Source organism: Pseudopipra pipra, chromosome 26 (genome assembly GCF_036250125.1).
Source record: "Pseudopipra pipra isolate bDixPip1 chromosome 26, bDixPip1.hap1, whole genome shotgun sequence".
Taxonomy (NCBI): Eukaryota; Metazoa; Chordata; class Aves; order Passeriformes; family Pipridae; genus Pseudopipra; species Pseudopipra pipra.
The window spans coordinates 5919691-6177978 of record NC_087574.1 but is presented as its reverse complement, the minus strand read 5'-3'; the positions used below and the strand labels follow the sequence as shown (position 1 = coordinate 6177978).

Below are 258288 nucleotides of genomic sequence, written 5' to 3'. Positions count from 1 at the left end.
TGGCTCTCCCTGTCAGCGAGGCCCATCTGGCTCCCAGACGTCAGAGCAGGAGCACCCAGCTCAGGAGCACCCAGCTCAGGAGCACCCAGCTCAGGAGCACCCTGCTCAGGAGCACCCAGCTCAGGAGCCACCCAGCTCAGGAGCACCCAGCTCAGGAGCACCCAGCTCAGGAGCACCCAGCTCAGGAGCACCCTGCTCAGGAGGCACCCAGCTCAGGAGCACCCAGCTCAGGAGCACCCAGCTCAGGAGCACCCAGCTCAGGAGCACCCTGCTCAGGAGGCACCCAGCTCAGGAGCACCCTGCTCCCCACAGCCGTGCCATGCAGTCCCAGTGCTCCCAGGCTGTGGGCTCTGGGAACAAGGAGCACATTCTCCCTGGATCCCTGACCCCGTTCTCCCTGGATCCCTGACCCCGTTCTCCCTGGATCCCTGACCCCATTCTCCCTGGATCCCTGACCCCGTTCTCCCTGGATCCCTGACCCCATGGATCCCTGACCCCATTCTCCCTGGATCCCTGACCCCGTTCTCCCTGGATCCCTGACCCCGTTCTCCCTGGATCCCTGACCCCATTCTCCCTGGATCCCTGACCCCGTTCTCCCTGGATCCCTGACCCCGTGGATCCCTGACCCCGTGGATCCCTGACCCCGTGGATCCCTGACCCCATGGATCCCTGACCCCGTTCTCCCTGGATCCCTGACCCCGTGGATCCCTGACCCCGTGGATCCCTGACCCCGTTCTCCCTGGATCCCTGCCCCCGTGGATCCCCTGCCCCGCTCCCAGGGTGACCCAGCTCGCTCCTGCCATCCAAACATTTCCTTTCCGGCCAAAAGCTTTGCTCCTGCCTGTCCCTTGGGCTTTGTTATCCCAGGCTGGGGTTCTTTTCTGGGGGATTTTCTTGCTGTGGGAGTTTTGCAGATGAAAGGAGGCGGCTTGTCTGCTCCTGGCGAGCGAGCGGCGCGTGGGGAGCAGCTGCCGGAGCCGCTGCTGCCTTTGTTCTGCCTCTGAGCTGTGCTCAGGACACAGACCAGCTCTCCTCTTGCTTTGTGATTTGCTCTCCTCCCCACACACACACACACACTCACTTCCTTGAAGGAGCCCAAGATTTTTTCATTATTTTATTTTTTCCCCCACTTCTCTTCAGGAGGTTTCTCGACTTCCTGCCATCTATTTTTTTGCTGAAATAATTCTCCTGCTCACCCAGGCGGTTTTTCCTCCTCTCCTGCCTCTCACTGGTGTCACAGAATCACTTAACTCATTAATTTCTAATGATATATTTTTTTTTTAGTTAATCTAATCTGAGGACATTTAATTACAGAGGGTGGTTTTTTGTTGGGGCTGGTTTTTTGTTCTGTTTCCTGACCTGCTGCCCACTTGGCTCCTTGGCTGCCGTTCCAAGCACACGCTGCAGGAAATTTGGCCGTGGCAATTCCACCTTCTCGTGTGGGTTATATTTAAATTTGATTTAAAACCACGCTGGATGCACAGAAAAGGGACAGGAAGACAACAGGCAAAAGAAAGTGGGAGAGGGCAGGGAAAAATAAGAAAAAAGCACATTAAATCGGGCAAATAAATTGCAGTGGCATGGAAAGCTTTTGGAAAATAAATATGATAAATAAGGCAGGAGTGGTTCAGTAGGATTTAGCCTTTTTGAAGTTGTTGGGCGAAGCGTGGGCAGGAAAATTCAGCTGAGTTTTGGGTTGGTTTGAATTTGGATTTTGCATCTCGTTCCTGCTCGACACATTAGACTTTGTCTCTGGGACTGAATTATTAAAATCACTTGAGGAAATGTGTTAATTGACGGGGTAGATTGGGAAGGGATGGGAGAGAGGATTGCAATTATTCCATCAAATTATGAAGAATCACAGGCGGGAGAGGGATGAAATGCAGGGCCCCTCTTTGAATAATTGAAAGCCGTCGATGGCAGAGAGGGGAAGCCGAGGGTTTGACGGAGCCAGTGCAGGATGAGCGGGGTGGGAGCTGGAGCTGCTCCCCCTGGAGCAGGAACAGGGGCCTGGAGCTGCTCCCCCTGGAGCAGGAACAGGAGCCTGGAGCTGCTCCCTCTGGAGCAGGAACAGGGGCCTGGAGCTGCTCCCCCTGGAGCAGGAACAGGGGCCTGGAGCTGCTCCCCCTGGAGCAGGAACAGGGGCCTGGAGCTGCTCCCTCTGGAGCAGGAACAGGGGCCTGGAGCTGCTCCCCCTGGAGCAGGAACAGGGGCCTGGAGCTGCTCCCCCTGGAGCAGGAACAGGGGTCTGGAGCTGCTCCCCCTGGAGCAGGAACAGGGGCCTGGAGCTGCTCCCTCTGGAGCAGGAACAGGGGCCTGGAGCTGCTCCCTCTGGAGCAGGAACAGGGGCCTGGAGCTGCTCCCCCTGGAGCAGGAACAGGGGCCTGGAGCTGCTCCCCCTGGAGCAGGAACAGGGGCCTGGAGCTGCTCCCTCTGGAGCAGGAACAGGGGCCTGGAGCTGCTCCCTCTGGAGCAGGAACAGGGGCCTGGCTTCCCCTGCAGTGCCCAGTCCCGGGGCAGGGATGGGACTCGGGCTCTGCCACCGGGAAACCGGGCAGGGATGGAGGGAAACCCGTTGGATGTGCCCTGGGAGCGGAGCTGAGGCCCAGAACCTCCGGGGTTTGTCCCCAGCTGAGCCTGGAAGGGGCCGAGGCTGCAGGGGCAGGAGGAGAGAATGAGAAAGAATGGAATAGAATTAGGATGGGATAGAACAGAACTAAAGTGGATTAAAGAGAATGGAGGTGGAAGAGAACAGGATAGAATAAGAGGGAACAGGATAGAAAAGAATAAAACAGAATAGAATTAGAATAGAATAGAATTAAGATAATTCTATTCTATTCTACCTTAATTCTATTCCATTCTAAGATAGAAAAGAGTAGAATTAAGATGGAATAGAACAGTGGAAGGTGTTTCTAAGGGTGACACTGGATGGGATTCTGGGGTTCCAGGGACAGATAATACAGACAGTAACACTTGATTTTTCCAGGGCTCTGTGTTTATTTCCAAACCCCCACAAATCAGCCCAAATCCCAACCCTCTCCCAGCTCTCGGTGTCTCGCCAGGAATCCTGCTCAGAGGTTTCCTGGGGACAGGGGGGTTGGAGCAGTTTGGCTGCTCACAGGTCCCATGGAAGCCATTCCCAGGCTGGGGCTTCATTTTCATTCCCAGTTTGTTATCGTGGGATGTTTGGGGACATTTGCTCTGCCACTCCCTCTGCTCCTGCTGTTCTTGGCACGGAGCAGGGCGGGGGAACTGCCAAGAGGAAATTGGGCCAGGACCTTGTTTGCAGAGGCTCGTTGGACACTGCGGAGTCACATCTTGTGGTCAGAGTCCTGAGCCACTCCAAGAGCTGCTTCCACCTCTTTTCCAAGCTTCATTCCCAAAATAGGAATAAAATCTAAAAGAAAAAATAATCCCAGGAATGCCAAACCCACCCTTTTGCTCGTAAAAGTGGGGAGCTGCTCCTGAGACCTGTGGTGCCCTGGGGCTGGAAGAGCCCTCTCCCAACGGGATGGAGAGGGATGTTTGTCCCAAATTCCCTTCCCTGGACACAAACAGCCCCGTGGGACACGAGCAGAGCTCAGAAGGGAGGAGTTTGCACCCCGGGGTGGCCGTGGGGACGTTTGTGCCATCGGCACCTTCCCCACGAGGGTGTCCTTGTGGGCTCAGGGATGGACCCAAACTCGGGTTTATTGGGGTAGGGCTTGTCTTGGACCCCAACTCTGGTTTAAATAGGGCTTGTCTTGGACCCCAGTTCTGATTTACTTGCCTGGGGCTTGTCTCAGCCCCCAGCTCTGGTTTATTTGTGTAGGGTTTCTCTCAGCCCCCAGCCCTGGTTTATTTAAGCCCTGTCTTGGAGCAGGAATTTGAGAGGGAGCAGGAGAAACAACCTGGCAAATCCTCGTGTCCCAGACAGGCTCATTTTTACAGGGGGTCAGAGCTCTTTGCTGGCCTGACCTGGCAGGTTTCCTCTCTAAAGCTACAAAAATGTGGCTGCTCTTCCAAGATCTCCCTCCAGGATCAGCAGTGAGCACTCGCTGTGGTTGGGCTGCTGGGGGTGGGAGTTCACAGCTTTCCAGCTGATCTCTTTGGGACCTTGCTGCTGCCTTTCAAGACCTATTTGAGGAGATCGTGGAAAATTTAAAGGCAGATAAAATGTATAAAAACAAATAGACTATGAAAATAGATACAATGTAAAAATAATGTCAAAATAAATAAATTGTAAAAATAAATATAATATAAAAATAGATATAATAAACTAAATATAGTGTAAAAGTAAATATAATTTTAAAAGAAATATAATATAAAATAGTGTAAAAATAAATATAATATTAAAAGAAATAATATAAAATAAATATAGTGTAAAAATAAATATAACTGCTCCGGGAGAGGGGAGGGATCCCGGGATCTGAGAAACCCAGGAACAGCTCCGGGAGAGGGATCCCGGGGGCCAAACACTGGGAACACTCGGAGGCCCACAGAGAACTGGGAATCCTGGGCTGGGGATCCCGTGAGACGGGGGGTGATACTGGGGGCAAGGACCATGGGATCATAGGATCACAGGATAATAGGATCATAGGATCACGGGATCATAGGATCATGGAATCACAGAATCCTGGGATTTTCCTTGCTGGAGGGTTTGGGAGGCAGAGCAGGGACTGTGGGAGCGTGGGGAGCTCCCAGGAGGAGCTGCTGGGACACACCCCGAGCTCTTCCCAGTGCCCTGGGGGGCACCAGGGTGGGATGTTGGTCCTCCAGAAGGATTGGCCGGGATAAAGTCCAGGATAAAATCCAGGCTAAAGTCCCCCAGACGTGTGTCCTTGGCACTGGGATGCTCTGAGGTGAGTGCAGGAGGGAATTTTATTCCTCTTGTGGGAAAGCTTCCCAGGGAGGATTGTGGCTGAGCGTGGATCTCCTTGGTGCCAGCTGGAAGCAGGGACACACAGTCCAGGAATCCAGGGACACACGGACACACCTGCTCAGGAATCCAGGGACACACGGACACACCTGCTCAAGAATCCAGGGACACACGGACACACCTGCTCAGGAATCCAGGGACACACGGACACACCTGCTCCAGCTCGGGAATCCGGCCCTGGAAGCACAGCAGCCCTCCCTCCCTCCTCCTGCTCCTGCCTCACCCTCTGCAGCTCCCGGCTCCCAGGCCGGGATGGGGACCCTCAATCCCGCCGGGATTGTCCCTTCCCCCAAACCCCCCCAGCTCCCGGCTCCCAGGCCGGGATGGGGACCCTCGATCCCGCCGGGATCGTCCCTCCCCTCAAACCCCCCAGCTCCGGAGCCGGGAGGATTGTGCAGCTCCCGAGCACGGAGGGGAACTGAATAATTCAGGAGGTTTTTCAGCGTGAGCAGCTGTGGGGGGCGAGCTGGGAATTCTCTGCAGAGGAGCCGGGCTCTGCTGGGCTTTCAGCTGGACAAGTTTTCCGCTCCCGTCGTTCTCCAGCTGCCTCCTGCCAGCTCCGCCTGGTTTTTCCAGGAACCCTCGTTCCCTGCGCTTCCCCCCGCTGTGAGACCCCCCCGTCCCCTCGTCCTTTCCCTGGGTGCTCCCCCTGTCCCTGGGGGCCGAGGGGGCCCTGGAGCGCGGGCAGGATGCTCCGGGCAGGGACCAGCGGGATGTGCTCCCGCATCCCGGGGACCGGGAAAAATCCCGCCCGCACTGACAGGGAGCGCAGCCCCTCCCGAGGAACCAGCTGCCACTTCAGCTGGAAAGGAGAAAGCTTGGCAGGAGGGAGGGCGGGCTGTGGAGGGGGCTGGATGTGGGCGGGGGGGCTGCTTTGTGCTGTGGTCTGTCTATTTTTATTTTATTTTACTTTGTTTTGTGTTACTTTATTTTATTTTATTTTATTTGTATTTTATTTTTAATTTTATTTCATTTTACTTTATTTTATTTTATTTGTATTTTATTTTACTTTATTTTATTTATTTTTATTTTATTTTTTATTTATTTTATTTTCTTATTAATTTTATTTTTATTTTTATCATATTTAATTTTTACTTTTAATTTTAGGTTTTTTTTTTCATTTCACTTCAATATATTTTTAATTTTTTATTTTTTTAATTTTAAATTTTAATTTTCAATTTTTTTAATTTCATGTTAAATTTTATTAATTTTTAATTTTGGTGTGGTTTTTTTTTCAAAAGCGTTTATTCCTTTATTATTTTATTTTATCTTTTATTTTAATGGAACATTATCCAGTGGGAGGTGTCTCTGCCCGTGGCAGGGGGGTTGGAACTAAAGGGTCTTTAATGTCCCTTTCAACCCAAACCATCCTGTGGTTCCATGAGATTCCATGGTTTGCTTTGATTTGATCTCGTTTTATTTTAATGGATCATTATCCAGTGGAAGGGGGTTGGAAGGAGATGATCTTCAAGGTCCTTCCCAAACGTTCCAACCCAACCATTCCATGTGATTCCATGTGGTTCCGTGTTGGATTTGATTTGTTTTCCCGTTTGTAGGAGCTGGGGGTGTTTCCCAAAGCCCTCTGAGGATTTTGGTGCTGGGGGTTAATCCCGGCTCCAGCCGGCCCAGCCTGCCCGGGACAGCGGGAGGGGCAATAAACACCGAGGAACAGCGATTTCACACTAATTTCACACTAATTAACAGAGCTGGAGCTCCTGGAGGAGTCTGGGAGTGAGTTATCCCTGCAGAGCTTAAACGGGAACATTCCTGTTTTTAACAAAAATCGCTATTCCTGGTTCTTTTCGTGTCCATCTGTGACCCAGTGAGGGGACCCTTCCCCAGATCCACGAGGGGACCCTTCCCCAGATCCAGGTGGGAACAGCGGGAAGGAGTCACGGCATCCTCCCTCCTCCTCTTCCTCCTCCTCGTCCTCGGCAGGAGTCCGGAGGAGCAGCAGCCCTTTGGGAGCAGAGGGGGCTCTGGGAGCTCTGGGAAGCTCCTGAGGCAGAAGGAAATCCTTCCTTCCCCCGGCAGGGTCGGGCCCTGCTCCTGCAGCGCTCCCGGGGGAGCGACCGCCCGGTCCCTGCGCTGGGCTATCCATGGAAAACCAGCCCTGGAAAACCAGCCCTGGAAAACCAGCCCTGGAAAACCAGCCTGGCTGCTCAGCCCCGAGCCCAGCGCTCCAGAAACACCCAGGCCTGGAGGCGGGGGAGCCCTGCAGAGGTGCCAAGGGGGGGCTTTTCCTCACCCACCCCCTGCTCCTTCCCGGGGCAGGGAAGGCGGGCGGGGGTCGGGGGGGACAATTCCAGGGTGACAATTCCAGGCTGAGGCTCCTTCCCTGGGAGAGCCTCCCACTGCTGTTAACTGGGGGGAAACAGTCCCAGACCTGCTGCTGGAGTTGGTGGAAAGGCAGAAGAAGAGGGGGAATGCTGGTGTTTGAGGAGCAGCAGCTGCCGCTCGGCTCCGGAGGGAGGAGGAGGAGGAGGAGGAGGGAAGGGCTCGTGTTTGGGTTCTGGGTCTAATTGGCAAAGCTGTAATAATTCTTCCCTCAAATGCGTGGTGCATCCAGCCCGCTTGCATTTCCAGCCCAGGGGGTGCAATAACAGGCCATAACACCGGGAATTTCGGGGATAATCATTCCTGCTTCCCTCCCCTCAGCCCAGGGCTTCCATCCCCGGGAGGCAAAGGAGCAGGAGCTCCACGAGGAGAGAGAAGGCAGCCCAGACAAAGGCCTGGAGTAACTCGGTTAAGTTTGTCAGAAAAGCCAATAACATGATCAGGATTTATGCCCAGGAATTGAGATTCTGGGAGCGCCTGGAGAAGGAGATGTGAGTGCAATGGCCTGCGAGGAGGAGGAGGAGGAGGAACTCTTCCCTCAGCAGGGGAAGGGATGACACAGGAGAAAGGTGGCACAGGAGAAAGGTGACACAGGAGAAAGATGACACAGACTCTAAGAGGATTGAAGGGTTCCCTGGAATTCGGGGGGCTGTGGGCTGGAGAGGGACCCCCACATCCTCACTGGATCCATCCCAGGATCTCAGCCCAGCCCAGGGTGGGCCTGGCAGGAGCCACAAGAGCACAGTCAGATCCAAAGGGCCTTTTGTGCCCCCAGAACCAGCAGTGCTGGTGCATCCAGGAGCCACCTGTGGCTCCTGGAATGGGGGATTGCAGGGACAAAGGCTTGGATGACTCACCACAGCTCCTCCAAGCCCAAGGATCTCCGTGGAGCTGCAGCATCTCAGCAGCTCTGCTCCACAAAGGCCCTGTTGGCCATTTGGTAATTTGGGCACGGAGCCACAAAACGGGTTTGTTTGTGTTGGGAAAGGTCAGATCCAGGCTCAGCCTCGCCAGCTGAAAAGGGCAGGATTGTCCTGGCGAGGAATATTCCAGGAGCTGTGACGTCACTGGAGATTTGGGGGGGATTCAAGAGCCAGGAGGGACAAAAAACTTAAATTATTTGAGCTTCCAGAGCTTCCACAGCCACCCAGCCACGGGAACTTCAGCACCACCAGCCTGGAAACCCCATCAGAGCAAAGCTGGGAGGGAGCAGGGGGTGAGTGAGGAGGAAAAATGAAATCCAGCACAAACGGAGGTTTTTAGTTGTGCACCGACATCTAAACCTCCAAAAATCCCATTTCCTTGGGCTTTCCTGGGACTGAGCCAGTTGTTTTTCTGGAAGCTGAGAGTCCAAGCAACTGGGATTGATCCAGCTCCAGGAGCTCCTCCAAACCTGCCAAACTCTGCTGGAAACCTCCGGGATTGGCACCTGCAGCCGGTGATGCCTCGGAAACCCTCTCCCTGCTGAGGCCCCTCCTGACAACCCCCTGTCGTTCCCATTGCTTTCTCCAGGGGTTTTCCATGGCCAGACCTGTCCAAGATCTCGATGCCTGGCTGGAACCTGCTGAAAATATTCGTGTTTGGGGGAAAAAAACCAACAAACCTGGGGGAAATGGCTGCCTTGAAGGTTTTGGAGCAGTGAGGAGGGTCCAGCTGGGCCATCCCTGTGGTGATTGGACCCTCCTGGGAGGTCTGTGCTCTCCAAACCTGGAGCTGGGCACGGGGCTCGTGGGGGTGAGGGAAAGGCTGGGCTTTTGGATACAGGAGATGGGAAAAGTGAAAAACCAGAGTCTGCCTGCCTGGAATGTTGCAGAGGGAGGTGAGGCCCCAGAAACCCACAGAGAGTCGGGTTTGGGTTGAGCTGGGGCTGCTCAGTCCTAATTATTTTTTAGGATATTGGGCAAAATTAATAAAGGAGCCCATGGACTGGGAAATGAAGCTTTGCAGGAGGATGGCACTGGCATTAGACAGCATTTTATGGACTCATGGAATCATTTAGGTTGGAAAAGACCTTTAAGGTCAGCAGCACTCCCGAGTCAAAGCAGATGTGACACCCCTGTGACCCTCAGACCTGGAAGGGGGCAGGAGAGGAGGGATCCAGCGCCCTGGGGAGGTGTTGGGGTGGTTGTATCCCTGCAGCAAGCCCATCCTGACTTTTCCCTGACTCATCCCAGAGCTGGGAATCCTGGTCAGGCTGGTCCCCGGCTCTAATGAGCACAATTAGTGTCCGGGCTGCTGATGGGCTCTGATGGAGGGCGGGGTGGGAACCAGGCCCGAAATGTGCAGCAGCCCAGGTCGGCTGGGCTGGAGCCTCATGAAATTTAAATCAGGAAGGGCTTTGTGGGGAAGAGGGAGGAGTATTAACGAACTAGAGAGAGCTAATTAGTGCAGAGGAGCCCGTGGTGGGTGGCAGGGTGAGCAGGTCCCACCAGGGCCGTGGAGACAAAGGGAGCAGCATCCAGAGAGCTGTCAGAGGGAGAAGGAGCTGAGTTTTGGACAGGGAGAGAGGCTCTAATTCCCAAATGCCTGGGAATCCTCCCGTGGCTGAACCCGGAGCCGTGGGGGGTGGGATCTGCCTCCCAGCTCATCAGACACCTCCTCATCTGGGGGGACATTTCAGCTCCTGGAGCTTCACTGGGGGGACTCCGAGCCCCTCCCACCCCAAATCCATTCTCTGTCCATCTGCTGATGGGGAGAGCAGCCAAGGCTCAGAGCCTGCTGTGCTCCTGCAGCAGGGGCAGGGAAGGGATTGAATTCCACTGGGGAAGCAGAACCAGCTCCTTGGACACCTCCCAGCACAGCCTGGGAACAGCCCAGAGAAAAAACAGGCACCAGGTACAGCCCAAACCACTCCAACACACCTCGGCCTCCCCTCCAACAAGGGAATGTTCCCAACAGTTGGTGCAACCCCTTTCCCTCGAGGTCAGGGCAAGGGGGAGGATGAAGGTTCAGCAGATTCCAGGGGGAGGATTTTTCCCTCTTCTCATCTGTCCTCCAGCTCGGTGAAATCCTGCTTTTCTGAGCATGGGTTGTGACTCTTTTAGCAGGAATCCTCTTCTCCCAAGCCCGAATAATGGCCCGTCCTGGTCTCCTTAGTAACTGCAGCTGCCACATCACTTTTGACAGCAGAGCATCCTTTGTATCCTGGTTCCCGCCGCTCCCGTTCCTTCCACTGGCAATTGTCTGGAATTTCTCCAAACGAGCAACTCTTGTGTGTGTGTGTGGGGGGGGGTGGTTTTGTTTGTGCTGCCAGAAAGGGATTTTTTGTGTTCCCTTCCTGAAAGCCAAGTCTGAACCTTTGGGGGTTTGGGATCGTATTTCCTGAGGTGCCTCCTGGGGGTCCCCCCCCAACCCCCCAATCCAAACATTGCTCCTGTTATTCCTGCAAACACCTTCCCAAGGCTTTTTTAAACTTCTGCAGGAAAATCCTCCCGTTGACTCTGGCACTGAGAGGCTCTGTGGGTTCTGGAAGCAGCTCCTGTCTTGCTGGAGAAGCTGCACATCCTGAAGCTCTGCCAACAGCCAGGAAACCTCTCCGAGGTGTGGAGAAGGAATTTAATTTGGGAAGGCTGGAGCATAAAACCTGTTCTTGGGGTAACACCTGTCCTGGAATTCTGTGAGGGTGTCCAGGGGGATTTTTGGGTTGGCCCCCTGCTCCTGGCTGTGGGGAGTTTGGGGGGAAAGGGAAAGGGGAGGAGAAGCAGCTTTTTTTTTGGTCTTTTCTGTAGGAGGGGATGTGCCAAAAAAAGTGGGAGACTGAGGTTTGGATGTCTGGGGAAGGAGAAGAGGTTGGGAACAGCCATCAGTTGGGAATATCCATCAGCTGGGGATACCCACCTGGGTGGGAGCCTGGAGCTTGGATGCCTGGGAGGGGGAGGAGGTTGGGAACACCCCTCAGAGGTGCAGAACGAGCTCTGCACAAGCAGCAGCAGCCAAATATCCAGGTGAAGGTCCAGGTCCTGGCGGCCCCCAAAGCTGGACCCAACTCCCAGTTCCTGGAAGGCCCAGGATGGAGCTGGACTTGGACAGGGACCACGGCACTGCCTCCTTCCCAACCCACAGGTTTGTCCTCCTGCCCCCTGAGGACACGGAGCATTCCCAGGAAAAACACTTGGCCTGCCCTGGTGCCACCAGGAAGATTTTATTCCCTCTCTCCAGGTCAGCAGGGGGGGAGTTTCTTTTCCTGCCCAGTGAATTCCATCCTGCTCCCAGAGCTCCCCCTGCTCGTGGGCTCAGATCCGGGTGGGGGAGCCGGGCAGGGATCAGGATCAGCAGCAGGTGAGGTGGAGGAAAACACATGAATCAGAGCAGCAGGGGAGCCACATGAATCACACCCTGTGCCTGCAGCCCCGCCAGGGCTCCTCTGCCCAGGGAGCCAATTCCAGGTCCCTGGAACCCCCCGGGGTGAGCGGGGCTGGGGTGGCACCCTGGCATGGTCCCGGCTCCCCGTGTCCATCCCAACAGCCCCTGGCACCCCAAGGTGCTGGGAAAACCACCAAGGTGGTGGGAAAACTCATCCCCAGCTCCTGGGGGGAGATGAGGGGGCTGCCCATGGTTCCTTCCTCCCCCCCTTGAGGTCCCTCTTCCCTCTGCTCCAGGTGTGACCCTCCCTCTGGAGCCCCCTTGGCCTGGGGTCACGACCTTTTGGGACCACGCTGGCCCAGACCCAGGCAAACCACCCCTTATTGCACCGAGGAACTCGAGTCTGCTCGTGGCTTTCCGTCCCACTCCCCACCTCCTGAATTCAGCCCTCGCCTCCTCTCCACAGACCAGGGATCCAGGCCGGGCTCAGCCTGACACCCTCCTCTTTGACATGGGGAAAGAGGGAAAATCCTCCTCTTCCTTCCTCGCTCCTGCTTTCTGGGGCCCATCCCTAAACCCCACAAACCACCCCATCCCTCCCCCAGCCCCGCCTGCCCCGGGGTCACCCCGAGGGGAAGTAGGGCACGTCGCTGTGGTAGTTGTAGTCGGGACACACCTTCTGCACCAGCCTGTAGTCCGTGCTGTAGAAGGTGATGTAGATGCAGATGACCTTGAAGGGCTTGGAGCAGGCCCAGGCCACGTGGCTGCGCGTGTGCTCCTGCGAGCAGGTCTTGGCGGGGTCGAAGGTGCACAGCGACGTCTTCCTGGCGCGATCCACGCGCTCGCGCTCCACGCGGCAGTTGAAGATCTTGGACTCCTTGGCCTCGATGAAGATCTGCTGCTCCAGGTCGAACTCCACGGCCTTGGTGGGCGGCACGAGGCTGACGGAGATGTTGCCCTGCCCGGTGGAGTTGTGCTGGAAGAAGACGTTGACGGTGCCGTTGCCGTGATCCACCACCTTGCCCGTGATCAGCAGGTTCAGCTTCACCGTCTTGATGTTGGAGTAGAAATCCCCCCAGCCGAAAATCTTCTTCAGCTTGCCCGGGGCCGGCCCCGAGTCCCTGCGTGCCCGGGGCTGGGGGGGCTGCTCCCGCCCCGACAGGTTCTCCAGGATGTCCCACAGCTGCCGGGAGCCGCTCCCCAGCTCCACGAGGGTCGTGTTCTGCAGGAGGGTCGGGGCCAGGAGGGGCTCTGGGGAGAGCAGCTCCCTCATCTTCTGCGCTGGGGCTCTCTCCTGGCTCTGGGCTTCCCGCTGCTCCGCACCTTTCCCTGGATCCTCTGGAGCACAGAGCACCTGGAACAGCCACGGTGGAGCGGGAGAGAAGGGGAGGTCACCGGGTCACCACCCCCTTCCCCATCCCCTTCCTCACCCGGGCTTTCCTGCCTTCCCTTCCCTCTCCATTCTCTCCCGTTCCATATTTCCCTTCTGGCAGCAGCTCTTCCCTCCCCTCGTTCTCCCAGGGATGCTCAGGGACGGGTGGAAGGAGCTGGAACGGGTCCAGTTTGCTCGGGGCTGGTGCAGCCCGGCCGTGGCTCCTCAGGGATCCCTGGGGACCCCGGGGAGAGGGGGCTCGGGGGGTGCCAAGGGGAGGGTGCCCACCCTGTGACCTTCACACCCAGGACAGCCGGAGCCGGAGGGTGGGACAGGGCAGGGGCCAGCAGAGCCCTCCCCGGGGAGGTGCCCTTTGCCTCCGAGGGCTCCTCTGCAAACTCCGCTCCCGCCGCCGGCCGGGACCCCAAAATAACCCCAACCGGGGGGGGGGCCTGGGCAGGAGGGAGGTGCTGCACCCCTTGGGCTCGGTGCTGGGGGGCCGAGCAGACCCCCGGGGTGATTCCCCCGGGCCGAGCCGGCAGAGGAGGCAGCGGGAAGCGGGGGAAGCTGCGGGAAGCAGAGGAAGCTGCGGGAAGCAGAGGAAGCTGCGGGAAGCAGGGGTCGGAGCCGGCCTGTGCCCCCGCTCTGCCCCAGCCCAGACCCCCTCGGGGTGGTCGAGCTGCCCCCCAGCAGCGGTGCCAGGACTGCCGGGCCGGGGTGCGGGTTTTTAGGGTGATCAGGAGGTTCCTTCTCGCCAGCCCTGCCCGGCACCCGCTGCCAAACAGCAGAACTTTTGGGACCCCTGTTTTTTCCAGGGGGTGGGGAGGGATGGACGAATGGATTTGGGAATTGGTGCCGGCTGTCAGCGACCCCCGTCCCTTTGGCAGCGCGACCCCCCGGCCCCTGCAGCCCCCTTTTCCCTTCCCTTCCCCTCCCCAGCGCTCACCAGCAGCGAGATGCTCCCCTGGATGAGGAGGAGGACGCAGCTCCGAGGAAGATGCATTTTCCAGCCGGTGCCGCCGCCTTCTCCCTGGCTCCGAATTCGCGGAGGGTTCGGGTGCGTTTTTCGGCTTTTATTTTTTTTTTTTCCCTCCCTTTTTTAAGCGAGGGACGTGAGCGAGGGGCGGGGGGTGTCCCCCTGTGCCAGCGGCTTCCTACGGCCCCCCCCGGCCCATGGTGGCTCCGGCAGCTCCCGCCCCGTTGTGCCGGGTCCGGGCGGCGGGAGGCGGCTTCGCCCGCTGCCGCTGCCGCCCCTGCTCGTCCTTCTGCCTCCTCGCCCCCCTTCCGACCCCTCTGCCTGCCCCTCTGCCCGCTCCCCTCTTCCCCTGCCTGCTCCCCTGTTCCTCTTCCTGCCCCTCTGCCTGCCCCCCGACTGTTGCTCCCCTGTCTGTTCCCCGATTGCTCCTCTGCCTTCTTACCCTCCTTTCCTGCCCCTCTGCCTCCTTGACCCCCTTGACCCTCCTTGACCCCCCTGTCCCTGCCTCTCTGCCCCTCTGCCTGCTCCTCTGTTCCCCTGCCTGCTCCTCTGTTCCCCTGCCTGCTCCCCTGCCCCCTTTCCCGCCCCTCTGTCCCCCCCCGTCTGCCCCCGATTGTTGCTCCCCTTCCCGTCCCCCTGACCGCCCCCCTGCCCCTCTTTTTGCCCCCTCCGTGCCCCTCTCTGTGCCCCCCCCGCCCCTCTGCTCCTCCGCCTGCTCCTCGCAGCCCCGCTGGAGTCTCAGTGAAACTCCGCTCGGTCCCCTCCTCGCTCGGTCCCCTCCTCGTTCCCTCCCTCCCCTCCCAGGTGCCGGGAGCACCTCCGGGATAACCCTTTGCTGCCCGCGGCCCAGGAAATGCCCCGGGGAGGGTCCCGGGGGCTCAGCGGGCTCTGGGATGGGCTCCCTGGAGAGGAGCGTCCCGGGCTGGGGGACCCCGTCACGGAGGGACCGGGACGGGGGGACAGGGGGGACCCCGCGGGGACTCTGCCCTGCGGAGCTGCCGCTGCTCCCACCGGGACTGCGGCACCACCCTCTGCCCGGGGATCAGCTCTTCCCATCCCATTCCCTCTAGTTTATCCCAGAATTAAAGGGATGTCAGGGAGCACTGCCCTTAAAAAGGAAATAAGAGGGACAATTCCTCTTCTTCACATCCCTTTTCCTTCTTCTCCGCATCCTTTTCGTGCCCCCCCTTTTCCTGAGCTCCTTTGGAAATGCCAATCCCGCCGTGATGCTGAAGATGGGACAAAATCCAGGGAAAGGGCCCGTTGGGTGGTGCAGGATCCTCTCCCCCCAGCACTGGGCAAACCGGGCCAGATTCCCTCTGGGACTGTGGGGCTGGACAGGGGAGGAAAGGTGGGTGTCTCCCGGGTTTGTGGGAAAGCTGGATCGGGCTGGAATGGACCTCTTGGCCAGGGGCCACTGGAATCACCTGGGGGTTAAATCGGGATTTCCTCCCTGCTGAGCTCGGCTGGAACGGTGGCACTGGGGGACACAGGAGGACAAGTGGACACGGCCCTTCACGATGTGGTTTAGTGGGAATGGTGTTACTGGGTCTGGAGCTTGGGATCTTTTCCCACCTTTATGATCCCCCAGCTCTGACACCAGCGCGGGGCCGGGGGAGCCGCGTTCCCTCCCCCGAGGGGAGCAGAGGAGTGATGGATCCCCCAAAAACGAGCTTCCCGGTAGCCAGGGCTGTTAAACTGCAGGATATTCATCCAAGAGCGGCGCTGGAAGGGCCCTGGAGCCTCCTAAAAGCCGCGGGAACGCGGCGCTGGAGGATATATGGAGGCACTAACGCCGGGCTGGCCCCGGCGGCGCCGGGAGCCTTTAACGGGCTGCACGTCCCCAACTCCCGTGATTTCCATAAAAGATCCTCATAAAACTCCCAAATGCCTCTGCCATCACCTGCTTTTCAGTCATTCCCGGCTCTGATCTCCTTAAAAGCCCTCCCAGAGCCGCGTGTCCGGGTCCGCACCCCCCTCCCAGCGCCGGGTGCATCCCGCCTGTTCCCAGGCCGGCTCCGGGAGGGGAAATATTTTAGGGAGCGGCTCCGCGGCTCCCATTTGGCTCCCCGTGAGTCCGGGGCTGAGCTGAGGTCAGCACGGCTCGGCACGAGGAGGGAGAACGAGGGATAAAACTGATTTAACGCGACTGCCCGGCTCTCCCGCCGCCGGGAGGGAGCGGGGCTGGAGCGGCGTAAAAAAAGGGCTGATTTAGGAGCTGCTGCTGCCGCGGCTCCCCCCGGAGCTCCCGGAACAGCCCGTGCGCGGGGAGAGCGGGGCTGGCGCTTCCCACTCCCGGGATGGAGGTGGGATAATCCCCCGGGCTCCTCCGGTCCCGGCCCGGGCCGTGTCCCAGTCCCAGGGCCCATCCCGGGCTCTGCTCGGGCCGAGCTCCCAAATAAACCCATCCCAGCGTTCGGGGACAGGTTTCCTCTGAAACCCTGGGAATTGGATCCCGGTGCTGTGCAGCCGGGTGGGATTGGGGCGGGAGGGGCCATGGAATGTCCGGGCGCTGCTTCCCACACATCCAAAAACTCCTTCCCCTGCGGGGTGTGCCCGGGCTGGGATGGAGGTGGCACTGGAAGGGCCATCCTGGTCTTCCTCCGGGTGGCTGTTGAGGGTGGCATTACCTTTGCCTCTGGCTTTGCTCATCCACCTGTTTTATGGAGCTTTGGGAAAGCTCTTTTTTCGCCCCAGATCCAGGGAATTGGGCCCTCTGGGAGGGATGTTCCTGCCAGGGCAGCGAGCAGGGGCTGGTTTTCATGGAATCCTGGAGTGGTTTGGGACCTTGAAGCTCATCCCATTCCACGGGCAGGGACACGTCCCCCGGCCCAGGTTGTTTTTGGGGTGAGGGCTCAGCCCCGCTCCCGGGGCAGACACAGATCCCACCCCGGGACACCGGGAAGCACCGGAGCCAGTTTTTTCAGGAGTCATTTCTCTGAAGCTGAACCGAAAGGAGCCTCGGTGGTGCTGCCAGGCCCTTTCCCAGCCTTTCTTTCCTGGTTTTCTGTTGCCCTCTAGTGGGACCCTGCGCTGGGAAGACGGGCCGAGGCCGGGGGTCCTGGTGGCTCCTGTGGGATGCCCGGCAGGTCCCTTGGAGGGTCATCACCACAAGGATGATCCCCTGGTGCCGTGGAGGAGGAGAAAAGCAGCCTGGAGGAGGCACCTGAGGCCCCACAAACCCCCTCGGCTCCAGGGAAAGCAGGCTCTGAATGCCCAAATCCCCCCAAAAACCCCGAAATCCCAAAAAACCCTCATCATCCCTGAGAGTGACGGTGCTCTGGGAGAGAAGCCGAGCTGGGGAGGGCAGGGAGAGGCTCGGGCAGAGGTTTAGGGGCAGAGGGGGAAGCCCAGCCCTCACCTCTGCCAGCTGGAAGGGCAGGCAGGGAGGGAATTCTGGGGTTGATTCAGAGGGATATCCAGCCCCAGCTGCCCTGTGAAGCCGCAGCAGGAGGAGGAGGAGGAGGAGGAGGAGGAGGCTTCGATCCTTATTTGCATTTCGCAGCCCAAGGGCCCAAGGTGATTCTGTCCCCGGCTCCACTGAGCTGCAGTTCCCTGCTTTGGCTCCTGCCTCTTTCCCAGGAGCTGCTGGATGTGCTCGGCCTTCAGGGCTGGGCTGGAGGGACACAGCACACGGGGGCTGGAGCTCCCGGCACACGGGGAGCAGGTGGGAGCTGTCGGCCCCCAGGAACACGGGAAAACACGGATAACTCAGCCCGGGCTCTCCCAGGGCCTTTCCTTGGGCAGCAAAAGGGGTTTTTTTGGGCTGATTTGAGTTCAGGGGCTCAGGAGCAAAGCTGGGGGGGAGAGGCAGGTTCCTGGGGGTGCCAGGCAGCAAAACAAAGGGATTTCATCCCAAAATATCCCTGCGTGTGCCTGTGCATCTCCTGCTGCTCCTGCACATAAAGCAGCTCCAGATTTTGTGTTCATTTGCACAGAAGGGATGTTGTCCTAAAATCCTGGTTCATACTGAGCTGCCAGATGGGAGGTTTGGAGCTGAAGGACCCACCCCTGGCTGTGCTCAGCCCTCCCCTGGATCCAGCTGGATCCAGCCAGGTCAGATCCCCCTTCCTGGGAGTCACAAACCAGGGGCCTCCAAAGACCAGTTTGGTTTTGCCTTTGGAACCCACTGGGAGAATTGCCCCTAAATCCCTCCTCTTGCACAGTCCCAGCTCCCTGCCCTGCTCCCACCGTGCCCGGGGTTCTCTCCCTTCCCTTTTCCAGGAATGGGGAATGATCATTTCCCAGAGTGACCCCTCCCTGCAGCCCCGAGCGCTGAGGCCTCTCAGCCAAAGCCTGTTTGGATTTTTAGGGGGGAAAACAAATCCAAAGGTTCCTCCCTGTTCCCCTTTCCTCTCATGGGCACCCCCAGGTGATGGGATTTTCCTGGAGAACTGGGAGGGAGACTGAAAATAGGGTGGATTTGGGGGTCCGGGGGGAGCTGGAGAGCCATGGGTGTGGTTTGGGAAGTGCTGCGGGATGTGGGGCCGGAGGGGTTTGGGATGTGGGGCTGGAGGGGTTTGGGATGTGCTGTGGGATGTGGGGCTGGAGGGGTTCGGGATGTGGGGCTGGAGGGGTTTGGGATGTTGGGCTGGAGGGGTTTGGGATGTGCTGTGGGATGTGGGGCCGGAGGGGTTTGGGATGTGGGGCCGGAGGGGTTTGGGATGTGGGGCCGGAGGGGTTTGGGATGTGCTGTGGGATGTGGGGCTGGAGGGATGCGGGAGGTGGAGCAGGAGGGGGGGCTGGGGAAGGACCGGGAGCGAATCCTGACCCGGGAAGAGGCCGATCCCAGGGAGCCCCTTCTGCCGAACGGCTGCAGAGGGAGGCAGGGAGCTGCTCTGGGTGCAGGCAGGAGCTGCTCTGGGTGCAGGCAGGAGCTGCTCTGGGTACAGGCAGGAGCTGCTCTGGGCACAGGCAGGGAGCTGCTCTGGGTGCAGGCAGGAGCTGCTGTGGGCATCCCCGGCCGGGGCTGGGCAGGAAAATCCCCCAATCCCGGGCCGGGAGCCCCAAACCCGCCCTGCAGCCCCTTGTTCCTGGCCCAGAGAGGCAGAGCCGTGTTTGTCCCGGGAAAGCTCGGGAGGACACAACGCTCCCCTCCAGGAGAGCGGGTTTGGATCAGGGATTTGCAGCCGGGTTGTCCCAGAGCCACCCCAGACTCCTTGGAAAGGCAGGAATTCCCACTGGAATCCCCCCCAGCCCGGGCTCCCCGGGAGGAGAAAAGCCGAGGAAAAGCTTCCCAAGGCTGGGCAGGGACGGGGAGAAGGAACATCTCCAAACCCTTGACCTCCCATATTCCATCCCTGGGATTCATTACCCGGCTCAATCACAGCTGGAATAATTGCCTTAGTCAGCAGCAGGAAAATTTTACCTGGAAAAGCCATCCCTGGCTTCTCCCAGCAGGACTGGAAATTTCCTGCCTTCCTGCAAGGCTTTTTTTTTTTTTTTTTTCTTTTTAAGCCAGGAGTGGAAAAAAAAAATCTATTTTTTTCCAAAACCTGTTTTTTTCAGGGAATTGCAAATCTATCTTTTTTTCCAGGGAATCTATTTTTTTTTCAGGAAACTGTAAATCTATTTTTTTCTAAATCTGTTTGTTTTTTTTTTTTCCAGGGAATTGTAAATCTATTTTTTTTTTTCCCCAGGAAATCTATTTTTTTCAGGGAATTGTGGCTTTTTTTCCTGCCACTGCTGATGACAGGGAGGCCCCTGGGATGTCCCCTCACTCCTGGCATCCCTCCCCTGAAGGGATTTAGAGGGATCACCACTATTTTGGTGGAACTGCTGGTTTTTCCCGGATTTGTTAACCCCAGAAATCACCCAAATTTCCCACCCCAGGCCCGGCCAACCCCCTGACAGATGTTTTCTATAAATAACAAACTCAGGAGCACAAAAAAGCTGCGGGAACAGGGAAAGCAAAATCCAATTAGGCTGGAGCGATTCTTGCCCGGGTCTGGGGTTAATCATCTCGCAGGGCACATTCACAGCCAAATAATGGAGGGTTTTGGGCCCTGATTCAGCTTTTCTTTGGGCAAACCCTGCCCGGGAAGGGCCCTGGAGGCGCAGCCTCATCCCTGCCTCCTGAATCCTCGTCCCATCCCCACTTTGAAAAACCAGGATGGGAAAATCTGAGCCAGAGAACCACAATAAAAACAAAACCCAAACCCGAAGGGAGCTGCCAGGAGGAGGGGAGAGCTCTGGAGTGAGCTTGGCTTTCTCCAATAATAATAATAATTGATTTTGCTGCTGCTGCTCTCCCGGATCCTGGCCCGGGATGTCCCCTGGGAAGGGGCAGAGCAGCTTCCACTTAAACGCACAATTTGTTGCCTTAACTCGCTGAAACCTCAGAAGCCACCCCAAGGCTGAGGGAGCTGCTGCTCTCCTGCCCTCCAGGGACCCCCGGAATTCCGGGGGAAGAACCTCCCAGTCCCTTCCCTGGTGCTGGAGCTTTGGATCCTCTGGGAGTGGGATGGGCAGGGAAGCAGATCCAGCCCCCGGACAGGGGGGGTTTGTCCCTAAATCAGAGCAAAACCAAAAATAAACGAGGCAGCAACTGGTTGGGATGGAATAAAACGGTAAGGATAGTAAAGTAATAGTTAAAAATGAAAAGACAGGGAAATCTTCCGTGGAGGAGAGGCTGGAAATGTCCTGGGGGGGGGAGCAGAGCTCTGTCCCTGCTCCAGGGGCTCCTGATGGAATCTGCATCAGGCAGGAACGGATAAAACACAGGAACAGGCACTGGCAGGGCAGGAGGGGGCACTGGGGGGGGCACTGGGGGGCACTGGGGGTCACTGGGGGGGTCACTGGGAGTCACTGGGAGTCACTGGGGGTCACTGGGGGGTCCCTGGGGGGTCACTGGGGTCACTGGGAGTCACTGGGGGGTCACTGGGAGTCACTGGGAGTCACTGGGGGTCTCTGGGGGGTCACTGGGGGTCACTGGGGGTCACTGGGGGGTCTCTGGGGGGTCACTGGGGGTCACTGGGAGTCACTGGGAGTCACTGGGGGTCGCTGGGGGGTCTCTGGGGGGTCCTTGGGGGTCACTGGGAGTCACTGGGGGTCACTGGGGGGTCACCCCGACCCCCAGACACCGAGGGGGAAGGACACCCAGCATGGAGGGGGAGTGGGATGTGACCCCCCCCCCAGCCTGGAGAAGGATAAACCAACCCCAGAGGCAATTCCCGGAGGAATCCTGGAATCCCTGGAGCTGGGAGGGATCCACGGGATCATCCAGCCCAACCCCCCCCCTTTGGACACCCCAAAACCCCCCCACGGGCCTGGGCCAGGCTGGGGGGGCACAGGAAGGGTTGGGACCCCCACGGCTCCTCCTCGTGGCTCCCAAACTACCCGGGATCAGGAATGTCCTGGGCTGGGAGGGATCCAAGGATCTCCCCCGCCCGGGATGAGGCCACCGGAGCAACCAGGAGGAGCCCCATCGTTCTCCAGGAGCAAATCCATCGGGGGGCCCTGGGGAGCTGAGCCTGTCAGCTCTCCACGCTCTGCCTCCTCCTGACAGGGCTGCCGGGAGGGAAAGGGGCTGGAGGCACAGAATCCGCTCGCTTCCAGGGAAAATGGGAATTATCCACCGGGAAAAGAGCAGCCCGGCAGCTCCTGGAGCTGCTTCCCTCCCACCGACCCTCCCGGTGCTGGGGCAGAGCAGGGGGGGAAAACCCAGCCCAGGGAAAGGCAGAGCCTCGGGAACGGCAGGAATTGCCCCAAAACCCTGGAAGGAGCAAAGCTGGGATGCGGCAACCCCGGAGCTGCTCCTGAGCCCTGAGCACCCAGGAGCTGCTGCAGGGCTGGGATTTGGGATTTGGGGCTCTGGGGCTCTGGGGCTTTGGGGCTGCATTTGGTGCTTTTTGTCTGGATTTGGTGGGTTTTGGCTGGATTTGGTGCTTTTTGGCAGGGCTGAGGCAGCTGGGGGGTCAGGGGTGAGCAGAGCCAGGGGGTGTTGGGGCACCTGCAAGCGCTGCAGGATTATTCCCTCCTTCCTTTTTTTCCTTTCTTTTATTTTCCCTTCCTCCTTTTCCCTTCCTTTTTTCCTCACCTTTTTTTTTGCCTTCCTTTTTTTTCCCCTCTTCCTTTTCTCCCCCCTTCCCTTCCCCCTCCCTTTTATTTTCCTTTCCTTTTCTTTCCTTCCTTCTCCCTCCCTTCCTTTTTTCTCTCTTCCTGTTTCCCTTTCCTTTTTCCCCCTCTTTCTTTCCCCCCTCTCCCTTTTTTTCCCCCGTTGCTCCAGAGCAGCTCCAAAGCCAAGCCCAGCCCCGGGTGACCCCTCGGGACGTGGATCCAGGTGGGACACACGGATCCAACCCCCCCTGGCTGCCCCCCCTTCATCCTGTGCATCCCCCCTCCCCTCCAGCCCAGATCCCCCAAACAAGCCCAAACCAGGTGGTTTTTCCGGGAGAATCCGATCCCTGGGACGGAAGCGGCTCCGCTCCCTCGGCCGCCCCCGGCTTGGAGCCTTCCCAGGCTGATGGAGTGTGAGCCCTGGAATACTGTGGGAACGGCCTGGAATACCTGCCCTGCCCCCTCTGGATCATGGCCATGCTCCCCTCCTGCTGCAAACATTCCGGGGGCAGGGATTACAGGGAATTTGGGGCTCGGGGGTCGTTATCCCGGAGGGTTCGTCCGTCCCCCCGGAGCAAGGGGGGAAGTTTGGGATGAGGTTGGAAAAGCCCTGAGGGTTTCTGGCAGTGGGGGAGTGTAAGGGGGAATAATGGGGCCAGGGGTTGTTTGTCGGGCTGGGCAGGGGGAGCAGGGGAATGTCCTGGAAAAGGGGGAAAAGGAAGGGGGAAAAAGGGAGAGCTCCCCAAAGCCTTTTACCCTGGTGGGTTTGGGTGGAAATAAACACTCTGAATCAACCCAAAATGTGACATTTAATCCGGTTTTGGAGCCCTGGTGGCTTTTCAGAGGGAGACTCTTCCCCCTCGGGCCGGGGGGACACGAGGGGCCGGCACAGGGGGGTTCCATGGGCATCAGGAGGCTCCAGAGGCAAAAGGAGCTCTTGAGTTGGGAAGAGGGGGTTGGACAGAGCCGGAGGGATGATTGACCAGGAGGCTCAGGCGGCTCCAGGAGCCTTTCCTGGGCTGCCCCACCGGGATGAATTTGGCTGGAATTCACTGTAATGCCCTTAATCCTGCCAGGCTGGGGGGATTCCAGGCAAACATTTTAAGTGCTTCTGGGGGACTTTTCCTTGCCCTGGATTGGAGTGTTCAGCTGCTCACTCCACACGTGAGCAGGAGCTCCTGTTTCCGTGGGAATTCCCATGGATTTCCCCCCGGGTGTAACTCAGCCCCTTCCCTGTCCTGGATCCACATCCCCTCTGCCCTCGGGTTCCAATTCCCTCTGCATCCATATCCCCTCTGCCCTGAGGTTCCAAATCCCTCTTTTCCAGCCCTGGACACCTTCCCCCTCCCCTTGCTGGGACATCTCCACGTCCCCACCCGGCGCTGGCTCTTCCCAACCCTCTCCCGTGGGTCATTCCGGTCATTTGTCCCTCCCTTTGATCCCCCTGACATCCCTCTCGGGTTCCTTGGGGCTGCATCCATGTGGTTCTGGTTAGGTGGCCCCGACAGATCGAGTTTTCCAGCCTTTCTTGGTGGGAACCAGGGCTCCAAGAGCCTGGAAATGTGTGGAGGCTGCAACCCGAGCCGGCTGCTGCCCCGGCTCCCCCTCCCTGTTGGGAGAGCACAGCTGATGCCAGAGCCGTGGAGAACAGGGGGGAAACAACCCCAAACCTCCCAGGGAAAGTGGAAATATCTGCAGGAATTCATCCAAGGACTGATTCTGTAAATCCCAGGCTGTGGGAGCAGAGCAGAGGGTTCCTTTGCAGGGATCGGATCCCAAATCCGGGGCTGGGCTCAGCCTGGGGGGGGTCTGGGCTGCACAGGCAGCACCCCAAAAACCCCTGCTGTCAGCTCAGTCCTGGGAGAATTCCTGGGAAGAGACTTTGTTCTCCCCTGCCCAGGGAATGGAGCCCTGGATGCAGCTCATTCCAGAGGGATTCCAGCTGAGCTGCCCTGGGCCTTCCCCACCCCCTGGAAAGGGACCAGCAGAGCACCCCTGGGTGCTCAGAGCACCCTTGGATCCTTCCCTGGGCTCCCAGAACTCCCAGTGCCTCTCCCTGCTCCTTCCCTGGGCTCCCAGAATTCCCAGTGCCTCTCCCTGCTCCTTCCCTGGGCTCCCAGAACTCCCAGTGCCTCTCCCTGCTCCCGGCTGTGGGAGACAAAGAGCCCCTGGAGGGCTCTGGGGATGAGTCCAGGGCTGGGAATGGGGGCGAGGGTTGGGATGAGCCCTGCACCTCAATCCAGGGCTTCACCCTTTCCTTGGAGTCTCTGCTCCGAGGTTCCTGCTGGCATCGTGGGACAGGGGAGGTGTCCAGGAACGGCCCTGCCCCTTTGCTGAATGATTCCTGGTGGGACTGAGTGTTTTCCAGGAAAAGGGTGGATGGAGAGGACGCTCATCCCAGTTCATTCCCGGCAGTGCCTGTTGGGAGAGCGATGGGAGAGGGAGAACTGGGCTGCATCGTGCTGAGCTGATCCATGGGATGTGGGAATCACAGCCAGGGAGAAGGGAGAGGCAGGAGGGGTCTGGAGCAGGGAAGGAGCTGCAGGAACACTCCGGTGCTCCGGGCTGGCTCTGGGCCACCGTGCCCGGGTGGCTGCGGCTGCTCCCGGCCAGATCCTCTGGAATTTCAGCCTCCCTGGTTCCCAGAACCTGCCCCTGCCATCAGCCAGGCCCCCAGACTCGCTCTCCATGGGTGGCAGATCCCCCTCCTGCCTTTTCCAGAGGGACCAAGAACAACCCCCAGAGGTGGGAAGTGCCCAGGGCTGCTCCGGACCCCCCGGATCCCCCAGCTCGGGATGGGGGAGGACGGAGCCCCAGGGCCTTTGGGAGGGCAGGAGTGGGAAGGAGCAGCAGCCAGTGAGGCAGGCAGGAGGCAGGGATGCTGGGAAGAGGCAGCAAGGGGGTTGGGAACAATCCAGGGCATTCCCAGGATTCCCAGCCCACACAGGGACCTGGGAGTCCAACACCCCGGGTTCATTCCAGGGTCTCCAAGAGAAAACCAGGGTCCCATCCAAAGGGGGATCTGCTGTGCCAGGGAGGGAGGAACGGCCTCACAGAACCAAACAGGGAGCATCCCATGGGCCAGGGGCTGCAGAACCAAACAGGGAGCATCCCATGGGCCAGGGGCTGCAGAAACAAACAGGGAGCATCCCATGGGCCAGGGGCTGCTCCGGAGGGTTCACGGAGCTCTCGGAGCCTTGGCTGCGCTTCCCGCCCCGGGAAGGCTCCTGGAGGAGGGGCTGGGCCCGGGGGATGAGGATTAGGATGTCTGGGAGGCCTGGCTTTCCTTAGTTTTCCTTGGCTTCCCTTGGCTCTGGGGTGGGATGTTCCCCCCACACACTCTGGTTGTTGTCAGAGCAGGCTCAGACCCAGCTGCTCCAGGGGGACCTCATCCCATTCCTTGGATGGTCTCCGCTTCCAGACGCCCCGTGGGAGCTGCTGGTGCTTGGCTCTGGCTGGGAAGTCGTTCCTGGAGGCCGTCTGGGCACCCCCAGGGAGGTGGGACTGGGTGGTCCTCGCCAGGAGCTGCTGTGGGGGGAGCTCAGCCCCCAGCCCACAGCTCGGGTGGCCGGGAGCGCTGCCAGCATCCCAGAATTAGCAGCATTATCCACAGGCTCGGGCATCCCTGGAGCTGGGAGAAGGTGCCAGTTGTTCCTCCTGCTGATCCTTCCTTTTGAAGTGGGAATCCCCCCGCTCTGCCCTCCCGGGCCCAGGGCGGGTAATTCCGATGCCACGGGGCAGGTGGGAGCAGCTCCCGGCTGGAGCAGCCCCTGGATCCCAGCCAGGATCCCAGCCCCGTCCAGCTGTCCCAAATCCAGCTGTCCCCGTGCTGGGGGGGGATACAGGGACAGGATCCCGTGGGCTCCACCTGGGACAGCCCGGGAAGAGCAGCCCCTCCTCCAGCCCCTCCTCCTCCTCCGGGAATTCCCCACGGGAATTAAAACCGCTGGAAAACAGGTGCTGGGAGCTGCTCTCTCCCTGCGGGTGAGCCTTCCTTTCCTGGGATCTGGAGCAGGGATCTGCTGGATGCTGGGAGGTGCTGCCCTCCCAGCACAGACTGGTCCTGCCGGGGCTGAGCTCGGCTCCTTCAGTGCTCCCTAAAGTGCCCTGGGAAATCCACTTCTGCTCCACGGAAGCTTTCGGGATCCGGGTGCCAAAAACCCCTTTAACATCCCTGGATTTATCCAGGGTAGGATGTGAAAGGTCCCACCCTGATCCGGGTCATGTTTGCCTTGTTTAATTAAATTATCTCTCGTTAAACTCTTCTCAGTCAGTTTTTATCCCTTTTTATCCCCTTTGATCCCCTCTTAGAACAAACTTCGTGCGTTCCAAGGTTTATCCCAAGGTTTATTCCCACCCCTTGCAGCTCCAAGGAGACACTGGATCTGTGGAGGGGCTGGTTTTCACACCCCTTTCCCCACACAGGGATCTTTATCCAGCACAACAAACAAACAAACAAACGGAGGAACCAGATCCCAGCGGGCAGAGAGGGAAGGGGGGCAGGATATGGATTTATTCCTCACATCTCCCAAGGATTTTCGGATGGCTGGAGGCAGCCGATGATCCCACAGGGACTCTCGTTTTCCAGGGGCTGTGTGGGATGCAGGGATGCTGCTGGTTGCTGTAGCCCAACAAGGGGCACGTCCCAGGCACGTGTGGCCTCCTCCCCTCGGGCCCTTTGCCCTTTTCCAAGCTCGTCCCGGAGCCGTTTTCCCGCTGTTTTCCTGCCCATGGATGGGGGCAGAGCTCTGGGGCACTTCCTTCGACCCTTCCCACTGCTCTGCTCCCCCCAGGCAGGGGGATTGACTGCAGCTCCTGCTCCTGCCTCCTGACATCCCTGTTACCCCTGCCCTGGGAACGGCGGGAGCTCATCCCACCTGGATGGAGCTCAGGGGCTTGGACTGAGGGTTCTCCCACCCCCTGGTGCCAGGTGGGGTGTCCATGGCCTGGCAGGAGGGATGGGATGGGGTGTCCATGGCCTGGCAGGAGGGGTGGGATGGGGTGTCCCTGTCCTGGCAGGAGGGATGGGATGGAATGTCTGTCCCTGGCAGGAGGGATGGGATGGGGTGTCCCTGTCCTGGCAGGAGGGATGGGATGGGGTGTCCCTGTCCTGGCAGGAGGGGTGGGATGGAATGTCTGTCCCTGGCAGGAGGGACTGGAATTCCATGTCCTGGCAGGAGGGATGTTCTCCTCCTCCTCCTCCTCCTCGGACCTACAGCAGGCAGGGGTTGTGCTTTACCCATCAGCCATTCCCAGCCTGCTCCCTGGATTTCCCTGCCACCCCCGGGCTGAGACCCCTTCCAGGAGGGAAGGGGATATCCGTGGGTGCTGCTCCAGGGGCGCAGATGGAAGGAGCAGATCAGCTCCGGGCTGTTCTCCGGGAGCCGCTGGAGCTGCTGGGGCCAAACGTGGGGTCGGCACCTCCTCGGGGAGATCCCGGGATCATGGAATGGTTTGGGTGGGAAGGGACACTAAAAACCATCCCATTCCACTGCCCCAGGGTGCTCCGAGCCCTGTCCAACACTCCCAGGGATGGGGCAGCCACAGCTCCTGCTGCTCCTCCCCTGGGCCTCCCTGGAACAGGCAGGGATCCCATTCTGCTCCCAAAATCCCACTCCACTCCATCCAGGTCATTTCCCAGGGGGGCCGAGCTGGGGAGGGGTCAGGGCACCCCTGTCCCATCCCTGGAACAGGCAGTGATCCCGTTCTGCTCCCAAAATCCCACTCCACACTATCCAGGTCATTTCCCAGGGGGGCCGAGCTGGGGAGGGGTCAGGGCACCCCTGTCCCATCCCTGCACTCCCAGCCTGTGTGAGGGATCCCAGGGAGCACAACCTCCCCACCCATGCAGGGGAGCCCCCCCAAAGCAGGGAATTGCCCTGAATCCCAGACTGGCAGCACCATTCGTCCCCAGCTCGGTTTTCCCCCATCCCTCGCTCCGATTTTCCCTCTCTGGGCAGGCAGAGGAGTTTGGGAAGCCCAAATCCAAGGCCAAGGGTGCCAAGGGAAGGGTTGGAGGATGGTCTGGCTCGAAGGCCATCAAAACCATCCCCTCCCTCATCTATTTTTTGGGTAAACAGGATGCTGGGATCCCGTTTCACCCGGATCTGCTCCCAGCGGGGCCGGGTTTGGAGCAGCTTTTATTTGTTTGTTTCTTCCTCTCGTTGGGAATCGGGGAGTTTGGAGGGGGCAGGAAGCAGGGGAAGTGTCAGCTGCTAAAATCTGCAATTAGGAGAATTTGCAGGGACTTTCACTGAAAAGCTAAAACCTCCTCCCGGGGGAAGCGGGGATGGGAAGCGGGATAAGGTTTCCTCCCGCTCCCGGGAGCTGGACTTTGTTTGGGAAGAGGTGATGATTTACCCGGGGTGATCCCTGGGCCAGGGGATTTATGGAGCACTAAAACTGAGCAGCCTCCTCTTCACCACCACTCGGGGTCTTTTCCTGCAGGAAAGCTCGGAGACATCTCCTTCCTTCCGGGAAAAATCCCAGCCCGGCAGCAGAGCCCCCCCGGCTCCTCACAGCCCCTCCTTTCCCAAAAAACCCCTGCTGAGCCCGGATTCCCACAGTCTGACCCCACACAGGCCCAGCCAGGGGGGGTTCTGCAGTTCCCTGAGGATTCCGTGGGAATTGGGTGCTCTGGCACCGTCCCTGCACCATTGGAAGGTCCAGGGATCCCGATCCCAATCCCACTCTCCTGCATCCTTCCCGGAGTTCCCCCCTCCCCCCGGGGCTGCAGGTGGAGTTGGAGCTTCCTTTGGTTCAAACTGATTTGGGGGGGGGAGAAGATGGGATTTGTAGGGAATTGTTCCTGGGAAAAACGACCTTTGTGGTTGCTCCGGGAAGCTCCCGGGATTCCTGAGGATCCCACAGCTCTTCCCAGCAGCATCCCACGGCCCCTGGGCAGGGACAGAGGGCTGGGAATGGGGGCTGGAGGAGAAGGAGAAGCTCGGGGGTGGCACAGGACGGGCAGAGCAGGGCTCTGGAGCAGAATTCCATGTGGGAATTCCGGCTGCGTCCCGCCTGTTCCGTGCCCTCCTCGCTCCCTCCCATCCCCTGGGACGAGTCAGAGGGGCCTGGTTGGATCCCCCAACCCAGAGAAAAACCTCCAGGGTCATTTTTCCAGCTTTTGTGGCCGAGGCAGAAACCCAACCCCTGTGAGAGTCTGGTTTGGGATTGTTGGGAGCAACACTCGGAGCAGATTCCGACGGGGCCGACGGCGCCCTGGCAGGAGCCAGACCCCAAAAGTGCCTTCTCTATTTATTGCCTCTTTGAATGCTTCCATTTTTGGGGCCTTTCATCAGCCCAAGAGCAGAACTGAGTCACCTGATGGATGAAATATTTCCCTGATAAGACACTTTTTTCCCCTTGTTTTGCTCCCGGAGGCTCCCAGGGCCGGTCTGTCCCGGCCAGCTGCTGCTCCTCACGGAAACTCTCCCTCTCCACAGCTGTTTCTCACTAGGACATTCCTCAGAGGTGGATTATTTGTCATTCCCCTGCCTAATAATAATAATCCTTTAATGCATTTCTCGTCCCCAGTGAAGGAACAAAAGGCTCCCACGTGTTCCCGGGGTGACGGTGCCTTTCCTCACACACAGACGGGGTTTGGGCTCTGCCTAAACCCCAAATAAACCCCTAAATCCCAAACCCTGAATCCCAGCCCCGAGTCTGAGGGTTCCTAACGTGCCAGGAGTGTTTCACACCCGCTGGCTCTCAGGGAACAGCTGGGACAGGGAAGGGAGAGGGAACGTTTCCGACATTCCCGTGGCCGGGGGGGATCCCCCCCTCCCCCCCTCCCCTCCTGCCTGGGAATCCTGTGGAAATGTTGGCTGTTAATCCCGTGCTGGATCAGAGGCACTTCCCAAAGGGGAGGGGTTGTGGGTCCCTGGAACAGCTCCATGGGGAGCAGGACAGATGTTTGGCCACGGCCAGATGTGCTGCCCGGGGTTCCTGCCCCCCCCCCGCTCCAGGGCTCGGTGGGAGCATCCCTTGGGAACACCCCGAGTGTCCCTGGGGCACAGAGCCGTCCCCTCAGTGGGTTCTGGGGTCTCTGGGGGGGAGGGACCACCCTGCCAGGGTCCCTCCTCCTCCTCACCCCCTGGGGGGGTCCCAGCCCAGTGCCAGCTCCTGGCAGCACAAACTGGGAATTCCATCCCTTGTTCCTGTTTTTTCCTGCTGTTTCCAGCTGAGGTTCCATCCGGGATGAGGCTCCATCCCATGCCTTGGCACAGGGATGCCCCTCCAGCTGCCCCCACCCCCGGCCTGCCACAACTGCGGCTCCGTGTCCCATGTCCCGGCCAAAATCCCACCTGGATTTCGGAGCTGGAGCAGCTCCCCAGCCAGCCCTGCCAGGCAGAGCCCTGCCCAGCCCAGGGCCATCCCAGGGGCCATGGAGCACAGGGACAGCCCTGCCAGGCACAGCCCTGCCCAGCCCAGGGCCATCCCAGGGGCCATGGAGCACAGGGACAGCCCTGCCAGGGGCACGGGGGGAGTGGGAACGGCAGGATTCCCTGGGAATGGCAGGATCCCTTGGGAATGGCAGGATTCCCTGGGAATGGCAGGATCCCTTGGGAATGGCAGGATTCCCTGGGAATGGCAGGATTCCCTGGGAATGGCAGGATTCCTCAGGAATGGCAGGATTCCTCAGGAATGGTAGGATTCCCTGGGGATGGCAAGATTCCTCAGGAATGGCAGGATTCCTCAGGAATGGCAGGATTCCTCAGGAATGGCAGGATTCCTTGGGAGTGGCAGGATTCCTTGGGAATGGCAGGATTTCCTGGGAATGGCAGGATTCCCTGGGAATGGCAGGATTCCTCGGGAATGGCAGGATTCCCTGGGGATGGCAGGATTCCCTGGGGATGGCAGGATTCCCAGGGCTGTTGGCTCCTCGGCTGTGTCCCTTCCCAGCCAGCCCCTCCGAGCCAAAGTGTGGTGGTTTCCTGCCATTCCCGGGCCAGCAGCTCTGCCAGGACACAGCACCAGGAGCTGGGGAGGGATTTGGGAGCCCCACCTTGAGTTCTCGCCCTGCTGGACACGTGGGAGCCACTCCCACACCCTGGGGGGATACAAATCCACTCCCACATCCTGGGGGGATACAAATCCACTCCCACATCATGGGGGGATACAAATCCACTCCCACACCCTGGGGGGATACAAATCCACTCCCACACCCTGGGGGGATGCAAATCCACTCCCACACCCTGGGGGGATACAAATCCACTCCCACACCCTGGGGGGATGCAAATCCAGGCGTTGGAGTTTTTGGGATATGGCGGGTGGTGAGGGAGGTCTGGGAATCACGGCAGCACCTTGGGGGGTGGAGGCTGAACCATCCCTGCCAGGAAAACCTCCAAAGGAGGGGTCACAGCCCCGACACGGAGCCCGTGGGAGCCACGTGTGGGTCGGTGCCAAAACTGGGGCGACTCGGGAAATTCAAAAGCACTTTCTCCTGCTCTTGTTTGTCCAAAGGCTCCCAGACTCAGCTGGAAGCTGAGGAATCAGTGTTTGGAGCAGTTCGGGCTTTGATTTGCTTCTCGTGGCTCCCTGTCCCGATGGGAAGGGAGGGGATGTTTTGGGAACACCGGGAGGTGACGGGAGCCAGACACAACACTGCTCCTGCCTGCAGGAGATGCTCCCGAGGCCGTTTGCCTTTGATTCCTCCTCCTGGAGAGCGACTGTCCTGCCCACAGAAGCCTCCCTATTTCAGGGGACTTCAAAGGAGCTGCAGGTTCCTCGGGAACAAAGTCCCGGTGTGGGGTCAGGGCTGGGCCCCTCTGCCCCCTCTGCCCCCCAGCCCCTGGAGCTCTTCAAAGCCCTCAGCCCTGCAAAAAGATGCTTTCCAGGCACTGATCCCACGCTCAGGGCTCCAGCTCCAGCCGGGATGGGACTGGGAGAGCCCAAACCCACCTCATCTGGAGCGATGGAGGTGCTGCCCACGCAGGGACCCCCACACCTCCCACTCCTCTGCTGCTCAGGGAAGCACTGGAATTCCCAGCTTTCCAGTTCCCTCATCCCAAGCAAGTTCTGCTTCTCCTCCTGAGGAAGAGGCAGCGTTCCCAGGGCTGGGTTTGGACGGGGTTTGGGATCAGAGCTCGGCCACTGCTCCCGTTCCCTCCCGGCCCCTGCTCTGAGCCTCCAACTGTGCAAAGGAATCCCATTCCCGACAGCCAAGGAGCACTGTCCTGGCCAGGGAATGCTCCTCATTCCGCCCTGGCAGAGCACTGACCCCGGGCTGCCTCTGCAAGGGCCGGGAGGCACTTTGGGGCTCCTTCCTGCAGTCGAGGGGACACGGGAAGGACTGAGATGGGGCTGGAGGGCCCTGGAGAGACACCACGGGCATCAACCTGTGTTCAACCACCCCAGGGAGCTCTCTGGGACGGTGTCTGGATTCCCAGGGTGTTCCCAGTGCCAGGGTCCCCCAGGTTTGAGCTCCTTGGCAAAAGCACTGAGCTCCCAGTGGGATGTAACCAAAGGAGTTCCCATTTCACCCTCACATCCACGGGAAACACAGGAGAGCAGGACAAGGGGAATGGCTTCCCACTGCCAGAGGGCAGGGTTGGGTGGGATATTGGAAGGAATCCTTCCCTGGGAAGGTGGGGAGGGGCTGGGATGGATTTCCCAGAGGAGCTGTGGCTGCCCCATCCTTGGGAGTGTCCAGGGCCAGGCTGGAGCACCCTGGGCCAGTGGAAGGTGTCCCTGCGTGGAACTGGATGGGCTTTAAGGTCCCTTCCAGCCCCAACCATCCTGGAATTCTCTGGAAAGCTGTGCAAGGACCAGGCAAAGGGAACAGCTGGAGCTGGAGCCCCCCGGGCTGTTGTACCCCTGGCAGGGGGTGGGTTGGGCTGCAGAGAGGCCGAAGGGAACATTCCAAGGGCTGGGCCGTGTTTACCTGCCGGCTCTGATCTTATCTCTCGGGGGCAGGGATTATCTGTGCTCGGGCCGGGGGTGATCTGTGCTCCGAGGGAGGGCAAAGCCCCCCGGGCTGGGCTCTGTCCCCTCTGGGGACCCCCAGCCCGCCGCCAGCCCCTTTGTCCGGGGTAACTGTAGCCGGTGCAAGGCCAGCCGGGGAGGGACGGGGAGCTGGGATGGGGTCATTTGGTTCCCTGGTAACCCAATCGGCCCCTTTTCATCCGGACAAAGGGGCGATCACAGCCGGGATTGCAGCGGGGAGGTGTGGAAAGGCCGGTGACCCCCCTTGGCTCCCTTTCCCATCCTCCCCCGAGTCCCCCTTGGGGTCCCAAACCCCTCAGCTCCGCCCGCGGATCCCGGGATATCGGATCCCGGGATATCTGTGTGAGGCGGGGGGTGAAACGGGGGCTCCCCTGGGTTCGAGCTGATGCTCTGCAGCTCCAACCCACGGGCTCCTCTGAGCCAGAATTCCTGGCCCTGCACTCAGCCCTGGCTACTCCCCCACATCCCGAGCTCACTCTCCATCCCCGGAGCCCAGAGCGACCCCCGGGGCTGCCGGGCCGGGCAGAGGCCGGGGGGGAACGGGGAGGAAAAGGGGCTGGGAGGAGGGCGGCAGGTCAGGAACCGCTTGCTGGAGGGGATTAAAGGCTCAGTCTTGACTCAAGAGAAGGAAATTGGAATCAAATCGGCTCCCAACGCCTGCTGGAAACGGGGGCAGGATTTATGGCTGGGGCAGAGCCGGGGTGGGGCATCCCGGGGCTCCCCCCGAGGGTCCCTGCGGGGGATAAAGGAGGTCGCTCCAAATCACCCCATAATCATCCAAAACAGCCCCAAATCAGCCCCAAATCCTCCCCTCGCAGCCCTGACAGCCGGAGACGCCGCAGTGCTGTCCCTGGGAACACCCAAAAGCGGCAGAAATCGGCCCAAAAATCAGCTTTGAACAGGCACAATTAACCAGCTCAGCATCCCGGGTTTGTCCCGTGTCCCGGCGGGATCAGAGCGTGGCTGTGCCCCAGTTCCAGCCCCCCGGGGTGTCCCGTGGCTCTGTCCCCCCCGGTATTGTCACCCCCAGCCCACAGCGGGACCCGGCAGGAGCCGCCCGTAAAACGAAGCGAGTTAATCACGGGGATAATTGGAACCAGCGGCGGCGGCTGGAAAAGCAGGAGCAGGGAAGGGGGTGGGAAGCTGGGGTTGGGGGGGGGGGGGCCTTCAGGGTTTTGTGTTCGTGTTTTCCAAGGCAGGGAACAAATCCCTCTGGTTGCACGGGCAATTCCCAGCGACTCTGAGCGCGGGCTCGAGTCGGAAACGGTTCAATCCTCTCACTCCGAGTGTAAAACTGAGGCTCTGGGGAAGGAAAGGGGGGGTTGGGGGCTCTTCCCTGGGCTGTGGGGGCAGCCCTGAGTGTGGCTGTGCCCAAACCCCCCTGGGCAGCAGCTGAGGGGGTCAAATCCTTGTCCCCCAGCCCTGGAGAGCAGGACTGTGCTGCTCTCCCAGCCCCACGTCCCACATCCCGCCCTGTGCCCTCACCCCGGGCTCCCTCAGGAGAACGGGGTCCTCCCGTGGGACTTCTGTGCCACCCACGGAACTCTCCTGGCTTTTTACTGCCCTTCCAGCTCTTCTGGGAGCAGCAAAGCAGGGGGAAGGGGGGGCAACATCTGTCAGGACCCCTGAGCCCAGGGCTTGGCTTTGGGGGGCACAGGGGGGGCCCCTCTCCCCAGCCCGGCATGGGTGACACCACCAGGCCCCGATGGCTTTGTTCCCCTCCTCACTGACCTTCCCACAGCCTCACTCCTTAAACTGCCCTATCCAGCCTGTCCCCCCCAAAAAAAAAAATCCAGCCACAGGTCCTTGAGTTTATCCCAAGTTTTAGCCCAAAATGCCCCTGTGGTGCCTCTGGCCCGGGGCTGGGGACACACGTGCCCCGGAGGACACACGTGCCCCGGAGGACACACGTGCCCCGGAGGACACACGTGCCCTGCCTGCTCTGGGCATGTGCAGGGGCAGTGCTGCTTCCCCGGGGCTGTTTTGGAACAGCCCAGCCCTGGCCCAGGCTCAGCCTGGCCCTGGTTTATCCCCCCCCTCCCAAGATCTGCATTTTCGCCTCCGATCCCCTGACCCTGCGGTGTCTGAGTGGCCTTGGGGCTCTTCCAGGGCTCAGCCGACGCATCCCTCCAGAAAGGGCTGATTATTCCGGGCTGGAAAGCGAGGCCGAGGCAATTAGAGATGGAACAAAACCCTCCCAGCGCCGGAGCCACGCAAGGGGAACAGGGGAGAGTCTGTGTGGGATGGATCCGAGCTCAAAGCCAGGCTGGGGCTGCTGGGGATGAGACTCTGCTGCTGCTCGGGAGCAGAACCTCGCTGGCCTCACTTGTGCCTTTGTCACTCCTCAAGCTCGAGGAGCAGCACTGGAAACGGGGGCTCCTCCTGGTGCTGACCCCTGAACCCAAAATTTGGCCCCTGAACCCAAAATTTGCCTTATTTTCGGAGGCCAGGCTGCAGAACCAGGTGCCTCCCAGCATCCCAGGTGGGGCTGAGGACGTGCCCAGGGATGGGCAGGAGGTCCTGGGATGGGAAGGAGGTCCCAGGGATGGGCAGGAGGTCCCAGGGATGGGCAGGAGGTCCCAGGATGGGCAGGGGGTCCCAGGGATGGGCAGGAGGTCCCAGGGATGGGCAGGAGGTCCCGGGATGGGCAGGAGGTCCCGGGATGGGCAGGGAGTCCTGGGGATGGGCAGGAGGTGCCAGGGATGGGCAGGGGGTCCCAGGGATGGGCAGGAGGTCCTGGGGATGGGAAGGGGGTCCCAGGGATGGGCAGGAGGTCCCGGGGAAGGGGGTCCCAGGGATGGGCAGGAGGTCCCAGGGATGGGCAGGAGGTCCTGGGGATGGGCAGGAGGTCCCAGGGATGGGCAGGGGGTCCTGGGGATGGGCAGGAGGTCCCAGGGATGGGCAGGAGGTCCTGGGATGGTCCGTGTGGGTGCTCTGGAACTGGAGGATGTTTTCTGCCTTCCCACGGCTCTCCTGGCCCCCAGCCCGGCCTCCCTAGTCGGAAAAGCAGAAATCTCTATTCCTGAGGACTAAACCTGGCAGTTTTGCAAAGCAAAGAGAGCAGCCCCCGGTCCTGGCCGAGGGTCACCAGAGTTTTGTATCCCAGGGTCCAGGAGCAGAGGCTGCACTCCCCTCACTCTGTTGGGAACAGTCTCACTCTGCAGCTCATGAAAATTTTATTCTGAATTTTTTTATTTTTTTTTTTTGTCCCTTTGTTCCTAAAACAAAGAGGTTTCCAATGCCCAGCAGCCAGAGATGAAAAATAAACTGAAATATTTATTTTAAAACGAGTAACAAATGAACCCCAGGGCTCGGGTCCGAGGGGGATTCACCTTCCTTTTGTTTCTCAGGTGGGGAAAGTGAGTCACCAGCTCAGGGGATGAAAAAGGGGATTAAAACCTCTTTATGTCCTCTCAGGTTGGGTCTCGAGCTCATTTTGCACCCAAGTTTTTCCCAGGGAAGGGGAAGGCACAGAACCCTGGGAGCCTCTTGTGAACCATCCCCGTCCTGGCTGAGGCTCATCTTCGGTCTGTCTGGACACTGAAACCTCCCTCATCTTCCCCAGCCTCCCTTGGAAACAGGAGAAAGTCGATTCCTCCAGACCCCTCCGAGGCTTTTTCCTGCTCCAAGTGATTTTTGTCTTCAGCTGCCTTTGGAAGGAAACCAGTAAATCATCCCCCACCTTCCCCTTTCGCACTCAAATAAAGGAAATAATTAAAAGAGCAGGAAAATGAGTCCTTGGCGGGTTTCCTTAGGTGATTTTTCAGCCCTGGGTGCTGTGTGGAGCTCGGAGCCTTTCACAGGACCCTCCAGGGAGCTGCCTCAGCCAGAGGGATCCCGACACTCCTGGGGCTCCCTGCTCCCTTCCCCGTGTTCCAGGATGGCACTTGGCTGTCCCCGTGCCAGAAGAAAAGCTCTGTTCAATCCCAGGCAGCTTTTCCCAGCTCCAAGTGAAGCCAGGCTTTGCCTCAGTGTCCCTGGAGCTCCCAGCCAGCAGCAGTTTGCAGCCCAGGGGGATGTTCTGACAGAAAGCAGAGTGTTTTCCCCCATTAGCCCTCAGCTTGCCTGGCTGGAGGGTTATTTTGGGCTTCCCTGGGCGGCCCATTATCCCCTCCATCTGCACTGCGAGGCTGGAGATGGGTTTTATCAGGATATTTTGGGTAAAATCCCTCGTGCCAGACCCTCTGTGCTGGGTCCCACCGAGCTGATCCAAGAGCAGCCACGGGAATTGCACGTTCCTGGTGGGAACCACGGCCCTGCCTGGCCCCTGCAGCCCCTCTGACCCCGAATCCCCTCCCAGCTCCCCCCAGAGACGCCCGTCTGGGGCTGTTTAACCTCTCCTGCTCCTCCAGGGACTCGTCCATCACAGCCAGGCCCCCTCAGCAGCTCTCCTGCCTCACCCCGGCTGCAGCAGGGCTGGAGCACCTGGGGGAAGGGGAGGAGCAGGACAGAGCTCCCCCTTCCCTCTCCTTCTCCTCTCCCAGCGTCCCTGCTGTGGGAGCAGAGCTGTCCCATCCACACCCCGAATCAGGGGGGCTCTGGAGTGAGGGGGCTCCAGGGGTTGGTCACTGCTCAGACACCCCCATCCCATAAAACCCTGCCAGGACATTCACACCCCATCCCTCTGTCCCAGCTGGGCTCCTGGGGACACCCTGGGATGAGGGACAGTCCCACCTCCCTCCTGGGGACACCCTGGGATGAGGGACAGTCCCAGCTCCCTCCTGGGGACACCCTGGGATGAGGGACAGTCCCACCTCCCTCCCGGGGACACCCTGGGATGAGGGACAGTCCCACCTCCCTCCCGGGGACACCCTGGGATGAGGGACAGTCCCACCTCCCTCCTGGGGACACCCTGGGATGAGGGACAGACCCACCTCCCTCCCGGGGACACCCTGGGATGAGGGACAGACCCACCTCCCTCCCGGGGACACCCTGGGATGAGGGACAGTCCCACCTCCCTCCTGGGGACACCCTGGGATGAGGGACAGTCCCACCTCCCTCCCGGGGACACCCTGGGATGAGGGACAGTCCCACCTCCCTCCTGCCCTGCCCGGTACCTGCGGGAGCTGCTTCTTTTCACTCCCTGGAGTGTTTGGGGCCAGGTTTATCCTGGGCCAGGCTTATCCTGCCCCTATCCTGTCCCAGGTTTATCCTGCCTCTGTCCTGGCCCAGGTTTACTGTTCCCTGGCCACAGTCCCAGTGGCTGGAGCCCCCGGATGCTTCAGCAGCATCCCCAAACCCTCGGGGTTTGGACCACGCCCGTTTCCCGAGCCTTGTCCTGCCGGCTAATCCCTGTTTTCCTGCTCATCCCCGTTTTCCTCGGGTGAGGAGCTCGGAGCAGGAGCAGTCAGGAGAGCCGCCCCTCTGCCCCCCCGGTCCCGGGGCTCGGGAGCATCCCCCGATCCCGCGGCAGCCCCGGGACGAGCCGTGCCCGCTCCTGGCCCTGGGCCACTCCCGGCCCCGCCGCCAACCTGCTTCCCATTATTTGGGAATGCGGCTCCGGCATCTGGGCGGCAGATTTCGCCCGGGGGAGCTCGGGGGGCGATGCCGGGGTCGATGACACGCGTGTCCTGCCCGGGGCAGCTCCATCTGCGGGTCGGGGCCGTCCCGGGATCGGGAGCACCTCCAACCTTCCCTCTCCCCGTGGCTGCTCCCCCAAATCTGTGCCGGCTCCCCAAGAGGTTTTGCTGGGCTGCTCCTGGCGGCAGACAGACAGACGGACGGACGGACGGACGGACGGACGGGGAGGAATCTCGGTGTTTTAGCGCTGGGCAGCTGCAGCCGCTCCCGGAGCCGCCGTCTCGCTCCCAAAGCCCCGCTGGGAGCTGCGAGCTCAGCTTCCCTTTCCCAGCTTTGTCCCGCGGCGCAGGGAAGGTCCCGGGAGCTGAGTGACAAACTTCTCTCGGTGCCTCGGGGGATCTGAATTCGGGGAGCCCCCCCCTTTTTCTCAGTGACCGGGGGGTTCCCGATGCCCGAGGATGCAGAGTGGGGATTTTCCCGGTGGGTGTGTGGATCCAGCGTGGGGCTGTCCCTGTCCCTGTCCCTGTCCCTGTCCCTGTCCCTGTCCCTGTCCCTGTCCCCCCTCAGCCCCCCCAGCAGATGTGAGATGTGAGCTGGAGCCCCGGGCTGCTCCCTCCCTCCCCAGGCACCCACAAAGGAGGGGAAGGAAGTTTTCCAGGGCCTTTTCCCTTCTCACCAGCCCATCAGGCTCCTTTCCAGATCTTACTGTTCTTCCCCCCCCTTTTTTCCCCTTCGCTCCCCATAAATCAGGTTGTTCTCCCCGGGGACCAGCAGATCCCACACAGCTGATCCCACACATGAAGACCACCTTGCAAAGCTCCTTCCCTCCCTTTCCTGCTCCATCCAGGGATGCAGGGAAGGTGATGGAGGGAGAGGATGCTCACGATCCTCCCCCCCTGCAGCTCCAGGCTCCCTCCCCAGGCAGAAACCCTTCACCCCCCGCTCCCAGCTCTGCTCCTTTCTCCATTCCAGCCTCCTTCCCAAGGGAGGGTGGGGATTAAGAGGAAGCAGATTAAGCCCTAATGGCTTGATTGCAATTATTTTCCCTTGTTTATCTGCAGGACCGTGTGGGAGCCCGAAGAAAGGAAAGGGAATGTTCTTTCTGCTCCTCATTAGGGCTCCTGCTGGAGAGCAACCCAGGGCAGCCCGAGATAAAAGCAGCTACATCTGAGCCCTCGATTTCAGGGTCTTGGAGAGCGGGATGTGTAAATATTGTGTGTAAATATTGTGTGTAAATATTGTGTGTAAGTACTGTGTGTAAACACCGTGTGTAAATAATGTGTATAAACACTGGCTAAGCCCTTCTGTCTGCAGACCCACACCAGTCCTGGGCAGAGCAGCTCCAACAGCAGCCCTGGCAGGTCCCAGCTCCCTTCCCCCCCGTGTCCCACGTTCCCCAGGGACACCCCCCCTGCCAGGAGCTGCTGGAAGTGCTTTGGGATGAAATCCAACCTCCTGTCTGGGGGGTTCCCTCCAGATTTGCCCCGTGAGTATTTAGCATCCGAAAATCCCCCCTGTGCCCCTTGTCCTACCCGGAGCTGAGCCCTCCAAGCCCTTCCTGGGCTCCTAAAAACTTGTTCCCAGTTAAATAAATCTCCTGGGACTGAGATTTTCATGTGGGATCCCAGGAGGCTGATCCTGCACTTTGGGTGCAAAGATGACAAAATGAGTGGATTTGAGCCTTTTAATGCTCTTTTACAGCAGGTGAAGAGCCTCAGAGGGGCCAGAGGAGGAAGCTGCCCTCTTTTTCCCATGGTTTTTCCCGGGATGCTGCTGTGCAGAGCTGGATCAGCCTCAGGAAGCTCCCACCACGTTCCTGCAAAACCCTCCTGCACCAGACAACACCAGCCTTGACAATCCCGCTGCTGACAAGGTTCAAACAGGAGGATGGGGAGGGAAAGAAGGAAAAAGGCCCGTCCAGAAGGCTCTGAGGGCCTATTCCCTATCAGGGATTCCCAGGTTTTTGGGAGAGGAGGAAGAACTGAGGACACACCAAGGTAGGGATGCTCTTTATTGGCATCTGACGGATACACAAGGACACCTCCCCCCACCCCGTGCATCACCCCCCTCCTCATGCTGCTCACCCCCACCCACACCCCCCAAAATCCTCCTACAACGGCTACTCTGCACCAGGACACTTCCTAAGGGACCAGCACTGGGACCAGGGGAGGAGAAACACTCTTTGCACTCCGGGAAAGGACACGGGAGGGACCCCCAGCACTGACTTTGGCTTGGCTTTCCCTCCTCGCTTGGTTCTGTCTCGTCTGGTTTATTTTTATTTATTTCCCGCCCCCGGGGCTTCCCCCCGCCCCGGCTGCTCTTTGGATGCTGAGGGGGTTTTTGTCTCCCGTTTCCTCAGCCCTGAGGAAATCCCTCTGCATTAAAACCTGAGAGCACGTCCTGAAGAGGAGCAATTCCCGGCTGGAGAGGGATTCCCAGCCGGGCTGGGCTGTCAGGATGACCCAGGCAGTCTGTTCTGTGTCGATGTGGGCGCTTCATCCCGCTCGCCCTCAGTTTGTGTCCGAGTCACTTGGCCCAAAAAGGGACCAGTGGAAACAACCTGACGATAAAAATTCCTCCCCGAGCATCCCTGGGGCTGGATGGGGCTGGAGGGGGCTGGATGGGGCTGGAAGGGGCTGGATGGGGCTGGATGGGGCTGGAGGAGGCTGGATGGGGCTGGAAGGGGCTGGATGGGGCTGGAGGGGGCTGGAGGGGGCTGGAGGGGGCTGGAGGAGGCTGGAGGAAGCTGGATGGGGCTGGAAGCAGCCAGAGCCCCAGCTGGGGGGCTGCAAACCAGAGTCGCCCCCCGCGAGCAGGGCTGCAAATCTGGGGCAGTTTTCTTGGATTTCAGCGCTGGGGGAGGTTTGGGACTCGGGGGGGAGTCCCACAGCCCTGCCAGGCCCGCAGGGGCTGCTCCTCCGGAGGGATCTTCGCTCCTCTGCTGCCCCAGGGCAGGAAGTGTGGAATGTCCTGGAATATCCCATCCTGCAGACCCGGATCCAGCCTCTGAAGAGCTCCCACAAAGCTTTTTGAAGGACCTGGGGGCTCGAGTCCCCTCCATGCAGGCCCCAGCCCTTCAGAAGACACCGAGCTCTCCCTCCCTTCCCGGCGGCTCCAAATCCTTCCACATTCCCAGGTCTGTCACGGACCTGCTGCGGTGACTTTTGGGGTGTTTTGCTGATCCCCGTTGAGTCTTTAAGGCCAGAAACAAGGTGGGACCGAAGGCTCGGGCTGGGAATGCTCCCCTGGGAGGCGGACAGGCTGAGGAAGAGGGAAGGGCTGGGTGGGATCGTCACCCCGTGTCACACGTGGGAACATCGAGCAGGGAGGAAAACAACACCACAGTATTTACAAGTCTCGCTTATCTCCTTGAGGAGAGGAGGAAAATCACCTTCTGCCTTCAGGAAGGAGTCTCTGGATGAACCCAGAGGCGAAGGAGGGGCTGCTCCCCTGGCAGTCCTTCCTCCGTGGGAACCTCCTGGTGCTCCGGGCAGGCAGGAGGTCACGGCTCTGTTGGGATCATCTCCCGGGACCTCGGGGGCAGCTCCGGGGGAAGAGGTTCTCCAGCATCCCCCAGGGGTGGGCTGGGAGCTGATATGCCAAAAAAAACCACCCCCCCAGCTCCAGAGAGGTGAGGGAGGTGAGGGAGGTGAGCGCTGTCCCCTCCCCGGGGCACAGGGAGGGGCTGGGGTCACCCAGGGGGGCAGGAGGGTGGGCAGTGCCTGCTGAAGGACCCCAGGGGCAGTTCTGAGCCCCCTGCACAGTGCTGGAGGAGGAGGAGCCCTTACAAGCGGGTCCCTGGGCCGGGAGGGCCAGTGCAATGGTGCCAGGGTGGCTTTGCCAGGGACACTGGGATGGGGGAAGGATGAGCACAGCCCTTTTATCACGGCCCTGCAGCAGGCAGGCACTTTTTCCAGCCCTTTAGACCTTCAGTGTCCCCCCTGGAGTGTGTCCATGGGAGCTCCAGCGTCCCCTGCAGCCCCCCCGGGGCTCCCCCCAAAACCTGCTCCGGGTGCTCCTCACCGGGACCAAACACCCCTGGAGCCTGGGGGGGCTGCACCCCCCAAATTTCACAGTGTAGCCCGGGCTGCTGGTCCCCCCTGGTAGGACCAGCCCCCAAATGCTGCTACAGCAGCCCCAGTTCCCTCCATCCCTGCCCTTCGCCCGCGGTTTGGGGGGGAGGCAGCTGGATTTTGGGGGAGCAGGAAAGAGAGGCTGGGCCAAGGAGGAAGAGGAGAACTTGGAGCCCCGAGGAGAACTTGGAGCCCCAAGAACTTGGAGCCCCAAGGAGAAAGGGCTGGAAGGGGGCAGAGAGGAGAGGGCTGGGAGCCTGCTGCTCCCTCCTGTGTCCGTCTGTCCATCCAGCCAGCCTCCATCCAGCCTCAGGGGGCTGCAGACGGGATTTGGGCGTGGAGAGGGGCTGAGCCCCCCCAAAAAAACCCCCTCAGGGGCTGCCAGGGGATGGCAGTGGCGGGAGGGGCCGGTACCGAGCCCGGGAGCTCCGAGCTCCCAGTGCCCTCAGTGCCCTCAGTGCCCTCAGAGCTGCCAACCGGGGGGGCCCGGGGCGGCCCCGCTGCCCCCCTGCCCTCCCCCCCAGGGCCGGGGAGGGCTGGAGGGGCCCGGGGGGGGGAGGGCTCCCCGCGGGGCCGCCCCGGGCCACCCTTCAGACGGGCGAGGTGGCCGTGGACTCGCTGGCCAGGCTGTCGGCGATGTCCCCGCGCTGGATCCTGCGCAGGGCGGCCAGCAGGGCCTCCAGGGTGGCCGAGTCCTTGGAGGACCAGTGGGCCAGCAGGGCCCGGGCCGGCGATTCCTCGCGGGTGAAGGAGTCGATGAGCTCGTCCTTGTAGCCCAGCTCCCCCGCCAGCTGCCTCCAGGGCTCCTCGGCAGAGCTGCCCAGCAGCTTCTCCACCTCCTCCTGCTTGCCGGGGGGCAGGCTGGCGTACAGGGTCCCGTCTGCCTTGGGCGCTGCGGAGGGGGAGAGGCGTTAAACCCACCCCGGGGTGCCCCTGCCCGCCCCAGGGCTGCCCCTGCCCACCCCAAGGGTGCCCCTGCCCACCCCGGGGTGCCCCTGCCCTGCAGCTCCAGCTCTTCTGAGGGCAGGGAACACTTAGAACAAAGGAGAACTTCCCACGTCCTTTTAAAGGCAAAGAACATTGATACTAAAGGGAAACTTTCCACCTTCTTTTAAGGGTGAAGAATATTGGTAATAAAGGAGAACTCTCCAAGGCTGATTGCACTTGACTGGTTTTCATCTGACTGACTGGGCCGGTGCCCCTGCCCTGCATGACAAGTCCTTTTAAGGCTAAAGAATATTGATAATAAAGGAAAACTTTCCAAGTTCTTTTAAGGTCAAAGAACAGTGATAACAAAGGAAAACTTCCCATCCAATTTCTGAATGCCACAGAGGGGATTTTCTCCCCCTTCCTCTCCTCCCGTCACCTCGTTCTTCCTTTCCCTCCCCTCCCCTCGCCTCTGGCGAGCAGTGCAGTGCCTGGTGGGTTTAAATCCCCAGCAATCCCCAGCCCTACCTGGCCCCTGGGTGCCCTGGCCGGGGGGCTGCTGGTCGTGCAGGCTCTGGCTGTCCACGGAGATGCCGCTGTCGCTGTGCAGCTTCTCCCCCTCCGGGGAGGGGGTTTGGTTCACGGGCCGGTTGTTGGCCCCCTGCTTGTTCTGTTTGCAGTTGTTCCACCTGGGGGGGACAGGGGCAGGGAGGTGACATCCCCTGGGATCGTCCCCCTTCCCCAGGAGCAGCGATTCCCCTGCAGCCTCTGGCTCAGTGAAATCAGGATTTACGGGTGCTGAGTGGACATGGAGCTCTTGGGGAGCCTCATGATTCCTGTTTCATCTACAATTCCACAGAGCACAGCGACTGATGGGGCGGGAAAGGCTCCACACCATCGAGTGCAGCCTCAGAACAGACCCAACCTCGTCCCTCGGGGCCACCTCTGCTGGTTTTTGGACACTTCCAGGGAGACGACTCCACCTCCCTGGGGGAAAGTCCCTTGGCAGGGTCTGGTCCTTTCCACGGGGATCCACTGAGAAAACCCACCCTGGGGGTGCCCCCAGCCCGGGATGCCCAGGGAGCCACTGAGCCAGCCCCGGCTTGCCCTGCCCCAGGGCTGAGCTGCTGAGTGAGATGGGCCCTGACACTGCCAGGGGAGCAGGGGCAGGGAGGGGGGCAGGGAGGGCTCCTCCACCCCCCCCTGCTGCCATCGGCCTCTCTCCTCCCTCAGCTGCTGTTTCCTCCTGGATTTTCGTGACTCCACCTCTATCCCCAGCCCGGTGCCCCCCTCCCTCCCTCCAGCCACGGGACATCCCCCGGGGGGTCACAGTGCCCGTTCCCCCCCCCCCAAGCCCTGCTGTACCTCTTGAAGGCGATGTAGGCCACCAGCCCCACCACCACGGCGGCCAGGATGGAGCAGTAGACGGGGATGAGGTTGTCGGCGGTGCCGCGGCTCACGACGGGCTGGGAGCTGCCCACCACGGTGGTGCCCGTGTCTGCCGGGGTGCTGGGCACCCCCTCGGGGCTCAGGGGCTCCCTGGTGCTGGGCTCGGGGCTCTCAAAGCCCACCAGGGACGGGGGGGGGGTTGTCCAGCGAGGGTGGAGACCTGGCAGGGGACAGATGAGGACAGGGACAATCTGAGCAGGGTTCCCTTCCAGAGGCTGGTGGAGGTGACACCTCCCCCGTCCCCGTGCCCAGGACAGGCCAGAGCTGTCCCCTGCCCTGAGGGTGCCTGGGTGATGCCTGTCCTGATGGCTGGAGTGGCCATGGCTGTGCAAGCCCTTTCCCAGCACGGGCTTTGCTCAAGTCCTGCAGCTCTTCCCCCCATGGAGCCCCAGGGCTCCCACTGCTGCTCCCAAAATCCAGGGAAGCAGGCCCAGCTGCCTCCCATCCTTGCACATCTGCACCAGGTCCATCCCCTCCCAAAACCCGGCTCTGCCCCTTTCCTGGCCCCTGCCTGCACCCACACCCTGCCAGGGAGTGACCCCGTTCCTGCCACACCCGGGTGTGTCCCATGGGGAGAGGGATCCGTCCTGGCTTGTCCCAGGGAAACACCCTCACCTGTGGCTGCCCCAACCCAGCCCTGCCCCAGGTGTCAGCTCCATCCCAAACCCCTGTTCATCCCAAACTCCTGTTCATCCCAGCTCCATCCCAAACCCCTGTTCATCCCAAACCCCTGTTCATCCCAGCTCCATCCCAAACCCCTGTTCATCCCAAACTCCCATTTATCCCAAACCCCCGTTCATCAATGGGGGCTCATCCTGTGCCCACAGGCAGCAGGTCCTGTGGGGCTGAGCCAGCCTGGCACTGAGGGAGCTGGATGTGGCTGGAATCACGGTGGGCACACGGCACTTGGCCCTGTGATCCCCCTGCCACCCCTGCCAGCCCAGCAGGACGGAGAGGGTGTCACAGCAGGGAGCTGGCATCCTGCCCTCCACCATGGCCCCTGTCCCAGTGAGGACTGCCCTGCTGCCCCAGCAGGCGCTGGCATCCCCTCCCATGCCCTCTGGCATCCTGCCCTTGTGCCCTCTGGCATCCTGCCCCTGTGCCCTCTGGCATCCCGCCCTTGTGCCCTCTGGCATCCCGCCCCAGCCAGCCCCCTGTGCCCCCTGGCATCCCTCCCCATCCAGCCCCCTGTGCCCGGGGCCGTGCCAGGGTGACAAAGCTGCCCCTGTGCTCCTTGACTTGTGGCTCCATTTACTCGACCCCTCCCGGGGAGCAGCCCCGGCCGCCCTGTGCTGTGACCCAGCAGTGCCCGGGACAAAGCCCTTTTCTCCCTGGCAGGGCTGGGGCAGGTGACCCAGCAGTGCCCGGGACAAAGCCCTTTTCTCCCTGGCAGGGCTGGGGCAGGGGATCGGCGGCTGCTGCCCAGGAGCCGCTGGCATCCCGCTGGCATTCCGCTGGCATTCCCGGCTGGAGCAGCCCTGGGGCTCCCTGTGCTGCTCGGGGCTGGCACGGCGGGGGCTGCTGCTGGATGGTGCCCTCCCTTTCTCCTTGGCACCGAACCCTCCTGGGCTGTGGGGCTGGATTCCCCAGTGAATTCCCATGGGAAGCCCACCAGTGCCAAGGTCCCTCCCTGCTGGAGGCTCGGGCAGCAGCGGGCACAGCACCTGAGGCTGGGGAAACTCTCACTGTTCCTGGACACCAAAAGCCCCCCCAGATCCACACAGCAACGTCCTGCCGGGAGCTCAGTCCCTGGGAAGGGCCGGACAGACCCTGGGGTGGGTTCTGGGAGGGACAGGAGGGCTCATGGAGAGGGTTGGGAGCTGCAATTCCCGAGGGATGGAGCTCTCAGCTGGACACCGGGGTCCCCCTGTCTGAGCCACGGACATGCCCCACCTCCCGAAGGGAAACTGAGGCAGGGAGCACTACAATGACCCCCCCATCCCCCCTGCTCCCCTGGCACAGGCTCCTCACCCCTGCACTCGGCGTCCGACACGGGCGTGCACTCCTTCACCAGCACCTCGTTGTCCTCGCAGGTGGTGCAGGGCAGGCAGGGGTCCACGAAGTTGGCCTCGCTGGAGAAGGTGCCCTCGGGGCACTCCTCGCACACGGTGTCCTGCGAGTCCTTGCAGGGGAACATGAGCCCGAAGCCCACCCCGCAGACGCGGCACTCCCGGCAGGCCCCGCTGGCCTCGTCCTGGAAGTAGCCGTAGGAGCAGCGGCAGACGGCGTCGTCCGACTCGACGCAGGGCGCGGACATGCTCTGCAGCCCCAGGCACTGCGTGCAGGGCTTGCAGGGCTCCGTGGCGCTCACCGTGTCCGAGAAGGTGACACCTGCGGGGAACGGGGCTGGGCAGGGCGGGCACGGCGCAGGCACCTCGCCCCCGGAGCCGGCTCTGCCCGGCACCCACCGCGGCTGGGGTGGTACCCCCACCTCCCCTCTGCCCGGCACCCACCGCGGCTGGGGTCATACCCCCACCTCCCCTCTGCCCGGCACCCACCGCGGCTGGGATCCTACCCCCACCTCCCCTCTGCCCGGCACCCACCGCGGCTGGGGTGGTACCCCCACCTCCCCTCTGCCCGGCACCCACCGCGGCTGGGATCCTACCCCCACCTCCCCTCTGCCCGGCACCCACCGCGGCTGGGATCCTATCCCCACCTCCCCTCTGCCCGGCACCCACCGCGGCTGGGGTCGTACCCCCACCTCCCCTCTGCCCCTGTTCCCTCCCGTGTCCCCCTCTGCAGCTCCCCCAGCACCTCCAAGCGTCCCCCAGGCTCCGCTGCCCGTTCCCATTGACCATTCCCGCAGCAATTCCCAGCCCTGGGGGGATCCAGGACTGGATGTTCCCCTACACGTGCCCACAGGGATCCAGCCCGGGCACAGCTGGATGCTGCCCTCGACTGTTCCACACCAAACCAGTGTAAAGGAGGTTTATTTAATTCTATATTGCCTCTCTAGGATGTGCTGTTCATCTGCTTTGTTGTATATGTGGCATTAATTTAACACACAGGCCTGTGAACCAACCCTTGGTGTTCCCTCTTAGGGGCTGGGTTTGGGGTTACGAGGAAACAGGAGCCCTAAATATCTCGTTTGCCTGTCCAGGGGTGCCCCTCCCAGTCCTCAGTGTCCCCAGGCGGGTTCCCTGCCCCCAGCCTGAGCTCCATCCCTATATCTGACCTCCTGATGGTCCCTGTGGGCCTCCCACAGCCACCCCTATATCTGACCTCCTGATGGTCCCCACAGCCACCCCTATATCTGACCTCCTGATGGTCCCCACGGCATCCCACAGCCATCCCACAGCCATCCCAGAGCCATCCCAGAGCCATCCCAGAACCATCCCAGAGCCATCCCACAGCCATCCCACAGCCATCCCAGAGCCATCCCAGAGCCATCCCAGAACCATCCCAGAGCCATCCCAGAGCCACAGCTGCTCCTCAGCATCCCATCACCTTCTCCTCCACATCCTGCCCGGGGGTCCCTCAGGACATCACACCCCCGTTGTTCCCCCCTGGCCACGTGTCCCCGGGCCGGGGTGTGATGTGACAGGAGGTGACAACACTAATTGCTGACTCTCCCTGACCCCGGGGCTTCTCGCTCTCCGGTTTCATCCTGTAGGACTGACTGCCGGGGAAATCAATCCCCCTCCCTCCCTCTCCCGTCCCCAAAGGTGTTGGAGGATATTTTTAGCCCAGGAAGCCGGGTCAGCTCCGTCCTGGAGGGCACAGCTGCTGTCCCTGCCTTGGCTGCTCCCATCGATCCCCATCTTCCCTCAGCCACAATGCCAAGGGGAAAGTCCAGCCTCCGGGATGGAGAAGGTGCAGGGGAGCTCAGCCTCAATCCCTCTGCTTCCCTGCTCCTGGGAAAACGATCCAGCCACTGCCTGGATCCCTAATGACCTGTTCATCTCCCAGGGATGATCGTAGACACGGCAATTCCCACCCTCAGAGCTCAGGGCAGAGCTGGCCCGGGCTGTTCCGAGATAGAAATGGGACTGAAGCTCCCTGATCCCCGGTGCTGGGCGGGATCAGAGGGATGGAAGTGCCATCCCAGCCCTGCAGCTGCTGTTTTCTTGGCGTGACTCAGCTGCACAAACCCCGTCACAGCCGCGACATTCCCGCTCCCAACACCCAGGGCCTGTGCTGGGGTGTCCTGCTCCTGAGGTACCCCTGGAACTGCAGGGATCGTAATTCCCTGGAATTGCAGGGCAACAGGGAGCACAGAATCACAGAATCGTGGAACGGGCTGGGTTGGAAAGGACCCTAAACCCAGCTCATCCCACCCCCTGCCGCGGGCAGGGACACCTTCCACTGGATGAGGTTGCTCCAAGCCTGGATTTGGACACTTCCAGGGATGGGGAAGCCACAGATTCACCAGGAAACTTGTTTTTGGTGCTGTTGGCCCTGTTCCCACCCCAGGGGGGAGTGTGAGCAGCCCCCGTGCCCCCTGCCCCTGTGCCCACCCGGGCGAGCGGAGCCGGAGCAGCGCCGGGAGCGCCAGCGGCACACGCGGCTCCCATTAACCTGGGGCTCATCCCTCCCATTATCCTGAATTATTGATGGGCACCATTAGAGCGGGGAAGTGGCCAGGAAAGGCTTTCGGCTGAGTGGGCACATTTGCAGTGGCAGGGAAGGGATCTGAGCTGAGCAATTACAGCCCAGATTCAAACTGGGCCCCCCCCGCCGGGGAGGGATAAATAAATCATGAGGCAGCAACGGGGCTGGAGAGGCTGGGGGCAGAAAATCGGGATAAAACGAGCCAGTGGCCACGGGGCTGACCCAGGGGTTGTCTCTCCCCTCCAGCCCCTGCAGGCTCTGGCGGGCCGATGCTTTGGTTGGAGCGGATTTATCCCAAACAACCCGGCTGGTGAGTCGGGAACGCATCCAAGGGAGGCAGCCCGGGGTGGAGGTGGGGATCCCACAGCCCTGGGCCGTGCCCACATTCCTCCAGCTCAGGCTGGATGCTGTGCCAGCACCGGGGCTGCCTCCACCTGCCCGGCCCTGCAGCGGGATCCGGGATGCAGAGGGAAGGGGAATGGGGCATCCTGAGGCCTGGAGAGCGGGACAGAGAGCCAGGAATGCCAAGTCACCCTCTGGGTTTACATCCCCTGGAGTCTGACACCCCGGGCAGCTTCCCTGGGGGAAGGGTTTGTCTCTCCATAACCTCCACGTCCTCCAGGAAGGGTGGAAATTCCCTTTATCCCAAAAGCTCCCAGAAAGAAATCAGGGAGACAAGCCTGGAAGTGCAGGTAGTGGGAAAAGGGTGGGAAAAGGACCCATCTGAGCATCCCCAGGAGTGCAAAGCCCCCCTCTGGGCTGGCAGCCCTGCAGCTGGGGCCTGACATCCAGGATTCCCTGACATCCAGGATCCCCTGACATCCAGGATTCCTGTGGGAAGGGCTGGGGGGGAGGGATGGCACAGTGGGTGCCCTGGCACCCCACAGCAGGATGGGCCTGAATTCCCAGGGTTATCCTGCCCAGCAGCCCTGAAACTGCAGCCGGGTGGGATCGAGTCCCCAAGGCCAGCGGGATCCAGGGGGGATCCAGCCCTGGGTGGGATCCAGCCCTGCATCCAGGGGGGATCCAGCCCCCCCAGCCAGTCTCAGGGAGGGCGAGTGCCGTGCATCGATTTTGCAGGAGAGCTGAGGTATTTTTAGCCCTGCCCTGTCCCTGCCCCGTCCCTGCCCTGTCCCTGTCCCGTCCCTGCCCTGTCCCTGCCCTGTCCCTACCCTGTGCTGCTGCTGCTGCTGCTGCTCTCCTTACCCAGCTTCTCCCTCCTCCCAGCCTTTGCCCCCTCTCAGCTCCCCCAGCCCTGCCCTGTCCCTTGTCCCTCCCCAGTCGCATCCTTGGAGCAACCCGGGCTCGGCTGGCACAGCTTTTCCCCGAATCCTCGTCCTTGGGCCTTCCCAGGGTTTGCAGCAGTGACTGGGGAGGGCAGGTCGGGTTTGCAGCAGTGACTGGGGAGGGCAGGTCAGGTTTGCAGCAGTGACTGGGGAGGGCAGGTAGGGTTTGCAGCAGTAACTGGGGAGGGCAGGTTGGGTTTGCAGCACTGACTGGGAGGGCAGGTCAGGTTTGCAGCAGTGACTGGGGAGGGCAGGTCGGGTTTGCAGCAGTAACTGGGAGGGCAGGTTGGGTTTGCAGCAGTGACTGGGGAGGGCAGGTCGGGTTTGCAGCAGTAACTGGGAGGGCAGGTCGGGTTTGCAGCAGTAACTGGGAGGGCAGGTCAGGTTTGCAGCAGTAACTGGGAGGGCAGGTCTCCTCTGTGGCGCTGTTTGAGCTGGGCCTGTTCATCTGCAAACACTCCCCCCGGTCCGAGCACGCGGCTCCCTCTGACATTTATGGAGCTCTGACACAGGCCCCGTGCCTGGGCTGGCTGGGAGAGCCCCGGGCCCCCCTCTCTCTCCTGGGGACTGCTGGGATTTGCTTCTCCCCTCCCAGACTAGCTTTGGTTCTGTGGCCCTTTATAAGGTTCCAAAAAAATCCTGCAGGAGCCCCCCCCCCGTGGCTGGAGCTGAGAGCAGCACACACAGTGGGGAGGGGGGTTCTGGAGGTAAATATTGGCATGAGCTGGGAGCTGGGGACATCGAGGGGGAAACAGGGCTGGGAGGGCTCTGCAAAGGTGCCTGGGATCAGTGGGCTCCAAAACAGGGAGAGGTGGGATTGGCAGGAGGGGGGATTGGCAGGAGGGGGGATTGGCAGGAGGGGGGATTTTCAGGGCAGGTCTTTGGGGAAAGGCTCTCTGTGACCCTCCTGCCAGTGCAGAGGCCATGGAATCCTGGAATATCCTGAGCTGGAAGGAACCCCCAGGGACCATCGAGTCCAACTCTGCACACAACCATCCCAAAATCCCACCCTGCCCCTCAGAGAGTTGTCCAAACACTCCTCGAGCTCTGGGACCACAGCCTGGGGAGCTGTTCCAGTGCCCAACCACCCTCTGGGGGAAGAACAGGATTTTTAAAATTCATTCTTTTCCTAAACCCCCCCGACACAGCAGATGGGAGGCCTGGGAAGGCTCCCAGGAGGGAAAGAGGGTGCACTTGAGGAGGATCAAGTACCTGCTGATGCTCCTGCCCCCCCAGTGCCCCCCAGCCCCCGTGGCAGCCCCTGGGGGCTCTGTGGGTACTCCCAGTGCCCCCCAGCCCCCGTGGCAGCCCCTGGGGGCTCTGTGGGTACTCACTGTCCAGGCAGGGCTCACACACGGTCTGGTTGACCCCGCAGGGCTGCACCACCCCCTCGCCCAGGTTGCAGGCTCGGCAGCACTCCCCGCTCGTCGTGTACATCTTGGTGGAGCACTTGTCCTTGGAGCCCCAGGAGGGATCCTGGCAGAGAGAACAGAGCCAGGACACGGCTCCTGTTATAACAGGGCAGGTGGGGAAGGGACAGCCAGGCAGAGCCCCGCTCTGGGTGACATCCCACACCACACACATATGCAGAGAACCGACTTCCCTGTGCCAAACCCACTCACCAGGAAAGGCCCTGCTGGATTCTGCAGCTGGAAGGAGGCAGGAAGCCCCCAGGAGGGTATTTTGGGGGGTGATGGGGGCTTTTCCCCGGTTACAGCACTGTTTGTTCTTGTCTCTCACCTGAGCCGTGTCCCCCAAGGACACTTTGCCATCCTGAGGGGCTCAGCCCTTCCCAGCCCGGGGAAAGGGGGAGGGGAGGAGACCTTCCTGCCACAGAGGAGGGTTTGGAGAGCTTGGGTGGCAGCTCTGCAGCCCAAGATCCCGTGGGGACCAGAAACCAGGAAGGAAAGGAAGGCTCGAAGGGAGCACCAGGAGCTGCAGCGACATTCCCACCTCATGGAAGTGTCTCTGCTTATAAAACCTGCCAGCACAGATGGAAGCCACAGACGTGCCACGAGCCACCCTGCAGAGGCACTTTGCAGCCCAGGGAGTGGGGACCCGATCCCCAGAAACACCTCTCGGGGTGCAGGAAGCGTCTCTGCCCGGCAGAAACACCTCTCGGGGTGCAGGAAGCGTCTCTGCCCGGCCGCCGCCGAGATGCTCGCGGGGGTTTGAGCTCTCCCAGGGCCCCTTTTTCTCCCTGTGCTCACGAGCAGGTGCGTTCCAGGGCTGGCCCGTCCCTCTGCCAGCCGGCTAAGGCCGATTCTGGGGGGGAAGCGGCTCGGCTGAAGGCTCGGAGGAGCTCCCCTCCCCGCGCATCTGGATGCCTCGTCAGCCCGTTGGCCGCCTCTCCCCGCACAATGCGGCGTTCTGAACCCGCGGCGCATCAGCCGCCAGCATCCGGCCGGGCCGAGACAATGGAGCGCCAATTATAGGCATCTGAATGACAAACTGCTCCAATTACCCCGCGCCGGAGAGCCCGCGCTCCCCTCCCCGCCGCCGCTCCGGCCCGGCAGCCCCGCTCCAGCCCCGCTCCGGCCCCGCTCCGGCCCCGCTCCAGCCCCGCTCCGGCCCCGCTCCAGCCCCGCTCCAGCCGGGCAGGCAGGAGGGATGTGCTGAGCAGGGGGGCTCCCCAGCACCCCCAAATTTCAGCCGGGATGTCAGTCCGGTGTGAGGAGGGGGTTGTTTTGCAGCGGGGGGGCCACACGCGTGTCCGGGGGGGCAGATTCGGCTCCTGGGGCTTCGGGACCGACCCGGCTGGAGCCCATCCCGCTGCCGGGGGGGTGTCCCCGCCCTGGGGGGGGGGTTGCCCGCTCCCACCTCCTCAGGGATGATTTTCCAGCATCCCGGCGGGGCCGGGGGAGCAGCCGAACGTGCCTGGCTATAAATAGTGCCGGGACGGCGCGGGCAGTGCAGCTGGGCCGGCAGATCCAGCTCTCCCACGCCGCAGGCAGCTGCGAGCTGTGCCCGCGGGGACGGACCTGGCCACGCTCCTTCCTCTGGGCGACACCCAGAGACCCCCCGGCCACACGTGCCCTTCCCGGGAGCGGTCAGTGCCACCCCCCTGTCCCTGCCCCCCCATCCACGCTCCCAAATGCTGCGGGAAATGCCGCTTCCAGCCCCAGGTGCTGCTCCCCCCTCTCGCTCTCCGCCTTTCCCTTTCACTTCTGAACCCCCCAAAGATTAACGCGCTCCGAAAGGGCACCTGGACCGCGTTAGCTCGCCGAAATGTGTCTGTTATTAACACAACTCCTGTTGACAAAGCCGCAGGTATTAACACCATAAAGCATTTTGACAGCTGGGCCGGGGAGGGGGCGCGGGCGGAGGGCGCAGGCGACACCTCTGTGAGCCCTTAATTGCTTTCGAAGCCGTGTCGGGGGGGCAGTTGTGTCCTGGCAGGCACAGCTGGAGGAGAGGGACGTGGAGGGAACAGCTCGAAGCGGGATTTGGGCACAGCCCCGGAGCCCTGGCACCACAAACCGCCCCGGGGCGGGGAAGGGAGGGGATGCTCCAGCTGGAGGGGAGCCCGGCGGCGAGCCTGGATCCGAGCTGCCCCCGAGCCTGACAGACGGGCTCTGCCGCTCCTGGCGAAGCATCCCGTCTGGGAAAGGCCAAACCCCGGCCCCGAGCAACCCCCGAGGGTTGGGCAGCCGAGGAAGCCACGTGTGAGCTCGGCGGGACCGGGAGGGCTCTGCCCCCTCCCCTGCAGGTACCGAGCCCCGCACAGGGGCTGCCCGGGCTTTGGGCGGTCCCGGCGCCGCGGGCACAGCTCTGGGGGCACATCTGGACGTGGCCGGGTGAGGGATCGCGGGGTCTCAGCAGGTGTAATGCCGGGGGCGATGGCCGAGCTCAGCCCTGAGCCAGGGGAGGTTTGGGGGACACAAAACCCGGCCCTGCAGCAGCTGATGGGGGGGGCTGCGAGGCGGGTCATTCCCTGGGGGCAAATCCTTTGACTCCATATGGCTGGACAAGAATCCCTCCTTGTCTTTCCTGCCACGAGCGTCCCGGGGGAAGGAGACCCTCTGGCCAAGCTCTCTCCCCTCCTCAGTCTCCGCGTGAAGCCGCCAAAGCTCCGGCTTTAATATCCTGCCCGAGGGGTGTCCGGCTGCCGAACGAACCCCCCGGGACCCCCCTCAAACCCTCCCCCAACAAAAGCCCCGTTCCTGCCCCAGAAGGGGGGTCCAGCCCCCCGTGCCCACCCGGCCGCCCCACTCTGGGCACTCCCCTCTCTCCGGGCCCCCCCCGTGCCCCGAAGTTTTCTGCCTGCGGCACACGCCGAGGCTGTGCCCATCGCAGGGCTCCGGCGGGAGGAAGGGGGTCTCAGCCTTTGCTCTGGGAGAGTTCGGAGCCGGGAAAGTCTAGGACAGATCTGGGGGGCCGTGGGATGGCGGGACATGAAGGCACTGGGGGGTGGGTGGCTTCTCCCCCGCTGACCGAGGGCTCTGCCTTCCTTTTCTCCCCGGGTAAAAGGGCTGGCAGAGCCCTGTGCAGCGGGGTCCGAGGGGCTGTGGGACCCCCGTCACCAGCCACCTCCCCGCGCCCCCTCCCTCCTCATCCCAAGAACTCCGCCTGGCACTGCCGCTGCCTTCCCGCTGCCCCCGGCACCTCCCGCCCCGTACCCCCGGGGCTTCCCATCCCGGTGGGACCCCCGGGACCCTTCATCCCAGCCCCGCCTGGTGCCTCCGGGACCCTCCGCGCTGTCCCCGAGATGCTGCTCCCGGTACCTCCGGGACCCTCCAATCCACCCCCGCCTGATGCCTCGGGGACCCTCCATCCCGGTACCCCGGGACCCTCCATCCCACCCCCGCCTGATGCCTCGGGGACCCCCCATCCCGGTACCGCCGGGACCCTCCATCCCACCCCCAATGGTGCCTCCGGGACCCTCCATCCCACCCCCAGTGGTGCCTCCGGGACCCTCCATCCCGGTACCCCGGGACCCTCCATCCCACCCCCGCGGGTGCCTGCGGGGACTGTGGGCGCTCCCCCCGGGACGCCGCTCCCGCACTCACCGCCGGCAGCAGGAGCAGCAGCAGCGGCAGGAGCCCGGCCATGGTGCGCGGGGGCAGCGGGGACCCCCCACCCGAGAGCGGCTGCGGGGCCGCGACCTCCCCCCAAAAGCCGGTGCGCGGCCGGGCTGCCCCTGCCCTCCCTCTGCCGCCGCCGCCTCGGCGGCAGCGAGAAAAGGCTGCAAGTCCCTCCTCCTCCTCCTCCTCCTCCTCCTCTCCGCCCCCGGAGCATCACGGCGAGCGGCCGAGCCCGCACCTCCTCCGCTGCCACACAAAGCAGAGCCCCCCCGAGCCCCCCCGGCCCCGCCGCCCCCCCACAAAGCGCTCTCGGGCGCGCTCGGCTCTGTCCGGCCGCGGCTCCTCAGCCCCTCGGCTCTTCAGGTTGTTCACGCCCTTCCCTCTGTCTCCATCCACCCTCCCCTGCTGTCCGTCCGTCCGTCCGTCCGTCCATCCAGCTCTCCGTCCCCCCCCAACGCCCACGTCCGTCCGTCTGTCCCTGTCCGCCGCTCCCCGTCCCCGCGGTGGGTTCTTTGGTGACAGTGGAGCCCCGGGGAGATGCTCCGTGCCTGGGAGGGGGTGTCCAGCTGCTGGGACAAGGAATAACATCCCCCTGGATTGGGAACATCCCCCTGGATTGGGAACATCCCCAGGACTCAGATCCCAAGGTCTGTCCCAGCCATCCAGGTGACACAGAGAAGCTCCCAACGGGATCCAAAGTTCCCCTTTGGACCAAAAAAAAAAATAAAAATCCATATTGACGTCCTTTGGCTCCTAAAACTCTCCCTGTGTGCCCTCTCCTTTGTCCTGGAGCTTCCAGCTTCCCTGGGATGGCTCTGCCCGCTGTCCCTGCCATCCCAGACCCCACGGGGATGGAAGCTGGAGATGTCAGGGCTCGTCCCTCGTCCTGCCTTGCTGTGTCAGCACCAGGAGTGCTCCTTGTGGGGCTCCCTGGAACAGTGCAGGGGGTTTGCTGGTGGCCCTGGCCGAGGAGGGTGGCTGGGGTTGGCCCTGTCACAGTCACTGCTCCCGGGGAGGCTCCGGGGGGGGACAGAGGAGAGACCTTCCCTGTCTGACTCTGGGTTTGGCCTCGTGTCCCTCTAACGCAGGTGCTTCCTCACCCCCCAGGCTCTGCAGGTGCTTTTGGGGTCCCCAGAGCGAGGTTCAGCTCCAGCATTCCCAGCACTGCAGCCACGGGAGCCCCCCCAGCTCCCCGTGACCCCCCGGGATCCTCCCCTGGGTCACAGCTCCCCGTCCAGGCAGCAAAGCACCCGGGGCTCATCCCAGCTCAGCTGGATTTCCTCTGGAAAAGCCACTTACTGACTCTCCAAGGTGCAGGGGGTTGGCTGCCCCCCCCCAGCCCGTGCTGCCCTGTCAGGGAAGGGCTTCAAGGAGTTCCCTGAGCTTTTCCATGAGACTGAACCGGAGCCAAAGCTGCCGTTTGTTCTCCAGCACGGACAGGCAGGAGCACATGTGGGAGCCACATGGGGAAGGGATTCCCGGCCAAAAAGCCACGCTGGGGCCGGGGGGGACGGGGCAGGATGTGCCGGGGGGGTTGGGGGGTCGGGATGCCCACCCTGGGGTCGGGATGGGCAGCAAGAGGCCGAGCATCCCACTCCTGGATGAGCATCCCACCCCTGGCTGGGCGGGAATGGGACACAGGGCAGGGCTGGCCCAGCGGGGGAGCAGCCGAGGGGTCCCACAGTTCCTTTGCCACAGCGAGTGGCAAATCCAGCTGTTTTCCTTGGACAAATCCCTTCCCTCCTCCCCCCTCCCTCCCGCAGGGTTGGGGGCTGTGGATCCACGGGCAGAGCACGTGCTGGGGACACTTCCCTGGGGGAGCAGCCCCCGAGCCCCCTCCCCAAGCCCGGTGCCAGCGTGGGAATCATCCCTGGCAAAAGCCGGTCCCGGAGCTCAGCTGTGCTCCACGTGCCGGGCCGGCAGCCAGCCAAGGTAAGTGAAAACTTCTGCTCCCACCCCCGGCCCCCCCGCGGCTCCTTTGCTGAGGGGGCTCCCGTCAAATCACACCCGGCACTTCCCCCCTTCCCAAAAAAGGCTGTGGCCCTTCCCCGGCTCCACGAGGCGACAAAGAGCCCATGAAAAGTCTGCTTGGAATTCAGACCAAAGGCTCCGGGGGTTCATTTGCTGGGGGAGCATCCTCTGGGCTGCTGGGGGGGGATGAAGCTCTCGGAGTGCTGCAGTTCCTCGGATCCACCAAAAACTGCCTCCACCTGCCCTTGGCTCCGAGCGGGGCCGCTCACGCCCCAGGGAAGCTCGTGGCCATCAAGGGGGCCCAAAACTGGGTCCCAGTGATGCTGCCATTGGCACTGTGCCACGGTGGGACGATGCCACAGGCACTGGCAGAGCCGAGAGCGGGGCAGGGAGCGGGTTTGTGCTCGTAAGAACAAAAAGAAGCTTCCATTGATTTTGTTTTGTTGTTGTTGGCTCCCTCTGGGCTGGGGGGGTCGTGCATGGAGGGTTCCCCCACTGGAGAGGCTCCCACCTGCTGGGCTGCCTGGGATGGGGCCGGGTGTGCCCTGAACAGGGCAGGTTTAATGAGCAAAACCCCGTTTGCAGCTCGGTGACATCCTGGGCCACGTCCCCCTCCAGAGCAGCATCCTCAGGATGACTCCCAGCCCCTCGTTATCCTCCTCCAGGCTCAGCCAGGCCTTCCCACAACCACTTCCAGAGGTGTCCAGGCAAAGCCAGGTGATGCCTCTCCCCGCTCCTGCCACCCCCAGACAGAGCAGGAGTTAAACACTCGGTGCCAGCTCCAAGTTTTTACTGCTTTTACTCCAAAGCAGAGGTAATTACCTTCCCGACAGAGAGACAGACCAGTAATGGGAAGTTATAAATAACGATGAATAAATAATACACGGTGGGAAATTGTCCTCCTGCTCTTCACAGCCAGGGCTGGGAGCACAGAGAGGGGCCCAGGGGGAGCAGAAGGGCCCTGGGAGCAGGGGATGGGTCCTGATCCCCGTCTGCTCCAGGGGAAGGGGACCCTGCACTGCCCAGGTCTTGGGGGGAAAAATCCCTTCTGAGGGGGAAAGGGAGGAAATTCGGGGTGGAAATCAGGCTCTGGGTTATCTCACTTCCCTGGGAGCCATCGGAGGGTGGGACAGTCTCTGTGGGATGCAGAGGGATTCGTGGCAAGGAGGCACCTTTTGGATAATCCATAATATCTTTTCAAGGGGGGGGGGGGGGGGAAAGGAAGAGGAAAAATCATTTGGTTTGAACTCTCCAGCCCAGCTTGGCTGGGAAATCTGCACCTTGGGCCACTGGGCAAGAGCCCAGCCCGTGTCTGGAGAGCAGGAATTGAGGGTTCCCGTGGTCCCCAATCCTCTGGTTCTCCTTGGGATCGATGGGATTCGGGCCCTTAAAGCCTGTCAGGCTGGAGGGCGAGGCCAGGCAAGGGGCACGTCCTGTGCTCCCACCCCTGCTCCTGTGTCTGCCAGCTCCAAACCCGGGAGGGAGGGATGGGAAGATCAGCTGCTCCTGGAGCTGCAGTTCCAGAGGGATGGGAAGATCAGCTGCTCTTGGAGCTGCAGTTCCAGAGCTGCTGGAAATCCTCCCCGGCTGGAGGGGAACCAACGCCGGCAGAGTCCGGCCCGGCCGCCCACGGAGGAGTTTTACCATTCAGGGAAAACTGTTCCCTGGATTCCCGCAGGGAGGGACCGTCCCTGACCCCTCCCACTCCTCCCTTCCCCCTGTGCCTGCTCATCCCGGCTGGGCCTGGGATGCAGCCCGAGGGAAACGGGGGTGCTGGGGAAAATCGGGGGGTTATTCCTGCAGGGATGGGGCTCAGTTATTCCCATGGGAATGGGGCTCAGCTGGAGCACGGCATCCAAACCAGGTGGTTCAGGTGTTTCCCTCCAGGCTCGGGGTGGGAGATGCCCCCATTCCCACACTGGCATCTCCAGCCCTTTGGACACACCCGGATGGACACAACGGCCGGTGCTGGCACTGCAGGTGGATCAGGGCAGGATGAATCCCAGTGGGGGGGACTGCAGGGCTCAGGTTCACGTGGGACACGTGGGACACGTGGGTTGGGGCCACCCCGGTGCTGTCTGGGGGCTCCTGAGCACAGATGTCACTCGGCCGTGGCCCGAAATCGCTGCTGGGGGAGACTCAAAGCTCCCCAAAGCACAGCTCCGGGGTAGGAAGGAGCCAGCACTCCCCAACCTCACCAAAACCCCCTGATTTCCACTCCTACCAGAGCGTCCTGATCTGCTTTGGGTTACACTCCTTGATTTCCACGCCTGATTCCTCCCGATGCCTCCCTCCATCCCCCTCCCCTTCCCCTGCTGAGCCCCAGCCCGACAGCCCCCGGCGGCCCTCCCTTCCCTCTTCCCTTCCCTCTTCCCTTCCCTCTTCCCTTCCCTCTTCCCTCTCTCCCCAGCTCCATCTCCCTGCCGTCCCTCCCTTCCCTCTTCCCTTCCCTCTTCCCTTCCCTCCTCCCTCTCCCCCCAGCTCCATCTCCCTGCCTGCTCCGGGGGGATTCACGGACCGAGCCCCGGGTCCTTATAAGGGCCGAGCGAAGGAATCTCCGGCGCTGCCCGGGAAACTCGATCCCTCCTCGGGATGGAGGCGGCAGAACCACCCCCGCTGTCCCCCCCGAGAGAGGAGCCAGGTTTTGAACAGTCTGAAACAACCCTGGCAGGGCCAGGCAGGGGAAGGGGGGAGAGAAAACCCCCTCCTCGTGGCCCAGACCATAAAGGACATAAATATGTCGGCGGCAGCAACATTATCAATATTTTCCTGCTTGAGGTATCGATTGATTCCACACGCCAGGGGCAGGGCCGGCTTTCTTCTCACCAGCCTGGCTTTTGGGAAGTGATTGATTCAGTTTTGTTGCTGATGGATCAAGAATTCTGCTGCTGGGAGGAAATGAATGTCAAACCTGCCGTGGCAGGAGCAGGGCAGGGGCTGGGGGGGAAGCAGCGCTGGGGGAGGAGAGGATTCTTTTCCCTTGGCTTTTTGCTGGGTTTTGTTTTTAATTCGGGGGTGGAGATTTATTTTAATTGCTCCAGTGCTTAGGCAGGATAAAATAAGATAAAAGAAGCTGATAGAATAAGACGGGGATAAACAGAATACAATAGAATTGAGATAAATAGAACAGAATAAGACAGAATGTAATAGAGACAAATAGAAAATAACAGACTCGTTCCGTTGGAAGGGACATAAAACAACCATCTAATCCCACTGTGGGATATTTTTCCAGCAGGTTTGGAGTGTGTGCAGCCCAGACAGGATCCAATGGGATTGTTTGGCTCCTTTTTCCCTTTTCCCAGCAACTGGGCCACACCAAGCAGGGACGTTGTCGGGGGCTGTGCTGGAAATTCCACCTGCTGGGCCTCAGTTTCCCCCCCGTGTGAGCAGGGCAGCTGATCCCTGTAACGCCTGGAAATAATTCCCCAGTACCTGGGAAAACAAGGTGTTTATTCGCTGAGTGCTCGGAGACACTGGGACACAGTTTATGGATAAATCAGGAATATCCTGAGCTGGGAGGGTCCCCCAGGGATCGGGGGGGGAAGTTCTCTTGGCTCCCAAAGCCCCCCAGGGTCAGGAGCATCGGCTGCTGCCCCACCTGCCCTTTGCACCGGCTGCTTCCCAGGGCCCGGCCCCATCCCGGCCCTTTTCCGACAGCAAGATCCATGGCTGTGACCTCCCCCATGGGTGTGACCTCCCCCATGGATGTGACCTCCCCCACCTCCCCCCGAGGCTCGGGGGGCTTTAAATCACCCTCATTTCCCCTTCCCGGCAGCGCTGGCAGGGGTGGGAGGGGGGGCCCGGCCCCTTCCTGGAGCGTGCCGGGATTTCTGGGAGGCTGATCCAGGCGGGAGCAGCTCCAGCAGCGCCGGGGGGATGGTTGGAAGCTGCTGGGATGTGCCGGGCGGGATGTGCCGGGCGGGATGTGCCGGGCGGGATGTGCAGGGTGAGATGTGCCAGGTGGGATGTGCCAGGTGGGATGTGCTGGGTGGGATGTGCCAGGTGGGATGTGCCAGGTGGGATGGGATGTGCAGGGTGGGATGTGCAGGGTGGGATGTGCAGGGTGGGATGTGCAGGGTGGGATGTGCCAGGTGGGATGTGCAGGGTGGGATGTGCCGGGCGGGATGTGCCGGGCGGCTGCTCCAGCCCCTTTAATTCCCGCCTCCCCAGGCAGCCCCCACGTGCTCCGTTCCATTTGCTCCCAGGAAATCTTCCCCTGAGGGGGCTCAGGGAGGATGAAACGGCCCATCCATTCCATCCCATCCCATCCCATCCCATCCCATCCCATCCCATCCCATCCCATCCCATCCCATCCCATCCCATCCCATCCCATCCCATCCCATCCCATCCCATCCCATCCATCCCATCCCATTCCATCCATCCCATCCCATTCCATCCATCCCATCCATCCCATCCCATTCCATCCATCCCATCCATCCCATCCCATCCATCCCATCCCATCCCATCCCATCCCATCCCATCCCATCCCATCCCATCCCATCCCATCCCATCCCATCCCATCCCATCCCATCCCATCCCATCCATCCCATCCCATCCCATCCCTCTGGGAGGGCACCCCAGAGGAACCCCAGAGCTGTTCCGGGTCCAGAGACCCCCGAGGCTCCTGACTCTGCCCTGGGGAAGGTGGGAAGGAGGAGCTCAGAGCCTGGTGGGGCCTTCCCGGAGCTCAGCGGGGTGGATGTGGTTGGGAGAAGTGCATTTCCATCCATCACCCCACAGCGGGGTCAGGCTCCCGGGAATAACGGCAGAGGGGCTTCTCCCTGCCCTCCAGGCTCGTTAATATTCCTGCAGGGAATAAATCCTCCAGGAGAATCGCTGCTCCCTGCCCAGGCAGGGGGGAGCTGCGGGCAAACCCTTGTGCTGGTCCCGGGCAGCGGGAGCTTCGATCCCGGGAAGGGCCGGGGGCTGCCACCGGGAAAGAGGGGCTTGAGGCCTCCTGTACCTCGGCCACGTGGGATGGGCAAGGAATGAGCCTGGAATGGGGCTCTGCTGCAGCAGGGGACAGCGGGGCACTGGTGTGGACTGGGCGGACTGGGATGGTGCCTCTGGAGCGGGGCCGTGGGATTTTCACCTCCCCTGGGTGGGATTTTTCACCTCCCCCGGGTGGGATTTTTCACCTCCCCCGGGTGGGATTTTTCACCTCCCCTGGGTGGGATTTTTCACCTCCCCTGGGTGGGATTTTCACCTGCCCCGGGTGGGATTTTTCACCTCCCCCGGGTGGGATTTTTCACCTCCCCCGGGTGGGATTTTCACCTCCCCTGGGTGGGATTTTTCACCTCCCCGGGTGGGATTTTTCACCTCCCCTGGGTGGGATTTTCACCTCCCCTGGGTGGGATTTTTCACCTCCCCTGGGTGGGATTTTTCACCTCCCCCCGTGTCTCCAGAGCCTCTTCCCAGCCCCCGTGCCTGGCTCGGGAGGGAGCTCATTTCCCAGCGCGCTGAGATGATGAGGGAACTAATTACTGCCTTCGTTCCTTATGCAAATCAGCCACCGGCCCTCGGAACAAAGCCCGGAGCATCTGCAGGAAGGGGCTGGGAGCGGGGCTGGGAGCTGCCCTGCCCTCCCATTCCCGGTGGGAGCTGCTGGGATCATTCCCTGGCTGGTGCATCCATACGACATCCACAGGTATCCGTGTGTGTGACTCCCACACTCCTTCCCTGGCTGATCCAACCCAGCTCCTGCCCCTGCACTTCAATCAAACCATTACCATAATGAATCAAATTACAGTTAATAAATCCAATTATAGTTATTTTTATAATTACATTACCGTCTTTTACAAAGATAGTGTTTTATTTATATTTATTTATATTCTTTTCCATAGCTTATATTTATTTATAATTATACTGCCTTATTCAATTATATCTATTTATACTTATGGGGAGGGGGGTAAATGAACTGTTTCCCAGTGGGAAACACGGCGGGAAATGGGAGGTTTGGTGGGTTTTTTGGGAAGTCACCTGCCCATATAGAGCAGAGCTAAGGCTGGGGAGGGTTCACTGCAAACCCTCTGCTTTGAAAATCAGGTGAGAGTTTCACAAGGGAGAGGAAGATCAATTGGATCAGGATAATCAGATCGGGAGGAGCAGCTGTCCCTGCGCCTCCCAGACCTGCTGGAATTCTCCCCTCAGTCAGTAAACAAGGACAAGGACGGGGAGGAAATTGGGAAAAGCAATTTTATTCTGCCTTCCAGAAGGGTTTGTAACGAGGTCCAGAACACGCCAGGGATGTGGAAAGGCAGCTGCAGGAGAGGGGGAGCAGCAAATCCAGCTGGGAGGGCTCTGGGATCAGCATCTCCTGGGCTCAGGGATGAGTTAAAAAGGGATGGACACAGCTCAGGATGGACCTGGGGGGGATCCTTCCAACCCCTCAAGGTGTGCACACAGGGCTGCTGACCTGGAGAGTCCTGGGATCTCACAGGTTTGGTGACCTGGAGAGTCCAGGGATGATTCAGAGGGGTCACAGCTCCAGATGGACGTGCAGATGGATCCCCAAGGTCTGCTGAATTGGAGGGGTCCCACGCTGGGCTGGGGAGCTCTGCCAGCCCCAGGGGATGTGGAAATGCGGGTGCAGGAGGCTTTAAGGAGTTTATAATCCACAGGAGCTTTGCTCCAAGGTCTCCAAGAGCTGCAGAGCCCCGTCGGAGGAGCAGGGGCGGGATGCAGGAGCGGGAGCAGGAGCAGGAGCGGGAGCAGGAGTAGGGGCCGAGCCCTCAGACTCCCCGGGGACACCCGGGACGAGCTGAAAGCAAACAAACCTGAAAGCAAACAAACCTGAAAGCAAACAAACCATTATCGGGCCGTTCGTGTCGCCGGGGGCGAGGGGAAGGGCCGGGGGGGCCACTGCCCCCTCACTGGATTTCTGCTGGAATTGGCCGAGTGGAGGGTGGGAAAACAGGGAGGTTTGGGGAGATGCCCTGAAAGCCGGCGGGATGGAGAGGAGCAGGAGGAGGAGGAGGAGGAGGGTGTGATGGCAGCTCCCAGGGCAGGGATGAGCCCAGGGACGGGGATTTTGGCTGAGATGGGTGGGAGTTGGGAGCTGAACTCCCAATTCCCCTCTTGTGCTGATCAGAGGGTGGAAAGAGCAGCTCGTGGGGGCTTTTCCCTCACCCACCCCCCTCCCCCGGGATGTGAAGGACAGACCCACTGCCACTGTCCTGGGGTGCTGAGCCCCAAATCACCTCCACCCCACCCCCAGCCACAAACCAGGCCCGACCCCAGGCTGCAAACCCCTGACTGTGCCCTCTGGGTCCTCCTGGGAGCCCCGGCTGGGGAAGGGATGGATTTGGAGCCCCAGCTGGGGAAGGGATGGATTTGGAGCCCCAGTTGGGATAGGGATGGATCCAGCAGCCCCAGATGAGGAAGGGATGGATCCAGCAGCCCCAGTTGGGATAGGGATGGATCCAGCAGCCCCAGTTGGGATAGGGATGGATCCAGCAGCCCCAGTTGGGATAGGGATGGATCCAGCAGCCCCAGTTGGGATAGGGATGGATCCAGCAGCCCCAGCTGAGGAAGGGATGGATCCAGCAGCCCCAGTTGGGGAAGGGATGGATCCAGCAGCCCCAGTTGGGGAAGGGATGGATCCAGCAGCCCCAGTTGGGATAGGGATGGATCCAGCAGCCCCAGTTGGGGAAGGGATGGATCCAGCAGCCCCAGTCGGGGAAGGGATGGATCCAGCAGCCCCAGTCGGGGAAGGGATGGATCCAGCAGCCCCAGCTGGATGTGCAGCCCTGCTGAAAGCCGAGCCGTGGCCCTGGCAGTGACTGATGGCTGGGGGTGGCTCCTGCTCCTGCAGAGCTGCTGCTTTAAAAGCATTCCAGCTCCCTGGCCAATAACGGGAGGGATTTGCTGAAGCCGCTTGAGGTCCCATTTTCTCTGGAACCCATTTCCATGGCATGAATCACCGAGTGGAATGAACTCAATTAGTTCAGACAGAGGCAGGAGATAAATCAGGGTCCCATTAGGAAACCTTGAGGGTAATTTATGGCCTGGAGCAGTGCTGCCTGTCTCCCTTCTCCCTTCTCCCTTCTCTCTCCATGTGCAACCTGCTCCAGAGGCAGCTGGGGAGCAGGGTGGGATCACTGTCCTCTCTCCAGTGCTGGGAGATGCTCTGCAGTCATTCAACAAGCCCTGACCAGCAGAGCCAGGGCTGGAGACAGGGAGCAGCTCCTCTGCCAGGAGCCTCATTCACCCTCTGCTCATTCATCCATCCTGTGTCTCCTGCCAAGGGAGGCTTTGGGAGAGACCTGGAGCCTTCCAGGAAATTTGGGACGGAGTTTTCCTCGCATGTCCTGGTTGCTGGAGCCTTCCCCTGTTCAGTCAGTGTGCAGGGGATGAGCTCCTGGGGGCACCCCCCGATCCCACTGCCTGCAGTCCCAGGGGCTGTGGGGGGACTGGATCCCCAGAGGGGTTGGGAATGCAGGGAGGGGCTGGGAATGCAGGGAGGGGCCGGGAAGGACCTGATCCAGGTGGTGCAGGGAGGTGGACCTGGATTTGGTGTCTCTGGGTGGCCTTTCAGGGCTGGAAGCTGCAGTGAGGGTGCTCTGTGTGAGCTCTGTGTGAGCTCTGTGTGAGCTGAGGGTGCTCCCTGTGAGCTGCAGCCGAGCCCGGGGCAGCCTGAGATGCTTTTATGAATAATGGAGCTGCTCTGCTCTCCTTCCAGTCAATGCAGAGGGACAGGAACCTTCTGGGGACAATTTATGCCTCAGAAGGGCTGAATCACTGCCCAGGGACAGAGTGGCATCTCCAGCCCTTCCCAGGGATCCAAAGGCGGACGAGTGCTCCGGGCACTCAAGGGGAGGATGTGGCTGTGCCCTCCCCCACCTTCCCTCCCCTGCCTGAGCCGGGTTTTCCAGGGCACAGAGGTGCCCAAACCCTGCCCTTTGCTGCCCAACCCACAGCAAACCCCTCGGGGAGCTGCTGCCCCACACTGAGCTCTTCCATGAGTGGTTTCCCCAAGGACAAAGGAAGGATCCCGGGGAAAAGCAGCTCCTCCCACACTTGTTTTGCCTGGGGAAGGTTCCCGGGTGTCCTGCTGGGGGTGCAGGGCATTCCCAGCCCCTGGAGGCTGCAGCATTCCCAGCCCCTGGAGGCTCCAGCATTCCCAGCCCCTGGAGGCTGCAGCATTCCCAGCCCCTGGAGGCTGCAGCTGGGTGCTCCCAGAGGGAGCAGCTCTCCAGGTCGAGCTCCGGGGGTGGTTTTTGCCCTGGAGGTCCCTCAGTGCTGACATTTGGCTCCGAAAAGAAACCCCAGGGAGCTCTTTGGGGCTGCTCCTCCCGGGAATGGGGTGGGCCGGGTGCCAGCCTGCCCAGCTCCGAGTGGGCACCGTAAAAAATACACGGATGGGGCACTTGGAGTGCCAGGGATCTAATTACAGAGCATCCCACTTCCTTCCTCTGCCCATCCCACGGGCCATCAGCTGCAGCCACATGGCTCCAGGGAGATGTTGGCAGGGGAGATGGGATGGTGTTGGGATGGTGTTGGGATGGCTGGGGCCTGGCATGGGGCTCCCCAGGCTCCTCCACCCCCAATCCCTGGGATCCCATGGGATAACAGGGTGCTCTGCTGGGAAACAGCTTTTCCCATGGCATCCTCTCCCTTTGCAGGAGATGTATTAAACAAAATAATAATAAGCAAAACTAAAGCCCTGCCCTCTGCTTGACCCCACAGCCCAGGGGCAGCTCGGGCCAGAGGGCTCGGAATGGGATCCCGAGTGTGGGGTCCTGTCCCTGCAGGAATGGGCTGGATTGTTCCACACTGTCCACTGCTGTCCCTGGGCCAGGGCTCTGGCTGTCCCTGGGCTGGGTCTGTCTGTCCCCTGGGCAGGATCTGTCTGTCCCCTGGGCCGGGTCTGTCTGTCCCCTGGGCTGGGTCTGTCTGTCCCCTGCCCTGGCTCTGTCTGTCCCTGTGTTTGGCAGCCCTGGGAGGTTTGTGGGGATGGTTCCGTGGGTTCTCCCGGGTTATCCCGAGGCTGCAGCTCAGCAGAGCTTTCCTTGGGACACTCGGAGCAGGGGAACGGTGCCGAGGGGGCTGGAAGGGTTGCTGTCTGTCCGTCTGTCTGTCTGTCTGTCTGTGTGCTCCTGTGCCCCCCAGACATCCCCTCATGGATTCACCGAGGCACACACGACCCTCGGAGGCCCCGTAGGGACCCCAAACCCCCTCCCCAGGCGGCCCCACCGCCCCCAGGAGGCGCTGGCGGGCGGCAAATGGAGCAGCCCCACCCTCCGCGTTCATTATCCCTCCTGAAAGCTCCATTCCAGGGCCCCGGGGAGCAAACCCGGAGCAGCTCAGACCTCCGAGGCATCATCCAGGGAAACGACCCCCCGGCAGGGAGGCTCGGGAGAAGGTTGGGGGGGAGCTGGGGGAGGGAGGGGGAAGGTCCTGTGAGGGCAGAAATTCCCTGCAGTGGTTTTTTTGGGGGGGGTTATTGGTTATTTAGCAGCTTTTGTTGGAATCCTGTCACTGTGTGAGGAGGGACAGGGCTCCCTCGGCTCCGGGGGCTGTGGGTGCTCCCACGTGGATCAGCCCCTGGATGTGGGTCAGCCCCTGGATGTGGGTGTTCCCACCTGGATCAGTCCCTGGATGTGGGTCAGCCCCTGGATGTGGGTGTTCCCACCTGGATCAGCCCCTGGATGTGGCTGTTCCCTCGTGGATCAGCCCCTGGATGAGGGTGTTCCCTCGTGGATCAGCCCCTGGATGAGGGTGTTCCCTCGTGGATCAGCCCCTGGCTGTGGGTGTTCCCTCGTGGATCAGCCCCTGGATGAGGGTGTTCCCACCTGGATCAGCCCCTGGATGAGGGTGTTCCCTCGGGGATCAGCCCCTGGATGAGGGTGTTCCCTCGTGGATCAGCCCCCGGAGCAGCCCCTCCTGGAGCAGTGGGGTTGGAGCAGGGAGGGCTCAGCCCTGGTCTCTCCCCACCCTCTGCACGATCCCAGATCCCGTAGGAAAGGTCTCCCCTGACTCCCCCACGGCTGCTGGAGCAGCTCAGGCACGTTCCCCTCCAGGGAATCCTTCCCTGGGCATCTCCTCCAGCCGCTCCATCCCGGCTGGAATGGAATCCTGCTGCTCCATCCCGGCTGGAATGGAATCCTGCTGCTCCCAGGCCGCATCCCTGGGAGTGATGGGCTGGGAAGAGCTGGAGGGTGTAAGGATGGAGGGAAGGTCCCCCCTGGGTGCTGCTGAGCCCCGGAGGTGCCCCAGGGGACCCCCCCAAGCCCCCAGCCCCCAGAGTGGCTCCCTCAGCACCTTCCCCTCCGTTCTCCGTGCCCTGAGTTCAGGATGGATCCCTCCTGCCTCCTTCCCACTCCCCCCAAACCGAACCCTCCAGTGCCAGCTGGGAATTCAGCTGGGAATTCGGGCAGTTAAAGTGCTCTGAAATTGGGGGGAGGGAGAAGGAGGCAGCAGAAAGGTTTAAACCCGGAATGGTCCCGGTGCCAGGGAATGAGAACTCTGGGAGGGAGCCATGAGGGAAGTGGTGCCTGGGGAGCCCTGGAGATGCATTTGGCACAGGCAGCCCCCGGCCTTTCAGACTCTGCACGAGTTAAAGGGGAGGGCTGGGGGCCATGGGGCGATCAGACAGGATGGGGGGGCTCCTAAACCCCCCTGAGGGACAACCAACCCTCCCCCCCCGGGCCACCAACCCTCCCCCCCCGGGCCACCTGGACGGGCTCTTAAAGCCAGAGGGGGGACAGGTTGTGCTGGAGGGCAAAAAGAAAGGGCTGGGTACCCCCCCGTGATCCTGAGAACCCCTCTGTGCTTGGGAACCCCCCCAATTCCTGGGATACCCCCAATGTCTGTGAACTCCCCCAATACCTGTGAGCCCCCCCATGCCTGGGAATCCCCCAATTCCTGGGAACCCCCCAATGTCAGTGACCCCCTCCCAGTGCCTGGGAATCCCCCAATTCCTGGGATACCCCCAATGTCTGTGAACTCCCCCAGTCCCTCTGACCCCCCCAGCCCTGTGACCCCCCCTATTCCTGTGCCCCCTCCTCCCCCCGTCCCTGCTCCCCCCGTTCCCTCCTCCAGCTGCCGATTCCCGCCGCCGTTCCCAGCGCAGGGACCCTCAGTCCGTGTCCCCCCCGAGGGCTCTGCCCGGGGACAAAAGGCAGCAGGGCCTGACCCCGCCGCCGTTCGGGACGGTCCCTTCCCACAAAGCCCTGGATTGTTCCCCCCGGCTCCGGCCGCGCTCCTGCCTCCTCCCCTGCCCCCTCTCCTGCCTCCTCCCAGACCCTGGGAAGCGGGGGGAGGCTTTTCCAGGGACAGCATCGCTCAGCCTGGGCTGTCCCTGGGTTTGGGATGAGGATGGTTCTGCTCCTCTGAGGGGCCGCATTTCGGGGCCCCCACCCCATCCCGTGTTCGGGATGAGCCGAGCTGGGCAGGGACAGGAACGGGGCCAAGGTCAAGGGCGAGGGATGGGAACGTGCCCAGCGCCGGAGGGGACTCGGTGCTTCGCCAGGAGCCGATATCGATCCCACGGCTTGGAACGGGCGGGGGGGGGACCCGCCGGGGTCACCCAGACGTGAACGAGCACCTGGGACTAATTGCACGAAATAAATGAGCAATTACGGCCCTTACAGGAAGGCTAAAACATCCCAGACCTCTCCCTGACCCGCTCGCGGTTCCCCTGGAAACGGGGATGCTCCCGGCTGTTCCCGGCGGGATGGGGGGACAGCGGAGCCCCCCCGGGGGCGGAAGGGCCGCGGGGCCTCGGGCTGTGGCCACTGGGGCAGCTGCTGGCGGCGAGGGGACACTGAGGTGCCATTGTCCGGGGCCGGGAGCGGGCAGGATTTATCCCGGGAGCGGGCAGGATTTATCCCGGGAGCGGGCAGGATTTATCCCGGGAGAGGACAGGATTTATCCCGGGAGAGGACAGGATTTATCTCGGGAGAGGACAGGATTTCTCCCGGGAGAGGACAGGATTTCTCCCGGGAGAGGACAGGATTTCTCCCGGGAGAGGACAGGATTTATCCCGGGAGAGGACAGGATTTCTCCCAGGAGTGGGATGCAGTGCACACAGAGCCAGGAACATTCCCCTGGGCTGATCCCAGCTCGGGGCTGGGGGGCTGTGGTGGTCTTGGCTGGTGCACCCCCCAGACCCACCCCCAAGAGGGCTCTTCCCCCCTGTGGGACCCCCGGCAGCGAAGAGCTCCCCTGGAATCCCGGCCACATCACCCCAGAATTTTGCCCTTTTTTCCCCCTGCAGACGAGCAGAGGCTGTTCCTGCCCTTCCAGCAGGTGCAGTGGCACAGAAATCTGCAGCTGCCCCCACGGCGGTCCCAGCGCTTCCCGGCCCCCCAAACTCCACCATTCCAGGGTGAATTCCCCCTTCCCAGGCCGTGCCACCGTTCCGGCACAGGCTGGGCTCCTTCCAGAGCTTCCTGGAACGCAGCCGCCGCATGGAAATGCTTTTAGAGCCCCCCGGGCACGGGGGGAGCGGGGCTGGAGCAGCCAGACATGAATCCAACGTCACCAGCACATGGAGACATCGATCCCGGCTCAGCGCCCACCCCGGAGCACCCACCGCCCTCGGGGGGGCTGGGGAGCCGAGGGAAGGGGGGCCCGGGCCGGGAACGGGGGAGGGGGAACGGCCGGGGAAGGGCAGGGTGGGATTTTGGGGACGGCAGGACCCCCCCAGAGCCGGGGGGTGAGGAGGGGCTCGGCAGAGAATTCAGCCACGGGGGTCCCCGGGTGGGCACGGCGGGGGCGTGGGGCAGGGAGAGCCCACGAGGGGCAGTTAATGAGCGTTAATGAGTTAATGAGGGGACAGTCCGGCCCCATCAGCCCCCCCGGACGCTCGCGGGGGTTCTGGGACGGGCGGGGGGCGATGGAGGTGCAGCACCAGCGCACAAACCTCGGGCACGTGCTCAGCTCTCGGCGCCCCGAAAAACCGTAATTTAATTTGTCGTAAATTAATTTAAGGCTGAATTTTGTGCAGCGCTGCAGATCCTCGGCCGAGGAGGAGCTGACGGGGCAGTTTCTGGCCGTGCCGGGCTCGGGCTGCGGGTCAGGCTGGGGGGAGGAGGGGGGGATTGGGGGGGTCACCCCCTCCGGGCGGGGCTTTTCCTGCCCTGCGGCCCCCCCTTTTCTCCTCCCCCCCGCCCTCCTACAGACACCAAATGAGCGGCCAATTTGCCGGAGGGAAATGAAAGGATCCGCAATTCCAGAGGCGGTGGCCGCAACCAGAGCGGGTCAGCGGGTCGCGTGTTAATTTGTGATGATTCATTAAGTCATTAACTCCCTTTTAATTGCAGCCCCGTTATGGCGATGCCGTTTTACCTGTGCGGAGAAAACGGGAGCGTTGGGAGGGTGGGAGAGACCCCCCCCCCCCTTGGAGGTGTCCCCAGATCCCCCCGGGGGTCGTGTTTTGATGCCCAGACCCCCCCCAGCCCCTTCCCTCTGCAAATTTGGGATGGGCAAAAGGGAACAGGGGAGGAAATGGGAAAAAGGGAACTGGGAAGAGGATGGGGAGCAGCCGGAGGGTGCGTGGGACATAAAGGGGCAGCGGGTTTTGGGGGGACTGAGGTTTTCCCTGGCCCAGCCTTGGAGCTGCTGGATGACAATTCCCAGCCCTCCCGGGCCTCAATGCAGCCGGTTCCAGCTGCCCGCTCGCTTCCACGGAGGGAGGGAACGTTGTTAAGGGGCGATAACCACCGAGGAGAAGCGGGAAACCCCCGCCCTGGAGCCCGTGGAGCCGCTGGAACGCGGGGAAGCAGCGGGGAAGCAGCCGGGAAGCAGCCGGGAAGCAGCCGGGATGCTCCAATTCCAGCTCCGCGGGCACTGGGGAGCCCCAGAGCCGGAGCTGCAGCTCGGGGCTCCACCCCAGGTTATTCCCTGATGGGATTAGGGATAATCCTGGTTTTCTCTAGACCCTCCAGGACTTTCCATCCCCAAATCTGAACCCAGGGGTCCCAGCCCTCCTTGCCGGCGGGTTTTTGCTCCTCGGGGGTGAGTCAGGTGAAGCCAGAATGAAAGACAGGCTCAATTTTAAAGCAGATTAATTAAGCTGCATTACTGGCCTGTGTGGACAGAGTTCAGAATGAAAACAGCCCCTAATTCGATTTCTCTGACTTGCAAATCGCGGCAGGGAACTGGGCTGAAATCACATTAGGGCCGTTTCCACTCTGAACCGTGTCCTCGCAGGGCTTTAATGCAGTTTAACTAATTCAATTGGGACGCTCGTTGAGGCTTAACCGGGTTTGGGGCCGGGGGCAGGGCCGGGACCCCCGGGCAGGGCCGGCTGGGTGGGAACGGGGAACGCACTCACGGCGTTTTGGGTTGGGAAAACCTCCTTCCCAGCGCGGGCTGGGGCCGGGCGGGCTCGGCTGCTCCGCACTGGGCGATTCGGGGCCGGGATTGTCCGGGGGCAGCGCTGGCGGGGCCGGGGAGGGAGAAGAGGAGGGTTTTTGTTCGGCCGGGCAGGGCTGGCCGAGCACAATGAGCCGCTTCTTGCTGCGGTTCCTGGGCCCCGGGCAGGAATGTCCCCCAAAACGTCCCCCAAAAACGGGGGGCAGCCTCGGGGAGAGAGGCAAGGGAGGGGTCCAACTCCTGCCACTGCCAGCAGTGGGGTCCCAGTGCTGGTTTGGGGGTCACCTTCACTACCCTCACCAAAAATGGGGTCCCAGTGCTGGTTTGGGGGTCACCTTCACTACCCTCACCAAAAATGGGGTCCCAGTGCTATTTTGGGGTGCAGCTCCACAGCCACCACTGACAGGGGGTCCCAGCACTATTTCAGGGTTCAGTCCCTGCCATAACCAGGAGTGGGGGCTCAGCCCTGTTTTGGGGTCCACCCTCACTGACAGTGGGGTCCCAGCCCAGCCCTGTTTTGGGGTGCCCCTCCATGGCCCCCCTCAGCCCCTTCCCAAGGGCCCAGGACACTCCTGGCTGCTCCAGCCCCTCGTCTCCATCCCAAACCCCGCAGGCCACGAGCCCTTGTGCCACATCCCCCAGCCCACAAGGCCCGGGAGGGGCTCTCTGGGTGTCGGGGGGCCACAGTGGGACCCCCCAGGCCCCCCCAGGCCGTGTCAGCGGCGTCACCCCGGGCTGAATCACCCTCCAGACATTCCCAGCACAAAGGGCCCATTTTCCTCCCTCTCCCTGGGGAGGGTGGCACCGGCTCCGACCCGGCGGCTCCCACAGCTCCCATCCCAAAACCTGGCCCTGGACCAAAAATCCCCATTGCCACGAGCCTTTTTCCCTGTTCTGCATGAATGGGAACCTCTCATTTTCCATGGAAAGGGGAAGGGAAGGGGCTGCACAGACCTGGCAGTGAGGGAGATGCAGAAGCTCAGAGTGGTGCCGGGCAAGTCCCTGTCCCCCAGCTCCCTAAATCCCAAATTTAACAGCTGAGTCGGGTGTCAGAAAGGGAATAAATCCCTGGGCATCCGTGGCTGTGGCTTTGTCACCAATTAGGATGTTTTTATTGGATCAGAGGCAAGGAGATAAAAACCTCCCGGGGCAAAGTCATCCCGGGGGGGAAAAGCCCTGGAGGGGATCCACGGGGATGGGGGTGGGATGTGGGCTGGTCCTGCCAGCTGGGCCGGGGCAGAGCTGGATGCTCCCTGGGGTGTCCCTAGAGGGAGGCACGTGGGTGTGGGAGCACCCAAAATCCAGCTGCACCCTTCCCACCTCCCAGGTCTCCAGGATTTGGCTCCCAAACCCCTCGGGGTGTTGGAGTGATGATCCCAGGCAGGGTCAGGATCTGCTTAGGGCAGCTCTTAGGGCTGGGCTGTGGCTCCCCGGGCCCCCCCATTCCAGCTGGGCTTTGGGGGGTCCCTGGCAGCTCCAGCCACATCCCAACCCCTTCCCCTCAGCCCCATCCTCCTCAGCAGCCGCTTCCCAGCACAGAAGAGTTTTGGGGGCCTCACAAGGAGGGTTGCAAAGCACAGGCCAGGGCTTCCAGTGCACATCTGTCTGCACAGCTGGGCTGGGGGCCCGGGGGGACCCCCAAGTGCCAGAGGGGACCCGGGAGGGGGTGACATTCCCAGGCAGGAGCCACCCCGGGGTTGGAGGCATGGGGGGCATCAGCAGGGACCTGCCCTCGCTTTTGGGGTCCCCACCCATCACCCCAGTGCCAGGGCAGCACAGGAGCCTCCGGCCCTGGAGTGCTGAGCCTCAGCCTGTGAACTCTCTGAGCTCCCAGGAGGGACAGGGTGAGAATCCCTGACAATTCCTGGGATCCTCTGGGCCCCAAAGGAGGGGGTTCAGCTCTGTTGTCATCCCAAAATGCTGCCGGGGGTGGGTAACAAAGTCCCCCGTGCCCAGCGGTGTCGCATCCGAGGGAATCGCTCTCCGGGCAGAGGGTTGGTGGCTCTTTTCCTTCCCTCTCTTTTTTCCCTTTTCCTCCGAAGGGAGAGCGCTGCTTCCCTCTAGCGGCACCGGGGGGCACCGATTCCCAGGGAGAGGGAATGAGGGGCCTTTGTCTGCAGGGGCGAGATGATTGAGATGATTTGGGGTGTGGAGCATCTCTCTGATGAAGAGAGACTGCGGGAGCCGAGCCTGGTTAGTCTGGAGCGGAGAAGGCTGAGAGGGATCTCATCAATCCATAGAATTATCTCCCAAGGGGGTGCCAGGGTGGTGCCAGACTCTGCCCAGTGGTGCCCAGGGACAGGACAAGCACAAACTAAAACACCACAAGGGCCACCTCAACTTGAGGAAGAACTTTCTCCATGGAGGTGGCAGAGCACAGGGACGGGGAGGCTCTGCAGTCTCCCTCTCTGCAGACATCCCAAACACACTTGGATGAGCTCCTGTGTCACCTGCTCCAGGTCACCCTGTCCTGGGGGATCTCCACAGGCCCCTCCAGCCCCAGCTCTTCTTGATTCTGGGATTTACGGGACCAAAGGAAGAGCCCTTTGACCTGTTCTTCAGTTAAAGAGTCACATCAGACCAGTCCCGACTGTGCCAACCCGGGACAGGGGGGGTCTGCACAGAATCCCAGAACAGCTGGGGTTGGAAGGAACCTCTGGAGGTATCCAGGGCAGGGTCACCTGGAGATGATACAGGTGTGTTTGGGATGTCTCCCTGTCTGGAGAGACCGCCCACCTTCCCTGCTCCTTGCGGCCGCTCCCCCGTCCCCTCACCCTTGTCCCCCTCACCCCTGTCCCCCTCGCCCCTGTCCCCCTCGCCCCTGTCCCCCTCACCCCTGTCCCCCTCGCCCCTGTCCCCCTCACCCCTGTCCCCCTCGCCCCTGTCCCCCTCACCCCTGTCCCCCTCACCCCTGTCCCCCTCACCCCTGTCCCCGTACTCCTGTCCCCCTCACCCCTGTCCCCCTCACCCCTGTCCCCCTCAGCCCTGTCCCACTCACTCCTGTCCCCTTCACCCTTGTCCCCCTCACCCCTGTCCCCGTACCCCCCTGTCCCCGGTGCGGTCCCCACGTGCCCTCCCGCCTCGGGACTACACCTCCCAAGAGCCCTTGCGCGCAGCTCCAGCCCATAACGCGCGGCCTTGCTCAGCCGGCGGGGCGCCGCGGTGCACGCCGGGAGCTGTAGGCACTCCAGGCCGCCAGCGCTGCCTCGAGCTACACATCCCAGAATGCCCCGGGAGGCGCGAGCCAATGAGCAGCGGGCGTGTTGGCGCGGAGCGCAGGCGCGCTGGGGGCGGGGGCCGCGGCCTCATGTGGAGGTCAGGGGAGCGGCGGGGCGGGAGGGCGGCGGTGGGTCCGGGGGGCTCGCGGGGTCCTGGGGGTTGCCGGGGCCGGGGGGAAGCCCAGAGCGAGCCGAGCCGCGCCCTGAGGGCGGGAGGGAGCGAGAGAGCGAGGCTTTGACTCACGGGGTGCTCGTCCTGGGGGCGAACGGCCTAGGAGGGAACGGGGAGGGGGGTCCGGGGTGCGGGAGGGGGGTCGGGGTGGGAGTGGGGGGTAAGGAGGGGATGGGGGGAGCGAGGGGTGGGCTTTGGGGGGTGCCCGGGGTGCTGCGGGGTCCGAGCCCAGGAGGGGTCGCGGGGGGAGGAGACCCCCGGGGCTGGGGGGACCCCAAGGGTTGAGGTGTCTGGGGGGGGAGAAGGAGCTGCTGGGGTTTTGGGAAGGGGTCGATCCCCAGCTCCATGGACACCCCCCCCGACCTGGCTGGGCGAGGTTTTGACGGTCCCGGGGGTGTTTGCAGGAGGGAATTCCAACGGGGGCTGGAGCTGCAGGGGTGAAATGGCTGCGAAGGTGTTTGAGAGCATCGGGAAGCTCGGCCTGGGCTTGGCTGTTGCAGGTGGAGTCGTGAATTCTGCTCTGTACAACGGTGAGTGGGACGAGCTGGGCGCTTCAGGCCACTTTATTTTATGGTTTTGTCAATGTTTTGGCTTCTTTGGGCTTTTATTGCCAAATAAAAAGAGCCCCCAGGCCTTGCTGGGCTGGTTTATACCTGGAGCATTGCACAGTCAGGAGGGCTGGGAGGTCCTTTCTCCAGGAGCTGCTCCGTGGGGAGCCCAGCCCGTTCCCAGGGGTGGTTTTTGGGATTCCCTGACGTGCTGTTTCCCTCCCCAGTGGATGCAGGACACAGGGCCGTGATCTTCGACCGGTTCCGAGGGGTGCAGGACGTGGTGGTGGGGGGAAGGGACCCACTTCCTGATCCCCTGGGTGCAGAAGCCCATCATCTTCGACTGCCGCTCCCGCCCCCGCAACATCCCCGTCATCACCGGCAGCAAAGGTGAGCCCTGGGATGAGCCCCGGGCTGGGGAACGTGGCACTGGGGCTTCCCTGGCTCTGATCCCTCCTGCTGGGAGTGGAGATGGGGCCCTAAAGCAACGGCCATAAACTGAGCCACAGGTTCCACCTCAGTGTGAGGGAGAAATTATTTCCACGGCGGTGGCAGAGCACTGGAGAGGGGAGCAGGGAGGCTCAGCTCAGGGATCTCCCTCTCTGGAGACATCCCAAACACACCCGTGCCACCTGCTCCAGCTGCCCCTGGGGTGGCACTGGGTGATCTCCAGAGGGCCCTTCCAACCCCAGCTGTTCTGGGATTCTGTGCAGACCCCACCTGTCCCAGGTTGGCACAGTCGGGACTGGTTTGATGTGAGTCTTTAACTGAAGAACAGGTCAAAGGGCTCTTCCTTTGGTCCTGTAAATCCCAGAATCCCAGAAGAGCTGGGGCTGGAGGGGCCTGTGGAGATCCCCCAGGACAGGGTGAGCTGGAGCAGGTGACACAGGAGCTCATCCAAGTGTGTTTGGGATGTCTGCAGAGAGGGAGACTGCAGAGCCTCCCCCGTCCCTGTGCTCTGCCACCTCCATGGAGAAAGTTCTTCCTCAAGTTGAGGTGTTTTAGTTTGTGCTTGTCCTGTCCCTGGGCACTGCTGGGCAGAGTCTGGCACCACCCTGGCACCCCTTGGGGACATTTGTATGTTTATCATCTGCATGGAAACGATCCCTGTGCACAGAAAGCCTGTCCTTGGGGCAGGGCAGGAATTCCCTGCACCACAAACAAACAGGCTCACAGCTTCCCGGGAGGGGGGCTGGGATCCTGGGCTGAGAGGGGCAGGAAAACCAGCTCATTTTGTGGCACAAAGCCAAGAGGGCTGGGGAGGGCAGCCCAGTCAGGGGTGGCTGCTGTCCCCAGACCTGCAGAACGTGAACATCACGCTGCGGATCCTGTTCCGGCCCGTGACGGCGCAGCTGCCGCGCATCTTCACCTCCATCGGCGAGGACTACGACGAGCGGGTCCTGCCCTCCATCACCACCGAGATCCTCAAGTCTGTCGTGGTAAGGGCGGCCCGGGAGCTGCTGGGCTCTCTCTTCCCTCTCCTGCCAACAAGGACCCGCTGGAGCGTGGAATGTGTCGTGCCTTGGAGGAGTAGAATCCCAGAACGGTTTGGGTTGGAGGAGAGCTCTGGGTGCAAAGACAGGCAGGGCACAGAGAATCTCCTGCTTCTGGGAGCTTTCACAGAATCCCAGAATCCTTGAGGTTGGAAAAAACCTCCAAGAGCATCGAGTCCACCCACCTTGTCCCCCAGGCCAGAGCTCTGAGTGCCACATCCAGTCCTCCCTTGGACACCTTTGGGCTGTGCCTCCACCCCCTCCCTGGGCAGCCCCTGCCAGTGCCTGGCCCCCTTTCCATGGAGGAATTCCCTGTTCCAGGCTCGCTTTGATGCTGGGGAGCTGATCACCCAGAGGGAGCTGGTCTCCAGGCAGGTGAGCGAGGACCTCACGGAGAGAGCGGCGACCTTCGGGCTCATCCTGGACGACGTGTCCTTGGTAGGAGTTCTCCCTGTGCCCTTTCCCCCTCTGCAGTCAGTGGGGTGTGGGGGGGTTGGATGTGTGGCCTGGGTGTGTGTCTGTGCCTCTGGAAGGGTGTTGTGCTCCCAGCTCCTGTCAGCTCCTCTGACCTTGGGCAGCCCTTGGTGTGTCCACAGCCCTCTCTGTGCAGGGCTTTTGTAGCTCCAGTGAGGAGCAGATCCTTCCCTGGGGGATGGATTGGGCTGCACCTGGCTCTGCTTTTGGCAGCTGTTCCACAGGCACCCCAAGGAAGCACCAGGGATGAGGAGGGGTGAAAATACCCACTGTGAGAGCAGCTTTTTCTGCAAAGCATTAAGTGTTCTCCTGGTTCTCCTCTTCCAGGCCTATCCAGGGAGGGAGCTCTGCCCTCCCATCTGCCTCCACAAGTTCAGTTTCTCCCTCTGTAAATGAAATGTGTTGTAGTCTGGCCTGTGCATCCCCCTGGGGCTTCCCTCAGAACACAGGGGAAGGGTTTGCAGGGAGGTGACTTTGTTTCTGCAAAATGTCATTTTTGACACTTTGTTTCTGGGCTTTTCCCCTGAGCACACTCCTGAGGGAAGCTGAGCTTTCCCCTGTCCCATCCCAGGAGCTCTCAGCTGTCCAGGCAGCCCGGGCTGAGGGTGGGGATGGCTGTGGGATGGGGAGGTCCCCTTGTCCCAGCTGCTGTTCTTTTTGGGATCCTGGCTTTCCCCCCCATTCCAGTGTCCCTGGGCCAGGCAGGGTCACAGCAGAGCTGCTGAGAGCTGTCAGTGTTGTGGACTTGGCTTGGTTTGTGCCCTCCAGACCCACCTGACCTTCGGCAAGGAGTTCACAGAGGCGGTGGAAATGAAGCAGGTGGCCCAGCAGGAAGCAGAGAGAGCCAGATTCATTGTGGAAAAGGTAACTTGGCCTTCTCAGAAACTTGGAATTGGTTCTTGGTGTCTCCAATCCCTCCTAGACAATTTTCCACCCTCAGGTGGATTAATGTTTCCTGAGGTTGAAAATCATCTTGGAATTGTCTTTTTCCCCCCACAGTAGGCAGAAAAACAGTAAAAAGTGAACTTACCTTGCCTTTCTGCCTGAGGGAGAGAACAGGAGGGCAGGGAGGTGGGACTGGGGTTTCCAACACAGGAACAGCACCGGCCTTTGGTTTGCTCTTTGGTTTGCTCGTTTCCTCGCAGGAAATCACCCCTTCACCCTCTCCCTTCGCTTGCAGGCCGAGCAGCAGAAGAAGGCAGCAGTGATCTCTGCTGAGGGGGACTCCAAGGCAGCAGAGCTCATTGCCAACTCCCTGGCCACGGCCGGGGACGGGCTGATCGAGCTGCGCAAGCTGGAGGCGGCCGAGGACATCGCGTACCAGCTCTCGCGCTCCCGCAACATCACCTACCTGCCCTCCGGACAGTCCGTGCTCCTGCAGCTGCCTCAGTGAGCCCGGCGGCCCCTGCCCCGCCGGCTCAGCCCTCTCCAGAACCAAATCATCGCGGTTTCCTCGTCGGTAAAAGCAGAGGAAACGGAAATCAGCCCCTCTCTCCAATTGGTAACCCAATAAAAGCGAACGCGCGTTGACACCAGAGCTGCGTCTCCTCCCACGGGCGGCAGAGCTGTGGCTCCACCGACCACTCGAGGTTTGAGAATTGCCCCTTTCCAGGCAGTCTGAGCACCGGGAGCAGAGTTTCCCGTCTCCTCCCCCCTGGGATGAGCAGGTGGCCCGGGTGACTCCCTGTGCCGGATCCATCAGGGCTCTCGGCTGCCTCAGTGCCTTCAGGCCGCTACGGCAGGGCCTGGACTGTGGGACAGGGCTCCAGCCAGCCAGTCCTTCTCCAGGGTCACCTGAGAGCAAAAGGACTCCTCAGCTTGGGGCAGTGGCTCTGCTGTGCCTGTGGGGAGCACAGCCCTGGCAGCTGGGGGCACAGCTCCGTGCTGGGTGAGGAGGTTCCCCTGTGCAGTGCATGGATTCCAGGCACGGAGGGGAAGGTGGCTCCTCTGCAGGGAATCCTGCTGCAGTCAGGACCTCTCTTCCCCCTGCTGCTGCCCCCTGCTCTGTTCCTCCTGCCCATGGGGTGCTCTCCCAGGCCAGCCCTGGCACAGGGAGGGGCACTCGGTGCTCTGGCTCAGGCAGTCGGGGGTGGGCAGAATTCTCTGTTACATCCACGCTCTTTTTTACTTCGGGAGGCCGAGTTGTGAGGAGATGTGATGGGGGAGATTGTGTAACCAGCCTTCAATAAATGTCACAGGCCCGAGGGGGGCAGTGTGGGTCGTTGCTTTATTCTCTGCTGTCTCAGAAGAATGAAGGTTGGGTCAGTGGGGCAAGACACGTCCTGCTCGTGCTGGATTATCGGGATGAGAGTCACCTGGCACAGGTAAACGGGGCTTGATCCTGAGGAATTAGAAGCTTGGAACATGAGTCTGAATTCCTGCACCAAGGTAATACCTTTAACAAGAGTGTCTTGTTTCTGTGAGGGCTTTTGCTGCTCTCCCTGCACAGTTCCAGCCTGTTGATCCTGCAGGGATCTGTTATCCCTCAGCAACAGCCTGGGGTGGGTGTCACTGCTGCCCTGGGGGTTCCTGTGGAACCTGCTGGGGATGGTGGGCTCCTTTCAGCCCCTTGCACTTGTTGCCCTCACTTCTGGTGACATGGAAAGCCTTTCCTGCCTTTTCTGCTGGGCAGGGAATGCTCCTGCAGTGATGAGGTGCCTGAGCTTGCAAAGTGTTTCAGGCAGCCGAGGAACTCCCAAATAACTTCCAGATCTCTTCCCCCTCCGGTGCTCTTGTTCTTTATTCTTCTGCTTTACTGCTTCAGACACTTCTGGGGAAGCTTCCACTGCTCTCCCAAGGCTCCTTTTAAAGTGTTTCCTGCTTTAGTTTCACACTCCAGGTGTTGGGCTCCGAGCAGTGGGGCTGAAATCCCTGCTCAGCTCCCGGGGCTCTGCGTTCCCTCTCCCTCCAGTTCAGAGTTCCAGGGGAGTGTGGAGTGTTTCCTGCTGTTGCCTCTCTGGAGGAGGTGTCTGAGGCTCTGTCGGTGTCCCCTGGGTCTGATTAATCACTCTTTCCTTTGCTTTTGGGTGTAATTCCTTCTGCAAACGTTCCCCAAGCTGCTCCTTGCCCCTGTCCCTGCCTCCCTGAATGCCTAAAGGTGCCACGAACTCATCCCACTCCAAAGCTGCTCCTGAACTGGGGCTGTTTGGGGTGTGTTAGGCCTGGTTTGGAGTGTGTTCAATGAACCCCTTGTTTCTATTGTTTATTGGTCCTCAGAGGCCTGGCTCCAGATGGGAATCGTGGAATATCCTGAGCTGGGAGAGACTCATGAGGATCAGAGTCCAACTCCTGGCCCTGCACAGGACACCGGGACAGAGTGTTGTCCCAAATGGTGCCCCCTGAGGGAAGGTGGAGAAACCTGTGACCAGAAAAGCCAGTGGCCCCTGGCCTGGCTGTCCCAGCTGGATTCCCACTGTCTGCATGGAAGAATTTCGTGTTTTGGGCAGTTTTACCAGTTCTCTGCTGTGTGGGGGCTCCTCAGGGACTGCAGGTTTTGCTCTGGGGAGGGCAATGTTTTCTCTGCTCAGTGTTTCTTCATTTTTGTCACCTGTTTGCACAAAACACTTTGAATTTAGTGTATTTGACAGCTTTTAATCCCTCCCCCAGGTACTCCTGGATCCTCCCCTTTCCCACCTGGTTTGTAGGTGACCCTGCCTGGATATCTCCAGAGGTTCCTTCCAGCCTGAACTTTCCTGGGATTCCGTGATTTTCCAACAGATTGTCACATTGAGCACCAGGCTCTCGGGGCTGGGGGGTGTTGTGTGGCTGAGTGATGGAGGCTGGGGCTGTGCTGCTCACGGGGGCAGGAGGAAGGGCAGGAAAGGTCCCCTTTTGCAGAGGTCCCTTTTTCCAGAGGTCCCCTTTCCCGAGGTCACCCAAGCAGAGGAGCAGCAGGGCCTTTCCCTGCTGGTTCCCACCAGGTGGCAGCAGCAAATCTGCCTGGGGAGGGTCACGGGGACCAAAAGTGTCCCTCGGGCTCCCCTGGGGACAGCAGAGCTGGAGGTCACCCGGGCAGGGCAGAGGACAGGGACAAGGACATGGACAAGGGCAAACACAGGCTGCAGGTGAGGGAGGAAGAGCCCAGGCTGGCACAAGAGCTGCCTGGCAGTGTCACTGGGGGTTCAGTCCCTGTGCCAGCCTGGCCAGTAACCCTCTGGTGCCCTTTCCACTCTCCAGCTCCAGGTTTTAGCCCCTCCAGCCCAAGGCAGCACATGGGAAGGTGCCTGTCCCTCCCTACCCCTGCTCCAGGGTGGCTCAGCTGTGCAGCCCCCAGAGCATTCACTCCTCCTTTCCCACCATCCCTGTGTTTATGGTACTGCTCCAGGGGGCACAGGAACAGCGGGAATGGGTGGGAATGGCCTCAGAGGTGTGAATTGGTTTAGCTTGGTGTTAAGTCAGCCCTGAATTTTTGGGTCCAGGACATTACTGTGATAAATCTATGCTGGAGGGCCCAGTGTTGGTAAAAGCCTGGCAGTTTTTAACCTAAAGCCCTGGAGCCTTGTGGCTTCAGAGTGATTGATGGCAGCACTGACTGGTTTTTTACTTCCTGGGAGACTTTTCCTTCCTTCTTCTTTTCACACCAGTGGCAGAGAGAGCTCTGCAGCATCTGGGCCAGAGCAGCCCAACAGGCTTTTGGTCAGGATAAACAAAGAGGAAACTGCCTCATTTCCTCTGTGTTCCCCCTCTCCTGAGCCTGCTCTTTCCCTGTCTAACAGATAACCAGCCTACCTGCCTCGGGAAGGGACGTGGAAAGCCCCCCCAGGGATGGAGCAGTCAGGATGTGCAGCTGGGCTCTGGAACAGGCACCTGGCACTCCTGCAGCCCCTGGGCAGAGCCCTCCCAGGTAAGGGAGGTCCCCAGGCTGGGGTAGCTCGTGCCCTGCAGCAAACTGGCAGCAAACTGGCAGCGGGTCTGAAGTGGGCAGAGCAGGAGGTGGGGAGGAGTTCCCTCATTGCTTCCGTGGTGCTGCTCATATCCGAGGGGATCCAGCAGAAAATGCCTGTCCTGAAAAACAGAGGGGGTGTGGGGAGGAAGCACCTGGAGAAGCGAGGAGGAAATAATGTCCCCAGCCAGGCTGGAGCTCAGCTCAGCTGGAGAAGGGCAGCAATCCTCAGGGCCAAATTTGGTTTCACTGTTCCTCGCCTGGCACTGGGGCTGGGCCGTTCCTCGTGTGCCTGTTTTCCATCAGGCTGAGCTGACTCCAGTCCTGCCTGAGCCACTGGGAGGCTCAGAGGCAGCTGGAAGCCCAGGTGTGCAGGGAAGGGCTCCAGTCAAACCAGTTTGTTCCTCCCCAGCAAAGGTACAGGGACCCTTCTTGCACTGCTTTGCCAGGGTGATGGTGAGGGGAGCAGAGGTGTCTTTAACCCAGGAACAGAAATGTCCAACAGCCTCCTCTGGGGACATCTCCAGGGAATAATGACTCCAGCACAAACTCGAGAACTTCCTTTATGTGACACCTGAGAGATTACAGCACACCACCAAAGCTGATTAAACAAACAACCAAGAGTAAAATCCCCTGGTTCTCTGAGCCTCCCTCCCTCCCATCCCGCTCCTGGCCAACTGCTGGATCCCACAGTCTGTATCTTCCTTTTTAAAAAACCAAAAAGCACAAAACCAAGGCCACCCAAAGAGAAGTTTTGTGTTTTTTGGTGGCATGGTTTTTGTGCAGAGGCTGATGGTTCTCACAGCACAGTCATGCTACCCCAGGACCCCAAAGGCAGCTAATGACCCCCACAGGGAGCTGCTCCAGAGGTCTGATCTGGGGCACAAGGAGATGCTGGTGGGTGTGAGCTCTGCTATGTTACTTGGGGGCAATTAATCTTTAATTGTGGCTTTACACTGAACTAAGAAAGGAGGAGAATGGGAATGGGAATTTCCTCTGCCTGAACTTCTGCTTTGCTCTGAGCCGGCCTCAGAGCCCAGCGCCTCAGCTCTGGGGGCTGGTGGTTCCCTCACACAGCACAGGGCTTCCTGTGACCAAAGCCAGCAGGAAAACCCCTTTGTTTTCCTTTTGCTTCCTTTCCCATTGCTTCAGAGGATCCTGAACCCTGCAGGACAGAGCAGGATATCTAAAAGATAAAGTGTTAGGGTCCAGCCCCAGCAGGGAGGTGTCAGGGAGGTGTCAGCACCCCGGCTGTGCCTCGCTTCCTCTGCCACCCTTGGATTGTTTTCCCAGCAGGGCAGGGCCTGCTCTCTCCAGGGCCCCTGAGCAGCACCCCGAGCTCCCTTGGGGAAGAAGAAATTGTCCCAGCTGCGTTTCCACAAGTGCCAAGCCTGGCTCAGGCTGTCCCTAAAGCACAAGTGTCACGAGGTGGAGGCCTCAGCACAGCCCCAGGCACGGGGGGAAGGGTGAGTGCTGCTCCCCAGGGCCCTGCCCAGGGCAGCCCTGGCACACCACAGTCACCTCCCAGCACAGAGCAGGCAGGTGGGACAGCAGGAGGGCAGCCCTGTCTCCCTGTGGCTGTGGGAAGACAGAGGGCTGGGAGGGCTGAGGAGCTTCCCAGGAATCCTCCCAGCAGGAGTCCGGATGAAGCACATCCATCAGTGCCTGGGCAAAGAGCTCTGTAACCCGGGCCCCATCCCAGCAGCACAGCTCCCGGGGGGCTGCAGGGCTGGGCAGGGTCTGTCCCACCAGAGGACTCCAGCCCTGAGAGCCGTGTAAGTGTAACACAACCAGGGCAGATGGCCCAGGAACACCCAGCTGGGAAAGCCCGAGGAGCCTGCCCACAGCACAAAGGCAGGAGTTCACCTCTGGTTGGTTTTCTCCTCCCCACCATCCTGCAGCTGGTGCAGAGGTGACCCCCGGGACAGAGCTCGCTGCATCTCAACAATACTCTTGTTACATTTGCTCCCTCAGCAGGTCCAGAACATCCAGTGCTCTCCAACCCCCACAGGTGGGTGACACCGTGTTCTGCTGCGTCTGCTGCCCTGGCCCAGCACATTCTCCCACTTTTGTTGTGCTTTTCACCCTCAAAGCTCCTCAGCTGCTCAGCCAAAAACCCCTGGTTCTGAGGGAGGGACCCTGTCACCCACTGCTGCTGCTCCTGCAAACAGCTGGGAGGAACTGCAGCTCTGCATCCCCTGTCCTCGGGGCACAGGAGGGCATCTCCCACCCTGGTTGTGCCTGGAGAGAAGGGAAATGCCAGGGAGAGGGGCACGGCAGCACAGCACGTGGCTGAGCAGGGCAGGAGCTGCAGAGCTGCCTCGAGAAGCTCCAGAGCAGCTCCAGAGCAGCGTGGAGAGAAAGGAAATGGGGGCTGATAAGGATCTGTGGCTGGAGGCAGGTGTGTGCTCAGAGCCCTGCTCAGAGCTCCTGTGCCAGCTTTGTGTTTGCTTCCCTCTACCTGCCCGACATGTCTCCTCACGTCAGACCCAGATCAAAGGGAGGGCTGGAAGGAGCTGGAACAGGCTTCCCTGGGAACAGGGCTGAGCAGCACAGCTGGATCCTCCCTGGGAACAGCACGAGGAGCTGTCACCCCCATCAGCACCCCAGCCAGGGGGGACAGGGTGCCCTGCTGGGGGCCCTGCTGGGGCCCGGGGCAGCCAAACCAGTCCCCTCTCCCTCCAGCTGTCCCTCCCCTGGGCCACCACGGACACTGCTGGGACACAGGCAGGGATGGGAGGACCAGTTTGGTTTCCTCATGCCAGGAGTGCAAGGATATTTGTCTGTGGCTGCCTTTGTGGCTGTTGAACAGTTTATTCCTCATCTGTGCTCCTCTGGACACGAGCACCTGCTGCTTCCCAGGTCCCTCTGCTGGAACCCCACGTTTGGAAGAGGGGTCTGTCACTGCTGACTTGTACATTCACCTTCCAAGAAAAAGGTCCCCCTCACTCTTCTTCCTTTTCTTTCCAAGGCAGGAAATTGTACTGCACAGCATCCTTCACATCCACAGCAGCACCACATCTCCTGAAATTCCCTGCCTGTTTTTCCTGAAGAAGCTGCACTGCTCGAAGGTGTTGGGTAAGGATGGAGCAGTGTCCATGCACTCCAAGCCCAAGCTCTTCCCAGGTCCCAGCAGAGACTGGGACAGCCTGGGGCCTGCTCTGAGCCAGGTCAGGCAGTAACAGCTCCCATGGGAGCTCAAATCTGAGCTTTATGCTCAATAATCCAGAGTAAATAAAGCACTCTGGTGTGTAATGTTGAACTGCAGGGGAGTGAGGGCACAGAGATTTTTTGGCAGAACCTCAAATCAAGTGCCCTACACTGGTGGGGAGGGAGGGCATTTGCAGCAGGCAAGGAAGCAAACCACATGTAGAGAAGAGATTGTGGACTAAAGGGTTTAGAAAAGGAGACTGGAGCAGGAACACAAACCTGAGCGGCCAGAGGGATCCCTAAGTCCCTGGGAAACAGCAACACAGCCAAAGGGGCAGGTGCCCTTCCCCCTCTCCCCATTCGTGCTGCTCTCACTAATTCCTTTTACCGCTGCCAAACCCAAACCACAGCAGCGCTGTCCCCTCCTACACAGCGGTTTGGGGGCTGGGGACGGGGCTCTGCAGCCTCCCGGGACAGGTGGCACGGCTGGGAAAGGAGAGGTGGCATGGCTGGGAGAGGAGAGGTGGCACGGCTGGGAAAGGAGAGGTGGCACGGCTGGGAAAGGAGAGGTGGCACGGCTGGGAAGGGAGAGGTGGCACGGCTGGGAAGGGAGAGGTGGCACGGCTGGGAAAGGAGAGGTGGCACGGCTGGGAAGGGAGAGGTGGCAAGGCTGGGAGAGGAGAGGTGGCACGGCTGGGAGAGGAGAGGTAGCACGGCTGGGAAGGGAGAGGTGGCACGGCTGGCAAGGGAGAGGTGGCACGGCTGGGAAGAGCTGTGCCAGCCCGGGGAGCAGCGGCCCCGAATCCCCCACAGCCCGAGCCCCACAGCGGTCACGGGCCGGCTGCAGGGAGTGTTCCCTCTTGTCACATCTCCCTCATCCATCAGGGTGCAATCACGAAACCACAGGCTGGAGTTAGTTATTGGTGTTTTGGAGGCGAGAGGGAGGTTTGAAGGAGCGGGAGCTGGGGTTTGGCACGAGAACAGCTGGGACAGACTCCCGTGGCTGCCGTGGGTCAGGCGGGGCTCGGCAGGAGGCTTTGGGGTCTGACCCGGCTCCCGAGGGGCAGCGCTGGGACCCCACAGGGCCCCCCGAGCCAAGGGCCGTCCCTGAGGGCACCGGCCCGGCCCCTCCCGGAGCCCGGCGAGGCGTGGGCCGGGGTTACCGCAGCGCGGCCGCAGCCTGCCCGCCTCACCTGACTCAGGTAATTAGGCGGGCTCGCTAATTACCTGCGCGGAGTAACGGGCAGGCGGCCGCGCTGAGGGGAGTCGGCGCCCCCCCCGCCACCTCAGACACCCCCTTACACCTCACTCTCCCCTCACCTCACACCCCCCGGCTCACCTGAGCGCCATAATTAGGGTGCGCTCGCTAATTACTCGCGCGGGGTAAGGGCCCCCTCTCGCCCCCCTCACGCCCCTGCGCACGCGCACTGCGCACCCCCCCTCACCTGCGCCCCGCAGGTGAAGCCGGGCGGGAAAAGGGGCGGGAGCGCCGTAACGGCCCCGGCGGCGCATGCGCACAGCGCCGCCCCCCCGGCTCCCGTGCGTGTGACCCCCCCTCGCCGTGCGCGCTCCCGCTGCCCTCAGCCCGCGGCCGGCCCGCGCGCGTGTCCCCCGCGTCCCCGCCCGGGGACACTCACCCTCGCGCCACGCCGCCACGGGCGCCCGCCCGCTGCCCTCAGCCCTCGGAGGGGGGTGTCACGAGTGTCTGTCTGTCTGTCTCGTCCTTTCCCCCGCGTCCCCCCCCCCGGCTCGCTCCGTCTCTCCCCGCCCCGCGCGCGCTCCCGCACACGCGCACTCGCAGATTTCCCCCTTCACCGGCCCCCTCGGCCCCGCCGGCCCCGCGCGCGCGCGTGTCCCCGCACGGGCGCGCGCCCGCCTCCCCCCCCCCGTGGCAACCGCCTCCCCGCGCGCGCTCCCGCCGCGCTTCCCCCCTCGCCCCCCCCGGAAAAACACCGGTACGAGCGAGCGAGCGCGTCCCCGCCACCGGGAGCGAGCGCGCGCGCGCGCCCCCGCGAGACCGGCGGCGGCGGCGGCCACGTAGCGCTGCGGCGGCGGCGGCCCCGGCCGGGGAGGAGGAGGAGGGGGGAGCTCGGGGGCCGCGGCGGCGGCGGCAGCGCCTGGGCCCGAGCGCCGGGCCCCGGCCCCCGAGGCGGCCGCTCGGAGCGCGGGGGCCGAGCGGGAGCGGAGCGGAGCGGGGGAGGGAGCGAGGGAGGGAGGGCCCCCCGGCCGCCCTGCCCTCCGCCCTCCGCCGCGCCCGCGCCCCCTCCCCGCGGCCGCCCGGCATGGACGGCGGCGGGGGCGGCCCCGGGGGCACCGGCCTGGGTGAGTGCGGGCCGGGGGCGTGCGGGGTGTGCGGGGCGGGGAGGGCAGAGCCCGCGGCCGTTCCTCCGTCCTGGCCGGGCCTGGCGGCGGGGCCGAGCCGCGCTAGGCCCGGCCTGGGGGTGGGCGGCGGAGGGACGGCGGGGCCCGGCCGGGAGGGGCCGGGGGGGCGGGCAGGGCACCCCCGGGTGCGGGGACACGCGGGGGGACCCCCCTGCGGGAGGAGGGGCGGGGATGGCGCGGGGGCTCCCCCCGAGCGGGGGCTGCCCCCGGTCCAGGCTCTGCCCCCGGTCCAGGCTCTGCCCCCGGTCCAGGCTCTGCCCCCGGTCCAGGCTCTGCCCCGGGCTCGGGGGCTGCCCCGGCACCGGCGCGATGCCCCGAGGGCCGCGGGGTCCCTGCCCGTCCCCCGGCGCGGTGCCACCTGCCCGGGGAGGGCAGGGCACGGAACACGCTCCCGTTCCTAAAGGATTCCCCGTGCCGGACCCTCCGCCCCCCTGCTCCGCCGTGCCCGGGGGTCCCGGGGGCACCGCCGGCCCTGTCACCCCGCCGGCTCTTTGGGACGGGGGCTGTGGGTGAAGGGACTGAAATGTGTCACCTGGCGCGGCCGCGGCTTCGGGTGGAACATCAGGTGTCTTCTCTCATCCCCGGCCCTTTCCCTGGGGGTGTTTCCCCCTTCCCTTCGCTCCCGGGACGGGCCGTGCTGCCTGTTCGCCCCGGGGGGGTTCGGTTTTTTTGGTGTTCCAGTCGGGGGGGTCCCGGCGCGGGTATTGTTGGGAGAGGAACCGGCGAGGAGGAGGAGGAGGAACCGGGCATCTCCCCGGGCTTACAGCGTTACATAAGGACCTTTAATCACAGCTGAGTTCTGGCACCTCGCGCGTGGAAGTGGCTTTGGGGCAGAGCCGTGGAAGGAGCGAGGGATGCGAGGAATGCGCCTTTCTGAGGAATGTGCGTTTCTGGGGCGCTCTCGGGGGCTGCCCCGGCCCGGGTTGGTGTGGGGGTGGCAGCGGGGGCTCGGGAGGGGCCGGAGGGGATGTGCGAGCCCTGCTTTGGGCAGGACCCGGGATCGTTCCCCTTTGGATCCGGGATCGTTCCCCTTTGGGGTTGTGTTCGCTGTCTCTCTGCTGTGTGGGAACAACGCGCCTTTTCCGGGGGTGTTAAAGGGCTGTGGAGTCGCAAAATGTCAATTTAAAAGGGGCTGGTGTTTGTGGTGGCTGATAATTTACTTTCCTCTGCTGTTTGAAACCCCTTTATCTCTTCCTACCTGTGTGCAAGGTGCATTTCCCCCCTCCCCTGCTTTGTAGAGGTCGATCAGGCACTTGCAGTCTGGTGGTGGTGGATGAATGAAGAGCCCCATCCCTACCCCTTAAATTCAGGTGTGATGATAAAGTTGTGATCCAAACTCGCCGTGGAAATGTGCAGTGGAGGGACAGAAATTCTGAGGGCTCTGCCAGAGGAGGGTGTGTTTGAAAGAAAAGTGCAAAATCATGAAGGCTTTTTATTTTTCTGACTAAGCAGTTGCATTTAATAGGCTGCCAGAGAGTTAAGGTTTTATTTATAATTTTATCTGCTGTGTGGTGACACGTATCTGTAGTTGCAGTAATTGAGGTTTGGGACCATCACTAAATGATCTGTGGCTTATATTGAGTATTTGTAAAAATGCCTTTCAAATACCTGTATGATCAAAAGGGACTTTGGCATTTTAAACTACTGTGAGTTTGTTTTAAAGGACTTCATTGGCTATGTCACTGTTTCTCGTTTAGTAGTGGTGCAGGAAGCCTTTCACTGATGGTTTCTGGAGAGTTAATTCTTCAGCAATTCTGGATGAAGGGTCAGGGGTTAGTCCACAGAGGGGCTAAATTATAAATTCTAAAAATAAATTATAAAAGTAGTTTGTCAGGGGGTTTTTATAAGTGCAGACTATTGGGATGTTCTGATTTTATTCCCTCTGGCAGAACCTTGGAAGGTGGAAGTTTCAGGCTGAGAGGAGCAGTTTCATCCAAAGGTTGGAAGTCTCTCTGTGTACAAGGAATTGCTGGTGGGTCAGAGCACCTGGAGCGTGAGATGTCCGTGCAGGACTGGCTTGGGAAAACTCCTCTGAGCTGCCACAGCTGCATGGAACAGACCTTTTCAGTAAACAAGATGCCATCAGTGCCTGCTGGAGGAGGGATGTGCCAATCTCTGAGAGAGGCACAGGTATATTTAAGGTGGTTACAAAACTCCCGTGTCACCAGTGCCCTATTTCTGTGTCACAAAATGTGCCCGAGCGCAGGAGAAAGTTATTTCTGACCCCACCAAAAAAAAAAGAGAGAGATATAATTGGAAGGAAGCACCAACCAATTAAGGAGATTGATATGTTCTCTGACCACCTGATTCCGTGGGTAATTATTGCATTAAAATATTTTCTGCCCATGCCCTGGGTGCAGTTCCTCCAGCACAGAGCAGCTCAGTGTGTTCAGCTGGGATCAGTTCCCTCCCTGCAGGATCCAGCCCTTGGCTTCTCAATGGGAGGTGAAGGAAGCTTTAAAGAAGGTGATTTTACTTTCTCAAACAATTCTAGTTTACATTTTGCTAAATGTGTGCTACTTGTCTTTTCAGAATCTCATCATTCCAAAAGTTGGGGTTTTTTCCCCCCCCCCCCAAACTTAGGAAAAAATACAGATACTGGGATATTCTGTTTTTATTCTCTTTGCCAGAATCTTGGAATGTAAAAATACAATTTTTTTTATGCAGAGGGCATTTTATTCTCCTGAAATTGTGCCCTTTAAATATTAATGCAGCCCACGAGCAGGTAGTGGTTCCAGTTGACTTCCCCCTCTTCTGTCTTGAGCTTCCTCCAGCCAAGAAGATTATTCCAGGCAGTGTTTCCCATCAGGAATGTGGTGTTTTGAACCTGTCCTTTCTGTGCATACAACTTCCCAACTTCCAGCTGCTCCCACTGTAAATCCAAGGCCAACTTACCTTGGATTTGTGACTCCTGGAACCACCCAAATTGTCCTGGAATCATCCAAACCGCGGCAGAACTGAAGTAACCTGCTGATAAAAAGGGACACAAAGGCACTGCCTGTGTGGAAATGATGGGGTTTGTGCCTTTAAAGAACATTTTCCTGAAGAGATAATTCCTCCCTCAAGTTGCCAACTGTTCAAACCCAGAGAGGAGTTCAGTCAGTCCCACCCTGGTGCTCTGCAGGACCCTCATTTTTGGGAGCCGGGATGGAATTCCCTCCTCACCCAGACTCCAGCTGCCAAACCACCTGGATTTTTCCAAGCCATCTCAAACTGGAGATTGATTTTTTATTTTTTTTTCGGTTTTTAGGTGGCTCCTCCCTCCTGCCAAACAATTGCCCAGGGAGTGAAGCTCTGGGTGCCAGCAGCTCACACTCATGAGCACGAGGAGCTCTCCTGGCCCTGCCCGACACCCTTCCCCCAGGAGGTTTCAGATGAGGAGTTTTCTCTCCACAGGGGCTGTTCAGCCCTGCTGAAAACAACTGCCAGCACCTTCTGCTGGCCTGCTCTGCCCTCTGTGTGTGAGCTTCGGGAGCTTGGATTCAGTGGGAAGGGGGTTTTTGTTTTGAGGAGTGTCGTGGGAAGGGCAGTGAGGGTGCTGAGCTGGGATCCTGCTCAGTCTGAGGCAAAACCCAGGGCTTTGCTTTCCAGCTCAGCCTGCCCCAGGTAGTGAATGTAAATACAAGTGAGCAGGAGGTTTCCAGCTGGAATTTTGGAGGGATGTGGGATTGGAGAGCAGCCTGGATGGGAAGGGACCATAAAGCTTTTCCATGGGACACCTTCCACTATCCCAGGCTGCTCCAATCCAACCTGACCTTGAGCGCTTCCAGGGATTCCAGGACATCCCTCCCCTCCCAAGGAGCAATATTGAGGGATTTATGGGGGTGTTCAAGTCACTGTGACACCTGAAAATACTGATTATTTCAGGAAGCAACACCTTGTACTGGTCAGATGAAGCTGCACATTGGGCTGGTCCAGAGGACTGATCCAGAGGCTGGAAATTCATCCCAGGGAATGGTTCTTTTCCAGGCAGCCCCATTTCCCAAGGCATCTCACCTTGCCACCAGAAGAATGCCAGTGTTGGCATATAAATAGGGAAGGAATGCCTTGCCTCCTTTTGGCAGCCAAACCCACTTAGATCAGATTAAAACAAACAAGTAACTTTGGCTTTAACTGATAATTGTCCCCAGGAGGAAATTTAAATACAAAGTAGGATAAGTTGTCTGTGGCTCCATAAGGAATTAAAGGGGGGGGAGGAAGGGGAATAAAACAAATAAGAATACACTAAGTAAAATCCTATTTTCCCAGTGTATCAGTGGGAAGAGGATTCATGCTGGAGGAGGTGAAGCCTGGGCAGGTTGGTTTTGGTCACTCATGGACCTGCCAGAGAGTTTTGTGTCCCCATGTCCAGCTCCAGGGAGAGCAGGAATGTGGCTCCTACTCTCCGAGGTCAGACGTGTGCAGAGAGGAGTTTTGTTGAGGGATCATCCCCTGGCTGGCTGATAAGAGTGTGTGGGTGGTGTTCCTCGGGCCGGGCTAAATTATGTCAATATTTGGAAGCCAGGCGGGCTGTTTTCCCCACAGTTTACGTTGTGCACCCAAAACAAAGGGGGTGGAGGTGGCTCAGGAGATGCAGTGCCCCAAAAGCAGGCAGGGGCTGGGGGAGATGCCCAGCCCAGAGGGTTCTGCAGGGCCCACAGGGCACAGAGAGCTGGGTTGGGGCTGGCACAGGGGGTCTGTCAGCACCACACTGAGGTGGTGCCATGGTGGGGACACCAAACCATCCCTGTGTGACCCACGGGGGGTTTGGGGCTCCAGCAGCTCAAATGCCACTGGGATTTATAACAAATAACAAATCAAATGGGATTTATAACAAATAACAAATCAAATGGGATTTATAACAAATAACAAATCAAATGGGATTTATAACAAATAACAAATCAAATGGGATTTATAACAAATAACAAATCAAATGGGATTTATAACACTGCAGCTCTGCAGGTGGGTTTGGGGGGGTTGAAGGAGATCCCAAGAGAAGCCCAGCTCAGGAAAGGAGGGAAAGCTCCTGGTGCTAATTCTCCATCAGCACTGAGGAGTGTTTGGGGACCCAGCAGTTCCAGCACAGTCAGTTGTGAAACTGCAGCTCTGCAGGTGGGGTTTGGGGGTGGTTTAAAGGGGGAGATGGTGAGAGAAGTCCAGGTAAGGAGGAGAAGGGAGATGTGAGCTCTGGTGCTCACTGTCAGCACCGGGGGGTGTTGGGGACCCAGCAGCTAAAACACCACTTTGGGTATAAAACTGAACCCCTGCAGGTGTTTCTGTGGGAAAGGGGGAGGTGGGAAGAGAAGCCCAGGTGAGGGAGAAGAAGGGGAGGCTGAACTGTGGTGCTCATTCTTTCCCCCAGCATTTTCCAGGAGTGGTGAGTCACTCCCAACAGGAGCATCTGCCACTGCCCAGGGCAGCTGCCTCCAGCCTCTGTGTTGCTATGGAGGCTTTGACAAACTCCAAAATCAAAATTATTTAGTGTGTAAAGAGCTCTGGGTGAAAAATGGAGAGGATTTCAAACTCATCCCCTAAGCACATTCCAATGATGTGAGAAGAACAAACTTTATTTTGGAGGGCTCGAATTCACACTTTGGTGAAGCCAAAGAAGATTTTGCTGTTTAAATCTTCTTTTTTTTTTTTTTTTCCCTGCTACATACCACTCTCAGCAACGTTCCAAAACATTCAGCAGGGGTTTAAGATAAACTGGTAGACTGGAAATGAGTCCAAACGGTTTTTAGAAACTCCATTAGACTGACTGAGAGCCTCCCAAGTGTGTGTGGAAGGTGCTGTCAGCCCGGCTGGGGTTGTTTGAAACGTTTGTTGTTGGAAAGCAGAAGTGGTGCAGGGGCATGGGAGGTGTGGAGCACAGGCTGGGCAAAAAGCTGAACCAAATCAGTGTGAAAACCACGGAATTTGGTCCCTGTGTCCATCCTGCAGGTTTCCAAGGTGTCCTTCAGGAGGCAGGTTTATCCCGGGGGTTCGAGTTTATTGTTTCTTGCCAAGTCAGTGCTGTCAGCAGGGAGGCAGGACACCTTTCCCGGGAATAAATGTCCAGGTAGGATTTGTACCTGGGGCCTTCCCCTGGGACAGACCCATTTACACCCAATTTACACCTCCCAGCTCCCAGCTGCATATTCAGAGGCACAGATCCACATCCAGGGCCTCTGGGCCGCCCTGGGAGGGGGAAATGCTAATTTTGGGAAGCAGGTCTTGATGACAGATTTCCTTTTGGTGTTCCTGTGCCTTTGTGAGTGACTTAAAGCCACCACTGGGGAGCTCAGAGTGAGTTGTGGGGCTCCATAGGTGTCATCACTGGGGTGTGAGAAAACAAAGGGGGGTTAAAATCCCTAAAAGTGCAGTTTGGAAGATGTGTGATGAAGAGTTTTGAAGGCAAAAAGGAATCTTAGCAGTGAAGCAGAGGACAGCCAGGCACTCCAGAGGGATTTGGAACAAAGAATTGGGCTCTGGTGGGTGACACAGTCGCCTTTAGGGTGGGAGGTTTGGGTTTTTGGCAGCTCTTCTGAAGAGTTTACAGGTTGCAAGGGTCAGGTACCTGTTCATGTGGTCATATAAAGCTTGTCTTGGCTTCATTTGTGTCTCCAAGTCGTCAAACAACGGCAGAAAAGTTATAAAAGTAGAAGGTGAATGACAGAGGTGCTGCTGTGGGGTGGGAAACACCTGGTTGGGTTTTAATCTGCTCGTGGAAAGGTGTAAATGAGACCCAGAGAGGGATCTGGATGTGAGGAAGTTCCTAATTCACTCTCAGGTGCTTCAGTTTGATTATTGGAGGCAGCAGGGAGGGTGTGGGTTTAATCTGAGTGTGTGTCCTGGTGCATTAGAACTTGGTTCCAGGTGGTTTTGCCTGCTCAGAGAAGAATGTTGAGGTTTGTGGCTGTTGGATCCAAAATTCCTTCCCGGGCAGTGGAAACCCTTGGGCCCGTTGCAAAAGCTGAGGGATTCCAATGCTGTGGAATTCCGAACTGGCAACCTCTGGAGCTGTTTTCTGGGGAGATAATGCTTGAGCACAGTCCAGATTCCCAGCGCTGGAAATCACTGGTTTGACACAGGCTTTGTGTCCCAGCCTGGATTTCTGGATCCAGCCGGGATGGTTCGGCTGGAGAGGGAAAAGGCCCGAAGGTTTGGGATGGGGGTGGTGTCGGGGGCAGGGTGGTGCAGAAGGGGTTTTCTGGAACTGGGAGTAGGTTCTGCCTCGTGTTCCACCAGCCTGTTCCACAGTCACAGGCAAGTGGCCAAGTCCAGGGAAAATGTGTCACTGCTGAGTCAGCAAAATCCCAGCTGATTCCAGGAATGGTCCCAAAAACCCTGGATAGGGACGGGCTGGTGCAGTGCTGCCCCTCGGGGCTGCCCTGGGCCACCCCAGCGCTGGAATCCCGGAGTGGGACAGGATTTATCCCTTCTCCAGGCTCCTGGGGACAGGATTTATCCCTTCTCCAGGCTCCTGGGGCCTGCTCAGGCTCCTCCGCCCCACTCTGGGGTCCCTGCCAGCCAGGCTGCATTTGGGATGTGCTGCATTTGGGATGTGCTGCATTTGGGATGTGCTGCATTTGGGATGTGCTGGATTTTGGGACGTGCTGGATTTTGGGATGTGCTGCATTTGGGATGTGCTGGATTTTGGGATGTGCTGCATTTGGGATGTGCTGCATTTGGGATGTGCTGCATTTTGGGATGTGCTGGATTTTGGGATGTGCTGCATTTTGGGACGTGCTGGGTTTGTTTGGTTGTCCCCAGACTAATCCTGAGACAGAGGTGCCCAAATGTGTGGCTTTAATTACCCTAGAACTTGAACCCCACACCATTCCCACACCATTCCCAGCTGAGCCCTGGAGGGGAGAAGCTGCTCCTGGGAATTCACCGGGAATCCGGAGCTCGCAGGGTCCTGGTTTCTTCCCTTTTCCTGAGAACTGGGAATGTTGTTCCTGAACATCCTCTTTGCTGCCTCACCCCGTGTCCCCCAGACTGGGTCAGCAGCAAAACTGAGGCAGAAAATGGGATTATTGCTCCCTCTGGGGCTGTGCTGAGGGAACCCTCCGGCTCTCGGTGGATGTTTGGGAATGGGTGGGTGTTTGGGAATGGCTGGATGTTTGGGAACAGGTCGTTAGCAGCACTCAGGCTCTTCAGTTTGCATTTCCATGGGCACAGGCAGCTTGAGCACTTCCACAGGAAGTCCCAGGTTTGGTGGAATATTGGAATTCTGTTTGTCTGGTGGAGTGTTGGAGGAGTTTTAATGAATCCCCCAACCAGTGCCTGACTCCTTCAGCAGCCACTCAGCTGGTTTGAAATCGGTGCATTATCTTCACTAATAATGCAGATTATTTATTTATGCTCTGTGGTTGTTTCACCACTGGCTGCAAACCTGGTTGCCCCAGGACTTACTGGAGCCGCTGGATCGGTGCTCCCAACCCCCTTCAAAGCCTCAGGTCCTTAACGAGGGTGCAGAATGGCTTTGCCTTTAATTGTAACACGGGTAGAATTGTTTGGGGGTTGGGGTTTTTTTTCTGAGCTGTGTTTTGAGAAAAGTCTTGTTAAAAAAAAAAAAAATCATTTTTCAGGGTGCTGAGACTTTCTCCTGGCCCTGGGTCTGTGTGCAGGGGTCATCATCCCTGCTGAGCCTGAGATCCATATTGATTTATCCCTGAATAAACCTGCTCCTTCCTTGCAGTGCCTCTTGATTGCAGCCATTGGAAAGCTGCTGCTAAGCTGAGATTTGCTGAGAAAATGAAGTTTTGGGGGTTGACTGGGGGAAGTGACAGGTCCTGTGTCGTAAAGGGAACGTGGAAATCCTGGCTGGGCTCTGGCTGTTTGGGATCCCAGGAGGTTCAGGATCCCAGGAAGTTTGGGGTGAAGTCTGTGCTGCCTTCCTGGATGGGCTCTGGGTTGTTTGGGATCCCAGGAGGTTCAGGATCCAGGGAAGTTGGGGTGCAGGCTGTGCTGCCTTCCTGGCTGGGCTCTGGCTGTTTGGGATCCCAGGAGGATCCAGGGAAGTTGGGGTGCAGGCTGTGCTGCCTTCCTGGATGGGCTCTGGGTTGTTTGGGATCCCAGGAGGTTCAGGATCCCAGGAAGTTTGGGGTGCAGGCTGTGCTGCCTTCCCCTGGCACAGAGCTGGCAGCAGCCCTGTCGTCCCTGCCAGCAGTGTTTGCTGCTGCTGGATCCCTGCCAGGAGCCAGAGCCCATTCCCTGCACCAGCAGGAGGTGCCAGGCTGGTCCCTCTGGGGGCAAACCCGGGGCAGGTCGGTGGCAGCACCCCCTGAGCCCCTGGGATCCCAAATCTCTCTGTTTTGGTGGAGAAAGGGCAGGAATGTGGGTTTGCTTCCCAAGCAGTGAAAGCCCCGGTGAGGGGGTGAGGGGTTGCTTCCTCCACCCACACCTTGGGCTGCCAGGTGCCCTTTCCTTTTCTGGGTTTGAGCTTTTTAATGTCTGCAGACTTGCAAACCTCGCCTGATGTTTGGTTACCCTGGTGCAGGCACCTCGTGGCTTTGCTCTGTGTCCTGATAAGCATCTTCAAAAACTGCTTTGAAACCCCCGTTTCCTCTTTACTCCTTAATCAGAGCCCGGATCTGCGACTCATTCTGTGAAAAGCTTGGGGTTCTTTTGATAAAAGTGAACTCACCTTTCAAGAGGGACGGAGCTCAAACCACCCCGCTGCTGCCTCGGTACGTTTGGGGTTAGGAAACTTCGAGGGGGCAATGCAAACGTTCTCTGAGCGTGTTTGGGGCTCTGAAATCAGCAGTTTGGTGGTGGTGAAGGTCCGAGGGGACCTTGGGCAGCTCTTTGGCTGCTCAGTGACGTTGTTCCAGAGCTGGGGGTCCCTGGAGTGCCAGGGGTGGGTTCAGAGGGAAAGCAGGCTGCTGAGGCTGCAGAGTGAGGGGGTTTTAACACCAGCTGACTCCTGATAACTCAGAATAACCCCCCTTCTGTTGTGTGGGTTTGAGGTGGCTCCGTGGGGATGTGAAGGGGTTTGTTGGGCAGAGTGTCCCCTCAGTGATGGCACCAGTGTTTGGATGCTCAGTAAAATGGGAGGGGGGGAAGGTGAACCTCCCTTTTCCTGACCAGTTTTGTGCTTTCCTGGCTCTCCAGCAGCAACATTCCAGTGGCCTTCCTGGTTCCCTCCTGCTGGAGATGCTTGATGCTGCCTTGGAAATAGTCAGGGATGGTTTTATACCTGACACAGGGGGTTTTCTGAGCTTCTGAATATTCACTGAACTGAGGGAAAGGAAAAGCCAAACTGGGTTCCATCCTTCCCAGGGCTTTCCAAGGGCCTTCCTGGGTGTAGGGATGTTAATTTTGGCTTGCAGTCCCAACCAGTTTATGCTGTAGTGTACTGGCTTTTCCATCTGGGCGTGGGTTGTGACCCCAGGCCAGTGCTCACAGCCCCTCTCCAGGGGTTTCCTGGTGCTCTCCTCCCTGATTTCCTTTGGAGCTGGGAAGGCAGAGCAGCAGGAATGGCCCCTGCTGTGGTGGTGCTGAGTCTGCAGGGCACTGCCAGGCACCTTGGGGGCCTCTTGGAGCCGTTTGGAAATCCTGGAGAAGCGTTCAGGGGTCTGTTTGAATTAAACTGATGCTCAGGCTCATCAGTGGCCTGGCCTGGCCCCAGGGTGGCACTTCCCCAGCACGAGAGGGCACTTCAGTCTTTGGGATTCAGGCATTGGGGGGTTCCTCTCCTGTTCAATTAAACTCACTCCAGAGGGGGAGAAACTGCTGGTGGGAGCAGTTCCCTCCAGGGAATTCTCACATTCCAAGAGTGGAGATCCCGTTTTCTTCACATTTAACTGCTCAGTCCATCCCTTCTGTTGGGTCCTTCTCTGTCCTCTCATCCTGGGATGTCTCAGTCCTGAATTCTCCTTTCCTGCCCTCTCTGGTCCCAGATGTAGCTCCAGGAACTCCCTTTGCTCGGGGCTTCCAGAGTCTTTCCCATTCCATCTGTGCAGCCAAAAATCCTGGCCTGCTGCTGCAGCCCTGTGCTACCCAAATGTTGATTGTCCTGCTGAGAGAGAGAGGGGAGGGATTGATTACTTGTATTCAGGAGGGATCACGTGGCTTTTTATTTATTTATTTATTTTTTGCAAGAGGAAGTAGCAGTGTCCTGGTCAAATTCCAACTTGGAATGACTGCAGGGAAATGTGGATGGGCAAATGTGATATTGTTTGGCTTCTGCTTTGAGGATTAAATAGCTGGGGGGAAGGGAGAGTGAGACAAAGGAGTAGTTGCCTTAAATCAAGGGGCTGTGGGAGGGATGTGTGAGGTGGAACAAGCAGGGCCTGGGGTGTTCTCAGGCTGGTTTGGGGCTGCAGGTCGGAAATGCCTCCCTTGGAATTCGTCATCCACGTCTCCATTAGTGTGGGTCTGTGTGAAACGTCCCCTGGATGAGGATGGGCTCCCTTGGGGAGGTACAGGAGAGGCAGAGGGATTTTTGGGTAGGGGTGTGGGGGCAGAGCAGTGTTTTGGGGCCATCAGTGCTCCCCAAAGTCCAGGAGAGACACAGCTCTGCGTCCCTGGAGCTGATCTTTGGTGGCTGGGGAATATTCATTGCCTTGATTTCCATATCTTAGGGATCTCCTGCCCCCCAGAGGGTGTTTGTAACTCCCTGTGGTTTTCCTTGGGACACCCCCAGCAGCCCAGAGCTGACCAGCCCTGTGCTCCCCTCCAGCTGGACAAACCCAGAGGAATTTGGATTTTACTGATTCGAGGTGGTTTGCTGTTCTTTTAATTGACTTTGTTCTCTCTGTTGTCTCTTCTAGATAAAATGCTCAAGGCTTCGTTGGCACCTTTCCCCAGAAGAACAATCCCAGCCCTGCTCTTGCCATAGCCCTGGAATCCCGAGCCCTCCCCTCAGCCCCGTTTGTCCCCCGTGTCCATGGACCAGGCGCCGGGCTGGAGGACCCCCCCCACCTCAAGCTGCTGCTGCTGCCTCGGTTTCTGTGGGATTGAAGGTGCTCCATGACCCAGGGCCCCCCAGATGAGTCAAACGGCCAATTCCTGCCAGCAGCTGGTTGAGAACTGCCCGGCGCCCGTGGCGGGGATGGCACAGGAGGACGGTCGCCGCGGGCAAGTGCCACCCTCCTTCTACCACGGGGCCAGCCAGGAGCTCGACCTGTCCACCAAGGTGTACAAGAGGGAGTCAGGGAGCCCCTACTCTGTGCTGGTGGACAGCAAAATGAGCAAGCCCCACCTCCACGAGAGAGAGGAGCAGCCCTATTTCAGGGAGAACAGAGCGGTAGGAGAGGTCCGGGCTGTGAAAGAAGACAGAGAAAACTCTGACGACTCTGAGGAGGAAGAGGAGGAGGAAGATGAAGTGACTTACAAAAGGGAGCAGATTATAGTAGAGGTAAACCTTAACAACCAAACCTTAAATGTATCAAAAGGGGAGAAGGGTGTCCCCTCCCAGTCCAAAGAGACTGCTGTTCTTAAGACCAGCAGTGAGGAAGAGGAGGGTGACAGTGGGGAAGAGGCCACTGAAGACAGTAATGATTATGAGGAAAATGAGAGGCAGAAGAAAAAAGAGAAAAGAGTGGAAAAAGTTAGTGTTGCACAAAGGAGAACGAGGAGAGCTGCCTCTGCTGCAGCAGCCACCACCTCCCCACCACCCAGAACTACAAGGGGTCGTAGAAAGAGTGTGGAGCCCCCCAAGCGTAAGAAGAAAACTGCAAAGGAGCCCAAGGCACCTGTGCAGAAATCAAAGTGTGAAGAGAAGGAGACTTTAACCTGTGAGAAGTGCCCCAGGGTGTTTAACACACGCTGGTACCTGGAGAAGCACATGAACGTCACTCACAGGCGAATGCAGATCTGCGACAAATGTGGGAAGAAATTTGTGCTAGAAAGTGAGCTGTCCCTTCACCAGCAAACTGACTGTGAAAAAAATATCCAGGTAGGTTTGCTCACCTGCTTGCCAGATTTCCACACCTTCTGTCGTGCCCTGGACACAGTGGTGGACACTTCAGAGGGGGAAATCTTTTGCACAGCCCAGGTTCTGACCGAGCCTTGTCTCTGCGCAGCGACACTTCGGTGCCTTCCAGGAGTGCTGGGAGTGTCCAGCTGCTCTGGCAGCTACTCTGGTAGTAAACCACGAGTTGGGGAGCACACAGAGCCACTCTAACAGTGTCAGACTGGGCTGAGAACAGTTTGCAGTGAAGCTCTTGGACGGGAGGAGCCCTCCTCCCTCGGTGCTGAGCCCGGCAGCTCTCGCTGGTGTTCGGTGTCCGGACGGGCACAGAGTGGTCCCAGGGGAGGTCTCACTGCAGGACTTGGCTGGGACTGGAATCAGAAATTTGGGCAATCCCAGAGAGGCAAGCAGGTGAGAAAGACACCAGTGGAGTCAGGATTTGAACTTGGGTTAAAGCGGAGTTTAAAAGTCCTGCTGGGATGATGATCCAGATTTACAGTAAGTGCTCCCAGATGGGGTAAAAGTGTCATGAATTCAGTGCCTAGACCATGAACCTGCCCTTTTCCCAGTGCCAAAAGCCCAGTAAATCCCCCTGATGACACAGAAACCTCTGCTCTTTCTCACCAGCAGCTGTGCAGCTCTGCTCTGTCCCCAGCAGTGGGAGGCTGTGCTGGAACAGAACCCTTTGCAAGCTCGAGGTGGTGGAAGGAGCTCCAGAGTTTGTGATTCACGTGTGGTTTGGGCTCTGCTCGTGGGCACCTCTGTTCCCATGGAGTTGGTTTATGTGGCAGCTCAGCCCTGCCTTTCCTGCTCAGTGTTGCCCCCTCCCTGGGCAGTGACCCCACTGAGCAGCTCGGTCCGGGGCAGCTGAAGGGTTTGGGGTCTGTGGGGCAGCTGAAGGGTTTGGGGTCTGTGGGGCAGCTGAAGGGTTTGGGGTTTGTGGGGCAGCTGAAGGGTTTGGGGTCTGTGGGGCAGCTGAAGGGTTTGGGGTCTGTGGGGCAGCTGAAGGGTTTGGGGTTTGTGGGGCAGCTGAAGGGTTTGGGGTCTGTGGGGCAGCTGAAGGGTTTGGGGTTTGTGGGGCAGCTGAAGGGTTTGGGGTTTGGAGGGCAGCAGGTTTCCTGTCTGCCCAGCCAGGGTTTCACCAGGATGATTTAATGGCTTTTTGTTTGTTTGTTTTCTTGCTTAAATGCTGAACTGAGTTGGAATTCAGTCCCCACTGTGTGGGAGACATGGAATAATTCATTGCAGTTTCTCTTTCCCAAACCTGACATGCAGCTCTGGGTAACTCTGTGCTGTTTTTCCTCGTGTTTCAGCTCATAGGAGGAAGACTGAAGGAAGGACTATAAAATAAGATAATGAGTCTTGAGCATAGTTAATAAAATACAGAAACATTTCAGTGTGTCCTTGCAGCTTTTGAAAGAAATACTTCAAAAGTTCAGTGCAGCAGAGAACATTGAAATGTAAATTTAAGGAATGTCCCAGCATCCAGGTGGCTCTTTCACAGCATTAAACCTTTTCACTTTAAACAGGAATTCATGAATAGTTTAAACACATGGTATAGAATAAGGAAGTGTGTGTTCTGAGGGGATAAATTCCTATGTCCAAAAAGGGGGTAGGAAAAGAAATAAAAATTGTCCAGATTATGTTTTATATCCAGAAACTCCCCCAGATATTTCCAGTGCCAGAAGCACTGCAAGTCATCTTCAAATTCTCAATATCTGAGCGTACATCCAACAGTTATTCCTCTGTGCTGACCCTTGGAATGTGTTTTACAGCTTCCTGCTAATGTGTTTTTATTCCTCCTGGCAAAAATTGTGCTTCAGGGTTGGATGTGTCAGGGGGGATATGGAGCTTTGTGTAGGAAAAGGGATGGTTTAATGTGTGAGTGGTAATTGAACTGATAAAACACGGTGGGCTCCTCTCTATTTTTCATCCAAGTGATGGGATATGTCTGTTTTTCCAGGTGATTTCTGATTTTCCTCCTCTCCAGATCAGCAGTTCCTGAAGCTCTGGGTAGTCACTCTTCAGTGTTCTAATCTAATTAAGTTGTAGTCTGACCTCTTCAAGGCCTGGCTTAACTTTATATCACAGTATTTATGATCATTTCCCATCACTGCTTTGCTCTTTAGGGTGGTTTTTTCCCCTCAGGGGCTGCAGTTTGTTCCCCACGTGCCTCCAGGGAGGTGTTTTGGAGGTGTTTGCTCAGGGAATGGACCAGAATTCCCAAGCCTGCAGAGATCCAAACGCTGTGGGAGCAGCAGAACTTGTCTGTGCAGAGAAGAACTGCTCCAGCCTGGCAGAGTTCATCAATATTTGCTGATTGAGCAGCACCCAGCCCTTCTCACTGGGAGGGAAGGGGGTGATTGAGAGGCAGAAAATGGGGATGCCCCAAAAACCCCAACAACCACCAGAAATGAGCCACAGTTCCCTCCTCCTCACTCCAGAGATGTCTTGGTTTCCTCACCTGTCTGCCAGCAAGTTTTACAAATATTCTGGAATGTTCAAAATTCTACAAGGATCTTTTGGTCAAGTCTTTAGGAAGAACTAACTTGGGAAAAGACAGAGGTGTTTGAAAGCCCAGGAGTGTCCTGCCTGTCACTGATTTCATGGACATTTCCCAGGAACTCACACATTTCTTGCCTGTTGTCACTTCTGGGACCTGCAGAGCTGCTGAGACCTTCAACAAATGAAGAACCAGAACACAGGGGATGGAGGGGACACCTTGCTTTGCTCTCTGAGTCCCAGAATCCACGTCCAGAGCTGCAGGATGGGAGCTGCTTTCCCTGGAGAACCAGAAGGATCAGAGAGTTTTGGCTAATTAAACCTGGGATTTGGGTGGGGTCACAGTGCTGCTTCCAAAGGGCTGGATGTGCACATGGATTCAAGGCAACTTGGTGGGATTGGTCTCTTCCACCTCTGTTGGATTCTCCCATCAAGGGTTTGGATTCTCCCATCAAGGGTTTGGATTCTCCCCACACCAGGGGTTTGGATTCTCCTCTCACACCAAGGGTTTGGATTCTCCTCTCACACCAAGGGTTTGGATTCTCCTCTCACACCAAGGGTTTGGATTCTCCTCTCACACCAAGGGTTTGGATTCTCCTCTCACACCAAGGGTTTGGATTCTCCTCTCACACCAAGGGTTTGGATTCTCCCCTCACCAGGGGTTTGGATTCTCCCCTCACCAGGGGTTTGGATTCTCCCCTCACCAGGGGTTTGGATTCTCCCCTCACTGAGGGTTTGGATTCTCCTCTCACACCGAGGGTTTGGATTCTCCTCTCACACCAAGAGTTTGGATTCTCCTCTCACACCGAGGGTTTGGATTCTCCCCACACCAAGAGTTTGGATTCTCCCCTCACCAAGGGTTTGGATTCTCCCCTCACCAGCAGCATCAGTGCCTGTGAAGTTGTCTCTGGTTTAGCTCCTGAGTTGAGTTTTGGAATTCTAAGTTCTCTTCAGGTGGCACCAAAGTGCTTGTTTTAACATCCTCTCTCCTCCTGCTTGATCTGGCTTTTCTTAGAGTAGTTGTTTCAGGTGTTAACCCAAGAAATGTGCAGTCTGAGGCAGCATTTTGACTTGTTCTGGGCTTCTTTTTGTGGCTTAACTGCACCGGCTGGAATCACTGAACCTCCCTAATCCCCACTCCCTTCTCTGTCCCACCCCAGTGTGTTTCCTGTAACAAATCCTTCAAGAAGCTCTGGTCCCTCCATGAACACATCAAGATTGTCCATGGATATGCAGAGAAGAAGTTCTCCTGTGAGATCTGTGAGAAGAAGTTCTACACCATGGCCCACGTGCGGAAACACATGGTTGGTGAGTTGGTGGTGGAGCCTCCAGGGGGTCCTGGGGGGTCTCCTCGTGGGTCTTGGCTCGTTCTGGAAAGAAAAATAATAAGGCAAAAGAAAAATAATAAGGTTGGGAGAGCTGGGGGGTGATCACCTGGAGAAGAGAAGCTCCAGGGGGACCTGAGAGCCCCTTCCAGAGCCTGAAGGGGCTCCAGGAGAGCTGGAGAGGGACTGGGGACAAGGGATGGAGGGACCGGACACAGGGAATGGCTTCCCACTGCCAGAGGGCAGGGATAGATGGGATATTGGGAAGGAATCCCTCCCTGTGAGGGTGGGGAGGGGCTGGGATGGATTTCCCAGAGAAGCTGTGGCTGCCCCTGGATCCCTGGGAGTGTCCAAGGCCAGGCTGGAACTTGGAGCAGCCTGGGCTGGTGGAAGGTGTCCCTGCCCGTGGCACAGGGGGTGGAACTGGATGAGTTTTCAGGTCCTTCCACCCCAAACCAGCCTGTGATTCCATGAAAACAAGACAAACCGAGTTGTCTGAGCTTTGTGCTCAGCACAGAGATGAGTCCTGTGGGGCTGGGCAGCAGGAGGGTGGGAGTGTTTGCACGGAGTGTCTGGGAGCTGCCAGCTGGGCTCACCTTCCCAGAATGGGAGGGAAACCCTTCAGGAGCTGTTTGTGCTCCCCTGCCCCCTCTAACGGCCTGTTGTGTTGCAGCACACACCAAGGACATGCCATTCACATGTGAAACCTGTGGAAAGTCCTTCAAGCGCAGCATGTCCCTCAAGGTCCACTCCCTGCAGCACTCGGGGGAGAAACCCTTCCGCTGTGAGGTGAGAGAGCTCCTGCCCAGGGGCAGAGAGCAGGGCATGGCAGTGCCAGGGGCAGTGCCCGGGGAGCTGAGTTCACCTAGAAACGAGGGGCAGGTTCATGAAAGTTTTGGGGAAGTCCTTCTCCCCGTGGGGAACGTGGCAGGAGCACCTGGGGGGGACCCAGAGCTGGGTGTGGTTGGCTGTGGTTTTCCTCTCACTGGAGCAGGATTTGAATCCCAGTTTTCCCTTCATAGCAAAGCCTAATTCAAACTCCAGGAATCCTCCCTGTCTTACCCAGTAACTTGGAGCAGATAGAAGTGGCCACAGTGGAAATAATCAAATTCCTGCTTGATTTTCACGTGTGGGATAAATGATTGTGCTCCAAACGGTTCCTCCTGGAGATCTGAGCCCGTGCTCTGAGTTTGGGTTCATTAACCAGTGTGTGTGTGGTGGGATGGGGCAGAGGGTCTCCCTGCCACACTCCCAGGAGTTTGGGGTTGGTACTTCCTGCCTGCCTCGGGAAGGGGATGGCGTGGGACAGACTGACAGTGGGGTGTGTGGAGCAGGGAACCTCAGTCACTGGTGGGGATGTTTGGGGGGGTCACAGGATGGGGACAGAGGGGATGCAGAGCCCTTCCTGTTCCCACAGGGGACATGGAGTAGGAATGGTGGTAGAACAGCTCGGGGATAGGACTTGTAGGGCAATAAATCACCTCATACCAATAAAAAGCAGCTGGAAAACAGGCTGGGACAGGCCGGTGTGGAGCTGTGCTGTTTGCTGTGGAGCAGAGTCCTCTAGTGGCTGCAAACCCTCCCTGGATGCCTGGAGCCACCAGCAGTGCTGGAATAACCATCTCTGCCAGGACTGCAGTGCCAGCTGAACGTTCTGACCCTTCCAAAGCTCCTGTGCCAGCAGGCCTTTAGTACAGCCCAAATCCTGCTCAGTGAATTCCCACTAAATCATTCAAATTCTGCAGTTTGTGTGTCCTGGCCCAGGTGTCCTTCACTCCTCCCCACAGTCCCTGCAGTGTCTCCTGTGCCTGGATCCCACTGCTGCTGTTGTTTCTCTTGCAGAACTGTGATGAGAGGTTCCAGTACAAGTACCAGCTGCGCTCCCACATGAGCATCCACATCGGGCACAAGCAGTTCATGTGCCAGTGGTGTGGCAAAGACTTCAACATGAAGCAGTACTTTGATGAGCACATGAAAACACACACTGGTAAGAGCCTGTCGAAGGAGAAGCCACGAGTGCCTTGGCAGAACACTTCCCTTCCTTGGGATTTGGGGTTATCCGACTGGAAAATCAGGCAGGAGAGGTTAATGCACCCCCTTAAAGGGTAAATCTGTAGGGCTGGGACTCACTGGGAGGAGAGGGAGAGGTCAGACCTGGGATTTTGGCCTGAAGGAGCCCCTTGCCAACGCCCTTACAAAGGATTGTTTCAGGCATCAAAATCCCAAGGTGAGGGAGGAATTCCCACAGTCTGAGGAATTCCCAAAGTCTGAGGAATTCCCAAAGTCTGAGGAATTCCCAAAGTCTGCAGCTCCTGTGGAGCATTTGCAGATGTGAGAGAGGAATTCCCAAAGTCTGAGGCTTCTGTGGAGCCCCTTCATTTGCAGAAGTGAGGGGGGAATTCCCAAAGTCAGAGGAATTCCTTCAGTCTGCAGCTCCTGTGGAGCATTTGCCACGGGTGGAGCAGCCCCGTTCAGTCAGTTTGGGGGGTGTGCAGTGATTTTGGGGGTGTCCAGGCCGGGTGTGCAGTGATTTGGGGCTGTCCAGGCCGGGTGTGCAGTGACTCTGGGGGTGTGCAGTGACTCTGGGGGGTGTGCAGTGATTTTGGGGGGTGTGCAGTGATTTTGGGGGTGTGCAGTGATTTGGGGGTGTCCAGGCCGGGTGTGCAGTGATTTGGGGGGTGTGCAGTGATTTTGGGGGGTGTGCAGTGATTTTGGGGGGTGTGCCGTGATTTTGGGGGTGTGCAGTGATTTTGGGGGGTGTGCAGTGATTTTGGGGGTGTGCAGTGCCTCTGGGGCTGTCCAGGCCGGGTGTGCAGTGATTTTGGGGGGTGTGCAGTGATTTTGGGGGTGTGCAGTGATTTTGGGGGTGTGCAGTGATTTTGGGGGTGTGCAGTGATTTTGGGGGTGTGCAGTGACTCTGGGGGGTGTGCAGTGATTTTGGGGTGTGCAGTGATTTTGGGGGGTGTGCAGTGATTTTGGGGGGTGTGCAGTGCCTCTGGAGGGTGCCCAGGCCGTGTCTGAGCCGCGTGTGTGTGTGTGGGGCAGGAGAGAAGCCCTTCATCTGCGAGATCTGCGGGAAGAGCTTCACCAGCCGGCCCAACATGAAGCGGCACCGGCGGACGCACACGGGGGAGAAGCCGTACCCGTGCGACGTGTGCGGGCAGCGCTTCCGCTTCTCCAACATGCTCAAGGCGCACAAGGAGAAGTGTTTCCGCGTCACCAGCCCCGTCACCGTGCCCGCCGCCGTGCCCATCCTGCTCTCCTCCTCCTCCTCCCCCGCCGTGCCCGCCGTGCCCGGGCCCCCCTCGGCCCCCGCCCCGCCCGTGCCCCTGAGCCCCGTGGGCGCCGCTCCCCCCCGGCCCGTCCCGCACCCCTACTCGCACCTCCACCTGCACCCCCACGCCCACCACCCCCACCACCTGCCCGTGCCCCCCGTGCCACACCTGCCTCCCCCCCCGGCCCTGTTCAAGAGCGAGCCCCTGAACCACCGCGGGCAGGGCGAGGAGCCCTTCCTGCGCCACCTGGAGAAGAACAGCCCGGCCCAGCACCACTGACGGCCCCGGGGGCACGGGGGGTCTCTGGCTCGGCTCCCACCTTCCCCGGAACCACTGATGGCCCCGGGGGCACGGGGGGGTCTCTGGCTCAGCTCCCACCTTCCCCGGAACCACTGACGGCCCCGGGGGCACGGGGGGGTCTCTGGCTCGGCTCCCACCTTCCCCAGCACCACTGACGGCCCCGGGGGCACGGGGGGGTCTCTGGCTCAGCTCCCACCTTCCCCGGAACCACTGACGGCCCCCGGGGGCACGGGGGGCACGGGGGGGCACTGGCTCAGCTCCCACCTTCCCCGGAATCACTCAACAAGGAAAAGCAAAACACCCCGACTCCGAACCCGGGGACCGACAGGACCGAGGAAAAAACCCCCCCTTGGGTCGTGGTTTCTTTTTCCCCCCCCTCCTCCCGGTGACTTTTATGAATTTCAGACACTGAGACTCGTGGAATTTTATAATTTCATATCAGCTGATGAGGTATGCTTGCTTTTATATCCCGGACTTCTCCTCAAAGAGGAGACAGGCCTGGTTTTCTTTGTACTAATCGGAAAGGCTGTGAGATTAATACAGAGCATTAATTGTATCACTGTGTATGTAACGGATTCCTTTCAGCTTCTGGTATCACGGTATATTGGAGCATTATAAAGAAAGGCAAAAAAAACCCCCTCCTTGTTTTGTGTAGCTCTCCTAACACACTCTTTATTTTACTACAGAAATTATTTTAGAGTTTTTTGTATAGACCTATTTAGTAGTCTGTTTCTAAAAACGAAAATTGTATTTCAATAAGCGGTGTAATTTTTTCAGTGTAGCTGGACCTATGTTGTATAATAGATAAATTTTTATAATCATCGAAAAATGTGATTCTTAAAAAAAAAAAAAAAGATGCTTATAGCTTCTATAGTTAAAGTTATTCTTACAACCACACGACTTAAAGGTGCTTCAGAGAAGAAAGGAAACCAAGAGGTCTCTGGAAAAGTTGCCTCGAAAAATGATGTTTGATTTCAGAACTTTACGTAATTTATTTTGACAGGGCTTTTTTTTTTTTTTGTCGTTGTTGTCGTTGGGGTTTTTTTAACCTTGTTTCCCTTCTCACGGTTTCCCTCGAGCTGCTGGGATGAGGATGTTGGGGTACAACATTCCTGCTCCACAGGTTTGCTTTAGCTGGGTTGGAGTGGGGTGTGTGAGGTGGGTTGGGAAGGGGGATCCTGGCACTGGGGACCTGTTAATTTGGGAATAGGAAGTCACCAAAGTGAGGATGTGACAGCAGGGAGGAGATGGAGTCTCTCAGGTGAGCCAAGGATCCGCTGGGAGAGCTGAGTCAGGGGCTTTCCATGGGCTGAGTCAAGCTGGGGATCACATCAAATGCTGCTCTGCAGACAAGGGGCTTGTGGAATTCCTGGAGTGCCAGGAGAGGGGAGCAGGTGGGATCACAGGCTGGGATCACAGCCCTGTTCCTGCCGGGCTGGGGGGACAGGGAACAGGAGTTGGGAGGAGAGCACGGGGCTCCTCCCGAGCTCCATCCCATCCTCCCTCCATCCTCCCTCCCACCTTCCATCCCATCCTCCCTCCCACCCTCCCTCCCCTCCTCCCTCCCATCCTCCCTCCATCCTCCCTCCCATCCTCCCTCCCATCTTCCATCCCGTCCTCCCTCCCACCCTCCCTCCCATCCTCCCCTGCAGGAAAACTGGGACAGTCCCTGAGGGTCAGAGGCACGTTTTTGGCAAATGTTGAGTTTTAGGGTTGGGAACTGGATCCCTGTTTGATAATCCTGGGAGGACAGGAGTGGGAGGGGTGCCAGGCCCAGGGCAGGCCCAGGGGGCAGCTGCTGCTCCCCAGCTCTGGGTTCCTCCCCAGCCAGACCCAAGTGTAGCTCATCCCTGCAATCCAGGAGCTCATCCTGCAATCCAGGGAGCTCATCCTACAATCCAGGGAGTTCATCCCTGCCATCCAGGGAGCTCATCCCTGCCATCCAGGGAGCTCATCCCTGCCATCCAGGAGCTCATTTCTCCATCCAGGGAGCTCATCCCTGCCATCCAGGAGCTCATTTCTCCATCCAGGAGTTCATCCCTGCAGTCCAGGGGCTGCTCCCTCTCCAGGAAGGCAGAGGCCCAAGCACTGTGCTGTGAGTCCCCTTTTCCTTGAACTTCCCCCTCTTTGTGCTGCTTTTCCCATCCAGTCCCACCCCACTCCACACCCAGAGACCCTCTTGGGCAGAGGGGGAGGGATGACCTCGGGGTTGTGCCTGAGGGGATTGTTCTCCAGGAGAGCAGGGATGCTGGAATTCTTCCCCAGGGACTTGTTTGAGACACCCAATCCTCTGCTGAGAAACAGCTCCTCAGCTGATGGGTTTCCACCATTTTCCACCACTCACGTTGGGTTTTCCATGACATAGAAACTTCAGGACCCAGGAAGGGCAGTTTTGGCCCAACCAACTCATTTTTGACTGAGCTGAAACCCCTCCCAGCATTTCTGAAAGGAAAAGAATAATGAAACAATGCTTTTTAAACGTTTTCTCTATAATATTTATACCCACCCCTCTTACCTTCTAGAAGAAAAAGCCAATTATGAGAGTGAGTTTTGAATTTCCACTGCTGATTTAAACTGTTGTGTTTCCTGTGCCTGGTCCACCCTGGGGGTTCTGTGCATTCCACACCACATTTGCAACCTGCATTTCTGTTGTGCCACTGTTTTATGGTCAGGCCTGTTATTAAATGATTTTTAAATGCTTAAAAAAAAAAAAAACAAAACAAACAAACAAACAAACAAAATCTTGGTAAATCAATTGTATTCCAGTTTTGCAAAATGATTTTCTTCTCAATAAATTTACAGTATTAGGCTGCTATTCAGAATTCTAACATCTGGGACAGTTTGTTTTCTATTCTTCAGTCCATGGTCATGATATAACTCGGGTTTTGTTGGTTTTTTTTTCCTTCTGAGAATTATGAACTTCTTTTCTGTGGCAGAAGATTAAACTGTCCAAGCCTCCTCCCAGTCTGGCAGGATGTGACACGGTGGCAGCAGCTCCTCCTGGTCCTCTGGGACACCCCTGGAAGTTGGGACTGTGCAGTGTGGTCTCTCCTGAGGGACATTTTCCAGCAAGGAAAGGAAAATGGGTGCCAGGAAAGGCAGGGAATTCCAGGCTGGGATTTGCTGTGGCTTCTTCACTCCCAGATTTGCATCCTTGCACACCTTGGGCACCGCCAAGGAACGTGCTCAGGAACGTGTTCCCTCCTCCCTGCCCGGGCTGGCAAACCAAAGGGGAGGGTTTGGGGCAGCTTTGCAGGATTCAGTGACTTAAAGGGTTGGGTTTTGTCACTGAAACGCTGCTTTGGAGAAGAGCACAGAGAAACCCCACCAGTTTTGGGGTTGGGTTGGATGTTCTGGGAAGTGGGACCGAATTGCCCCTGGATTTTTCACTCCTAAAAATCATCCTGCAGGCAAAGTGGGGCTGGATTTTCATCAGGAGAAGGGGGAAGGGTGGGCAGTGGGGGGGCAGCTCACGTTTTCCCACTTTCTGCTTTTTTAAATTCCTTTCTCCTGAGGGCTGGTGCAGCCAGAAATCCAAGGAATGGACAGAGGGACCCCCCCAGCAGCCAAACTGTGCCAACCCCCCGTGACCCTGAGCTGGGACCCGGGAGGAGCTGCAGCCGTGGCTTTTGTGGGACTTTCTGCTGGTTTGACCTGGACAAAAGTGGGGTTTGCTGCTGTTCACTGCCTAATTTTGCAATTTTCCCTTCAGGTTGCCCGGGAAGGGCCGTCCAGGGGCAGCTCCTGGAGGTCACTTTGTCCTCGTTTGTCCTGCAGGTTCCAGGGAAACTGGGAGTTAAAAACTCTGGGATGTGTTTGTGCCTTGCAGAACAGTCCCAGGGCTGGGCACTGGCACAGCTCAGGGCTTGCAAAACCAGAGGCTGAGACAACAGATTGCAAAACACTTCCCAAGTTTTTGCTTTTCCAGAGGAAAAGCTCAACTCAAAGGAGCCTTTTCCCCGAGCGACCCGAAGCAGGGCCGTGAATCGAAGTGTTTGTGGACTTTCCCTATAAAGGAGAACACTGGAATGTTTTCATCTCCCTGTTTAAACCTCTCCTGCAGCCTGGGAGAATTATTTCATGCCTTAATTACCAGGTAAACAACTGGGATAGAGCAGGAAATTCGTTAGAAAAGGGCTGTTGTGAAGGAGAACTCGCTGTTTAAAGGCTTTCCAGTGGTGGTTCCTTGAGCTGCCCTGTGATTAAATTCAGTGTATTATGGTCAGATCAGTAAATATCCTTGTTCTGCAGGTGTGGAACTGAGAGCCCTGCCTGGAATTGTGGAAGGGAGCTCTGGATCATTCCCGATCCAGGATCATCAATTCCCTTTTCACCTCCTTTTACATTTTCTGCCCAATTTCCTCCCCGAGGTTTTTCAGTCAGTGGATGGCAAATATTCCAATAAAGGAGAGGAGAATCAGGCACCTCCTTGTGGTTCAGCTGAAGCTACAAAAAGCAGGAATTCCACAACTATCCCTTGGGAAATCTTCCACAACTATCCCTTGGGAAATCTTCCACAACTATCCCTTGGGAAATCTTCCCTCCTGTCCCGGCGCGTTCCCGGCGGTTTCGGCCGCGCAGGGAAGGGCGTGGGCAGAGTTCCCCTGGAGATATCCCGGGATCCTGAGACATAAAATTAGTTCAGCCTGAAAAAGGACTCCCCCCGAGGCAGCCCAGGCACGGAGGGGTCAGATTTCTCCTGAGCCTTGGATGTCATTTAGTGCAAAGGTCCCAAACCTGGATCTTGTGTCCCTGGGACTCCTCGGGGGAAGTTCCCTCTGTGCCCTTTCCCGCAGCACCTGGAGGGAGGAAAACGCTCCAAGGCAGCCCAGGGAGGCCGGATTTGGGATGAGCTGCACCCTGACCCCGTTCCCAAGGGCCAGGGGAGGGGAGATCCCGAGCCTTGGGAAGAGGGAGCGCCCGGGAAGCGCGTTGGGGGTGTGGAACTGCCCCTTCCAGGCGCAGGTTTGTGCTGGGAAACGATTCCCAAAGGAAACCTGGGAGTGTGGCAGAACACACCAGGGCACCCTGAGTGCCCCTTGCTCTTAGGAAGCAAATGTTTGGGAATGTAAGAGTTGCTAATCCATAGGAAAATTCCCACTTGGCCCGAAAGCTTGTGTCGTGCGCCGTGAAAACTGAAGCCCTTTGTTACTCCCAGAAAACAACAGGATTTTATGATGCTCGTGGATTTTAATTGACTCACTTGAAGCATGTTCCATAATCCATCCACTGCCTGCTGTTCAGGGAAAAAAAACCTCCAGGAATACCGTGGGATTGTCCCAGCAGATGAGCCGGTGGTTTGAGTGAATTCCAGCAGATGGGACCCGGGATCTGGGGCTGTCACAGCTCGTGGCTTTTCCCACCCTGCAGAGAAATCCTTCCCCGGGGGCTGGGACTCAGCCCGGGGAGGGTTTGGGGAGGCTGAGCCAGGAGGTGGCAGTGGAGCTCGTCCTGCGGGGATGGAGGGGATGGAGGGAGGCGGCTCCGACGGGATCCCTGTTGGAACCTGTTCCTCATTAATCGCTAATTACAGACCCCCGGGATGGGTTGGGCGGGAAGGGACCTTAAAGCCCTTCCAGTGCCACCCCCAGGGAAATTTGAGGGACTGGGGAGAAATTCCTCCCTTCGAGGGTGGGGAGGGGCTGGGATGGATTTCCCAGAGGAGCTGTGGCTGCCCCATCCCTGGGAGTGTCCAGGGCCAGGCTGGAGCACCCTGGGACAGTGGAAGGTGTCCCTGCGTGGAACTGGATGGGCTTTAAGGTCCCTTCCAGCCCAAACCATTCCAGGATTCTGGCTGATCCCATGACTCCTGATGGGCTGTGATTTCCCCTCCCCTCTTGTTCCTTCCTTGATGCCTTTTGGCATCAAAGCCAAACTGAACCCCGTGTCCAGGGGGAAATGTGGGGAGGACTCAGCTGCCCCTTTGCCACGTCCCTGCTGCTGCCCTGGGGGAGATTCCCGGGATAAACACCTGGGAACTTCATCCCACAGGGAAGATGCAGCAGTGGGGTTTGCTCTCTTGTTGTTTGTTACTTTTTGAGGGGGTTTTCCCTGATTTGACCATCTAAATATTATTCAGCCCCCAAAATTGTCTTGCTGTGAAGGAAATCCTGTTTGCTGGAGCTGCTGCTTGTGTGGAGGCAGGAGATGAGCGGCTGCAGTTGGAGTTCCCTCATCCATGTGCCTGGAAAACTGAGCTGGAGGGAGGGATCAGCTCCCCTGGGCAGGAAAGGGAAGCCTCACTTTTACTCAAGAACTCCCCCAAAATACAGGCTGAGTTCCCGGGGGCTGCTGAGCTGGTCTTACCCAAACTTTGGGATTGTTTGGGATGGAAAAGCGGCGAGGGAGGGACAGGCAGAGGCGGCGACGTGGCCACCGAGGCCTTGGGGCTGCTCTGGGCTGATGCAATTCCCCTCTTGGTGAAAAACCAGGACAAACTTGGACAGGAACATGGAGCACGAGGATGTTCCACCCATTGTGGGGAATCCATGTGAATCCATGTGTTGGGAAGAGGTTGCCTTGGCTATTCAGGGGCTGCCAGGACTGTCAGCCCAGGGCACTGTCCTCACTTGCTCCCCGGGGTTTTCCAGCAGTGGAAAATCACTGGGATCCAGGATCACCCCCTGCCAAAGTCCTCCGGCCGGGATGTTTCTGGAATGATCTTTGCCCCACTGCCTTGCAGAGGGAAGGAGGCACAATTTGCCCTTTGGAGTCTCCCACTTGTCCCCACGGCCTGAGGGGGAGCTGGTGCAGCTCCAAAGGGGGGGGAAATGCCAGAGCAGGGACAGCAAAGGCCGGGCTGTGCCAAGGAAACAGGGTGTGCCCTGCAGCAAAGAGCCCAGAGGGCTCGGACTGAAGAGCTGATAAAAACATACCCAACGTTTCCCTGACCCTGAGGCTCTTCCCAGGTGGCTCCGGGGGATGGGTCAGTTCCTTTGGCTCTGGGGAACAAGGGCTGCTCAGGAAGGTCTCAGCAATACCCTGAGCTCTGCTCTGGGACACAACTGTGCCAAAAGAAGGACAGTTTAGAGCACCAGGACAACGTGGCATTGCCGGGGCAGCCGCCCTGGCCCAGCCCAGCACAAACTGTGGGTTTTGCAGAGCTTCTGAGCTCTGTTTGTGCCCTTCCACTCTTGGACACTTTTAATTAAAGAGCAGGACGGAACAGCCTCCGATGGGCTCCCGATGTGCTTTCAGGGCCGAGCCGCTCCCTTTGGACAAGCTGCCCTTGTATTTTTATCGCCGGCGCCTCCAGGGCTCCTGCAGAGCCAGAGATACCGCGGGAGCCCCGCCCTGGAGCCCGGGCGGGTATTTTGGGGTGCGGGCACAGCCCTGGCAGGGTCACCCTGCAATTGGGGCTGCGGGGCTGCGCCAGCTCCCAAAATTAACCCGGGGACCTCAAAATTAGCCGGGGACCGCCCTCCCCCCGGGGCGGGGTGGGCACGGTGGCCCCGCAGTGCGGGAGGTCCCGACTCCCCCCCCCGGGTGTATTTTGGGGACAATTCCTACGTTTTCCTCAGCCAGTGCCTTCCTGAGCTTTGCGGGTTGTTCTGGGGCAAAATCCTCCCCGAACGGCTCAATCCCAACGAGGCCCGGTGGGTTATTACCGAGGGGCGTGGGAGGGAAAGGGGGATTTGTTGGTTTTTTTCCCGATTTGGCAACTTTGGGGCTCGGCGCGGGGGCGGGCGGGCGGCGGGACCTGCGCGGCGCCTCCTCCCCCCTCCCCTCGGGAAAGGGGCGTGGTCAGGGATGGCCCCGCCCCTCCGCGGCGCCCAGGCGGCGGCGCCATTGGCTGCGCGGGCGGTGACGTCAGCGCACTGCGGCGGCTCCGCGCGGCCCCGGTGGCGTCGCCTTAAAGGGGCCGCGCTCGCGGCGGCCGCGGCACCGGCCCCGCCACCGACTCGGACACCGGCTCGGGCTCCGGCACCGGCACCGGCGGCGCTCCCGGCACGGCCCCGCCCGGTAAGGACGCGTCCGGCGGCCGCCGCAGGGAGGTGTCGGTCCCGGGGGTGCGGAGCCGCCGGGACCCCGCGGGGAGCGGGGCGGGTGGTGCCGGTACCGGAGGTTCTGATCCGCCGCGGCTGCAGCCGGTATCGGGGATGCTGATCCCGTAGGACCCTGCCGGGAGCGATGGTTCCGGGAGGATGGTGCCGGTACCGGAGGGTCTCCGGACCCCGCTGATACCGGCGGGGACGCTGCCGGTACCGGGGACGCCGATCCCGGAGGGTCCCGCAGGTGCCGGGGCGGATGCTGCCGGTACCGGGGGGTCCCCACCGGGAGGGACCCCTGGAGGTGCCGGAACGCTCCGGGCATGAGTCAGCCCCGCTGCGGCCCCGGCGGGACCCGCCACGGGCTGTGCCGGGACCGGCTGCGGAGCCGTCCCGGTGCCGCCGCTCTGGATCCAGCTCTGGATGCGGGACCCGCGTCTGGGTCCCCCAAACCGCGTCTGGGTCCCCCAAACCGCGTCTGGGTCCCCCAAACCGCCCCCGCCCGGTTCCTGTCCCGACACTCGGGCTGGGCATTCCTGGGGGCCGGGGACGCTTTGCTTTGCTTTGCCTGGTGAGGGAGCCCCTTTTTTGGGGCAAGTGGACGGACAGACTCCATTCCCTGCTGGATTTGCTGGGATCCCGCTGGGATTTCAGCTCTCGCTGCCCCACACGGGTCCATCCCACCCCCCAGTGATGTGTCCGTGGGCACCCCCAGCTCCTGCCCGGGTTTAACGGGGTGGTTCAGGGCTGGGACACTTCCGAGGTATTTTTTCCCATCCCTCCCCTCCTGTGGGAGCAGGATCAGGGTTGGAGGAGGGAACTCCAGACCCCACAGCTCGGCCCCTCCTCAGCTGGGCTGGTTCAGCTCTGCATTACCGAGCCATTCCTGCACTGGGATCTCCCACTGCTGTATCCCAAGGGGAAAACAGCACTCGATGTGGATTTTGTTGGATGTGCTTTGCCCCAGAGCCCTCAGAGGTCGGCAGTAGGAAATCCCATCCAGGACCTTTGTTCCCTAAATAACGCTGGCTCGGATTTTAATGTGCATTTTGACACAATTAATCTCGGGTTTGGGGCCGCCTGGGAGCAGAAGCAGGTCCTGCAGCAGCATCCCAGGGATTCTCCAGTCCCCGGGGGGCAGATGGGGCTGGAATTGTCCCAGCTGACTTCAGGGATTGTCATTTTCCTCAGAAATTCCACAGAAAACAGCCCAGTGACCTCTCTCCCCCCCTGAGCAGGGGGAGCTCAGGGACACGGGGACAGGGAGACTCAGACAGCAACAGGTTTTGTTTTCCAGCACTTTGGAGCAGCTGGATTTGTCCCAAGTGTCCAGGGAGGTGGGAAGAGCTGCAGGGAGCTGCTGAGGGGAATAATGTGAGATCCAGGTGGATGGTGCTGCTCCCAACCTTCCCCAGCCATTCCAGGGCTCTTTCCCTGGGCACCACAAAGCCTCCTTAAGGCTTAGCCCCAAATTATTTTGTCACTGCTGGCAGCTCTTTAGAACACAGGGGCTAAAATTACAATTCCTCTTTCAGGTTTAATCCCTTTTTTTTTTTTTTCCCTCTCTGTCTTGGTTTGGACCTGAAAACCACAGTGGCTGCTCCCACTGCCAGCCTGGCTCTGGCATTACTGGGCTTCAAACCATGAAGTTTTGATTCCTGCAAAGAAACAACCAGGGTTTGGTCCAAGGTGCCACCAAAAAAAAAAAAAAAAAGTGGCTTTTACAAGATTCCAAGCCAAGGTTTCGTTTTTGGGCACCAGCACCGAGGTGCAGCCGTGGTTTATTATTTCAGCAGAGTCATGAATCGTGTTTGTGCCCAAAATAGTTGGATGCTGGGCTTCAATCCAGCCAAATCCCCCACAAATCACCTTCAGCTGCAAAACTCTTCCGTTGTCGTGCCGATGACAAATCGCTGGGATCCTCCCTGCCCCGGCTCAGCCGAGCTCCCGGTGCCCGGTTAAAACAACCCGCTGGGTCATCCCCGAATTTGCAGCCGGGGTTTGGCCGATTTTTGGAGGTTTCCCACCGCTTCGGACCACAAGAGGTCGGCAGAATTCCGGGGCTGGGAGGGACGGGAGCCGGGCTCTGCCTTGGCGCGTCCCGCCGAGGAACACCCGAGCTAATTAATTACGCGGCAGAAAATCAGGGTAATTGGGGAGCAGGGCACGCGCTGCCGGGGGGCTCCGGCTGCTCCGCCGGCGCCTTCACGTGCGCCCGGCGGGAATTAAGAGGGATCAGAGGCATTAAACCCGCTCCGGCTGCTCTCCCCTAATTCCCCCCCCGGTACAAAAGGTCCCGGGCTCGGGGGTCGCGGCGGGACACGAGCCCGGCCGTGCCCAGCGGGGCCTGAAGGTGGCGGCCGGCGGAGCCCGAATTGTTCACCGGGCTCCTGTTTTCTGTGCTTTGCAGCCCCCGCCGGCGCCCCGGGATGGTCCCACCATGAGAAGGTGCTGCCAGGGCGTGGGGCTGCCATGCCTGTTTAAGGTCAGTGCCGCTGTCACCTGCCCGCTCCCTCCTTGGCTCGGGGAGAGCAGGAACTGGGTCCCCACCCTGCAAACCCCCACCCCGGAGAGCCAAGGGGAGGGGGGGACTGGGGAGGCCGGGCTGGGGGGCACCAGCTCTGCCCCGGGTGGGCAGAGGGGGTTAATTTTGGGTTTAGAGCAGGGCAGGAGGCAGCTCTGAGTTCATGGAATAGCCTGAGTTGGGAGGGACACACCAGGACCATCCAGCCCAACCCCTGGCCCTGCACAGACACCCCAACAATCCCCCCCTGTCCCTCAGAGCGTTTTCCAAACCCTCCTGGAGCTCTGGCAGCCTTGGGGCCGTGCCCACTGCCCTGGGGAGCCTGGGCAGTGCCAACCACCCTCTGGGGGAAGAGCCTTTCCCAAAATCCAGCCTAACCCTCCCCTGGCACAGCTCCAGCCATTCCCTGGGTGCTGTCCCTGCTCTTCTGGGGTGGCTGCAGAGCCCAATCTGGGAGGGGAACTACGAGGGGTGATGGAGCAAAACCCAACCTGCAGGATGTTGGGAAGAGCCAGACCCCTCCTGGCCATCTGCAGGGACACAAGTCCCTGTGCCAGGGGTGGGACAGGAGCAGGTTGGGGAGTGACCCCCCAGCCCAGGGCCCTCCCTGCATGGGGCCAAGCTGTGCTGGGTCAGGGGCTGGGCTCGACCACCTCAGAGACCTTTTCCAGCCCTGATAATTCCCTGATCCAGCGACACACCCCGAGGTGTCCTGGGTTAGAGGTGTCCTGGGTTAATGGGCAGCGCTCTCAGAGACTTTTTCCAGCCCTATTAACTCCCTGATCTAATGAGACCCCCCCGGGGGGGCCAGGGTGCGACACAGTGACCTCCTTGAGGGCAGGAACAGCGGGATTGGCAGGAACAGCGGGATTAGTGGTGACAGAATGATCCCTTCAGGGGCAGGATAACCCCCTCAGGGATGTCAGAGGGGGTGTCAGCGGGGATTAACCCCCGAGGTGGCCCAGGGGAGGCGGCCCAGGGGAGGTGGCCCAGGGGAGGTGGCCCAGGGGAGGTGGTTCAGGGGTGTTGGTTCAGGGGAGGTGGCCCAGGGGAGGTGGTTCAGGGGAGGTGGCCCAGGGGAGGTGGCCCAGGGGAGGTGGCCCAGGGGTGCCGGCCCAGGGGTGCCGCACGGTTGCCCGGTGCCGTGCTCGGCGCTGCCGCTGCCACACCCCGGGCGTTGTGCTCGTTGTGCTCGTTGCAGGGCGTGGGCATGGCCACCCCCCGGCCCCCCCGGTTCCTGCTGGTGTTCGACTTCGACGAGACCATCGTGGCCGAGAACAGCGACGACTCGGTGCTGCGCCTGGCGCCGGGGCAGGCGCTGCCGGAGCCGCTGCGGCAGAGCCAGCGCCAGGGCTCCTACAACGAGTACATGCGGCGCGTCCTCGCCTTCCTGGGCGACCAGGGCGTGCGCCCCGCGGACTTCAAGGCCCTCTACGAGAACATCCCGCTGAGCCCGGGCATGCCGGAGCTCTTCCAGTTCCTCTCCAAGAACCACGAGCTCTTCGAGCTCATCCTCATCTCCGACGCCAACATGTTCGGCATCGAGGCCAAGCTGAGGGCGGCCGGCGTCCACTCGCTCTTCAGGAAGATCTTCAGCAACCCGTCCAGCTTCGACAAGAGGGGCTACCTCACCCTGGGGCCCTACCACAGCCACAAGTGCCTTGACTGCCCGGCCAACATGTGCAAGAGGAAGATCCTGACGGAATACCTGGCGGAGAGGGCGCAGGAGGAGGTGGAGTTCGAGCGGGTCTTCTACGTGGGAGACGGCGCCAACGATTTCTGCCCTTCCGTGGCTTTGACTTCGGCGGACGTGGCTTTCCCACGGAAGGGCTTCCCCATGCACAGGCTGACCCAGGAGATGGAGCAGAAGCAGCCCGGGGCCTTCCAGGCCACCGTTGTCCCGTGGGAATCGGCCGCGGAGGTCGCCCGGTACCTCCAGGAGCTCCTCAAGAGGAAATGCTGAGGGAGGCTCCGGAGTGTCCCGCAAGCGGCCGGGAAAAAGAGAAGCCTGGGGTGGTCACGCCCTGTGCCCCTGCCTGTCCCCGCTCCCGGGGGGTTTTCCTGCCTTCCCGAGCTCCCTCCCCGGTGAATAAAGCACTTTCTCCAGGCCCCTGTCCCGCCCCTGCCATGGTGAGATGGAGCCGTCCCTGCAGCTCGGACTCCTGGGCCCCCCGGGGGCCTTTGCCAACGTTGTTGGGGATTGGTTTGGGTCGTGTTGGTTTTTTTTCTTTTCCCTTTTGGCTTCACGAGGGAATTCCTGAAAATCCAGAAGCCAGTTCCCTGCGGGCTGGGAACATCCTTCCTCCTGCCATCCTCCCCCTCCCGGCCACACGAGGAGCTGCCTGCTCCTGCTCGAGGGCTCCTTCCCTCTTTGTGAGCCCGCCGGGAATGTAATCCAGGAAATCCATGCTCCCTGGCTCCTCCACATCCCACCCAGGCAGGGCAGCTCCAGGCCCAGCTGCTGAGCCTCGGGATGGGGTTAATTGTCCCTCGGGACTTTATTCTCTGAGAAAAACATGACGTGAGGACCAGGAAAGCTTTTGGAGAGGTGGCAGCTTGGAACGAACCTCCCCAGCCCGGCCCCGCTCCCTGCCCAGGGAGGAGGAGCTGTCCTTGCCTTCCACCTCCATCCTCTGCTCCTGCTCCCGGGGTGGAGTGTCCCTGTGTCCCTGACAGGTTCCTCCTTGCCCTGAGCCATTTCCAGTCGTGTCCCTGTGCTTGCTGGATCGTGTGACTCCCCTCTTCCCCCAGGGAGGGGCCAGTTCCCCTCCTGACCTGGTGGAGAGGTGCCCAACCTCCCCAGGGGAGGTTTCGTGGTGCTGTGGCACTTCTGGCACCGGGTCCCCAGAGGCCAAACCCCCCCCTTTCCTGTGTCCCCCCCCCACTGCAGTATTAATTACCCCTTCTAATTGCACTCTGCAGGGGGGACCTCCAGGATCCGCTGCTCTCCGGTGTTGGCTTCTCCTGGATTTATCCACAGCCTTACCGGCCCCCGAGGGTGGCTCGTGACTCCTCCAAACCCTGGGATCCCTGACAGCAAACCCCAGCAGTAAGGAAATAACCAAAGCAGCCCTGAGTTGTTCCTCCTCTTATTTCACCCCCTCCTCTTTGTTCTTCCTGCTCCGGACCCCGTTCGACTGTGTGGAACTCAAAGCCATGGAATTAAAGCTACGTGTATATGTACAGAGACAGAGCTCTATATTGCAGACACAAAGTTGGTTGTGTCCAGGACATAAACCTGGGTGTGAAACAGCTCTGAGTTGCACCGAAATGTTGTTTCTCTTCCTTGGGCTGGTGGAAGTCAGGGAATGGGAATACCAGCAGGGAATCCCTCTGGATTGGGGTCTGGATTGGGGTCTGGGTGGGGGTCTGGGTCCTGTGGCTCAAGCCAAAGGGGCAGCAGGCAGGTTTCCTGGAGCCGCTCTCCTCCTCATCCTTGGGGGTGCTCAGCCCAGTCTCCCATTCCTGGGATCTGATCCTGTGCTGGCCTCGCTCTTCCCAGGGGTCAGGAGCAGCTCCGGGATCAGCCCCGGGACCTGCTGTGCTTCCAGGTGGGACAGCTCAGTGTCCCGGTGCCAAACATTCCCAAGGGATGGGGGAGAGGGGCTGCAGCCCTGCCAGGGCTCAGCAGTGCCAGCGGTGCCACCCTCTGCTCCCCGAGCCCCTTCCCAGCCGGGCAAAGCCGGAATTCCAGGGAGAAGCAGGGCGGGATGGGGCCGGGCCGGGGAGGGGGTGCAGGGGGCTGGGGTGCAGGGGTGCAGGGGCTGCCTGGCCGGGGGCTCAGCAGGGTCAGGGGAGGGGGTGCAGGGGCTGCCTGGCCGGGGGCTCAGCAGGGCTCCACGTAATTCCCGGGGAAGAATCCCTGCTCCTGCCCCAGCACACCCTCGCACCAGCCGTCAGAGTAGCGGCGCCTGACGAAGAGGAGGGCGCCCGGCTGGAGGGACAGCTCGTTGTCCTTCTGCCGAGTGTAGGGATACAGGGCCACCACTGCGGGGAGAGAGGGCACCTGGAGCCTGGCAAGGGCACCACGGGGACAGGGCACGGCTGGGAAGGGCAGGATGGGGGATACAAGGGATAGGGCACGGCTGGGAAGGGTGGGATGGGGGATATGAGGGATAGGGCACAGCTGGGAAGGGTGGGATTGGGAAGGGCAGGATGGGGGATATGAGGGACAGGGCATGGCTGGGAAGGGCAGGATGGGGGATATGAGGGACAGGGCATGGCTGGGAAGGGCAGGATGGGGGATACGAGGGACAGGGCAGGATTGGGAAGGGCAGGATGGGGGATATGAGGGACAGGGCATGGCTGGGAAGGGCAGGATGGGGGATATGAGGGATAGGGCAGGATTGGGAAGGGCAGGATGGGGGATATGAGGGACAGGGCACAGCTGGGAAGGGCAGGATGGGGGATATGAGGGATAGGGCAGGATTGGGAAGGGCAGGATGGGGGATATGAGGGACAGGGCACGGCTGGGAAGGGTGGGATGGGGGATGTGAACAGCCAGGGCATCACGGGTGGGGCAGGGCTGTGCCCTCAGGGCTGTGCCCGTGGAAGAGGAATCAGCCCCAGTCGATCCAGGGGATCTGGGGGCCCACAGTACCTTTCTCCAGGTAGTTCTCTGGGACCCAGGAAGGCTCCTCTGAGGGGGGGGGTGGCAGTGGTGGGGCCAAGTCCTCCAAGTCGGGCAGAGCCGATGGGGGGGGCAGCGGCTCCAGGTCCTCAGGGGCTGCAAAACCCCCCAGAGGGACAAGGGGTGAAGGGCTCGGGGGGGGCAGGGGTCACATGCAGCCCCCCTGAGCCCCCTGAGCCCCGAGCACTCACCTGGGGGCGGCAGGTCCGGGGGGGGCACGGCCGAGTCCTCGGGGGGGGGCGGCGGGAGCGGAGCCCCGGGGAGAGGGGGCGGCGGGGGGATGGCAGCGCCAGGGAGGGGGGGGTGGTCCCGGGGGGGGTGGTCCCGGAGCGGGTGGTCCCGGCAGGGAGGGCAGTGGTGGCGGGGCCGGGATTCCTTCAGCAGGAGCTGCCGGGGTCCCGCTGGAGCTGGGGATGGAGGAACAGCGGGGGGAGGGTGGGGAGCCGGCTCTGCCCCCACTCTGGGCACCAACATTTCACCCCAGGCCAGGGCAAGGCGCCCCTGGCTGTGGGTGCCAACCCTTTCCCCACCCACCCCGTGCCTCAGTTTCCCCAGCAGGGACCCTCTCCAGGAGAGGGTATTTTCGCCCTAGAGACAAAGCCCTGCCAGGGGAGCGAATCTCCCAAGCCCCCGATTTCACCTCGAGGCAGAGCCTCCCCCAGCAGCAGCAGGACAAGGGGCTGCCCCGGGGCTCTCCCGAGCTCCCAGCCCTTCCCAGACACTCCGGTACCTGACGGAGGCCAGCGAGGAGCTGGAGGAGGCCGCCGAGAGCTTCCCCTCGGGCACCACGGGCGGCTGGACGGGCTCGGGCACGCGGGCGCTCCTCCTGCGGGCACAGCGTGGGCTGGCACAGCGTGGGCTGGCACAGCGTGGGCTGGCACAGCGTGGGCTGGCACAGCGTGGGCTGGCACAGCGTGGGCTGGCACAGCGTCCGGCTGGCACAGCGTGGGCTGGCACAGCGCCCGGCCGGCAGCTCGGCACGGGGTCCTGGCCGTGCCACACCGCTCAGGGGACACAGGCAGGCCGAGCCCACCCCCCAGTCCCACACCCATCCTCACCCCAGGGTGCCCACGGCCTGCGCCGAGGACTTGGTGCCCTTCCTTGCCAGGGTGCCGGTGCGGGAGAGCTGCGTGCTGAGGTCCTGTGGGGACACGAGGAGATGTGACAGGGGATGGCAGCCCCCCCCTAGGTCCCTGCTGGCCCCCCAGGTCCCTGCTGGCCCCCCCAGGTCCCTGCTGGCCCCCCTAAGCCCCTGCTGGACCCCCAGGTCCCTGCTGGCCCCCCCAGGTCCCTGCTGGTCCCCCGAGCCCCTGCTGGCCCCCCAGGTCCCTGCTGGCCCCCCCAGGTCCCTGCTGGTCCCCCGAGCCCCTGCTGGCCCCCCCAGGTCCCTGCTGGCCCCCCGTGGGAGCGGCCCCGCGGAAGGAGCCGGCGCTGCGGGGGCGGCCCCGCGGCACCAGCCACCGTGGGAACGGCGGGCCCGGTGTCACCACTTCCCTTCGTGCCTCAGAGGCCTCTGAACACCCTCCCGTGGGCGCCTTCCGGGGCTGGGGAAGGGTCCGTGGGGGTTGGAGGGCTCCAAACCCCCTCCTGGGTTGGGAAAGGACTGTCCCCAGGTGGGCTTTGCTGAGCACTGTGTGCCCCAGGGTCCCTCTGTGTGTCCCTCTGTGTGCCCCAGGGTCCCTCTGTGTGTCCCTCTGTGTGCCCCAGGGTCCCTCTGTGTGCCCCAGTGTGTCCCTCTGTGTGCCCCAGTGTGTCCCTCTGTGTGCCCTAGGGTCCTTTGTGCATGGCCTGTGTCCCCTCCCCAGGCTGGGAGCACCGAGTCCCAGCAGGATGAGTCCCCAGGGGGGCTGCAGGGCATGGCCAGACCCCAGTTCTTCCCCAAGGAGGGCTCTGAGCCCACCCTTGCCCCCATCAGTGCAGCACTGGGGACATCAGGGCCCCCCACCCAAGTCCTCCCCCCAGCCCTGTGGGCCCCCCGTGCCCCCCTCCTGCCCCAGCTGACCTTTATGCCGTGGCCGATGTCGTCCAGGACGCTGAAGTTGAGGGGTTTCCTGTAGTAGGGCTCCAGGCTGGGGGGGCTGGGGGGGGCCACGATCTTCTGGTAGGGCGGGAACCTCTTGGTGACGGTCAGCGAGCCGATCTCCCGGCGGGACACCTTCTCCTTGTGGATGTCCACCCTCTGCGGGGGTGACACCGTGCCCACCGTCCATCCCGGCCTCTCCCACCCCCCGCTGCCCCCTCCGAGTCCCAGCACCCTTCCCACCCCGTGTCCCTGCCTGGGAGGGAGGGGATGCCTCAGAGGGCCAGGACTGAGCCCGAGCCCTGCAGGGCCAGCGGGGCTTCAACCCCCGGGAGCTGCCTGGACCCCCCTTCCCAGAGCCCACCCCAGAGCCCTCGGGGGGGACGGTCCCACCTGGGCCACGCAGGTGACATCGGCCTCCACCTGGCGCAGCTGGGCCGCCTGCAGGTCCAGCAGCCTCAGGAAGGCGGTGGCCAGGCTGCTGACCTGGTAGGTGACACTGGCCAGGGACTGGGTGCTCAGGGCCATCGTCTCCTCCAGCGCCTTCCGCTTGTCGCTGGCCTGGAAGGGGGGAAACCAGCCTGGAGGGGGGGAAACCAGCCTGGAGGGGGGGAAACCAGCCTGGAGGGGGGGAAACCAGCCTGGAGGGGGGAAACCAGCCTGGAGCCCACCCCACATGGCACTGCCACCCTCCACGCTGGAGTCACACGTTGGCAGAGGTGCCTCTTCTGCTTTCCAAATGCATCAAACTTCCTCCGGCTCCACCGGCCGGACACAGGGACACGCGGCAGGGGGGTGGATCCCGGCACTGGGGATCCGCCGGGAATCCTCCCCGGGATGTTTTTGGCAGGTGCTGGAGCCGAGTGCCCGGCTCAGCCTCCTGCCACCCCTGGGGACAGCTGGCCATGCCACCAGGAGGCCACACGTGGGACACCTGGCCGGGCCCCAGCTGTGCCAGGACGGTCTCTCAGTTCTCTAAACAGTTCCTCACATTTCCCCTTCAGTTCTGCTCCGGCGGCTCCAGCCCCCTGGGAGCAGCCTCGGGGTCTGGCTCCAGCCAGCAAGGCCACAGCCAGGTTTGGCAAAGATCCCTCCAGCAGAGACCCCTCCCTCCCGCAGCAAAGAGGACCAGAAGAAGCCTTTTTATCCCTATTTCATCCCAAAAGCTCCTGTCCCCTTCCCTCAGGGAGGGCCGGGCAGGGAGGACGAGGAGGAGGAGGAGGAGGAGGATGGCAGCAGAGCTTCAGCTTCACTCTTTCTCTGCAGGCACCCAGCTCTGCCCTCCAGGAGACACCTCGGACACCCTGGGGACAGCCTGGTGTCCCTGGTCCTCTCCCAGAGGCACCAAACCCCTGGGGAACTCTCCCTTCATCCCAAACCCACCGCGGGAGCAGCTGTGGAGCAAGAGGGGAAACTGAGGCAGGGGGAAAAGGAGCCCGAGGCAGGAGATGCTCGGGTGGAAGCCTGAACTGGTGAGTGGAGGCTCCCGAGTGGAGGGTCCCGGCTCTGAGGGCACAGCCCTCACCACCACCCTCCACCCCCCCTCCAGGACCCCCATCCCACCGCCCCGGGGCTCCCGGTGGTCGCAGCATCCCCGGCATCCCCCCGTGCCCCACCTGCAGGTAGTTGCTCTCGCAGTACTCGGCCACCCTGTGCAGGTTGCCGTGCTGCTCCCGCAGGCCCTGCCGGCCCGCGGGGATGTCCCGCTGCCGCAGCCGCTCCAGCTCCGACATCGCTGCCGGGCTGCGCTCGCACTTCCTCCGCCGCCGCTTTTGGGAGCCGCCGGCGGTGCTGACGCAGGGCCCGCGGGCGCCGCCGTGTCCCCGTCCCCCCGAGGGACACCCCGTCGGGGGGGGAGGAAGCCGGCGTGGCTCCGGCCCCACGAGGGACGCGTCTGGGGGCTGCCCTGCCCGGGGCAGGGGTGGGAGTGGGGAAGGATGTGAGTCACGGGGGGAACCTGCAGGGTGGGGGGAGTGACCCAAAATGATCCCCAAAATGATCCCCAAAATGATCCCAACCCCCATCTCTGCCACCTGTGCCCGCCGTCCTCGAGCCACTGCTGCCCTCCTGGCTGGGGCTGAGCCAGGCACAAGCACATCCAGGGATCCAAGGCACATCAGGAACATTTCCTTCCCTTCGCCTTTACGGGCCAGGCGTGGGGTCCAGCCAAGGGCAGCGATTCCACTGCCAGGCCCCCCTCCCTGGAAAAGCCCCTGTGCATCCCACACAGGTCACCCGGGCCTGGCTGTGCTCGGGGCACAGCGGGATGTGCCAAGTGACCCCACGAGGCGCCCGTCCTTTCCCTGCCCGGGACAGCGTGTCCTGCTCAGTGCTCTGCTGAGGACGTTTCACATCCCCATGGGGTGAGGCTGCAGGAAATTCCCACTTCCCCGTGCTTGGAAATCCCCCTCCACCCTCCTCCTCCACCCCACAGGTCCTTCACTGGGGCCTCTCGGGTTCCTCCTCCTCCACCCCACAGGTCCTTCCTTGGGGCCTCTCGGGTTCCTCCTCCTCCTCCTCCACCCGCAGGTGCTTCCTTGGGGCCGCCCGGGCCCATCCTCAGCCCCAGTGACTCTGCACCAGCCAGGCAGGAGAGACACCCCTCGTTAGGGCCTGGCCCTTCCTGAGCCCGCGGCTCCTCCGGCACAAGGACGAGGGAAATGATGGATTTCCTCCGGCACCGGCCCAGCTCTTCACACCCTGAAGGACCAAGAGCCTCCCGAGCCGCTCCCGGCCCCGACGAGGCCCTGATCCCCCTAAGGGTCAGTCCTGCCACCCCAAATCAGGATCTGGACACTCCACAGGCTCAGACACCCATGGCAGCGACTCAAGGACTTCCCGGGTGTCCCAGTCACCCACCCACCCTTCCTGCCCATCCTCACCCTCCCCACAGCCCCGCTGCTTACCCCGGACTTTGAGGCTAATTCCCAACACCTGACCAGCTTATTCTCCTGAGTCCATTATCAGCTTAAGGGCCAAAGACATCTGCTTCCCACTGCCCTCCCAGAGAGCTGGAGGAGTCTTCCAGCTCCGAGCAGGAGAGCAGCATCTCCCCTCGGATGGGGCTCTGAGCGTCTCCACCGCGCCGCGGGGCAGCCCCCCTGCCCCCCCAGGTAAGTGCCTCTGCTGCTCCAGGTGGGTCCCACCCGCTTTGGGAGCCACCTTCCCCGTGGGCTGTGCCCCTCTGGGCTCCTGGTGCAGCTCCCGGGGCCGGCTGTGTCCCGAGGGATGGGTGGGAAGAGGGACACGGGGGGCACTTGCCACGGGAGCGGCTGCACAGCAACGCTCGGGCTCGACACCCTCCGAGCAGGGCCAGGGCACAGCTCAGCTTCAGCTCCTCTGTGTTGACTGAAAAGGTTCTGCCCAGGCTTTAAAACCCAAGTCTGGACACGGAAATAGATCTCACAGTGCAGGTCAGCTCTGGGGGTGTCTCACATAACCCCTGGATGGGCTTTTGTGGGAAAAGGGTTGGGCTTCTCCAACCCACACAACCCCCAAAAACTTGCAGGGGCAGCAAGTGCATAAAAACAGCCAAGTTCAGAGCAATGAAGGAGCCACAACCCAGGTTATAGATCCCTGGGGGAAAGGCACAGGGAGGAAACAAAAAGTGAAATCCATTTAGTTCCTTAGGAAACCCCCAAAGATGATGTTGCCCGGGCACAGGACACCCCTCAGGGAGGTGCAGTTGGCAGACCTGGGCATCCAGGTTCTCCCACAGCCCCGAGGCAGAGGTTCCTCTCCAGGACCATCCAGGCTCACTCTCTCCTCCACCCGGTTTCTTGGGGAAACAGCCTCTGTGGTGGCAAAGAGCTCCTTAAAAACCAGGCTGGATCCTCCTCCCCTGCCCTCAGGCTGCACCTCTCGCTCCACGTGCCTGCTGGGAAGGAGCAAAGGAAAATCTGGGAACAGCAGATGTGGCAGGAAGGGGATTGAGAGGTGGCTCCTGCCTCGGTTTCCTTTTGCAGTGGGACACTGGGGGGGTTGCAATACTGTGGGGACAAAGCAATAATCCCAATAACGAGCCATTTCCCTGCAGTTCCAGGGCAAAATGGCTCAGGACATGACAGAGAAGGAGCTGCTGAAGATGGAGCTGGATCAGCTGAAGAAGGAGGTGAAGAACGAGAGGCAAATGGTGAGTTTCCCACCCAAAATGCTCTGACCTGCTGGTGACTTCCTTTCCTGCTGCAAGGACCACAAGCCCTAAAATTAACCCCCAAACACAGCAGAAGCACCTGCACTCCACCTCTCCCCTCCAGGAGAACATTCCCTCTTAGCCCCACACCCCAGATCCTACCCCACACCTGGCAAGGTGTCCACAACACCCTGGGAGTGCTCCTGGGACACTCTCACATTGTGTGGGATGTCCTTGGCCACAATTCCCTTCTCCTACTGCACCTGGCAAGTGCACCCTGGGGATGCTTTTGGAACACTCACATTTTGTGGGATGTTTGGCCATGGTCCCCTTCTCCCACCTCACAAGGTGTCCATACCACCCTGGGAATCCTTCTGGGGACACCCCGTGCCGGGTGGGACATTCCTGGCCACAGTCCCCTTTTCCCACTGCACGAACGGGTCCGTGGGCGGCTCCGCAGGGAGGATCCCATCCCCTCCCATCCCATCCCATCCCATCCCATCCCCTCCCATCCCATCCCATCCCATCCCATCCCCTCCCATCCCATCCCATCCCATCCCATCCCATCCCCTCCCATCCCATCCCATCCCATCCCCCCCCCATCCCATCCCATCCCATCCCATCCCCTCCCAGACACGGAACATCTCCTTCCCTGGCAGGTCTCCAAGACCGGCAAAGAGCTCAAGGAGTACATCGAGTCCATGGCGGGCGAGGACCCGCTGCTGAAAGGGGTCCCCGAGGACAAGAACCCCTTCAAGGAGAAGGGAGGCTGTACAATAAGCTGACCCCCCCCGGCCCCGCTGGCACCGCCGGGCACGGGGGTGTTCCCGTGTGCCACCCAGGACTGTCAGAAACCTGCTTTCCCCGTAGTCCGCCCTCGGCACCGAGGAGGAGCCCAGAGCCACAGCGTAGTGCAGCTAAAGGACAGCAAGAGGAAAAAAAAGAAGATAAAAAAAGAGACAAAAACCCCCAAAAAAACCCTCCCCCCTCACCCCCCCCGCTGCCGCCGGGGCTGAGGTTCGGCACCGTCCGCGCTCCCACAGCTGAGCTCTGCTCTCCCACGAGCACAACTTCTGCATTTCCAGAGCAAAGGTGGAACCACCGAGCTGGGGCTGCTCTCACACGGTTCCAACCCCCCCGAGCCCGGAGCTGAGCCCCGCTGGCTCCAGAGGAGCCTCCCGGCTGCCTCAGCCCATCCCGCTGCACCGAGGCTTCCAGGGGCCTGGAGCTCTATCCTGTTTATCCCTCAGGATCCCCCAGCCGGTCCCACCCCTCCTCAGCCCCCTTCCATCGAGAGCCGGGGGCTGGGGATCCCTGGGGGATCGGGCACGGGAAGGAGTGAGGTGCCACCTCCACCTCCCAGTCTCGCTTCCTCCTCTGGAAAACCCCCCTGGCAGTTTGTGACCCTGGGGGCTCCGAGCGCTGCCCGGTGTCACCGTGTCACCTCCACCCCCCTCCCGGGTCTCATCCCACCGTGTCCCATCAGCGGCTGGGATTGGCTTGGAGCCGGCAGGACTGCCTGGAGCAAGGCAGGATTGATTCTCCAGCCCTGAGACAGCAATGCCAGGCCTGGACCCTCCTGCTCCCAAATTTTTACAGGACAAATTTCACCCCCTGCTCGACAGGAAAACGCTGGGGCACAGCTGAGCCCTTCGGCGGGGAAGGTTTGTGGGATTTGTTGTTCGGGATTGGTTTGGGGTTGTTTTATTTATTTTTTTTTTAAATCCATTACAGCTACATTTAATCTTTGGGGAAAACTCTCCAAACCTTCCCCAGACCCTCAACCCCAGAACAGAAGCAGCAGCTCTTTCAGTCTCCGAGTCCCTCAGCTCCTGTACCTGCCGGGGTCGTCCCCATCCCGCTCCTGCTTCGTGCTGCCCGTTCCTGCCAGAGGAGCAAACCTCTCCTCTTCCTTGGGAAGGGCTGACGGTGCAGGAGTCACTGCTGCCTGTTTGGGAGGCTGTGGCTCTGCTGGAACGTGGGACCTGCTGCTGGGGCTCCAGGAGAGTGTGGAGATGGACCCGGGACTGGTTCTCTTGCGAGGAAATTCCTCTGGATCCCTCTTGGAGCAGCATCTTCCTGCCTTCCGGGGCTGGGAATGAGGCACAGGGGGTCCCTCAGCACTTCAGCCACCCCAAAAGGGGGGGCCCTGCAGAGAACAGACACAAGGAAGCGGATTTTCCTCAGGCAGGGGGTTCCCCCTCTCCCCTGCAGCCAGAACAGCCCCCCCCGCCCCTCCCCAGCCGAAATCCCACCGAAACCAAGGTGGGTTCCTTCTCCTGCAGGCGCTCAATAAACCCTCCAGCTCGAGCACAGCCTCCGTCTCTTCTTGCAGCACCGAGGAGCAGCAAACACTCCGTACAAAGAGAATTTATGGGCTTTCTTTTCCCTTTAAATCGGGACCCAGATGTTGGGTTGTGGCTGATGAGTCGTGTTTTTTAATGCTCCATCTTCCATGGCTTTTTTTTTTCCCCTTCAGAACCTGGATATTTCCTTCTTCCCTCAGCATTCCACCTCCATCCTCCTCACCTCCCTGATGCAGCGGGGTGGAATCCCGAGTTTTGATGGATTTGATGGTTCTCTTGGAGTTTTTTGGGGGGGTGGCAGAATCCTGTTTTTTGATGGTTTTACTGAGTTTTGGGGGGTCTGGCAGAATCCTGGGTTTTGACAATTTTTATTGAGTTTTTTGGGGTCTGACAGAATCCTGTTTTTTGATGGGTTTACTGAGTTTTTTGGGGTCTGGTAGAATCCTGGGTTTTGACAATTTTTATTGAGTTTTTTTGGGGGATGTAGAATCCTGCTTTTAGATGGCATTGATGGTTTTATTGGGGGGTGTGTGTGAAAGAATCCTGGATTTTATTACGTTTGTTGATTATTTTTTTTTTTTATTGGAGGGGTGGAAAAATCACATTTTTTGATTTTTTTTTTTTTTGCATTTTTTTTTTGAGGTGGCAGAATTCTATTTTTTGGTGGCTTTGTTGGGGTTTTTTGGGGGGGCGGTAGAATTCTGTTTTTTGATGGAGTTTATGGGTTTATTGGGTATTTTTTTTTTTTTTTTGAGAGTTGGAAGAATCCTGTTTTTTTGATGGAGTTGATGGTTTTATTTTTTGGAGGGGGTGGGTAGGGATGGCAGAATCCTGGTTTTTGATGGTTTCCTTGGGGTTTTCTCGGGGGTGGCAGAACCTGTTCATTGATGGAATTAATGCTTCTGTCGGGTTTTTTGGGGGCTGGCAGGACAGCTAAATTTGGGGTGCTGCATCATTAACTTGGGGAGCACCCTTGGGTGCTGCTTCCCCCAACCGCAGCTCCAAGACAATTTCAGTCCATTTAGGTACGAAAATGGCACTTTCCTGTCACGGCCCTGAGGTGGCCGGATCCACCGGGGCCTGAGCTGCCCCTAATCCAGGGCGATAATGGGGCCGCGGCCGGAGGGGATTGACCCGTTAATCGACGCTAAACGGCTGGAAACCTGCGTCAGAGCCGGCTAAGCCGCTGCTGAAGGGATTCGGGACGCTACTGGAGCAGCAGCGGCTTAAAGGACGAGCAGGAGGGGCCTCTCGGCGCCCACGAGCGATCGCGACGCGCCCTGAGGACTCGAACCAGCCACGAGGGCTCGGGGGTGCTGACGGGGGAAGGCGGGGCGAAGCGCGCTCCCTGCCAATAGGAACGCAAGATTTTCAGAGTGACAGCCCGCATAGCCAATCAGCGATAAAAAAGGTGCGACAGCCCCACCCCGTGAGGTCTCGAGCCGTCATGAGAGCTACGGGCGACTGAAGTGGGAGGCGGGGCGAAGGGCGCTCTCAGCCAATAGCAGCACGGGATTGCGAGAGTGACAGCTCGTTCAGCCAGAGATGAAAAAGGAAGAGTGCGACTCCCCCCGTGACGGCTCGAACCCCCCACAAAGGCTCCGAGCCGCTGAGGGGAGGCGGGGTGAGGCGCGCTCTCAGCCAATAAAAACACAGGATTACTAGAGTGACATCCGTATCAGCCAATCAGCGATAGGAAAACAAGAGCGCGCTGAAGGCTCGAAACCACCAAGGGGGCTGCTGGGGGAGAGGAGGGGCGAGGCGCGCTCCCAAACTCGTAATTACTAGAGTGACATCTCTCTTAGCCAATCAGCGACAAGAAACGGAGGGCACGAACTCCCCAGAAGGCTCCTGGCTGCCGAGGTGGGAGGCGGGGCGAAGCGCTCATCAACCAATAGAAACGCGGGGTCTACATGAGTGACAGCCAACGCAGCCAATCAGAGGCGGGAAACTGCGGAGCTCCTGCGCAATGCACTGCGCAAGGAAGCGCCGGGCGCGCAGGAACAAAATGGAGCGCGGCGGAGCCCGTGCGGGAGCTGCGCTCCCGGTGCCGCCCCCGCCGCCCCTCCGGCACCGCTCCCGCCGCGCCAGCGGGAGGGGAGAAAAGAGAAGGAAAGGATCCCCCCCCGAAAAAAAAAAAAAAAAAAACAAAATAAAAAAAATTAAGCGAGGTCCCACCGAGATTTGAACTCGGATCGCTGGATTCAAAGTCCAGAGTGCTAACCATTACACCATGGGACCGCTGGGTGTACCGGGAGGCTCCGCGCGCCCTCTCCATCGCTCCGCCCGGGCCCGGAGGGGTCCCGGACACCCCAAAATCCGGGGGTGTCCCGGGGGTGTCCCGGGGGTGTCCCGGGGGTGTCCCCGAGCCGCCGCCCGCGCCCCTCGGCCCCAGCGCTCGGAGCCCATTTCTGTCTTTATTTCTTCCCACCTCATTTCCTGCTTCGCTCCTCTCTTTTTTTTCCTTATTTTCCCTCCTTGTGTCTCTATTTTCCTCTGTTTCCCCCTTTATTTATTTTCCACTCTATTTTTCCACATATTTATCCATTTTTCCTCTATTTCCCCCTTATTTCTCTTTTCCCCTCTATTTCTCCTCTATTTTCCCTTTCTCTATGCACCCGTTTATTTCTCCTTTTCCCTATTTTCCTCTTATTTCCTACCTTATTTTCCACTCTATTTTCCATTTATTTATCCATTTTTCTCTATTGCCCCTTTATTTCTTTCCCCCTTCTATTTCTTCTCTATTTCCCCCTTTAGTTCACCTTTTCTTCTCTATTTCCCCCTTTAGTTCACCTTTTCCTTCTATTTCCCCTTTATCTATTTTTTTCTGCTTATTTCCCCCTTGGTCTATTTTTCCTCTATTTCCTCTTTATTTCTCTATTTTCCCCTCTATTCGATTTAACTCCCCTACCTCCCCCTTTTTATTCATTTCCCCCTCTATTCCTCCTACTCTCCCCTTTACTTTTTCTCCTCTAGTTCCCCTTTATTTCTCCATTTGTCCTCTATTTCTCCCTTTTCCTGCTCAACCCCTTTATTTCTTTTTCCCCCGCTACTCCCCAGTTTTCTATTTCACCGATTTTTCCTCCCCCATTTGTTTTTTCCCCTTCCCCCCATTTTTTTTCTCTCCAATTTCCCCCCTTATTTTCCTCTATTTCCCCTCTGTATTTCTTTCCCCCCTTTATTCCCTATTCCCCTTTTTAATCAGCTTTCCCTCTATTATCTCCATTATTTCTTTTCCCCTTTATTTTTCCCTCTATTTCCCCACTTTATTTCCCCCTCCAGTTCCCTTTATTTATTCCTTTTTCCTTTATTCCCCCATTTCCTTCCCCTCTATTCACCTCTCTTCCCCTTTTTCCCTATTTTTCCTTTATTCCCTTTATTTCTTTCCCCCTTGATTTATTTTCCCTCCATTTGCCCTTTATTTCCCTGCTTCTCCATCAATTCACCCCTTTATTTCCCCCTCTATCATTTTTTTCTCTATTCCCCTTTCCCTTTTTTCCCCTCTATTACCCTTCCCCCTTTATTTCTCTTTCCCCCTCAATTTTTCCTCAGTTCCACCCTTTGTTTTCCCTTTAATTTCTCCATTTTCCTCTATTCCCCCCCTTTCTTTTTCTCCTTTTTCCTCCCCCCAGGCCCCATAAAACCACACAAACACTTCATTTTTTTTGCTTGTTTCTCTGTCTGTTTTTTCTCTTTATTTTTAAAAAGGAAACAGTGGAAATAAAGCGGTTTGTGGCAAAAAAAAAAAAAAAAAGAAAAAAAAAGAAAAAAAAAGAAATTAAAACCCAAACCCATCCTCGTTGGAAAAGAAACAGAGCCCAGATCTACCCACAGTCCCAACTCCACATCCCTCCTGCCAGGGGAACACGGAAAGAACATGGACTAGAAGAGGCAAGAGGAGAGGGAGGGGGGAAAAGGCAAAATTCGGTGGAAAAGAGGAAAAACAATATCACAGAAAGTACAATTTCATTTTATTTTTTTTTTACCTAAACAGCCTGGAATTGTCTTGGAGAAGCAGCACCTTTGGGTGCACCCACGTGGTGCTGGGTGTCCCCAAGCTGATGATGCAGCACCCCAAATTCAGCTCCATCACCCCCCACGCCCTCCCATCACCCCAAAAAAAAACCCCCTCACCCCCCCAAAAAAAAAATAAAACCCCACTGGAAAAATAAAACCTCGACAAAATGATCAACCACAGTTCCCCCCCCAGCCCAGAGCAGGGAGGGGGGAAAAGCGAGGAGGATGGAGGTGGATTGGAGAGGGAAGAAGGAAATCTCCAAGTTCTAAAGGACAACGACAAAAAAAACCCAAAAAAAATATCATGGAAGATCGAGTATTAAAAAAAAAAATAAAAATACAGATCAGAAAATCAGTCACAACCCAAAAATTTTGGGACTGGTGAGGTCTGGAGCTTTACCAACTAACGGCCACTTTAAAGTGAAAAGAAAGCCCATAAATTCTATTTTTAAAGAACATTTTTCTTTGGAAAAAGAGAGTAATTTTTCTTTTCTTTTTTTTTTTTTTTTTTTTTTTTTTTAGTTTTTTTGTTTTTTTTTTTTTAATTTTCCCCTAAACTACAGCCCGTGGAGTCGCCACTACCTAGAGTTCCCCTATTGGCTAAGAGGTAGATAAACAAAACTGACTTGGTTATACAGAAGGTGGTGGCCCAGGATGGAGCCCGAGGGCATCCCGGGCCCTGGGAACACCCCGGCATTCCCGGCGGGTTTCCCTCCTCTGGAGCCACAGGGAGGGGTCGTGGTTTAAGGCCAGATTCCTCCTGGAGCCCAGGAATTCCATCCCGAGGTGGATCCGGAGGTGCTTCCACCGCCCCGAGCCGGGAGCGGGCGCTCAGCCAGGGGTGGACATTTTAGGGATTCCTTCCTGCCCTGCTTCCAGTCCATCCCAACGATTTCCCGGGATGAGGCACCGAGTGATGGGAGCGCTGGGCCGTGCTCCAGGTCAGCCCTTCCCTGCCCCAGAACAGCGGGAATCTCCTCCCTGCCGGACCCGGTGTCGAGTCACAGAGACCATTTCCCAAACTGCTCCAAAAAAATGCCTCAGCTGTCGCACATCCCGACTGCCAGGGCTCAGGCTAATTCTGTAATTAGTTAATTCTGTAATTCATTCCGGTTTTAAGGAAAATATCCCTTGGGGAGCTGGCTCCTGCTGATCCACAGCACCCAAATCCTGCCCGTGGTTCGTGACCGGAGGGGACGGGATGTGCCGGGGGCCAGGGGAGCATCCCAGTGCCGTGGTCTGCCAGAACATCCCATGGATGGAACCTCCCACCAGAGGAGCATCCCAGTGCCACGGTCTGCCAGAACATCCCATGGATGGAACCTCCCACCAGAGGAGAATCCCAGTGCCACGGTCTACCAGAACATCCCATGGATGGAACCTCCCACCAGAGGAGAATCCCAGTGCCACGGTCTGCCAGAACATCCCATGGATGGAACCTCCCACCAGAGGAGAATCCCAGTGCCATGGTCTGCCAGAACATCCCATGGATGGAACATCCCACCAGCCGAGAATCCCAGTGCCACGGTCTGCCAGAACATCCCATGGATGGAACATCCCATGGATGGAACATCCCACCAGAGGAGAATCCCAGTGCCACGGTCTGCCAGAACATCCCATGGATGGAACATCCCATGGATGGAACATCCCACCAGCCGAGAATCCCAGTGCCACGGTCTGGACGAGCATTCCAGGATGGAATGGCAGAGCTTCCCACCACCACCAGCCCGCGGAACAGCCCGCCAGTCTGGCAGAGGATGGCACAGCATCCCACCATCGTCGTGATCCAATGGAATATCCCACCACCACAGTCTGGTGGAATATCTCACCACCATGGTCTGAGGGAATATCCCACCACCACGGTCTGAGGGAATATCCCACCACCATGGTCCAGTGGAATATCCCACCACCACGGTCCACCGACGCATCCCACTGCCATGACTTTGGCAGAACATCCTGCCATGGTCCAGCAGAGCATCCCAGCACTGTCTGGAGGAGGATCCCACTGCCACACCCTGCTCCTCCTCCGAGGAATTCCACCTTCCAACAACAAACTGCAGGGATTCCGCCACGCCCGGGAAGCTGGGATCAAACACACTCCGGGGCCAGCCCCGCGCTGACTTTCCCAGGGGTCCAGCTCGGGCACTGTCCCACCCTGGTGCCCTCCTGGCATCCTGCAGAGCCTTCCTCAGCTCTGCTCCTCCTCCTCTCCCAGCAGCAGGCAGCGGTTCCCAAAGCCGGGATGCCGGAATTCCTGCCCCCTGCCCGGGAAGGATCCCTGCGGAGCGGGGGGTGAGGAGGGACCCCCGGCCATCCCCGGCCCCCCGGCAGCTCTGAGGTAGTTTGAGGTTTGCACGGGTGTGTGTCCAGCTGGCGGCACCTGCGCGGTCTCCAGGAGAAAATTCCCGATTTAAGAGCCTCCAGCCGGTCTCGCTCCGCTCTGGAATCTCCTCCACGGTCCCCGAGCAGTGAAACACGGGATAAATTAAAACCAAAACGTGAGGAAAGGCTGACTGGACGAAAGGGGGAGGATCCCTCCTCCCCACGGTGATGTGGAGCCACTGATGGTCATTCCAAGATAATTCCAGCCTCACCCAGCGATTCCCAAGCGCTGCTCCGAGGCCAATTCCAGGCTCCGGCTCCAACCAACCAACACCCGAAGCCTCCCAGGCTCAAGCACCGCTGGTTCCTGCTGCCCCATCGCTGCTCCCAGAGCAAATCCACGGCCAAATCCCGGCTGAAACCCCGGGAAAAATCCCAGCTGTGCTCAGGGCACAGCCCCAGGAGGCTCAAATCCCTCCGTGCCCTCTGGGGAGGAACCGCCTTTCACAGGATCACACCCAGTCCAGCCAAACAGAAACCAAAAACAGCTACGGCGGGAAAAAAAAGGAATTAAAAAAACCTGAAGAAAATAAATCAGACCCCCTCCCCAGAAAAAAAAACAAAAATCCACAACCTCCTCTGAAAATGAGAAAATTCCAAAAATATCCAAAAGCCTGCGTTGTGTGGAGCAGCAGGGACAGGGAGGGGAGACCGAAAGGAATTAAATTAAGGAAATGTCTTCAACTGTCTCAGAGCAAGTCTGCGTTTCTGATGGATCCTCTCGGAGTCTAAAAACAAAAACTCTCAAAGTTGGAGCTAGAAATTAAAAAAAAAAAATAAAAAGAGGTTTTTTCCCTGGCACTGATTAACTACTTTTACTGCTTTTCTTTTTTTTTTGCCTTTTTTCTTTTTGTCCTTTTTGGGTTTTTTTTAAGCGCTAAAAAAAAAATAAAAAATAAAGCCAAACCCAAACCCGAGTAATGCCCAGGAAACACCAGCTGTGACTCGGAGCCAGTTCTCTTTGCAGTATTTACAAGGGGTTTCCCTCTGGTTTGATTCCAGAAAACCATTCCACGCTTCTCGGCCGGGATCCGGGGAGGGGAGGGAGCAGGATCCCGCTGCTGAATCCAGGGATGTTCTCAGGGCCCGGGAAAGTGGCAGAGCTCGGAAGAGAAGAAACGGCAGCTGGGATTTGGGATCCTTTCCTTTCCTTGTTCTGCAGCTGGATGGCACGAGGAGACTCCGAGGTGGACCCCAAATCCGAGGCTCTCCCGGGATACGGCACCGAGCGCTTCCAAGGGGGGAATTTCTTCATCCTCATCCCTGGGAATCAGGAGAGCAGCGTCCTTCCCAGAAAAGGGGGAAACCGAGGCCCGAAGTGCTTTGCTTTCCTTCCTGCCCCGTGGCAGGAGCGCCGGCTCTGCCTCCGGCTCCTCCAGCATCCAGCAGGAATTCCGGGCGCTGTTCCCGCTCCTGCCCGGAGCCTCCTCCCAACACCTGCCCCAAACTGAGAGCTCCGCGTCCTTCCTCACCCCACGGACCCCCCGGGATGGGGCAGGGCTGGGGCTGCTCCTGGTTCACGGGGGGGAAAAACTCCAAGGAAAAAAATAAACCCGAATTATTCCTGCCGGGAGAAAAACACGGAGCCGGCGGCGCCGCTCATCCCTCAATTCTGGGCTCCCCTAAATGACCTTCTGTTGGCACAAAGAGAGGACAAAGGAGCTGCTGCAGGGCTGGGGATCCTTCCTGCTGCTTTTGGGGCTCCCTAGGGAATTTTCCCCCGCTCGTTCATTCCAGGCTGGATCCATCTCGCTCCCACCCGGGATCCCACTTCATCCCTCCTCTCGCTCTTCCCAGCTCACTGTGGCTCCAGAGAAAGACGGGAGATGCTCGGGGGCTTCTTCCTTACTGCAAATCACTTTACAGATAAACAACTTCCCTCGGGAAAACAACGGGATTCCCCCTAAAAAAACCCAAACAGCACCGGCCGCTCGCTCCCGAATTCCAGCGGCAGGGACCGGATCGAGGGTGGGGGAAAAGCACCAAGGATTTCCCTGAACCGCCAGATTTCGGGTCCCTGCAGCGACCAGATCTTGGGAGCTGGTGGGACTTTTGTTTCCTTGTGTTTTGTCCCTCGGTTCCCAAAAAAAAGCCGCTTTCTGTGGGAAAAGCCCCGAATTCCCAACTCGCCGCTGTCCGAACGCGAGGCTGGAACAGAACGAGGGGAGAGCCAGAGGGGTCAAGTGTTACACCATTTGTTTGTTGGTTTGTTTTTTCCCTAGGACAAATGCCAGTCTCCCTAAAATAAAAATAAAATCCAAGGAAATGGAGGAAAAGCCATGGAAGCCCCTGTCCCACCGGCCCGAGGGGCGGGAGCTGCCAGGCCCCAATTCCCGCTCCTTTCACCCCAAACTGAGGGGAATAAAGGGACTGATGGGAATAAAGGGACTGATGGGAATAAAGGGTCGGGGCCTCCCCTGGGGGGATCCCACGCTCCTCCCATCCCAAACATTCCGGAGGGGAGGAGCTGAGGGGCGGTGGGACGGGAACAGCAGCACCAAATTCCCTTTGTCACCACGGAATTTTGGATTTTTTTTTCTTTTCCCCCCCCCCAGCACTGGAGCAATTGAATTTTCCTGCAGGTACAGCAAAAAAAAAAAAAAAAAAAAATAGCAAATGGGATGATTTTTACAAAAAAAACCCAAAAAACACCCTGTGAACATTTGGGAGCAGGGAGAGGCTCATCCCCCTCCATCCTCAGGGTGGGATTTGTCCTCTCTCTCTCTCTCCCTCCCCTCGATGTGCGTTTATATAAAAAAAAAATTGGCTCCCACTAATGCACTAATTTCTCTCTCTCTCTCTCTCCTTCTCACTTTTTTCTTTTTTTTTTTAAAGGTTTTTTTCTTTTTTTTTTAAATTATTTAAATTGCCTTTTTTTTCTTTTTGTTTTTCTTTTTGTGTTTTTTTTTAATTTTTTTTCTTTTTGTTTGGTTTTTTTTAAATTTTTTTTTTCTTTCTTCCCTCGGTAAAACGGAGGCAAAAAAATCTCTTTGTAAAATATTTTCACAGCATCATAGTGGAGAAGATGGTTCGACGCCGCCCCCGTGGCAGCCACGGGAGGTCGGATCGTTTGGGTTCTGGGATACATATAAATATAGAAATATATATATATATATAAATACATATATATATATATGGCTTCCGAGTAGCTTGAAAATAAATCGCCTGAGCTGGTGTGGTTTAAATACCAGCAAACCCCTGTAACCCCACTTTGCATAGTCAATGCTGCCCTCACAGCCCGGGAGTGGAAGATTTCTGGTTCCCAGAGCTCTGGAATCCGTGGATTTCTCGCTGGAGATGGATTTGAGAAAAGCCTTTCAGCCAGCGGCAGGATTTGGTTCGGTGGGTTTTGGTTTTTTTTGTGTGGTTTTTTTTGTTTTTTTGTTTTTTTTCTCTTCCCCCCCCCCCTCAACTCCGATTTAAATTACACCAAAAAAAAAAAAAAAAAGAAAAAAAAAGGAAAAAAAAAATGAGGAAAAAAAAAAAAAAAAGGAAAGAAATTAAGTTTTTCCAACTGGTGGGTTCTCCAATTTGCCCGAGGTCTCGAAGAGTCGCGACATCTGACAGCTCTTGTGGTGTGGTGGAATTCATCAGCTGGCTTGAAAAGGCCAAAACCAAAAAATATCCAAATATAGAAGCTGCTGCCATCTTTTCCACTATGTCTGGAATTCCTGTCGTTCTCCATAGAGAGCTCATAACACCTGGTTACCTGCACATAACTCCTGGCTCACAAGAAATTATGAAACTTAACTTCTCTTTTCATTAAAAAAATAAAATATTCAAGACTATCAGCTTTTATATAAAATATCAGCAAGCCCCCCGAAAAAAAAAACCAAAACGAAACAAAACAAAAGAAAAATAAAAAAACAAAAACAAAACCAAACCAAAACAAAACAAAAAAATAATCAATTGCTGAGGTAACTTCATACCTTGAGGTAGCTTTTTTTTTTTTCTTTTCTCCTCTTTTTTTTGTGGTTTTTTTTTTCCTTTCTTTGTTTTTTTATGGTTTTTTTCTCTCTCTCTCTCTCTCATCTCTCACAGCACAGCAATCCCCGGCTCTGCCCCCCTCCCCTGGGATCCCGGGACAGGACCTGCTGCCCCCTCTCCTTCCCCACCCCTGCTCTCCTGATTTTGTGGTTTTTTAGGGATGCTCCCGGGGACTCTGCTGGGAAGGGCTGGTCTCCTCTGAGCCAACAGCAAAAGCATCAGTGCCAGTTTGGTTCCAAATTCCAAATTTTCAGCCTGGAGTTGGCTCCCCCCCGCCCAGGGGGGTTGATCCCACGGATCCAGCGTCGCCCCCTCCTTCAAAATCATCCCGAATATTTTCTTTTTGCTTTCCCACCCTCCTGCTCTGATCTGGGGGGGAAAGAAAATCCCTGTTTTTGGCTGGATTTGCCGCAGAAAAGCCGGAGCTGGAGCTGGAGACGAGACCTTCCCTGCCCGGGGGAGGCAGCAGCAGCTCCTGACCCTTCCCAAACTGCTCCACATCCAAACCAGACCCTTAAAAACCTCCCTCAGGTGTGAAATCCGTTAAGAGTGACGGGAATCAGTGACCATCTCACAGCCCTTTTGTTTTTGGGGTTGTCTCGGGAATCAGTGACCATCTCACAGCCCTTTTGTTTTTGGGGTTGTCTCGTGGGAACAGCTTTTCCTGCAGAAGGGAGGGGGGTGTGTCTGGGGGGGGATTCACCATCATTAAATAGTGAAAAAAAATATATCTCTTTATCAGCTCATAAGAAAAATGTGCCCAATTTCAGGAAGAGGGTTTTTTTTCCACCCCACCTGGAGAGATTTGGAGGGGGGGGGAGACATAAATGGCCCCAGGGACGTTCAGGTGAGTTGCTCCTTAAACATTCCCTGGGGAATTCTGCACCCCTCGGCCCCCCAGACCCTTCTGCACGGAGTTCCCATTGATTACTCAGGAGATGAGCATTAATCCCGGGTTTCCTACCAAAAAGGGACTTTTTTTGCCTTTTTTTTCTCTTTTTTTTTTTTTTCTTTTTTTTTTGGTGGTGGTTTCTTCCCGTTCCTGAAGGGAGGAGGGAAAAGCCAAAGCCACTCCCTCAGCCCTTCCCTTCCCGGCCTTGTCCCCAGGACAGGTTCTCACCTCCCCAGGGAAAAAAAGGAGGAAAAGGAGGAAAACTGTCCCGTGTCCCATTTCTGCCATTATTTCATAGGCTTCGAAAAAACTCCAAAAATTCAAAAAAAAAAAAAAAATCCTTTCAACTAACCTAAACTGAAAAGAAACATTCAGGAAAAAAACCAAAATCCCAGGAAATGGAGGTGTTCTCCTGGCTTGGGAGGCTTCCCAAGGCACTCCAGGGAGGGAGGAATAATCCACTGATCCTGCCAATCCCACTGGAATGAGGCTGGAGAGGTGCAGAGGTCCCAGGGATCACAGGCCTTTTGGGGCTGGTTTGGTGAAAAATAGGGAATAAAAATAAAAAATAGGGAATAAAAATAAAAAAATAGGGAATAAAAATTAAAAAAATAGAGAATTAAAAAATAGGGAATTAAAATTAAAAATAGAGAATAAAAATAAAAAATAGGGAGTAAAAATAAAAATAGAGAATTAAAAAATAGGGAATTAAAATTAAAAATAGAAAATAAAAATAAAAAATAGGGATTAAAAATAAAAAATAAAAATAGAGAATTAAAAAATAGGGAATAAAAATTAAAAATAGAGAATAAAAATAAAAAATAGGAATAAAAATTAAAAAAATGAAAAATAAGGAATAAAAATAAAAAATAGGGAATAAAAAATAAAAAATTCAAAAATAGGGAATAAAAAAATAGGGAATAAAAATAAAAAATTCAAAAATAGGGAATAAAAAATAGGGAATAAAAATAAAAAATTCAAAAATAGGGAATAAAAAAATAGGGAATAAAAATAAAAAATTCAAAAATAGGGAATAAAAAAATAGAGAATAAAAATAAAAAATAGGGAACTAAAAAAAGGGAATAAAAATTTTAAAAAAAAATAGAGGGGGAAAAAAAAACCAAAATAAGAAAATGACCAAAAATAGGCCAAAAAATAAGCCAGGAAAAAAAAAAACAACCCTAATCCAAAAGAAATGCTCCAAAGGGTCTCTGCTGCTCGGGGAACATCCACCAGCCCCGGGGAAGGAGGGAGGGAGGGCTCGGCTGGGACGGGACCTCCAGAGGCTACTTAAATGAGGGGGCAAGTGCTGCTCCCACCACAGGGGACATGGTGGCCCACGGGGGGACGTGGTGGCCCACAGGGGGACGTGGTGGCCCAGAAGGGGACCTGGTGGCCACACTGACCACCACTGTGTCCCCAGCACGGCCCCTCTGTGTCCCCTCAGCCCCTCGTGCCCATTTAAGTAGCTGTGGAGCTCCGAAGGGCTCCGATGGTCCCTTCCCTGCCCCTCTGCCTTGGAAGCCAATCAATCAATCAATCAATCAATCAATCAAACTGCCTTTAGTGCTGCAGATTAGTGAAAAGGTCCCGTCCGTGCTCGGTCACTGATCCCAGCCCCTCTCAGCCCCGGCCCCGCTCCTGCCGCGGTCCCGCCGCCGTGGCCGCCGCTCCTATTTCCTGCGTGCCTGCGTCTGCCCGCTCTGCCCCTTCTGGTGCTGCTGCTTCACCTGCGCCAGGATGTCCCGGATCTTGCGCTGAGCCATCTGGGAATGACACCGTGGGGATCACAGGGTCAGCTGGGCTGGAAGGGACCTCCGGGATCATCCAGTCCAACCCTCGATCCAACCCCGCCGTGGTTCCCAGCCCATGGCACTGATGCCACATCCAGTCTGTCCTTAAACACCTCCAGGGATGGAGCATCCCCCACTTCCCTGGGCTGGGCGACAGCTCCTGGAAATGGCTCCTGGAAATCCATTCCTGTCCTATTTTTAGGGGGTTTTTTCCCCTCCAGAATTCGGGTTTGGGAGGTCACACTCTGTGTGTGCTCCCACTCCCACAGCTCTCCCTGCTCCCCCACCATCCCACAAACCCCCCCACAAACACCCCCGGCCAGGCATGGAGAGAACTCCCACGGGAGGATACCCTGGGATGGACACGCTGGAGAACCCCCCAGGGCAGAGCAGGAGCTCTGGGGCCGTGGCCGTGGCTCTGGGGCCGTGGTCGGGGCTCTGGGGCCGTGGTCGGGGCTCTGGGGCCGTGGCCAGGGCTCTGGGGCCGTGGCCAGGGCTCTGGGGCTGTGGCTCTGGGGCTCTGGGGCCGTGGCCGTGGCTCTGGGGCCGTGGCTGGGGCTCTGGGGCCGTGGCTCTGGGGCTCTGGGGCCGTGGCTCTGGGGCCGTGGCCGTGGCTCTGGGGCCGTGGTCGTGGCTCTGGGGCCGTGGTCGTGGCTCTGGGGCCGTGGTTGGGGCTCTGGGGCCGGGGCTCTGGGGCCATGGTTGGGGCTCTGGGGCCGGGGCTCTGGGGCCGTACCTGGCTGGCGTAGAAGTGCCCGATGATCTTGACGATGACCTGCTCGTTCTCGTCAGGGGTCTGGTCCCGCGGCACCACCACCTCGGCTGCCGTCAGGTTCTGCAGCTCGTTGACCTTCGGGGAAGGGGTAAAAGAAAAGGGATGAGTCCTTCCGTGAAACCCCAGCCGTCCCCCCAGGAATTCCGTCCCGGGCTGTCCCGTCCCCCGGCCCAGCTCACGGTCTTGCCGCCTTTGCCGATGACCCTTCCCGCGGCCGAGGCGGGCACGCGGATGTGCGTCTCCAGCTTCACCTCCTCCTTCGGCCCGAAGAAGTTCTCCTCCTTCAGCTTCCCATAAATCCTGCCCTGTGCCTGTGGAAGGGGTGGAGCACGGTGTCAGGCACCACCCAAAAATGTCCCACCCCTGCTTGTCCCCCCCAGCTCAGTGAGCTCCATCCCCGGGACCCGGGCTGGGACAGCATCCCACAAAATCCCAGGTCCTTGGAGTTTCCAGCCAGCTCAGCCCCCGGGAGAGCTGATCCCGGGTTTACCCGGCTGCACACTGGGGGGGCTCAACATCGGGGTCCCCACCCCGCTCCTCCCTTCCCAGCTGCCCAGGGCAGCACAGAGGGACCCCCCAAGCCCCCCGGGGTGTTGGCAGCACGGGGAGAACCTTGAACTGGGCTTCTGGAGGGCCCGTGATGACGACCATGCGCACTTTGGAGTCCGGCGTCTCCGGAGGGGCGATCTGCAGAGGGACAGACACGGGGTGACATCGCAGCGTCGGCCCCGGCCCCACCGAGGTGGTTTGGGTGGGTTTTGGGTGGGTTTCCCGGGAGAAACGCTCCCTCTCTTGGGGAGGTGGTGGCGGAGGGCGGGTCCCCCCCAGGGCAGCCCTACCTTGATGGAGGCACTTGCGAACCGGGAGAGCTGCTTGATGTGCTGGCCCTTCTTGCCGATGATGGCCCCGACCGCCTGGGCGGGGATGAACACGTGCACTGTCTCCTGCTCCGGGGGCTGCAGGGATGGCAGGGAGAGCTCAGTGTCACCACCCAGGGCTCAGTGTCACCACTCAGGGCTCACCATCACCACCCTGGGCTCAGTGTCACCACCCAGGGCTCAGTGTCACCACCCAGGGCTCAGTGTCACCACTCAGGGCTCGATGTCACCCTTCGAGCCCCACTGACACCCACAGCGCTCCCAAGGGCGCAGGGCTGGCTGAGCCACCAGCAGACCCCGTGGGGGCCAAGCACCTTCTCAAGGGATTAAGGACCCAGACCCCGCTCCCATGCTGGAGCTGCCGGCAGCAGGGAGTGCTGGAGGCTCACTGGCCATCCCACAGCTCCTCTCCCTGCGGGAGACAGCCCTGAGCTGGAGGCAGGAGCGGCTGGAGCTGCCCAGGGGTCACCTACCATGAAGGAGCTGTACGGGGCGGCCCCCGAGACGCTGCTGGGTGGTGGAGGCACCGCGTTGGAGGAGGCAGGGAAGAGGCCAACAGCAGCCAGGTTAAGGCCAGGGATGAGGTGGGATTGTAACTGAGGAGAGAAGAGGGTGTTGCTTTTGTCAGGGCACCAGCCCAGAGGGCTCCTGGCAGCCGGGGCAGGAGGGACCCCACTCACACTCATGGCAGCCACGTCGTTCTCGTAGGCTTCCCTCACTTTCTTCATGATCTCCTGCTCTGCCTTGCAGCAGTTCTCGATGGAGCCCTTCACCGTGATGGTCCTCTCGGGGTTGTACAGGGTCAGGTCCTGCAAGCTGGTGGGAAGGAGTGTCAGCACCGAGCCCCTGCTCCATCAGGACCTCCAGCCCTTCCAAGGGGTCCCACTGAGGTGCTGAGGACATGGGGTGCCACTGCCACGCTCAGGGCAGGGCCCAGCACCGTGGTTTGCACTGGGAAGGCCACTCTACCTTCCCCAAAAGCGGGATTTAAGAGCAAAACTCCAGTCCTGGCCATCAAACCAGCCTGGGCTGAGCTCTACAGCCCTGAAGGGGTGGGAGGAGACACTGAAGGGATGGAGAGGGGACACTGAAGGGATGGAGAGGGGACACTGAAGGGATGGAGAGGGGACACCAGAGGGATGGGGAGGGGAATACAGAAAATATAACACCAAGGTCTTTCCAGAGAGCTCTGGGCACTAAAGCATCTCTGCCCACTCATCCCCCGCCTCCTCCTCGTCCTCCCCATCCTGCCCCGGGCTGTGGAAGTTCTGCCCTGGTTCCCCCCTCGAAGGGAACAGGAGCCTTACGACGAGATGGTGATTTTGGTCTCCGTGTCCTGCTCCACCTTCTTCAGGTTCCGCCCCTCTTTGCCGATCAGGCGCCCCACGAAGTTGTTGTGGGCCAGGATTTTCAGAGGCACTTCGTCGGCCCTTGGGAGAGGAACAGGGGGAAAACCCAACGTGAAGGACCAGGGCAGCCAGAGGAGGAGGGGTTTGTTTGGTGCAGAGGGATGAGGGGAGCTGGAATCCCGCTGCCTGGAGTCCCCCAGGACAAAGCTCCTGCCCCTGTGGGAGCAGCACAGAGCCCAGGGAAGGGACACCCGTGGGACATCCTTACGTCTTGGTGTCCTTCGCCTCCTTCTGCATGATCTCCAGGATCATCTTGCAGGCAGCAGAGCAGCCCTCGGGGGTGGAGTGGATGCTGATGGCTTTTTCTGCGGCCCCCGCGTTTTCTTTCCGGTGCACGTCGATCCTGGGAGGGCGGGATGGGAGCTGGGAAGCGGCTCCGTGGCTCCCCAAGGCCAGGAGCACCGGCTGCTCCGCTCCCCCTGCGAGCCCGGAGCTCACACCCCGCTCTGGGCTTACATCTGCACCCAGGGAGGGCAGGAGGGGCAAATCCTGGCTCGACATTCCCCGTGGGTGCAGAGCTCAGGGGCTCCAATCCCCCCATTCCAAATAAGGCACCAGCATCTATTTATTTTAAGCCACAGGAGCGATTAAGGGGTGGAACAGACACGTGCCTGGGGACAGGGTGGGCTGTCCATCACCCCACATCCCAGATAAGGCCTTCCTTGGGGGACCAGAGCCGTGGCCAACATGAGCTCAGGGGCCAAACCCTCGAGCACAGGGGGGGAGTTCAACAAATCCCATTAAAGGAGCCTGGCTGGGCCCCATCCCAGCCCTGGCAGAGGGAGATTCCGAGGGAAGAGCAGCCAGAGAGCCTGGCTGGGGCAGAGAGCAGGGGGGTGGCTCCTGGACACACAGCCCTGGGCCCTGAACAACCCATTTCCCAAAAAAACCCCAAGCCAGCATCTTAATCCCTGTGAGAGCAACGAGGGTGGGAGAAGGGACTCACTTGGACTGGGTCTGCTTGGTGATGTTCCTGATGGTGGCCCCTTCCTTGCCAATGATGGCCCCCACGTACTGGGTGGGCACCAGCAGCCGCAGGGGGATGTCCACGGGCTGCTGCTTCACCGGGGCCCCCGCGGAGACGGGGGAGCCCTGTCGGGGGGCCCCTCGGGCCCCAAAGCCCCCCCGGCGCCCGTTCTCCGGCCCCGGCACCGACTGCTCGTCCGGGATGTAGGAGACCTTGAGCGCGTGGTTCTCCAGCTGGTGCCCGTTCAGCTTCATGATGGCTCTGGGGAGGGAGGAAGGGTTGGGCTGCAGGTCCCCCCTGGGCTGCAGGTCCCCCCTGGGCTGCAGGTCCCCCCCGGGCTGCGGGTCCCTCCCGGGATGAGCTCAACCCCAAACCAAACCTTCCCTGGTGCAGGAACACCCCCAGCGCTGGGAGGACCTGGCACCCAGAGGGACTTTGGGTGAGCCCAAATATCCCGAGGGAAACCCCCCCCAGGTGAAGGAGGCAAGAACGGGACTGTGCAAGGAGCGATTCCCACGTCCCCTGCACGTTGTGGGTTCTGCCCGGTGCCTCGAATCCCTCTCCCGGCAGGAATTCGGGGGTGCAGGGGCCGAGAGCTGTCGGTAGATGGGGCTGGCAGCAAGAGCAAGGCCGGGGGTTGGTTTGGTCACGGCTCTCCCGCAGCTCCGGGAAACCTCCCCGGCTCCACAGCGCGGTCGGGGACTCACAACTCTTGCAAAAAACACCCCAAATTACCCGAAAAAAAAAAACCGAAACAAAACTAAAGCTTGCTGAACTGAGATTTTTCCCTGCAGGGCATGAAGGAACCAGGGAAAGCCGCTGGATGAAGCCCGTGCATCCCTGGGGGAGGAAAAAGCAGGGAAGGGAGCTGCGAGCCTCCCTTTGACAGAGAGAACACACGTGCTGCCGGGTCTCTGGTCTGATGTTTGGTCCCCCCTTTTCTGGGGACACAACTCCCGAAATCACTGAAGCCCAAGGAAATCTCCGCTTTTGCTCGAGCAAAAAGTTACAGTTTTACACTCTGAACCCCCAAGAGAAGCCCAAAAACTTGGAAATCCATCTGAAGGTGAAGGAAAACAAACCAGAGCACGGGGGTGTCCGCAAAGATTTGCCTCATTTTTAGCCAGAATTTAGGAATCTGGGGGTAATCTGGCTCACAGCACGGGAAGTCCTGTTTTCTGCAGGCAGGGAAGGGGCCAGAGCTGTGGCAGGGAGGGCAGAATTCCCGAGGGATGGGGGCACTCACTGCCTGGTCTGCTCCCGGTTGGCGTAGGTGACGTTGACCACGGCGGTCTCACTGTCCGTGTTCACTGCGGGAGACAGGGGCAGGAGCTGGAGAGGCAGCACAAAACCAAGGACCAGAGCCCTCCCAAAAAAGCCCAGAGACCCCTCAGACGAGCCCCTGCTTGGATAAATCCCCTCTGGGGGACTTGCCAACAGCTTTTTCCCTGGGGGGAGAGGAGGAGAGGAGCATCCCGAGGCTCAGACCCACCCTGGGCACTGCAGACCCTCCTGGTTGTTGTATCCAGAGGCTCAGCCCCACCCTGGGCACTGCAGACCCTCCTGGTTGTTGTATCCAGAGGCTCAGACCCACCCTGGGCACCGCAGACCCTCCTGGTTGATCAGAGGATACTGATCCACCCTGGGCACTGCAGACCCTCCTGGTTGTTGTATCCAGAGGCTCAGACCCACCCTGGGCACCGCAGACCCTCCTGGTTGTTTTATCCAGAGGCTCAGACCCACCCTGGGCACCGCAGACCCTCCTGGTTGTTCAGAAGGTGCTGATCCACCCTGGGCACTGCAGACCCTCCTGGTTGTTCAGAGGATGCTGACCCACCCCTGTGCTCTGTGGCAAAGCCACCAAACCAACCCCAGCCCAGCCCTCTCTGGAGCCCGGGGACGATCCCAGGAGCTCCTCCGAGCCCCCCTTTCCGTTTCCAAGCGGGTTGTGGTAACTCTATTCCCATTAAACATCCCGGGGGCGACATTAAACCTCTCCCCTGGAGTGCTCAGCGGCAGAGGCTGAGATAAAATCTGCTGAGCAGAGCCAGAGAGCCCCCGGTGCCTCGGGAGAGCATCCGGCACCTTCCCAGAGCGCCGGGAATGATGCTGACCCAGCGCCCGGGGTGGGAACAGCCACTTGTGCTGCCCCCAAACCCACCCCACGGACTCATCTTTGGGAAAACAGGGAACACACACACACACACACACACAGAAAAATGCCTCAGCCACCAGGCTGAGACCTCTTGACATCCTCAGCCTGCTGACAAAGGGAAAACCACGTGTCCATCCTCCCCCTCCCCAAAAAAAAAAAAGAAAAAGATCCGGGGTAAAAAAATTAACCCCCCAGACTCAGCTTTTCCTCCTGCAGCCTCACCTTGCTCGCAGCTCTCCACGGTGCCGTACTGGGCCAGCAAACCATCCAAAACCTGCGGGAGGCAGAGGGGGGAAAACAGACCCGCTTTACCCCGGGATTGTCAGGGCTGATCAGGGGGACGCAGCCCATCCCTGCGAGGCAGCTGTCTGGTCATTAAGATTTCACAAGCAATTAGATGAGGGAAGCTCCTGCCTGCCCCGGGATGCTGGACCAAGGGGCCTCGGAGCCAGCGGGGGGGGAAGAGAGAGTCAGGGAAAAGTCCCAGCAGGCAGCGGGAAGAAAGGATCCATTTTGTTCCCTGTACAATAGATAAATCATAAAACCCGGGTATTAATGGGGATTTTTGGTGGTGTCGCTTACGTCGCCTCTATCCCTCGATTTTACCCCTGTAATGGGAGAGAAACAAGCAACGGGCTTGTATAATTAGACCCAATTAATGACAAAGGAAAGGGAACACTGACTTTAATCCCAAGTACAGAAACCTGGAGGGGGGGAATTAGGCCCTAAATCTGATCCGGTCCTGCCCGCTCGCCCCTCTTACCTCCCATCGCAGCTGGGGGGGGATGTTCCGGATCTGGATTTTCCGGCTCCTGGAATGAAGGAGAAGTGATTAAAAAGTGGATTTAGGGGCCCAAGTGTGTCCATCCTGGTGGATCTGACCAAGCTTTGTGTCTCCCTGCATTCCCAGGGGTTCTGGTGGCTCTGGGCTGGTCACACCCAGCCCAGCCAGGGATGGGTTTGTGCTGCAGGTTCTCCCAGAAGAAAATTCCCAACTATCCCCCCCCAGACCTTTGGCACTGGGAAGAGCCCCAGTGGCTGGAAAGGCAGAGGCTGTTCCCAGATTGAACAGAAAGATTAGAAAGCAAACAGGGAGCTGTGCCTTCCCTCAGCAGAGGGATGAGCCCTGGGACAACGGGAGCATCCCTCCCACATCCCAAAACCCAGCTGAGGGGCTGGATGGGCTCCGGGGGGAACCAAGGCATGGACAACCCGGCTCCTTCCCCCGGGGTGGGCTCAGGTTGCTCCTCCACTCACACTTTCGGCTCTTCCCAACCTCGCTTTTCCCAAAATAGAAACTCTCTTTATAATCCCGGTGCCAGGTTTGCCCCGGGGGTGTCGTTTCCCCCCTGACCCCCCACGGAGCAGCTGCTGGAGACAGCTGAGAGCAGCCCTGGGATCATCCCGTGGGATCATCCCGTGGGATCATCCCGTGGCACCCGCACCCGCCGTGCCGCTGGACACCCCAAATCCCCCCCAAAATCCCCCCTTTGGGTGCCCACAGATGCAGCTTTGTGCTGCCAACAGTGCCAGCCCCCCAGGGATGGCTGCTACCCCTCCCTGGCCTCTTTTTTTTGGGGGAATAGCCAAAACTCCTGGTTTTTCAGATGCCTAAAGAAAAGGAAGGTAAATGTCACAGCCACGGCAGGCAGCTCCATGTGGGGTGAACACCCTCAGACCCCAACACAGACCCAGCTTTGAATCCAAAGGGTGAATAAACACGGGAAATAATCCAAAGAAAAGGGATAAAATGAGGTTCTGGGTCATTATTTTCTAATCACACAACTTCAGCTCTCCTGTCCACGAGGAGGAATCATCCAGCATGGAAGGGCCCAAAGCCATCCCTGTGATTGAGGATAAGGATTGCTCCTCATCCCCCTCACCCTCTGAGGTGAAAGCAGCTGCCTCGAGCACCCCCTCACACATCCAAACCCCAAAAAAGGCCTGGCCAGTTGGCTTCCAACAAAACCAGAGGTGACATTTCCCCAGGACACCGAAGATTTCCCGGAGGTTCAGACCGGAGGGAGGGAAGGGCTGGATTTGGGGGGGTTCTCCCCTCTAAAATTCAAAACAAAGCTCAAAAAAAAAAAATGAGATTTTCCAGCTCAGCCACAGGGGAGGCTCTGAAACACCAACTTTGTCGTTGCTACAGATGCAAACCAGGTGGATGAGGAAAAAGAAACCAACCCAACCCTCCAAATCCCAGCATGTCCGGGGGTGGGGGGAGGGAACTGCAGGAAGGAAAGGGGGAATAGGAGGCTCTGAAACCAGATCCCTCCTTTCCAGGCTAATCCCCATCCCAAACCCCACCAGAGAGAGAGAGATCAAGAAATTCAGAATGCGAGGAATGTGGGAGCCCAGGGAGGGTCAAAGGGATTGGAAGTGACAGAGGAAGCCCCGGAGGTCTCCCCACCGCCCACCCCTGCCACGGAAACTTCTCCGGATTGCCGGGAGCATCTGCCCGGGCAGCGCACGTGCTCGGCACGGACGTGACCGGAATCCAGCGTGCCATGGAGAGAAAAGAGCCATTTATGGCCTCGCCAATCCCCCCTCCCCGATTCTGCCGGTGGCGGCTCCCCCCCGAAAAATCAAATTAATTAAGGGGAGCGGCGGAATTCCCTCTCCGAGAGGAATGGGTGTGGGAAGAGCATCACCTGGGTCCGGGGGCGCCTCGCCGGGGCCGCGGCGCTGTCACTAATATGTTAATTAACCAGAATTCCTCCCATCAGGGCCGTTCCACCGGGGTTATTTGCCTCCGTGGCTGATGGATGTTAAATCCCCGCGGAGGGAGAGCCGGGTCTGTCGAGGTGAGCGGGGCGGGATCCCACGGAATCCCGGGATGAGACAACGCTCCCGACCCGGCTCCAGCGGCGCCCATCGTGCCACGGGGAAGCGGGATTGGGGCCACGTCCAGGACCCTTTGGGGAGCTCTGGAGTTGCCCCACAGAGGGTGGGAAGCTCCCTCTCCGCCGAGCTGGGATCCGGAGCTGGGATCCGGCTCCACCGGAGCGGCCGTGGTGGGAATGACAGAGGAAGTCATGAATAAATAAACTCCGCTCTCTCTCTGCCAGGAGTGGGTCCTGCCGGCTTGGAACGCCGTCGGATCCGCCCGCTCTCCGAGTAAATAACTCCGTGCCACGGCGATTCCCTGGGTTTTTATTCCCTGGGTTTCTATTCACGAGGTGCCAAAGGCGGGAGCTCCTCCCTCCCGCTGAACTCCGCTCGCCCGACCTCGGCTGCCAGCCAGGGCTGGCGCCCGTGCCCTTCCCACGGGCAGCGGCTCCGGAGCAGCCCCAGCTCGTGGGAGAAGGTGGGAGCTCTGCTGGGTGCTGCTCTGCTGGGTGCTGCTCACCTCACACCAAAGGCGGGAGTCTCCCAGATCCTCGGGATGAGCCGGAACGGACGGATCGACCCGGTACAAAAATTGCCTGTTTGCCAGTGTGGGCAGTTCCTGCACGTGCCGGCGACTCTTTGAGTAAAAACACCAAAGGGGGAGGAAAGGGGAGGGTGAAGAGCTGGAGGAACGTACAGGGGGAGGAATTGTGTGTCCCGGGGATGGATCCCGGTGTCACCATCTTCCTGCTCCGCACTGGCGGTGCCCTTTGGGATAACAGCCCTTCAACAGCCCTTCAACAGCCCTTCAACAGCCCTTCAACAGCCCACTGCCTCCATCCCTCAGCCTGGAAAACCTGCCAGCACACCCAGCGGCCCCGAGCGGATCTCCCGCAGGACCGGGAGGCAAAGTGAGACCTTTGGAATCTCCTGGAACTCCATAAACCCTCCCTGGCCCTGGGCTGGGCTCTCTGAGGGGGAAAACCCCCCCATCCTGCTGCACCCGGAGAACAGGAGGCTGCAACAGGTTCCCTGTCATGGAGCTGCACACGGACGAGCCTTCGGGTCAGTCCCTCGTTATCCCCGGGCTCTGGGAGCAGCAGGATGTGCTCCATCCAAGGCTTTCCTCGGATTTCCCTCCAGCCAGCTCTTCAAAGAGCTCGACACACCCCCGGGTTAAACCTCCCTGTGGGGAAAGCCAAGAGAGAGGGAGGGAAGTGACTTGGAGCAACAGGGAGAACCCAGGAGAGCAGCCAGGGATCCTGCAGATCCCGGGAACTGCGGAGATTCCCCTCCCTCCAGGCTGTGCCTGTTGGTGCCATGTGGATCAAACCCAGGGAGGATCAGGAAGAGCCCCCTTTCCAGAAGGGAGACACTGAGGTGCAACGGGAAGAGACAGCAAAGGAGAGGTTTGTGGGTTCAGGGAATTCCCACTGCTGGTGTCTGACAGCCCTGGAGCAGCTGGAATGTCCCTGAGGCTCCCAGAGCCCTCCCAGCCCTCATCCCTGGAGCTGAGCACCCTCCTCACATCAGGACCAACAAACAGGAACCTCCAGGGAAACCCCGATCACCAGGGAGGCAGAACCACCAGGAACACCCCAATTCGGGTCTGGGGGTTCCTTTTGGTTCAGATTTTGATTTTTCAGTCCCTCTGGGAATCATCCAAGCCTGGATTCAGCCCTCGGGATCCCCCCTTCCCTCTGCCCTGGACGCATCCGCAGGGATCACCTTCCAGAGGGTGGTCGGAGCCTCCCACTTCATTAGGAATCCGCTGGTGATTCCCTGGAGTGGCCTGGCACGGCGGTGGTGGTGGCAGGGACCCAAGAAAGGGGCACCAGCCCGCCAGGAGCAGGAGCCTGGCCGGGATCCAGCGGGAGGCCGGGATCGGCGCCGGGAGCCGACGGAAAAGCGGCACCGGCACATCCCGAACCCACAGGAGGGTTCCCTTCCCTCTGCTCCAGCCCCACGGGGCCTTCTCGGGGTGACACTTTGTGGGGACAGAGCCCACCCTCCTCCATCCCACATCCCTGGCTCCGGTGAGGAGCTCCAGGGGAATTCCCATCATCTCTTCCCAACAAAGCTTTGGCCGCACGTCCCGGACGAGGCAGGAGCTGCTCTGCCCAGCCTGGAAAGCTGGAGAGAGGAGCTGGATGCCACTGGCAGGGTCAGGATAAAACCTGTGCCTCTCCATCACACCCTGTGGATGTGCCTCAGGGAGCAGGCAGGGGATCCCTGAGGGATTGGGGTTGTTTTCCCTGTGGGATTTGACCCGGAGCATCACCAGCACCAGCACCACAGAGGCAGCTGAAGGACCAGGGTGGAGGAGGATCAGGGTGGAGGAGGATCAGGGTGGAGGAGGATCAGGGTGGAGGAGGATCAGGGTGCAGGGTTTGGGGTGCTCAGGTCACCCCAACTATTGCCTTTGGAGCTTTTAGCCCCAGACAAAATTCCCTGTGATCCACAGGGAATATCCACCCCCCCTGCACTCCCCACACACGGGGCTCCACAAGGCCCATATTTAGGGAGCAACAACAACCCCCAACTGACCCCAGAAGCCCAACCCCCCGTGGGTGGCTGTCCCAGCAGGTATCCCTCCAGGTTGCCTTCCTCTTCCCACACCAGCCCCAGTTTTACTGGGATAACTGGACTTTTCTTCAGCCAGGAGCTGATTTAGGGAATGTCCGACAGGGAAAGAACCACAGAGGGAGGGAGCTGCTGGTTCTCTGCCCCCCGTGGCTCTGCACTGGGGTGTCAGAACAGCTCCAGAGCCTCACCCCCCCCAGCACAGCCCGGGGGATGTTGGATCTGGCATTTCCCATTTATCCAGCACCTCCTGGACCTTCTCCACCCTCTCCACGTGCTCAGAGGTGACCAAAGGCACCCAGGTGCTGAGGGACCAAGCAGAGCCAAGCCCTGGGCTCCCCCCAAACTCATCCCCCAACCCCATGGCAGGGGGAGGACACCCAAAACCAGGGACAGGGGGGGACCTTCCCCCGCTGAACATCAAGGATGGCTCTGCAATCACATGCAAATGGGATGCAAATTGGGGGGCTGGAAACACAGAGCATCCCTGATTCAATTAACAGCATTTCATTTATCTAGTTAGGCTTTGATTCAGGAAAGGCACTTAATCCTGTGCTTAATGCCTTGTTGTTGTTGTTTTGTTGTTGTTTTTTAATGTTTCAAACATTTTTAAATGGGAAAGGGCTGTTGCTAAGACACAAACGTTGCCAGGGGGACTCGCAGGAAACTTGTAGCAGGAATTACTTGCTTTTCCCTTATCATTTCATAGGCTTTCCATTTGCTGGTGGGAATATTATCCCTGAACTCCCTTCACTGACAAGGAAACAACAGCACAAGGGAGGAGGTGCCTGCTGGGATGTCACCAGATCCCAGGACGGGATCCCCACTCGGATGGGATCTGCTCTGCCACTTCACCCATGACTTGCCACCTTTTCCTTGCCCTCTGAGCCAACACATCCCTTGGCTTCCCCCCCTGCCATCACTTTTGTGCTGTTAAATCCCCCAACACACGGAACTCCCAACAAGGTCCTTGCTGGAAACACTCACACAACATCAAGGCAGGAAAAAACCCCCCATATTCCAAATCCACCAGACGATGCTCGAGCAAGGATCCGAATTCCCTCCTCAAATTACTGAATTCCCTCCTGGTTACCAAAGTTTGAGTCACACCAAAGCAGAGAGAAACACTTAAATATCTGATTTTTTTCCCCCTGAATCCAGAGCTCCTGGCTCAGCTCCTCACGAGCTCCAGGCTGAACTTCCAGAGCCTTCGTGGTCTGGAAGAAAAACCTCCATGAGGGAATGGGGAGAAATCCTGGAAAAGTCTTCCCCTGAGCTTGCAAAGGGCTCGAAAGCAGAGCTCTGAGATTTGGAGCTGTCTTGTCTCGAGCTTTAACACCTCAAGGACGAGCACCAGGAATATTCAGTTTAAACACACAAGTTAAAAAATGCAGACCTGGCCTTAAATTTTCTCCAGGTCAGGGCCTGAGCCCTAAATTAAGGGCATTTTCAGAGCACTGGATTTTCTGGCAGGTCACTGCTGCCTTCTCCTGGCCATGCTCCCCATCACCAGTCCGATCACCTCAGCTCCCACGTCCCTCTGGTCCCCCTGTTTTCACCCCTGAAGCTGCTGATTGAGGTAATTTGGGCTAAAAACTGGGCTGTGACACGGGGGGCAGGTCCAAGGGAGCAAGAAAAAAATGAAAAAAACCACACCAAAAAGCCCCCAAATATGCCACAGTTGAGAAGGATCCGGGAGGGATGGAACGGGAAAAAAGAGAGGATCATCCCTTTTTTCTTGTCCTGAAAACGGAGCCAGCTCAGGAAACACCAGTTAAACCCCGAGTTTTCCTTATCTCCCACAAAGGAAAAGCAAAGGTCTCCCAGAAAATCATCTCCCTGCCTCCAAAACACCTTTTGGCACCAGAGCCCAACGTCACCAGTGCCACAAGCTCCTGGAAAAGCATCCTGGGTTATCCTGAGCTGCCAAACTCCTTCCTTCCATCCCCAGAGACCTGCTGGAAACATCCCGTGGTCCCACCCCTGGGATTGCCCAAGGACAAACAGGAGGAGCCTTGGAGCAGCCTGGGCTGGTGGAAGGTGTGAGGTGGAACGAGAGGAGCTTTGAGGTCCCTCCCGATCCAAACCATCCCGGGAATTCCACGGTATCCCAAAGCTTCCCAAAGAAACAGCTCCACGGCCACGGCACCGGTGGTTGGGGGTCACTGGGGGGGTCTGGAGGGTCCCAGTGCCCCCGTGACAGCAAAGGCAGAGCTGCAGGGTGGCTGATGGGAGAGAGGGAGAGAGGGTTGGGCGTGGAAGGAAGGGAAGAGGAGGCTGAGAAAAGAATATGCAAATGAGTGTAATGATGAGATTAAAGCAGCAGCAGCAGAAAGGAGAGCTCATGTCTGGGGAGAAAGGAGCCAGGAGGCCCCTCCTGAGGGCCACAAGCCAACAAAGACTTGGGATTCTTGCAGTTGGAGGGACACAGGGGCGAAGTGGCCACGGGATTTTGGAGAAGCCCCATCCCAGGGGGGCTCAGACAGAGCAGCTCCCCCGGGCTGGGGCGTCCCTGGCAAAGCAGCAGGAGGTGATTGATCCTTCCCACCCATCAGCTCAGCAACCAGAACCTGATGGGGGGCAACCAGAACCTGATTGGGGCAACCAGAACCTGATGGGGGCAACCAGAACCTGATGGGGGCAACCAGAACCTGATCGGGGGCAACCAGGACCTGATCGGGGGCAACCAGGACCTGATCGGGGGCAACCAGGACCTGATCGGGGGCTAATCAATCTGGCTGATTGGTTTCTCTCCATTAGCTCGCTCTCAGAACTGCTCTGCACACTGAGCAGCACCTCTGAGAGCTGAGGAGGGCTCGTGCAGGACTCACAAGAAGGACTCGCCCGTGAACATCCCCTGGAAAGCCCTGGGGAGCTCAGTCCTGCTCTCAGAGGAGCTGCTGCATCCCAGGGGCAGAGGGAAGGGTCAGGCTGATGCCCAAAGCCAGGAAAACGTTCTGCCTCACATTCCCTCCTTCCTTTAAACTGCTGTGCCCTTTCCATTCCTGATTTTCCCCACTGATCCCGAGGAGATGGAGCTGGCACGGAGCACACACAACATCCACCCAAAGTGCCAGCCTGAGAGAAGCCAACACCTTGGTGATTATCACAGAAACCTCACAGAAACCTCACAGAAACCTCACAGAAACCTCACAGAAACCTCACAGAAACCTCACAGAAACCTCCCAAACAACCTTTCTCCTCCCCTTGCCCAGAGGATGACTCCAGCCACCCCCCAGACCCCTGCTCCTTCCTCAGGGTGAGGGGGACGAGGTGCCACCCCTGAACCCCTCACCCCCTTCTCTCTGCCATGGGGGCACCTCCACCCTCCCCCAGTGCCCAGGGCACGTTTCTAACTGGTTTCCAGCAGCTCTGGTGGCTTTGAGACAAGCCCAGGCTTTGCCAGTGGAGCTTCAGGCAGCTCCCAGAGAGCTGGTGGAGCCCCAGCCCCCATCAGCACACGCCTTTGGGTGGGTCCTACAGCCCTGATTTCCCAAGAATTAAACACCACTATCAGGGTGACTGGCAGGTGTCACTCAGAGATACTTCATGTGATTCTGCAGGCAGAAAGTGGGCAGAGACTCCTCTTTATCCTGTATTTCCAGCCCCCTGGGCAGGGGGGTCCCTCACAAACCCCGTGGGTTTGGAGCACTGGGAGCAGGGAAATTCAGGGGGAATCGTTAAATCCAAGGGAAGCTGCCAGGATAAAGTCCCCAGACAGCTTCCCACGCACAAGGTGCCAGCACAAGGAACAGGAAACAAAACTGGTTGTGACTTTGGAGGGTTCTGATGGAGCTCTGTGCTGGGAGGAGGAGGAGGGGGATGCACAAGGACCAGCGGCACCAAGTCTGTTTTAAGGCAGATCAGGTTGAACCAGTGCAGTGATCACAGGCAGACAAACCCTCCCGGATCAAAAGCAGACTCATAAAGGGAGAACCCAGAAGTTACAACACTGATTATGCTCCTTCTGAACTTAATTCCAGGGTGGAGACCCTTTTCCCGAAGCTCAAGTCAGAACCCGTGGTGCCACTGCCGGTCCTCCCCGGGGGGCTGGGGAGGTGGCAGGGTGGGGATCAGACCCCCCAGCAGCTCAGGCTGGGAGCAGGATGCTTGTCCCCATCACCTCAGGCACCAACCCCAGCCCAGATCCCAGCCAGGAGCTCCCAAATCCCTTTCCATCCCTGCAGTGGGCACGGACTGGCAGCGGGTTTGGTGTCGCAGGCGACACCAGCACAGATTTTAAACAGCAAAACCAAGTTCTTCACCAAAATCTGGTGGAAGCCAAACTTGTTTTCTCCTTCACTTCCCCTCCGGGAGGAGACGAGGGCAAAGCAAAACTCTTCCAAGGTGACACAACTGAGCGTTTTCACGGAAAAACGAGAAATTCAAGTTTCTCCCGCTGAGCCCACAAAAATCACCCCTGGGGGGCAGGAGGGAAGATGCCAATGAACCCCCCCTGGACAGCCTGGCCAAGGACACCCACAGCTCCTCCTTCAGCTTTGGGAGGGGGTCAAACCCCCTTCACCCCACAGCAACTGGAGCAGCAGCAGAGGAGGTGCAAAGTCTCCCAAAAGCCCCGTTTGGTAGTTTGGGGTCTGTTAGTTTGGGGTGGGGCTGTTCAGCAAAGGGCTCAGGAATGAGGGAAGAAAAGGCTGAGGCTCGGGTAGGACAGGGAAGGAGCTGCAAAACAGCAAAACCGGGGCTTTTCTACTCCACTGCCAGTGACCAGTGGGGATGAAGCAAAGGCATTTAAAGCCACCACTGCTCTGACCCGGGGAACACGGAAAACCAACCCCAACACCCCCCAAATAAATTCAACTCGGCATTAGGGAAATCCAGCCCAAAGCTGCCCGAATATCCCAATTTTTTTCCATCCTCAGGGAATTCCCCTCAGCCGTGCCTGTGCCCTCCCTCCCCTGTGCCTTCCCTGGACCCTCCCAGTGCCAAGTTTTCCTGGCACAGACGGAGGGCAGAGAAAGGAGCTTCCAAAGGAGCTCCCGAAGCATCGGAGGAAACCAAACACGAAATTCCCACCAGGCAAACACTCCTGGCTGGGGGTGCACAGGAGTGACACAGGAGTGACAAGGGGGAAGCCCTTCAGCCCAGGCAGAGCTTTTAAAGGGTCACAAACCTCCTCCCTCCCTCCACAAGTGTCACCCACAAACGTCGGAGCCCCGAGCGGGAGAGGAGAGGAGGCTGCAGGATGTCAGGGGGACGTGGTGCATTATTGGCTCAGCTGTAACCGAGCACCAAACAAGGACTATATAAAGTTCACATAAAGTTGTGTATTTAGGCTGCAGTTCAGCACATGCCTCACTTCAGCAGCCAGGCAGCCCCGCTCGCCCCAGGCGGACGGTCCCGGTGCCGCCAGCACATCCCTGGGAATCCTTGGGAATCCTCGGGAATCCCAGCCCCAAAGCACAACATTTATGGGAGATTCTTGGCTCCTCCTGAAATTACACCCCGAACAGCCCTGTAAAAACCTGCAGCAGCCACGGGCTCTTCCCCCTCGGAGGGATCAGGGCTCCCTTGCAGTGATTTAGTGCTGCTTTGATCCGTCTGGGAGACGATTTTATCTGCCCAAAAGGAGATCCCAAAACACACCTGAATGTCTTCAGAGTAACCATACACACTCATATCTATCTATATATCTATATCTATATCTATATCTATCTATCTATCTATCTATATATATATATACACACAAATGACCACCCACTCAGGTGACTGAGTCTGCTTGGCTGTGACCAGTAATGACCACGGAATAATTGGGATAAGATTGACAGTCCTGGAACCACAAAGTTCATCCCACCCCAGTCCCGTTCCCCAGCCCCTCGCAGGTAAGTGCTGCCCCAGTCTGTGATACCTCAGCACAGGTGTTTAACTGCAGGGAGTTCCCTGCACCAACACAGCCAGAAGCTCTGATCCCACACCTTCGGATCGTGCGGGAGCTGAAGCAAAGCCAGAGCTCTGCAGGTGATAAACTCCAGAGAAAACGTGGAGCCTGAAGGGAGAACGGAGCATTTGGGGCTTCACTGAGTGCCCCCCTCACCGACCTGCCCCTCATTCTGCCCCTCACCCACAGCTCCCAACCCTGAGCACTCCAGAAATCCCCAAACAGTCGGACAAACCCGTCACAAGCTCCAAACACGACTCCCGGTGCAGCAAAGGGGAAAAGTGGGGGACAAGTGACTGCCCTGGACCCCCCGGGCTGTGCCCCCCTGGCATCTCCCCCTCCCTGGGGCAGCAGGACCAGGAAACCTCCCTGTGTGAGCTGCCAGATCCAAACCTCCAGGACCCAGCAGGGATCCCGACAGTCGGAGTTTTCCAGGAGCGCTGAGTGGGAATCGGAGCTTTGACTTGGACGCTTCGATCCGAGTCGGGAAGAACCGGCTCCAACTGGGGGTGAAAATCTGGCCCTGGGAGCCTTTTTGGTTGGTTTTTTTCATGCTGCTCCCTTTGATTTGGCTCTGGCTCACAATTCCCCGGCTCCTCCGCGCTCCGATCCGGGAAGCTGCTCCCCCAGGATCTCCCTCAGCCTTGGAAAAAATGAAGGGAACTGCGGCGGGACCTTCGTGCTCGGAGTCAAAACTTCCCCCTTTTTGTGCCAACCCGTCTCCCTGGAATCTCAAGTGCCGTTCACACACGGCCGTGCCCCCGGACCGTGCGGGATGGATCCCAGTGTGCCCGTGGAGCTGTGCCAGCTCCCGGCGCCGCTCCCGCCCGGATGGCAGGTGGAGCGTGTCGGAGCATCCCAAACCCAACCCGGCGCCGCAGCCCGAAAAACAACGCGTGGAGCGAGTCCTGCCGGGACACCCACGGGCTGGGGGGTGTTTTCCCAAACTCCCAACGGACCAGATCATTCCAGTAGCCGGGAAAGTGTGAAATTTCAGCCCTGCCCATGTCAGGGCTCCCGAGTGTCGGTTACAATAAAATAAATGACCCATTTCCTGACAGATCGAGGGCTCCTCTGAGACCCACGGAGTTTTTGGCTTTGTTTAGCTTCTCCTATTTTTTTTCCCTCCCCAGGAGGAAGGCTGGGCTCTCCTGCTCACTCCCGTGCTCTCCTGCTCTCTCCTGCCCGCTCCTGTGCCCTCCTGTGCCCTCCCGCTCGCTCCTGTGCCCTCCTGCTCGCTCCTGTGCCCTCCTGCTCGCTCCTGTGCCCTCCTGCTCGCTCCTGTGCCCTCCTGCCCGCTCCTGTGCCCTCCTGCCCGCTCCTGTGCCCTCCTGCCCGCTCCTGTGCCCTCCCGCCCGCTCCTGTGCCCTCCCGCTCGCTCCTGTGCCCTCCTGCCCGCTCCTGTGCCCTCCTGCTCTCTCCTGCTCTCTCCTGCTCGCTCCTGTGCCCTCCTGTGCCCTCCTGCCCGCTCCTGTGCCCTCCTGCCCGCTCCTGTGCCCTCCTGCCCGCTCCTGTGCCCTCCTGCTCTCTCACACCGGGAGCTGAGAATGCAGGAGGGATGCTCTCGCTCCGCTGTTGCTCCCATCCCATCCCCATGGACGTTCCCTGCTCCCTCCCCACTGAGCTCCCAGCTCCTGACCCCTCATCTCCCAACAAAGTGTCTCCCTGCCCCGCAGGTTTTATGGGTTTCCTTAGGGAAGGTCCCAAGCAGGGGCTGTAAAGGCAGCTGGAGCCAGACTGGACTCAGCCCAGGGATGAGGAAGGGTTTCCCAAAACCACTTCCCAACGCACACAGACCACCCGGGTACCCCAAAGCTGCCCCTTGGAACAGGAACCAGCACCCAGAACACAGCTTGGCTCACTCCAGAGGCTGCCAAAACAAAGCCAAACCCCAAAGGAAGGGGACACAGGACAGGCACTGCTCCCTGTGGGATGGGACACGGGACAGGCACTGCTCCCTGTGGGATGGGACACGGGACAGGCACTGCTCCCTGTGGGATGGGACACGGGACAGGCACTGCTCCCTATGGGATGGGGATATGGGACAGGCACTGCTCCCTGTGGGATGGGAGATGGGACAGGCACTGCTCCCTGTGGGATGGGGACATGGGACAGGCACTGCTCCCTGTGGGATGGGGACATGGGACAGGCACTGCTCCCTGTGGGATGGGAGATGGGACAGGCACTGCTCCCTGTGGGAAGAGCTGGCAGGATCCAGCAATGGGCTGCAGGACCCCAACCCTCCCAAGACCCTTCCCAGAAAGCCCCATCCACTGCCCAGAGGAGAAAACCAAGTGGGTTCCAGTGAAACCTCCATTTTCGAGTTAAACCTCCAGACAAACCCACAGGGATTTTCCAGCCCCCTCTGGAGCAGCTCCAACCCTGGATGTGAACCAGTGTGGGACCGGTTCCCACCCCACTCCAGTGGGTTATCCCATCAAAACCAGGGAACACACACCGGCTTTAAGGAAACCAGCTTAAAACAACATCTCAAATTCCCTTTCCCAGAACTTCCCAGGGAACCCCAGCGGAGGAGCCGAGGGAAGAGAAACCTCCTGCTCTGCCCCCGACACCTGCCCTGGGCTGGGAAGGGACTGGGCTGGGAAGGGACTGGGCTGGGAAGGGACTGGGCTGGGAAGGGACTGGGCTGGGAAGGGACTTCCCGAGGTCACCTCGGCCAACCCCAGTGCTCCCCCAGCCCCTTCCCACCCCAGGGACACGGATCTGGGAGAACCAGGACACACGCAGGGATGAGGAGACGGACGGACACACGGACGGAGCCACGGACGGAGCCACGGACGGAGCCACGGACGGAGCCACGGACGGAGCCACGGACACCCCCCAGAGCTGCCACAGAACCAAGGAAAACCTTCCAGCCAAGCCCCCTGCAGCCCCCCAGCTCCAAAACCTCCGGGATAAACTGGGGGCAAACCCCAGCAAGGTTTCTGAGCTGAATTCCCTGAAGGATCCACCTGGAAATGAGGAGCTGGGAGGGCGCTGGGATAACATTCCCAGGGACTGGGCTTCTCCTGTCCTCAAACACAGCTTTTCCTCTGGAAAGAAACCTTCCTGGAGAGCAGATTGTTCCCCAGATCCTCCCTGTGCTCGTCCCTGGAGCAGCCCGAAGCCACCCCGGGGGCAGCAGGACGGGGCAGAACCCCCTCCCCTCACTGGGGCTTTTCCTCCCGGGCCCCCCGTTTTCCCAGAGTTTTTGAACTTGGCTGGGAATTGTGTTTCCCCCTCCTGCAGCTCCTCAGTGCTGAACCCTTTCCACCTTTCCAAGTGGGCAGGAGGAGAATTCCCAGGTGCCCAAGGACTCAGGGAAGGGAGAACGGGCAGACCTTGGGGACTCCTTCTCCTCCCAGTCCCTTCCCAACACCCCCAGTTTTTCGGGATCTCTCCCAGCTGGGAACCCCCAAACCTGCCCAGGAGTGGGGGGTTTAGGAGCACACGGCCTCATCTGAGCTTTTAAATCCCAGAGAATTTTCACCCAAAACTCTCCAAAAGCTCCCCTTGGGTGCAAAAAAAAATCAACATAAAAAAACCCCCAAACCAGAAAATCTCTGTAAACATCTTTAAAAGGTTTTTTTTTCCCCAACAGAAACCTGCAACCTCCAGGTTCCAGCTCCTGGATTCTTTGTTTTCTCCGACTCCCCTGCTCAGTTTTTGGGAAGGGTTTCCCCCCACCTTGGGCTTTAAGGTAAAATCTGCCAAATTCTGCCATTTCTCCCCATAAAAACCCTTCCATAAAACCAGTGGCATCGTTAAAAGAAACAGAAATAAACCCCCATTTTCTGCTGCATCAGAGGCACCTCCTGTCCCCAAATCCAGCAATCCCAGGGGGCAGCAGAAAGGTGGGAACTGGTGACCCCAGCAGGGCAAAAGAGCTGGAAAAGGAGCTGCAAACCCCTCGTCCAACCTTGGCCTGAACCCTCCCAAAAAAAAAAAAAAAATAAAACCCCTCCCAAAAACTCTGGAAAACATTAACAGAGTTGGGGGTTTGAGCTGGAGGGGGCAGAAATCTCCTTTTTGTTTTATTTTTATTTTTTTTTTATTTAAATTCTGGCAGGTCTCAATTTTCAAAGTGAGAACTTTAACCCCAACTCCCCCCAGGTCTCTGTTTGCTCATTTTTTAACCTAAAAAGGCAAATATCGGAACAAATTCAACTGGGGAAGTGGGTCCAGTCCTTGCAGCTGCCACTGAGGTTCGATAAATTAAATTATTTATCCTTTTCTGCGTTTAAAAATCAAATTCCTCCTCCTGTGGCTTCAAAACTACAAAGTTTTTGGTGAAATTGGGCTTTTTTTCTACCTATTTTCCATCTTTCCCACACGGAAAAAAGGGAAATAAAGGCATTTTCTCACTTCAGGCTGAACAGGGATAAATTTATTCTTTCTCCCAGAGATCCTAAAATCGATTTAATTATCTCAGGTTTAAACTCTGTGGACGAAATTTGCTGACAAATTACCAATGACTAATTGAATGACTTTTTTTTCTTCCCCCCCCCCCTCTACTTTTTTAACAGGAAATCATCAAACCCTACGAAATTCCAAAGGGTTCCAGTTCCCAAAGGTGCAAAACCAGGAGCAGCTCGAGAGTGGGGGCTCAGGGAAATAAAGCAAGGAAAAATTCTAATTTTACAACCCTTTTTGCTCATCAGAATTCTGAGTTTATGACCCTTTTTGCTCACCAAAAATTTCAATTTCCAAGCCCTAAAAACAGGGGTGTTGTTATTTTTTTTAAACTCACAAACCAACTTTGTTTTAAGGGGAAAAGAGGGATTTTTTAGACCTGATTAAAAGCAAATTTTATCTCGACACCCAGGACTTTTCCTCTCGTGTGGAAAAGAACTCTCCCACTTCTTTTTTAAGTTCCTTTTCCCAGCTAATCCAACCACCACGAGGGAAAAAGGCACATTTTTGGATTAATAGGGACAAATAAAGAAATCCCCCTCCCCCCAAATTTGACCATATTTCGTTAAGAACAATTAATTGCAGGGCAAAAAGGAGGTTTTTCCGCTGGGAAAACACTGATTTGAAGCAAAAACCAGGGGGGGAAAAAGCCACTTTTAAATTCCTCCACCACTTTTCTGCACCACACCAACTCCTCAACAATGTTAAACAACATTAATGACAATTAAAATAATTAATATTAACCCCCGAGCTGCTGGGGGAGGATCCCTGCTCAACCCCCCCTGGAATTCCCACTCTCTGGGTCCTTCTCAGCCCAAATCCCTCTTTTTTTTTGTTATTTTTTATTTCCCCTCCCCAAATCCCCGGGTTTCATTCTGGTTTCATTCTCCCTGCTCGACTCACTTCCACATTCCTCAGATTTGGAATGTCTGCTTGATGGATTCACTCCTTTCCCCCCTCCTTCCTCCCCCTTCCCCTCCTTCATTCATTCCTTTGACCCCCTCGGATTCCCAGTTCCAACCCCCTCCCCCAAACCCAAAACTTAAAAAAAAAAACCCAAAAAACCCCACAAATCATCTTTTTCCCTTCAAAAATATTTTTTTGTTGTTTTGTTGGTTTTTTGTTGTTTTTCTTTTTTTTTTTTAACCTTTCAAAGGACAAAACAAAACGATTTCGAAGCTTTTCGGTTTTTTCCAACTCAAAAAAAAAAAAAGTTCCTCCCGGTTTTTCTGACAACAAAACCGAAGCACAAACAGCTCCCCAGCAGCAACAGCGTGTCCCAAACGGATACAAACTAACCCCAAAACTCGGGTTTGTTCCTCAAGTCACACATTTCTCAGCGTTTATCAATATTTTTTTTTTTACTTCTACACTATTTTGCTGAAATGGTCCCCCCTTGTCACGAACATAATTTGTAGCTTTAAGTGTGATTTGAAGAATTACTGTAATTAAACGCCACTAAATCAATTTATTCTTTTTGCAGCCACACGAACCAACGGCTTTTTTTTTTTTTTTGTGCCATTTTAACCCGTTCAGTATTTTTTTAAATTATTTTTTCTACGCTGGGTTTGGGAACAGGAGAGATTTTTTTAAAGAGGGCAAAGGAAAGATTTCCTTACAAAACTTAATTCCTAAACACACTGATTAATTAAACCCACCCCAATTAGGTTTTCTCCACATCCCCCTTTACACCTTCAACCAGAAGGAAAAAAACAAACAAACAAAAAAACCCAACTTTTTTTTTTGTTTGCTTTTTTTTTAAATAGAAATTAACTGGGAAGTGCAACATTTGCTCCTGACTTGTTTTCCCACATTTTTAAAGGGGAAAAAAACCAAAAAATGAATGTCAGGTTTGAGGAGGGGAGGGAGGGGAGGTTGTTTGCTTTAGATCCCACCAACCCCATCTGATTCTGTCCTCCCTTAATTAACCATTTCCTGTTCTCTGCGCCTTTAAACTGGAAAATCCAGTCTGGAAAACAAGCAGAAATGGGGAGGGGGGGGAAAAAAAACCAAAAAGAAGGATTTAATTAAAAAAAAAAAAAAGAAAAAGGCGTTTTTAAGGCAACGTCTGAACCCTCATCGGGAGGGGGGCGAAAATCCCCCGGATTACCCCCAAAAAGCTCCTCGGGAGCCACCAACCTGCCGAGCTCACCCAGAGCTGCCAAAAAGTCGCGTTTTGGCCGCAGGGAAACACAAATCCCTTCCCGAGGGTGGGACCGAGGGGACGCGGGGACCCCCCTGAGCCCCCCCGGACCCCCCAAAAACCCCCCGGGGCGAGGGGAGGCCAAAGCGGCTCCTGCGGCTTTAAGGGCAGCACCCGACGGGGAGGGGGGTCATTTTAACCCCCCGACCCCCCAAAAAAGGGGATTTTCCGGCTGGATTCAAGGCACGGCGTTTCTGAGGAAGCTCCAGGAGGGGGGAAAAAAAAAAAAAGACTCCAAGATTGCACCGAAAGCTCGCAAAGTTTCCCCGCCCCGGGACGTCTTTAAAGCGGAGACACCCGAGGAAATATTCCCCTTTTCGGCGAATTTCTCCCCACGTGCTCTTGGGAGGACAAAAATCCGCTCCCCCCCACCCACCGCCTCCCGGTTTTCCGGCGGCGCCGAGGGATAAAAGCAAAATATGGGGTTTTCCTTGGGTTTTTTCGGGTGTTGTTGTGTCGCTCGTCAGGGCGGACTCGCCTCCCAACACACCCCCCATTCATTGGGAGCGACGAGGAATCGATCCCGGCCACGAGGCGCCCCCAAAATAAATAATAACCCTCAAACCCATCAAATATCGGCCCGGGGATGATCCCACGGATTTGGGGGTCGCCTTTGGGATCAGCCCCTCGCCGGGGTGGGGGGGGCCAAGTTTGGGAGAGAGGCCGAGGGGGGCCGAGCCCAAAACCGGGCTGCGGGCGTGGGGGTGGGGAGGGGGCGGCGCGGGGCTGGGGGGCTCGGGGGGAAGGCAGGAATTTGGGGAGGGGAGGGTCGGCTTCGCCTCCTCCCCGCGCCCCAAACCGGAGCTGCCGCCTCGTCACGTGGGCGCCGGGTTTGGGCTGATCCAGCGTGGGACTGGGATGGGATGGGATGGGATGGGATGGAGGGGGGGCTGGGAATTGGGGGAGGAATCCCTGGGACAAACCCCCCGATCCCGACCCACGGGAGCCGCCGGGGCTCAGCCCGAGCCGGGAGGGCCCCGCGTCCCGCCCGGCCCCGCAACAACAAAGGGCCAAAGGAGCCGGGCTGGGCAGGGCCGGCGGGAGAGGCCGCCCCGCAGGTACACGGGGAGCCCCAAAAAGGGGCAGTTCTCGCCCCAAAACCCGCGTGGCGGGAGCCAGGCCAGCCCCCCGCGCCGCCGAGGCTTTAAATCCCTCCCCAGCACGGCGCGGCGAGCCCAGCCCCATGTTGTTTGCATTCTTCTCTTCTAAGTCCTCCCCAACCAACCTCAGCAAAATTCACTTTTTTTTTAAATCAAAAAAAAAATTATTTTTTTTTTTAAATTTCACAGTTCTCTTCAAAAAAAAACCAAAAGAGGTTTCACCCCTTTCACAGCACAGGAGCCAAGAGAGGCTGGGAAATTCTTCCAGTGCCACAAGTTTGAAAATCCCAACCCAAAGCGCCCCAGCCATCCATCCATCACCTTGGGCGAGCGAGGGGAGGGGGGGGGAATAATCATTTAACCATTTCTTTTTTTTTTTTTAAATAAAAAAAAAACTTAACAGAGGAAGTTTTCTTCTAAATTAATTAATTAATTAAACATCGAGCCCTAAAACTGCCTCTCGCCTCGCTGGGGACGTCTCTGAACCCAAACCACCATCTCTTCATTTTACATGCACATATTTAGGTATAATTTTTTTTTTTTTGCCTCCATTATATCGTGTGAATTTTTTTTTTTTTTCGCCCTCCCCGACAGAAATCCCAAACCGATAAGAATAATAAAAACAAATGAAAACGCTGCATTACCTTTGCTTTTTAGGGGACTGAGTGCTCGATCTCTAGCTGTTTTCCATGAAGCTCCACTTTTCCTAAAAACAAAATGTGTCTGTTTTTGAAAATCTGGGTGGAGTGGGCAGAAAGCTTTGGGATAACACGCAGTCACGTGAAACCTCCCAATTTAATCCAAATTACGACCAACTACGCACAAACACGTTTCCCGATTCCTTTACAAGTGTGTTTTATTAAATGCGAGCCTGGCTTCGAGTGGGAAGCGGTGGGAGGGAGTGGTGAGCCTGGACAATGTTCCTCAGGAATATTTAATTCCTCAGTTCGCCCTGCTCGGAGCGAAAGAAAACGAGGAATAACATCCCGAGCCCAATTTTTCTCTTTCATTTAAATCCCCCTTCTTTAAACCCGAGTTTAAGTCCTCGGAGAGCAGATTTCCTTCCCCACGCCCCCCCCCCCCCGTTAAAAGGCTCAAAAATCGGAACTCCATGGCAGGAATGGATTTCTCTTGGAAAATGGAGTGGGTTTCCTCGCTGCCGGGTTATTCTAACGATTTTTAATCTTTTTTTCGGAGGGGGGGGAAGAAGATGGGAAGAGCCCGGCGGGAGGCGGGAGGAGCCTGGGCGGGGGGGGGGCGAAGGAGGGGAGGGGGGGGTGGAAATATCCGAAATTCAAATATTTTTCAAAATTCTCCGCTTCCCGGGGAGCTTTTTCTCTCCCTGCTCGCAGCATGGCGACCTTCGCGCTCCTCCGCGCATCACATGCCCCAGGAAACCCAGTTCGAAAGCAAAATGGCCAAAGTCCCGACCCCCCCTCCCGAGCCGCCACGGGACCCCCCGCGACCCGCGGGGAGGGCGGGGGGACCCCCGGGGGGGCCGCGAGTGGGTTCGGGGGCCGCTCGTTCTCTTCCCCCCCCCCTTTTCCCCACGCTGCTCGCCGGTTTGGGGTCTGGGGGGTTTTTCCCTCTTTTTTTGGAGGGGGCCAAAAGCGGGGCCCGACGGGACCGGGGAGCGCCCGATTTTTGGGGGGGAGCCACGGCGGGGGGGGGGGAGAGGCGAGCTCTGCGGGAAGGGGGAGAGGAGGAAGAGGGCGGGGGGAGGAAGGCGAGATAAGGCGGCTCACCCGAAAAAGTTTCGATGGCTTTCATGGCCCACTGCTCGTCGGGGCAGTCCACAAAGGCATAGCCCGACTTGACGAGGAACTGCCCGCTGAAGGAGATCTTGTGGTCGTTGAAGACTTTCTCCAAGTCGGCCGGAGTCACGTTCTCGTTGAGGTTGCCGATGTAGAGCTTGTTCATGGTGGCGGCGAGGGGGCGGCGGCCGGGCCGGGGGAGGGGGGCGGCGGTGCCGGGGGCTCGGGGGCCGGGGGGGGCTCCGCCGTGTCGCCCGCGCCGTCGGGCTCCGGCCGCGCTCTGCCCCCCGAGCCGGGCCGGGGGCTTGGCTGGGCGGCTCCGCTTCACCCCCCGCCGCCACCACCAGCACCAGCAGCACCACCGCGCTCCCTCCTCTTCGCCTTTCTCGCTTTTTTTTTTTTCCCCCCTTTTTTTTTTTTTTTTTTTCCTCGGAGTGGATTTTTGTGCCGTTGGGGAGGGGGCGGCGGCCGCTGGAGGAGGAGGAGGAGGAGGGAGGAGGAGGAGGAGGAGGGAGGAGGAGGAGAAGGAGGAGGGGGTTCCGAGGGGAGGGGGCGGCTCCGGCGGGCGGCGGCGGCGGGCAGGGCGGTGGCGCCGGCTGCGGGGGGCCCCCAAGTCGGCGGAGTGGCACTGGAGTGTCACCGGACGCCTCTCGGCAGCCGGGGCACCGCCTCTAAATAAAACCGACCTGGAAAATGAGTGAAAAATGTTTGCCGGAGGAAGCCACGTGGTGATGCGGGAGGGCCCGGCCCCCGGGGGGAGGGGCCGGGGGGGAGGGGGGCGGCCGCCGCTTATTTATTTATTTTAATTTAAATACTACGTTATTTACCTCCTCGCGCGCCCCCCCGCGCGTCCCTGCCCTTTCCCCGAGCGGGGGGCGCGTCCCCCCCCCGTCCCGCTCGGGGCTTCCCCCCCCGCCCGGCCCCGTCCCGTCGGAGGCACTTTCCCATCTGCTGCAGCCCCCCCGCCCCCCACCGCGCCCCTCCCCCCACCGCGCCCCTCCCCCACCCCCTTTCCCCCGGTGCCTCAATGGGGATTTTTCTGGGTGTAAAAAACTTCGGCATCAAAGGGGCCGGGAGGTCCCCTGGCGCCAGGGGATCGGGGATGGGGGAGCCTGGGGGGGGTCGGGGTGGGGAAGGGCCCGCCCGGCCCCCCCTCCCTTCCCCGGGGGTCGGCCCTGCCCGGCGGGGCGGCTGCGGGACCCCCCCGGCCCGGGGAGGGGGGGATCGTCCCCGGCATTGTTTTAAGCCCTTCGTGTGCAGCCCCCGGGCCGGAGGGGGCGGGGGGCTCCTCCCGGCACAAAAGGGCCCCGCGCTGGAGGAGGGTCGGCTCCTTCCCCGACGGGGTCGAGGCAGCGCTGCCCCCCACCCCCTCCATCCCATCCCACCCCCTCCATCCCACCCCACCCCCACCCCCTTTTTTCTTCCCTCCCCGCCTGCCTTTTCTGGAGACTTTTTTATTTTTAGGCTCGCGATGGGTCCGAAAATAGCAGCGATCCCCCCCTGCCACCATCGCCCGCCCCCCTCGCCTTCCCCCCCTCCCCGACGGGGCGGCCGGAGAGTCCCCGGGGGTCCGGAGGGTCCCCGCTGTCCCCGGGGGTCGGGGCCGGGATGCTGCGGGCCGGGGAAGGGCCGGGGGCGGCCGCGGCTCCCCCCGCACCCTCCTCCCCTCCCTCCGCGCTGCAAGTAGAGGCAGGAGCGGCCCCCTCCGCGCCGCAATTAACTCTTAACGAGGAAAACTCGCTGCCGCCCGCGGGCTCCGCTCGCCCCCTCCCCCGGCCCGCCACCAAAAAAATTGTCCAACGTTTTTTAAAATTCCCAAAGAGCCGATTGGGTTTTTTTTTATTTTTTTTTTATTTTATTTTTTGCCCGCGGAGGGACCGGTCGGGTCCGCGCCCCCCCCCCCCGCATCCGGGCGGCTCTCGGGGGGAAGGGGGGGGCGGCCGCGACCCCCCGCACGCCCCGCAGGTCCGGTCGTTCCCTCGGTGCGGCGCAGATGGGATGTGCCGGGTTCCTGGGGCAGTTCCTTGGTTTTATTCTCGGCTAAATATTTATTTATTTGCATGGGGTTTGTTTTTTATTTTTTATTTTCGAGGAAGAGCCACGTGGGGAATTTGTTAGTAAATAAATTTGATGGGACTCGCGGATCCGAAGTGTTGGAAAACCTGGAGGAGAAAAAAACAAACCCAAGCTGTGTGTGTGTGTGTGTGTGCTCTGTGCTCCAGCCCCCTCCTCGGAAACTCATCAAAAGGAATGATAAAAATCCTGGGAAATGGTTATTTAAAGCAAAAAGAAGCCTTCAGCTTTCCCTCCTGTAGCCGGCTCGTTCTCTGATCCCGGGATTTTTGCCTTCAAACCCCGTGGCTGCTGCTCACCAGGGACAGTTTGGTTCCCATCCTTTCCATCCTTTCCAGCTGCTCGGCTCTCCTGGAGGTACCAAACCGACCCAGCCTTTGCAGGGGCTCCGCTGCTTCCACGCGCGTGTTCCCGAGGTTTCCAGGGTGTAACCCAAGCTCCAAACTCGCAGGTGAAAAGAGGAGAGCGACGAAAGTGGGGAAATGAATTTCCTGCAGCTCAGAAAAGAGCGTTTTTCCAAGCCCTCCCTGAGTGAAAACCTGAGCAGGGACCTTCCTGCTGTGCCCCCCCCCCCAAAAAAAAAAAAGCAGAGCTGAAATAAATGATCCCCCCCTCTGCTTCGGATCCATCCCTGACCCTGAGCAGGAATCTTTTGTCGTTGCTGTTATTGGTTTGCTCGGTACCTTCCCCATGTGACACAACCCCGGGCGAGGGTGAAACGAAGGAAACAACAACAAAAAAAAAGGGAAAAAAAAAAAAGGGGGGGGAAAAAGTGCAAACAAAGAGGGAAGTCTTCAATTTAGCTGAGAGCCGAGCAGGGCGATCAGCCCCCCTGCCCCTGGCTGCTTCCAGACTGCAGATGGGAGGCATCCAGGGAATGCGAACAGCGGGGCCAAATCATTGATCTGCCGGGGGGGCAGCGCTGGGGCTCGGGGGCCGCCCCCAACCCCCCCCCGGAGCGCCCCTGCCCCGCTCCCCCCCTCCCCACCCCAAAGGAAACGCTTCCCTCCTGGCCGATCCCAACCTTTCCAGCCACTGCAGCAGAATTCCAGGGGGATCTCTGGAGCCTGAGCAACAAGTTTTGCCCCCGGGCACTGGCACCGGGGGAGCCCCCCCGGGGCCTCTTCCTCCCCCTGCAGCTTCTCCGGGCGGGGGTCGAGGGTTTGGGGGTTAAAACCCCCCGGAAAAGTTGATTTTTGCGAGGGTTTAGAAACGTGCTGAGGTTTGAGTGCCCCCTTCTCCCACCAGCACAAAGCTGCTGACGGTTCAACACATCAGAACCGACTGGGGGGAAAGTGGGATTTTTTTGTTTTTAAAGAGGTTGAAATCTCTGAGTCAGCCAGAAATGGTCCTGGTGGGTCCTCACAATTTATCTGCAGGTTCAGAGAGGGGTTTGTTGCCACTTAGGAGTTGGGGGGAATTTCTTGAGGGGGGAGGTTGAAACTGGGTGGTGAAAAGTGAAGCTGAGATTTCCCCAAAATGGGGATTTGATACAAAAATGTGTAATCCCTGCAGGCTGCTGAAGTGTGGTTGAGGCAGAATTTATCTAAAAATATATCTAAGACAGAAACTATTTTTTATGACAGATTAGCTGCAAACAAGAACAGATTATATTCTCTTATTTTTCTCCCAGTCATCACTTAAATCTTTCTTTAATTTGATTTTTTTTGGGGGGGAGGAGGTGATTATTTTTTAATCTCTGGTGATACCCCCAGGTTTTAATTTGGACAATATTAAAGATGCACTCAGAAACCTCAGAAACTTTGGGGGGGGAAAAAAAATCTTCATTTCCGGAAGTTTGAAAATATTTATTAATTGTTTCCCAATAAATAAGGGCTGAAAGTTTTTAGTAAAATACCCAGGGAAAACAAAAATAAGGATTTTCTTCGCACAGAACCTGTTTCAATCAAATCTCAACAAGCAGAAATAATCTGAATATGCAGCAAAGCTGTCCTTAAAAACACAGGTGAGAACTCAACGGGGTAAAAAGAGTCAGGGTCACAGTTGGGAAATATTTCCCTTTCCTTAAGTGGAATCCCAGTTTAAACCACCTTTTGTTCGGTTTTTACGACGTGGAAAATATTCCTGCCTGGAAAAAGCAGCTCAGATCCGAGATCCAGTTTGTCAAACCCCGCGTTGATAAATCTGTCAAGGGGCAAAACTCGCCTGGCTTTGCTTTAAAACAAAATCAGGGCTCGAGGTGGATCCTTGGGAGTCTCCTGGTTCTCCCTGGCTCTGGAACATCCCCCTGGCGCTGGAATGCTGCTCTGCTGGAGCTCTGGAGCATCCCCAGGGAAGGGGCTGAGCCCCGGGAAGAGCCCTTTGGCTCCCCAGGGCTGGGAAGTTGGGCAGGAGGAGGGAAGGTGGAAATGGTTAAACCTGGACCTCGCTCAGGAGCTGCCCCTTCCCCAAACATTTCAGGGCTCCCTGGAAAACAAAGCAAACACTGCCCTCAGCTCTGCCTCCACAGCCAGCTCCCACCCCCAGGAACCCTCCACTGCTGCCCCCAGAAACCTGGAATCCCTCTCAGGCAAACCCAGCAGAAAACCACAACCCAGCAACCCTTGGCTTCTCCTTCCAGCCGCTGCTTTGCCGCTCTGGGCTCCCACCAGGGCAGGGAGCTGAGACCCCCTGAGCTCCCACCAGGGCAGGGCAGGGAGCTGAGCCCCCCCCGAGCTCCCACCAGGGCAGGGCAGGGAGCTGAGACCCCCTGAGCTCCCACCAGGGCAGGGCAGGGAGCTGAGACCCCCTGAGCTCCCACCAGGGCAGGGCAGGGAGCTGAGACCCCCCGAGCTCCCACCAGGGCAGGGCAGGGAGCTGAGACCCCCCTGAGCTCCCACCAGGGCAGGGCAGGGAGCTGAGACCCCCCTGAGCTCCCACCAGGGCAGGGCAGGGAGCTGAGACCCCCCTGAGCTCCCACCAGGGCAGGGCAGGGAGCTGAGACCCCCCAGCTCCGGGGCTGCTTCCCAGCCCTGCTTCCCAGCCCTGCCTCCCAGCTCTGCTTCCCAGTCCTGCTTCCCAGTCCTGCTTCCCAGTCCTGCCTCCCAGTCCTGCTTCCCAGCCCTGCTTCCCAGCCCTGCTTCCCAGCCCTGCCTCCCAGCCCTGCTTCCCAGCCCTCCTGGAGCACCAATTCCCCGTTGGGGGGTTGTGAACACGCAGAGAAATGTTCAAACTGCAACCAAACAAAGCTGCTTGGAACACGTTTATTCCCCCCCCCACACACACACACACAATGGAAATGGTTCATTTTGGGGAGGGTGGGGGTTGTTTTCCAGTGATTTTCTTTGTGTAAGTGGCAAAGTCTGAACGTGAGGAAAGGAAATTCCTTATCAGGAGGAGCCCTGAAAAGTTGTTGTTGAGATAATCCCTCCCACTCTGAGTTTCTCCCTCAGATGAAGATGCCACTGCTGCTCAGGAAGGACCTTTCCAAACCTGTCAATTCGGTTTTTCCTCCTCAAAACATCCCCCAAGAAGCAGCTGGAGCTGCCATTTCTCCTACAGATGGCTGGGGCAGAGGGGGGAAAGGTTTGGTCCTGGTGGGACGATGAACTGAAGCAGCAGAGTTGGGGCAGCCTCGTGGGGGATGGATCCTGCCGTTGCTGAACTCCCCCTGACCTTGTTCCCAGTCGGAGCCGCTCCTTTGAACCCCCCTGCAAACATTTGCAGCACTTCCAGAGCCCAGATTAAACGTTTTCCTTTCAGCTGATGGGGGTGTTTTTACCAGGGTCCCTCCAGATGGGAATAAATGTGTTTATCTCAGGTCTGTGCTCACCGAGGAGGAATTTGGGGGCCCTACAATCCCGAGCTGTCCTTTAAATCCCCCTGAGAGCGGCGGGTTCTGCTTCCATCCCTCCACTTCTCCAGCTCCCCGGAGCAGGAGGTGAGGGAAGGCTCAGCCACTCCTTCCACAGCCTTTCTCCCTAATTCCCCCTACCCAAAACAAGTGTGTCCCTGGGGGTGGGAAACCCCACAGCAACACTTTCTGTTGTGGGTCACCTTAAAAAACACGTAGGTCACTTCACAATCCCAACCTTGACCCAAACCCCTGGTGCTGCCAGAAAAGGGACGTTGGAGAGCAGAAAGGGCAGGAGATGGAAATAATTCCAGGTTACTGACCCAGCCACTTGGGCGGGCGCCCGGCCATGGACCGGGACGGGGGATCCTCGTCCTGCTGCTGCAGGCTGGGGGTTGAGCAGGAGCTGGTTATTCCCTGCAGCTCCTGCCCCTCCAGCTGCTCTGCCTCTGCTCCCAGGCAGAATAAAGGATATTTTCCCCCACTAAAACAGCTGCCACGAGGTGAAGCCCGCAGAGCACAGGTGGTTTTAGTGCTGGAGCAAACCTGGATCGTCTCTCCAGCCTCTGGGAGCAGCGACAGCAGAGCTGGAAGTTGGGGTTGTGGGACCTTTGGATGCAGCCTGAGGGTCCAAATAAACCTTCCCCATGTGGATGTTTCAAACAAAAAACCCCAGAGGGGTGGAATTCAGCTCCAAAGGCAGGTGGGCACTGTGTGTGTGCTCTCTGTTCCTGCAGGTCCCTGATCCCGGGGAACGACGAGGATTTGGGGAAAAACAAACAAGCAGAGCGTGCAGCCAGGAGAATTTCATATTCCCAATGTTTTCTGGTTCCCAGTTTTAGTTGTTGTGGGTTTTTTTTCCCTCCCCAAAGGACTGGAAACCAGGAAGGCTCCGAGACATCCACCCCAGTGAGCTGAATTCCTGGAGAACAACCACTGGAGCTTTAAAAGGCCCTCGGGATTGTTTGGAGTTAAAAAGGATGGATTGGCATTTAAAAAGATGTCTGGGGTGTTGCCATTGGGAAAAAACCTGTTCCATTCCCACCAGCACCGGAGGGGGAAGCAGGGCTGAACCCAGGAGGGAGGATGAAGTGGTGGAAGTGCTGTCTGGAGCTCCAAAGATCCCTGGAAATCCCTCCAGGCACCACTTGTGTCCCCAGCGCAGCTCAGCGGGAATACTGGGCTGGGATGAGCACAAGGAATGGGATGAGCACAGGGAATGGGATGAGCACAGGGAATGGGATGAGCACAGGGAATGGGGTGAGGAGCTGGACAAACCCTCTCTGCCTTCAGCTGGAGCCAGAGCTGCTCTCTCTGTTGCTTTTCCCTGGCAGAGTCCTGGCACTTGGATCATTCCCTTCCCTTTGCCTGTGAGAGCCACAAGATTCCACACAGGAGCCCGGACGGAGCCCTGGGAAGGGAGGGGAGAGCTGGACACGGGCTGTGGGATCAGGGGCTGAGGGAAACCAGCTCATGTTTGGGATTTCTGCTCTGGAAAGGTGTATCAGGGAAAGTGAGAACAAAACATGACGAGTTTCCTCCTCTGTGAGACGTTCCTGGGATTTTAGGGAGAGGGATGAGCTCCCAGGGAAAGCTTGGAGCCCCTGAGCCTCCGACAGCAGCAAAGATCAGAACGGAATCAGTGCTGGATCAGGAGCTGGAATGATGCTCCAACCTCTGTGATTCCGGGGAGAAAAGCTTAAAATTCCCTCCTTCCTCTCTCCCTGGGACTGGAGGAGCAAATGCTCGACTGCAGCTGGATACGACGGGAATGTCGGACCAGCCCAAAGCTCCCAGGCAGAGCTGAGGTGCCCCCAGCAGTGCCAGGGAAAGCAGCAGCTGAAGAGCTCTCTCTGCTCCAGAGGGAAGGGGAAAATCCTGCCCAGCACATCCCCTGGGAATAGGAGAGAGGTGCTCGGGAAGGTCACAGCATTTCCATTCCAGAAAACTTCGGGGAGTGGGTCAGCTCCGTCCCTCAGAGTGATGGAAGCAGAGCTGAGGTTGTCTGGGAGCGGGGAAGGGAATGGATGATCCCCTCAGGTCACTCCAGCCCTGTTTTCCACGATTACAGAGATTTCCAACACTTGGAATTCTCTGCAATCAAAGCTGCCCTTGAGAGGTTTTGTTTGGGTGTCTCAGAGCGGAGCAGAAGGACCCTTCCAGGGACACATTCCCAGATTCCTGAAGCACCAGCTCCCCCAGCCAGGTGTGGTGTGGAGGAGACAGGGCTGGCTCAGAGGGGGGATGGAGCAGCCCCAGCTCTCCTGGGTGACTGGCAGGGGGACAAATCCCACAGCTGGGGGACACCAAAGTGTCCCTGTCCCACCTGGATCCAGCTGAAGCTCGGGAATGACGTGGGAAGGCAGCAGAGCACAGCCAGTGCCAGGAGGGTTGTGCTGCTGTGCTGGGATGGGCTGAGGCTGGGGGAGAGCAGGGGTTGGATCATCCATGGGGAGAACCCCCGGTTATCCCGGGGAAGCAGCGGGGACACGGACACGTGGCCCTTTCCGAGGGCAGCACTTGTCACCCCTGCACGTCCCAGGGCTGGAGGGGCACAGGGAGGTTCAGCACTGAGACATCCAGCCCTGGAAATCACACACACACCTGCCTTTGGAACCAAATTCCGCCTGTCTGGGGGTTTTTTTGTCTGAAATCAAAACCTCTGGAGCTCCTGCTCGGGGTGGAGCCGCTGCCCCAGCACCAGCAGCTGCCCTGGCACAGCCACAGCTGCAGAGCCCAGGTCAGCATTTAATGCTGCTGGGTATTTCTTTCACCCTGTTGACTTTACAACCCGGCAGAGGCACTTCCTGAGAGGCAAACAAACAGGCTGCACCTCGGGGAAACCAGGTCCGGGGGTTGGCTGGGAGGGAAGGACCCAGAACACATACAATAAAGATATCAGGGTAATCCATTTTATTGATTAGCAATTGTGCCAGGAGTGCAAATTGGTCACTTGTAGCTGTTCCAGGGCACCATTTATTGCAGGCACGACGCTCCTGCCTGGATGAAAAGCTTTTGCAGCCCCTGGCTCGTGTCTGGTGGCTGAAGGACTAAGCCACGGGTTAAGTAGTTGCTGTGAAAGTAGTAATTACTCCCTAATAGCTCTGGACTCTTAATCTACACTAATAACACCCTTCTGAGCCTTTATCTGGGTGCAATATTGGTGCAGGAGTTCTGCTGGAGAGGCTGGGAGCTGTGTAACCGTGGAGCAGGGGGAGCTGGGCTCTGCCAGTGCCGGGAGAGCCGCAGGGGGATCATTCCCAGCTCTCCCGGGGCAGGAATACAGGGGTTGAAACCAGTCTCTGTCTGATATTCTGTCCCAAAAGAGATAAACCCCTCACTTTTTAGAAGGAAAGTGGAAAGTGGGCAGAGTTTCTGTGGAGACACGAAGCTCATCCCGTTGGATTTCGGGACAAGATCCACCGGGGTTGTGTCTCCACAAAACCCTCTCCCACACCGAAGCCACCAACATTTGTTTTGCCACCATTACTGCAGTTCCACTGAGGAATTGCCTCTTGCTCAGCCCTGTCGAGTAGAAACCCTTCTTCTTTCCCACCCAAATCCCTGATGCAGCTGAGCCAGCACAAACCTGGGAGGATCCACACGTCCCTCCTCCTCCTCCTCCGGGAGCGCGGGGTGAACGCTCCGAGCAGCTCCGGGAAAACAAGGCTGGCAGACCCGAGGGGAAGGTTGTAACTTGGATAACCTCCTCCAAAAGTTTGGGCTGCTCCAGGAGCAGGGCTGGGGCTGGGGCTGTGCTCTGGGAGCCAGCACAGGCAGCCACGGGCACCGCTCGCTGCGGGAGCGACGGGAGCAGAGCTGGGATTGGGGGTCAGGCTGGAGCAAACCCGAGGAATCCTGTCCTGCTCCTTCAGCAGCAGGGTGGGATCCCACAGCAGCAGGGACACACCTGGGATTGGGGGTCAGGCTGGAGCAAACCCGAGGAATCCTGTCCTGCTCCTTCAGCAGCAGGGTGGGCTGGGATCCCACAGCAGCAGGGACACACCTGGTGGCAGCCCCAAGCCAGGACTCACGTGCTAAGATGGGTCCAGCCCTCCCAGAGAGCTGCAGGGGGAGCGAGGCAGGTCTGACCCCGGGCTGTCTCCTCAGCTCTGACCCCGGGATAACGTTTCCCTGGGCAGGGAATCCCAGCAGAGCTGCTGGAAGTGGATTTCCCCCCGTGCTCCGCTGGCACAGCCCACATCTGCAGAGCAGCTGCTGCCCTGGCTCCAGCTGTGCAGGGGCAGGGGAGGGGGTGGCCCTGCTGACCCGTGTCCCCACAGCTGCGGATCCCCGGGAAGCTCCATCGTTTTCCGGGCAGGAAAACCCCCCGGGGGCTCAGGTCTGGCTGCTCCCACCACCCTCCACCCTCCACCCCCTCACCCACCACCCTCCACCCCCTCACCCACCACCCTCCAGCCCATCACCCAGGGCTGCCTCCCTAGTTCCTACTGCTTTCCTCCCTGCTGCTCTCCATCCCAAGTGTTCCCCTCTTGGAGCTCACATTTTGGGGAGCAGATGTCGGATCTGGGGAGTTTCAGACCCCTGGGCTTGAGGGTGACAAAAATAACAGTGGTGGGACCCAGTGATTTTAGCAGAGTTCTTCCCTCCTGTAAGAAAAAGAAGCAGCAGGTTGGGTTTCTCTGTGGCAAAAGATGGAAATTAAGGGAGGTTTTACCATGGAGGGAGTTGCTACGTGGAATTAAAAGCAGTGCATTATGCTCCCAGTGCTGATTTTGTGATATAACTGGGTTGTGATACATAATGGTTTAATTGCCATTAATGTAAACATATTTTAAAAGGTTATTTCCCTGCTCTGGAGGTCAATGGACCCAATGAAGCAGCTCTAAGTGGGTCGGAATTGCTCTGATTAGGGGCTGGATTTCCTGTTCACCCCCTGGAAGTGGGTTTGTCCTGCCCAGCTGAGGGTATATAAACACCCCAAAGGCTCTCCTCGGCACCTGGAATCCTCTGGGAGCTCCACAGAGGGAGGAAGGTAAGGAATTCCGTGTCTGCCTCTCTTGGGATGCGTTGGGCTGCAAAGGGAAATGGTTCTTCCAGGGGAGAAAATGGCAAATAAGAGGCTGGGGTTGTGCCTGCGCAGGGAAAAGGGAGAAAGAATCGCTTTGGAGTCGCTCTGGGGACCTCCCAGCTCTGGCTAAATCAGGGATGACGCTTTTCCCACAGCAGGTGGCTTCACACAGGGGACTGGGAGACCTGGGGGTTGTAAAGATCCCCCTCTTTTTGGGGAGGAACGAAATCCTGGGGTGAAAGCAGGGCAGGGATCCCGGGGAGCTGGCAGCAGGCAGGGCAGGCAGAGCTCGGCTGCTCCGGGGGGGTGTCCACAGATTCACCCAGAACGGTTTTCCAACAGTTCATGGAAATGTTTGGGTAAATCCTGCAGGGAAGGAGTTCTGCCCTTCCCCAAAATCAGGGCTACCACACGTTCCCTCTCCTGGTTCCATAAACAACTGCCCTGTTCTGGCACAGCTTCGATATTTTCAGGTCCATCATTACACCCTCAGTTGTATCACTGAGATGTGAAATGAAAAGAAAAATAAGAGGGGAAACGTCAGTTATTTAATCATTAATTTTTTTCCCCTGCTCTTATAAAAATACCCCTCAGTTTTTTGTGTAACCAAACTTGTTTCTGCTCTGGGTCAGTGTTTGTTACTCAATAACTGCTTGTCTTCTGTTTCTTTGGCTCTAAGAAATCAGGGGGGTTTGCCGGTGTTTAGAGTGTTACACCTTGCTTTTGAGAGGAACCCGATGTATCCAAGATAATGTAACTCCTTTAGTGTTTTTCTCACTTAATAGGAAGGGCTGAAAACATTTGTAAAAATGTCCCGATTTTTCCAGAGATAAAAAAAAAAAACAGAAACGCCGAAATTACAACAAAAACATCCAAACTTGCAAACTCTTGTTCTCTCCAAAACCGTAATTGGGCTGTTGGAAGAGAACAAATAACTACCCAGAGGAATAAAGTTCTGCCGTGTGTGAATGAATGACTGAGGGGTGGGAGATGGGAGTTCTGCTCCGGACCTTTCCCGGGGTCGTTATCCCCGTTAACAGCAGCTCCTCTTCTCCATAAATAAATATAACAAAGGTGAGGTGAGGGACAACCAAACCATCCCTGAGCCAGGACCAAACCCGTTTTTGTGGGGGATTGGCAGGGCTGGAATAGCAATTAAAGGAGCTCAGGTGTCCGAGGGCTGTGGGACTGTGGACACGAGGACAAGGAGCAGCTTGAAACCAATAAATCTTGGGATCTGCTCCTGTCACTGCCCGTGGGGTGTTTTTCAGAACTGATGCTCAGTCCCTACACGAGGTATTATCCATCCTAACAGAAACCCCCCCCAGGAACTAGATCAGGCTCCCAGAGCCCTGGGAGGGCGGGATGGGAAGAGCAGGGTGTCCTTGCTGCCGAATTCCCTGATCCAAGGGACATTCCCATTCCCGGGCTCGGGGCTGAGCCGCCCCCGAGAGCAGAGTGAGGTCCCCACGGGGTCAGCTTGGAAACACGGGGCAGGACAAAGCCCTTCCCCCGGGAATGTGGGACCCACTGGGGATCTGATGGGCACAATAAAATTTAGGGCAGCGACGCTCAAAGGCAAAGCGGAGGGAAGGAAAGAGGGATTGGGCTGGGAAGGGCAGGAGAGGGGTTGGGAGGCTGGAGGAGGCTGGAGGAGGCTGGAGGAGGCTGCTGGAAGCTCGAGGGCTGAGGGGACACGTTTACAAGCACAGGCACGTGCTCAGCCACCCCCCATCCCTGTCCCTCGTGTGTGTTCCAGGGGCTGGACACCGGGATCTCCCTCTGCTCTGGGACAGAGAAACCCTCCAGGAAAATGTCCTTCAAGTCCTTCAAGGTTCTCTCTCTGCTCGTCGCCTCCCTGGGCTTTGTTTTGATGGAAGAGAATGTCTCGGGGTGAGTAACACTCTTCCAAGGGTTTTGGAAAGCTCCTGGTGTGTTTTGAGCCTTTTCCAGCTCCTCTGCAGGCAAATGGACTCTTTCCATTGGCATCTTGGTGAGTAGGTGAGAACACGAGTCCTGGATCTGGGATCAGAGACATCCCGGGTACAGAGATGAGCAAGAGATAAGGGGGAGATCAAACTAAAGCCCTGAGCCTTTGAGCCAGAGCCAGGAACTCCCATGTTTTCCCTACAAATTTCATGGCTGTGGGTTGGGAGGAACAAGCTGGAAGTCAACCAGGGAGAGAAAGGTTGTCTGAGAACAAGAACAAGATGTAATCACCTCCCGTGAGTGGGGCCAGAGGGCACCCAGTTCTTGGAAGCTTCTGAAGTCGTGACCAGGTACATAAAGCAGGTAGACAACAAAGACTTTCCCTCCCTTTCCCTGACTCCTGATAGAAAATTTCCAACTATCACCCAAAAAGATCTAAAACCCCTCCTTGTTAGACCTAAAAACCTCCGTTTTAGAGCAGCAGGAATTGCTGCAATCCCAGAGAACGGCTCTAAAATGGATCAGCCCTGAAATCCTTTGCTCACTGGCCAGCAGCTCTGTCCGTGCTGGTCTCGGGGTCATCCCTGTCTCCTGCCATTCCCTGGGAGCCCCTCGAGGCCACGGGGGAACTTTCCTGCTGGAGGGGAGGAGGGATCCCGAGCCCAGCCGGTGCCTCAGCTCAGGGGTGAGCGAATCGGGAAATCCACCCTGATTCCAGAGCAGCAGCAAACACCCAGAGCCCGTGTTCTCCTGAGCTGTCAAATCCCAGCTGGAATTGGATGAAAAATGGATGAGGGGCATCCCGGCCCCTCCCCGGGGTGGGAACGGCCACCTGGACCAGGAGAAAGGGGAAAAGTGGCCCCCAAACCCTCGGGGATCGCGGGGAGTGTGTGACCCAACCCCAGCCCGCCCGGGGAGCACCTTGGCTCAGAGCAGGACTCACTGTGTGCCCAGAGCAGGACTCACTCCCTGTGTGCCCAGAGCAGGACTCACTGTGCCCCCAGAGCAGGACTCACTGTGCCCCCAGAGCAGAATTCACTCCCTGTGCCCAGAGCAGGACTCACTGTGTGACCAGAGCAGGACTCACTCCCTGTGTGCCCAGAGCAGGACTCCCTGTGCCCAGAGCAGGACTCACTGTGTGCCCAGAGCAGGACTCACTGTGCCCAGAGCAGAATTCACTCCCTGTGCCCAGAGCAGGACTCACTGTGTGCCCAGAGCAGGACTCACTGTGCCCCCAGAGCAGAATTCACTCCCTGTGCCCAGAGCAGGACTCCCTGTGTGCCCAGAGCAGGACTCACTGTGTGCCCAGAGCAGGACTGACAGTGTCTGTGCCCGGGCTCTCCTCCCAGTGCCAGCCTGAGGGTTCCCGCTGCCCGACCGCTGCAGAGACGCTACTCCGAGGCCACCCTGGCGAGCGACTACAGCCGCACCATGGACAACATGCTCAAGAAGAACTTCGTGGAGTGGCTGCTGGCCAGGAGGGAGAAGAAAAGCGAGTAAGTGCTCGGACTTGCAGTGCTCCCCCATCCCAAATTCCAGCCGGAGGGCGCAGGGCCGAGGATGCTTTCCTTGGGTTCTCCGGGCGGTTGGTTTTCTTTTCGTCCCTCCGAAGCGGCAGGAACGTTTCTGATCTGTCGCTGCCTCCCTCCCTGTCCCAACCCGCCTGGCAGATGGGGTGGGAGGGAGCTGGGATTTGTGGAAAAGCGACATTTTGGCACCCTCTTGTGGCATTTCGGGCTGATCTGTTCCCGTTCGGACTCCGCAGCAACATCGTGGAGCAGTACAAGAGGGAAGCCGAGCCCCGGGTACCAGCTGAGGGCGGGCAGAGGATGGACCTGGGCAGCCACGAAGCCAAAGATTTCCTCACCTGGATTCTGAAAGCCAAGGGAAACCAGAGGTGAGGGCGGGGAGCAGAGAGGGAGAGTCGGGATCAGGGAGGGATGAGGTGTCCGGGTGTTCAGAGGTTTGGGAATGACGGTGACACGCAGGGAAATGGGAGGATTTTGGTCTGGAAAGGAAATTCCATATTTTGCTGCTCCATCTCCTGAGGAAAAGAGCAGAGCAAAAAAAAGAAAGAAAAAAAAAAAAAAGCCCGATTTTGAAATTTCTCACAAAATACAAAAGGAAAAACGTTCTGTGGAGGATTGGGGTTGTCTTGTTCTGCAAATGTCAGCACAGGCTCGTCAGAGGTCAGAGCAGGGATTTTTGGCAGGGCTGGGGCAAAAATCTGCCCCTCGAACATCCCAGCCCCGAGGGGGTGGAGAAGCCAAAACGAAGGGCTTTGACCTGCTCAAAACAAAGCCCTCTGGAAAGCAAATTCCTCGATTAAAATGAGGTGAAACTGGTACATTTCCACCAAATGTTTTGATTTGATCAAATCGCCCCACAGGAGAAAAAAACCCAAACAAACAAAACCAGCCCCACTCGTTCACACTCTCAGAGTGTTGATCAAGTTCGTTTGAAAAGAGAAAACAAATTATTTTTGTCCTTCTATTGCTGCTTTTAGAGGGAAAAAAAATCTGCCAGCTAAACATGAAACCAGGCAGGAGAGATTCCAGGAGGAATTTCCCAGCTTATTCCTGATCCGAGTGAACCCAGAAAGGGCACAGATTTTATTTGGGTTTTTTTTAAGCTGTAATCACCTTAAAATACTTCCAAGATGTAATCACCTTAATGGTTACACGCACACCATCACTGTTACGTTATTAACAACGTTTTTAATCCTCCTCCAACGTTCTCAAAGATTTAATCACCTGGCAGTGGTGAGGATCCCGGTGCAGGATTGGGGATGAGCTGGCTGCAAACAGGTTCCTCTGGGCGAGGTGAGGGAGCCCAGGTGGAGCTCTGGGTGCTCCTAAAGCTCATCCCGTGTTTTTCCAACCCTCTGGCTGGGAGCTGGTGGGTCTCAGCAGCTCTGGGCTGTGCCAGCAGATCCACAGCCTGGCACTGGGCTGGCTCGTGCCACAAATGTTCAAAAAGCAAATTAGACCCGAACCTGGAGGGGAAAAAATCTGCTCTTGGGCAGTTTCTGTGTTTAAAAAATCCACCAATAAATGGCTGAGGGGACACGGAATTTCTTCAGCGTGGAGGGGTTTTATAAAAACCAACAGGCTGAGGCTGCTGAGTCCTGAAATGGTGGCAAGAAAGGGGGGGGGAGAAGCACTTAAAACACATAGCTCACTTTTTCAGGCACAATCCTGGTGTTTTCTGGGGAAAAAAATGGGATTTTTAACTACGGGGAGTCATGGGACAGTCGCCCAGAACAAGAATCTGGGGGTGTTTGTTGGTTTTTTTGCAGCCTTTGCATGAAAACGGTGCCAGAAAAGAGGGTTTGGGGCCGGCGGGGTGGGGGAAAGGAGCAGAGCTGCGGTTCACAGGGGTGTCTGGGGCCAAGCACTTGGAAAATCCGACACCCGGAGCTGCCAGCCGTCCTGAAAATCCCGAATCAAAGGCACGAGGGCTTTGAGGGATCTGGGGAGGTCGCTCGGTCTGACCCCTGCTCCCAGGCAGGATCAAACTGGTCCTGACAGATGTTTGTCCAACCTGTTCCGGGGCAGGGGGGAGGAGGGGGAAGGGAAAGCTTTGGTGCTCGAGATTAATCAGCTTGATTAGTTTCATTTAAAAAAAAAAGTAATTTTTGGCGCGTTCCTTAATGTCCTGAATTATAAACAGAAATGCAAGTGGTGGGGGAAAGTCCCTCTGGAAACAAAGATGTTTTGTTGGGAGCCGGGAGCGCCGCTGCCGCTTTTGGGGGAGGATTTGGGATGCGGGGAGGGGTCACCGGGTGGTTCCTGCCCCGAGCCCGAGCCCGAGAGACTCTGCTGAGCAGCCAAAACCCTCCAAAATCAAGGGATGTCCCCGTGTCAAGGCGGGGTTAAAGCTTTTTTGGGGGGGGGTTATCCCGGTGGGAGAGATAAGACAATAAAATCTCCCTGTGAACTTGCAGGGATTGGGAGAAAGGGATGCCCAGCACAGGATTTGTTCTTTGGTTTGGCCCCTCATCTGTGTTTTTTGTGGATGTTTTTGCAGCTTCACTTCTCTGGAGGACTCGGAGGGGCTGAGGGACGTTTTGAACCGCGAGTTCCTGACGTGGCTGATGGCGACTGAGCCCTGCAGGGCCACGTGAGTGGCTGTTCCACACCTTCCCAGCGGATCCCCTGTCCCCAGAAATACCTGCTGCAGTGCCCAATCCATGAATTCAGGGGTTCTTTGGACAGCCAGAGTGCCCACATGGCACAGTTTGGCTGCCCCGACCCTGGAAGTGCCCAGGACCAGGCTGGAGGGGGTTTGGAGCAGCCTGGGATGGTGGGAGGGGGATGAGCTTTAAGATCCCTCTCAGCCCAGACCATCCTGGGATTCTGTGATTTGGTGGAGATTTTACAGCCCTGGCCAGAATTTCGTCCTGCAAAAGCATCTTCAGGCAACTCCCACCCCAAAACTGGGGGAAGGCAAATTTCCAGCCGTTCCTGCCCAGGGAAAGAGGGATAGAAAAGCCTCTTCCCTGCTTTTTGATGGGAAAAGGGGAGGTGTTCGTCAGGCAACCCATGGGAAATACTTTTCCCCTGTATTTCACGTCCCTGGGAAGGGAATTCTGAGAGAAACCCAAGGAATTGGGGTGCAGAAGGTGCAGGGACAAGGAGGCTCGAGGGACTGGGGAGGGATAAGATGGGAGAGAAAAAGGCACCATCCCCAAAAACAGGGTGAGGAAAGAGCTGTTTGTGCCGATGGTGAAAGGTGGCACAGGGACAAAAAGGGCTGAACTGGCCCTGGGTAAAGGCAGGTTGGGAACAAGGGGCAGCTCTGGGCTGTGGACAATCCCAGCCAGTGGGAGCTGAGGGGCAGCAGCTCCCAGGGCAAAGGAGGCACTGCTGAGTCCTGCAGGAAAACAAACACTTATTTACATCTCTCTCCCCTGCCCAGTCGCTGATTTCCCCCCAAATTTACTGTTAGATACTAATTTGGACACACATCTGGCTGTCAGAATGGATCTGCAGAGGGGGCTGCCTGGTTCAGAAGGGAGCAAATGATGCCTCATTCCCTACAGGAAGCAAAAGAAATCAGGTGCAGTTCCACAGGAATTGACGCTTTTCTTTCCCATTTCTGCTTTGTTAGAGCTGCATAACTCCAGGGCTCTCCCCAGGAATTCCTTCTCCATCCAGTCAGACACACGAGAAGGAGGAGGAGGAGGAAGAGGAGGAGGAGGAGGAAGAGGAGGAGGATTTCTTGCACCCACCCTGCTCTGTGAACGTGGTTTTATTTTTATTCATGCAACAAAGAGTTTTTAATTTGGAGCTCAAATGAGATTTGGAGACACTCGATGTGGGGATGGGCTATAAAATATCACTGAATTGCTCAATAAATGTCATGGAATCACAGATCCTCAAAGCTCATCCATGGGCAGGGACACCTCCCACCAGCCCAGGCTGCTCCGAGCCCCGTCCAGCCTGGCCTTGGGCACTCCCAGGGATGGGGCAGCCACAGCTTCTCTGGGCAACCTGGGCCAGGGGCTCACCACACACGGCTGAGCCACTCAGAGCCCCCGCTGAGCCCCTCAGAACCCCCCCGAGCCCCTCAGAGCCCCCCCTGAGCCCCTCAGAGCCCCCCCTGAGCCCCTCAGACCCCACCTTAGACCCCCTGAGCCCCTCAGACCCCCCTCAGACCCTCCCTGACCCCTCAGACCCCCCTCAGACCCCCCCGAGCCCTCATCGCCCCCCTCACGCCCGCCCCGCGCAGCCCCCCAGCCCCGCCGGTCCCCGGGGGTGTGTCTGGGGTGTGTCTGGGGTGTGTCCGGGGTGTGTCCGGGGGTGTGTCCGGGGGTGTGTCCGGGGCGTGTCCCGCCCTGTCCCTCCCGCGGTGCCGTCACTGTCGCGCCGCGGTGACGTCACTGTCGCGGGGCGATGCCGTCACGGGCGCGGCGGGGCCGCCATGCACCGGCGGGGGGTGGGCGCGGGGGCGATCGCCAAGAGGAAACTGGCCGAGGTCAGGGCGGGACACGGGACGGGGACGGGGGGCACAGCGGTGGCGAGGGGGTGTCGGGCCCGGGGGCGGCGGGACAGGCGCGGAGCGGGGCGGGGGCACCGAGACACACCGGGGCCGTGGGAGGGGGGTCAGGGAGCCCGGTGTGGGGGGAGCTGTCAGAGCCCCTGGGTCGGGGCAAGGGGAGCTGCCGGGGTCCATCGGGGCCGTGGGAGGGGGGTCAGGGGTCACAGTCCGGGGTGGGGGGAGCAGCCAGAGCCCCTAATTTGGGGTAAGGAACTGCCAGAGCCCCTAATTTGGGGTAGGGGGAGCTGCCAGGGTCCACTGGTGCCCCGTGAGGGGGGTCAGGAGCTGCCAGGCTCTTCTGGTACCGTGGGAGGAGGTTCGGGACCCCCAGTCTCGGGTGGGGGCTCTGCCAGGCTCCACTGGGGCCATGTGAGGGGGTCCAGCCCCCCCAGCCCTGTGTGGGGCCACCCCCATCCTCGCCTGGCTCCCCATCCCTGCTCTAACAGGGTGCCCTGAGCCTCCCCTGGGCCCTGCATCCCCCTGGTTCCTCCATCCCTCAGGAACAGCTCCCTCCCACCCTCAGCACCGTGTCCCTCACCCTGTTCTCCCTCTGCAGGCCAAGTACAAGGAGCGAGGGACGGTCCTGGCCGAAGACCAGCTGGCCCAGGTGGGAGATCCCCCCTGCCCTGGGGAGATCCCCCCTGCCCTGGGCTTGTCCCCCCGTCCCCTTCTCCAGCCGTGCCCAGGGCATTTTCCGTGCCCAGTGCCTCGTCTTATCCCCAGTGCTCTCTGCTCCTGGTTTGTTCTCAGTGCTCTCCTCGACTCCCTTGCAGATGTCCAAGCAGCTGGACATGTTTAAGACCAACCTGGAGGAGTTTGCCAGCAAACACAAGCAGGAGATCCGGAAGAACCCCGAGTTCCGGGTGCAGTTCCAGGACATGTGTGCCACCATCGGGGTGGATCCCTTGGCATGTGAGCAGCAGGCCCTGGGCTGAAGGGCAGGACTCATCTCACTCTTCCCAAACAGCTCGTGGTGGAGCTGGGGAAAAGTTTGTCCTCGAGGAAAACTGCTGGTGCTTTGATTCCTGGGGCTTGGAAATTGCTGGGATGCACCTTTGGGTGGGGGAAAAGGGGGGGAGATAACCAAAATCCCAGTCCTCCCAGTGGGGTTTGTGAGCTGCCTGCTTCACAATGAGAAGGATGTTTTTCCCAGTGTTCCAACCCCTTTTCCCTCTCTCCCCTCCCAGCTGGTAAAGGATTCTGGTCGGAGATGTTGGGAGTTGGAGACTTTTACTACGAGCTGGGAGTGCAGATCATTGAAGTTTGTTTGGCTCTGAAACACAGGAATGGAGGTGAGGATCCCACTCTGCTTCCTGGGAGACACCACTAACCAGGAGCACTTCACTCCAAAAGGGCAATCTGAGACCAGGGATGGGCTGAAGCAGAGCCAGTGGAACTCCCACATTTTGTGGGAGGAGGAAGCCTGGGAACAAGGCTGGGTCATTGTCCCCCCAGGGCTTCCCAGTGGGAACAATGAACAGACACTGGGGGGCTCTGGCAAAGCACCAAGGAGCCCTGGCTGCTCTCTCTGCAGTAGTTTTGTTGCCATGAGTGATGTTTTGCTGTCCCCTCCTGTTGCCTCCCAGGGCTGATAACACTGGAAGAACTTCACCAGCAAGTGCTGAAGGGGAGAGGGAAGTTTGCTCAGGATGTCAGCCAGTGAGTGTCTGCATGTCCCAGGGAAGGGGCATCAAGCAGGGTTTGGGGAAGAAAAGGGGGTGACTGGTTTGGGGACTCCAAATTTGACTTCCATGTGATTCAGAGTTAATGACTTAGCACCCTGCTGCTGCCTGAAATGGTTTTCTCTGGGAGCCCTGAGGCTCAAGACTGTTGCCTTGAGCTGACAGCTCCTGGCTCCTGCTGGAGTCTCCCTCATTCCCAGGTCTGTGGGGGCAGGTCCAGGGGCTCTAACTGACCTCTGCTCCTCAGGGACGATCTCCTCCGGGCCATCAAGAAGCTGAAGGTCTTGGGGAATGGCTTTGGGATTATCCCTGTTGGTGGAACGTTTCTGATCCAGTCTGTGCCAGCGGAGCTGAACATGGACCACACGGTTGTCCTGCAGCTGGCAGAGGTACCAGGCCAGCTTTACACACCCCTGGGGCTTCCCTGGCAGGGAACTGGGCTTAGACCTGCAGGCAAAACTGTCCCCACTCTGCTAAACTAAGGATTTAAGTCTTGGCTCGAAGCTGACAGTGCTTTAACTCTTTTTTTTTCCCCAGAAAAAGGGCTTTGTGACAGTCAGTGAGATCAAGTCCAGCCTGAAGTGGGAGGCGGAACGTGCAAAGCAAGTGCTGGTACGTGGGGAGGCCTCGTGTGCCAGGGGAGCTCAGGGCCAGAGGGGCTGTTCCTGCAGCCCTGGGGCACACACTGGGTGGGAATGCAGCACCAGGGATGCCCAGGGATCCTGAGCTGCTGGAATTCCAAAGGCAGAGCACACCCTGTGCACACACGGACTGGGGACAGCAGAATCCCAGAAGCTGCAGATATTCCCATGGCTCCATTGATTTCATGGCATGGGTTGGGTTGGGAGGGACCTCAAAGCCCATCCAGTGCCACCCCCTGCCATGGGCAGGGACACCTTCCACTACCCCAAGTTCTCCAGGTTCCATCCAGCCTGGCCTTGGACACTTCCAGGGATCCAGGGGCAGCCACAGCTTCTCTGGGCAGCCTGTGCCAGGGCCTCCCCACCCTCCTTCCCAGTATCCCACCTAACCCTGCCCTCTGGGAATCTTTGAAGTCAGTACAATTTTGTGAGCTCAGGAACACAGGAAGATGTCTGGACTATATTTCTCCCGGTCAAGTTGAGTAAAAATGATCCCATCCCAAGTTCTGCCCCCTCCCTTCCCTGAGATAAACGTGGGGTTGGGCTCTCCTGGGAATGCCCCCTGAGCCATTGTGTCACTCACAGTTTCTGCTCTGTTTGCACAGGAACACTTGCTGAAGGAAGGAATGGCCTGGCTGGATGAGCAGGCACCAGAAGAACCTCAGTACTGGCTCCCTGCTCTCTTTACAGAGCTGTACTCTCAGGAAATCACTCCAGAGGAAGCCAAGGAGGCAATTCCTTGACTGCTCCCTGTTCTGTGCCTGTCTAGAATCCTCGGGAGGTTCTTTGCATATCACCTGAAACACAGGGACAGTGGACTTGAAATAAAAGGCTTTTGTAAAAAGTGTCTACCTTGAAAATCTTCTAGGATTCACTCCTGCTGGCTTACCTCTGCATCTGCTCCCTGGCTGGGGGTGGAAATGCCACTTGCTACTGGAAACTAAATGTCACAGCAAGAGGAAAATTATCTGGAGTCTTAAAGGATGCAAATGGGATTCTGGCTAAAGAAGTGGGGAAGCTCTTGTGTAGCTCTGCTCTGGGAAGGAGTTGTTGGTTGGTTGGTTGTTGTTCCTCTAAGGAATCACCACAGGCTCCATTCTGCCAAAACAAACTTTATTGCACAAAAAAAAAAAAAAAAAAAGAAAAAAAAAAAAAAAGAAAAAAAAAGAGAAAAGAATCTTATGTACAATAGTATATAAACAAGGTATCTTAGAGTGACTCTTGTGCATATATTTTCAACTCAGTTAGGTCTAAAAATCTGTTGCTAAAACATCTCTGCCTAGAGCAGTCATTGAGGATTGTCACTTGGAAATGGAGACATTCAGAAATGGCAGGACAGAACATCAGAGCTAGAAAACTAATACTTCTCTTACAGCACATGCGAGGTGGGTGAGCAGTGTCCACAGTAAGGCATTTTCTCGTTCCCTTGCAGGGGTGATGGTCACACCACATGCACCACACAGGGCAGAGCCAGCCCTGCCCCGGGCAGGCAGCAGAGCCACAGCTCCCCCACCACGGACTGAGGGACAAACAACGTCACATTTACAGGGGGAGGTGCTGCCAGACCTCTCAGGAGACCCAAAACTCACCCCAGGGGGACCCCACTTCCTTCACCCCCCGCTCAGCGAGTCCTATGTCAGCTCAGCTTTCCCTCCAGGGAACATTCTCAGTCTAAATCACCACCCAGGGGGGTTTGCTAAAGGGGGAAAACCAAATTTCTCTGGTTGTTAAACAACCCCTTAATTCAGAAAGGTTCCCACCTTTCAGCTCTGCAGAGTGCAGGGCTCTGAGGGCCGTGAGAGCTGGGATCAGTCACAAAGGCTGGGAAGGATCCCGTGGCACAGGGGCACTGCCTCGCTGTGCTGGTGCTGGAAGTTCTCCCACCACCACCAGGAACCTGCAACGGGGCCAAACTGGTGGGAAGGTGTTTAAGGAAACTGGGAGAGGGCCCAGGACAATGTGCAACTTCGTGCTTAGCTTTCTATCAAAGCTCCCATACAAATAATTAAAAAAAAAAAAATATCATAAGCTCCTTATCAACAAAACTCTGCTCCATTCAATCCTCCCCAGGCTCCACTACCTGGAGAAAGTGGGTTTCTCACCCACTGAACACGTTGGAGGGAATGGCACAGCCAGCAGACACCTCTCCAAGAGGGTGGCCTTCACTCACAGGAGAAACCTGCTCTCTGAAACACTCACATACACTCGAGTGTCAAAGGTTTCCAACACTCAGCCAAGTTTGGCAAAGGAATTTGTCCGTAACAAGGCGTCCACCTCCACAGAACTCCAGCCAGGAGTCGCCCCTTATTCCATTTCCAGCAGTTCCACCTGATGGACCAAGGGAGCAGCAGGGAGGGAGGTGGCAGGAGGAAGATGGGAGGAAAATAAAATGTGACACCCACTGGAGAGGTGGAAAGCAGAGAACTTCAGGTGAGGAAACACGAATGAAATACTTCCAGAATGCTAAATTCAAATCAACACCTTAAAAAAATAATACACAAACTAGACTGGTTTGTAAGTGCTTCCCCCCCATCTCTGACCAACAAGTTTCTCATCCTCCCTTCCCCAAAAATGCCAGGATGGCCAATCCTGCACTCCACTCACAGATCCCTGCAGCTTCCACTCCCCACCTGCCCCTTTGCACCTGGAGTTTCAAAAGCCACCCAGGGCTTGAGTAAAGCTTTCAGAAAGGAGCCCAAACTCCACCACTGCTCTTTATCTTTGGTCTGCCTAGGAGAAAGACATCAAGGTAGCTGGGCTCCACGGAGCAGAGAGGCTCCACCTGCCCCAGAGGTTTCACCTGGCCACACCCTGGACTGGTGGAAGCTCCTCCACAGCCACAGCTCCACGTTCAGCCCCGGGGGAAGGGCTCACTGTCTAGGAACAGAGAAGCTGCCAAGGGTTTGCAGTCTAGATCTCATTCTTTAATCAAATGGAGGGGGAAAAAAAAAAAAACAAAACAAAACAAAACAAAAAAAAAAAAAAAACCTCAAACAACCAGTGTAGGTGTTTCCAAAACAAAACAACCTGGTGCCACATGCTGCGGCTTCTCTAGCGCAGGGAGTACCTTCGGGAGCAGCCTGGCACAGCTGGGCTCTGTCCAGCCTGGAGTCCCCTCAGTCAGCGTCTCCCAGAGCAGTGAGGGGGCAGGGGGTCCCCTGTGTCCCTGCTCTGGCAGTGGGTGGGTGGTGGAGTCTGTCAGGGCTGTGGGCAGAGCAGCCCCCCCTAAGCTTTGGAGCAGCCCTGCGGGTCCGTCTCTGTCTCGGAGGAGCTGCTCTCTGAGTCCATCTCCGGCGGCTCCTGCTGGTGCTTCTCCTGCACCCTCTGCCGGATCCCCTGCAAACGCACCAGCAGCGACTGGTAGTCAAAGTGGCCTCGCTTCTCACCGAAGGGATCCTGAAAGAAAAGCGGGGATGAGTCCATTAACACAGCCCATTGTCCCTCTGGCAAGGGCTATTCCAGCTGTGTAATAATTGTGCATAAAAATGGTCCTTTTCACCCAAAGGATCCTGAAAGAAAAGCAAGGATGAGCCCATTAACACAGCCCATCGTCCCTCTGGCAAGGGCTATTCCAGCTGTGTAATAACTGTGCATAAAAATGGTCCTTTTCACCGAAAGGATCCTGAAAGAAAAGCAGGGATGAGCCCGTTAACACAGCCCATCAGCCCTCTGGCAAGGGCTATTCCAGCTGTGTAATAACTGTGCATAAACAGTCCAAGAATTCAGGGTCAAATCCCATCCCATCCCCTCCCTGTCGTGGCAGAGGTGATGATGTTTTAATATTTTTTGATTTTTTTAATGTATTTTTTAGATATTTTCTGTTTGGGGGGCGTTACAAACCCGAGCAAAACTTCAAACCAGACGAAAGGCCGAGCAGACACGGGCTGGATTTCCACTGCCAGCCTCAGGGAAGGAGATTGTCTCAAAGATTTGGTCCAGGGAAAACACCACAAATCTAAGTCTCTAAAATCCAGAGGCCAAAGACTTCACCACATGTCAAATTAGTGCTACAGAGCCCATCCAAATGAAAAGCATCACCATTCCCACCCGAAATCAAGGCCCCAGCTGAGCTGTAGCCAAGTCAGGGGCACAAAGTCTTTGAAGGTTATTTAACATTTGCTGCTTTTATGCCCGTCCCAGGTCAAAGACACGTTGCCAGGGTTAGATGAGGTGCTGGTGGGGTTTGTGCTGTCCTATCTGATGGGAATCTTTGGTACAAGCCAACATGTGGCCCCAGAATTAACAAAACAGCACATCTGGCAAGGACTCAACTGATACTGAGCCTGGGGTGACTTCATTTCAAATACTCATGAAAACAATGATATCATCTCTCCAGCACCTTGTTTTCAGGCTTCCTGTGCTACTGTTTACAAGTGAGCAGAAAACCAGGCATGGCACCATCCCCTCTGGGAACTGAGCACGACTCAGGGATCCTCTCAGAGCCTGGGGAGAGCACTGAGCTCCTGCAAGGAGAAACCAGAGGGGGCCACACCAGACAACCCTCATGTCACCAAACTGCACCACACCCTCAGCTCACTACTCCCTGCAGCTCTAAGTCGAGCACAGGCACTCCTCAGGGGAATCTCTCACTCCAAACATAACTCTCCTGCTTTGGGAGTGCTTCCAGTTTATGAATTACACAGCACTGAGAGGGGAAAAAAGGGCTCGGAGACACGAGATCATTAAATCAACCACCTCCATCTTTCCTTAGCAGTGGGATTTCTCAATGAGTCAGAGGAGAGGTGGTGGATGAGGGAGGAAGACACATCTGTTCATATGCAAACAGCTTGGCAATGTGGTCTGTAAAGTCTCCTTCCCTGCAGAAAGGAGCTCCTGGATTCCACCTGTCTGGATGTGTCTGTTGTATGGTCCCTGTTCCTCCCTCAGCCACTCTGCACCTCCTCTGACAGAACAAGGAGTGGCAGAGAGAAGGTCTCATCTGCTGCCTGAGCAAAGGAGCCTCAGAAAAAGAGAAACTCTAGCAGTGACCCAGCAAGAAAAGGCTGCACTGGAGTTCAGCTGCCACCAGCTCTGGATAACCTGGATGTGAAAGCAAACTGCACCAGGGGAGAGCAAACTGTGCCACTGCCAGGGCTGAAAGCAGCACCTGCTTGCCTGGAGAGCACCTCAGGCCCAGCCCTCAGAAATCTGACAGCCTGGGAGATATTTTGTGTGTGCCCTCTGCATTGGGGGATGGCAGTGCTGCACCCACAGGAGCCCCTCAGGTCTCAGTTCCATGGTTGGTTCAAAGTTGGAGTACAGACCTCCCAGATCCACCTCTGGTGCTGCACACTGTGCTCTGTCACCAACCCCAGCCCCTTGGCACCAGGGGAACTGGCTGGCACTCACCTGCATGGTTTGTCCCTGGAGGTACAGCCTCTCTTTACACACCCCTTCGTAGAAGTCGTAGTATTCCATGAAGGACTTCTCCATGACACCCCTGAATGCAAGCAGAGGGCAAACAATCAACACAACAACAGTCACATCACCCAGGGTCACCCCATCCCACTGGTTCCAGTTCCTGGAGTTGTCTGGGACACCCTGTGTGTCCCTCAGAGGGCACAGACAGGCAGGACAGAGCCAAGGAACTGCAGAGCCCTGCAGCTGAAGGGATGCTGCACGTGTTTCCACAACAGCTGTACCCTCCTCCCTCCAGGATTTTTTTTCCCCAGAGGACAAGGCCCATTTATTCCCAAACCCAAGCCAGAGGATGCAGCCATTGTGCTCAGTAACAGGCCTTTGTCCTGGCACAGCTCCTGGGCACCACCCGGACCAGCCACCCACTGCAGGGGGGCAAAACCTTGGCTGGGCCAGGCAGAGCAGCTCCCAGGATCTCAGGAACAGTTTATCCTGCTTCCCCCCCACACTTCTGCTCTTTTCCATACCTTAAAGGCTCGGGACAGGGACACTTCCCTTCCAGCATGTCACACACTGCCACCCGGATGGTCTCGTGCCGAATGCACTCGTTGTAGTTCTTGCTGTCCCCAGGGTGCCTCTCCTGCCAACACAGTTCAGGCCAGTGAGCCCAAACCTCTGCAGGGGCTCTTCATCTCTCCCTCCTGGGCCTGCCAAGCTGCCCTGGTGCATGAACCCCCAACAGCTCTGTGCTGCTGAGCTGATTCACAGAGCACAGGAAGAGCTGGCAGGGGCTGATGTGCCCCCAGAGCCCTGGACTCGCACGAGGTGGAGACAATTGCAGTGAAAAAGTTGGCACAGAAAGCTGCCCCCCTCCAGGAGACCAGGAAAACCTGAGCAGTTTGGTTCCTGCAAGACAATATGGCCCAGGGAAGCCATTCCAGGAGTGGTGTAGCAGGGAAAGGAAGAGCCATCCCATGTCCCCAGCAACTCATGTTCTTCCCTTCCCTCACACTCAGGTGAGCTCAGCAGCCTCTGCTTCAGAGCTGGCTTGTACTCCCCCTCCAGCTCGAGCTGGGAAAGAGCCAAGCCACCTCACCTCCTCCTGATCCCAGTTCCAGCATGGGATTTGCCACCAGGAGCGAGGGGTGGAGGGAAGCTCCAGCTCCAAGTCTCACCTGCTCGAAGCCGGGCTCGTTGTGATAAGGGTTCTCAGTCATCAGGGACTGGATGGAGATGAGGACTGAGGAGATACTCTGAGCTGGGCTCCAGGCAGGCCCGGTCCAGGTGCTGGGGCAGCAAAACAGAAAAGCAGCAATTAATGACCCAGGCAGGAGTGGATCAGGGAGCACCATCCCTGCACCAGCAACGCTCACAAACCACACCTGGACCCCAGAGAAAGGCACAGGAGCAGAAAGAGCTGCCACAGGTAGAACAGCACTGGACACTGAGAAAGTTTTCAGGGTCAAAGTAGCTTGTTCTCTCAGCTAAATGAGCACCACAAGGCTGACAAACCTCACTCCACTAACAGACACAGGAATCACAGGGAAGTAACAGGGAATTCTGAAGCTCTGGCTGTCACCCCACTCAGCAGCCTGGAGCAACCCAAGCTACCAGCACTGTCTGAGGTCAGGAATAACTCCTAAGAACTGAAATCTGATCTTCCAGACTCGACCAGGCCCATCACTCCTGCAGCCCTGCAGCCCCCCAGCACCAGCACTGCCCCAAAAGCACGAGCTCAGGGGAGGGAGGTGCTCGTCTCACACACGGGGCAGCAAAACCCTTTGCACTGAACAGCAGCAGCAGAAAAAGCTGTTCTGCTGCTTGCCCTTGATATCCCAGCTCCAGCTCCAGCCCTGCCTCCCTGAGAGCTCAGGGAGGATGTGCTGACCCACATATCCTCTTCCTAAATCCTTTTATTCGCGGCTCCCTCCGTGCTTCCCACCCTGCTCGGGCCCAGGCTCTTTGTTCACTCTTCAATAATTCACCTTTCCTGCTGCAGCTCCCATTGCAGGAGCCACAGGGCAGCTGCTGGGGGAGCTGCTGGGGGAGCTGCTGGGCATCCAGGCCCCTCAAACAGGGGCATGCCCTGCATGTCCTGGCCACTGGCAGCTGTTGGCATCCAGCTCGTGGATCAGGAAGGTGTTTCCCAGCAGGATCCATCTCCCTGCCAGGACCCATCAGCTGCTGGGACCAGCTCTGGGGCACAGCCACAGCACTGCTGGAACCATCCCAGGAAAGGCAGCTTTACAGCCCCACCAGGACTCAGATTCCTGGGGGGTGATCACATCCAGCTGTTGCTGCCCCTTGGAATGGCTTGGCTGGGAAGAGACCTTCAAGCTCCGTCTCATTCCACCCCCTGCCATGGGCAGGGACACCTCCCACCAGCCCAGGCTGCTCCAAGTTCCACCTAACCCTGGCCTTGGACACTTCCAGGGATGGGGCAGCCACAGTTTCTCTGGGAAGCTCTTCATTCCACCAGGATTTTCCCGTGTTTAAAACTCCAGCAGGTGAGGAACAAGGATTTGCAGCAGTGGAGCCTGTTGGAACAGGCAGCACAGGAGCTGTGCTTTTAACTCATCCCACCCACAGCTCAGCCCCACAGCCTCAGTGGAGGTGGAAGCCCAGAGCAGTCAAATGGCTCTCAAGGAAGTTCTTAGCAGCTTTTTTTTTTTTTTCCAATTTGTTTTATTTATTTATTTTTAAGCCCATACGGAGAGAGGAAATTAAACCCACAAAAACCTACATTTAAACAACATTAAGGACCAGGCTGGAAAGTGCAAAAGCAAAGGAGTGCAGTGTTTGGTCAGAGGGTTTGCAAGGGGAAGCAGGAGAAAAAGCAGCAAAATCCCCTGAATTTTGTGCTTGGCTCTCTCCATTCTCAGGTGCTTTTAAAGGCAAGTGAAACCCTTATTTCAGGAGAGGGATTTGTGCTGCTTTATGGCTCTGACTCTGCACACGACTCCACAGAAGCATAAAGATGCACCCAAGCACAAGTGTGGGGGCAGGACCGGGGCCCGAGGGGCAGAGAGGGAGCACGAGGCAGAACAGGGCCCGCAGCCACCTCCTGAGTGCCAGGAAAAGAGCCAAAGTCTCCTCTTACCCCAGAATACTCAGGCAGACTTTCCCATTGCGGTAGAAGTTGGGGTTAAACCTCACTGTGTTATTTCCCGTTGTCATCAGTTTGACCCGGGGTGGGTGGATGGGATAATCTGGAGGACAGCGAAACAGGAACAAGAAGAAACCCCCTTCATAAGGCGTGTCAAATGGGCCTGTGATCAATGCATGAATCTGCAAAACAAAAGCCCGGCTTGCGCTCCACGTCCGCTGCCACCGCGGCCCGACCACTTCCATGGTGTCCCAACCACTTCCATGGTGTCCCAACCACTTCCATGGTGTCCCAACCACTTCCATGGCGTCCCAACCATTTCCATGGCGTCCCAACCACTGCCACGTGGCCCGACCACTTCCATGGTGTCCCAACCACTTCCATGGTGTCCCGACCACTTCCATGGTGTCCCGACCACTTCCATGGTGTCCCAAACACTTCCATGGTGTCCCGACCATTTCCATGGTGTCCCGACCACTGCCATGGTGTCCCAACCATTTCCATGGTGTCCCAACCACATCCATGGTGTCCCGACCACTGCCATGGTGTCCCGACCACTGCCATGGTGTCCCGACCATTTCCATGGTGTCCCAACCACTTCCATGGTGTCCCAACCACTTCCATGCTGTCCCAACCACTGCCACCTGTCCCGACCACTTCCATGTGTCCCAACCACTTCCATGGTGTCCCGACCACTTCCATGGTGTCCCAAACACTTCCATGGTGTCCCAACCACTGCCATGTGTCCCGACCATTTCCATGGTGTCCCAACCACTTCCACCTGTCCCGACCATTTCCATGGTGTCCCAACCATTTCCATGGTGTCCCAACCACTGCCACACTGTCCCAACCACTGCCACAGTGTCCCAACCACTTCCATCGTGTCCCAACCACTGCCACACTGTCCCAACCACTGCCACACTGTCCCAACCACGTTGTCCCACCCCCCTCAGACCCATCCACACCTTCCACCATCCCAGGTTGCTCCCAGCCCCATCCAACCCGGCCTTGGACACTTCCAGAGATCCAGGGGCAGCCACAGCTTCTCTGGGAAACCCGTTCCAGCCCCTCCCCATCCTCCCAGAGGAGAATTCCTTCCCAGTATCCCAGCTAAACCAATTCTGTCTCGGTTTAAACCCATTCCCCCTTGTCCTGTCCCTCTATCCCCAGTCCCTCTCCAGCTCTCCTGGAGCTGCTTTAGGCCCTGGAAGGGGCTCTCAGGTCTCCCCAGAGCCTTCTCTTCTCCAGACTGAACACCCTCAGCTCCCAGCCCTGCTCCAGAGCAGGGGGGCTCCAGCCCAGGGATCCTCTGGACTTGCTCCAACAGCTCCAAGTTCTTTGTTGTGTTGGGAGCCCAGAGCTGGGTGCAGAACTCCAGGTGGGGCCTCACCAGAGCAGAGCAGAAAGGTGGAGTCCCCCCCCGGGGGGAAGGATGAGCCCAGGCCTCTCCACCCCAAACCACACAGAACCACAGCTCAGGTGCTAAGCTGGGCTTAAAAAAAAACCCCACCAGAAATATTTCAAATATGAAAAAAAAAATAAATCTAATTTTAGAAAGAAAAAAAAAATAAATTCAGAATTTCTGCCAAAACTGGAGCATTCCTCAGCTTTCTGTTCTCCTGCTGATTTGGTCTTGTCAAAACCAATCGCTCGACTTCCTCTGCCAGGATCTGAAATTAAGACCCTATTCTGCCTCTGCTAATTACCCTCCAAGATCCCAGATTGTATACCAGGAAATCCATTCCCCTTGGGCTATTAAGGAAGCTTTCCTCCCCCAGTGATCCAAGCTAATGATCCTCTTCCCTCCCCAGGATTTTGGTTCAAGGCCCCGAGGCTGGAATTCCACAAACCCACCTTTCTGTGTGGGGTATTTTGGCACTCCCTGCAGGGAAGTGCCCCAGGGGGGAGCTGCCTGTGCCCAGACACTCCCTTTGTGCTCCCTCCAAACTCCCAGGGGCTCTAATTCTCCCACGGGGGGAATTTGGGGGGGTGGGAGAAGTGCAGGACAGGGCAAACCAAAGGAGCCTCTCCCAGCCCCCAGAGCCCAGGGAACACTGGCTGGAGAAAGGGCAGCACCACCAAAACCACACTGGATCAAGAGGTTGGAGCAACTCCTGCCTCCCAGCTGACTGGGAATTCCAGGAATTCCCAGTTCTGGAAAACCCTGAGAGCCTGGAGGGGCAGAACGAGGGCAGGAGAGGGAGGCTGTGGCCAGGCCTGTCCCCAGAGGAGCCCGTGGGACCCTGGCAGGCAGCTCCAGAGTCTATCCCAGCAATCCACATTTCCCTGTAGCTCCCAGCAATTCCCATTTCCAGGCTCCTGGGGCAGATCACAGCCACTCCAGCCCTTTCTGTCACCAATGGACACTCTGATTTCCAGCTGCTCTGAGAAGCCCCCCCAGAGCCACCGGTTTTCCACAGAGCTCTCCCTTCTTTGGGATGTTCCACTCATTGCTTTCAAGCATCAGTGGGATGAAACAAGCTGGATCAGCACCCCCAGTGTCCACCAAAGCAGAGCTGGGTTATCCATGGAATCTCCTCAGCCCACCAGGATGGCCCCTCTGCACAGAGCCAGTCTCCTTGGGAGCCTCCTCCCATTTGAATGCATCCCATCCCAGTGGCACCAGGAAAACTGGAGCCCTGTGCTCCTGCAAGGCTCACCCCGACTCCTCCCAGAACACCAAGGGAATGTTCCACTGGGGAACCCCTCCCAGCAGCCATGGACACAACACCCAGAGCAGCAGGGAGCTGACCCAGCTCCAAAGCTCTCACCTTGGTCATGTCGTGGGGATCAGGCACAACGAACATTCCCGGGGGTGGCTCCTTGTAAATGGACATGATGTCCCTGAGGGAAGGAAAGAGGGATTAGTCAAGGTGTCCCTCGGTGGCTCTGGGTGACAAACCCCTGCACAGGTGCCAAGGGACAGACTTTGAAGGTGGAAACTTGTCATTTGTAAGGAGACAGATGGTTTTCCCTTGGCTCTGACAGTTTTCTGGATGAGTTCCTTCAATTTATCCCCAAAAATCGCTGAGGCATTTCAGGAGCAGCAATCACTGAACCAGCACACCTTGATTAACTTGTGTTTTACCCCAGATCACCTCCAGCACGTCAAACTCCAGCCAGAAATCCCCCCCCAGGGAGCTGTTTTCAAGTCCTGTGAGGTGAGGTTTGTTATTTAAGGGATAACCTCTCCCTCCTGAGGTTTTCCCTCTTCACACCCAGACCATTTACAGGATCCCTTTCTGTGCTCACTCATTTGTTTTCCCAAACCATGACTCAACCACTTCTGGGAATGTTTTGCTCTGAGCCCTTTGGGGTTAATGGATCAGGCAGAAGGTCCCAGAGCAGTCAGGGTGCAACACACCCCCAAGCTGATCCCAACAGCCCCCCTTCTCCAAGAACTCAGCCCAAAATGAACCAAAACCCAACAAATCACCTACAACCCCGTGCAGCTGACAGACAAACTGCTGAATTCCATCACCCAAACCCTCCCTCCTGTAATCAGAGCTGTGCTGAGCTTCAGGACAAGCTCCCACTCGACCTTCCTTCCCATCTGGGAAGGGACCAGAGCTCGGGGAGGTTTCAAGGTGAGGAGGGTGAGAGCAGCAGGAGAAGCCTCTCCCCTCCCTGCCTGCTCTGGGTTGGAAACTGCCCAAAAATCTGGAGCCATCTTTGGGAGACATTCTCCAAGCTCCAGAACGAGGATGAGCAAGAGCCTGGCAGGCAGCAATTCCTGCTCTGAGGGAAGAGGAAGGACTTGTTGAATCAGCGCCAGCCTTTCCAACAACACCAGACCTTCCTGCTCCTTCTGGCAAAGGGGATCCACAGGTTGATCCAGGGGAGCCCTGGGAGGGTCAGGGCAGCCCCAGGGGTGGGCACTGGCAGGAAGGAGGAGGGTGAAGGGCAGGTTTGCTGTGAATATTTTAACTTGGCCACCAGGGAGCCAAAAAATCTGTTCCCCTCCCAAATGTAACAGCACCTCCCAGGAGCTGCCAGGGATCCCCAGGGCAGGATTAGGAGCTCTGCTGCCAACCCCCCCAGGGCAGCTGACAGAGACCCCAGGGGGTGGCACAGAGGGACCCCCGGGCTGGCAGGGGTGAGACCCACGAAATCCCAAACACCCGGGAGAGGAGATTCCAGGCCAGGAATCCCGGGAGGTCCAAGGCCAAGTTGGACAGGGCTTGGAGCAACCTGGGAGAGTGGAAGGTGTCCCTGCCCATGGCAGGGGGTGGCACTGGATGGGCTTTAAGGTCCCTTCCAACCCAAACCCGTGTGGGATTCTGCGATTCCAGGGCATGGTGGGGACTGGAGTGTGTGCCCTGGAGAGCCCTGGGACACAGGGACGGACCGCGGTCTGTTCCCAGGGAAACCCTGGGACACAAGGAGGGACCGGGACTTGTCCTCAGGATAGCCCTGGGACACACGGAAAGAACCAGGGCTTGTCTGCAGGAGAGCCCCGGGACACAGGGAAAGAACCAGGGCTTGTCTGCAGGAGAGCCCCGGGACACAGGGAGGGACCGGGATCTGTTCCTAGGGAAGCCCGGGGACACCGGGAGCCGATCCCGGCTCTCCAGGCCGGCCGGTGACGGTCCGGTGCGGCCCAAGGGGACCGTTACCCCCCCGAGGGGACGAGCCGAACGTCTCCTCCACACGCGAGCCTCGCTCCGTGCCCGGCGGCTCCGGGCCCCGGAGCCCCCCCGGTGCCGGGCCCCGCTCACCGTTTGATCCGCAGCAGGCAGGCCGGGCTGGGCCTCTCGCTGTCCCAGTCCCCGCTGACCGTGGGGTCCCAGAAGGCCGAGTGCGTGAGGAGCGCGGCCCCCGCCGCCGCCGCCGCCGCCATCGGGGCCCCGCCGCTCGCGGGGGCCACGCCGGTGCCGGGCGCGGCGGCGGCGCCGAAACCCGCGGCCGCCCAGAGCTCGGCGGGGATGAAGACGCCGGGGGTGCCCGCGGAGCCGGCGGCGCTCGGCGAGGCGCTGCCGCCGCCGCCGCCCGCCCCCAGCACCGCGGCCGGGGCCGGGGCCGCGTCCTCGGCCGCCGGGCTCTCCGCCATTGCGGCCTCGGCCCGCGCCGCTTCCGGGACTCCGCACCACCGAGGCGCGCGGCCAGAGCGGCCCCGCACCGCCCACGCCCCACGCCCCCGGCGGACCATAGAGAGCGAGACAGAGCGGCTCTCCCGCAGCGCCGCCTCGTTGCGAGCCTTGGTGTTTCCTTGACATGGCGCCCCCTGGTGTGGTGGAGGTCTCAAGGGGTGGAGGGAGAAAGGAGGGTTTGGGGGGTTTTTTGGGGTGGGAAAGGGGGTTTATGGAATCCTGGAGTCATGGAAACAGTCAGGTTGGGAAAGACCTCTAAGGTCTCACTCCTCAGGGCAGTGGTCACGGCTACAAGGCTGCCAGAGCTCAAGGAGGGCTTGGACAACGCTCTCAGGCACAGGGTGGGATTTTGGGGGGTCCTGAGCAGGGCCAGGAGCTGGACGGGATGATCCCTGTGGGTCCCTCCCAGCACAGGATGTTCCATGATTCTAAGATCACTGTGTCCAGCCATTCCCCCAGCACTGCCGAGTCCACTAACCCACGTCCCCAAGTGCCACATCCACGGGTTTTTTAAATCCCTCCGGCGATGGTGACTCCACCACTTGGTTCCAACGCCTGGACACCCTTTCCATGAAGAATTCTTTTCCAATATCCAATCCAAACCTCCCCTGGCTCTTTCCTCTCATCCTGTTACTCGGGAGAAGAGACTGAGACCCTTTAGGGAAGCGGCTGCTGTGACAGACAGGCTGGGAAAACACCCCAGGGAAGGGTCTGAGCTCCGGGCAAGGAGCAGCCGTGGGATCAGGCAGCTCCCAAGGGTTCAGATCCCCAACCCAGCAGCCTCAGGGCTGGAAAACAGCTGGATCAAAGGGCTAGGAGAGGGGGGAAAGCTGGTTTTCCAGCTCATAGGAACCCAGCAGCTGTGCCCGTGGTCCCTGCAGGACCATCCCACTCCTCCAACCCCCCCCAGAGCTGCCCAGAACCACCCTGGGATGAACAGCAACGATGTGCTGGGGGAGCAATCCCAGCTCCAAGGTCACTTTTCGCTTTCCAGGGATCCAAGGAGTTGTTTATCCAGTTCCATAGAGTAAGGGAGTTTAAATGTAACTAAGGCAGCCCCAGCAACAGTGTTGTTTTCCCAGGGCAGCAAGTTTTGGGTGCCAGCTACAACCTATGGACACCCTGGGAAGATTGCCAAGGCAGGGGATCCCTGCTTTAGGGTTACACATTTATTCCCAGGATCCAGGGAATTTTTCCTCTCTAACTCAGCCGAGTTTCCCTCGAGTTCTTTCTGCTTTCAGAGCCACGTTTCTCCAAGTCTCGGAGTTTTTTTTTGACTCCAATTCTCCTCACCCCCTTCCCCTCGCAGGGAATTCCTCCCAGCAGCAATTCCAAACAGAATTTCATATTCCTGCACCCCATTCCCGTGCCCAGGGAGGTCACCACCCCTCTGCAGAGGCTTTAAGGACAAGGAGTAGCTGCATTAATTCAATTACTTAAAGCAGATAACGAGACAAGCTCCCTCCAGGCTCCCCTTCCTTAAAGGCACAGCTGCCTCCCCCCCAGGCCCAGATTTTGGGGTGGATTTGGGCATTTCTCCTCCCTGATATACTCCAGTCTCTAAAACAGATGCAGCATGGAGCTGTGGGGAGGGGGGGCAAAAAAAAAAACCAACAAAGCCCCCTCAGCTCTTTATTTTATCAATTTACTTTTATTTTAATAGAATAATGGCTTATTCTACCAGTTTAGTGCATTGTTTTAATGGAGCAATGGATTTTTTTTTAATAGATTAATGGATTATCACAATCAGCTGTGATTCCTTGGGTAAACTTTGCTCTGAGGAGGCACATGAACAGTGAACAGCGTGACCTTGAAACCGGCTCTTCCTGGAAAAGGAAGGAAATTCCCACAATGTGGGGGCACTTCCTGGGAATTCAGCCCTGCAAACACCATTAACACACCTGTGAGCACCCTCACCTCACACCCAGCACCTTTTCCAGGTGCTCTCAGCTGAAAGAAAGGGAGCATTTCCAACAACAGACTGGTGAAAATATGGAATTATGGAATGGTTTGGGTTGGAAGGACCTTAAAGCTCCCCCAGTTTCACCCAGGGACACCTCCCACTATCCCAGGGTGCTCCCAGCCCCGTCCAGCCTGGCCTTGGACACTTCCAGGGATGGGGCAGCCACAGCTTCTCTGGGAATCCATTCCAGCCCCTCACAGAATTCCTCCCTGTTATCCAATCCCAACCTACTCTCACCAAGATTTGCTTTAAAAGGGCAACACTTTGGGGGATTTTTAATAGATTTGAGCTGTTTTAGTCGACTTCCCCTCAGTTTTTGTCCCCTCCCAGGCCATTCCACACTCCCTGTTTGCTTCATCCCACCCCTGGGATATCACACCCTTCGACCAAGCCCCGAAAACTCCCCCGCCACTGGAGCAGAATGCTAAAAAATGAAGAAAAAAAACCAACCCAAAAACCAAGCCACCAGTTTATTTAGAGAAATCCTTTCTTTCGTGGTCAGTCTGGAACGCTGCGATGGGAGGAGGCTCCAGTGGCCAGGCCGGAGCGCCGGGAGCCGCGGGCGGAGCCGTCACATGGCGAAGAGGATCAGGAATGCCACCATCAGACAGAAGAGCCCCATGGCCTCGGACAGGGCAAAGCCCAGGATGGCATAGGAGAAGAGCTGCTGCTTGAGGGAGGGATTCCTGTGGGTCGGGAGAAAAGGCAGGAAGGAAGCACAGTGAGGAAAAGCCGCGGCGAGAGGGGAACGGGCAAAGCAGAGCCCGAATTCCCGGGATTGTGGCCCGCAGGCAGAGCACAGAGCAGTGGCAGGGCAGGAGCCAGCAGCTGGAAGGGCACAGCCAGAGCTGGAATGGCACAGCCAGAGCTGGAATGGCACAGCCAGAGCTGGAAGGGCACAGCCAGAGCTGGAAGGGCACAGCCAGCAGCTGGAATGGCACAGCCAGAGCTGGAATGGCACAGCCAGAGCTGGAATGGCACAGCCAGCAGCTGGAATGGCACAGCCAGAGCTGGAATGGCACAGCCAGCAGCTGGAATGGCACAGCCAGCAGCTGGAAGGGCACAGCCAGAGCTGGAAGGGCACAGCCAGAGCTGGAAGGACACAGCCAGAGCTGGAAGGGCACAGCCAGCAGCTGGAATGGCACAGCCAGAGCTGGAATGGCACAGCCAGCAGCTGGAATGGCACAGCCAGAGCTGGAATGGCACAGCCAGCAGCTGGAATGGCACAGCCAGCAGCTGGAATGGCACAGCCAGAGCTGGAATGGCACAGCCAGAGCTGGAATGGCACAGCCAGCAGCTGGAATGGCACAGCCAGAGCTGGAATGGCACAGCCAGCAGCTGGAATGGCACAGCCAGCAGCTGGAAGGGCACAGCCAGCAGCTGGAAGGGCACAGCCAGAGCTGGAAGGACACATCCCTGCTTTCAGGGATGCTGAACCCCAAGGGTGACTCTCAGCTGGTGGCACCGAGCTACAATTCCCTCCCACAATCAGGGCTCCCTTTCTTCCAGGGGCAGCAGGATCCTTTGGAATTAATTACAGGGTGGATTCAAACAACTGAGGAACTTCGTTATTTAAGAGAACAGGTAATTTTAAGAGAATAACGGATCCTTATTTTAATAAATTAACATTATTCTAATAAAATGACGAGGGGTTTTAATAAATTAGTGGATCTTATTTAATAGATTCATGAGGTTTTTTTCAATAGATTCATGGATTTTTTAATAGATTCATGGAAATTTCTTAATAGATTCATGGGTTTATTTCAATAGATTCATGGAAATCTCTTATTAGATTCATGGGGGTTTTTCAATAGATTGGTGGAAATTTCTTAATAGATTCATGGATTTCTTTAATAGATTCATGGATTTTTTAATAGACTCATGGATTTTTTAATAGATTTATGGATTTCTTTAATAGATTCATGGATTTTTTAATAGATTCATGGATTTTTTAATAGATTCATGGATTTTTTAATAGACTCATGGATTTTTTAATAGACTCATGGATTTTTTAATAGACTCATGGATTTTTTAATAGATTTATGGATTTTTTAATAGATTCATGGATTTTTTAACAGATTCATGGATTTTTTAATAGATTCATGGATTTCATAGACTCATGGATTTCTTTTTAATAGACTCATGGACTTCACAGACCATGGAATTCTTTTACAGATCCATGGGTTATAACAACCATTTTCCATTCCAGGGGCCGTTCCAGTCACACACGACTCCCCCCCACCCCAGACCCCCCCGTCCCCGGGGCTGGGCCGCTGCTCACCTGGCGTAGCCGATGATGAGGCTGCCGAAGACGGTGCCGATGCCCGCCCCCGACCCCGCCACCCCCACCGTGGCAGCCCCGGCCCCGATGAACTTGGCGGCCGTGTCGATGTCCCGGGCCGCGGCGCTGCTCCGGAACTGCCGCCGCTGCAGCTGCGGGGAGGAGGCGGCGGCTCCCTGGGGACAGGGAAGGGGTGGGGAGTGAGAGAGCGCGGGGTCTGCAGGGGAGGGCTGGGAGCGAAGCCACAGCCCCGCGTTTGCCGTCCCCGAAATCACCAGGGAGAGCAAAGACATCCAGAGGCGGTTCCCACTCGAGTCTCACCTGTGCAGTCTGAGCCTCAGGCCTGCTGAAAACAGCCACTGAAACGGGCCTGGCCAGAGCCCTGGAGCAGCATCGGAACTGCAGCAAACAGAGGGAGCACAGTCACAATTCTGGGATCTCCTGAGCTGGGAGGGACACACCAGGATCATCCAGCCCAACTCCTGCCCTGCACAGACACCCCAACAATCCCCCCCTGTCCCTGAGAGGATCATCCAAACCCTCCTGGAGCTCTGGCAGCCTTGGGGCCGTGCCCACTGCCCTGGGGGGCCTGGTCAGTGCCCAACCAGCCTCTGGGGGAAGAACCTTTCCCAAAATCCAGTCCAACCCTTCCTGACACAGCTCCAGCCGTTCCCTGGCTCCTGTCACTGGTCACACAGAGCAGAGATCACTGCTCCCATAATTTGATGTATCTGCACTAACCCTCAGAAGAATGCTTTATGAAGAAAAGTATGAAGATTTTCTGAAAACATCAACTGTGACACAAGACTAAAAAATAAAGGCATATGATATTTCCACTTCAGCCAGTTGGATTCAGCGATTCCACACACCACAGGCTGCAGCACAGTGTCACATCTGCCACAGCAATTTAATTACTGTCACATTTCCACACCTTTCCTTTCTAATTCATCCCTTTAAGGAGAGGGGTGATCGAGTATCTCTGTGGAAATCAGTTGAGTTTATCTTGGGAGAAGGCCCTGGCAGCTCACTCCCATCTATTTACATGGTGTCACCAGAGGTCACCTTGTTTCCCTTCCTCCTTAAACCCAGAACAGACCCACATGATCCCACCTCAGCTGAGGGTGTCCAGGGCAGCACTTTGGAGAAATCCCTGCCCATCCTGTATCCCCCCCGAGAATTATCACCCCCCTGCAAGGAAAGGCGACTCACCAGTGCCGGGGAGCCGAGAAGTGCCACGGGAGCCTGCATTTTGTTAATCTAAGGCAAATAAACAAAACAAACACAAGGAGTTGGGACTCCTGGCACTGTCGTCACGTGCCAACCCCCTGCGGGCTCAGACCCACATCTGACCCCGGGTTCATCTGCTGCCCTGGCCCCGAGGCTCTGCCCCCACTTCCACGTCCCCAAGGTTGTGTCCCCACCACACTCTGTGTCCCCAAGGTTGTGTCCCCACCACAGCTCCGTGTCCCCACGGTTGTGTCCCCACTACACCTCTGTGTCCCCAAGGCTGTGTCCCCACCACACCTCTGTGTCCCCAGGGTTGTGTCCCCACCACAGCTCCGTGTCCCCAAAGTTGTGTCCCCACCATGGCTCCATGTCCCTGAGGTTGTGTCCCCACTACACCTCTGTGTCCCAAAGGTTGTGTCCCCACCACACCTCTGTGTCCCCAGGGTTGTGTCCCCACCATGGCTCCATGTCCCTGAGGTTGTGTCCCCACCACACCTCTGTGTCCCAAAGGTTGTGTCCCCACCACATCTCTGTGTCCCCAAGGCTGTGTCCCCACCACATCTCTGTGTCCCCACCATGGCTCCATGTCCCCAAAGGCTGTGTCCCCACTACGGCTCCGTGTCCCTCGCTGTCCCCCAGGTTCTGCCCCACTGACCCCCGTGTCCCCTGGCTGTCACCAAAGCTTTGTCCCCACCGCCGATTCGTGTCCCCGAGGCTTTGTCCCCTCGGCCCTTGTGTGTCCCCCGATTGTCCCCGAGGATTTGTCCCCCCCTTTGTCCCCTCGGCCCTGCCCCCCCCAGCTCCCCGTTCCCCTCCCTCCCCGTTAATCCCCGCTCGATGCCCTCCCCGGGCCGGCTCAGAGCTGCTCATCGCGCCCTTCTCTCCACACCCGAACCCCCCGAACCCCTCAGGAGGGCAAGGGCAGCGAAGGCGCCGCCGCGCCCTCCGCGCAGCGAAGGGCACGACCCCAGCGAGCACCGGCCGCGCCCCGAGCTGCCCCAGAACCCTCCGAGGCTGCCCCGGTGGCGGCGGGGCCGGGGTCGGGCCCGGGAGCGGGTCCCACCTGCGCGGGGTCCGCTCGGGGCGGCGGCGGCGGCGGCTCTGAGGGGGGAGCGTCACCTTGGCCGTGTCCCCCCGGGCGTCCTCCGCGCCCATTGGCTGCCGCCGCGCGCGCGCGCCCGCGCCCGCGCCCCTCATTGGCCGGGCCCCAGGCGGGCCCCGCCCTCCGCGCCCCGCTTCCCGCCGTGCCCGGATGCGGGAGGGCGGGGGCGGCCGCGCGGGAGGCGATTGGTTGGCTCAGTCGGCGGCGCGCTCGCTGATTGGGCGGCGCGGGTGTCAATCACGCTGGGGTCGGGAGGGGCAGGGATGGGGAGCGATCCCGGGAAAAGGAGCCGAGCCTTCCAAATATTGGGGAGTTTGACACACACCCCCCCTCCGAACACCTTTACATCGCAGAACCCAAAGAAATAGTCCCGTTTGCAGAGAGTTTCTCCCCGCGAGAGCAAATTTGCCCCCCTTCGACCTATTGGTTATCCATCAACACTAAGGGGAAAACAAATAGAGGTTTTTCCTTATTTTTTAATGTTATTCAGTTACTCTTCGCGGTGTAATTGCGTTTCCAACAAACCCCTCCATACACTGATACTGAAGACACAGCTGGTCGCTGTATAACAAGTAAGCGAAACCCCAGCCACGAGGCGCCAAAAAAAATAAATAATAATCATCAGAATCATAAAATATTGTCTGAGGACAATATTGGCCGGAGGACAAGGTGGGGATCGGGCACAGGGTGGCCTCGATGATCTCAGAGGGCTTTTCCAACCTGAGTGATTCTGTGATTCCATGACCCAGCTCACAGCCCAGAGACCAACTGAACCCTGGACTGCATCCGAAGGAGCGTGGCCAGCAGGTCCAAGGAGGGGATTGTCCCCCTCCACTCTGCTCTGGTGGGACGAGATCATCTTTAAGGTCCTTCCAACGCCTTAACATTCTGTGATTCTGCCCTCGGGATGTCCTGATCACCAGGATGTTCCAGTCCCAGGGGTGTCCCTGGGCACCAGAGTGTCCCGATCCCCGGGGGTGTCCCGTTACCGGGATGTCTTGGTCTCTGGGGTGTCCCGCTTCCAGGGGTGTCCTGATCACCAGAGCATCCCGGCCCCCCGGGTTTCTCCATCCTGGGGGTGTCCCGGTCCCCAGGATGTCCCGGTCCCCGTGTTGTCCCGGTCCCAGGGATGCCCTGGTCACCGGAGCATCCCTTCCCCGAGGTGTCCCGGTTCCCGGGATGTCCCGGTCCCTCGCTCCGAACTACGAGTCCCAGCAGCGCGGCGGGACCGCCCAGGGGTGGGACCGGCCCGGGTATCCCGGGCGGGGTGTCCCGGGGGCTCCACCTATTCCCGATCTTCCGCCTGCTCCCCGCAGCCCCGCTGGGTTCCCGTTTTCCAGCCGCGCCGCCGGTGAGTGGGGCGGGGGGAGGAGGGGACGGGGTCCCGTGTCCCCTTCGCGGGATGTCCCTCGGGATGTCGGGGCTGGCCGGGGCTGCCCCGCGGCGAGGGGACAGCGACACTTTCGCTTTCGTTTCCCGGGGGGGGTCCGGGCCGGGGGCGGGGGGAACATCCCCGGTTCGCTCCCCCCCATCCAGCGGGACCCCCCGGCGGTGTCACCGGGGACCGGAGCCGCTGTCCCGGTGCCCGAGCGCGGCTGGAAGTCGGTCCCGTTGAGAAGGGGAAATCCCCTGGTTTTCCACGTCCTGGGGACGCTGCAGGATAATAAAACCAGCCCGGGGAGCCCCCGGGGGGAGGCTGGACCGGGGAACGCGGCGTTTCTCCTCTCCGGGAGATGCGGCGGTGCCTCGTCCCCGGGGTGGGATCGGCGCTGCCCCCGAGCCGTGTCCCGGTCCCTCGGGGCGTCTCCTGCCCCCCCGATAACCCCCGAGCCGTGTCCCGGTCCCTCGGGGCGTCTCCTGCCCCCCCGATACCTCCCGAGCTGTGTCCCGGTCCCCCGGGGCGTCTCCTGCCCCCCCGATAACCCCCGAGCTGTTCCGTAACAACAGTGGGAACGACGATTAAAAGCCCTCCCTGCTCCGTTTCCTGCCGGCTTTTCCTGGGAATGAGCTGCCAGCAGCACATTCCGCACGGCCTCTGCCTTTGTTTCCTTCAGGATCACAACTGTTTGCACCAAAACCAACTTTTTTTTTTTCCCATTAGAATCGTTTTGCTGCATCCAAACAGCGACTCTTCCGTTTTCTTTGCGAGTTGCTTTTGGCAGGGAGGGCTCCCGTGCCGTCCCAGAGCGATGCAGTAACACCATCAAGGTGCTGTTCTGACATTTATTTTCGGTTTTATTTTTGGTTTTTTTTCTCTCTGGCGGCTCTCAGGAAGTTCGAGGTGTTCAGGAACTGCGGATCACAAGGCACAGCAGGGCAGGGAAGGTTGACATCAGCCGGATAAAGCTGAGGCTTGGACGAATCACAAGCCCTGTCCTACCCTTTCCTGAGGTAACTCAAAGTGAAAGTGCAGCCCCGGATGGCCCAGGGGATCTTGCCACGTCCCTGGCCAGGATCTGCCCTGCCCTCTGCTCCCAGCAGGAGGAATTCCCATCCTTAGGGCAGTGTCAGTGCAGGGTTTGCTGCTCCTTCCAGCTGTGGGTACATTTTCTTTTCCGAGCACACCCCTGTAATCTCAACCTGAACTTCGGCCTGTTTTTCAGGGTATTTGGCACAGAATAGAGACAATCTCCTGGGTGATGCCATAAAAAACCCAGCAGGGTTCCAGGGAGTTCATTTCCATGGGAAATTTCTGGATTGGAGGTGACCTGAAACCCAGCTGGAGCTGTGCCAGGGCAGGGTCAGGTTGGATCTCAGGACAAGGTTCTTCCCCCAGAGGGTGGTTGGCACTGCCCAGGCTCCCCAGGGCAGTGGGCACGGCCCCAAGGCTGCCAGAGCTCCAGGAGGGTTTGGGTAACAGGGTAGGATTGTTGGGGTGTCTGTGCAGGGCCAGGGGTTGGGCTGGATGGTCCTGGTGAGTCCCTCCCAGCTCAGGATATTTTGTTCTGTGTGCTGCAGTGGGATGACTGTCCCTGACCAGTGGGATGGTTGCTCACAATGAACTTTCCCTCTGTTCTGAGGTCATTCCTTATCCCTGAGATCAGCTCAGGAGCTCCTGCTTTGGATTCCTGGGATGGCATTTTCCGGGATTGGCGGCAGGGTTTTCCCAGCCCCTTGCCGGGCTGCCAGGGCAGCCAGGAGGGTGATTTAGAGCCTGTCCCCAGCCCTGGCAGCTCGGATCCCCCTTGGACCGATGCCCCCACGTCACATTTGCATGGGGGGGTTCGTCAGGTCAGGACAGGCCGGGAAATTTTCCACGTGGGGAACTCCAGGAGCTCTCCTGCTGTTTGCTGACCCTGCTGTCACACAGCGGGTCCCTCTCAGTGCTGGAGTCATCTTGCAGCTCCAGCTCTGCTGTCACGTGCAGGGAGGCTATAACAGCCCTGGGACAGGGGCTGGGGACACACAGCCCTGGGACACACAGCCCTGGGACACAGGCTGGGGACACACAGCCCTGAGGACACACAGCCCCCAGGGCCTGCCCAGCCAGCACCTCCTCCCATGGGAGCAGAGCTCAGCCAGGTACCTCTTTCCCCTCGGAGCCAGGACACTGAAGGTGGAAGGGGGGGTGTTGGGAGGTCGAGTCGTTGGGTTGGAGAGCATCCAGAGGGTGGGGAAGGGTCTGGAGGGGAAGCTGAGGCTGAGGGCACTTGGTTTGTGCAGCTGGAGAAGAGACTGAGGGGAGGCTCCTCGGGGTCTGCAGCTTCCTCAGGGAGGGCAGCTCCGACCTCTGCTCTGTGTGAGCAGGGACAGCACCCAGGGAACAGCTGGAGCTGTGCCAGGGGAGGGTCGGGCTGGATTTTGGGAAAGGTTCTTCCCCCAGAGGCTGGTTGGGCACTGCCCAGGCTCCCCAGGGCAGTGGGCACAGCCCCAAGGCTGCCAGAGCTCCAGGAGGGTTTGGACAATGCTCTGAGGGACAGGGGGGGATTGTTGGGGTGTCCTGGGCAGGGCCAGGGGTTGGACTGGATGGTCCTGGTGTGTCCCTTCCCACTCAGGATATTTTATTATGTGATTCTATGGATTTGAGTGCAGAAGATGGAGAGGCTGCTGAGTGCAGGTGAAGGTGGAGTGTGGTGGGGCTGGGACTGCATGAGGATGAAATATTGTAATCTGTAGGAAGCTCAGGGGGTCTATGGGACACTCAGGGGTTCTGTAGGACACTCTGTGGGTCTGTAGGACACTCAGTGGTTCTTTAGGGTGGTTGGGGGGTCTGTAGGACACTCAGTGTTTCTGTAGGACAGTCAGGGGGTCTGTGAGACACTCAGGGGGTCTGTAGGACACTCAGGGGGTCTGTAGGACACTCAGGGGGTCTGTAGGACAGTCAGGGGGTCTGTAGGACAGTCAGGGGGTCTGTAGGACACTCCTGGGCTCTGCTCCCTGGGCTCCCACACAGCAGAGGGGCTGCTGTGCCACTCTGGCAGCCTGGGAGCAGTGAGCAGGAGGAAGAGTCCTCCCCATGTCTGCTGAGGACCTGCCAGCTGCCCCGGGTGTCCCAGGGTGGCAGGGACACCACCGAGCTCGTGTGCCTTGCTGAGCAACCCCTGTGTGTGCTGAGGGGGGTTTGGAGCTCAGCTGGGTCGTTCCCATCCCACACCTCCTCACTCCCTCCATGGGCACAGCCAGAGGGGTGAAATAACCCCCCATCCTTCCCTCTCCCAGCCTCCCACCATGGACGGTTCCTGTGAGGACCCTCCCACCTCTGCCCTGCTCCTGGACAGCTGCCACTTCTCCCACGTGCTCTTCAACGATGTGGAGAAGTTCTATGTCCCTGGAGGAGACGTGACCTGTCACTACACCCTCACCCAGAACATCACTGCCCGTGGCAAGGACTGGGTGGGCATCTTCAGGGTGAGTGGGTGCTGGGAGAAGGGACGTGCTGGGCATGGGGTGTGCTGGGAGAAGGGATGTGCTGGGAGAAGGGATGTGCTGGGAGAAGGGTGTGCTGGGCATGGGGTGTGCTGGGCATGGGGTGTGCTGGGCATGGGGTGTGCTGGGACAAGGGGTGTGCTGGGAGAAGGGATGTGCTGGGAGAAGGGGTGTGCTGGGACAGGGGATGTGCTGGGAGAAGGGGTGTGCTGGGACAAGGGGTGTGCTGGGAGAAGGGGTGTGCTGGGCATGGGGTGTGCTGGGACAAGGAGTGTGCTGGGCATGGGGAAGGAGCAGGAGGCAGGAACAAAGAGCTTGGACTTTGTCACGACAAGGGTGGGGGATTTTTTTCATTAATAACTCTGTGTGATGGAGTGTCTTTGTCGTGCCAAGGGACAAAGTGTGGCCTGAACAGGTTCAGGGCTAATCAACCACTCAGATCAAGTGTCCAAGGCCAGGTTGGACGGGGCTTGGAGCAACCTGGGACAGTGGAAAGTGTCCCTGCCCATGGAATTCATTCCTGTTTGGAACAAGATGATCTTTAAGGTCCTCCCAACCCAAACCGTTCTGTGATTCCATAATTATCCTTTCATGCACAGACCACAACCCTTAAAAATCAGGATATCCATGCAGAAAACCTCCCAGTAACTGATCCAGGTGGAAGTAAAGCCCCATTTCCATGGGATAAACCCCAGTGATGCCTCGTGACAATTTTCCTGTTGCAGGTGGGGTGGAAAACAACCCGGGAATATTACACCTTCATGTGGGCCCCCCTGCCTGCTGCTGGCCACGGGGACACTGCTGTGCAGCAGAAGATCCAGTTCAAAGGTGAGCTGGGAGCTTGGATCCCACTGGGAATGTGTGTGTGCCCTTTGCTGCCACCAGTAAACACAGCAGTTGGAATTCCAGGATAGCTGGGGGACTGTGGTTTGGGAGCCTTCTTTCAAACCCCCTCATAAATCATAAGACCTTGAGTCTGCTGAATTCCACCCTCCTGGCTGGGTGATGTTTGTGCTGTTGCCCCTGGCACAAGGAATTGCTGGCACTGCAGGAATTACTGAGCTGGGATGTGGGAGCTTCCCAAGCTTCTCACTGTCTGTGCTGTAATTAAGAGGCCTGGACAATTAAAAGCTGTGTGTGACGAGGCTGTTGTGTTTGTCTGAAGCTTACTACCTGCCCAAAGATGATGAGTACTACCAGTTCTGCTACGTGGACCAGGATGGGATGGTCAGGGGGGCCAGTGTCCCTTTCCAGTTCCGGGCAGAGGCTGAGGATGACATCCTGGTGGTCACCACACAGGTCTGTGTCCTCTCCTCCCCTGCTTTTCACTGCCTCAGCTTTTACTGACCCATGCTTAACATCCCATAGCCCCCATGCCAAGCTGCAGCTCAGCAGACTTGGATTCTGTTCTTGGCTTTGCAGTCACACAAATCTGAGCCTTCGTTTCTCCTCCTGCCGTTTGCCACCTGAATCCTGAGCTCCAGGGACTCAGTGCTGAGCATTTCGGGGCATTTTGGGTGTTTTGGAATGAAAATGGGGTTTGCATGGGACCAGCCTGCCAATAGAGGGGAGTAAAGGGCGGGCACATGGACAAGAATGGGATGTGGACAGGCAGGAACAGCTTCAAACTGGCAGAGGGGGGGTTTGGATGAGCTGTGAGGGAGAAATTCTTCACTGTGAGGGGGCCCTGGCACAGCCTGCCCAGAGCAGCTGGGGCTGCCCCAGCCCTGGAAGTGTCCAAGGCCAGGCTGGACGGGGCTGGGACTGGATGGGCTTTAGGGTCCTTCCAGCCCAGCTCCTCCTGATTCCACGATTCTGATGCCTGAGGGGCTGTGAAGCCAATCACTCATATTTCAGTGTCTTGTGTGCAGCCCTTTGGTTCCTGACTGCACACAGAGCCCTGACCCAGCCAAACAGCCCCAAAGCTCTGCCCTCTGCAGCCACAGGAGGCTCTGAGCATCCCCAGAGCTCAGGGTGTGCTCAGTGTCCAGGAACTGGGTCCTGGGCAGCTCTGGGCACCGGGAGGGGGGTGAGGAGAGCTCAGGTCAGGGCAGCACACACTGTTCTCTCTGCCCAGCTCAGCTTTCCCTGCTCTCCACTCCCTGCTGTGCCCTCTGGAACGTGTGGCTTTTTCTGCTGTGACCAAACAACTGTGTCTCCTGCCAGGGGGAGGTGGAGGAGATCGAACTGCAGAACAAAAACCTGCGGCAGGAGAACGAGGAGCTGAAGGCGAGCTGTGCAAACCTCCAGCAGCAGAACCTGGAGCTGCAGGAGGAGCTCAAGAAGACACAGGTGAACCAAAAAGTTCATGTGTTAGGGCAGAAGCTTTAAGTCTGAAAGATGACGAGGAACTGAGTGAGGTCTTGTCCCACTGAGTGCTTCCAGGAGAGAATTGGAAGGGTTTTCTCCCCATGTGATCTGTTTAATCCTTCACCAAATCACACAACTGTGATAAAAACAATGATGGTGAAAAGAGGCATCTGCACACCCAGGAGCTGGGAACATATGGGAAGGAAGGGGAGTGTTCAACAATGCTTTATAGGCTGAAAAATCACGTGGCAATTATCTTTTCCTCCTTCACTTTTGCTCAGGGCTTAATACAAATGAAAAGGGTCTGAAAAAGGATGCAAAGGAGGGATTTTCCTCCTTACATGAGCTGCCTGGCACTGCTGCACTGGAGGGGCTTTGCAGGGCCAGTGCAGAGCAGGATTATTGCTTGGGTCCCCTTTCCCTCCTGTCAACCTCCCTGGGATTTTTCAGGAGCTGCAGAAAAGTTTGGAGTCTTTAAGGAGCAACACAGAGAAACTGGAGCTGGAGCTGAACTCCCTGAAAGTGGAGAATAAGCACCTGAAGGAGCAGGGTGACTGCACAGGAGCAGAGCTGCAGCAGTAAGTGCATTGACAGCTCGTTCCCAGGCAGGATTTCCCAGCTCAGTTCCCTCCTGAGAAAGCCTGTGGTGTGCTTTGCTCTGTCCTGGGCAGGCTCAAAGAGCAGATCCAGAGCGTGACCTCGGAGAAGGAGCGCCTGGAAAGCAGGCTGAGGACTGCCCTGGATCACATGGACCAGCTGCAGGTACCAACCCTCCCCTGCTCCTCTGCTGTTCCTGCTGGAATCCCTCCCCTCCTGCCACAGCTCCTGAGGAGGGCAGGAGGTTCCTTTTTGCTGACACGACTTCCTGAGGAAAATGTCAACCCTTGATGTGACTGAACCTCCAGAAATCTGTTCTAAGGGAGGGTGGAGGGGGATGTGCTGAGAGAAACTGTAGGGATTTTATTCCCTAAAAACACCTGCTTTCCATGTTCATTAAGTAACCAAACCCAGAGTGTTGTTTCCCTCCTGCCAGCCGAGGATCCAGGCAGAAAACACTCCTGCTTGGAAAAACAGCCTGAAATTGTGTTCAGGTCTTGGGTGAAAACAAGACTGGGAGAATGTATTCTAAAAACAGTTTGGACTGGGACATGGGAGACCCAGAACAACAGGATAAACCCTCTGTGGAGTCTCTGTTTTTAATTTGTTCCCCGACTCCCCAAACTAAAAATGTCGTGTCTAAGCTTAGAAAGCTCCTCAGAGATCAGGTGAGCAAACAAATCTTCTTTTTTTCCTCAGTCCCAAGTGCTGAACTATGAGAAAGAAGTGGAAAACTTGTCTCACGTGGACCAGGAGAAGACAGAGCAGCTGGAAACCTTAAAGGAGGAGAATCAGCAGCTGCGCTTGAGCACGGCCCAGCAGGTAAAGCCCAGCTCAAAGGTAAAGCCCAGCCCAGCAGGTAAAGCCTTTCCTGACCATCTCAGTGCCCCAGGGAGCACAGGTGGAGGGGCTGTGGCAGGGAGCAGGTGTAAATATTGCTCAGCCTGAGGAGAATCCGAGGAATTCCAGGATTGAAAGTGCCCGTGGGCGTGTTCTGTGCACACACAATCCCTCAGAGCCTCACAGCCCACAGGTGCTTTGATGACACATAAGAATACCACCCACACAGGGTTTAGTTTGGGCAGAAACCCCTTCTCTAAGCAGGCACTGTGATTCTGGTCCTCTGCACAAGGAAGATTCGGGCTCTGCCTCGGTGCATCCTGAGCCAGCTCCAGGGGTGAAGGGAGTCCGGGGGGCTTTGGGGTTGATATTTGCTGGATAGAGTGTTGCAGAATTGTTGCATCTCAGCAAAATTGTTTCAGGACTCAGATTTAGGGGTAAATGAAAGAAGTTACCCTAAATCTGCCCCAGATTCTGTGCCTTTTGCCTCCCACAGGAGGCTGGCCAGTAATTTCTCTCCTTCTCTCCCCTTCCCCTTCCCTTTCCCCTTCTCTTTTTGTCTCTTTCTCACCTCTGACATCCCAAAATTGCCATTTAATAATCACCAAAACAGATGCCACGTGCTCAGGGGGCACCAAAATGAGCCACAAAGAACACGAAGTTCCTGCTGTGCAGTTTGAGGCTCTGCCCCTCCAGCCCCCCCTGACAGGAATGGGAAGGATCCAAAGGCAAAGGGCAGCGTCCTGTGGCATTTCTTTCCCAAAGAAAAACCCATGCCTGGCATTTCTTTCCCAAAAAACCCCACCTTTGCAGTGCCTGAGGCCAGCACATCCCCTCCAGCCTGGTGTCCCGAGTGACCTTCCCGAGGTGCTTCTCTCTCCCTCCCTGTGCTCCTCAGGAAGTTTTGGAGGCTCCCCTCTAATTTTGGCACCGAGAACCAGATGCCTAAAATAGGTGATGTGATTACCTCTGCTGGGATGCCAAATGCCTGGGATTCTCACAGGGATGCTTTGGGAGTGACTGCAGAGCCCCTGAATACTCGTTTGCTGGTTTAATTCAAGAGTCAGCTGAAGAGAATTCCTCAGGATGGCCTGGCTGTCCCTGGAGGTCTCACAGCTCCAGGAATCCTGCAGGCTGGGGTAGATCCCACCTGCCAGGGTGGATTTCTCAGCAGTTTGGGTTCCTTTTCTTCATCCTCCCCTCTCTGTCTGACCTGTCTGCTTCCCCTTCCTGTGTCACCTGAGAACAAGTGAGTGGTGACACGGAGATATCCCGAGGGACAAACTCTGGGATGGAAACACTCCCACTGAAAGGGGAAGGTTATTTGTGGGTAATAAATGCAGCCTGAGGCAGCAAGTGTATGACAGCTCCAGCTTGGGGCTGCCCCCCTTGGATTTGCCATTTCCCCCTGATTTCCCAACCCCTTCCCTTCCCCAGCAACACGACCTGATGAAAGAGCTGGAGGAGCAGAAGCATTTGTTTCAGGTCCTGCAGGCAGAGAAGGATGAAGCTGATGAGGAAAGTCAGGTGAGACCTTGGCACAGCTCCCTCACCTCCCTCCTGAGGGGAAGGTGACACTGCTCTCCCAGTCTGGTGTCCAGTTCCATTAACCCTCCCTCCAACACTGTGCCCATCACCCCCAGCCAGGCTGCTGCAGGCACCCCCAGAGCCCACACTCCTCCTCCCCACCCCATAGGCTGCTTTAGCCCCAGTAACGTGGGATGTTTAAAATCTCCTGATGTTTGTTGAGTTCTGATGCCTCTGGAATGAGTGGAGTTGCTCCTTAAAGGGACATGGCCTTTAGTCCAGGCTGAGCAAGGGCTGCCCAGTTTTGTTCCTCTCTCTGAGTGACTTCAGGACAGTCTTCTGTCTTTTAAAGTGTGTTGCTCTGCTGTGATCATCCCATCTGCCTTTGTGAGGCCACAGAATAGGTGGAATTATGGAATGGGTTGGGTTGGGTTGGAAGGGACTTTAAACTCAGCCAGTCCCTTGGGCAGGGACAGAGACACCTTGGGCAGGGACACCTTCCACTCTCCCAGGCTGCTCCAAGCCCTGTCCAGCCTGGCCTTGGACACTTCCAGGGATCCAGGGGCAACCACAGCTTCCCTGGGAAATCCATTCCAGCCCCTGCCCACCCTCCCAGGGTGGGATTTCCCCCCAGTGTCCCAGCTGACCCTGCCTTCAGTCGGAGTGGAGCCGTTCCCCGTGTCCTGTCCCTGGTGACCCTTCCCCTCCTCACCTCCCCTTTGCTCAGCAGGACCCACACTGAGCTCCCTCACACTTCAGGGAACTGAGGTTCTCATGTCAGAGGGGCTGTGCTGGGGCAAAACAGGACCTTTTTTTCCTGAGACCTGACATTGTCCCTGTGTCCCTGTGCAGAAGCTGCGGGCTGAGAACAGCGCTCTCCTCAGGCACCTCTCGCAGGCCACCGAGCTCTCCCCCCTCTCTGCCCTCCCCCGAGCTCCAGCTGCAGCTCCAGCTCCTGGAGCAGGAGACCTTCTCTTTGGAAATCCATACAGTGGTGAGATTCCTTGGCATTCTGGCTGAAACCACGGATCTGTGGCAGTTAAACCCCAGCAAACTGCCCTCCCTGCCCGGCTGAGGGCTGCAGAAAAGCCACTTCCAGCAGCACCTCTGCTGTGTGCAGAGGACTTGGTAGCTGAAAAATGCTGCCAGGTGTTGAAAGTGGGCTTAAGTGATCAGGCTGTGCCTTTTCTGCCAAGACAGACAGCTATTAGCTGGTTTATTCAGCTGGGAGACAGCCAGTGGCTTCTCTCCAGATTCCAGAGTCCTAAATATCGAGGTTTGGATCCAGAGCCACATCCTCGTGTTTCAGGAATTACTGGTTGCCAGCACATTACACTGGTGATCATTTTGCTGTGGCTTAAATGGGCTTTTTCTTTTTTCCAGCTGCAGGAGGAAACCTGGGGGCAGGAGCTGAAGTAAGTAAAGTGGGCAGGAATTAGTGGTTTGTGGACAGGAGTCGGTGGTTGGAAATGAAGAGCTCCAAGCTCAGCTCTGTGGCCAATTATCTACTCACTGGTTTGGTCCTGGGAAGGCAGGAGACAACAAAATGGAGAATTAATAATATGAGAAGAATATGAATATGTGTAATATTACATCAGAATAATGAGATTTCTGTGTCCCATGGAAAAGAAACTCCCTTGACCTTAATTTGTAAGGGCTGGCTCTTGGCAGCTCCTAAGGTCAGAATGAGCAGCTTGCAGCTGCTAAATACCTGATTTCACATTGAGACAGGGCCATGTGCTCTGTGGGATGGAAAGTCAGGGCACCTCTCAGGGGCTCCTGACTTTTAAGTGCTATTTAGAGAAGGAGACATTTGAAAACCCGGGAGCGTCACAGGCCAGAAAAAACACTCGTCCCGAAGTGATGGTACCTGTCTGAGGAGCCCTCCTGCTGCTTCCCTTTGGATGTAACTTTTAAACTGAGTTTCTCTGGGTTTTTTTCCCCTTCAGGCCTCTCTGAGGGTGTGCCCCTTGTGTGGGGAGCTGTTCCCTGGGGCCGTGGAGAGCAGCGAGTACGAGGCCCACGTGCGGAGTCACCTCCTGGACTGTCCCATGTGCACAGAGAGCTTCGAGAACAAGCAGGTCTATGAGGACCATCTGCTCTGCCACAGGCTGGAGTAAATCTGAGTTCCTGCCTCTCTGTAGAAGAGGTGAGAACAGCCCAAAATCCCTGTGCAGGCTCCACTGGTGCTGAGCTCCCCCGGGACTGTCACTCTGAGCTCCCTGGTCCAGCCAGCACATGAATCAGGGCAAACCCCCACATCCTGCAGCTGAGTCACCCTCAGCAAGCTCAACCCCTGCCTTGGGCAAAGTCTATCTGCTTCTTAAACAACCCACAGCTCCTACAATTAGTAATTTAGTTGACTAAGTAACGGGGACCCAGGTGATGGGACATAGAACTGCAGTTTTCTGTGCTTGGCTGATGCACCTCCCATGTAATTATTCTTTATTTTGGCATTCTGGTGGGTAACCAAAGACCAGAAGCATTTTACAGAACCTCTCAGGATCACGCTTCCAGCTTCTGGAATGCAGAATTAACAAGGGAAAACCTAAATAAAAATACATCTTCTTTCACCCTGCAAAGCAGGTGAGAGATATTTGTAAAGAGGTGGAATTTCTGTTTGCACTCAAAGTCTGGGGCTGCTCTTCCAGCAGAGGGGACAGAAGGACTCGTTGGAGGGTGAGAATCCTGCCCTCACCATCCCAGGATGAGGAAAACCTGGAATTTCTGGCCAGGGAAGGGGAGCAGTGGCTGAGGATAAATGACCTCTCAGGAGAACCTCATTGATCCTGGATGATTTTTATGTATTTCTGAGCCTTCTGGATTTACCAAGAAGAGCCTGTTCTTAAACCAAACTGTTGGGAATCACAGCTAAGTGCCTTGGGACGTTCCAATGCTTTGTGCACACCTTCTCCAGTGACTGTTTCTATTTCTGCTTCAGCATTTTCAGTTTATGATTAACAGCCCTTTTTTTCCATGCAGACACAGATGGGTAAAGGTTTATTATCCAGCTGTATCACACTGTGCTTCCTCCTGGGGATCTGAAGCAATAGAAAAATCCTAAGGAGTTTACACAGAGGCTTAAAAATATTTAGAGTAACAATAATGTTTTCTTGCTTCAGTTCTACACAACCTTTTTATCAGGCTGGGTTTAAACAGAGTATTTCTGCCTCGAGATGTCTGATACTGGTGAGCTTTCTTTATTTAACAACCTGTAACAGGAAATAACCAGGAAGAAAAATAAAAGCTGTATGAAAAAAATAACCTTTGAAAAAGATGTCGGTGTCTGTTCATCCTTGAAGGAATAAATTAAATTGGGGGAATTGCTGGGCTCTTCAGGGAGCTCTTTGCAGCCTTTCAATTACCTGCTGAAGCTCCTGGATAACAAAGTACTTAAAAGCACTTGTGAATAACTTGGTGGTGTCCCCTGAGGGCACTGGTTGATCCTCACAACTTGGGAATGTGTCAGGAAGGCCAAGGAAGGGTGTGGGATAACAAACCAGGAGAGTGAAACGAGCTCTTTGGGATCTATTTATTTATATCCTTTCCAATGGTGCTGATGTAAAAACCTGGAGCTGGATGAGCTCCTCCCTCACAGAACCGTGGGATTGTTAAGGTTGGAAAAGACCTCTGAGGTCATGGAGTCCAACCATCACAGGAATGTCCAGCACGTCAACACCTCTTTCCCTAGACCAGGAGGAAAGACCTGAAAACCTCCTTGGGAGGATAAAATATTATTTTAAAAATACTTGCTATTGTGCATGTTTTGCCATTATTATTATTATTATTATTATTATTATTATTATTATTATTATTATTATTAATATTATTATTATTATTATTATTATTATTATTATATCAAATCTCAATGTTCCTGGCATAGCTCTGTCCCAATTTTGACAATTAAACAATCAAAATGAGGGTCATTTGTCCCATATTTTTCCAAGAGAACACTTTCCCCCCCCCCAACATTTTCCTGCCCATCCTCATCCTAAATTCCATTTTCCTCCTTTCACCTCTTTGCAGCGGGACAGGTGGAACCTGGAGAGACTCAAGAGCAGTTTTTACTGAAACCCTGCTGGTTCAGCCCAGTTCTGAGCCCTCTTCCCTCCCTTCCCTGCTCTCCGTGTCCCTGAGCCCCCGGTTCCCCTATCCCTGCCCTGGAATTGCCTCCCCAGCCCTTTCCCGCCGCTCCCGGTGGTTTTCCAGCGGCCTTTTCCCGAGATTTCCGTGGATTTGGGTGCCTGGGCTGAGCTGCCGGCGCTGGGACAGAGGCAGGTGACCGGCAGAGGGGGTCAGACCGCGATAAATCTCCCAGAGACGCCGGTTTTTTGAAGCATTTTGAGCCCTACCGTTCATTTTTCTGCAATAATGACCCCGATTTCCCACTCCCAGCCGTCCCCTCTGGCCTGAGCCGGGTCACACCTTCCCCACCCCGGGCAGCCAGGGACCAATTTACCCCCGAGCACAAATTACATCGTATATTTCCCGAGCAAGTTTTCATTTTGGCTGCGATTTACGGCATTATTTATGTTACCACTGCATTTAGCCTTTGGAATCGGGAGAGGTTTCAATCCTCTCTCGGTTTTATGGTGCAATACAGAAATAGCTGGAATGGCTGATAATTAGATATAGTTATATTTTGGATGAGGTCCAGGATTACATTGGTATGTGCTGGACAAGGACCTGGAGATAAATTTTCCGGAGGGGCAGTGGGGGTTTGGCACCATTTATACCCCAAGCCAGGGAACATCTGAGCAGTGAATTCATCAGGAATGGATCTCAGAGGAAGATCTCACACTCTGTGGGCAAAATCCCTGGGAATATACATCATTTTCATGGAATATCCCGGGTTGGAAGGGACTTGGAGCAACCTGGGCTAGTGGAAGGTGTCCCTGCCCGTGGCAGGGGGTGGAACTGGGTGATTTTAAAGCCCCTTCCAACCCAAACCATTCCATGATTCAGGGATTTTATGATCCAGGAAAAAACACTGGGCCTGAGAGAGCTCCTTCTGCTCCTCCTTCCCTTTCCAAGGAGTTGGTTCTTCTCTTGGGTTTTCTCTCCCAGTCACCCAGAGGATATTTTAAATCCACCTGTCCCTGTCCAGGGCACGTCATTCCCAATTAATCCATCTCTGTGGGTGTAAAACACAAACTGTTTGAGCCCTGACAGCCAGAGGCTCCGAAGGGTTGCTGGAACAGCTCTGTGGTGGCTCAGCCTCCTTCAGGGGTGATTCCCAGAGAATAAACCACCCTGAGGTGAACAAAGGAGGGAAAGGAGAGCACAGATGGGGTGGTTGTCCTCAACACTCAGTGGGTCAGTTGGATTTTAAGGCACAGCAGAATCAATAATCCCACAGAGCAGCACAACACACATCTGGGGTTTAAAATCATCCAAATCCTCATTTTGGGGATCAGTCCTGTGTTTACCAAGTGGAGGTGCTCCTGTTTGGCAGGGGAATGATGGGAGGGGGGAGAGAGCAGAGAAGGGAATGGTGGAAAAAACGTTCCAAAGCTGCAGCTGGACAGAATTCCAGCCTGGTTTGGTGGGGCAGCTCAGGAAAACCCGGGGAAGGACACACTGAGAGGAAACTTAAAAACGGGGATATTCCAATTGTGCAGGGGGGAGGGTTGGTCTGAAAATGCAGATATTGCACTCAAGCACGAGGGGAGGGTTGGTCTGAAAATGCAGATATTGCACTCAAGTACGAGGGGAGGGTTGGTCTTTTGGATTATTTTATGAGCACACATTGTTTCTGGAGATCCAGCCTGCCCCATTCCTGCCCGCCCAGGAGTCCGGGAGTGCCTTTATCTCCCTGCCCTCGTGCAGCCAGAGGGTGCTTGGCGGGGGTAGAACGGCCCGAAACCCGATCGCTGCCGTTTATCGCCCTCTTAGCGCGGAATTAAATCGAAGAATCGAAGCGTCGTTGTTCCGGCGGCGGCAGGATCGGGTCCCAGAATTACAGCGGTTGTTTTCTCTAAACAGCCATTACCCCCCTCCATTATCCTAACAGGGCTGGTTTCCATCCTCTGCCTCATTTATTCCGCGCCGGCATTATCGGAGGGAATGGGGTCCGGGCCCTGGATATTGGAGGAGCTGTCGGGCCGCTCGTAAATAAGGACTTGTCAAGGATTTTAATGGAAACCCTGGGAGTGCCGTAAATCTGCGCGGCTCTCCCCGCGTCCCCTCCCTCATTTCCATCCCAATATCGCTCCGGTGGGAGCGGGGCTGGCAGCATGTGCCAGGCAGCCGAGATTGGTGGGACGCGGGGGAAGGAGGGGGAGAAGAACGCCGGGGACGGGCCGGGGGGGCTCGGAACAGTTGGTGCTGCGGCAGCATCTGCCGGGGGCTGGGATTTGGGAGTCACCTGCTCTGCCCATCCAGGGGGGGAGAACAGAGCCGGGGATGCCCGTGGAATAAAGGGGGGATGCTGCGGTTGCCATCCCGGGCTGGGCAGCCGTAAATCTCGCCAGGTGGAGGGGCTTCCTCAGGTTTTAAGTGGCAGAGTGGCCCTGCACGGGGAAGGGGGCTTTCCTCTGCAAGCTGCGTTTTTTAACCTTCCCAGCCAACCCAAACCACCTCTGGGGAAAATGTGACGCCGTGTCCCGATGCAAACAGCAGCGATTCTGTTCTCCATCGGATCTGGCCAGAAATTGGGGCATTACAAAGCACGCTCCTTGGTCATCTCCCAGATATCTGCAGCCTGCTGGGATCGGGCTGCCAACAGCACTAAGGCCTTCTAGGAACGAGCTGGAGCTCTCTCACCCACCAGTTCTCCATCAGCTAAATGATATTTTGGGAGAGGGGATGATTGGCACAGCCCAGCTTGTGCCCACCCCACTCCCGAAGCAGATGGGGCCGTGTCAGAGGCCGTGTGGACCCTCTGCCTTCTGAGGCACCAGAGCCCATTAAAATTCATGTGCAGAGTCAGTTTAGGCTTAAACATGGGCTTGCACCCTGGCTTAGCACATACATTTATATATTTGTACGTGTGTCAACATGAATTAAAAATTACATCAGTGACAAAGCTTCTTCCTGCTGCAGAGTGCCCGGGGCTCAGAGTTTTGTATAATTACCAGTCTGGCACTGAGAGTCTGAAACGCAGCAAAGCCATCAGCCACACAGATCCCAAATGAATGGCATTAAATATAGCTCCCCTCACACCACAGCCACACAGATCCCAAATTAATGACATTAAATATAGCTCCCCTCACACCACAGCCTCACATGACCGGCTCTGAAGAGCTCGGCCTCGCGAGGCTTCTGCCCCAATTAAATATTGCAGGGAAACACTTATGAGCAGACATGGAGGAATTCAGCCAAAGCCACTCAGAAAATCTGTGCTGTGACCCAATCCCCCCTGGCCGGGTTTAACCTTCGTTTTGGGAGAAGCCAGAGAGCCAGGATGGAGAGCAAGGGGCCGGCTGCCAGAAGGGACTGATGCCCTTGGGACCCCGGGGGGGTTTTAACCCTTCCCAAAGGTTTTCCCAGCCTGCAGAGGCTGAGAGGGGGTTCATGGGGCTGTGCCTGTGCTCTGCTGAGCAGGGAGGGATGGACCAGCAGGAGCAGCTGCTCCGGGGGGGAGCTGATAACTCTGGGAACTCGGAGAACTCGGGCCCTGAGGCTCCTGCATCTGCACCTCCCGTCCCCTGGTCCCTTCCCTGCTTCCCGGGCTGAGCTGGAATATTGCCTGGGCTCCCCTCATGGCTATTCCTGAGGGGCCCTGGGCTGGGCTGAGCCTGGAATATTGCCTGGGCTCCCCTAATGGCTATTCCCGAGGGGCCCTGGGCCGGGCTGAGCTGGAATATTGCCTGGGCTCTCCTCATGGCTATTCCTGAGGGGCCCTGGCTGAGCCTGGAATATTGCCTGGGCTCTCCTCATGGCTGTTCCCAAGGGGCCCTGGCCCTGATTGCAGCATCTGAAAGGAACCTGAACCAAACAGTGGACACGGGGCAGACAAAGGACGTGGAGGTTTGGAGGGGTTTTTACACTAAATTTGCTTCTGTTTGATAACAATTTGCTGATTTCTAAGCCGTGCAGTGATCCTAATTCCTTTTTTTGATGGCAGTTATGGTGTTTTTGAGAGCAGCTGCTGCCCAGGTTCTGCTGCACAGCTGAGGGGGCCATATGGATTTTTAATTCCTGGGAGTTATTACTTGGTGGGAGCCACGTGTAGAACCCAAGCCTGCCTTAATGGAGTCATTAGGCTTGACAGTCCTTCCTTAAAGAGGGCTATTGTTGGGAGAGATCTGATCCCAAACCCAGGGAAGGTCTGGGAAACGGGCTGGACACTTCATTATATGAAACAGAGAATCGATGTTCTATTTTTTAATATTTTTTTTAGGCAGCTCAGGGGGTTTTTACACCTTCAGGAAGTTCATCCTCTGTTAGTATAAGTTAATTTTAATGACCTGTTTTCTGTCCTTTCAGAACTATAAGAAGAAAATATGTTTTGAGATATTATTGTTGCTTTACACCAGTGGGACACAAATTTTCCCCTGCTCTTAAATGAAGAAATCCTATAAAAATACTCGGAGTCACGATCCCAACACACATTTAGGAAGAGACAATAACTCTGAAAGAGATATTAAAGCATATTTCTCAGTGAATTCTTCTAAGACGACCCCTAAACATGAGATTGTTGAGCTTTATCCTAAAACAAGGAGAGACAAGATTCATCCCTGCAGGATCCTGCATGGAAATTTCTGTAGTCCCAGAAAAGGCTCCAGTCCTTGTATTTACAAGCAGCAGGAAAGGAAAACATTGTGGTTTAATATAAAATTTATATATACGTGGAGATCACTCGAATGCATCGTGCTACAGATAAATCCGAGCAGTTCTCTGGATCTTTAATTGAATTCCACAGAAAACGTTGGAAAAGTCTCAACCTTACAACACACATCGGGGTTGTAAAACTGGAGATGAGTTCTGTGGAATCCGGCGCTGCTGCCATGGAGATGGAGAGGGTTGGGTTGGGGGAAAAGGGAGCAGGTTGGGTTGGAGGAACCAGCCCCACACCCAGGGACTGCAAAGCTCTGCTGTGTCCGTGTGGGACACTCAGCTCACAACAGTCAGCTCACAACAATCAGCTCACAACAGTCAGCTCACAACAATCAGCTCACAACAGTCAACTCACAACAGTCAGCTCACAACAATCAGCTCACAACAGTCAACTCACAACAATCAGCTCACAACAATCAGCTCACAACAGTCAGCTCACAACAATCAGCTCACAACAGTCAGCTCACAACAGTCAGCTCACAACAGTCAGCTCACAACAGTCAGCTCACAACAATCAGCTCACAACAATCAGCTCACAACAATCAGCTCACAACAATCAGCTCACAACAGTCAGCTCACAACAGTCAGCTCACAACAGTCAGCTCACAACAATCAGCTCACAACAGTCAGCTCACAACAGTCAGCTCACAACAGTCAGCTCACAACAATCAGCTCACAACAATCAGCTCACAACAATCAGCTCACAACAGTCAGCTCACAACAGTCAGCTCACAACAGTCAGCTCACAACAATCAGCTCACAACAGTCAGCTCACAACAGTCAGCTCACAACAACCTGCTCCGTTTTCAGCCATCCCGGGCTGTTTCCATGGCAGCAGGATCTGAATTCCCACAACTGTTGCAAACCCTGGAGGTGGGAGGTGCTGCCCGTGGTGTCAGAGCATCAGATCCGGGAGTTTTGGGGTGTTATTATTTAATTGGGGTGACTTTTGTGCCTTTTTAACGACTGAAGACGAGGTGGCTCTGGGATCTGTGCACTGCCATCACCCACAGTTAGGCAGTGTGGGCAGATCCAGTGCAGAGCAACCTGCAAACTTTGGGATGCTTAAAACTCATTAAAACCAAGCCCAGAAATCCCGACCAAGCAGGTGTGTGGGGTCTCACAAACAAGGAAGGAATATATATAATATATATATATAATACATATAATATATATAATATATAATACATATTTTATATATTATATATACTGTATATATTATATATACTATATTGTATATATTATATATTATATATATTTGATATATTATATATATAATATATTTTATATATATAGTATATATAATAAGGTGAGGGGAAGTGATCTCTCCTCCTGGGTGCCAGGAGCCAGGGAACGGCTGGAGCTGTGCCAGGGCGGGTTTAAGGCGGATTTTGGGAAAGGTTCCTCCCGACACAGAACCCGAGCAGAACCCCCGGGGAGCTCCTCATGAATATTCAAATCTCCACTCTGTGATTGGCTGCGGCGTTCAAACGAGGCCACGCCTCCCCGGGCTATGGGTGGTCCTACGTGACGTCAGAGCATCCTCTGGTTGCCATGACAACACGTCCCCGCCCCCGCGCGGTCCAATGAGGCCGCGGTATGTTAATGAGGGGGCGGGGCTGGGGGGGTCGCTGGTCCAGCGGTTTTGGGGTCGGTGGCGAGTCCCGGGGGTGAAATGGGGGGACGAAACCTTGGGGAAAAGCCCCTCGGGAGTTGAGCTGCAGCTCCAGGTGGGGCTGGGAGGGTGTGGGATCTGCTCCTGGCACAGGGATGGAGCGCTGGGAAGGAGTTTCAGTTCCCTCTTGGGTGGGGAAGGCAAAATTATAGGGGTGTGGACGAATTTATGGCATCCCAGGCTGGGCTGGGTGGGAAGGGACCTTGGAGATCAATCAGTGCCACCCCTGCCATGGGCAGGGGCACCTTCCACCAGCCCAGGGTGCTCCAAGCCCCGTCCAACCTGGCCTTGGACACTCCAAGGGATGCAGGGGCAGCCCCAGCTTCTCTGGACAACCTGTGCCAGCACCCTCAGAGCCAGGAATTCCTCCCTGGCACCACCCTGACCCTCCTAAAGAACCACTGAACCCCCAATTGCACGGGGGGGTCACAGCATTATCTCAACCCATCGCTTGGCAAACAAAAGCTTTGGTGTCCATGGGGCTCCTGCTGCAGAGTTTGGCAGCTGCTCCTGGAGTTCCCCCACGGATCCCGGTCCTGGAATTCCCCCCCGGATCCCGTGGAGCTGGGACGTGCCACCAGCCATCAATCAGAGCCTTTATTGGCCCCGGAGTGGCCCCTGTTGTTGTAACACTTGCTCCTTGAGAGTCTCCACTCTCCCCGAAGTTCAATCCTGCTGAAGCGCCGCTCGTGCTCATTACACACATTTCTCTCATAATGACTGAAGTCAGGCAAGGAGTCAAAATTCAATGCCTGTGAGCTCTTGCCAGGGTTTTCTGGAGCCGTGCCTCGAGAGAAGAGCATGCAGAACCACTGTGAGTGGCTCTGTTCCCAACCCAAACAAAGCACCACTCAGAGCTCCGTTCCAGGAATCCTCGTTCTTCGCCGCTCGTCGGAAATATCCACGGGATGTTTGTGCTGCAGAGCTCAGGAGCAGAGAGGGGCTGGGGCTGGGGCTCTTGGCCTTGGCAGTAGCTGCCCAGATGACCATGGAAAGCAGATTGCAAATCACGGAATCCAGGGATCATTTGTGTTGGAAAAGCCCTCCAGGATCGTGGAGCCCCCCCTGTGCCCGATGCCCACCCTGTGCCCCAGCCCAGAGCTCTGAGTGACACAGCCAGGACTCCCTGGGACACCCCCAGGGATGTGACTCCCCCACCTCCCTGGGCAGCCCCTTCCAGTGCCTGACAGCCCTTTCCATGGAGAAATCCCTCCTGATGTCCAGCCTGACCCTCCCCTGGCCCAGCTTTAAGTTATAATTCTATATATTGAGGAGCAAACCCTTAAGTTACTTTGATTTATTGTTGGACACGCTGTATTTTATGGGCTAAATTTGTTTGCACTGAGATGGAAAGGACCTTAAAGCCCATCCAGACCCACCCCCTGCCATGGGAAGGGACACCTCCCACTATCCCAGGTTGCTCCAGCCTGGCCTTGGACACTTCCAGGGATGGGGCAGCCACAGCTTCCCTGGGAAATCCACTCCAGCCCCTCACCACCCTCACAGGGGAGAATTTCCCCCCCCATATATATACATATACACACACACTTAACTAAATCTCTATTTTATTCTGGTTCTATTTTTCACGAAGCATTATTGTGAAATACACACAGACAGTTATAAGAAAAAGAAATTTTGGAAGGAGGGAGAAAAAAGGAAAAAAAAGGTCCTAAATGGTAAAATAATCTGTTTTACTTCTCTGTGGAGAGCAGCCGTGGCTCAGCTGCTGGCTGGGGAAGGTTCTGCCGGGCAGCTCTGGATCATTCCAGCACAGAATTAAGTCAACTAATAAGGGGTTGGAGAATGGGACCCGCCTTGGAAGGAGGGTTATCTTCCATGGAAAGTGCTGATTCCTCCGGAGGGATGGAATTGGAATGCTGATGAGATTGCAGCCGAGTGAGATTGAAACTGTTGAGCCTCATTTATTGGGTTCTTTAGAGTAATGGGATCAGTACAGGGCTGATCATATTTAGTGCCATTAAATCTCCTGTGCTTAATTAAGATGCTTTGTACACGGTGCAGTGTGACCGGGGTGCTGGGGGCAGGAGGGGAGGGGGTGACACCTTCCCAACCCTGCAGCTTGTTCCTTCATCTGCAGGGTAATGTATTCCTGCAGCTGACAAATGATTCCATTAACCAAGCCCAGAGCTAATTCTGCCAGGCAAAAAGACTCTGGGAGGGGAGAGGGAAAAAAGAAAGAACATCCCTGAGGTGCTCCCAGGGGGGGTGGTGTTTGCCTGTCCCTGGGCATCTTCCTTTGCTTGACTAAGTTCTCAAACATCTCCCTGTGGTTCCACAATTCCCTGCGTGTTCTGCTGTTGGAAAAATCAAGGGAAGGGACCCAGGTGAGTAACAGGCACCAAAACTGGGGAGAAAACTCCGGAGAGGGGAGTTTGTTCTCTCCTTGATCCTGCCACGTGATCACGTATTAACTGGGGTTTTTGTAAGGATTGTTGTTATTATTATTATTATTATTATCATTATCATTATTGGTACCATCAATATTATTGTATTAATATATTACTGAATGTTTATTTTTTTTAATTATTTATTTTCTTTGATTTTCAGCCTGTCGGCTGCCATCCCCCTCTCTCTCCCCACCCACAGTTTTTTCCCGGTGTTCCCGGAGCGGCGGCCGGCAGAGGGGGATCGAACCACACGGAAGCGGTGGGAAAACGGGAATGCTGCTCCCGGCCCCGCCTGCCCGCAGGAACCCTCACAGAAGGTTTCAGGCTCATCCCTTACAGCCCGGGGGAGGTTTTGGGTGGTTCTCAGAGCACAAATTCCACTTCTTTCCCCGCTCCCAGCACATCCGAGGTTGGGTTTGACTCCGTGTTCAGCCTCAGGCTGTGATTCCAGACTGTGTTATCTATTTGTGTCTTTATTTACAACAAACATAAAAGCCATCTGGCAGCGCTCTCCCAACAACAGGCTGGGTGAGAAGGGTTTTTTTCCAGCTCGAGGGACTCGCTCACGGATCCTCGTTGGAACCAGCAGCAAAGCTCCAGGTTTCCCGTTCCCTCCGACCTCAGGTGCTGGGATCAAGCTCAGTGCACCCCCTGACCCGGCTCCACACCCCTCTGCCTCCTGTAAGAGGGATTTAACACCCTAATACATGATACACACCATCCTGGGCAGCCAAATTGCCCCGAAATTCGGTTTCTGAGCAGTTTAAGGCAAAGAGGGAGGGATCTCTCAGGAGGGGTTACAACTCTAATCCAGGCCCAGGACACTGTGAGCACTTGGTCAGCAGCAGGTCAGCAAGTGAAAAACACTCAGAGGACTGTGTTTATAGTATTTTATTTTCCTGTTTCCTAATTCCAGTCCTCCAAAACCTCGATCTCCTCGTGGAAGTACAAACTGGCTGAATATCAAACACAAACAGCCCAGCGTGGCCTTGGTCACAAACAGCTGAAGCTGCAAATAAATCTGCAGACAAAGTAAGAGGAGGAGGCAAAACCGGGAGGAAACATCCATCTGCCCAAGAACTCTCACCTTCCACGATTCTCCTGTGAACAGTGGACTCATTCCATGAAAAATGGGGCATTGCCAGGGCTGACTCCACCCCGCAGGAAGGAGCATGGGAGTTACTCAGCAGCTGATTTTCTGACTCAGCACTGTGGGCTGGTCACAGATGTGAAGGAAAGGCATCCAAACGCTCCTCATTTTCACTGGGAGGTGATTTAGGAGCAAAGGATTGAAGGCTGCCCGGAGGGGAATCGATTTGCTGGCGGGTGAGACGATCCATCAGCAACATCCAGCGTATGAAATCTGCCTCCCGGGTGATTTATGGGCTGAGGAAGAGCCACGTTTGTCAGGGAGAGCCTTGGCAGGGAGGGACCTGCCTTGGGCTGCCTTTGCTGTGACCATGGTGTCCTTACCTGGGGGCACTGCAGGACAAATCTCCTGCCAGGCAGGGGATGCTCAGGATCTTTTGGGAGTTGTTTTGGGAGTTGTTCCGTGGTCCCAGCACAGGTTTGATGGGAGGAGAGTCCCGGGGAAGGTCCTGCTGTCCTTCATCCCGTGGTTTCAGCCTCTTCCAAAGAGTCTGTTCTGCAGCCTGAGGGTGGTGGAAGAAGCAGCTGCTCTCAAACAGAAGCAACAGAACCCAGGGGCTCGTCCTGCCCCACTCCACCCTCGGGTTTGGGTGCTGGTTGTGCCAGCTGGGAGCCCAGCACTTGGAATTCCTTCTGGGGAATCACATTTTAAAAATGCTGCTCTTATAACAAATATATATCGTAAATGTTATTAATAGTAATAACATAATAAAAATAATAAATGTATATAGCTCCTCCTGGCTCTGCAGCAAGGGGGACAGCCCGGAATATTCGTTTCTCCAGCCTCTCCCTGCTCATCCCAACGTGGATGGGGAACCTTCGTGGTGCTGTGGGGGTGAATCCATCACCTCTCACCTCCCCACTCCGGAAAAGTGATTTCCACAGAGCCATTATTTTCCTGAGCCGTTTGTTCCAAGAGCAGAACCTCGATAAAGGAGGATCTGTGGCTGCAAAGGGAAGTTGCTGAGCTGGGCACTTCTCCCTTGTCCTGTGTCACCGTGGAATGAGGAAAAGGATATTAAACTAATGGATTGATGTATTTGGTTGTTGAACAGCGAGATCAGAGCAGGTGTTAAAATGGTTGGATTTGTAAATGTGGGCAGGGAACAGCAAATCAGAGCGTCTGCTTTCCAAATAACTGGAATTTTGGAAGTTCTTCAGCGTGGCCTCTGCAGCCCTGACCGGTGAGTGAGGACAGGAGGGGAACCCCTGGGAGTAACTGCACTGGGAATTCATTTTTATTTAACATCTTAAAACAAAGCTGGACGTTTCTGACTGCTCCATAATTACTGAACGCTTAAAAATCCCCCCCCCCTCGAGCTGTTCCAAAAGTTTAGTTCTTCAAAAGCTCCTAAAACATAATCCTAGAGATTGTTAACACCTCTGAAAAACCAGATTAATGCCATGAAGTGCCCGGACGAGAATCAGACTCCTGAAAAAGCTGCGAAAAAAAATGATCAGAGCGACCTCACCTTCTTCTTTGAGCCGAGGGAAAGCAGCCAAGCTCACATTAAATTAATAAAAAAGAAGCTGCTGTCCTCCTGGCCTGGCTGCAAAGCCCATTTTCAGTGAGTTTCTGCTCTACCAGGCTGGATCAGCCTGGTCTCAGTGGCTGTGCTGCTCACTGAGCAGCGGGAGGGGTCTGGAGGGTGCCAGGCACGGAATTGTTTTTACAACACCGTAAAATGGATCCGACCGAAATTAGTGTCACTCAGCAGAATCACTCGCCTTCCCTTTTTAAATTACTTCATCTGGGAGTTAATCAGAAAGAAAATGAAGTTTTGGCGCTGCCCTTCAGCTGAGGGCAGGCCCAGGTTCCTGTGTCCTCCCTTCCCTGGGCCAGGGAACGTTTGGCAGGATCTGCTCTTGTCCCTGCTGCTCCTCCCGGGGGCAGAGCAGGGGGGGCAGAGCTTTTCCAGCCCTTCCCACTCCAAAATCCAACTGGCAGAAGGAGCCTGAACCCGTTTTTTCATTGTGAAACAGGAGCTGGGAAAGAGGAGCTGCAGGAAAGGGAGGGGAAAGGGTGTTTCCATGGGGGAGGTCCTGAAGAACAGGACATTCAATCGTTCATTATTATTAATTATTATATTAATTCATCTATTATAAAGCACTGAGACACCCTCCCCCACCTCAGTGCTGCTCAAGCCCAGGAGTTGAGGAGCTGCAAACAGCTCAGAGATGCCTTTGTGTCCAAACACCAACACCTTGATTCCCCTGATCATCTCCTAAATTACCTCCTTGAGGAGAAACCCAAACCTCCTTTGTGTCCAAACACCAAACACCATCACCTTGATTCCCCTGATCATCTCCTAAATTACCTCCTTGAGGAGAAACCCAAACCTCCTTTGTGTCCAAACACCAAACACCATCACCTTGATTCCCCTGATCATCTCCTAAATTATGTCCTTGAGGAGAAACCCCAAACCTCCTCTGTGTCCAAACACCAAACACCATCACCTTGATTCCCCTGATCATCTCCTAAATTATGTCCTTGAGGAGAAACCCCAAACCTCCTTTGTGTCCAAACACCAAACACCATCACCTTGATTCCTCTGATCATCTCCTAAATTATGTCCTTGAGGAGAAACCCCAAACCTCCTTTGTGTCCAAACACCAACACCTTGATTCCCCTGATCATCTCCCAAATTACCTCCTCAAGGAGAAACCCCAAAGCTCCTTTGTGTCCAAACACCAACACCTTGACTCCCCTGATCATCTCCCAAATTTCCTCCTCCAGGAGAAAACCCCAAACCTCCTTCACTCCACCCACTTCGAAGTGGAATATTTTGGAAGCAATTGCAGCAGATGCCCCTGCCTGGAAGGCTCTCAGGTCTGAGTGTTGCTTTGTTCTGCTCCTCTCTGGAGCAGGTTTATTATCACTGTTCCCTCCTCGTATCTCGTGCTCTCGCAGCTCCCGCTGGCGTTTATTGCTGCTGTGTTTTCAGAACCACGTCTGGTGACGAGTTCTATCAATGCCAGCTGGGCAGAGCCAGGGGATCCCGAGCCACAACTGTTCTGTGCAGCAGCACAGTGGGCTGAAGGCCCTGAGGAAGGGGCAGGCTGGGGGGTATTTGGGGTTTCAGTGGTGCCCAATCCCCTCTGCGACAACACAACTGTGCAAAATGAGATTAAAGGGTTTGTCTGCAGGTGAAAACTGTATCACCTCCCACTCAGTTGCTGTGGGTAATATCCGTCCTCTGAAAGCTTCATTTCAAGGGCTGGTGGGACAACAAGACTCAGCTTCCATTTTTGCTGCTTCCCTGGAAGAAACGGGAGAGTTTTGGTGCCTTGGGGGTGCAGAGAAGCCCTTCTGACACAGCTGAGCTGCCAGGGCGGAGCTGCTGATGGTCAGTCCTGCTCCATCCTCCAAAGAGTCGTGAATTAACACAATTTTCACACAGTTCTATCACAGCCAGGAGCAGCTCTGGTCCAGCACAAGCTTGTGAGTCACCTGCTGCAGGATTAGGGAGGAATTCTTGGGATAAATACCCACAGAACAAATGAAAACACGAGTGTGGCAGCAGGAAACACCCCCCCCACTCCCACCCCCAGCTCGGGACAGGGAACAGCAGGAACAAAGCCAGGATAACAGTGGCTGGACACGGCTCAGGAGCCAAAACATTCGCTCAGCACCTTTCAGGGGCTGTAATTCCAGCTGGGATAAAGGTGCAGGTCCCTGCTGGGCTGTGTGGAGGAGCTGGTGCTGCTCCCGGGGCACATCCCCTCTGCTGGGAACGTGGGATCGGGATCTTAATTAGTTCCAGTGCCTCTGGGGCAGCATCTTTCACTACAACATATATCTGAAGATTTATATCCTGGCAGAGCCGGGGAGGGCTGGAGCTGGTGCAGTGCTCTGGCTCCTTTCTGCTGGAATTATTCTGCATTTCCCTCCACACAGCAGAGCCAGGAGAGACCCTGGGGCTGAAATCCCAGGCTGTTAAATCCAAGAGGTGTCGGGATAAGGAGGAGACAGCAGAGATGGTTTTTAGAACACCCAAGATAAAATCCCTTTACCTTCAGGAGACGGTCTGAGGAAAACATCTCAGTGAAAAAGAAGGAACTCAAGCAAAGAGATAATTAAAGTATATATATATATATATATATTTAAAGGAAATAAAGGCAACCAAGAGGAAGCAATATTTACTTCTTCATCTCTCCCCTTAAACAACAACTGGTGGCATTTCTGACCCGTGCTGGGTGAGGGATGGAAGATGTGAAGGTGCTGATGGCAGAGTCACACCCCCTGTGTGAACAGGGGGGCAGAAACAGGGGATTCCAGGGAATCCCACAGGTGGAACCACTGCTCCCAACAGCGTCTGTGGGCCCTGGCACTGCTCAGAGGCTCCAGCCCTGCCCGGGGGCTGTGGGACAGCAGGGTCAGCAGGAGGGGTTGTACAGGACGAGGGAGGGAAGGGAACGTTCCTTGGGAACCAGCCGTGCCTGGAGAGGGCTCTGCTGTGGGGAACACGCTGGGGGGGGGAAAAAGAGGGGTGAGAGGAGAGGAGACCCCCTTGTGTGTAATAGAGAGAATCCAGCTCCAACAATCCAACCACGATTGCTGCATGGAAACAGAGAGACACTGCTGCCCTGAGAGGGGAAAGGACCTTTCCTTCTTCCCTTCTGGACTTTCATTGGAGGGAGAAGAGATTTAATCCAGTGTAAATATTGCTTTATCGTAGGAGAGATAGTTAAGATTGTGTATATGATGTATTATAATATTTATTTCTGTAATAATTGTAATATAATCCCCTTTCCCCCACATTGAGTCTTGTGTTGTGTTTGGAAAACCCCTCTCGCACTGGGGTTGTGGGAGGGGGCTTGGACTCGGAAATGGGATTTTTAGGGGTCTCAAACCACCACGACGCTGCACGAGGGGGGAGAACCCACGTCTGCCTCTGCCGGGGGGTGTGAAGGCAGTTGGGAAACGTGGATTATCTGGGAATTGGGAAGGGAAGGGAAGGGCCGGCCAGGTACGGCCTCCTGCTGGGGGGGTGGGCAGGAGTCTGTTTGTGCCCCAACCAAACCGGGTGGGCGACGCTGGAAGGACATTTGTCACCGGGAATGACGCTGGAAGGACATTTGTCACCGGGAATGACTGGGGATGGATCCTGGAGGGCTTCCCACTGGAGCAGTGAGGAACCCTGGCACAGGGAATCTTTCCTTTCCCTGGATCAGGCTTTGGAAATCTGGGTTATTCCCCAACCAGCAGCAGGGACTGGACTGAAATAAGAAGGCAGAATTTGATGTGAGAGCACCCAAATGCTCCGGAGGGTTCCCCGGGCTCCCCCGGGCGATGTCCCTGCGGGGAGATGGGACCAGCTCGGGGGTTGTGCCCGGACACACCAAACCTGCGGCTCCTCTGAACACGTTGGCACCGGGGGTTCGATATCCGGGCTTCTGAGAACGCCTTAAAACCTAAAAAAAAAATCAGAATTCTGAAAATGGACATTTTTGGAGTGGAAGTAACGGTCTGCAGACCCCAAACAGAGCAAAACCACCCGGTGTGAAGGCGCAGGGAGCTGCCTCTGGTGGAATTCTGGGCAGGAGAAATATTCCTGACAGTGGGAACAAGGAAAAATAACCCCGGTGCAGACAGGGATAAACGCTAGAAAAACAAATACCTGGTTTGTGTATAACTTTCCCAACACTCTGCACGTGTGATTTAATTTCCAGCTGATGATTGTGTCGGAACCTGAGTCATTTTTTTACCTCCCTATTATTTGATTATTAAGGAAGAAAATGGATTCTCCTCGCTGGAGGACAAGCAGCCGTGGAGATCGCCTGGAAATCGGGGTGTGGAAAGGTGTAAATGGGCTTGGGAAAGGTCGCTGAAAGCCGCGTTATTCCCTTTCAGGAGGACACGAGTGATTCCAGAGGGAAAATGTGGCGTTTTTCCAAGCAGAGCCGAGGGTCTGTCCCGTCCATCGCCGGGATCTCAAGGACCTCCCGGACCCCCCGGGATAAATCTGCCGGGAAGAAGAAAAACAGAAGAAAACGAAAGCGAAATAAGACACAATTCAGCCGTGGAGCTGTTCGCCGACAAACCTCCTCTTAAATCGGTGGCTACAACCGATCGGGGGCATTTTGGGGGCTCCTCCAGCCCTGGCTCGACATTAATAAATGGGATAATCGGGGTAAAACGGAGCAGTTCCTTCGCGGGTGGGGACTCGGTGCCTTTGTCAGCGCGGGGGGGAGGAGAGGAGCCGGTTATCGGGGAGGCTTTTTGGGGGGCCGGGGCACCCCCAGAGCCCCGCGGGGGCTGCCCAGGGGAGCCTCCAAATCGGTGACAGCAAAACGGGAGAGGAAAAATCACCCCTTTTCCCGGGACAGCTAAAAAAAACCCACCAGGTAACGCTGGGTTATTACAGGGAGGAAGGAAAAATCTCCTCTCCCTTCGGGAATCCGGGCAAGGGGAAAAAAAAAAATAAATTTATAATTATTTCTCTGTTTTCAAGTGTTATCTCGGTGCTTTGTCGGTGGAGTTTGGGGCGGTTTTCTTGTCGTGGTTGTCGTTGGGTGGCTATTCGAGGGTTTGGGGGTTTCTTTTTGCGGTTTGGCACGGACTGATAAACCAGTGGAAGGGATAGAAATAAACTTTTCCTGCCCCCTGCGTGAACTGCCACAGGGAAAAGGCGTTTTTGTGACTTTAGTTACTCGACGCTTCCAGAATTTGCTGCCCTGGCAGAGCCTTTCCACACGTTCCTTTGGATATATCCATATACAGGTATTAAATGAAAAGGTCTTCGGGATGATATTTTGTTCATTCTTAATATTTTAATACAAATAATGTGTCAGTATTATAACATTTATCAGTACGGTTGTCACTGTATAAATAAAAATACTAAATTATCGACGCTAATATGTCTTTGTACATTTATTAATATAATATATCGATAAATGCGCTTTTGATATTTAAATCTCTCAGGGAGGCTCGCAAGGGGATATCGGGTCTGGGTTGTAATCGGAAGGTCTTAATTATGATTTCTCCGTGGGTTTGCCCCCGTGGGAAGCTCCGGGCTTTGCTCCGGGTCCCGAGCACCGGGAAAAGCAGCAAGTGCAGGGAGAGGGATGTGGGCGAGGAATAGGCTCGGGGGGTCTCCGGGCCGGTGGTTTGATCCTGTACCGGCTCAAAAAGGTGTTCGGGCAAAAAAAGAAAGAAAACGAAGAGAGAAAATAAAGATTTATGGGGATCTCCCCATTGTAATGGTTCTGCCTGGTTTGCAACACGCCTCGCCTGAGGGGTTTGTTATCCAGCACCGCAGCGGCGAAGGGAAAACACAGGGAATTCCAGGGAAATTTTAGAGAAAACGAGTGGAAGAGGCTCGTGGAGTTGACGTTCACATTGACGGGAGATTTCAACCCTGCAAAGTCCTTGCTGCGAGGATGTGAGAGCAGAGAATATCAAACCCCTTATCCCGCTCGGAGGGGATGGAAGTGGGAATTCCTCTGCCTCCACCGGCTCGGATTCCCTGGCCGGATTTATTTATCAGGTGGACAGGCAGCGACAGCCGCGTTTTTCTTTCACTGCAACCGTTCAGACGCGATTTCTTCAGCCCCGCAAAAGTTCTTTCTGCACCAAGAACTCCTCCTTCTGCCGTTCCCCCCCGAGCTCCCGGTCCGGCTTCTCCCGGTGCGAAACCCGCGGGATTTTGAACCTTCTCTCTCTTTGGACCTCAGAAACCCCCGCTCGCCCCCAAAACCCGCAGGGCCGGGCCAGGAGCCCAAATTCTCCCTCCTGGACTGCGAACGAAGGGGAGGAAAAGCCACCGCGGGTTTTGTGGGGAGCGGGCAGGGGGGGTGTCAAAGTTCGCCTTTTCCCACCCCTTTGTCCCCTTCCTTATTGCAGGGGCGGCGGCCGCGGCCGCCCGGAGCGGCGAGGGAGAGGAGGGTGAGGAGGAAGGCGCGGGAGGGGAGGGAGGGAGGCAGAGAGGGGGACACGCGCGGCCGCCTCCCCATTCCCTGCCCGGGCTGCAGCCGGTGTTGGGAGGTTCCGGGGGCTCCGGGGGGCTCCGGGGGCTCGGGGGGCTCGGGGACCTGAAGAGCTTTTTAGCCTGAAATGGAACCCGAAATCCAGACCCAGGTATTCCCCGGCATTTTCCAGGCTGACCCGGCGGCTGTTCGGACCTTCCAGCTGATGCCGAATTAATTCGGTCTGGGGAACAAACGCCTCGCTGTGAATTATTGAAACTCTCCCAAAGGTTGCTTTGCCAGAATGGCGGAAAAATAGTGCCGAGAGCCAGTGGGAGAGTGAGTGAACTGTTTGTTTACGAGAAGTGCCAGACTCCATCAAGTCCCACGCGTGGATACAATGCCGGGATTGTTGCTTTACGAGAGGGACAGCCTGCTTTGTGTTCTGCCTCGCAGGAGCCAAACACGCGGAGAGCACATTCCCCGAACCAATCAAGCCTTGGATTAGGGAGTGATTAGAAATGTGTAAAAATGCCCTAAAGCCCACGGGGATGGGGGTGTCTCTCCCTGTCCCCCGGGATGTCACAGCCCAGACCACCCCAGAGCTCTGGGATGCTCCAGGAGGGATTCTCGGTGCCTTTCCATGTGCATCCATGTGTTCTCACTGGGAATCACCCCAAGCCACAGGGCAGTGGGCAGGGAAGGCAGGAAAGACCTCCCAAGGCCTGGCCTGGCAGTGCCAGTGCCAGTGGGGAGGGCAGGGCATGGATCGTCTCCCAGTGTTTGTCCTGGCAACCCGTGAATCCCAAAATCTCCCAGCACTCTTGCCACGGTCTCTGCTGTGCCTGTGCAATGCCTGTGCCTGCAGGGAACTCCTTTTAGGAGTTATGGATCCACCACCAGGCTCTGGAAGGCAGAAGAAGCCGGGATGAAGCACTTGGCCGGGTTTTTTTGGGATACACAGACGTCTCCCTGCAGCACAGGAGAGAAACACACAATATTTAGCTGGAAAAGCAGGAATGCTGCACTTCAGACACCTCCAGGGGGCATTTCCATGGTGTGGCTGCACTGAGGACATTCACACCCCAATACTTTACCTGCACTGAAAAATATCCCAAGGGCCTGGGGATGTTTTGCCATAAATAGCAGGAAGCAAAATTCCCGTGGCACAGGAGGCCTGGAGGTCTCAGTCACTGTCCTGCTGCCCTGAGCACCCCTGTGCCCAGCCTGGCACCAGGAGCAGCCTTTGCTCGTCCTGCTGTGATTTATGATCCATCCTGCTGAGCCCAGTGAGGGCTCTCTGAGCGTGGAATTGTGCCAGGCAGTGGGTTAGGCCTGGTGGGAATGTGGTATCCGTGGCTCAGCCTGGAATTTCTGCCCTCAGGAGAAATCTCTGATCTAGCAGAGAGACCAGAAAAGAGAGCAATGACCCATCCAGAGCAGCAGAGCCGTGCTGGAGCAGGGACACAGTGCAGCTTGTGGTCTTCCCTATGAGTTTATACCCCCAGGGAAGAGAATTCCTCTGGTTCCCACCCCCAGGATGCCCCATGCCCCGGGTACCAACCAGCCTGGTACGGGAGAGCTGCTCCTGTCCTGGCTGGGTACCCCCAGATCCACCTCCTGCATGGAATATTTTTGATAACAGGCCTCAAAATCCCCCTGATTCCACCCAAACTGGGTCTCCCCTCCAGCCCCTCCGTGCTGTGCCCCCTCGTGCAGCACCCAGAGCCAGTTCCAGGCTCCGGCGGCGCCGGGAACAGCGGGAAGAGCGAAGGGTCCCCACAGGAAGAGCAAAGGGTCCCCACGGGAAGCACGAAGGGTCCCCATGGGAAGAGCGAAGGATCCCCATGGGAAGAGCGAAGGGTCCCCACGGGAAGAGCAAAGGGTCCCCACGGGAAGAGTGAAGGGTCCCCATGGGAAGAGCGAAGGGTCCCCACGGGAAGAGCGAAGGATCCCCATGGTCTCCAAGGGATGAAACATCAGAAGAAAGGCTTAAAAGCCAAGTCCGAAGCAACTCCCCTTTTCTCCCACAGCAGCTGAAAGGAATTGCTCTGGCTGAGCAGGAGCTGGGGGAACACAGAGCCAGCCCTGGGGCGTGCGGGGACCAGCGAGTGCTGCTGGAGGGGAAACGTGCCCAGGGGAAGGGGTTGATCCCAAAGGGAGGGAGGGATGGATGGATGGAGGGATGGATGGATGGATGGATGGAGGGATGAAGGGATGGAGGGATGGAGGGATGGATGGATGGAGGGATGAAGGGATGGAGGGATGGATGGAGGGATGGATGGATGGATGGAGGGATGGAGGGATGGATGGATGGATGGATGGAGGGATGGATGGATGGAGGGATGGAGGGATGGATGGAGGGATGGATGGATGGATGGAGGGATGGAGGGATGGAGGGATGGAGGGATGGAGGGATGGATGGAGGGATGGATGGATGGATGGAGGGATGGATGGATGGATGGATGGATGGAGGGATGGATGGGTGGAGGGATGGATGGATGGAGGGATGGATGGTGGATGGATGGATGGATGGATGGATGGAGGGATGGATGGATGGATGGATGGATGGATGGAGGGATGGATGGAGGGATGGAGGGATGGATGGATGGATGGAGGGATGGAGGGATGGATGGATGGATGGAGGGATGGATGGATGGATGGATGGATGGAGGGATGGATGGGTGGAGGGATGGATGGATGGAGGGATGGATGGTGGATGGATGGATGGATGGATGGATGGAGGGATGGATGGATGGATGGAGGGATGGATGGATGGAGGGATGGATGGATGGAGGGATGGATGGAGGGATGGATGGATGGAGGGATGGATGGATGGAGGGATGGATGGATGGAGGGATGGATGGATGGATGGAGGGAGGGAGGGATGGAGGGATGGAGGCACAGCCCAGGGCACAGTGCATGGGTAGGGATGGGCAGACATTCACATTTTGCCATATCTGCAGAGAGAGAGTTTGAAGGGCCGTGTTTTACCCAGAGCAAGGCAAGCAGGGACCCCCAGCTGCATTCCCGGGGCTGCTCCCAGGTGGAGGAGGCACAGATGTCTCTGTCTGGGGCAGACAGAGAGATAAAACACAAACAGGAATTATAACACACTTGTATTTTGTCTCTCTGCTCCCAGGCAGGAGCATTTCCTTCCTAAACTGCACCCAGGCCTCATCCCCTCCAGGCTTCTCCCCCGTGGGTAAAACCACCCCTGACTCCCAGCACACTTTTCCCAGCACACTTTTCCCAGCACACTTTTCCCAGCACACCATTCCCAGCACACTTTTCCCAGCACACCATTCCCAGCACACTTTTCCCAGCACACTTTTCCCCTCCTGGAGGCAGGAGAGGGCTCAGGGCTGGTCCCCTTTGGGGTTTCAGCCCCCCTGGGCTGGAGGGGAGGGTGCAGGAGGTGGGCAGGGGGCTCCCGGGGGGGTTATTTTCCAGGGGGGTTGGAGCTGGGAGCAGAGGGCACCACTTCGAGGAGCCACCAAGGGACCTCAGCTTCCATTTTTGGGAAGGGGAAGGAGAAACCAGACCGGAGGTTTCAGGTCGGACAGCCCAGGAGCAGCACAGAGCGGAGCTCAGCTCCTCTGGTTCCTCCAAAAGGCAGGAAAAGGGAAGGAAGGAGCCTCCAGTCCAGCCTGGGGAGCGAAGGGAAAACCAGGAAGGTGCGGGGACGGCGAGAAGCGGTTAAACAAACCCCCCCGAGGCTGAAATCACCCCACATTTCACCCCGAAAAGGGGGGAAGGGAGGGTCAGAAGGGCGCTGAAGCGATTGCGGCGCCGGGGCTTCAGCAGAGAGGGGATAAAAAGAGCGAAGAGAAGCCAGGGCAGCTCTCTGTTCCCATGCCAGCTGATCTGTTCAAAGGATCCACCAGAAACGCGCCGTAAAGTGCAGATTCTGCCCCTCCAGGCTTCGGGGAGAGAAATATTCGCACCTACGTCCCCCGGGCTTCCGGGGCTGCCTGTGGGGTGGGAAAGGAGGGGCCGGTGGGGAAGGGAGAGAAAAAAAAAGAAGGAAAAAAAAAGAAATAAAAGAAATAAAAGATCAAAATGTTTGCCTTTATTTGATTTTTTTTTTCCTTCCCCGAAATATTGCCAGAATCAGAAACCAAAAAGCTGGGCTCCCTTCCAGACCCAGAATTCAATTTTCCAGCAATTGATTATTTCCAAACGTGAAGTCTTTAAGTAGTTCCAATATTTTTTCCCCCACCACCACTTTCAAACTGCTTTGGGGTTTGGGTTGTTTTTGAGGTGTTTTTTTTTTCTCTCGTATTTTCTGACCATGGTTCGAATTCAATCGCTTAAAAAAAAAAAAAAAAAGGAAAAGAAAAAATCACAGACTGTTAAAAAGTTATTCCCCAGCTTTTCAGATTCCAGATGGTACAAATATTAAACGGATCCTATGGAGAACAAAATAAAAGAATAGTTGCAAACTGATAAGAGCATTTGATAATTTTTCTCTCGGTCACTGAGAGAAGAACTGATGAAAGAATTCGGGGGGGGTTTATTTTAAAATAACCCCGTTCCTCTTGCTTTATCGTGACCTTAAATATTACCCTGAAATTTTCCCCGCAAAATCGTCAAAGAAGGAAAATCTTAATATCAGTTTAGAAGTCATATTTTAAACTATTCCCAAGGCAAAGCCTGCTCGGAATTTTCCGCACATGTTGTGCAGGAGACGGGCTGAAGGGAAGCGCAGTTTTAAAAGCACGAGGCTTCGGTTTCGGAAGAAAATGGAATTTTCTCTAAATAAATGACCCGAAGTGCGTTTTTTTGGGGGGGTGAAAAAGGTGAATTTTTCCCCGGGGCGGCATCCGCGGGGCCGGGACAGATCCCCACTCACCGGCCGGCCCGGGGACTCCTCGGGAAAGGGAATAAAATCCGATTTCCACAAACCGGCCCCATTTTTCGGATCCCGCTCCTCCTCCGGCGCTGGAAAAGAAATAAGCAGGAACAAACAATAAATAGGAATAAATAAATAAAAGGGAAAAAGAAAGCGGCACAAACTCCCGGGAAGGTCTCCGGGGGGTCTCTCCGCCCGCGGATCCCGCTCCGGCCTCGGGCGGGGGCACCCGGGGGGCTTCTCCCCGCCAAACCCCCGCGGGCTCCGGGCTCTGCCCGCCGGGTTCGAGCTCTCCCTGTAGGGTCCAGGCTCTCCCTGTAGGGTCCGGGCTCTCCCTGTAGGGTCCAGGCTCTCCCTGCGGGCTCCGGGCTCTGCCTGTAGGGTCCAGGCTCTCCCTGCAGGGTCCGGGCTCTCCCTGTAGGGTCCAGGCTCTCCCTGCGGGCTCCGGGCTCTGCCCGCGGGGTCCGGGCTCTCCCCCCGGGATCCGAGCTCTCCCCGCGGGGTCCAGGCTCTCCCTGTAGGATCCGGGCTCTCCCTGCAGGGTCTGGGCTCTCCCCGCGGGCTCCGGGTTGGGAGGTGGGGACGGCGCTGCCCCGACGGCCGCGGCCGCGGCGAAGCCCCGGAGCCAAGAGGCTTTTAACTTTCAACTTGGCCTTGACCTCCGCGTTCAGCCCGACCTTCCCGTGCGGGGAACAGGGTGAGACGCGTCGGCAAACAGCCGGGCCCCGGCGCCCCGGTTATGGGGCTGTTGGGAAGCAAATGGGGAGAGGGCAGGAGCTGGGGGGGAGAGGGGGGGGGATAAAAAGGGCATCAAAGAAGGAGCGCGGTCGTTAAACTGCGGAAAAGGGAAGAAAGAAGCTTTGAAATCGGGAAGGTGAAGGCTTGAAGAAATCGGGATTTTTAAATTTTTATTTTTTTTTTCCTCCAGAAAAAGAAAATCGTGGAACGCGGGGAGAATCCAGAGAATTTTTTAGGGGTCGAGGAGCGAAGGTGCAGCTTCGTGACGCGGTTGATTTCCCTCCCCGGGAGAGAGGACGCGGGGCGGGAGCGGATCTCACCCGGCCAGCCCCGGGCAAAGCCCCCGAGGCGCGGGGAGCTGGAAGGAGCCGTGTTTGGGGGTGCGAGGGCAGGGGGGGCTGCCCCCAGTAGCCAAACGGGGCTTCTCCCCGCCCGGGCGAGCTTTGCCATCATCGCTTCTACCCCCTGTTTCTGCCGGGATTTCTGTCCCTCTGTGTCAAACCCTGTCGCGGCTCCTCTGGGTCGTTGCTCTGGTGGCCCAAAGACGTGGCAGAAGGAGGGTTTTTATGGCCATTTGACAGTCGGAAGGCAGAAATCTCTTGATTTCTTTGCGAGGCTTGAGTTCCAGCTGCCTTCGGGGGGGATTTCGGCAAAGCTTTCCTCAGACGAGGCCTTCGGGAGAAAACCAGGCAGAAAAAGGAGGAGAAACGTGTCCCTGTGTGTTCGTATCGTGTGCGCAGATGATTAAAAACCTGCATACCTGAACCATCCAACAGCACGCACTATTAAATGGTTACTGTATTTAAATGATTCTTGTGTTTACCCCAAACTTTTCCGGCCCGATGTGACTCCTCATCACCACGTCTGTCTGTCTTTCCCCTCCTCTGCCCGTGTCTCCACCTGTCCAGTGCTCCTGAAACCCAAAGGGACTTTCTGTGTTATTTTTCCACCTCCCTTTTCCCAAATTTGGGACGTTTCCTGACCTGGATCCACACTAACCTGCAGCCCAGGATCGCACCGGCACCGTGTGTGGCAATGTCTGAGTGCGAGCAGATTGTTCCCCACCAACACCTCTGCCGTTATTTTCTCGGGGTACCAGAGACCCTCTTTTCCCTCCGTCCTTGCTTTTAGGGTCTTGAGGGCACGGCCCTCTCCCCAGCCACACAGAACTGGGATTTTTGCAGCTCGGGCTGTGCTGGGATTTTTGCGAGAGCAGAAGGCCCCGAACCTGCGTGGGAATGATCTACAAAAAAAAAGAAAAAAAAAAAGGTGGTTTAACCTGAACCCGGATTTTTCCACCCTGATTCTCTCTCTCCCCTTGCCCTCCCTCCCCTCGTTCTCCCCATTTCTCCACCTCTGCCTTTCCCCTTTTTTCTATTTTTTTTCCAAGATGCAGCGCAGGAGGCGCTTCCCGTGTACCCGCCTGTCAAGTGCGGGGGGAAGGGGGGTCGTCTCCTCCTCCTCCTCCTCCTCCTCCTCCTCCTCCTCCTCCTTCTCTTGCAATAAAAGTATTTTCGCAATTTCTGCAGCCGGGGTTTATTGGGGCTGGAAGGTTGGGTGTTTTTTTTTTTCCTTCTGTGCGGGGTTGGGTTTTTTTCTCCCTCCTCTCCGTCCTTTTCCCCCGCCAGCAGCAGCCAATGAGGCAGCCCCCGCCCGTTGCGTCAGGGCAGCCCGGCGGGGAAAGGCAGCTCTCGGCAGCTCTCTCGGCCTTTTAAAAAGATCCGGGGACCCCCCTCGGGCAGTGCCCGGGTGCCGCCGAGCAGGCTCTCCCCATGCCCCGGCCCCCGCGCCGCCCCCCATGCAGCCCCCGGAGCCCCGGGGCCTCGAGGGGCTCCTGGCAGCCGGCGGCTTCGCAGGCGGCCAGGGCAGGGGGCTGCTGCCTCCTCCGCCCCCGGCCCTCGGCGGCCCTTCGCCTCCCCCCGGGGTGAACCCCGGCTACCCCGCGGAGGGGCCGCCCGAGCCCCCCAAGCCGTGCCCGGCCGCCCCGCCCGCCCCGCCGGGTCCCGCCGCCTCCGCGCCGCTGCCCTACGGATACTTCGGCAGCGGGTACTACTCGTGCCGCGTGGCCCGCAGCGCCCTGAAGGCCGGCCCGGCCCAGGGGCCCTTCCCCGCCGACAAATACCTGGAGCCCCCCGCGGGCAGCGAGGACTTCCAGAGCCGCCCCGCCGAGTTCGCCTTCTACCCCGGCTACGGGGCCCCGTACCAGCCCGTGGCCGGCTACCTGGACGTGTCGGTGGTGCCGGGGCTGGGCGGCCCCGGCGAGGCCCGGCACGAGACTCTGCTGCCCGTGGACGGGTATCACCAGCCCTGGGCTCTGGGCGGCGGCTGGAGCGGCCAAATGTGCTGCCCCAAGGAGCAGGGGCAGGCCGGGTACCTCCTGAAATCCGCCTTCGCAGGTAAAGTCCCCTCTTCTGGGGCCGGGAGAGGATAAAGGGGGGTCTGGGGGGGGGGGGTGAAATGATCGCCGAGGGTTAAAATGATCTGTCGTGGGTTTGTTCTTGCCATCCAGGAATGCTCGCTCGGGAGTTGGACCAAATGAGGTTTCACAAAACTAGTTATGATTTAGGTTATCACTGCCCTTTGCAGTGAGCAGGGAGGCAGGTGATGTTATGGGGGTTCGGGTGACGGTAATATCGGGGTTCGGATGGCGCTGTTCCCGAGGTACAGACGCTGCTATTACCGGGGTACAAGCGGTGATATTATCCACCTTCCGGTGGTGACACTATCCTGGTTCAGCCACGACCCGGGGCAGCCGCAGCCCGCAAGCAGCGCTGGGATTCGGGGAGCTTAAAAGGGAACAGGGGGTGCACATGGCCCCCATATTTCAGGGCCGTGAAGGAGGGGGGCTCTTCCCATCGCCCACGCCCCGCCCGTGGCATTGAACCTTCCCCCGGCCCTGCTCGGCCGAGTAGAAACCGCGGTGTTAGCGCGGCTCTCACCCGCGTCGGGACTGTGCCAATATCTGGATTTCCTCATTAAAAAAAAAAAAAAAAGAATAATAATAAAAAAATAAATAAATTTTAAAAAATCCCAACTTAGAAATTCAGGGGAAAAAAAATCTATAAATATCAATAGGGAGAATACAGAAATTAATGACAGAACTGAAATATCTTTAAACATCATCGCTGCCGCGGGGCTGGAGGGAAGAAACGGGGGGTGGGCAGGGAGAGAGGAAGGGAGGGTGCTGTGCGCGGGGAGGTGGGTGCAGGGGGGTACAGGGTGCGCGGGGACCCCCCTGGCCCCACTGAGCCCCGTGTCTCCCCTCGCCCAGACTCCGCCGGGCAGTTGCCCCCCGACGGCTGCTCCTTCCGCCGGGGCCGCAAGAAGAGGGTCCCGTACAGCAAAGGGCAGCTGAAGGAGCTGGAGAAGGAGTACGCCAGCAGCAAGTTCATCACCCGCGACAAGAGGAGGAAGATCTCGGCCACCACCAACCTCACGGAGCGACAGATCACCATCTGGTTCCAGAACAGGCGCGTGAAGGAGAAAAAAGTCGTGGCCAAAATCAAAAGCGGCACCGGGGGCGGCACCCCGTGAGGACGCGGCCACCGCCGAGCCCCCGAGGGGTCCCCGTCCATCCCCGAGGGGTCCCCGTCCATCCCCGAGGGGTCCCCGTCCATCCCCGAGGGGTCCCCGTCCATCCCCCGCCACCCCCGGGGGCTCCGGCAGCGGCAGCAGAGCCGGGCCCGCGGCCGGGGCAGCGCGGGGTGCGGGCATCGCTTCAGGGGTGAGACCCCCCAAAGGAGGAGGGGAGATGCCCCCTCCCTGCAGGCAGAGCGCCCCGGACACTTCGCTCTCGCCTCGCCGCGCTCCCACCGCTGCGGTTCCAACGGCGCCCTCGGAGCGTAAAAATATCGCCGAAAAACTGGCGTGATTGCGTTAATGAACCCCAGCACGCAGCTCCCGGAGGGCGGCGGGAGAGGGGTTGTCCGGGGGTGCAGGGAGGGAGGGAGGGAGGGGGGAACACGGAGAATTTGGTCTTTAGGAAAGAAAATCCGTCCCTAAAAAAAAAAAAAGAAAAATAATCTCCTTAATTCAGGTAGAAGTATCAAAATGAGCTCGTAAGGGAGAATAAATAAATAAATCCGGGTGCGTGGCAGCGAAACGCACCTGAATTATTTGCATAAAGGTGAATGTACAGAAAACGCATATCACATATATGTAGGCACGCATTTATAGAGGCACGTACGACTTTTTTTTTTTTTTCTTTTTTTTTTTTTTGTTTTTTCTTTTTTTTGCGCGCGCGGTTATATATAAAATATACATATGCCCACGCCGATATTTAGCGTTATTTTACCTCTTCTCACACGCGATATTTGTGTCGGTGAGTTCCTCTACCCCCGGCTCCGTGTCTGCACGTCTGCATTCGATATAGTCCTGGCTGTGTGGATATAAATATAAAATATGTACTCGGATGAAGGTGTATATACACGTGTTCCATGTACCCGCAAATATCTATGCTCGTGGCTATATTTTGATACAGGTAAACGCCATGCCTATAATTCCAAACGCGCTTTCGTTTGTGCTTAAAATCCGTGTATTTGTACACAGGTTTTTCCTTCTACTAATCCCGAATTATAGCGATTCACTTGGTAGCATGCGCTGAGATAATCCCCGTGTAACACTAAATGATCTTGGTTAATATTAAGAAGCGTCCTCATCCTTTTCAGCGGAATAAATGGGGTGAAATTAAATACGCTCGGACGTGCGTTTTTCTCTGCTCTTTTCGGCTTATTCACGGCTCGGGGAAGCGCCGACTCCACCTACGCGATTTCTTTGTTTAATGTCTCGGCTCGCAGAGTCCCCGTGCCGTTCAAACCTGCCTGAAACTCCCCCCCCAAAAAAAAAAACCCACTCAAAATGCGAATAAACTCCCAAACGCCTTTACCACGACCAAAAAAAATATTTGCCTTTTTTCCCCATACCTCTTCCCTCTTTTTTCGAAATTCGAAGCTTTAAGCCGCGTTTTGCCCTAAATAACCATAATTTCAAATAGTTTGTTGTTTAATAAAATATTTATTAAGTGTTTCAGCCCTGGGGCGGCTCCGGGTTCCCGGCGGGGCCTGGAGCGGAGCTGGCGAGTTATCCCAGGGTATTTTTCCCTTTTCCCCCAGTTTTCCCCAGGTATTTTCTCCCCGAGCTCTGCGGAGGTGCCGAACCCTTCTCCGAGTGACGTCACGCGTGACGTCAGAAACCCGGGGAGGAGAACAGCCAATGGCGGAGCGCTTTGATCGGTGACGTCACAAAGGAGGCGGGGCATACGCCATAAACCCCGCCCTCCAAGGGGAGCCTCCGCGACCCCCGACGGCACAAAAAATTCCCTAAAAATAAAAAAGAGGAGGAAAAGGGGCGCTCCGGCCCCGGGAGCTGCGTTACCAATAATGTTACCAATAATGGGCTTTCTCGCCCCAATTTCCGTGCGTTTGTACCCAAAGCAGAGCAGAAGAGGCGTCACCCGGCGGGAGGAAAACCCTCGGATGTCCCCCAAAGAAAGGCGAATAAGCCAAGAAAATGAAATAAATGCGGTTGGATTTAGGGGTTTGGAAAGGGACCCTCCTCCCGAACCCTCCCCCCCGTGGCGCGTTAAGGGTTAATCCTCTCAGCCAGACGTTTCTTTTCCCCATCCTTTTTTCCCCCCTCCACCTGGGGATCTTTCCCCGGTGTCCCCAAGCCCGCACAGGAACTCCTGGAAACCCCCGGCCACCCCCGGCCCGCTCGGGATCCTCACCCAGTGGGAAACTGGGCTGGAACTGGGAGAGACAGGACCCCCCGCCCCCAACCCCTGCCCTCGGCTCCGGCCCCGGGTCCGGAGCGGAAAATGCAGATGGGAAGGGGAGGAGGAGAGTCTCGGGGAGAGCTGTAAAACCTTTACACGGCGGCCCCAGCAAAGGGCGAGAAAGGCCCGACATCCTCGTAAAACGCCGGGAAGGAGCCGCTGCCGGGGGGCGCCGGGCCAGGTGAAGGCTCCCCCCTCCCTTTGCCGTTGAACTTGAAACTCAGAAAACCTGGGCCAGAGCAGCCCCAAAACCTGGGCCAGAACAGCCCCAAA

The 258288-nt window shown here is 57.6% G+C and overlaps 14 protein-coding genes, 2 long non-coding RNA genes and 1 other non-coding gene across 24 annotated transcripts; 8 read left to right on the top strand and 9 right to left on the bottom strand.

The window, feature by feature from the left end:
- Nucleotides 1-11380: 11380 nt before the first annotated feature.
- Nucleotides 11381-14199, bottom strand: NXPH3 (neurexophilin 3). The gene is made up of 2 exons (XM_064636570.1): nucleotides 13876-14199; nucleotides 11381-12911 (listed from the first exon to the last, which is right to left on the bottom strand). Exons 1-2 carry the CDS (start codon nucleotides 13930-13932, stop codon nucleotides 12180-12182), a joined length of 789 nt encoding a protein of 262 aa, XP_064492640.1. The 5' UTR covers nucleotides 13933-14199; the 3' UTR covers nucleotides 11381-12179.
- A 27138-nt stretch (nucleotides 14200-41337) lies between these two features.
- NGFR (nerve growth factor receptor) lies at nucleotides 41338-55885 on the bottom strand. Its single transcript, XM_064636914.1, has 6 exons — nucleotides 55726-55885; nucleotides 52051-52192; nucleotides 46851-47210; nucleotides 44796-45039; nucleotides 43959-44119; nucleotides 41338-43395 (listed from the first exon to the last, which is right to left on the bottom strand). The coding sequence occupies exons 1-6, from the start codon at nucleotides 55765-55767 to the stop codon at nucleotides 43094-43096; spliced, it is 1251 nt and encodes a 416-aa protein (XP_064492984.1). The 5' UTR covers nucleotides 55768-55885; the 3' UTR covers nucleotides 41338-43093.
- A 20377-nt stretch (nucleotides 55886-76262) lies between these two features.
- PHB1 (prohibitin 1) lies at nucleotides 76263-81142 on the top strand. Its single transcript, XM_064636569.1, is given in 8 exon segments — nucleotides 76263-76347; nucleotides 76827-76952; nucleotides 77198-77259; nucleotides 77261-77360; nucleotides 78267-78409; nucleotides 78785-78901; nucleotides 79706-79801; nucleotides 80118-81142. Coding segments are annotated over 7 exon segments (819 nt in total). The 5' UTR covers nucleotides 76263-76347; nucleotides 76827-76864; the 3' UTR covers nucleotides 80331-81142.
- LOC135402981 (uncharacterized) lies at nucleotides 79770-88840 on the bottom strand. Of its 3 annotated transcripts, none has more exons than XR_010425270.1 (2): nucleotides 88607-88840; nucleotides 79770-83941 (listed from the first exon to the last, which is right to left on the bottom strand). It is a non-coding gene; the product is annotated as an uncharacterized LOC135402981 (long non-coding RNA). The 3 variants fall into 3 exon arrangements; XR_010425271.1 differs by lacking the exon at nucleotides 88607-88840 and adding an exon at nucleotides 88415-88589; XR_010425272.1 differs by lacking the exon at nucleotides 88607-88840 and adding an exon at nucleotides 88309-88403.
- Nucleotides 88841-89052: 212 nt separating this feature from the next.
- On the top strand, nucleotides 89053-112461 carry ZNF652 (zinc finger protein 652). The gene is made up of 6 exons (XM_064636546.1): nucleotides 89053-89291; nucleotides 101090-102216; nucleotides 105894-106041; nucleotides 106732-106847; nucleotides 107901-108045; nucleotides 109104-112461. Exons 2-6 carry the CDS (start codon nucleotides 101308-101310, stop codon nucleotides 109610-109612), a joined length of 1827 nt encoding a protein of 608 aa, XP_064492616.1. The 5' UTR covers nucleotides 89053-89291; nucleotides 101090-101307; the 3' UTR covers nucleotides 109613-112461.
- SNF8 (SNF8 subunit of ESCRT-II) lies at nucleotides 90691-195308 on the top strand. Of its 2 annotated transcripts, none has more exons than XM_064636572.1 (8): nucleotides 90691-90694; nucleotides 192693-192745; nucleotides 192912-193050; nucleotides 193326-193430; nucleotides 193725-193797; nucleotides 194068-194209; nucleotides 194358-194432; nucleotides 195067-195308. In XM_064636572.1, exons 3-8 carry the CDS (start codon nucleotides 192912-192914, stop codon nucleotides 195202-195204), a joined length of 672 nt encoding a protein of 223 aa, XP_064492642.1. In that variant the 5' UTR covers nucleotides 90691-90694; nucleotides 192693-192745; the 3' UTR covers nucleotides 195205-195308. The 2 variants fall into 2 exon arrangements, with proteins under 2 accessions (XP_064492642.1, XP_064492641.1); XM_064636571.1 differs by lacking the exon at nucleotides 90691-90694 and adding an exon at nucleotides 191992-192075 and having other exon boundaries at nucleotides 192695-192745.
- PHOSPHO1 (phosphoethanolamine/phosphocholine phosphatase 1) lies at nucleotides 117368-123397 on the top strand. 2 transcript variants are annotated; one of them, XR_010425269.1, is made up of 4 exons: nucleotides 117368-117595; nucleotides 120032-120106; nucleotides 121347-122275; nucleotides 123068-123397. XR_010425269.1 is itself a non-coding variant. In XM_064636552.1 (3 exons), the coding sequence occupies exons 1-3, from the start codon at nucleotides 117383-117385 to the stop codon at nucleotides 122106-122108; spliced, it is 1050 nt and encodes a 349-aa protein (XP_064492622.1). In that variant the 5' UTR covers nucleotides 117368-117382; the 3' UTR covers nucleotides 122109-123397. The 2 variants fall into 2 exon arrangements, 1 of the variants encoding a protein (XP_064492622.1); XM_064636552.1 differs by having other exon boundaries at nucleotides 121347-123397.
- Nucleotides 123321-129019, bottom strand: ABI3 (ABI family member 3). Its single transcript, XM_064636554.1, is given in 9 exon segments — nucleotides 123321-124132; nucleotides 124746-124871; nucleotides 124967-125067; nucleotides 125069-125182; nucleotides 125506-125601; nucleotides 125834-125916; nucleotides 126778-126954; nucleotides 127189-127356; nucleotides 128412-129019. Coding segments are annotated over 9 exon segments (1536 nt in total). The 5' UTR covers nucleotides 128922-129019; the 3' UTR covers nucleotides 123321-123971.
- On the top strand, nucleotides 129062-131893 carry GNGT2 (G protein subunit gamma transducin 2). Its single transcript, XM_064636581.1, has 3 exons — nucleotides 129062-129908; nucleotides 130832-130927; nucleotides 131587-131893. The coding sequence occupies exons 2-3, from the start codon at nucleotides 130844-130846 to the stop codon at nucleotides 131710-131712; spliced, it is 210 nt and encodes a 69-aa protein (XP_064492651.1). The 5' UTR covers nucleotides 129062-129908; nucleotides 130832-130843; the 3' UTR covers nucleotides 131713-131893.
- On the bottom strand, nucleotides 135403-135474 carry TRNAQ-UUG (transfer RNA glutamine (anticodon UUG)). Its single transcript has one exon. It is a non-coding gene; the product is annotated as a tRNA-Gln (tRNA).
- Nucleotides 149261-150588, bottom strand: IGF2BP1 (insulin like growth factor 2 mRNA binding protein 1). The gene is made up of 3 exons (XM_064636275.1): nucleotides 150313-150588; nucleotides 149575-149709; nucleotides 149261-149387 (listed from the first exon to the last, which is right to left on the bottom strand). Exons 1-3 carry the CDS (start codon nucleotides 150585-150587, stop codon nucleotides 149261-149263), a joined length of 537 nt encoding a protein of 178 aa, XP_064492345.1. The 5' UTR covers nucleotide 150588.
- Nucleotides 184107-191473, top strand: GIP (gastric inhibitory polypeptide). The gene is made up of 6 exons (XM_064636588.1): nucleotides 184107-184131; nucleotides 185927-186060; nucleotides 187446-187592; nucleotides 187862-187993; nucleotides 190126-190218; nucleotides 191209-191473. The coding sequence occupies exons 2-6, from the start codon at nucleotides 185981-185983 to the stop codon at nucleotides 191216-191218; spliced, it is 462 nt and encodes a 153-aa protein (XP_064492658.1). The 5' UTR covers nucleotides 184107-184131; nucleotides 185927-185980; the 3' UTR covers nucleotides 191219-191473.
- A 2055-nt stretch (nucleotides 195309-197363) lies between the features above and the next one.
- UBE2Z (ubiquitin conjugating enzyme E2 Z) lies at nucleotides 197364-208009 on the bottom strand. Its single transcript, XM_064636562.1, has 7 exons — nucleotides 207644-208009; nucleotides 205697-205769; nucleotides 202920-203107; nucleotides 200995-201106; nucleotides 200347-200459; nucleotides 199811-199901; nucleotides 197364-197857 (listed from the first exon to the last, which is right to left on the bottom strand). Exons 1-7 carry the CDS (start codon nucleotides 207973-207975, stop codon nucleotides 197687-197689), a joined length of 1080 nt encoding a protein of 359 aa, XP_064492632.1. The 5' UTR covers nucleotides 207976-208009; the 3' UTR covers nucleotides 197364-197686.
- Nucleotides 208010-210431: 2422 nt separating this feature from the next.
- Nucleotides 210432-214684, bottom strand: ATP5MC1 (ATP synthase membrane subunit c locus 1). Its single transcript, XM_064636580.1, has 5 exons — nucleotides 214550-214684; nucleotides 213469-213516; nucleotides 212581-212658; nucleotides 212260-212435; nucleotides 210432-210664 (listed from the first exon to the last, which is right to left on the bottom strand). The coding sequence occupies exons 2-5, from the start codon at nucleotides 213505-213507 to the stop codon at nucleotides 210550-210552; spliced, it is 408 nt and encodes a 135-aa protein (XP_064492650.1). The 5' UTR covers nucleotides 213508-213516; nucleotides 214550-214684; the 3' UTR covers nucleotides 210432-210549.
- A 1141-nt stretch (nucleotides 214685-215825) lies between these two features.
- On the top strand, nucleotides 215826-227332 carry CALCOCO2 (calcium binding and coiled-coil domain 2). Of its 4 annotated transcripts, none has more exons than XM_064636551.1 (13): nucleotides 215826-215939; nucleotides 216860-216979; nucleotides 219248-219436; nucleotides 220180-220282; nucleotides 220620-220753; nucleotides 221621-221746; nucleotides 222215-222342; nucleotides 222436-222526; nucleotides 223061-223183; nucleotides 224639-224728; nucleotides 225581-225722; nucleotides 226112-226143; nucleotides 226678-227332. In XM_064636551.1, the coding sequence occupies exons 3-13, from the start codon at nucleotides 219257-219259 to the stop codon at nucleotides 226846-226848; spliced, it is 1320 nt and encodes a 439-aa protein (XP_064492621.1). In that variant the 5' UTR covers nucleotides 215826-215939; nucleotides 216860-216979; nucleotides 219248-219256; the 3' UTR covers nucleotides 226849-227332. The 4 variants fall into 4 exon arrangements, with proteins under 4 accessions (XP_064492621.1, XP_064492618.1, XP_064492619.1 ...); XM_064636547.1 differs by lacking the exons at nucleotides 215826-215939; nucleotides 216860-216979 and adding exons at nucleotides 217894-218015; nucleotides 218060-218110; XM_064636548.1 differs by lacking the exons at nucleotides 215826-215939; nucleotides 216860-216979; nucleotides 224639-224728 and adding exons at nucleotides 217890-218015; nucleotides 218060-218110.
- On the bottom strand, nucleotides 224238-225184 carry LOC135402982 (uncharacterized). The gene is made up of 2 exons (XR_010425273.1): nucleotides 224891-225184; nucleotides 224238-224440 (listed from the first exon to the last, which is right to left on the bottom strand). It is a non-coding gene; the product is annotated as an uncharacterized LOC135402982 (long non-coding RNA).
- A 26708-nt stretch (nucleotides 227333-254040) lies between the features above and the next one.
- On the top strand, nucleotides 254041-255816 carry HOXB13 (homeobox B13). The gene is made up of 2 exons (XM_064636568.1): nucleotides 254041-254638; nucleotides 255514-255816. Exons 1-2 carry the CDS (start codon nucleotides 254041-254043, stop codon nucleotides 255774-255776), a joined length of 861 nt encoding a protein of 286 aa, XP_064492638.1. The 3' UTR covers nucleotides 255777-255816.
- The last annotated feature ends 2472 nt before the right edge of the window (nucleotides 255817-258288 follow it).

What these genes read in the sequence shown, in the direction of transcription:
- UBE2Z (XM_064636562.1), bottom strand. Translation starts at nt 207,975, where the DNA reads ATGGCGGAGAGCCCGGCGGCCGAGGACGCGGCCCCGGCCCCGGCCGCG. An exon ending in GTCTGCCTGAGTATTCTGGG is followed by an intron (nt 201,107 to 202,919) that starts GTAAGAGGAGAC and finishes TTGCTGCCCCAG; the next exon opens with CACCTGGACCGGGCCTGCCT. An exon ending in ACGAGCCCGGCTTCGAGCAG is followed by an intron (nt 200,460 to 200,994) that starts GTGAGACTTGGA and finishes CTGTGTTGGCAG; the next exon opens with GAGAGGCACCCTGGGGACAG.
- ZNF652 (XM_064636546.1), top strand. Translation starts at nt 101,308, where the DNA reads ATGAGTCAAACGGCCAATTCCTGCCAGCAGCTGGTTGAGAACTGCCCG. An exon ending in CGTGCGGAAACACATGGTTG is followed by an intron (nt 106,042 to 106,731) that starts GTGAGTTGGTGG and finishes GTTGTGTTGCAG; the next exon opens with CACACACCAAGGACATGCCA. An exon ending in GCACATGAAAACACACACTG is followed by an intron (nt 108,046 to 109,103) that starts GTAAGAGCCTGT and finishes TGTGTGGGGCAG; the next exon opens with GAGAGAAGCCCTTCATCTGC.
- GIP (XM_064636588.1), top strand. Translation starts at nt 185,981, where the DNA reads ATGTCCTTCAAGTCCTTCAAGGTTCTCTCTCTGCTCGTCGCCTCCCTG. An exon ending in ATGGAAGAGAATGTCTCGGG is followed by an intron (nt 186,061 to 187,445) that starts GTGAGTAACACT and finishes CTCTCCTCCCAG; the next exon opens with TGCCAGCCTGAGGGTTCCCG. An exon ending in AGGAGGGAGAAGAAAAGCGA is followed by an intron (nt 187,593 to 187,861) that starts GTAAGTGCTCGG and finishes CGGACTCCGCAG; the next exon opens with CAACATCGTGGAGCAGTACA.
- SNF8 (XM_064636571.1), top strand. Translation starts at nt 192,022, where the DNA reads ATGCACCGGCGGGGGGTGGGCGCGGGGGCGATCGCCAAGAGGAAACTG. An exon ending in CGGGGTGGATCCCTTGGCAT is followed by an intron (nt 193,051 to 193,325) that starts GTGAGCAGCAGG and finishes CTCCCCTCCCAG; the next exon opens with CTGGTAAAGGATTCTGGTCG. An exon ending in TTTGCTCAGGATGTCAGCCA is followed by an intron (nt 193,798 to 194,067) that starts GTGAGTGTCTGC and finishes TCTGCTCCTCAG; the next exon opens with GGACGATCTCCTCCGGGCCA.
- ATP5MC1 (XM_064636580.1), bottom strand. Translation starts at nt 213,507, where the DNA reads ATGCAGGCTCCCGTGGCACTTCTCGGCTCCCCGGCACTG. An exon ending in CTGAGGCTCAGACTGCACAG is followed by an intron (nt 212,436 to 212,580) that starts GTGAGACTCGAG and finishes CCCTGTCCCCAG; the next exon opens with GGAGCCGCCGCCTCCTCCCC. An exon ending in CTCATCATCGGCTACGCCAG is followed by an intron (nt 210,665 to 212,259) that starts GTGAGCAGCGGC and finishes CCCGACCCACAG; the next exon opens with GAATCCCTCCCTCAAGCAGC.
- IGF2BP1 (XM_064636275.1), bottom strand. Translation starts at nt 150,587, where the DNA reads ATGAAGCTGAACGGGCACCAGCTGGAGAACCACGCGCTCAAGGTCTCC. An exon ending in ACCAAGCAGACCCAGTCCAA is followed by an intron (nt 149,710 to 150,312) that starts GTGAGTCCCTTC and finishes CCGCCCTCCCAG; the next exon opens with GATCGACGTGCACCGGAAAG. An exon ending in GAGGCGAAGGACACCAAGAC is followed by an intron (nt 149,388 to 149,574) that starts GTAAGGATGTCC and finishes TCCTCTCCCAAG; the next exon opens with GGCCGACGAAGTGCCTCTGA.
- GNGT2 (XM_064636581.1), top strand. Translation starts at nt 130,844, where the DNA reads ATGGCTCAGGACATGACAGAGAAGGAGCTGCTGAAGATGGAGCTGGAT. An exon ending in TGAAGAACGAGAGGCAAATG is followed by an intron (nt 130,928 to 131,586) that starts GTGAGTTTCCCA and finishes CTTCCCTGGCAG; the next exon opens with GTCTCCAAGACCGGCAAAGA.
- NGFR (XM_064636914.1), bottom strand. Translation starts at nt 55,767, where the DNA reads ATGGCCGGGCTCCTGCCGCTGCTGCTGCTCCTGCTGCCGGCG. An exon ending in GTCGGACGCCGAGTGCAGGG is followed by an intron (nt 45,040 to 46,850) that starts GTGAGGAGCCTG and finishes GTCCCCTGCCAG; the next exon opens with GTCTCCACCCTCGCTGGACA. An exon ending in CCAGGGCACCCAGGGGCCAG is followed by an intron (nt 43,396 to 43,958) that starts GTAGGGCTGGGG and finishes CCCCCTCCGCAG; the next exon opens with CGCCCAAGGCAGACGGGACC.
- HOXB13 (XM_064636568.1), top strand. Translation starts at nt 254,041, where the DNA reads ATGCAGCCCCCGGAGCCCCGGGGCCTCGAGGGGCTCCTGGCAGCCGGC. An exon ending in CCTGAAATCCGCCTTCGCAG is followed by an intron (nt 254,639 to 255,513) that starts GTAAAGTCCCCT and finishes CCCCTCGCCCAG; the next exon opens with ACTCCGCCGGGCAGTTGCCC.
- CALCOCO2 (XM_064636549.1), top strand. Translation starts at nt 218,090, where the DNA reads ATGGGAGCAGAGCTCAGCCAG. An exon ending in TCCTGGTGGTCACCACACAG is followed by an intron (nt 220,754 to 221,620) that starts GTCTGTGTCCTC and finishes GTCTCCTGCCAG; the next exon opens with GGGGAGGTGGAGGAGATCGA. An exon ending in AGGAGCTCAAGAAGACACAG is followed by an intron (nt 221,747 to 222,214) that starts GTGAACCAAAAA and finishes GGGATTTTTCAG; the next exon opens with GAGCTGCAGAAAAGTTTGGA.
- NXPH3 (XM_064636570.1), bottom strand. Translation starts at nt 13,932, where the DNA reads ATGCATCTTCCTCGGAGCTGCGTCCTCCTCCTCATCCAGGGGAGCATC. An exon ending in AGGGGAGCATCTCGCTGCTG is followed by an intron (nt 12,912 to 13,875) that starts GTGAGCGCTGGG and finishes TGGCTGTTCCAG; the next exon opens with GTGCTCTGTGCTCCAGAGGA.
- PHOSPHO1 (XM_064636552.1), top strand. Translation starts at nt 117,383, where the DNA reads ATGGCCCCGCCCCTCCGCGGCGCCCAGGCGGCGGCGCCATTGGCTGCG. An exon ending in TCCCGGCACGGCCCCGCCCG is followed by an intron (nt 117,596 to 120,031) that starts GTAAGGACGCGT and finishes TGTGCTTTGCAG; the next exon opens with CCCCCGCCGGCGCCCCGGGA. An exon ending in GGCTGCCATGCCTGTTTAAG is followed by an intron (nt 120,107 to 121,346) that starts GTCAGTGCCGCT and finishes TGCTCGTTGCAG; the next exon opens with GGCGTGGGCATGGCCACCCC.